The sequence below is a fragment of the Diadema antillarum genome, unplaced genomic scaffold (assembly GCF_040938485.1).
Source record: "Diadema antillarum isolate AM-2024a unplaced genomic scaffold, OU_Dant_1.0 seq00000934_RagTag, whole genome shotgun sequence".
NCBI classification, from domain to species: Eukaryota; Metazoa; Echinodermata; class Echinoidea; order Diadematoida; family Diadematidae; genus Diadema; species Diadema antillarum.
The window spans coordinates 12466-270251 of NW_027271785.1; the positions used below are offsets into that span (position 1 = coordinate 12466).

At 37.5% G+C, this 257786-nt stretch overlaps 3 protein-coding genes and 1 long non-coding RNA gene across 10 annotated transcripts; 1 reads left to right on the forward strand and 3 right to left on the reverse strand.

Moving 5' to 3' along the window:
- Positions 1–14837: 14837 nt before the first annotated feature.
- Positions 14838–19330, reverse strand: LOC139741565 (uncharacterized). Its single transcript, XM_071652150.1, has 4 exons — positions 19071–19330; positions 16800–17029; positions 15470–15589; positions 14838–14980 (listed from the first exon to the last, which is right to left on the reverse strand). The coding sequence occupies exons 1-4, from the start codon at positions 19239–19241 to the stop codon at positions 14848–14850; spliced, it is 654 nt and encodes a 217-aa protein (XP_071508251.1). The 5' UTR covers positions 19242–19330; the 3' UTR covers positions 14838–14847.
- A 1749-nt stretch (positions 19331–21079) lies between these two features.
- On the reverse strand, positions 21080–57692 carry LOC139741563 (uncharacterized). Its single transcript, XM_071652147.1, has 7 exons — positions 57208–57692; positions 36448–36635; positions 29685–29819; positions 25464–25675; positions 24012–24177; positions 21283–22243; positions 21080–21142 (listed from the first exon to the last, which is right to left on the reverse strand). The coding sequence occupies exons 2-7, from the start codon at positions 36588–36590 to the stop codon at positions 21080–21082; spliced, it is 1680 nt and encodes a 559-aa protein (XP_071508248.1). The 5' UTR covers positions 36591–36635; positions 57208–57692.
- Positions 57693–75585: 17893 nt separating this feature from the next.
- On the reverse strand, positions 75586–234086 carry LOC139741558 (SRC kinase signaling inhibitor 1-like). 7 transcript variants are annotated; one of them, XM_071652139.1, is made up of 19 exons: positions 233927–234086; positions 138650–138837; positions 135400–135501; positions 125684–125843; positions 124808–125006; positions 123759–124050; positions 122170–122533; positions 121692–121953; positions 116250–116355; positions 115383–115434; positions 113515–113777; positions 112734–112900; positions 111886–112016; positions 110997–111072; positions 109632–109715; positions 108525–108681; positions 102750–104405; positions 80972–81174; positions 75586–76521 (listed from the first exon to the last, which is right to left on the reverse strand). In XM_071652139.1, exons 3-19 carry the CDS (start codon positions 135460–135462, stop codon positions 75627–75629), a joined length of 5130 nt encoding a protein of 1709 aa, XP_071508240.1. In that variant the 5' UTR covers positions 135463–135501; positions 138650–138837; positions 233927–234086; the 3' UTR covers positions 75586–75626. The 7 variants fall into 7 exon arrangements, with proteins under 7 accessions (XP_071508240.1, XP_071508241.1, XP_071508235.1 ...); XM_071652140.1 differs by lacking the exon at positions 233927–234086 and adding an exon at positions 228766–228897 and having other exon boundaries at positions 104025–104405; XM_071652134.1 differs by lacking the exon at positions 233927–234086 and adding an exon at positions 228766–228897 and having other exon boundaries at positions 75586–76479.
- Positions 234087–239136: 5050 nt separating this feature from the next.
- Positions 239137–242517, forward strand: LOC139741566 (uncharacterized). Its single transcript, XR_011711630.1, has 3 exons — positions 239137–241043; positions 241499–241643; positions 242425–242517. It is a non-coding gene; the product is annotated as an uncharacterized lncRNA (long non-coding RNA).
- The last annotated feature ends 15269 nt before the right edge of the window (positions 242518–257786 follow it).

Genomic DNA, 257786 nt, shown 5'->3' on the forward strand with positions numbered 1-257786 from the left:
TTATTCCGAAGGTTCGTTAATCCGAAAATGAACAGAACCTTATAATCTGCCAAACACAAGTCCTCCTCAGATGTCCCTGTTATATACCATTGTGTCTATTCTCTCCTTCTTTTATGTCCGCTCTTCTGCATTCTTATGTGTACACAATATGTACACAATTCTTTGCAGTATATATTCAATCCAGGTTGCATCTTATCATTTAATTTTTACTCTTATATTCTGGAATCCGATTTGCTTGTGTTCGTGATGGCACGTGTTGTCGCTTCATTATTTTCTCTCTCTTTTTTCTTGTTTTTCCTCCTTTTTTCCTTCCTAATTTTATCCCGTGTCAGTTGACATTGGTTCCTTAATTTGTTTTTATATCTGTGTGTCTGCTTGTTGTTCCATTAATTCATTATTCGTTCTCTTGTGTATTTTCTGAGGATCCCATTCCATTCCTATCCTTATTTTATTCATTATGCATATATGAATACATGAAAAAATGCAATTGCGTTTTCTTCATTTTGTTACTCATTGTCACGTGTATTTTGTTTATTTACGTTTTTTGCAATTATTACAAATATGTTTTGCTTATACATTGTATATAATTTTTTCTATTTATTTGATGGAAATGAAAATAAATCTAAACTTTGAACTTCGAACCTTCGGAATTACGAACCCCCTTTTTTCATTTTCGGATTAAAGAACCTTGGAATAACCAACTGTAATCACTTCATTATGGCACACTCCCCCCCCCCCCCCCCCCGCATACATCGTCAGTCCATGTAATTTGGCAATACACAATGTATGCGTGTGTGCATATGTGTGTGTGTGTGTGTGTGTGTGTGTGTTTTACCTTTTCCTTCAAACCATATGGAAATGTGATCGATATATATTGCGTGACGTACTGACGGCACACAAGGCCAGCTGGATTCATATTGTTAATACCTGAAACCAGAGGTGATGTTTGTTATTTTCAAAGTTCGTCAATCCGAAAATGTAATCAAGGTTCCTTATTCCGAAGGTTCGTTAATATGTAGATGAAAAAAAAGTGTTTAACTATTGAACTCTAGGAATTGTAAACCTTACTTTGCATGTTACACAGCTACTCCTCAAAATTGTCTCTTCAAGCACTGGCTGATTATGATAAATCTTTAATTGTGGCGTGCTTTACGTTTTTATGTCAATTTCAGGTGCAAGGATTGTTTTGTTGTTTTTGTTTTCACGCGTACAGTGACAGATAATGAGAGTTTGCTTCCGCAGTTATAAAAATGACCACTGATTGTTGATCGTTTCCTGACATATTCCAATTTGTCTGTGTCATATATGTTCATGATGGAAGAAAAGAGAGCAGTTAGAAAGGAAGCGCGCAACTTGTAAGGTTTGATTGATAAGTATCTTGTATATGAGAGGCTATAATCACAAGCCCTCGGGTGATTAGTTAGTATGATTGAAGTATAGCGTCATTTGCCAACAATCATCAATTTAACGTGTCTAATAACCTACCAACACAAAGTACACACGACCTTTAATTTCAGCTGAAATACCATAAAAACTTTAACGATGTTAATGACTTTAAACCTTGGAAAGGTAACTTCCTATCATTTTGTCGGGGGATTTTAAGTGTCTTTGCTAACATCAAAACAAAACTTTTTTTTTTTTACTTTAATCGTTATGGACTTTCATCGTTATAGGTCAAGGTGAACGTTTATTGAAAACATACAAACGTTGAAAACCTAGATCGAAGACAGGGTCCTTATGTATATTCTGAAGTTTTGTCCTTGATGATGCATTAATTTTCATCGTTGACCTTTTTAGGTATACACCAACTGTATGCAAAATAGATAAACTGGAAACTGGCTTATATCTTTTGAGCAAAATAAAAGTTTCCTTTTTTAAGCAAAAACAAACACCAACAAGCAGCAAGCATCAGAAAAAAAGTAACGTACAAGCATATTGGTAACCGGTAAAGAGTCAAACGAAATATTGAGTATTTGATATTTCGTGTGCTTGTATAAATTTGACGCTACGTGCCACTTTGAGATGTCAGAAATATCGAGTTATTATAGAATTTCGTTTTCTCAGACATGATTGGCGTTTTGTGCGCAACTTAGTACATGTATTTCAAAATAAACATTTGATTTACAATATATACCACATTGTCTTGTAGACGTCCGTGTCTATTCGATGATAACCAAGGTGACTCGAAATTTGATAATAGAAAATGTTTGGAACTAAAGGCGGCACGAAGGACATTTTCTTAATTGCTAGGTAAAACTGAAATCGGAATGCATATTGTGCCGTTTTAATTCAAGCAGAATTAAGAAACCAAAATTTAGAGCTATTTTGTGAATACACTGAGTTCGTCGAATTTTCCACTGCTGTCAGTGGCTGTAACAGGTGCAATGGTGTTCCACTCCAAGCACTAGATATCACAGTTTGTTTCTTTGTCAGCTCTTACAACGTGAAGTGAAGGTAATAATAATGTGATGCAGGAAAAAGATAGAGTGAGAGAGAGAGAGATGGAGAGAGAGAAGGGAAGCCGTATGGAGGAGAAAGCATTTCCTGTCAGAGAAAGGTCCTTTGGCTGCCATCTTTTTCCTGCTCGCCTGTTAATTGGCGCGCTGGGCAGGTGATCCGGAAACTCGCGCTCGAGCTCTCGTACACGTACGGCATTGTGCGCCGAGGAATGCAGCCTCGCTTATTGCTCCGTCCTTCCCTTTGTGGTGGTATAAAGCTGTTTGATGACTCGGCCCATGATTAATCAGAAAGACCTGTTTGAATCGCGTGTGTAAATATATTTATCTGTGCTCATTATAGGTTTGATCTTCAATTTTAAATGCGCATGAGTATATATTTATATGTATGTGTGTGTGTGTGTGTGTGTGTGTGTGTGTGTTCGTTTGTGTGTGCGCGCGCACGTTTATCTGTGCAATTACGTGAGATTTCTCTGCTCTTTCAATGCACATTAAATGTCGTATTCTAATTTACAATCTTAATGTACGGGAAGAATTTGATTACCAGGTTCTAACCCGACCTTGAAACACGGCAAACCTTCACCAAACAGCTGAAGATATTATGGAGGTCCAATAGATTTAACGTCTGTATTCCATTTACACTGGACATGCAGAGTGTGAACTTCGTTTCATGAATTATTCATATGTCGGGTGACCAATCAGATTTAGCTTTGAACAATAGTATCGCGACCAAACGCATTCATTCCGCCAATGAGAATGAAAGGGGGAAACTTGTCTCCGAGCAACCGGTTGTATGAAAATGAGATTGACAAAAGGGTGTGACATTAAAAAAGCTGGGGTAATCACAGGAATTAACGCACATCATCGTGAAGGAACGGAGGTTATATAATGAGAAGACTATTCAAGTCCGCTTAGTATTAGTTGCCTCGGGGCCGACTGAGCCCATGGCAGTATCGTCTTGCATCGAAAGAAAGTCGTCTAAGTTTCTTTCTGACAAATCTGACGTCATTTTCAAGTTCGAAAATGGACTACCGCGGGCATTAAACACATTGGACAGAGAATAAGACCCGGGCGACATAGAGTGAAGACGTTCAGCATCGGAGAGGTCACCGAATCATGTGATTGCAAATGAGAGTAAGTAGGCTTACATGCCGAAAAACTTTTAGAACTAAACAACGGTTTGAATCCTTTTTTTTTTCTGTACTATGGTTTGTGTTATCTAAACATTATGTTTGAATATGACTATGAAATAGGACTAGAAAAAAACACATTTCAGATATTGCATTCACTGCTTATAATGTTGATATCATTCAGTGTATATTATGATGAAATACGGTTTCGATGATATATCTTCTTTTTTTTTTGGTATTATCACGATTGTTTTATGTGTACACAATAATTGTTTATAATTTTTTTTTTTGAATATGGGCAATCCACCCGGGGTTTTTTTTATTATTTTTATACGGAAATAAATACCATACCATACCATAAATACTTGTGATAGTCTTGCATTCATTTAAAAAATAGAGCTGTGTCTCAAAGCAATCCAACTAGAAATAAGACAAAGATAAGACACCATCTATGTAGAGAATATAGCAAGCAAGACCGTCATTTTTAGCTTTGTGATGTCATCATTGCGGGAAATGAAGACAGATGCCAACTGACTTAAATGACAAGCACAACATAAAATTTCCCTAATCGCGTCATTTTCCAAAAGGAGAAGCTATGAAGACGTAGTGAGCTAAATCCTTTTACAGAGCAGACAAAAATGGCGCAAGAGTTATAGAAGTTCATTGCACAGTATCAAATGTTTAAGGAAACATAATTATGGCATAATCAATTTCATGGTGATTTTAAATCATCTTTGCTGGAAATAAGGTATCGACCTCTCATGTCGGCATTTTTTATTTGTCTTGCTGTCTTGTGATATTATGGTTGTGAATCTTATGTTTGTGTGCGTAAAATTATGTATATACACATATATAGGCCTATATTATATATGTTATATATATATATATATATGTATATATATATATATATATGAGTGTGTCTTTCTTTGTGTGTATGCTGTTCACATAATACTTTTTCTGTTTCCTACTTTGTTTTTATATCAAATATTAAAGTTGCTTCATAATTCCTCTAGGCATTATACAATACCATATAATCATACATAAATGTATGTAGGTATATCAGCCTGGAGATAGGTCTAGTCTAATTGTTTTTAGAGGTTCGTACATTCACGCAAGTGCAGCAAAGTGACCTTAAAAAGAATATTTGGCTCAGTATTTTTTTACTCCATTTAGGTGTTATTCAGTAAATACAATGGGTGTCATTAACTTGACGAGTGGAAATTACAACGGTTTTCCTACTATATATATATATATATATATATATATATATATATATATATGATCGGGGTTTTTTTTTCAAAAAGTAAGCCTCCACTGCCGCACCAAGAAGTTCAGGTGTCATGTTCTGTACCTCAGGATACTGTGGCTAAAATCCTAGAAATAACATCTCAGACGACATGCCATGTACAACACGGATGATTGTCTTTACATCCCCTCCCCCCGCAAAAAAAAAAAAAAAAAAAAAGAACTCTCCTGGTTGGTTATGCGAATCAAACTGAAGATGATTAGGTACCGCCTCCGATATATTTATTGCCGAATTCACATTAATATAGACTTGAAGGGAAAAATCGAGCTTGTCCCTTTAAGCAGGTTAATCAAATCACAAAAAGATAGACTTTATATTATGTATATTGCGAAATGGAATAATAGTTTATTGTGTTCGATTCATCTGTTTATTTTGATTCATGATGAAAAATTTGATTGGCTTCACTTTTTTGCAAAAAGAAAAGAAAAAGAAAAGAATTGATAGGATATCTAAGGTTTCTAAAGCTTTTACAATGGGGAGAGTTGCCCTGCTTTTCATTTTGGTTACGAAGGAGATTGTTTGTTTGTTTGTTGTTTGTTGCATTTTCTTCTGTGTATCATTTACTCTTTGTTCTCTTCTGTTTTATTCGTTTCTCTTTTATCTTTACCTTAGGTTGCTTTACACTTTATATTGCTATTGCTTTCTGAAACGTCTGCATTTTGTTAATATATTTTCACGTGGGAATTCTTGCTGTTTACTGAAGATAATAGATGATTACACAATAGTTATTACCAATAATTTAATGTAACCTCGCATGGAAAAGAACGGTGTAAGAAGTACATAGACATCATATTCAGATCCAGCCATATTTCAAAGCGCCCATTCACGTTCATGATTTGGCAGGTGCGTGCATTCAGACAACGTATTGCCATGGTCGCAAACTAACAGGGCGTGCTTCATTTCACCGTCCACGTCCGATGTCTCGCGCCGGTGCAGGCCCCTGGCAAATCTCTCTGAGAACCTGGTGCGCGATCTCACTTACTTCAAGCATGCCTCGGGCTGAACCTTAGGGTGTCGTAGCGTACATGCAAAGACAAAAATAGTCATTATTATCAATGCTCATTTGACAAGCGTTCATCACAGAAACAGTCTTCGTTACTGTTGATTGAATGTATAGGAGTAAGCATCCAGCATAGTGAAGGGACTTCCAACTAAGAGTTCATGCGAAAGGCGTTGCAGTGACGGGATTTAGAATGTACGTCAAAGAACCGCGAAGTTCAAGAAGATAGAAAGGTTTCCTGTAAAATAAAACAATATGAGACATATTGATATTAAAAATAATCTAACTTTTCCTAGTTCTATCAAAATAACATGAATCATACCATTCCCAATTAGATATAACAGTGGCAGTGTTATTTGCAACTAAAATTGTTTCTGTCATTGGTGTTGTCCATATGTCATTGACATTATTTTCACCGTCAATTTCATCATCATCGTCAGCTAAATGCAGTAGATCTCGACTTGTACACTGAAAATTATCGATACGTACCTGTACATGTATTTTTGTTTTACCCAAAAGCTGTTGTTTGGGCATTTGATTCGAAAGAAATTGAGCCTAAGAAAGACCATGAGCTTTGGAGAATATATAAAAGTGCATCACCATTGTGAAAGTGCATCTTTTAAATCTTTGATGTGCATCCTTAATAAAAAGCTGTCAAACTCTTTCCCTCGGCAGGTGGATTGGCTGACGGATCCTTTATTACCGCTGAAAAGACGCAGAGACCAGACGATAAATGGTGCCAATGAATCGAGCGCCAGCATTCTCTCTACATCGCCATCGAATTAGCTGAAGAAGACACTAACCTCGGAGTCCCAGTCTACGGGGTAAGGCGGGGATATCTCTCTATGGCTCTACGTACGTCGAACCTCTGACGATGCATAGAGCAAAGGCACGAAGGTGGATTGATAAAATTATAGATAAACTGGCTGCACTCAAGAGGCATCGACTAAATTCTAGGTCTCAATACTCTTCAAACTTTGACTTTGGTCATATTGACAGGAAGTGATGGCTTTTCATATACCAGGAAGAATACCAGTGTCTAGACATAGTTTAGTGACCTCCAGGTTTCCGTTAACGACCGCCTTCAAGTCGCTTGGTCAGCCAGTCACGTGGCGTCGTGTGGCACGAGCTCAACGTGCAAAACTTGATAATGATCGCCCTCTCGCGGGCATGTCATCCAAAGTCGTTTTGTTCGTTCGGCTCGCGTCACATTGCGCTCACATTCCATCGATCTACCGCGTCGTAGACCGCTGCCAACTTGGACGCGTCGCGTCGTGACGTCCACAGCACTGTAATCTGCGAATGTGCGTGTGTTCACGTCCTACTGCGGTAGGCCCTTATTGTAACCTGCACCAGCGGTCCTGCCATGACGTAAAGATTTGTGGGGTGTCGTGGATAGGTGCTCGCCGGACTGAAATGTAGGATGTAGGGGTGTGTATAGTAATTATGTAGGGCCTATGTTTACTTCATATTTTGTGTATTTCAGAGGAGGAAATGGTACCCCCCCCCCAAAAAAAAAAGAGACACATAGAGGCTACATATAATATGGTATACAGCTGTGTTGAGTCATGCTGGGCTCTCAAGGTTGCTGTATTAGGTATTAATGAATAGAGGCTGTTTATATTGTTTATAAAATCACGTTTGATGAATGTTCGCTTCTATGCAAGCAGAGATCGATTAACACATTGTTCAGTATCTCAGTTGCGTATTGTCTTCAATTCAGTGCAATGCAAATTTTAAAAGAGAACTTTAATCACGTAGTTTGAATGATAGACTTTTAGAAACTAATTTGCGACTCATCAATATCTGTTTTCTCCTCTGGGAAAACTATTCCTGCTAGTTCAGGAAAGAACAAAGTGTGCATTTGGGTGTGACCGTTGATTACCCACGCGACGGAAAAATACATCAAACTTGCATTCATTGCTATCAACCGGGTGATGCTCGTTATTCCGAAGGTTCGTTATTCCGAAACACACAAATTCCGTACAGACGATCGTTAATCCCAAACATTGCCAAGGTGAAAAGGGGTTTATTCACATCCGAACATTTGTGGCGTCATTCTTACAGTTCGTCAGTCCGAAATAAAAGGAGTTTCGTTATTCCAAAGATTCGTTAATCCCAATAAGAAACAAGGTTAGTTATTCCGAACGTTCGTTATTCCCATGGTTCGTTATTCCGAAAGTGAAAAACAAAACGAAAACAAAACGGTGCGTACAAACGAACCATTGGAATAACGAACCTTTCTTTCGTTTTCGATTAACGAACCTTTTCTTCATTTCGGACTTACGAACATTCGAATAACGAACTGCAACCAATATATTAGTCTCTTGATGTCAGAATAATACCTGTAAAATCCGTTCAATAAAACTTACGACCGACTTGACAATGATGATTCAGAAATGAATTTCAACAGAATCACTACAGGACCAAATAGAGTTCGTTGAACTCGTAGGGAAGATATCAAATAGTCTAAGAAGTGTAGTTTTTATATTAGTATACGCGTTTTCAGCATGCTATATTTTTGTCATACCAGTCCTCCTATAAACTTCACAAACCTACGAGAATAAAAGTTATTTTTTGTCATGGGTTCACTGAAAACGAAGCTTCTCTTGAACAAATCATAGCGGTGATGGCCAAAGAAAGAAAGCTACAATTACTACGTTCCGACTGGTTTTACCGCGTGACAAGGCTATGGAAGAAAATCTGAAGAAAGTACAGAGAAGGTGGTGGCTTATCACCTTGCCAAGCTAACCATGCTTAACGTTAACCTTGCATATAGTTTACCCCAAATATTAAAGTCTAGTCTTTTCAGACATGTCAGAGTTGAGAAAATGATTTGATACAACTCCCTGACATTTGTTTCTTACAAATGTCAAGGTACAGTTTCCGTTTAGAATATCTTGGCGTTTAGAAGACCCCCTTTTAAGTCATGTAACTTCGTTTGTAGGTGACATGAGATGGGCTTGACGTGAAATTAGTGGTTTGAAGCGATCAGTAGACTGGGTTTGTTTGTTTTGTTTTCTCTTTGCTATCTTTATTCGCTTGTTTGTTTCATCTCGTTTGTTTCAATTGCGCTAAGACGGAGTCTGTTTCTTGACATCCGAAGATATTTTCTCAAACCATTATTCTACTGTTACCATATCAGGACAAATTTTGCCCTTAATCAAGGAATACTGTCCGAACTTAAGTCACTCTGACAAACAAGACCCTCAGGCGTTATCTCTTCAATTTTATTTTGTCTCCTTTATTTATTCATATATTACTTTGTTCATTTTCGCAGACAGTTTGACCGTTTGGTGGTGATGTATCTGTAATTATTACATACAATTGTACATGCAAATGTGTTATCATGTTAATGTACATCAACATGACAATCTTGTAATATCTTTTAACGGTACTGTGGCACGATTCTGTCATACATTTTGTCTATGTCATGTGTCTCCTGCTTACTCCAGGTGACAGCCGTCATGTGCTACATTGCTACTGACATATTAAAGAATGTTGAACATAAACATAATTATATACGTCAGATATTAAGATATGAAATGTGAACAAAGTACATTTAAAACATAAAACCTTACGGCAGAAGTGGTGAATCTAATATCATTTCCTCGATACGTGTACATGCAAAACAAAGCTTTTTATCTCCACTGAGCCGCCACTACACTTGTTTACACCATTCATACTGACAACCTCAGAAGTATAATAGTGAATATCATACGATGTTTTCAAAAGATCTCTAGTATACAAATAATGCACATTACGCTACAGAGGGCGTTAGTTAGAATTGTCCATCCCGATAGAAGCGTTGGAACAGTCGGAAACACACAAAGCTATAAGCCAAGTGTGTTTTAGACTGTTCGAAAGTTACACTTAAACCAAGACACTTGTACATAAATGTAAGAGGAAAACAGAAAAACATACAAACACACAAAATACCAGCGTAACGTACGTTCTAGTCGCAAGAAAAGACGACAATTTCCTGCTGCGAAAGAGCTTCTGTGTAAAATGTTTCTTACTGATTACCATTCATCTGTTTTCCCTATCTTTTTGTCCAAACAAGGTAGACAACAAGAAAAGTTGGTCTTTATTCATCAATAACTCTATTTATGAGCAAATGCGTTCATCATATACATAGATAAATCTCCACAGAATAGCAATCTATTATTCAAAGTAGGTTATTTATATGGAATTCCTTTTCATGCTAACATTCAATTAAATACAGTAACTGAACGTCTCATGAATTAACTTTTTACCTAGCTGCATATGAAACCTTATGCTAAAGCGCACCAAATCAAAGTTATTCTTCAGTTTCTTTTTTATCTTTAGTGAACAAAATCAAATAATTCGCTAACCAGCTGATGATAAGATGTACGAGTCAATTCATTTGACTATTGGGATGGACATCTACTACGCTAGATAATGTCCACAGAAAATCTTTGCATTTCCAATTCTTCAACTTCCACATCGCTTAGAATGCAGCCCTTCAACCTTATGACAGTAAATATTAATTGGAATGTTGGAAAAAAATGACACATTGTAGATCATATCTTTCAGATTTTATTCCTGACAAATAATGAAAAAACAACAACAACACATTATATATGACTTATGAGGTTACAATTAATAATCTCCATTCCATGCATAGTAACAAAATGCATCTTACAAATCAGGGAAGTACATGTATGTACGGATATACGATGCTACGGGAGAACTAATCGGCTTTCCAATAAAATGGAGTCTGAAACGAATAACAGTTGAAAGGAACTGAAGCAGCAGACCTCTTAATGAATTATCTGGCACTTAAACAAGAAGCGTTTGTCAAAGTTTAATTGAGATCAATTATTGCCTACAACAGTAACTAATCAAAACATATCTGTGAATTCTCTTCCACTTCCTTGATCGCAATTGGATTTTCCAACAGGGTTTTGAAATATTGATAAATATTGATAATATTTGATAAATCATTGTAGCAGTATGACATATTAGTGTGACTATACAGTTATCACTAAAAGTTGCCTGCTTTAAACCTTGCTGCATACCTGGGGAAACGACCACAGAGTTTACCAAACTAGTGTCTTCTTAACTATCATTGGAAAGAGGACATTACATAAAAATAAACGCATTAAAGGTATATACAGGGAATACTTCAGTGAGAATTCAAGCAACCAGATTGCTGACACACTATGTTTAGAAAATAAATGTTAATTATTTTAATTGTATTTTCCAATATTATTCACAACTTTCTAAATGAAAAGGATGGTTTGAGAAAGTTTTATCATTTTGCTGTAATTTTTTTTATTCCTCTAAACAATGAATATGATGATACATTTGACAAATTATGACATAAACACACAAAAAATAGAATAAAATTTGTTTCAGATCCATTAGTTTTTTCATTGATTGGTAGGCAAACTCTATAGTTATCATGGGTAACATATTCTAGAATTTGAATACATTATTACACGATATGCTGGCATGTGGGTATGCCATGTGCAAATCATACTGATATGACATTAGAATCAATAATAAGATATGACAGCAAGTAATAGTCTCTGGATTCAAAGAAATTATTTCTGCCATGCATGATTAGGACCTACTTGTACACATATAGAAGCAAAATTCAATGTATTTAAATCTGAAACAAAGGACATATGTTGGAAGTATGCTTCCCCACTGCACTTTCCATTCATGCAATACAGACAATAAAGTTGTAGCCAATTTGAAACAATAGATCTTGACATCACATGTACTATCATTTTTTTGCTTAATAATTACAAGCTTTTCTCATGCCATCAGGTCTGAAATGACATTATTCCTGTGCAAATGTTAATGTCTGAGTACTTGAATAGTTTCCACATACAATCTTCTAAATCATAATGTTGTCCTTTACAAACAAATATACATAATAGCAATTCCATGATGCATAATGGCTGAAGATACCCATGATGCCTCACGTATCTTGCCTTTAACCCACTGAAGGCTAGTCCTGATTACACTCGGGCAGATGGGAAACATGTGTCATAGTGAAATCAGCTCACCCTCAACGAGTTAACTTCTTTGTTTGCCAAAGAGAATACTTGATAGATTTTCCTCTATTTACAAGAGTTCACATACATTAAGATAGGACACTATGGTACAGCATACAGCTTCTTACATTCAAGAGTCACCAACATGCACTGCCCATTGGTCATTCTTTTTAACTGCACTGGACATAGTAAAGAAATACTGATCACTTTTGTGAAACATCTTTTTGAATATGTGTTTGTCACCTCTTGAAAAGAAAGCTTCTGTTGTTCCACAGCATCTCTAAAACGAGATTAGCATTCATCTTGTGTTAAGTTTTTAGCAGGTGTTATCAAACCTTGTCCTGCTATGCATTGGACAAGTTGATGAGTTTGAGGTACAGATCTGAGTAATATCAAGGCAAAACTATGATACCAATAACTATATAAATAATAATGATAACAACAATTTATAGACATATCCACATGAATTAACTATACATTGATATCAAGATTAAGGGAAGAGCATCAGGTACAATGCAATGATCAGAGTAATTCAAACGTTTATTAATTGAATGCAATTAGAATATTTGTTGCACAGTATCAATCAAATGATTATGATTGGTAAAAATGGTCTGTACTTTGATTCACCACATCAAGTCATAGTTTGAAGAATTGTGGGTGTGATCATCAAACTATCTGATCATTTTCATGATACATTTATTTGAATATGCATTTACACCACTGTATCTCTTTCAATTTTGGAAGAGAAAGCTTCTGTTGTTCCAGAGTATCTCCAAAATGAGACCAGCATTCATCACTGATCAGTTCAATAGTTTGATTCATTGCATCAAGATATAAATTTTTAAGGATGGTGGGTGTGTGAGGTATGGCCAACTCCAGTGAAGCAGTAGAGTTTCACTCAGCAAAGACAAAGACTCAATAAAACTACAAAATTAAATCAGACAGCTGTGTGGCTCTCTCATGTGTTATCTATCAAAGTTCCAATGTCTAGTAAAAATTATGGCTATGATGTACAGTATGGATGGACGAAAAACACTCAAAAGTGGAGTGTGACGAAAGTGTGTATTTACTGACCCTGTGTTGGCGTATGTGACATTTATAACTCACTGCCAAGCAGAATCAAATAGCGTGATATCCAATTCTGCATGTCTATTTAACTGCTGCCACAAATGGTTGAAAGAATACAAACTTCAAGGTGCACACAATAAATGCATGAAACAAAAAGCTCTTCAAAAATATTATTTGAGGTATACTTTGTCTAAACTACAGGTGCAAATCTCTTTGTGGATGTGTGTATGAAGGAGTTAGTGATTAAAAGACAAGATATTAGACATCTAAATGTACATACACACAGACTACACACTCTGGAGGCAATCACAGATTTAGCCTTTCATCACAGAATGCATGCATACATGACCATCTTCTTAACTCCTAACAAAAAGTTCAAACTTTTTTTTTAAACCGCTAATCAGCATCTGCTTCCTGAATTCTTGCTAGATGGAGTGTTGCCCTTTAAATTCTCACAGTTGTTGTTGTTTTTATTAATTTGATAAGCTCTTCAAAGAGCATACACTGCTAACAACATAATGTCTGACTTGCATAAAGAACAACAAAAAGTCAACAGAAAAGATTTGCATATGTGTGTGTGTGTGTGTGTGTGTGTATGTGTGCGTGTGTGTGTGCTTGGGTTATGTTTGGAAAGAAGGGATTCAAAACATTGAAATTATGAACAACTTGTAATCAACATAATTCTATGTATTACAAGCCAACTGTCACAAATGATAGCATATCCAAAACATTGGATATTGCATTTCAGAAAAGGGTTTCATGTGTACCATCTGACTTTTTGATGAGTGCTGTTCACATGATATAATGATTCCAAACCAATATGACGGGACATCCAATTATCCTGGAATTTAGCATACACATCAAGTACATTCTATTCATTATCATATTGAAGTATTAATGGCATCCCTTGCTGTTTTGATAAAGCCTTGAACAGATTTCATGTACACTTACATTGTCCATGTGTCTCGCGAGTGGAAAATAGGGAAAACGGCAAATGGAAGAATCATAGGTCCATATGACTCATCAAAGTTTTTCACTTAATTTCATGCCTTAAAACTGCACATGTAGGAGTACTCTTTCAGGAAATATCAATAAACTGGAAATAAAAAATGTTGACACAAAATACAAATTGGCCCAGAAGAAATACTTGTCTATACTGAACACAGACGTCCAGGAGGAGGATAGAAAAATTGTGTGCTATCAACTTCAGCAACGTTTATAATTGCACTATCCAAATATCAAACAGCATAATGATCAAATAAAGACAAGAAAGAAAAAAGGAATACTACTAAACTTGTGTGAAATCATTGAGGATTTTGGGAACCTAATGGAAGATGACTCATGAAACGACTCATGAAGAGTGTTTCACTTTAATACACTTCTAAGAGGTATACTAGGCAGAGAAGGAGAGGAACAGAGAGAGAAACTTGGGTGTGAAAAACTCTTGAGCCTACCTTAACCTACAAACCTCTGCTTTATTGGCTCACATATCATGGTAACATCTAATGCTACACACCAAGCAACTAACAAAAAGCTCACATCTAAATGGTCATTGCCAAGTTGTTGCCACAATGACTAAATTAACATATTAGTTGCAAGAAACGTTTCTGAAAACATGTCCTCTGTTACATTTGCAATATTTGGGGACACTTAAAGTTCAGAGCATTGTCCTGGCTTAATCCAATAAACAAATGACCATGCCCTCTAGCCCTCCCTAGACCACGCCCTCTGGTCTTCTCTTGACCACACCCTCTGGTCCTCCCTGGACCACACCCTCTGGCCTTCCCTGGACCACACCCTCTGGTCCTCCCTGGACCACGCCCTCTGGTCTTCTCTTGACCACACCCTCTGGTCTTCCCTAAGTCATCTGATACTTCTGGTAGAGCTGCCATAACTGAAGGGGAGTAATATTCAGAATGTAATCTCTGCATAGAACCCAGTCCAGTCTGTCCTGTGCTTCACGGCATCCATGCATTCCAGGCATCGGCTTTCTGAAGATTGAAAAAGATGGGAACCACAAAATCAAACTTTATGTCTTTGATGGTATATCTTCATACTTAATGGATAAGCTCAATAGTCTACTTGTTATGTGTGTTTACATGGAGCACACACATTACATTGACCTCTACCATGACAAGGGTCACCTGGTGGGAGAGCTAGTGGTATAGTTATTCACATGTTTTCTTTGGAATCTCATTCAAATCCTCACATAATTTGACAATTTCATCTCTACAAAGGTAACCCTTAGCCTTAAACAACAAGCTGGGAAAAAGCAACATATAAAACATTCTATTAGTGTATTATGCAAATTGTTCAAGACAACATAAATACAAACACTCCATCATTATTGATTTCTGTAAAATGAGATGATCCTTCCATTTCTCCTATGAGGCAACCCATTTCTCTCTTTCATAAATCCTAACACCTACACTCTCTCTTCCTCCCTCTGGTAACCAAGGCAACAGGATGACAAAACTTACTCATGCTGGTCTGTTGGAGTAGATAGCAAGAGTCTCATTGCCTGTGAAGTTAGCCACATCTCACAGTCCAGCTGGCTTTTCATCTCATCCGGATGCGGGCCAAAGAGTAACATAGCAACCCTGGAGGCAGGATGCAAGTGAGAGATTAAATGTGATAATGAGCCCATGAAACAAAGCTCAAATACAGAAATACTTTTTCTCTGGACTTTAAGGATTCTGATGATTACTCTTACACTAGTTCTTATCTAAAAACATATTTTTGCAGCAATACAATTATCTTATAAAAAGAAATTACATTGAATTGGTAACAATGAAAGTCACAGATGATAAAGCAGTAGCATGTACATGTAAGTGAAACTTCACAGTATGAACAGAATTCAAAATGTCAACATTCTAATAAATGAATCGATATTGTTTATTATCAGTTATATCCTTTAGCAAATAAATTTGTCAGAACCACCAGGTACATATCATCTCAAAGGGGAAGATGTAAGTAAAGCATATCACGTCAGATTTTTTGGATGGATGTGGTGTTTAATAATTGGTAGTCTGTGTGAAGTTGATGACAAAGGGTCTTCACTCCACATCTCTCCTTCGTTTCCGTTCCCATGACTACAAGTATCTTTTATGTCTTCCACCTACAATACTGCTGATAGTATTGAATGTCAGCATGACACATTAGTAGACATGAATGTATTATCATGTCTCCTTCATCCCTATTTCCTCTGTCTCTTGTTTACTTCATATTCTGTCACTTGCTTTCATTTTCATGCAACACTGAAATATTCAGCTTCCTTCTCTTAAATCTTCTCTTTCCTGTTTTATAATCTCACACTTCTTCTTGTTTTTTTCTCTTTGTTTCTTTTACAAACTCCACAGTTTCTTCCACCTGCCGCCCACCACACCAAAATACACAGTGTCTTTGTGTGACACAAGATTTCAATAAAATCAGAGAAACACTCACACAATAAAGTGGTAAAGTGAACTTCAGTGGCTGTGTTTTTCTTGTCATTTGGCCACTAAATTTCCCCTTTTTCCTCCCAATCCCAAAAGACGATATGATGTCATCTGTATTAACATCATCAGATGCAGTACTAATTATTTTTGTTTGTAGTTATTGTGAAGGGACTTGCTGTGACCCAGTTAATTGCAGTTTCATTTCGTTCATTTATTTAAGCATGGCAACAAGATTCAGCCAATGCCTGTAGAAAGTAGTGTGCATTATAAGGTTTTTCTGGCGATCAAATTCTTGTTTGGGTGGAGAAGAAGTGACAGCCAGAAAGAAGAGCATTTGTCATCTTGTGTGCTGAGATTATTAAACAGTGTCTACCTGAGCAAGGCAGCACGGATTGGTGGTCTTTTCTCCGGGCTAGGATTCAGCATCTCTTTTAGGAGGGCAGAGAGAGCAGGAGATAGCCAGTCTGGTAGGCGGGACAGAAGCTCACTCGGGTCATCACCAATGGCCTGCTCTGATTGGCTGCTGGGTGTGACAAGGAGACTGCAGATCGTTGCTGCCACAGCGTACAGATCGGAGCTGGCGTAAACAGCTGACAAAGGAATCTATAAATGGGGAGATTTTTTAAAGGAAGTGATCATTGCATGTAAGAGCTACATGCACCTGTCCTGGGTGCTAGCTCACATCAACAGGGGGAAACCACAAGAGGACTGGCATCCTTTAATGAGGTGTTTTGACAAAACAGAAAGGCCAATCAGAATTCTTTGCACACATGAAATAATACGTAGCTGTATCTCTGGCTGACTACTGCAGAATGCAATTTGGGTGTAGATATCACTGGTATGATTGCACTTTTTATTTGAGTTGATGCATGGATAAGGAAGTATAGGCACCTAATCATATTACCAGTCATTATTTATTGATGATGACCTTGTTCATCCTGCAGCTGGACTTACACCTAGTTATTGACCACACATCATACTAAGTTTGCCCACATCTAGATATTGCCTAAATCTCAATATTGCCCAGATCTCAATATTGCCTAGATGCCAATATTGCATGCCCACATCTCAAAACTACTTGTCTCAATGTTTCTCAGCTAAATGTACACTATCAAATTTCTATTTATTTTCCATTCTCTCTTTTTCTCAACCTTTCTTTCATCCTCACTTTCTCTCAAAGGTACAATGTACATGTAGTGCTCCTCAATAAAAAGTAATCCTCGAACCCTGACAAATAATTACCAAAGCAGCTCTCACCAAGCTAAGAATGTACTGTGACAGTAGGTGACAATGCAGTTAACAATTTAGACTTTCTAAACTGTGCTGGGCCCTCCATATCAACTAACCCTGTTGCTTTTTCAAACCTTGTGGGAAATTAAAGTATCTTGGAGGCAACTGATTAAGAGAGAATGATACCCAAATATATAATCTATAAATATATGTATTTATGTACATGGTAATAGTGGAACAGATTAGTGAATTTGAGGAAAATTGACAATCTGTTCAAAAGTTATGAATTTTTAAAGACCTCAACAGTTGGTGACACCACTGCAGGACAACATACACAAAATTTAAAGAAAATTTAACATATTTCTATATTTCTAGTGTGTTGAAAGAGCATTTGACTTACCCTTTCAGCAAATAAAGAAAAAAAATAATGTTATCCTTGACACATATTGTACATGGGTATATCAGTAACAGTAACAAAATGTGTCCTTTTCATTTAAACATTAAATCTTGTTGAATGCTCTTTAATACACTTGTATTTTCTTTCAAAACATTGGCCTGCAGTAATGTCACAACAGTTTTAGTTTTCTCAACTGGCGTTGGTGGGGCTGAACTTTAAAAAATTCATAACTTTCCAATTGATCGTTCAATCTTACTTGAACTTCACTGATGTGTTCTACTAATATTGCTACAGTTATTCAATTCAAATACATATTTGGGTTTCATTAACCTTTAATTCTCTTTCCTTTTCCCTATACATAGTTTTCCCTGTATTCCCCACAACCATGCGGTCTGTCTCAAGTTTCATTAGATGTAATATAAGGAAATATTTGTCTAACATTTCACGCCGGGTTTTTCCCTTCTGGTAGAAGGACCTATCTTTTCTGTCCATTCTGTCAGTTTCCATTTTTATTGCATTCATACATGTATGTACATATATTATTCACAAGGTGCACAAACTTAGAGTTGATTGATGAGGATTGAATGTTAGAGGTGCAGTACTGATTGATTTTTCCATCTCATACATTAGGTTCTAACTCACTGGGATTGCATCAAGTTTAATACATCATGAAAGAATTTCATCCCACCACTCTTTTCCCATGGTTACATTAATTGTCTCTAAAGCTACATTTAACTTGGTGTCTGTATAGGCTTGTCTTTTGCTGTAAATATCATATAGAGCGGACTTCAACAGAAGAACAAATAGTAAATATGTGCCAATGTGACTCAGGAAAATGGTTTCATACAGGCATCATGTCAAAAAAAATATAATAAATAAAGGATGGCCAATATTACTGCATGTCATTCATTATGGCAGCTGAATTGAAAACTGATAGCACTTAAAAAATTCTAATGGATATTGAGTTGTCATACTGGCAACATTTGAATGACGTGTCTTAATGAGTATCAGACTCACCCTATGTTCCCAAATCTGGGGTGGTCCATGTATGGTGTGCTTGATTAGCTCAGGGGCCCTTGCTAAAGGGTTCCCTGCTCCAATTTGGGTGACATCATCAAATGGGCGAGGAGCCCCACCCTGGTCCAACATCAGAGCTGCATGTTCAAATCCACCGAGGGTGACACGCATGTCTGCTCCTACGTGAACATGTCGGGGTTGGATGTCACGATGCGCCACGCCCTGGGCTTGCAGGTGCTGCACCCCTAGGAGCAACTGAAGGAGAATGCGCAGGAGGCAAGGTTCCCTCAACAAATCCTGTCCACCCTCCCCCACGACCGAATCAAACAGTTTCCTTATACTGATCTGAAAATCTGGGTACACACTGAACACTAGTCTGCAGTCACTGTTCTGCTCTACGTTGATGCGGGCCAGTGTGGCCCTCGTGAGGTGATCATCTGACATTGCACATGTTTCCCATCTGGCAAGGGGCGGAGTCACATTGCGGTGGGGTGGTAGAGAGCGGAGTACATGAAGACATCTCTCATCACTCCAGACTGATGTATCTCCTTCACCTTGACAAGCACTCACTTGGGATACCTAGGAACATATGAAATAAGTCAAAACATTTTTCTATATATTCTGACTGACTAATATTCCCTGTTTCACAATGTAAATGCCATGTTACAGTCACACTCATGTGTGCATGAATGTATGGGTGTCACAAAACCAGGCTGAAAAAAAAAAAAAAAAAAAAACTTTCGCTTGTTCATCTTCTGTTGTATCATACTGGTGTACCAGAAGCGAAATGAATTAACTCCACTCCATTAATAAGTTCTTTAATAGTTTAGCAAAGAAACAGATTTATTCTTTTTTATGACTGGCTGAATAAGCCATTTTCAAAATGTTCTTGATTGTGTGGAATGAAGAGATCAACACTCACAGAGGCTTGAGAATTTCACTTTGGAGCAATGATGAAGACAATGACATGATTCATTTATACTTTGAATTTTTTACTCATTCCAACTAACTGACGAATTGCCCTACATCGACTTAAATAGACACTGAATTGATCAGTGTTTTAGTAGTAGCCATGACAAAAGAAGTTGTGGCCATATGTACTCCAGTAGGATTCAAAGCTACAACCTCCTGATTGCCAAACAGGCGTCTTTTCCACTAGACCACCGAGCTTCCGCCCGACAGCCTGTGCAGGTTCTTGCAGTGAGTACTGCATGCTTACCTCGACATCAGGCAATTTGTCTATCAGTTGCAATAAAATAGAATGGGAAAATTCACATTTTTGGACATTCAAAGCAAATTTTTCAAGTGGTGTTAAACCCCACTACCACTCTTTCCTTTTGCTAAAATTACCTAATTTTTTGTCACCTGAGCAACATCACTCTCCACACTCCCCCCCCCCCCCCATTTTGGAACCCAAAGTTTCAGCTACTGCAAAACGAGGAATGTTCATGTGAATTTTAATTTTGCAAATTTCGCAAGAGCCAAGATTCACGAAATTAAAATTAAAATTTTTGTCTACACTATATGCATTGAATGTTAGAGGCAACTTGCGAAAATTTCCTGCTACGAAAGAGGCCGTCGGTTCCAATTCGCGAAAATTTCATGCCGCGAAAATATCGTGTTTTACAGTAACATTTGCCAAATCATTCTGTCCTTGTCTGATCAATATGTACCAGCACAATATTCAAGTCGAAGGGAATTGTGCATAGCATGGATTTCTTACCTCCAGGATGCGTCGTCTGCCAGACAGCGTACATCTAAATGTAGCAAACAGCTCATCATCTCTTCCCTCACACCGATGGATCCTCTCCTTTAGACAAATGTTGTCCTTTGCATCAGAAATGCTAACATCCAACGGGTACCACTCGCTTGTGTCCATATCACGCAAAGACTCCATGGCAACACTATGCATGTTCATCACTGAATCCTTTGATCCGGGAGAAGATACATTGCCCACAGTGGCCTGCATAAATTGTAAGACTTGTGAGGGCGTCCTACTTGTATTGCATCTACTCAAGGAGTGCCAGCACTCCGAAGCGAAGCTTGATACTTTGGAACTTGGAGAAAGTTTGCTGTTAGAAGAAGAATTGGTCAGGAAGTGACTGTCTCTTCCCAGCGATGATTGTAAAGGGGAATGTCTGTCATTAGCCGATACGTGATCGGAAGGTGATGATTTTGACTCGTGCATACTGCCAGTAGAGGGAGCTCTCACTGAAACTTCTGAAGTGGTTGTCTCCAACCCTTGAATGTCACCGTTCACCTTTTGAACCACAGCTGTCTCATCCTCTTCCACAATGGTTTGACCTTGAGAGAGAGAAATGACCTGGGACTGTAGTTTGTGGTTGTCAGCCGCAAGGTCTCGGCAGGTTGCTTCCAGGAGCAGAATTCTCTGGTTGGCTTTTACGTCCAGCACAGTCGAGCCTCGCATCGTTCTATCTCCACATGACGTACAGCTTTGTTCTTGACACGAGCTGTTGCTGCTGCTACTCCCCTCGGTGGTCATGGACAAATCCACGAGAGACTCGAGTGACTGAATTGTTTCCCGTAGATTTTGGTTTTCATTCAGGAGGGAAATCTTGTCCTTTTCAAGGTCTTCGATGATATTCAGCAACCTGTCGATTTCTGGAAAGGAGTCTGATTTGACACCGGGTCCATCGCATAGTTTCAAACACACATCACCATTGGTATTAGAGATCGTCGAACTTGATGCACAGGTCTGCCGTCCGTCTTTCGGTGACTGGAAAGAGCTGAATGACTGAGGCTTTGTTTCTCGGTCAAGTCTTTTACACTGATGATGACCACTGTGTCCATCAGCCTTACCAGAGGTCTCCTTTGGTCTGTTTTGAGTCTCTCCCTCCCTGTTGACCGGTGGCTGCCGTAGGATGACGTGTGCAGGAGCTATTGGTGCCGTCTGAGCAACCAAATTTCTAGAAATAGCTGGAGGACTGTTCCGCCTCTTGGTCAAATTGCCTGGATAATGATAATTAAAATTCTGGGAGATCCCCTGCAAGATTGGTGGTGATACCCTACCAAGGGTGGGGTATTGAACGAGTGGGCTGCTTGGGGACCTCCTGCCCTTGAAGTTAGCATCCCCAGCCTGGTTGGGGGGTGATAATCTCCCAACAGTCTGGAGTAGATTCGTTGAGTGACTTTTCACCAGCTCACTATCATGCCTGTAAGATCATGAAATAAGTGGTGAAAATGATTCTTTGTTATGCTCTTAATACCGAAAACAATCATTTTACCATAAAATGTTTTAGGCTCTTCCTAAGCTTACATTTCACAAGCACCTGTAAATTATGAGTATGCATGTATGCACAATAATAATAATAATAATAATAATAATAATAATAATAATAATAATAATAATAATTATAATAATAATAATAATAATAATTATAATAATAATAATAATAATAATAATAATAATAATAATAATAATAATAACAATAATAATAATAATAATAATAATAATAATAATAATGATAATAATAATGATAATAATGATAATAATAATAATAATAATAATAATAATAATGATGATGATAATAATAATAGTAATAATAATAATAATAATAATAATGATGATAATAATAATAATAATAATAATAGTGATAATAAAAATAATGCGCGTGTCTGGGTGCATGTGTGAGTGTGTAAGGGGAAGGGTCCTACTTTTATGGTGTCGGCTTGCAATAATCCCTCAGTAAAACAAGAGACATAATTTTATGCTCACAGTACGTCTGAAAACTGTAGAACTACCGTAAAACCAGGAACATGTGTGACATGAAACTTTCACAAATGGCAGCCGATGATCTTTTTGAAACTTTAATGAAACATGAAACGATTGGTCACTGGCATTCAATACCTCACGTAGACAAAATCTTTTGTGTGCATGCTACTTTTGCAAATGTTTCATGCACGCAAAAATTTCCCATTTTACACTAAAGAATGTGAACAAATTGTCATACTGGGCCCTCCATATGCAAAGTCAGTAGTCCTGGACTGACTTCTTTTGGCTGACTGTGAATGTATTAAAGATGAAGCCCTGATCAGCAATACAATAATAATGGCATTTGAGAGTGGACTCAATGTAACAGAAAAGTGAGAATAGCTATACAGAATTACTAATTCACTTTGAATAATCAAAATGAATGTACAAGAACATACTAATTTTTACAAAAGTTTTAATCTTCTGATAATTTGCGCACTACATACTCTAAAACTGAAAATGCATGGTCACGTAATAGTAAGTTGTCTTAACAAGATGATTAAAAAGGTGGGGGGGGGGAATAGTTAAGGGATTGTTGGCGATATTGCATTATATGAGTGGCTCCTACAGAAAATTTAAGTTAATGGTATGAGTTACTCATTTCAAAGTGCTTCAACTGTTCTAAAGTTCTACATTGAGTGACAGATGAGGACTTAAGTCAAACCCAAAGAGATTTTTCTCCTCATCACCACTAGAGGGCAAACTATACAATTGTGTCTGAGATTTCATGGAGGCTGCCATTACTGAATTAGAAATGGCAGACTTTGCGTGCTAAAGTAACATTTTTACAGTGCATATTTGAACTTTTATGCGAGTATGCACTTCTTGATTTGGCTGATCTTCAGTTGCTCACATGCTAGCCCGTTAGCATGAGGGGTGAGCCTACAGCCGCACATCTCTCAGCGCTCCCTGTGTGCTCACAAAGCAATTGTACAGGGTGTATGCATACTTTGCACTCTAGTACCTACTCGTTATAAGCTCTTTGGTCAAACCTCAGTGTTTGAAATGCAAAATCAGGGACTTAACATCCTTCTTCATTACCAAATCAAGCCCATCGCATGACTCATTTTGTATCATTCACTCCTATGCCAGTCATGATCTACTAGTACCAGGTATAATTATATCCAGTCATCTATCTCGTCACCTACTCTCAGAGGAACGAACCTAACCTGTGGACGGGAGAGGAGCAGTCATTGTTCATGATCTGGCTCTGGCGCAGGAGTTGTCGTCGTAGACTGCCTCGCGGGCGGTTGCCTGATAACAGTGACTCATCACTCTCACTTGGTATCCTAGCAACGTTCTGGTAGGACAAGGGCAGGGAGGAGCTTCGGTATACTGCTGAGAAGAGAAACACCCAGGATGAGGTCAAGAATACAAATTTGGATGCTGCACTTCAAAATGACAAACTGAAAAACCAGACACATTCAAAATTTTCTCGAATCGAAGCCGATGGCCTTTATCTCACATGAAAATTTTGCACATTGCCGAACAAGAATGTGTTACTTTACATTGTCATGGATGGATGTTGTAAACACAACACTGTATGATTTGTGTGGAAACTTCATAAATGAAATGAAATGAAAATGAAAAATGACAAATTTACAACTACACTGTATACGACATGCACATGTACTAGTAATACAGGGACGTGTTGAACACACACTGCTTGCTGGTTGATATAAAACACATAACAATCTAAATGCACACTACTTAAACATACATAGTTTAAAAAAAACAACAACAAATGTGCACAACCAGGATGTGTACAAGTAGTTGACTTTGGAAGCACTCAGCATGACCTGAACTGTAATGTGCCCATGTGCATGCATACTAGATTAATTTGATCAATTACTTGGGAGGGGTAAAGTGTTCATTCCTCCTGAGCTTATATTAATATCTAACACAAACTTCTGCATGCATTTTACTTTTTCTGAATCTTGGGTCCAAGCAAATTCGCAAGTGCATCCTAAAATTTCCGGTTTTACAGTATGCAAGTGAACTGTTCAGTACTTCTTAAGCTGCCATGTTAGACAAAAAATAGAGTTAAGATATTGTTATTATCATTTTATTATTTGCACTTTTATTAATGCCACTCTCCAACCTCACTTTACATTAAAATCCAAGAGAAACATGGATGAGAATCACCTCTTTTTCAAGCTGAAAGTAAAACAGAAATCATAAAGACAGCTTATTGAAATAGAACTAGTGGGAGAAGTGTTACTGATGAGAATGAGTAGAACTACAGATGATATCATTTCTACAGGATTTCACTACTATGATGTCTAAAAAAATCATTAAATATAGTTTCCTGTGGACTATCAAAATGAATATGTATGCTTACAATGTCAAATTTCGTGTCATCACTCACAAAGATGAGAAATTCTGGAGACTAAAGATTTAATGAAAGTATTGACATCGGCCATGTATGTATGACAAGTAAGAGCTGTACATTCTTGATTTTTAATGATTATTTCTTAATTTTATTTCTAACATCTGTGAGAAAAGCAGAATCTACAAATCCAACCACAACCACAAATGTCAGATGCTATACATAGACTAAAGGCCATGTGGGTATTTGCACAGTAGAGGGGTTGCTATGGTAACAAGATGAGGACAAACACCTCTCTGATTGGTCTCTGGAGCCAGAAGCTTGGTGATGGCGGTGTGTCCCTCTCCCTCAGCCTCCTGCTGGGGTGTCTTGCCATTGTTGTTGAGGATGCCTGTCTGGGCGTGGTAGGAGAGGAGAAGCTGGCACAGGTGGATGGAACCCCGGAAGGCTGCCAGATGGAGGGGTGTGTCCCCCTTCTCACTCTGAACATTAACATTGGCCCCCCTGAAGGTGGAGAAAATTATAAATACATCATTTTATTCCTGTGGCACCATCTGGTATCACATGCTTTGTTCAGAACATTTTCCAGATATCATGAGTGACTCTTTCAACATGTTGAAAAGTACGAAAATTGAATGCAAGTTAATGCTTCTTCATGTATCTCTACTATTGTCTATCAGTAGCAAGATTACAAGGAAACCAAAGCCCAAATACAAATGTGGATTGACTGAAAGCAGCACTGTTAGTAAAACAAGTCAGTGAAAGTTTGAGGAAAATCAGACAAACAATTCAAAAGTTATAGGTTTTGGTGCCAATATCGTTGGATCAGGAGACTACTTCACTTCATAATATGAAGATAAACAACAATATGAAGTAAATACAAGGGGAATTCCACAAAATTTCATTTTTCATGAAAAATATACATTCCATTGACTCGTTATTGACATATAGTAAGGTAATATTATTTTCCCTGCTTTTTGAAAGAGGTAAGTCAAGTGCTCTTCCATTGTGCTACAGAACTGAAAACATGTTGACTTTTTTAAAAAATCAGCTAGGTTGACATATACTGTAAAAGTTGTTATTTTCGCAACGGTTTAATTTTTTACTAATTTCATGAATCACTGTTGGGCTGCAGATTTAACAACATGCAAAATATCACAAATGGACAGGCACTTACGATAGCCTTGTTGTCAAATCGTGAAAAACAACATCACACAAAAACATATCTGTGACCTCCTATATCAAGAAAAAATCTGAATGCGCAAATAACATCTTTTACAATACTGCATGCTTAGGCATGATGGACTATCAGCCCCTGTGCCAAAACAATGAGCCCTAACATGAAGAAAGAAGCAATTTAACTGCCAGTAAGTCAACTAAAATGACATTCATTGGAATACCACAATAAAAAACTCATGACCACATGACAGTCATGTCATAAACAACATCCTCCTTAGTTGTTACAAAATGACAATACTCCTGATATTATCTTACGAGATCTGTACGAGGTATATCAAGGACATTTATATATGTGACCCTGCACCTCAAAACAAACAAAAAGTCGCCAGACATGAATTTTCAATTAAGACCATATTCTGAAAGAGCAGACTTTAAGCTTTAAAATGATGCATAACTCAAATCAAATGGACTCTCCTAACCTATCTAAATATTGGAAAGAAAGCCCAAACTCAGGAAAAGTGTGAACTGAGAAAAGAGGCTCTGAAGTACAGAGACTATTCAAGCGCTTAATCTTTACCGAACCGTGCTGCCTGTGCGATGAATGGGACAAAAAACAGGAAGTAAACCACCAGAGTAACGACAATGAAGGGATTATCAAATTAAATTGATATTAAGCATGCCTCATTAACACATTCTGTCCATAATTAATGCCAACTTTCAAAGCAGTAGCACTATCCTTTCAAAAGTTATTAGAGTTGAAAGTGAAGAGTGTGGACAAGGTTTTTCAGAAATGAAAAAGGGATTCTAAAGACACACCTAATCACACTATTCTACCAAAAATGTTCGAGATAAACTGCTAAAAAACACACTTTCCTGCCCGTTTTGTGATACCAAATTTTAGGATAATGTAAACGAAGACCCACTCTTTCAGAAAATATGAAAAAGTCAAGTTCAACTAGGTTGACCAATTTCACTTATTTTCAGTCCTCGCGCAAAATCAGTGTGTGCGACTTTATGTTCGTTTTGAGGTGCACGGTCACATATATCATTTTAATACCAGTTTTCAGCATTCTCAATCACATAATAGAAAATATTTTTCTGACATTTTCTGACCCCCCCCCCCCCCGAAAAAAAAATACAAATAATCTTAATACAAAATATGCATCATCTGTTTGGGTAGATCATGATATTGTTCCTTACCATTATAATCTTCTTCAATTCTGATATGAACTTCTCTTTCAAATAAATATTGCAATTTAAATTCACAACAGTATTTTCCTGTTTTAATTCATAAAAGTATACTTGTGACTGCACCAAAATGCAATTTTCGAAAGCAAATCTAATTCAATTTAGGGGGGGGGGGGGGCCTATAAGCTTTCAGCAAATGCATTCCTGTTATTTGAAAATCAACATTATACAAGTTTGATTATTGTTGTCAAATAAAAGAACAAAATGTTTAAATCACACTCACTCTTATAAAGGCAAGTAAATCTTCATCTACACTGCAATGTAAACACCTTCCATCTGCTTCGACATGCCATCAACACATTTTTTTTTTCCCCTGGTGATAAATCTTAAATCATCTTTTAAAAGATTATGATTGGTTGAATTTGTTTTCTTTGCAATAACATAAGTTTTGTTGAATCATGTACACCCAATCAAATGGTGAGTAAATTAATTCTACCCAACATCTATAAATGTATATGGTCCATATAAACATAAAAGTCATTAAAAAAACTACTACATATCAAGACTGTAACTGTTAAGGACATGATGTTCATAAATGTCATCCAAAAATGCCAATCTTTCATGAGCAAAGTAAAAAACTGTACATCATCTGTTACAGGTATCAATGTGCTTATCAAATTTACATGCATTTGTTTGCTAGATACCCATGTAAATGACATCTATACAAGTAATGAACAGCATACAGTGATGGAGGATTATCTAATGACATGGGCCCTACCTGTTGTATAAGAGATAAACATATCAGAAAAGACATTTCTATGAAAAGGAATTACATATAGCATCCAACATACAGACAGTTAAAGGGAGTGTACAGTACTGGTTGAAGTAGGGATTCATGTTTTGAACATTCCTAAGTGAGATAATGAAAAGCCTCTTATGAAATATGAAAGAGCATGTAATTTTAAGAAGGATTCAACGTTTATTTGATGAAAATTGGTTTTCAAATGGCTGAGATATCCCAAAAAGTGCTAATAATAAAAGGCGACATGCCCCAACTTTATTAGTATCTCTTTGTTTCTCCTTGTTTTTGGATATCTCAGCCATTTCAAAACCGATTTTCATCTAATAAACTTTTAATACCCCTTAGAACTGCATGCTCTTTGACATCTCATAGAGTGGTTTCTGAATATCTCACAAAACGTTAAAAGCTAAATCTTCACCTCGACCAGAACTGTACACACCCTTTAACCTTTAAATGTCACTTTGCTGCATAATCAGTAAATATACAGGAAATTCTCACAGTAGAGAAAACATATCCCTGTTGTGGGAGAAGCTTCATGAGTTAGGGAAAATCCCACGTTTATTTATTTATTAGGAGCGTGCGAGGTCCCGCAATTACAGTTTAACTATCAGTCTACTGGGAAGCTACAAATTTGGCCAAACACTACAGCTGAGATGTCCATGGGTAAGCAAAATCCACATCACACAGTTTTGAAATAACATGCCCTGGAGGTAACGAAGTCTAAATATATTAGCCTCATGACTTCACCAGCAATTAGACAGATCCCACTTTGGTTTCATATTCTAGAAAACATGCACATTATAGAGATGTGAGGACCATACTCTCTTTCTATGCAGGGTATATATCACACATGGAAAATTCCAATATTTCAAATGACCTTGCTCTATATAAAAATCTACTTTTCCAACAACAACAAAATTGTATGACAAAACAGAATTGCTTCTTTTTTTTAAACATCTGAAAATAAAACTGGTTTTCAAAGCCTTAACATCTACTCCCCCCCCCTAAAAAAAAAAAAAAAAATGAATGTCACAGTAGAATTGCGTATTATTTGAAAATATCTGAAAATAAAACTGGTTTTCAAAGCCTTAAAATCTCCTTTTCCAACAACAACAACAAAAATGAATATTAAAATTGAATTGCTTCTTATTTGAAAATATCTGAAAATAAAACTGGTTTTAACACCTTAAATCTACTTTGTGCATGAATTCTTTATCCCAGAGACAAATATTCTTTTGATTGGATGAATGTTCTACTGACATAGCTCCTCTTCATCATCTATGCTCTAATAAGGTGAAGGATAGAGAAAGTCAAATACACAGAAATAATTAGAAATATCCATACCCAGTGAGCAGTGTCTTAGCGGTGTGATAATGCTTGCGGTCAACAGCGGCCAGGAGTGGGGTGAACTGCCACTTGACCGGTATCTCCACATCAGCACCATAATGTAGCAGGAGCTCAACTATTTCTTTATGACCACTGGAGGAATCAGAAGGAAAAAGGGAAACAAACAAAGAAAGAAAATTAATGACCACTATGAAGAGAAAATAAACTCAGGGTTTATAGTCAAAGACGGGAGAAATGGAAAGCCCTCCTTGATTCTAATATAATTTATGCATGCATGTGTACATGTATATATTTACGTATGTATAGGCCTATGTACCTGTGTGAGTATATATACATCTATATATATATATGTGTGTGTGTGTGTGTGTGTGTGTGTGTGTGTGTGTGTGCCCTTGTGTGTGTGTGTGTTTGTGTGTACATATGTGACTGTGCACACAAAGCCAAAAACAAGTCGAATGCCTAGATTTTACACGAGGACTCAAAATGGGTGAAATGGGTGAACCTACTCAATTTTAAGTTTTGGGTATTTTCTGAAAGAGCAATCCTTGTCTGATAGAAATTCTAAGTTTGAAATCATAAAACAAATCAGAAGCTGGGGTTTTTTTTCAGTTTTTCTGGTACAACTTTTTCTTTAGAAGTGTAATAGGTATGTCTTGAGACTCCATATCAGTTCTTAGAAGCCCTTTACACTCTCTTCACTTTCAACTCCAATGACTTTTGAAAAGATAATGCTACTGCTTTGAAAGTTACTATTGGTCATGAGTAGAATATATCTAAATAAGGTGAGCAAAATTTCAGCTCAAATCTGATTATCCCTTCATTGCCGTTGCCCTGGAATTTTACATCCTGTTTTCTGTTCCATTGATTGCACAGAGAACAGCCTGGTGAGATTAAGCCCTTGAATAGACTCCACAGCATCTTTTCTCAGTGAACACTTTTCTAAAGTGCGTACTCTCTTTGCATTATTTAGATGAGTTTTAAAAAAATCCATTTCTAAAGAATTATACAACATATTGAAACTTAGAGTGTGCTTTTTCATAATCTACTGATAACTACAAATCAATCTGGCAACTTTTTGGTAGCTTTGTGATGAATTGTCATATATCGAAGCTTTTCAGGGAGGAGTTAAGTAGTTAAGATGGTTTTCACATAGGAAAGAAATATACTCAAAAAGTGTATACATCAAGGACAGGGGAAACATTAAGACATTTAGGAAACTAGAAAAAACAATGAAAACTCAAAATGAAACATTACATACATTTCAAAAAGTATGTAAATGGCAGTTAATGAACATTGTAGCTGTATTATGCATTATTTTTCTGAGTTGGGCTTTACTAGACCCTTCAGACTCAGCTTTCAAAAGATATGCAGCCTGTCCAACTTCATTAAAAAAAAATCCTGCCACAGAAGGGGAAAGAAAGACTACCAACATCAAAAACACAGTTAGAAGAAAATTTACCTTGATGTTTAGATGCAATCAGGTATGGAGGGGATAAGACATTGAGACATCAAAGTTCAATGTAAAATGTCATGACAACATGATTCATATACAGTACAACCTTTTTCATTCCTTTCTTTTTTTTTCCACCCGATGTACTTTAATCCTGGCAAACATTTAAGTTAAAAACAATATGAAATATGATAAAAATCAACCAAATCAGGTACTAAGCTTTTTTTTTTAATTGGCTTTATGCATCTGAAAAATTGTGGCGATAGGTCACACGTGATCTTATGGAGCAAGATTATGATTCACGGAGAGGAGAGAGAGGGGGGGGGATTTGAATTCAAGTTTTTGAATAATGATTCATTTGGTTTTTGTGTTTGCATGTGTTTGTATGCTCTTGTTTTGTTTTTGTTTGCTTTTCTTTTTGGGACGACTGGCATGTACATATGTCTCTCTATGATTCTGGCCCTTACATGTGAAGTGTGTGTGTGTGTGTGTGTATGTGTGTGTGGGTGGGTGTGTGTGTGTAAGTGTTTGCATAATACAGATAATAATACAAATAATAATAATAATAATAATAATAATAATAATAATAATAATAATAATAATAATAATAATAATAATAATAATAATGATAATAATAATAATAATAATAACAATATGAAGGTGATCCCTGTTGTCGTCGGAGCACTCGGAACAACGCCAAAGCAGCTGCGATGGCACTTGGACGATGTGGGTGTGCCCGATCGAGTGCAAATGCTCCAAAAAGCAGCATTGCTGGGGACGGCGCGAATCCTGAGAAAAGTACCAGAAGTCTAAGGTTCCAGGATGGAACTTGATGTGATATTGGTCTCCAAGAGATATCTTGTGAAGATAGAGATGATAATGATAATGATAATAATAATACAAATAATAATGATAATAGTAGTGTATACTTCTATAGCCCAACAATCCATCAAAAAGATGCTCGTGGCACTTTTAGTCTTTAAGGTTAGGAAAAGAAAGAAAGAAGAAGAAGAAGAAAAGGAAATGTATGGCATCTTCACTTTTTTTTCCTACAGCATATTAAACAGATTTTTTAGAGATGTTTTAAGTAATTCCACTGAGGATGACTGGTGTAGGTGGTTTCTGCAACTTTAGCATCATATTAGATTAACTGACTTCAATAGATGGTAGGCCCCTTCTGGGCTTTGTTGTTGTTATTGTAATTGTAAATGTCAGCCATAAAAAAGGTGGCATGTTGACAACCGCTATATGCAGATTGCTGTGTGAGCTTCTGAGTATAAATGTGATTATTGTCATGCAAATAACAAGCGTCCCCATTGGGAAAGGAGGACATTGTATGTGTGTTGCTGTTTTTTCTCTTCTTTTTGGCCTTCTTTAAGTAGTTTGGTTTTTGTTTTTTTTCACAGAGATTTGATAAGCATCTTGAAGCCTAGGATACAATCAAAACAAATCTGTAGGGGGAGGGGTAGAATTGGGAGAAACGCCAATGGCAGACAGTTAATTCAGCAGCAAAAGGGTGGTTAAGTCTCAAACAGTGACTATAAATGGGCAAAAAACTAGCTTTCTGCATAATTCATGGACATTTACTTCCTTATTTGAGGCGCTTTCATGGCTGACAACACATATACATGCCTGAAGTCACATAATGTTAGCTTTGACAATGATTATTAAGAACACATCCAGGGTATGTACGGGGTTCATAAAATCAAGGAGGATAAGAGCTTTTCTGGGTTACCAAATAAGGAAAGGTAGTTACAAAATTATACAGATTTTTTTTTCTCTCTCTGCAGTAGAGCAAATAACTGCAGGGATAATGCACTTCTTTTTTTCCCCTGTAACTTCCTGATACGAAGAGCTTGAGCCAATGACTGAATTCAAAGCTGTCATATGCCCTGGGAATTTATCAATGAGATACTCTAGAAGAGGGTTACATTGTTAATATGCTGTCATAATCTTTTGGTGGTTGTATAAATGGACCTGTTGGGTTAGGGTGCTGCTTTTTTTTTCTGCCAGAAGTTGAGGGCTTCAATATGCCCAAACAATAGTTGATTTTATATGCATCAACATAATAGCAATGCACCCAACTCATTGCATAACCTACTGAATCATCTTTTTGTCCTCATTTTGGAACCCCCATAGTTATGGCCAAAATAAGTACAGTGTTTCAAAAACAAATAGGTCTACATTGGAGTACTTCCTGCATGAATAAATGTGGATCCATGCAAACCAGATCAATTTCAAATTTATTCAATAGAAGTATTGTTTGTCAAGATCAGAAGAGATATTAGACTTGGTTTTTAGCAGTTCCAATAATATAATTTACATTCTGAAATTATAATCACAGCTTTTGTGTTCTGAAATCTCCAAGAACATTTTATTTTTTTATTTAAAGCAATATAAACATATGCTTTATATATATATATATATATATATATATATCCATCAAAAACATAATATTGCAATCTTAAACATCATCTGCTAATAACATAATAATGATATATTCATTTTACTTTTAGTCTTTAATGGAGACTATCAAAAACAAAATCTGTAAGCTATTATTTCATCACACTTGGCATAAATACATATCAATGATAAATTATCATGTTTTGATAATGTCTAAACATGATAAATTTCACATCAAAGTATCCAGAGGTATAAAGTTGAACACTGACATCTTGTTACTAAATGTTTAAAAATAAAGAAAAAACAAATGTATTTATGTGTGGATACTGTATCCAGTCATGACTTTTTCAGCACTCATTTGTATGCTAAAAATGACAAGTTTCCAATAATTACAGTGCAGTAGAGGCCAATGTCATACAAGACTTCTTACATATTAGTCACTATCTATATGACAAAAAAAAAAGATGTTTCATGCAGTATTCCATCTATAATTTTAATGCAATGAATTATGCCAATTTTGACTACATTCTTTAAATCGAAACTCATCAATATTGGCTTTTGCACACCATGTTCAAATTTTCAACAGTACACATGGTACTGACATTAGCATTAACAGACAGCCAGAAACAATAATAATAATGAACCAGAATACTGCCATATCTGAGGCAATCAGGCAACCTGGCAACGTTAGGGTAATAATAATAGCAGGGCCCTCTGGTAGAGCAGTGGTAACACTGAAGAGGCTACCCTGGGTAAATAAGACCTTATTATTATTATTATTATTATTATTATTATTATTATTATTATTATTATTATTATTATCATTATCATTATTATTATTATTATTATTATTATTATTATCATTATCATTATTATTATTATTATTATCATCATCATATCTCTGAGATGAATGTGAGATTGACTCCTATGGCAGATCATGAACCATGAGTTCATTACAGGGAGAACAATCATCGACCAAAATCTAGGATTTTTTCTTTCTCTTAAATTAGCTAATATGATTTGCTGTCAAAATCTGTAAGCATAATGATGAATGCCACTGAACAGGAACTGAGCAGCATTTCTGGTTACCTGGATTAGCTCATATCCTGTAGTTAAACTCTTTGAAATGTCTTGAGGTGAGCCATACTATGCATCTCTGAATATCATCTTCAATTCAAGAATATTCCTGGTCATCCAGAAGCATGTGTCACATGGTCATAATTGTTGAGTAGTAGTCTTTTAAAGCTTTCATTCAGTGAGTTATATTGCGCTCAGCACGTCAACAGCAGCAGACCCGACGCATCTGCTCATCAAGATTCCCACTTTATCATTTTTTTTTCCTGTGCATTGTTTGATGAAGGCATGTATGTTAATCTGGAAGTATCACACCTGGTAATGGGACACAAAGACTTTATAAGGCTATCTACACAGGCCTTTCCGGAAGTCCATGATTATATATATAAATATTTTTTTTTTCTACATGTGGTAGCATTTATAGTTCATCATAATGGCATCTTTACACTGGCTCTCAGCTCTATAAGATGAATACAAGTGCACAGACATAAAGCAGCCCAGTCCAAAAATGGCAAAAAGTTAACCTCTCTTTTGAATGAAACCGTGCATGTGCACAAAGAGTTGTACATCAATGGCACTCTGCTAGAAGCTGGAAAAACCAAAGAATTTATTCACAGTATCACTGGTGATATACCACCCAGCCTTCTTTCATAACAGCAATTTTAGAGCTCTACAATACATGCAGGTATTAAGTAATAGTTCATTGGGAAATGCTTCCTTGATTGTGATGGCTATCAAGACAGATTACCTTGATGACTCATATACAGAACACACACCAGTTAACAGCAATTAGGGAATTTCCCTTTTTGCCCCTTTTAACTCTAAAGCAGAAATTAATACCTTATTATAAGCACAAATTTATTCATACATCATTGTAGTTACTGCAAACAGGTCCAGATGTTAAGAATGATTTGTAAGATGAGCATGACGAAAATGGAGATTTTCAACAAACAGCAATCTGATTAATATTGACCACATGACATCATACCATATTTCTTGTCCTCCCACGGGCAGAATATTCTGTCATATTTCCCATGGACAGGTATTTTTGTAATGTTTCCCACAGGAGAACATTACCGCGCAAACAACTGGCCACTGATACAAAATAATGGAACAATATCATTAGTACAAGTGATAGAATAGATTTTTGTATTACAAACAATGCTAAACACTGAGCAACCAACAGTTTGACACACACACAGAGAAATGTGACTCACAAAAGCACCACAAAAGAATTGGGTACTATATTCATGAGGCAATGAAAAGCAGCATTTTACTGCTTGTGATGCTGTGAAATAGTTATACTAAAACTGAAAGTGGAGGTATTTGTAAGGTTCCCAAAGTACATTGACTAACCCCTTTAATATGATATAACAAATGATGAGTCTTGATGTTTGAAACATAATAGACTATTCTTTGCTCAGAATTTAGGATGCTATTTCAGGGAAGTTTGAGTCTCTCATCTTTATATCTAAACTTACAATAAATTAAGAAATTGTTAAATCAGTTATCTTTTGCACTCGGGCAGGTATAGATGAATTTGGCTTGTTTTTAATTCCTTGAAATAAAAACAAACATTATGACGTAGAATTAGCCAAAAAAAAATAAATGTGTGTCTTCATTTTCAATATAGTTCATGTTGCACAAAAATGTCCACACTGCTAAACTGTTCTCTCTTCAAAAAGTCATTAAAAGCATTCAAACCCCTTCTGCTGGACATTCCGTATCTTCCCTCCCATGTCTGCTACTGTCTATTGTCCCAAGGTAACTGTAAATGCAACATCTGTTGATGCTTGAAATATCAAGGAATAGTGAAAGGGACTACCAGCTCACCAGTTAGCAGCCCAAAAGAGGGCCGTACCCCCAGACTCCCTCTCTCGACAGTTGATGTCGGTACGACCCGTACGCAGCACCTGCTCCACTGTATCGTAGTGCCCATTCTTGGCTGCCTCTATCAGGGTTGCCATGGTAACCATCTGGACTGGCTCCCTCCGTCATTGGTCAGAGAAGGTCCATATTAGCTGTATGGGGGGTAAAAACAAACTTTATATTGTGAGCATGCGCGTTGCTTCTTGCTCCCACATACAATTTTACTTTGAAATGCAATACAAATACATATACAAACTATTGTCTATTTTATAAACCTTATTACCATCACTCATTGATTTTTTTTAATGGTTTGCTTTCCATTGTAATGCATGCCTAACATGACCAGCAACAATTGATATACTTCTAACAAATGGCAGAACTGTATAGGCCTATATATATATATATATATATATATATATATACACAAAGATATCTATACTCACAAGCACAAACTAGGTCTGTGAATGATAGAAATAATAATTTTTTATTATATGAAAGTTACATGGTTAGAAAATATTTTCAGTGTAAATGTATATTATCATAATTTATGTACATGAAGATAGATATGAAGATGAAATGGAGGAATATTTTGCGCAAGTTCATGCACAATTATGCACAGTATATTCATGTACGTATATATACTATCTACTTGCACTCTTGAAAATATGTCAAATTACTGCAGCAGTGAACCTACCTGATAAGGCCACCTGTCTATAAACACATTTGATGTTTTCCTTTAGCCTTCTTTGTTAAGAAATTGAACAGTATAAGCATGTGAGTGTGTAAATATACAATACACACACATTAATATGCTTTCATGGTAAGAAAAATAGTATACATTTCATGACATTTGTGATGACTGTTATCACCATAGAGATGAAATAGGTATCTTATTTCAATTCTGGCAAACAAATGACAAAACACACAAGGTTATAAATAAATAATACTATATCAACTTAGTGGTACATGCTGGCAAAAAAAAAAGTTTAGTGGGCACTCATTCAAAATATTCATGTGTCCTTTGTGAATATCTTATTAGAATCTGCTACAGCAATAGAGAGAAAGAACAATATATTTATATACTCAGCAAGAAAAAGAAAAATAAAGGGAAAGAGAGGGAGAGAAAAAGAAAGAGAGAGAAAGAGAGAGAAAGAGAGACGAAGAGAGAAGAGTGGTCCCAGGGTAGCTTGTTGCCAGGGTCTCATTTCAGCAAGGATCCTGGGGACAGACAGGGTGGACGATGGGGGAATTCCCTACCAAACTAGCAGCTGGCACTCCTGGCCAAAGCTGGTGAATAACAAGCAGCTCAAATAGCAGCACCATAGCTAGGCAACCAACCTTCCTCACCATATCCCCCCCCCCAACACACACACACACACACACACACACACACACACACACACACACACACACACACATGCACACACACAATAGGTGGACCTGGAAGACTGAATAGGGTCAGTCAAAAGAATAATAAAGCTTGGTCAACTTTAATAGACAAAGTATCAGGCAAACAGGCCCCTAGGAGAAAAGTGTGTGCATTTTATGGACTATTACAGTAACAGTTACACTCATATATTGTATTCTAGACAGACAGACAGATAGACAGATACACACACACACACACACACAGACACACATATACACACACTTGTAACAACATGCTTTCATTGATCTCCGTGCAAAGATACACAAGCCCAAACAGCTATCTTAATAATGTGGGGGGGGGGGGGGGAGGGAACTGATGCATCCTGCATACACAGTGTGCGCATGTCTGCGTGCAGACATACGGTGAGGTGATTATTAATCTGCAGTAGATATTACATTGCATGCTCGGGGCTGGTCTGGACGCTCGCCTCTAAACGTCTGCCAAGATCTATGTCAAGATGGAATACAGGCTTTGATGATTGGATGCCACTGGAGGTGGGAAATATTGTAGGCTAGGACCTGATGTAGACCTGGCATATTGTAGGCTAGGACCTGATATAGACCTGGTATTTCCTGTCTGTTTTCAAAGAGGGAACACCCAAGAATACACTGACTGCCTGGGTAATGGGATCTCACATAAAAGAGTGGGCTGGGGGGAGGGAAGTCAATCCCATAGGGCAGGCAAAGTGAAGAGGAAAGAAAGGGAGAAAAGAGACACAGGGGACAAGGCAGAATGGTTTCCATGGAGACTGAAGTAGTAATGGCCAATGAGGGAGAAGTAAACTGACTCTGTTTACAGTGTTTGGGTGGAGACAGCAAACAGAAGACTTGTAGCTGTATAGAAGTGGTGTATTCTTTTAAACACACTGACCCAGTGCCCATGGGGGTGAGATTAAGCCCTGAATAAATCAATGGCACTTCCCACATCTCAGACACAAATGAGTGAAGCTGCTTCTTACAAATTGTAGATCCCACGGATGTGACAGAAAAGTATTAGAGGGTGTTTGTAAAACCTTGGAGAAATTATTTTTACAGAATGATAAAAGCAAGAAAAAAAAAACAGAAAAGAAGAAGAAGAAGATGAAGAAGAAGAAGAAGAAGAAAAAATAAGAAAGAAGTGGTTTAAAAAGGCATGGATTACAGAGACTGAGTTGTATGGATAAGGTGATGGCTGATAAGAATGGCTGGAAAAGAAGAAGGAGCAGGAAGTAAAATTGTAGGATAATTAATGACCCTAGTTTAAAGAGATAATTAATGACCCTAGTTTAAAGAGAAGTTATCCATGATATGATAACACTATATATACAGTATATACACATGCACATGTAATATAAACAGTATTACACATTCAATTTCATAACAAATATTCCAAATTCCTCAATCAATAAATGCTCTTCCCATTTAGATACCCACCACCTATCAACAATACCTGAAGTACTGTAAAACCGACATTTTTTGCGTGCATTTTAATTTTGCAAGAGCTGAGATTCACAAAATCATAATGCATGTGGAAGTTCATGTCTACACTACATGTATTGAATGCCAGTGACAATTTGTGAAATTTCCTGCCGCGAAAGAGGCCATTGGCTCAAATTCAACAAAAATTTAATGCCACAAATATATCTGGTTTTCGTCATTCAACACATTAAACCCAATTTTCTACCCTTTTACCATTTACTTCCGTTGCTTCCCCTTTCCTGTATTCTTTTTGCTTCCCAATATTCTGGTAGCCATTTTAATTTATATTTTTATCTCTATTCTTTACACCTCTCCCTTCGCCATTATATACCAGGTGATGAAGAGCATCACTTTTTACCATGACAACTTACATTTCTCCTCTCTGGGTAGAAGGCAAATTTATTTTAATGGTTATTTAAATTAATTGGTTTATCTAAATGGTTGTTGTTGATTTTTTAATAAAGAAGATAACTTTATGTGTTACTTGAAGGTTTAATATAGCTTTAAGTGTTACTTGAAAGTTTAATATAACTTTACATCAAGTCCACAGTTCCACTGCCTGGTGGCTCTTCTGCTGTTTCATTTTATTTTATTTTTGTTTTTGTTTGTGTGTTGGCTTGCTTAGTTGTTTGTTTGTTTGTTTGTTGGTTTGTTTGTTTGTTTTCTGGGGGGGGGGGATATGACCTAGAATTGTACTCTCTCATATGGGAGAATTAGAACCAAGGCTCTGTAATCGAAACCTCTCAGAACTGGATGGAATTCAGCTCTCACTTGTGTTTACTTTTAATAGCTGTCTTAAGAATGTATGAATGCTTTTTTGGTTTTACTTTCTAACAGCAATGCAGAAGTGACAGAAAAATAATAACAGTGACAGATTTGGTTTCAACCATTGACACAACTTGTCCTCATAAATCAACACACCTATTTCAAACCTTGTTGACCTTTCCATACTTTGAACTTTATATCCATGTGCACATTGTATGCCTATCTAAGCATATAATTATCACCATATCAACTTTACATATTTTTTCTTAGTTGGCAATGAATTAAACAGTTTACATTGATGTCATATGGACTTTACAAGATGCCCACTTTACTTAAGAAGGATTTTTACTAATTCAGCAAACAATAAAGAAGACTAATGAATTTTTGTATTTCACTTAAATCAAAACAAAGATCTACATTTGGTCAAATGTCAATTAGTTTAGCATTAGAAAAGAAGCAGCAGAACTCATAGGTAGAACATGGATCTGAAAGTCTACAACACATGGTAAGTTCCATCAGATATTTTACACATGCTGTAAAAAAAAACAATAAGTAAGCCAAGATACCATTATCTCAGTCAAAGGATATAATTGCAAACATTACAAAAATCATTGTAGCAACATAACCATAAAAATGAAAGACAGTCAGTGAAGTTTGCAGTGATGATTTGCCAGGACAATGCTGACTGATTTAAACAAAAATAATGATTTTTGACATGTGACCATAATTTCTAATGTTGACATAATCATATATATGTGAAATATGAAATATTAGCTTTATAAAGCATGTTCAACTGTTCTTCCAAACCAAATGGATGTGATATCTGTGCTAGTGCTCTTACAAATAATTTTGCTAGCTATACAGTTGTAGGGCTCTTAGTTTGAAAGCACTGCACAGGTGATGCATATATACACTTGGACGATGTACTGCACCAAATGATGTCTATATCATCATCCTGCAAAAAATAAGAGGTTCCTCCTTGACATTATCCCCCTCCCCCCCACCCCCCCCCCCCCCCACTTCCCCCTTTAATACATTCTCTTCAGATGTAGTTACCTTGCCTACTGGTTACCCAGGGATCCTTCATAGAGCCAGAACAAACAATGGAGGGATTTTCCCTACCACAACCCTAACAGTGTTCGGAGCAGAATCCATTCACTGTCAGTTCTGGTAATTGCATGTGAATCAGCCCTGTATGAACGTTGACCAATGGAAGATGGATGTTTGCTATAGCCTTTCAGCCAGGTTAAACTGCTTTGTGGCTGTTTGTTCATGAAAAGCATTAGGAATGGTGATGAATTGGATGTGTCATGCTCAGTGATCTTTGTTTGCTAATTGATTAATTGATTTGATTGGAAAGTAATTGTCACTAAATAGAGATTACCTAATCCCCTAATCAATATTATGCTATTATGCCCTTCTTGCCGGACTGATGTACATTACACCCATTCAAACAGTCACCAGAAGTCACAATTACTGGGGTCACGATTTGAACAGTGATGCAAAAAACCTTTTTTTATGTCTATGGATATGATAATTGCAACTATCGGCAAGATTCAAATTGTGATATATACACCAACAAATTCCTATGTTTCTGAAATAGTCATGCTTTCAACTAAAATAGTCATAATTATTTGCGGTGTGAAGCATGTACAAGCACTGTGCAAAATTGCATTTTTTTTACATCCCATAATGCAAGGTGCGCTATGAATTTAGAAGCAAATTTGTTTGCTATGGTTCACTCACAGCAAAACTAAAATCTCCAGACTATTGCATTGCTGCATTATTGGATTGGAAAAAATCTCTTCATTTCCTCCATTGCACAAGTTCAAAGAAAAGAAAAAATCAAGCTGCACTGAATTTTGCATCGACATGCATATCGCCAAAGTGAAATTACTTCTCAGTAACTGTTAATTTTGGACGTGTGTGAGTGAATGTGGCTTATTATTGATATGTTACACTGCCCTTACCCACAGAAGCCTGACTCTACGGCCCATATGGGAGCCACATGAATCATTTACAATAACTTAGCATGCCCTTTACCTAAGGATGATTTCTGCCAAACTTGTTAAGAATGCATTTTGGTGAAAGTAATAAACATATTTTTTTCTACACCAGACCCATCCTGCAGCTGCACTGAAATCCAGTCTTTCTCTTTTAAGTATCTACACACCTTTACTCAATTGTCCCAACATACTTGCTTTAGATAAAATGTTTTACCATCAGTAGCATCAGTGCCATCAGTAATTTGAATCTGTTTGGGGCATTGCTTTGGGACTCTGTCTGTAGGCCAAGATATGAGACACATTTAAATAAGTTTGTATATCCTGATAATCAAAGGTGATTCCTTGCATGCAAGTTTCTTTCCTGAAGATGAAACTGTCACTTTAAAAAAAAAAAGCCCTTTTCAAACCAAGCTGACCCCCCTTCAGGGGCCCAATTAGGCCATGACCATCATGTTAGTTCCACTTGCATTTTAAATTTCTAGCAAAAGAAAACTTCTTTCCTTTAAATTTCCATGAAACAGTACTTTCAATATAGAATACTAACACTCATTTGAACCATAAAACTCTCTACCAACAATACACACCCCGGAAAGTTTGTTTGTTTGTTTGTTTGTTTATTTGTTTGTTTTTTTAAATGATATGATTATCACATACTTGAAGTCTATCTGAATACTTGAATACTATAGACTCCCCACATTACTTGTTTCTTCACAACGAGTGTGCTTACACATCTTGTTTCTTGTCTATGTGCTGATATTTTTACTTTTCCACTCCAAAACTTACCATGCTTTGTGGCACATATATTGTGCACAGATGTGAAGAGAAGGACTTTGAAAGGAAAATGAAGATGGTTATAGATAGGGGATATCCCCCTCAGCAGGCCATCAACCAATTCTTTGAGATTGATACTGTGTACCCACTGCACACAATAGGTTCATTCACACCCCACTTCAATAATCTTTATTAAAGTAAATAACAGTGGATATTTATAACACAAAATGTTCTTACCACAGTAAGATGCACCTGCTCTCATCATTTAACTCTTATTAACTCTTATCACTGGACCAAGAACCCTATAAGACATCATCGTCTTTTCTAGTATGTGGTATACTCATGATCAATATCAATCTTCCATCAAAACAAACAAGATTTTAAAATCATGTCATTTTCTTATTTCATAACTAAAGAAATCTGTACTCATCCTTTTGTTTAATTTTAGTCTACAAGTCAATTAAAATGAGGAATAGGATTACACTTTAAAGTGAAAGATAGTGACTTTCCATCTTCTGATTCTGATTCTATTATTACTTGTACTTTGTGGGGGGGGGGGGGGGTGGGGGGGTGGGGGGTGGAGGGGGTTGCATAATGGGGGCCTACACCAGGGGGTCTATCTCCCTGCAAGCACATTATGACATGTATGAAGAGTGACTGCTTGTTTCATTTCAGACATAAACCAGTGTCATACCTCATGACCTAAATATTATCATATCTTGGTGACAAGTTCCTGTAGTGACATCTTGTATTTGTTTACCAGAAGGGAGGTGGGATAAATGGAGGTTTTTCAGTCTATTTGAGTGATCACTCTGTCATGATATCACTAAACATTATTTGATATCTTTCAAATGAAAAGCTTTGAATGGTTGCATTACCTGTAGGTTGACATAGCACCTGTCATTGGTTGATAGAACATGTTGCCACAACAAATAAACCCCACCACCTTTGAGGCCTCTAAGTGCCTGTGGCATAGACAGATTTGAGCATTGTTACGCTCAGTGTGTCTCCACAGCTAATTTGCACTTGAACTGGAACATGTTATTTTTTTTTATTCTGTGTCCCTGCAGAGGAAATCTCCTTACAGAATTCAAGAGTTCATTTCTCACAGTGATATGATACAGAGGTTAAAAATGGTGTGTAATCATTGCGCTCTTTTACATATATCCATGTTTACGATAAAATATGTTCATTGACTGGGTGTCATATCTCATACCTTATTCAGTATCTGATGCTTTAAAACACACATGATATCATATCAAAGCTCAAAGTCTATGTAACTAACTGATTCATATGCCATGTACCTGCTACTCACAGGAGAATGAAACCCAAACATATGTTAATTGAGGGAAAGCAGCAATATCAGTTTACAGTAATATGAAGAAAATACAATAATTCAACATATTTTACTTTCCTACAGTATAATGAAAGAGCACTTGACTTGTACCACTTCTGGAAAGTAGGGGGAAATTACAACCTTTGTGTTAGTAACACCTTGAGGGAATGTGCATTTTTCATTGATGATAAACATTTTGAAGAATTCTTTTTATATTTTCATGATATTGTTTTCCTAACATGGCATCACAGACTGTTACAATCTTTTCATCCAGTGGTGGATGCATCAAAACTTTACAAATTCACAACTTTCAAACCAATGGTCCTATTTTCCTCATGAGCTTCTCTGGGTTTGCCAATAATTAAACATGTGGTAGTATGACTACAGCATTAAACTGTTGAATACCTACACACATATTTACAGTCATTGTCAAAATCTGTCAAAATTAAGCGCCATTTTGAACATTTTAAAATAAGTCCACCATCAGACATAGCAAAACAGAACCTTCCCAATGACACCTCATTTTATATTCATGGAACATTCTGGAAGTCATGCTTAAAAGTATCCCATATTTTCTTATTATTTTCTATCTTTTTTCAGCAGGTTTAATCATAAATATCTCAAATTGACAAGAACGGAGTTTGCTTGTTTTGCAATGAAACTCTTCATTTGTTTTCTCTCTGTTTGTCGCCAAGCAATCATTGAATAATTGTTGACAGTTATTTCTGGCTCCCCTTCTTTCATCTACAAAGTGCACAAAAATGTGCATACATGCACCTTTTCAGAAAAGCACTTTTGTGACATAAGGACATAAAAATGACTTCATGTTTCCATAAATGTCAAAGAAATGGCAAATATACATCCTTCATATCTCCAACCTTTTACCTGCATATGAAATTTTTCACAAATTTCACAAAGAGCCAAGAGTCAAGCAAAAGTGTTTGTCTACACATGCATTGAATGCCATTTTCAATTTGTGAAAGTTTCATGCCGCGAAAAAGATCGTCGGCTCCAGTTTGTGAAATTTTCGTACCACCAATGTTTGTGGTTTTACAGTGGGATTTGAGAATGAGATGAGATTATTCACCCATTCCTTATGGGAACCTGGTGACCTGTGTATTATGTCTATAGGGATTTAAGAATTCAGGAGGGAACATGTTAACTGCTTGTTTTTGTGTTGTTTTTTTTTTTTTCTTTCCATGACTTGGAGACCTCTCCCTGGCTTGGCTTGGATTTCACTTTATGTGGTAAATACACTCCTACTGGAAACCAGATTTTAGTTTGAAGTGCTCATCTTCTTTCCCCCATCTCATTGGCAGATTTAGTATTGGTGTGTTACAATTGAAGAGTTTGTTCGCAAAAACCGATAAGTCCATTTTTGAAGATTTTGAAGTATGGTCTCTGTCATAAAGTACAAAATAATAACTTTTAAATGATATATTGGTCACTACATATAAAGGTACATTTTTGAAGTTATGGTCAAAAGAAGCAAAAATTTTCTTATTATTCTCTTTATTTTTCTTAACCTTTAATTGCAAATATCTCTATTTGGCAAATATGGACTTATCGGTTTTTGCGAACAAACTCTTCAATTATTTTTAAACTCTATGAGTTATTGATAAGTCAAGAAAGCTCAGGGAAATATAGAGATAGCTTTGTCCTATTTATTAAAGTTGCATGACAGAGAGACATAAAAGGATATCTGAAAAAACTCTGTAAAAAAAGAAAGATCAGAAAACAAGTCTGTTGATAAATTTGAGCATTTTGGTATGTGTAAATGTTTATACACAGTAGGGGAAGTTTGAACAACTATTTGTAAAACCTAAAAAACTTTGATCGTATTAAGAAAATAGACACGACACCACAGGAAATTCATATTGTTTGCAATATTTGTATTGGCAAGATATTGGCATCTTGACCTCGGTCCACATTGTGTATTTGCATCTGAACTTTGGATCTCAAGCCCACATGAAGGATAAATTCTTGGCAGGTGGAACCATGAGGAACCAGTAAATGAGGATCTTTCTAGGTTTCCACACTCTTTATCAAAGCTTTTACATACACCCAGAACTAAGATGTGAACGTGTCCTCAATTACATTTCATACTATATAACGGGTGCATCTATGCCTAATTCACAATGTTAGGTAGAATCACTGTTTTGAAACCTTCATCCAAAATGTTCATCCTAATTGCTCACCTTAAACGGCATTCAAGGGTAATGTTTATCCTCCTTTTTTTTTTCATTTAATTTTGTCCCTACACCCTTGCCCACTCCTCGAGTAACCAGCAAATTACATGCTGCTCTGTGAACCATTTGAATATGAGTTTATTTCTTGCCATATTTTTTAGCTCTTCATATACATGTAACTTCTGGCTCAGCTGCCTATAGCTATAGAATCCAGAAGATGTATGAATTGAACATTGTGCATTGGCCAGGCGTGAATTGTCAGGTGAACCAGAAAGATATTTAGACGATATCAGTATAACCTTCTTTATACATGATTTTGCCTTTATGCTTTCCTCGCAAATGTTTTGGGAGAATCACAATATGATTGTAAATGCACCTTCTTGTGTGGTTAAAATCAGCATTTTAAACTGGTAATTTTATAAAAATGAGTTGGGAGTTGGATCACAACCATGTTTTGAACTAAACATGTTTCAAAAGCCTGATCATGCCCCCCCTCCCTTCAAAAAAACAAAACGAAACAAAACAAAACAAAAAACAGAAATGCATCCAAATGGACTATACTGTAATTTCCGGTATGTCTACATACAATCTTGAATAACATTTCTATCAAACATGTTTCTCAAATCATAATGGAAAAGGGGTTCTAGTCCTGATTTGACTGAATCTGCAGGAATATTTCTAATCTATACATAATTTGACCTCTCAAACACAATGAGGTGGTAGAACCTAGCTTTACCTCAAAGCCAGACCTCAGAGCCAGATCAGTGAGGAAACTCACTTCAGTGACCCAACACTTTGATAGCAACTGAAGTGGAATTACAAACAAGTTCTTTCAAAGGTGTGAAAACTCTGCAAAGGGATGTGCAAATGGGTCATCACAGCAAGGCTATCTGCTATTTGAGCAATGGACGTCTTGGGGGATTTTTCCTAAACCACACTTTAGTTTCTATGATGCTGAAAATGTCTGCCATGCAGCTTCCTGATCTCGAAAGTAGGAATGATTGAGCATGGGGAGATGGTTCATAACTGTTAGATGACGAAACTTCTCAGTCTATCATGACTACCAAAATAAATAAGCAAAACTTCCTTCACTTACCACAATGCAACAAATTACCTTTGGCTGCTAAGGGAAGCCTATAAGGCAAAACTGTCCATTAGCATTAGATGAAACCAAAGCCCAAAGAACAATGTGGATTGAGTGAAAGCAGCAACATTAGTAGAACACATCAGTGAAAGTTTGAGGAAAATCGCAAAAGTTATGAATTTTTAAAGTTTTGGTGTTGGAACTGCTGGATCAGGAGACTACTAGAGTTTATGACATCATGTGTGGAAAACAATAAAAGAAAACATAAAGGGAATTCCGCAAAAAAATCATTTTTCATGCAAATTACCCATTCCATCAACTTGATACTGACATATATGTTAAGGGTAGTAATAATTCCCCATGCTTTCTGAGTGCGGTTAGTCAAGTGCTCTTTCATTAAAGGGACTGTACAGTATTGGTTGAGGTAGGGATTCATGTTTTGAACATTCCTAAGTGAGATAATGAAAAGCCTCTTATGAAATATGAAAGAGCATGTAATTTCAAGAAGGACTCAACGTTTATTTGATGAAGATTGGTTTTCAAATGGCTGAGAAGTATCCAAAAAAGTGCTAATAATAAAAGGCGACATGCCACAACTTTATTAGGATCTCTTTGTTTCACCTTGTTTTTGGATATCTCAGCCATTTCAAAACCGATTTTCATCGAATAAACTTTTGATACCCCTTAGAACTGCATGTTCTTTGACATGTCAGAGTGGTTTCTGAATATCTCGCAAAACGTTGAAAGATAAATCCTCACCTCGACCAGAACTGTACACACCCTTTAAAGGACAAGTACACCTTCATAAACATTAGGATTGAGAGAATGCAACAATATTAGTAGAACACATCCGTGAAAGTTTGAGGAAAATTGGACAATCAATGCAAAATTATGAATTTTTAAAATTTTTGTGTCGGAACCGCTGGATGAGGAGACTACTACAGCTTGTGAGTCATATGCGTACAACAGTATAAAGAAAATATAAAGAAAATTCAACATATTTTCACTTTTTTCGCATAATAAAAGAGCACTTGACTTGCCTCTTTCTAAAGGCAGGGGGAATAATATTACCCATAACATTTGTCGGTAACGAGTCGGGGGAATGTGTACTTTTTTCATAAGATGAAATTTTGTGAAATTCTCTTTATATTTTCCTTATATTGTTGTGCGCATGTGACATCTAAGTTTTTCACACACTGCAGTAGTCTTCTCATCCAGCGGTTACTGCACAAAAACTTCAAAAATTCATAACTTTTGAACGGATTGTCCGATTTTCCTCAAACTTTCAATGATGTGTTCTACTAAAATTGCTACATTCTCTCAATCCTTATGTTTATGAAGGTGAACTTGTCCTTTAAGCTAGAAAAGTGAAAGCATGCTGAATTTTCTTTATATTTTCTTTATTTTGTTGACCACACATGACATCATGAACTCTAGTAGTCTCCTGATCCAGTGGTTCCAACACCAAAAGTTTAAAAATTCATAACTTTTGCATCGATTGTCTGATTTTCCTCAAATTCTACATGTACTAATGTTACTGCTTTCACTCAATCCACATTGCTCTTTGGGTTTTGGTTTCCTTTAAACAGATAGTGTTGTGTTAGAAAAAAAGAAGAAGAAAGAAATCGGACCCTAATAAAAAACCTAATTTGTCCCAACAGAGAATGCAAAGCACCCCACCAACTCCGCCTCAAAAAAAAAAAAATGATACTGGACTCTTTGTTCGTCTATTCAAGCCCCTGTGTGCCACACTACTCTTAGAGCACAGCTCATGAGTGCTTTTGGAAAACATTCTATTTTTCAAAGCCATTTCACTTTTTACTGAAACATATATTCTATAAATGCAGAACAGCAAAGTTGAGGAGATAATTGCAAGTTTTGTGGAGATGTCAATTTGCTATAATACTTTCAATGTACTGTTGTACACTGTGATTCATTTATAAGCTTATTGTAATAATATTATGATATATTGTGATTTGTATGCAAAATACTGTACAAAGCTGTTATTTTGTGAATTTCACAAATCACTGTTGGACCGCAAATTGAACAACACGTGAAAATGTCGCCCACGCGCTGGTGTAATAGTGCCTTTACGACAGCTTTGTGTCATTTCGCGAGAACAACATCTCGCAAAAATGTCTAAATGATCTCCTCATTCGTGAAAATATCTGTACGAGGAAATAACAGCTTATAGAGTATGTGAAGTTGGTGAGCCTTTGATTGAGTCAGGTGTGAACGTTGCACACAAAGAATCTAAAAACAGAGTCATTTTTCCACAGCTAAAAACAAGGACAATTTGATATTGGCTCTGACAAAACAGGTTGTTTTTAGAGGCTTATTCATGAGTTTGCTGAGAGTGTGAATGAGAATTCTGGCTTCAGCCTAATCTAGAAAAAGCAGCTTTAATCATTTGTCATTCCTGTTGCAGGCAGGGGAAGGAAGAGATAATAGAATGACAGCACTAAGCTGTCACTACCATGACATCTCTATTCCATCCAGGGTAATGGGACTTTAATCTGAGCTTGTTTTCACACGGCACACATTCTAGTGATTCATCACTAGAATCATCATTCAAGTGACTCATTTTGGCCGTGTGAATGCAAACTAGAATCATGGAGGGTAATTCAGATGATGGTCCAAAGGTGTCAAACCTTCTCTCCTTGCTCTGATACACAAAACCACAGAATTTGTACAGCCTTCCTCAGCCATGTGTACAGAGTACAATTGTATTTAAATCCTAACTGTAATTCAGCAATTAATACAATTATGTTTCCCTGCACATTTGAAAGCAGCCAATGTAGAACAACTTATTGAGAGATTACAGAGAGAGAGAAAGAGAGAGAGAGAGAGAGAGAGAGGGAGAGGAAGAGATATGCAGAGGGACCAAGACAATGAGAGAAAGATACCCTAAAACCAGACATTTTCCTGATTTTTGTGGGGAAATATGATTCACAAAATTAAAATGCACGCAAAAGTTCTTGTCTACACTTTATATGCATTGAATGCTATTGGTAATTTGTAAAAATTTACAGTAACTGAAATGTAAAGTGAAACCATTTTATGGAACAATGCACTTTTGCAATGAAAAAGGATAGAAATTCAATGAAAATTTGAACTAAATAGAAAAAATATGTGTGTCTAAATATCACTGAGCCCATCAGAATGGTCTTCAAGAAAATGTCAGGTGATCACATGACCAACAACATTAAAATTTTTCTGCAGTTAGCATTCTCATGACAAACTGTCACAGCAAATATTGTCTATTGCACTCTGGTATGCAATTTCCTGGTGATGTTTAGAGGGCATTTACAACAATTGTCGAGCAACTTTCACTCTTATGCCACAAACTTTGGTAATTTTTTTTTCCTTCTTTTTTTTTTTGTCACAGGCAATGTGAGTAGCCCAACCACAATTTGGGGGGGAAAATTGGGTTTAAAGTCTAGTTTTCGTCAGGCACACAGGCACAATGGGTCCATTCATAACACCAAATTGATGCCTTGAATCAAAACCACAAAGTTTCATTTCAAGACACTAGAGTTCTCACAGGAGCTTGTTTACATGTCAAACACAAAACTTTCTTATAATATCGTTGTTTATTGAGACAAATCACTTATTTTGCAGTTTTTTCTATTTCATTGTCTGCAACATCATTCGGGCAAAATGGTGACAGATGACATAAAATGTTGAGATCAGTGATCAAGTCGGGACACTTCACGAACCTGTCCACCGGCAGGATTTCAACATAAGGACCATTTACACTCTACTTACAGTGAAACAGTGTGGTATTTAGGGTGGGAACTCCAACTTCCTGCGAATTACACATGCGACATTTGAGTGTAAATCCTGTCACAAAGTATCACGCAATACTCTGTACTCTCTCTCTCATCTGACCTGTCACACTTCCTGTCTTGCCCCTGTAGGAGATACGCATGATGCGCAGCACTTACATACTGTACTGTAAAAGTGGAAATTTTCGCAGTGTGGAAATTTTCGCGCATTTTGCACAACCAGAAACTAGCGCGAAAATAAAAGCATGTGAATATTTTTACTTGCCATATGTTCCAGCAGTTGATGTCTTGATTCCACGGAATTAAAAACATGCGACACTCTTCGTACCCAGCCGAGCGCGAAAAAATTAGTCGCACGAAAATATCGTTCCACTTTTATAGTAACTCGAAGAGGTGTACTTTCAGGCCGGAAATATCACGGTATTTTATGAATAAAAAAGGGTACCAGCTGAAATACCATGGTATCTATTACCATAGTATCTTGTCAATGAGAACGGTGACAACGAATCACCATGGTATTTAAATCATTGTAATTCTAATATGGATGTATGTATACAAGGTTTTCCTAATACCCTTTGGGCAGTTCTTTGCTATTCCCAGCGTATTATGCTGCTACAGAAGAACACATTTATAAATTCAATTATTTTACTGGAAAGTTAAGATAAGATTTGTTGCACCAGGTCTGCAATCTAAAAGGAGGTTACATCTTTGTAGACTTTGTTGAAACGTGCAACATTTTTATGAAATGAATGAAAAATACCATCAAGTGACATTCCTGCATCTATTCCTCATATTCCTCTGTTCTGAAACTCAACTTTAGGCAAAGAAAAGGACATTTGATATCTAAGTTATCTGAGAAGGGATCTTTCTTTATTATAACTTTGAACATATAAAAGTGTTAATGCAGCTATGGTGTACCATGCTCATTTTCCAAACTCTTACAACAACATCAATCCTTCAGGCTCACCTACACGCAAAGTTTGTTTTGCATACCATTTGTGAAGAACATCTCGTACATTCGTGTTACTTTGGAGGATACTGCATTTGAGTAATTCACCTGTACTAGAAACACACTACCTGTATAAAATTCACCTGTACTAGAAACACATTACCTGTAAATTCACCAGCCACTTGACATTCAGCAGTCTGCTTTTCAAAGTTACTACCTATTTCAGGAATGGAAAAAACATACTGCCTAACAATTCCGCAACATCTGTGACATGTGGTCATCATCTTTCGCTTTCATATGGTCAAGTCATGTTCTCGACCTCAGTTACTCACCTATCAGCTTTTCTTGGACAACCATCATGTGGTCACTCCCTCAATGCCATCACCTCCACCCACTCACACAGGTGGGTTGTGCTATTATGTAATCACTCAATGTACAGCGCATACCATTTGCCTCTATAGCTGCATTCCCACACAGGAGTTATCGTTATTTTGTATCGCAATTATTACAATAATTGATTTTATTTGCTCCTATTCACACACACTGCACATGACAATTAATCAGGAGAGTTTGAAAAAGTATTAACAACAGTGGTGGGAACATAACCTAATGAGCATCCAGTGTGAGGACCCACAAAATATTGGTGGCACTGTTCATGATACTTCCAGATTGCATTTTTAAGCGATTCCAGTCCATGAAAACTACTAATCTCATCATGTATGACTTGACCAGCACTACGAGAATGAACTTATATTCAAGGGCGCCACTTCCCCTAGGACGGTAGCAATCACAATTATAAGAACACTGTGTACGCACAGATATTGTCTCTTGAATATTAATGTTGATTGCTTAAGTTGCAGTGAAATATTGATAAAATAAATTTTCAATGAAACGCCTTCAGTTTAATTCCTATTTACATGTAACTACACTGGATTGCAGACCCATAGCCCTCTTTACAGGCTTTAAAGTATACTGGTATCTCTGTCTGACTACTAGTACTAGACGTACCGTACAAAATGTAATGTTTGGACATTCCGAGTACGGGGGATACTGAAAACTGCAAGATCAACAACATCAAACATAGACCAAACATGAACTATCACACACTGCTCAAAGTATCACATGAGCCCCTATCATCATGACTTGGCTTGCTCTGTAAATTCTGCTAACAGATGTTTGCATTTTGATTGTGGTCTGGGGGTTTCCCCACACCGTCCTCCCGCATTGTTAACACCGCTCATCTCGCATCACGTTGCTGGCAGTGACATTTGGTTGATTCCCATGAAAGGGAATATTTAGAAAATTACAAAATTGCCCTATATTGTTTTTACTTTGATCATTTAAAGCTTTAAATAACAAAACAAAATGCAAAAATTTTTGAAACACCATGCAATGATTGATATTTCTTTTGTGTGGATATCAGTCTATTACAAATTGAAATGTCTAACATGATGCATCAAGATTTTTTCTCCTATACAATGTATTTGGTTGGAAATGCTGGCAATTGATAAAAATTATTTTCCTCGAGCAGTGTGCATCAATGGCATGCAAATAACTCAACCCCACAACTCCAGGTAACCTCCAGAGGACAGCCAGAGAACATTGTTACCTTGTGTCTGTTCAAGACACAATGCAGTATAGACAGTCTTCGCGTAGCCCCTAGAGAACGTTGATACAATATCTTACCCCAGAAATCTTGTTGCCACCATGGCGTGCATTCATGGTAAACATATTTTGAAAAAGAAAACAGTAATTCAAACATCTTCGTAGATAATAGGCCTAAATGTGTGTATTAGTACACATGTACGTGCACAGTATGCAACATATCGGCAATGTCAATGATGTGATATGCACCAATCACATTTCCTGCATATGTACACTTTGAATTGGCCAGGAACCCTATCAGGATGGCTAAATCTATATAACATACCAAGAGAAGGTCTTCAAGCAATGCCTCTTAACCTGTTGAAGACGGACTGATTTTGCTACAACACATATCTCCCATAGATGCCTGCCCGAGTATACTCGGGACTTGTCCTCAACAGGTTAAAAAGACGATGCAATTGTTGTTCACCGCATGCTTTGATAGTAGAAAGATACCCTGTTTCATCTCCAGAGAACACCTGGAAAACATCTGAGTAAAGTCTGCTTTGAAGATGGGGCATAAGTGTGAACTATTGTAGATCTTTTTTTTTATTATTCCAGTGATTTAACATTGCTGTATGAAGCCTGCCATGAGGGTGCATGATCCTCAAACTGATAATAATATGTGAATGGGTCTGCAGATCCACACATCTCTCCGCCTCTTTTCCTCCAATCATTGAATAAAATCTGTCCCAGCAGCACAAACCATGCAGCAACATCCTTGCCTTCAGGGGTAGCTAACACTGATAAAAAGACAACCTTGATCTATTTTCAAACCCTCATTATATCCTCAATCAAATATCAGGATATCCCACCGGGTATGTTTCTTACGGATAAGGAAGCAGGGGCTTGCCAGTAAACGACAGATAGACTAGCATGCATAATGAAAGCACTAATTAGTCCTAGTTACATACCTGAATAGTTTTTTGGAAATCTATTTTTGCAGCCCAATGGGAAAAACATTAATTCTAGTGTGTGGATATACAAACACACACACACACACACACACACACTAACACACACCAAAAAAAAAAAAAAACCTGACTATGCATGAATTTGCTCATCTTGATTTTTTTTTTTTTTTTGGGGGGGGACACAAGTTTACAATAATTTGCTGCACTCAGTGTGTGTGAAGACATGCAAACAAAACTCAAGTTTCAAGTTTCATACTTCAACTGGACACACTAGGGGTGCGTTCGAGCGCTCTCCTAAAGCGAACTGTACCGTACCGTACCCGCGCCAGAGGAGCGTTCGAACGCTCCTAAAGTGTACCGTACCGTACAGTACCGAGCCAAAAGTGGACCACTTCCCGATGTGCTCCGAAAGCGTACCAAAGCGTACCAAAAGTTCGTTGTAAAGCATGCGCGTATCAAGCGCATACGTCACAATGCAAAAACATCATTCTCTTTGTTCGGGACAGCTGTAAGTAGGTCAAGAGCAAGGTGAATGACCTTCTTGCTACAAACAAGCGTGAACTTTTCTAAAAATAACTCGAGAGGTACGCTTTCTCAACAGAGCATTCGAACGCTCCCAAACTGACACAGTACGGTACGGTACGCTTTAGTTCAGTTCGCTTTGGTTCGCTTTAGAGCGCTCGAACGCACCCTAGGTCCACACATTATAGGGTGCCCAGGCAGGGTCACCTCCCTGGTACTGTAAAAGTGGACATTTTCGCAGTGTGGAAATTATTGCACTGCATTTCGTGCAACCAGAAGCTAGTGGAAAAAAAAAAAAAAAAGAAAACATGAATTTTTTTTGCATGCTGTATCTTTCAGTAATTAATGTCTTGATTCCACTGAATTGAAAACATGCAAAATTAATCTCACCTAGTCAAACAGGAAAAATCACTCATGCAAAAATATCCACTTTTACAGTTTAATTCAAGCATGTGCAGTTTTTGTTTTTGTTTTTGTTTTTGTTTTTTGACATGCTTCTCTTCTAATCTAATGATATGGGTTGGGCATGTGTGAACAGTAGCAAATAAAATCACATTTTGCTTAATGCTGTAAAAATATTAACTTCTGTGTTTGAATGTGGTGTTGGGAATAGCTTCCTTCCATTAAACTTTTGGTTACGAGCACCTCATTCTCACTCGCATAATGCCTAACATGTCACTGATAACTAAAAATATGTACTAGTCCTGAAGTGGGGTAGCTTTCTCTGAGCAGTATTCAATATTTGCATTTATACTGATAAAAAATATGTCTTTGCAAACACAACTTACTAGTCCTTTTTGTTTGCAAACCATCAAATTTTTATTAGTCGATAAAGTCACAAATCATCTGTCCTTCAGTGTACTACATGTCAGATGTCACTCTTTCAAGGTACACAACTGCAATTCATCAAAATTTCTCATAACTTGCTTAAATTGGCTTTGCTCTTAATTTTGGCTAAGCATTTCCAGCAATTAATCAACAAAAGAAAACCAAAATAAGACAATTTGTTTTTTTATGTTCACCACTACGAGTTACTGTTAAAGTCTTACTGATTTTTAGCTTTTTTTAAAGCTTTTTTTTTTAAGGATCTAAACCAAAGATATTCATGAGATCCCGTCTCTGACAAAGCATTAAAAGACAACAAGAGGAATTTCCATTGCCGGTCCTCTTTTAGTTGCTTATTAAGTCGATATCACTTGTACCTATCAAATTTTCAAGCACAATGAAGGCTATTTCAGAGCAGGCCAGTACTTCCTTTATTCTTATGCTGCAGTGAGGCTTGAAACCTTTATAACTGAAAAAGCTTTCCACTGCCATGTCCAAACACATTGTGATTAAATTGTATCCCTAAGAGAGAGAGAAAAAAAATAGGCAAACACCACAGAGAAAGGGGAAGGGATGAATAAATTGAGACTAGTTTCCTTTTTAACTTCATGCCTTAAAGAAAAGAGATTTGATACAAAATCGAAAGAGGGAAATCCACATGGCAGGTCTAGACCTATTGTGACATCTGACTGACAGATTGATTAATAGCTCAAAAAAAAAAAATAGAGGGGAAAGCAAGCCCACGTATCCAAATGGACACGGTGGAATCTACAAATAAGGGGATCCGCAAAGACACATGTAAGATCTACAAAACTGTCCATCTCAACACGGGCACTACTGCTTCTCAAGGGTACGGAAGCAGTGAATGGTGGATGGGATGACAAAAACCTCTTGCTTCAATATTGTGTAAAATTTATGTGGATCGAGCTATAGAAGAGTCTCGGGTGAGTAAAACACTGAGGATGAATAGACCTACAGACACAGTACCTTTAACAAAGACAATTGGGGCACAAAACTAGAACAAAGAGGACATAGATTAACTTACCCACAAACCCACCAGTAGATGATCAGTCCGGTAAAATGGTGAGATGTAGAGTCAAATATGAAGTGATATGAAAAGAATCGCTGACTTTCCTTCTGCTTGGCTCGGAGTCCTCATTGATATGATTTAGGCTACTTCAGCATTTGATTTTGGCTGTGGTAGATTGCGACCGCGACCGAAATTAGAAGGAAAACTTTCAATTTTGTCACATTGGTCGCATACCTTCAGCCGGCAGTCACTGAACGTGATTATAAGAACAGACAAAATGAAGAGAGCCATTAATACCAGCACCGTATTAGCATAGAAACATCGACTTTTTTTTTCTGTGAGGCTTTCAGCGGGTGCAGAGCAACCTGTAATCGGCTTGGTTCGGGCAGAATCACAAGGCACTCTCCGTATGCTCGCGATCAGGTAAGGCAGGCCGATACCCACTGCTGTGTTCGTAACGAAAGAGCCGCTGTAGCATTTTGCACCGTAACTAGCTTCATGCCGGTGGGGCGTACTGACCGTACCCATCAACACCGCACCACAACGTATGCATTGCAGACAGGCTCCGTGCGCACGCTGCATTACTAGAGCACGATTCTATTACGTCATCGCTGCATGCTTACGAGGGATTTCCCCTTCTTTTACCATCCGTTTCCATAAAGTGCAGTAGGACATGTATTACGAGAACCAAAACCGGTGTTGCAGGCATTATTCACGCGCACATGTGAATACACGATGTATGTTTTTTGAGGGGCACACGCCCCCTCGGTGTTAACATACATTAATGAAACGAATGTTACGGTATTTGTATTATCAACAACACATGTTACAGGGTGGTTCTTTAAACGCGTACATGCGCATGCGAAAAAAAAGTAATATTATTATAGCACACGTGCTTTTGCATAATGGAAGGCCTACGTCAGTAAACTGCCACATAAACAGTACGTTCGATCTGGGATTGTGCGTTTTCAACCCTGAAATCTCTTCAATGTAATTAAAAAAATGAAATAAAAAAAATAGTGAAGCAATTGAAGCAATTGAGATTGCTACGTCCTGCTTTGTCCAATTACAATTAACAAAACTAACCAATCATAGGCTAGGGGCCATAAGGACAGAACTGGGAGTGTATAGATTGCATGTACATAAAACAAGATATTCTATGACTGGGTTTTAGTAATTCATCGAGACATAATGCAAAGTACTCCGATATCAATCACGTGACACTACTTTATTTAAGATGACTTTGATGTTCATCATTCAAAACAAGTGAGTAAAAGTTTAACTTTCTGTAATCTTCCTGAATTAAGTTAGACAGGCATTAAGTAGGGGCCGCGGAACCGGTGGGCTGGAGGCCTGCAACCCACCTCCCCCCCCCCCCCCCCCCCCCACCTGAAAAATGTTTCGCGGCTCCTGTTCCCGCTGACAGTTTTAAGATATGATCTGTGTTTGATCAAAAACTTCCTGTTATTTTTTTTTTAAATAACGAGTTAATAACCTTGGAACGCTATGTCGTTGGAACATGTGAGATTGTTTCGACTTGAATGGGACCAAAATCCTCTTTGTTGAACTCAGCCACAATTTCCCTTCAATTTTGCATTTGGTATAATTATATGGAACGTAACTGAGTCAAATCTTATCCCTCTAATCGCGCTTGTGTAACGGTGACAGAAAGTTTGTTTTCCTGAGAACGTTTTGTGAGATTGCACATGATTATTTCGGACACCCTGGTGCCTTCATTAGCACTTTGCACCTTTCTTCACAGTTTCACTCGGAATTTATGCAGCTGATAATAGGAAGAAAATTATAAAGCGTTAACTGAGAATCGCCTTTTTAAGATATTGTATCTCCTATACCTCGTTCGTGGGAATTTTTCCATTTAATTCAAATACTGTCACTCATAGGAACAATTAAGTGTAAGTAGGGCCTACTAAAAATATATATATCAAAATGTTTCTTGTCTTACATTTCTCTGGGTTTGAAAGTGCGAAGTGGGCCATCCACATTGTACCTAGGTTTGCCTGTTTGTTTTAATTGATTTGGTTTGCGCGCGGTTTGGTTTGTTTAAAGTACCTGGACACGCCATCCACCTGCACTTAGCAGACGACGTTACCATGTGAATCATTACGTGATCTCTAATGCTCACCAATTGATATCTTGCTGTGTGTTGTCATGGCTTGACTGCCGGTCGACCAAACGGAGCATTCTCTCATTAAGACATTTCTGACAAAGTATTCCATCACCCTACAGTGAGACAAACACAACCACAAATGCTTCTTTATGGCTGTCTTACAAGTCATGATGACGCATTCCAAGCCAATCGATGCTTGACCAGTACGTACTTTTGAGTAGCAACCACATGTTTCTGATGACCTGAGTGTCGTTTCTGACTCACTGTAATTAGACATAGACATGTTTCGTTGGATTCGGGAATCCGCCATCAAAACATAAACACTCAGTGAACATTGTGGAGCGGAAGTCAATGCATCTGCATAATGATGCCTTGCGACTTGAACGCATCACACATCAAGCGTATCAAAACTACGGCAGATCATCTTTGTATGACACAATGTACACCATATCTATAGAGCGTGTCGTTTGTCACCCTTATAATACTGAAAAATGCAAGACACGCCCGGTTTGGTAAGAAACACTTCTTATGGACTGTATATCAAAATGAGTCATTTTACATTATTAGTAAGTCATCATGCATGAGTATGCGCGATTTGTATCTTTATTACCATGGTACAACAAGCTGTCTCCTGCCTTGCCCTTCATGCAGTGCATTGCACTTCTTCCTACAGTAAGCGTACTTAGGAAGCCTACTTTGAGCCATATAATAATACGGACTCTTATAAACAAAGTAAAATAACAAATAATAGGCCCTGTACTGTGGCAGATGTTATGTCGGTCTGAAGATTTTTTTCTTCTTCTTCTTCTCCTTCTCCTTTTCAGATTGCTGTTCGGGAAAACCCCGCGACATCTATTGTAACTGACCTTTCTGTGTGTTCAGTCAAAGTATTCAACAAGTTTTCAAAGCAGGCTATCGAATTCAACGCATATATTATATGGGTAGAGTCCTATGCGGAGAAATCAAGGAGTATTACACAATTACCGCTTGGGGCAAATACACTGTTATTTCCATAGAAATACAGGTACATGGAGAGTAACATAATGTAAAGGTAGTCAAGTGGTAGTTAAAGTTAATGGGTCACGAACTACTCAGCGCGTCTAAAGTTAGGCCTATCATATTTGGCTTGACAGATGGGTCAAGGCCCTGTTTTCCATGAAGAGTTATGACTTCTATATGTAAGTCTGTGGTGGCCTGTGTGGTAAGGAAATTTATAATCGATTATATTTTTTGATAAAACGGGGCCCAGTACATGTATAGGCAGAAATCAACAACAATCATAAAGTTCAACCGTAGCAACCTTCTTTGTGCCATGCATCATTAAAAAAAAAAAAAAAACTGTTTCCAGTATATAGTTGTAGTTACTATAGTAAGTATATAGAGACTGTCTGATCATGATGATACATTGGGTACTTCCTGTCATTTTATATGGTACTAGTAATCGACAGGGATTAAGAAAAGCAGTAAGCGAGTTTTATTCTTGTTACTCTACCCACACACGGCGTTAAAGGGATCGTAGCATGATTGCAGCCACTGGACTTTTTTTTCTGTCTCCCTTTATTGGGGGGGGGGGGGGGGGGTAAACGTATTTGCGTCCGGTCGTGAGACTTGAACGTAAACCCTCCTAGGTGATATTCCTCATTCCGAAGGTTCGTTGATCTTAAACAAAAGAAGATGCGTATGTAGGCCTAGGTCTACTTACGAACGTTCGGAATTACGAACCCTATAGCTTTCGGATTTACGAACCTTCGGAATAACGAACCCCTATCCATTTTCGGATTAATAAACCCTGGGAATAACGGACATTCGGAATAACGAACTATAACCGAATTTTGCCACGGGGATGAGTGGATATGTTTAATTTAAGTGTAATCTTGATCAAGACAAGAATGTTAAAATGAAGGAAATTGGTATTGAGAGTGTAGTAAAAGGGATGATGTAGTTTTGGTTGAGATGGGGCTTCAGGTTTCCGACCCTTTTTATGTGAGATGAGAAACCGTTTATGAAATATGGAAGAGCATCCGATTCTTTGAGGAATTCAAAGTTTATTGATGAAAACTGGTTTTGAAATGGCTGAGATATTCAAAACAAAACGTATAAAATATCAGTATTGTGTTCTTGTTTTTAAAATACAAAATAGTATTATACCGACACATTTAAAACCACTGATATGTTAACGAACTGTGGTATAAATTATAGGACACGTTATTCTGTGAAATGCCCCTTCAACTTCCCCGCCCATAAGGGCAGAATATAACAGACACTCTTTTTCGTATCTAGCGCACTCCCTGTGTATGTTCAAACATATGCACCCTTTATGGATAAAAAAAAGGTGCAAAATTTTATATAACGATAATATAATCAATCGACTCTCGATGTTTATACTGTACAAAATTACCTATAATCATGCATGATAAATGTATTTTGTATCTTTATGTAGAATGATGTTTGTTTTTACCGCAGGGCGCCTTTGGAAAGCAGTTTTACAAAACTGACCAGGTCTTCTTAGGCCTGCAGTATAACAAGACAAAATGAATAACTGAATTTGATAAATTATAATAAATCGGTGTTATATTGTGCTTTTGGATATCTCAGCCATTTCAAAACTGATCTTCGTCAAATAAACTTTGAATTCCTAATTTGGTTTCTGATTATATCGTAACAAAGTTAAAAGCTGAATCCCCATCTCATCCAGAACTTTATGCCTTCCTTTTTGTTTGTTTGTTTGTTTTTTGCTGTTCTACTGAAGAATGCTCAATCTGTTGAAGAGATCAGTACAGATCAAACGTTTAATGTTATTCACGGATAGTAACAGCAGAAAAGAAAACCTCTTTGACTCTTTGTTTTACGCAGGTGCGTGCTTTAACAGCCATTTTGACGATACCCTTTCAAATGATGAGATAATGTCCGGTCAAACTTCTCGTTTATAAAGCTTATAAACAACTGTATCGTAATGTCCAGTCCCACACACTCAAAAGTATGTAGGACCTATTCAGGGGCGGATCCAGGAATTCTGTAAAGGGGGGGGGGGGCAACTAATATTTCTGGTGCCACATCCGGGTTTCATTTCATTTTTTTTCTATTCATTTCTGTTTCTGAGCGTGCGCCAGTTGCGCCCCCACCCCCCACCCCGATCCTCCACTGCTATTCATGTGAAGAGACAAGAGATCGATGCTTTGATTATTCAATCAAACTTTGATTTAACATCTCCCCTGAATGATAAGAAATCAGCGCGGAAATCGCCATCACTAATCTGGTAACACATAAAACTGCATTGTATACATGAAGGAGTTTCTCTCCTAAAGAGACAGTATACTGGTTGAGGTGAGGATTCAGCTTGTAACGTTTTGCGAGATAATTAAGAAACCACTCTATACATAGAATTCTAAGGGAAATTAAAAGTTTGATGAAAATCGGTTTTGAAATAACTGAGATATCTAAAAACAAGGTAAAACAAAGAGATCCTAATAAAAATCTTGGCCTGTCAATTTTATTAGGATCGCTTTTTTGGATATCTCGGCCATTTCAAGACCAATTTTCATCAAATAAACATTGAATCCTTCTTGAAATCACATGCTATTTCATATTTCATAAGAGGTTTCTCATTATCTTACCAAAAAAATGTCAATAGCCTGATATTAGGTCTCGACCAAAACTATACGATCCCGATAATGTCTTATACGAGAGAATAAGTCTTGAGCTACAACTACAGCAAGAATCCACCATCAAACATAGTAAGAAAATGGTATTGATTATCGATCTCTATCTGATCCTCCTCTCTACGCTTCTCTTTCTTCTTCTAGTTCTTCCTCCCAATCACCATCTTCCTGTTCTATCGCGTTTTCCTCCTCCTCCTCCTCCTCCTCCTCCTCCTCCTTCCTCCAATTATTATCATTACTGTTACATCTAAAAATAAATTACAGCTCACTGAAATAAAAACAAGTGGGACTATGATATTATCATTCAAAGTTTCTTCGGCGAAGAGTATTATTTTGAGAAAGATATGGAGAGGGTGAAGTTACACACCTGTTCCACAGTCCATCACAGTAGAGGCTCTGAAACGTTGTTACAAAGATTACAGAAGCGAGCGCTCGTTCAAATTTTGTTTTTGTTTTTGTTTTTGTTTTTCTTCCTTTTTTTTTGGTTGTTGTTTTTATGAAGGAGCTAGTCAGAAGTGCCAGAATAAATCTGCAAGTTTTAATGTATTTCTTTATTCGAGCAATGTGAAAAAAAGATCAGCCTTGCTTCGATGATTATGAACCCATACGACACTCGTTGCTTTGACCTTGGAATGAAACCACGCATAGTATAAAGGGCCAAAGACATTAATTTCACTTCAGCGGTTTCGTGTTACAAAGAATTATCGTATCTTGAACATGATACTTAATTTTGAACGATAAAATCCCTCGACTGATTTATGGTCGACAGTTGGCATCACATATGTCACAGTATGTTATTTTCGTGAGAAATGAGCCAGCTGTGCGTTGACAATTGTAAATACAATATCAAGGTATATTGTCGTTCACACTTTTTGATCGGTTCAGTTCCATCATGTTCATGGATGGAAAACGTTTTACGGACACCGCAACTATAATTTCAGTCTCCTGTGACACTCGCTCCGGTCGTATTTCCTTCAAGGACTCATGTATAGTTTATAGGGTTGTGATAGGGTTTAGGTTTAGTTTGATGTGAGAAGTAGGATTAGGATTAGTTTGAGGGTATAGAATTAAAATATGTTTGGCTTCGGCGTGCAAATATTTCATGGGAGCTATTGTCGCAGGAAAAAATGTCACGGAACCATAAATTTCTGCTATCTCGCTCATCGTTAAAAAGAAAAAGAAGCAATGGGATTGCCTTGAACCTTGAACCTTGAAGTAGTAATCCCTTTCAGCAGTTCCTTGAAACTATCCCGGGATGGTAGAAGTGTCGTGCGTCAGTGAGAGGTGACATGGTGAACAGGATGATTTTAAATGTCACTAATGTACAATAAAAGTGACGGTGCGTAGTGCTAGTAAAAAAAAACATGCATCTTTTCTTAGAGCATGTGTGACCCAACAGGAGGCTGTATCACTCGGATGACTGGAAGAGCAGCCTCTCTGAATGTTAATGGGTTGGTAATTGTGACCACAGGTCCTGGCAGGTGGTTCCAGGTTCTAACAGCTCGGGGAAAAAAGGAAAATTTAAACACATCTATGGTCGCGATTGGGATTATGTACTTGAGCTTATGATCATGCCTTCCTATGTAGGTAGCTGGGAAAATCACATGTGGTAAACGTAGAAGTTGACAGTAGTGTATCTTATGAAAGAGGGTGCACTGTGCAAGGAGGCGTCGTGTGTGGAGACTATCCCAACCAAGAGCCGAGACCAGCGTTGAGGAAGATGTTGAATACCTGTAGTCTCCATGTACAAACCGAGCAGCAGTTTTCTGCACCTGCTCAAGAGAGTTTACCATTGTAGCTGTGTGTGGGTTCCAGGCCTCTGATGCATATTCTAGTTGGGGCCGAACAAGTGCGGTATAGGCTCTGGCCTTTACTTCCTTCGTGCATGGGGATAATGTTCTGCGGAGAAGCCCTAATGTCTTGCTTGCTCTGTGTCTGATGTTCTGGCAATGTTTGTTCCAGCTCAAGTCATGAGTGATTGTCACTCCCAGGTACTTGTATTCCTGTGCCTTAGGTATATGGACATTGTGGAGATGATACTGGAAAACGGAGGGATTACGTTTCCGGGTGATAGATAGGACGGCACATTTCTTCACATTGAAGCTCATAAGCCAAGTTGAAGACCACGTGGATAATTGCAGGAGGTCTTGTTGTAGTATGTGATGGTCTGAGATTGCATTTATTTCTCTGTAAATGACACAGTCATCAGCAAAGAGGCGGATATTAGACTGGATATTATCTTGTATGTCATTTATGAAGAGGAGAAAAAGAGTTGGTCCTAGTACTGAGCCTTGGGGCACTCCAGACGTGACATTCTTCCATGTGGACTTGGAACCATCAACAACCACAGCTTGCTGTCTGTTGGTGAGAAATGACATAATCCAGTTTAGTGTGTCCCCCGTTATGCCATAATAGCGAAGCTTGGTACACAGACGTTGATGGGGCACCCGATCGAAGGCCTTCTGGAAATCCAAGAAAACAGCATCAACCTGGCTACGCTTCTGGATGGTGGAGGACCAGTCATGTAGTGTAGATGTGAGCTGAGTGGTGGTGGAGAGTCCTCGGCGGAAGCCATGCTGTGCATCTGAGAGGATGTTACAGGATGCAAGATGCTTTGAAACTTGGCTAAGGACAATATGTTCCATTACCTTGCAACAAATGCAGGTTAGTGAAATAGGCCGGTAGTTTGAGGTCTCGCTCTTGTCACCAGACTTGTGTACAGGAGCTACGAGGGCCTGTCTCCATTGTGATGGAACTGTACCATCATTGTAGCTCTGTTGGTATAGGAATGACAGAGCTGGGGCTATCTCATGTGCAATAAGCTGCAGGAGTCTGGGTTGGTTATAACGTCAAGCAATTGAAGCACAATTTTGTTCCCTGTTTCAGTTAACTATATAGACGGAATGGTGTCAGCCGAGCAGAATGGTCGATGTTCCATTGAAATCCGATCGAAATGCTCCCCATCTTAATCTTTAACTCGATTTTAACTGGGACCTACGCTCAACAAGCTCGCTTTTAAGTAGGTTCCTTCATATTTCTTTAGCATCCATTCACAGATTCAAAACGTCATAGATCGACCACTATATGTTTTATATATTTGCAATATTTTATGTATGTCTCCAGCTTGATATCATGTATTTCATTTGATTTTGTTATATTTGATGTATTTTTTCATCGAGAAATATGAAAATAAATCGAAATCGAATCGAAATCGAATCGAATCGAAATAGGAAATTTGTCGATATTGAAGTTTCATAATACTTCTGATCAGATATCAGATATAATTATCCGCATAGACAGCGTTCTGTTGCCGGAATGACGTCATCAGCTTACAAGACAGTCTTCTTTTGAACTGAACACAATTCTGAACCAAATTTCCATTATGACATGAAATCGAAAAGATTGCAATGTTTCCTTCATACTTAATCATTTCTGTCTGGGAATATGAATCTTTAGTAATGAATGAATTTCAGGGGAAAGAAACACCGTTGCTAAATCATCGGCAGAAAACATGATATCATCTGATGTCAGTCTATTAATTTTTGACAAAACAAAACGATGTGAGATAATGATATCACCACCTTCTCCGATTTGCATCTGTGGTTGATACCAAAAGTACTATTTCTGTGAAAATATATGAAACTATGTGGTGATGATGTGTAACTCCCTTCTTCATGCCTGACGCAAGTCTGTTCGTCTAGTTTCATTCTATTGTTCACAACTGTCAACTCGTACATGCTGATGACGTCATCGCTAAGCAACTCTCCCTTGTCTCGTCCAAAAAAGTACACAATTAATATTTCATTACTAATTCAGCATCTGGTGACACGACATTTGCTCCTGCGACAATTGCTCCGGTCTTATTTTCTCTAAGGACTTAGGGTTAGGGTTAGGGTTGTGATAGGGTTTTAGGTTTAGTTTGATGTGAGAATTAGGATTAGGGTTAGGGTTATATTTATGGGTTGAATTTACGTTTGGCTTAGCATGCAGATATATCATGGGAGTAATTGTCGCAGGAGCAAATGTCATGGAACCCAGCATCTATAACTTGTCCCTAAGTGGTCTTCCTGACTAAGTAACTGGGGACACTGACAATACAATGCGCTGATGCAAAAGACACGTTCTATTTTGTCTCATTTGACTTCGATAGAAAATGAATCTTATAAATCTTATAACATCCTGTGTGCAGGTAAGTGGTACTGGTATTAGAATTGTCGGGAGTACAATCAAGTATTTTCTTTAAACCTGTTTCATTTGTTGAATTAAGCGTGACATTAATACTGAAGTGAAATACTTTCTGTTTTTGCATAACGTGAAATTTAATCATTTCTGTGAATTTGATTTTGTGAATTATAGAAGTTTTACTGGCGGCGTTTCAACAAAATTTAAGTAAATGTCATTGGCATTATGTGTGGATAGGATATATACACTGTGTGCATTAGAGGGGGGATAGGAAGGGAATTGAGTGTGTGTGTGTGTGTGTGTGTGTGTGTGTGTGTGGTTTGTTTGTTTGTTTGTTTTTAATCTGTGCATGATCTTTTTTTTTCTTTTTTCTTTTTTTTTTTGGTGGTCTTGTGTATTATGGATATTTAGATTTGTCTGACAGGGAACAACTGAAAAACAGCCCGAGACTGAAACATGTGCCGTTGCTAAAACAGCTGATATTCGTTAATCCGAACATGTTTTTGTTTGTTTGTTTGTGTGTGTGTGTGTGTGTGTGTGTGTGTGTTAGTGTGTCGTTATTCCGAAGGCTTCTTAATCCGAAAATGAAATAAGATTCGTTATTCCGAGAGTTAGTTAATCGGAAAATGAAAAGCAGACTAGTAGGCCCTTCTAAACGAACCTTCAGATTAAAGAATCATATTCAGTCATTTTATAATGAACCTCGGGAGTAACGAATTCTCGGGTTGACGAACCTTAGGAATAACAAACTTATTCATTTCCTGATTAACGAACCTTATTTCATTTTCTGATTAACAAATATTATCTTATTTTCGGATCAACGAATCTTCAGAATAACGGCGAACCTGGGGAATAGCGAACTGTGACTGCTATAACAAAATGGCCTGAAACAGTGAAGTTGAGGGTGTGATTCAGTGAGCACGTCGGTCCTGTCTCCTTGGCCTGGTGACCGAGACATAGCTTACGCTATTCCTCTCTCCTCAGTTGCGCCATTTCACTGTAAGCCTCGAAAGGTATTTTCTATGACTGTGCTGAAGAGATACATGTAAAGGGTGATTATATTCCATGCTAATACACACCCATGGAGACGGAAAAGATGGACTGCGTTATACTGAATGTGATAAATAAAAATCATGTCTTAGTGTTATATACATAAATGTGTGTGTTTGTGTGTGTACTGGTATATAAATCAAATGAGGATTTATGTGACGTCACATCATATGACAGACTATGCATATAATTATACATACTATGTACATAGTTTAAAGACTCTATTTGCACAACGAAGTGAGACGATAATGAATTTATTTAATGGTACATTGTAATATAATACTGTCCAATTTAAGTCGAACTTCCTGCTCTCTGTAATGTTCGTATGTGTATATAATGTGAACATTTCCCAATACAGATCCTATAGTAGATGGGACCCACGAAAATGAATAATTGAATAAATAAAGTAAACTCAGTCCTTCCGGAGAAGATTTTTGCTACTCTCTGTTCATGATTTCTTGTGGTAGTGAATATAAAAGGAAGGATAAAAGGAGAGCATTTTCTTTTACGCTTAAAACAGCAAATAAAACTCTGTAACGCCAATTATTTTTCGAGGTCACCTCCCCAGATTACTAACCCCTTGTGTTTGTGTGTCTGTATGTCTGTACACGTGTGTGTGCATGTTGGGGGTGGGGGAAATAGTGACCCCTAATAGCACTAGGAGCACACAGAGAAACAGAGTTCATTAACTTCAACTTTAGTATTGTATTAACATTAATTGCATGTACATTGTATATTTAAAATGGGGATTTCGTCGCAGATAATACGGCGATCTATAATTCTGTGTTAAAGAACACAAACATTTTCTAGTGTAGACAAATTGCTAGTCCAGGAAATAATTTCTGTCTTTAGATGTATGCTACGACAGCCACGAAATTGAAAATGAACCATGTCAATAAAGATCTGTCTCTTTACTTTCTGTTTTAGTCACGTGAGTTGAAAGGGGTCAAAGCCACTTGTAAAGTTTAATGATTAATCAATCAAATGGTCACTATAAAGTCGTATCTGCCCATCAGACGTTCTATGCAAGCTCACTTTCTTTTGCCCCTCGTTACAAAGTGTCTGGATTCCATTTTATGCCCAAACTCCTTCCTGTACTGTCTTTTTTTTTTGTCTGAAATTCAGAATTTAAGAAAGCTTTGCAATTCAAAACTTCTCTTTGCGAAATAAGTTATTATGGTGGCTTTGTATTGACGTATTGTGTTGAACTGCCTACATACTGACATGAGCTTCATGTCAACCAACCTATTTTGTAAATCTGTATGACTATTTGCTGGTATTAGGCTGTTGGATAAAGGGAGAGCCAAAATTTAATGTGTCAAAACTAAGACCTTGTCACACTGTATTTGGTGATTTTCATCAACCTTTTCTGGCAATAATTCACTTTGTTTATAAAGTTTTATTCTTCTCTCATGGAGAGAATTACATCCAAAGACTCTTCCTCCTTGACCTATTTCACACATTAAACTTAAATTGAATTTATAGTGGATGGCGTCACCACCTCACAAATTTCCATACTTATCAAAAACTGAAAAAAAAAAACTGTTACAAAAGTGTAAAACATGTTAGTTATAGCTGAATCTCTTCAAATAATGATCAGTCAAATAGATTAGGATTTCAGACTGGGGTATTATTGCGTTTGAACACACACAAGAAAATAATCCTTTAAAATTTCATGATTTTGTGTATAGACTACAACAGGAAAGTTGTGAGGTGATGACATCATCAACTCACCCATTTGCATGTGATATGACTGTTCAAGAACTGTTTTGTAAAAATAACCAAAAATTCATGATTTCATAAGTTCCTCAGTTTCTATCCAATATCTATCAAATTTTCACTATTGTGCTTTTTAACATTTTACATTTTCTAATCAGGCAAACTTTTAACTGGTCTTGAATTTTCCTGTAATCAATAAGTAAAAAGTGAACAACTTGCACAGCTACGTGGTCGCTGTGAATGGGGAGGTGAGATAAACACTCCCTGCTGTGACTATACAGCAGACCTTTTTGGTAGAACCTCTTGTTCCACCCCAACAGAAAAGAAACAACCCTACTAATTGTACATCCCTTTGTCTAGAGGAGATTGTATGAGGAAGAAGGTGCTTTGTCACAAAGATTGAATAGTGACCATGCATGGCTGGTTTGGTTCTAAACCTGTACGCCAAAATCTCCAAAATCTGCATAATCGCCCAGTTTACAGGTCACGAGGACTCAGGAAGTTCATTCAACTTCGTCCCACCTACTATTGTACCATCAAAAGCTGCTGTTTGTGTGTAAGCAAAATAAACTGTACGATGAACAGCACCATGTAAAGCTGGGGTTATTTTTGTGCTAAAAGTTGGATGTAACAAGCAGCCCGTTTAAGATTTTTTTTCTTTTTTTTTAAATCAGAACATATGAGACCATCCAACTAAAAACTAACAAAAACTAGGCCAAAATGAATTTCAACTTTTCTACAAATTTCAAAAGGAAGCTCAGAGCTTTAAAATGATATATATAACTTGTCAAAATTGGGCTATCCTAACCCATTCAAAAAGTGACTGAAATAAGAGAGCATTGAGGTGCAGTTTTATAGAAAAGTAAGAAAAGAGGATTTAAAGATTAGGGTCACTTGGTCGTGCTGTGCAGGAGTACCTATCTATGAAAACATGTTCAATTTTATAGTGAAAGGAGCATGGCTGCACCTGTCAAAAAAAAATAAATATATATACATATATATATATATATATATATATATATATATATATATATATATACATATATATACATATATATACATATATATATATATATATATATATATATATATATATATATATATATATTTATATATATGTACACACACATGTACAATTGTATATAATTATCTTCCAGAAAAACTGCTAATATCTCTATTTTGATTGTGTTATAAGGTGCTAAATTTTCACATTACGGAGAAAAGATCACTCTCCTAGGTAAGGCTAACTTTTAGAATTGGAGTCTGTGAACCCAGATGACATGTTTCGGTCCATTCAAGAGAATTCTAATCTGCAACTTCATGGGTTTATCTTGGAGCTGGGTGGTAACATATGTGACACATTTGTTTGAGTGCATTTTGATCAGTTGTTGTTTTTTTTTTCTTTCTCTCTTTTCTTTTTGAAAATACTATGTACATACACACAAACATACGAGCAATGCGAGATGATTAGTAGAATTTGCTGTAAACTTAAGTCTAATCTAAAGCATTTAGATACACAGCCAACCTCGTTTAAGTCAAATTCAAAGGAACTGGATCAAATCCTTTGACTTATGTAAATTTCAAATTACACAAATAGAATTAAAAAGTTTACAGCCATTCAGGTCAGAATTATTCTTTGATTAGCCAATATTTCAATTGTGCCAGGGGGATGTAGGCGAGGTTGCCTGTATGTAGCCTAACAAATTCTGACCTGGACAGACACAGACCGGCAGACATCACAGACATCACACACACACAAACACACACACACACACACACACACACACACACACAAACACACACCCACACACACACACATGGCCTATATTTTCTCCAGTCAATGTTTCCACAAAGTCAACCTTTCCATTGGACAGTACACACAGAACATAACTTGACACTGGGAATATAACTGAAGAGAGAAAACACGTTTTGTTTGTTTTAATGCTTCTTCATTCTTTGTGTGACTCTACAGCAGGAAAGATAGACATCCAAAATCTTCCTAGAATTATATGCCTTGGTTACACCTACATGGAAACATCAGTTAATCTGTGTCTGAGCAAAGGCTAAATTTAATTGTTATCCTGGGGTATGCTAAACAATATCTACTCAAGCACCAAGCAACACACTCTGATTGCAAAACTGTAACAGACAACAGAAACATAAGAAGGAAAAACAATAACATCCCATTTAACCCACCAAGCCTCACCAGCTAACATGCTATGGACATTGTGCACATACAGATTGCTGGTAGTAATGACAAGGTTAAGTTAGTACCTCAAAGCACTTGCAATTTACATGATATAAAAGGAGCAAACATATAAACAATGAAACCAGTGCAATACCCACAGAATGCAGATAACTGATGTGTTTCACAATAAATAGCTATGACAGAACACATCTCTCTATTTACATATTTAAAGACATGTACAGGTATAGTTTCCTTTAACGACTGTAAATGCATTTTTTCCCTTCTCTTTCTTTTTCTTCATTTCAAATAGTTAATGCATGTGAAGTACCATTATATCCATGTTTGGTAGAAGCCCAATGGAACAGATGCACACTGACATTAGTGTTATGATCAAGTAAGTCTGCAATGATTCAGAGTAAATATTGGACTCCATCTTTGAAGGACTTTACATGACAATGGTACAGACCCCTCAGTCAGTGTGTGGCTAAGAGATACAAGCTTACTGTTGTGCATGTGACAATACATACTGTATCTACAAGCATTGCAAATTAACTTGTCTCATCAATAATTTGAGTTATTTTTTTTTCTTCTAGATTTCAAGGGTGCAATACTGTCTCTATATGAATAGACAGTTGACTTATCAATAAGGACCAGTTCATGCATTAAATTCATAAATATGATGAATACAGTTAGAAATAATTTTATATCATTATCTTTCACTGCTTCCTGTTCATTTACTAAAAAAATATAAAGGGCAGAATAAACAGAATGAGATGCAACTTTAATATCATTTTACACTTTAAAGACATTACTCCTCCATAAATATCCTAAAATGAATTCACACTATCTGTACAACAAACACTGGAGTGAAGAAAATGCTGGGAGTGACTTCACATCAACAAAACTGCAATTGAAGAAATATCACCCAAAAAAATTATTCACACTTTGATGAGTCAGTTATTGCTTATTTTTAAGATAAAAAACACGAACTAAGAGGTTTTCTATACATTTTAGTATAATACACATGTGAATTTCTTTGCCTGAATACAGCCTCTCACTGTAATCATCCTACATAAGTGCATGTAAATCAAACAGGAGTAGAATGTAGTTACATACACTTTCACAGTGCATCAGAGGCAGCTTGCAATCAAAAATGAAAAGAACAAAACATAACATCAAAACAAGAGTGGAGACTTACACTCTCAAATGCATACCAACAGGTATTTCATATGTGATGCCTCTGAGTTAACAATCTTGCAAGAAAAGGCAATTCAGTGCTGTATGTATGCATTCTTTTCTTCTTCTTTTTTCTTCATTAAGTAGATATAAAACTTCAACTGAATGACAATCAATAGCAACTTTTAAAGCACACATCCAGAAAGTTGGACAGGTCCAGAAAATTTGTTTTCCACTTGAGAGGTATCTACCCAGCCTCAAACATTGGTTTGTGTTACACAAGAGATATTTGTGTAGCACAGGGAAGACAGACACATTGCCTCAAGACATGAAAGATAATCTCAAGGATAACACTCTTTAGAATTCAAAACACACCTCTGATGAAGAAAGGGAACTAGTTCATATACAAGGACAGCATTTTACATGACAGTTCAGAACAAATCACTACACTTCTCCTCCCAGTCTTTGCATATCTGCAAATACAGAGAGATTTCTCTGCAATAAATGAATATTTCTTCAAATGGACAACACATGTCTTCCTTAACCTTATCATGGATTGACTAATTTTGTTACAAACTTGAGCTCTACACATGAAAATTCATGTAAACATCAAGAAAGAAAAGATTGCCCACTCCCATCAACAGCAAACAAAGTTATTCAAACCATTTTTTTAAACTCAAATTTCAGGTGAACCATGAGAAAAAAGAAAATTGTATGAGATAAAGGGATATTGTCTATTAAAAATAATGACAAAATTTGCATTGACAAATATAAAGAGAGTGTAACAAAGTAAAGGAAGCTATAAAACCAAATGCCTTTAAAAAACATGTATTATCAGGTCTTGGGAAGTCTATTAAAGCTGTTTTACACTTCTGACTTCTATTGGAATATACAAATGAAATTGACATTGAAACTCGGGGGTTGTTTACTTGTGCTCTTTCTTTTATTTTGTGGGGCTCATTTGAAGTGGAATCAAAATTTGGACTTGGCATAATCTAATATATCTGTACTCTGTAGGCCTTATTAGGAAATTATTAACATTATCAAATGAATTTCAGACTGTCTATTCATACTGCATACATATGCACACATTTTGCACCTCACCAGTCAGTATAGCGTGCCTGAGGCCTCCGAGTATCATGAATATGCCTCATAATAAAAAAAAAATTATAATTTTCCTTGGATGATGATGAAATGAACAGTGACTGCCAACATGAGGGATGTCTTGCAAAGCAGACTATTAAAGGAAGTTACTTTTTCCTTGAAAAGACTGTTTTTATCACTTTACGGCATGACAACACACATCAAGCTAGTAAACATCATTATAAAACTGTTTTTGGGTGACCGCACTGGTCTTTTGTTTACTAAAGAGCTAAAAAGATTCAGATGATTACAAAGAATTAAACAAGACTCTTAAGCCACCTCATACAATCAACATTTGTTTCCTGAATTTCATGCAATTTACACTCAAAATATCATTTTTAAAATTCTTTTTCTTCTTTTTGTTTTCACATCTGGGACATACAGGCAATGTTACTCATGATGCATGCTGAAAATATCCCCAAACACACACTCATGTACAACTTGCATAATTCTTTGAACTAAACTGTAATATATTCACATATTTGAAAACAAACATTATAGCACCACAAAATTATCATCCTTTTTTTTCTTGCAGTCAAAATAACTTTTTTTTCTTTCTTTTGCTGTGCAGTCAAGAGCATGTTCATTTTCTTTTTAGCCATTTGTTCTTAGGTCCTACCACTCATCATTGCTTTTTCTTCTTTTTTTTAATTCATAACCGAAGGTAACTTTATAAAATAGTCCCTGCTCACTGTGTGAAAATTTCAGTGTTACATAATCTAAGGCACTACAAACATTGTACAGTTTAATTCCACATTGAATTTATGTGCAAACTGTACACAAGACTTTCATATAAGGCAGTCTTTGATAGCATTTTTTTTTTTGTATATTGAACAGGTACAATGACTTTCTATTCTTTTCCTTATTAGAACAATCATCTAACCTATTTCAACTGTTCTTTTCCTTATTAGAACAATCATCTAATCTTTTTGCAATTCTTTTACAGACACTTATTTACATCAGAATTATTTTCCACACATCTCTGCCATTTTGTTCACACAAAATTTGCTACTATTTAACAACTAAGCTTTTTCCTACCTCAATGTGTACCTCAACCACCACACTACACGAACACTCTATGCTGAAATTTCATGAAATATCAATCCAAGTTGACACATGATTGCAGGGGGGGGGGGGGGGGGGGGGGTGAGACAAGGACATCTAAGCGGACACACAACCTGTGGTGTGATTAGTCGAAGGAAGTCTCCTCAATGATGCCATTTACAATGATAGTCTTAATTTCTGTGGTGTGAGGTACAGTCTTCTCCACATGATTCCCATTAGTCAACTTGGTCGGAACCTCAGCTTTCATTTTATCTCTGTCACCAATGTGTACTGACTGACTGACTTTAGGGACCTCCTCATTAGACACACCCTGGTTGACAGTATCTCGACTGGTTTTATCCGACTTGCTACCATTCTCATCATTCTTGCTCTGGGATTCGGGTTTAGCTACAACATTTTTGCCTTCCTCCCTATTGCTATTGCAAAAGTCGTCTAAATCTGTGCTGGCAAATGGTGACAGGGAAGAGGATGTCGTCATCTCCTTGACAACCACTGTTCCTTTCTGATCCTGGGAGGAACGGCTGGTCACCTGTTTACTGCAAAGTGTAATGGACACTGTACTCGGCTCAACTGGCTTCATCTCAGTACTGACATTGACCGGCTTCGCCTCCTCAACTTTCGCTGTGGGAGACGACACTGAAGGATGAACTGGGGTGGATGATGTCTTCCCTGCTGGTGTTGATGTTGCTAATGGTTGCTGTGGTGATGGGGAGGATGTTGCAGCTGATGATGAAGATGATGATGCTGGAGGTGTTTGCTGAGATGGTTTGATTTCCTTCTTTTTTGGTGATGGTCCAGTGGCTTTGATGGGCACAAAGGCAGACGTCTTTCCACCCACCTTGCTAGGAGTGGTGGACTTGTCCCCTCTAGGAGAGAGTGGTTTAGGCTTGGTGGCAAAGCTTCGTGATGGGGACTGTGGCAACCTGATATGGGCATGCACAGGTTTCTGGATGGTTCCATTTGGTGAGGAGGGGGAACTGTGATGCAAAAATTGAGGGGATGACTTGGGGTGAGTTCTTCTACAGACAAACCATGCAGTGCATGATGGTGTTAGGGAATGGGATAACATGAAATAGGTTAACAGCATAAGGAACATGCGAGACAGGAGGAAAAGACAAAAAAGAAACATAAAAACAGACCATTCAGTGTCACATTCTATTCACCATCAAAAATGATAATCACTAGTGTTTGTCTGCACAATTGCCCTTCAAATAAAAGATAAGCTTCATAAACTTTCAGATACTGATTTGCAATTGGTATGATAGACTTTATGAGCTTTTGAAGGAATTACTCATCCATGACTTTGAACACAGAAAGGAATCAAACTTGAATTGCAATAAATTATTTCTGCATTATTAGGTATGAAAAATTTTTTTTTTTCAATAAAGTCAGTTTGCCAACCATGCTTTTTGTTTTTTGTGTTGTTTTTTTTTCAAATAGCAAAACAGAAAGATGATCACACTAATTTATAATTCAAGATTAGGATTTGCCTAGAAAAGTACAAATTGTCAGACAATAATGTATCCAATTTGTCATCTGAATTATGTATTCAGTTCTCTTGGTTTGCAAGAAATCAACATTCTATTCCTTTAATATTAGAATTGTTCAAATCATTACAGACTTTAGACCCATGTAAACAAAATCCATTCCATAACACACAAAATAAATAATCATTCGTGCAGGAGAAAGATTCTGAGCTTGCACAAACAGAAAAGAAACAAAAACTTACAAAATTGGCAACTATGCAAATAAAATGAAAAAGTCACAAATCAATACTGGAAGAATAACAAAATGATAAACGAACAAAAGACCACAACAAATCAAAGGATAGGGTAAGGTAGGTTTGGTATTAAGCTAGACTGTATGGACTAAAAGTCATTTACTTGTGTATGTGATGCAGTGAACACATTATGCCCTGTGTGGGAATAGAGATTGAAAAAAAGAGAAGAGAATAGCAGATCACATGACAATCTAAAAAACACAAATGAAAACAGCAAATCCACAGAGAGTGAAAGACAAGATAGAACGTAGCAGTCAAAAACAGTGTGGTAACTACAGCATCACTTCTCATCACTTTATACCAGTTTCTTTTTCAATGTAATCTTTCACAGTGGTAATACACTAAGTTACGACAGCCTTGGAATAGAATACTTAAGAATAGAATAACACTGTCTTAACACATTCCACATTCCAACACGGCAATATGATCCTTACATATTTTTCATAAAATGAATGTATGTTAGCACCATAGGGTTGTCCTCTCTCCAAAGTGTTGAAATGAAATATGTGATTTTCATATAATTTGGTTAGATTTGAAATTTTTGATGTGGTTGCACTAGATCTCATGAAGATATGATTTAAATTTAAACCTGAAAATGAGTTCCCTCTTGTGTATGAGGGCAGAATCAGAGACTATGCATGGCTACTACTATTACTTGCAATGCTGATGATATGATCATGATATTATGATCATCATTGCTAATGCTATTGTCATATTTATCACTAGTATTCCCAACTGGTGATAGTGTAATGGCACTGAATGTTTTCTTCTACATTTTATTTTATTTATCATCTATTTTCTAAATCCATGATGGTTTGAGCTTTATTCCTTATGCAGGGGCAGATCCAGGAATTCTACAAAGAGGAGGTGCCTTTACAAAATTAAAGGGGGGGGGGGCATGCACCCCTCCCCCCATTTTTTCTTTTTATTTCTTTTGTTTTAACAAAAAATAAAGAGGGCACGCGCCTGGTGCGCTCCCCCCCCCCCCCCCCCCGATCCGCCACTGTTATGTAGGATAGTTCCTATCTTCGCATTTATTTTATTTATTCAAATCCCAGTAAATAAAGCACTACAGTTGCAGCCAAGTTTGACTGATTCATAGTTTCTAGAGATCATGTCCCATTTGCCGCTTCCTGAACATGACAATGTTTTAAGGCATATTTCCTAAATAATAAATACCAGCAGTGGGTTCTTCTGATTAATGTCTTAGAAGATTTGAAATTAAGATAAGGCCATTTCCTTTGACACCACAATATTAGTAACCATAAATTGTTTGTCATCTTAAGGATCTATGCTCCCAGTTTCTTTATGTTTTCATTTTTCTCTTTATACCCTTTTCTTTCTGCGAAGGTAAACACATAAATCCTGCCATTATGGCTTAAGCTGTCATATTTACATGACCTCAGAAAGTTTTATTCATACAGAGGAGACTTAAAGGGGAAATCCAGTCCAAATATAAGTTAGTCTGATAAAAAAGGAGTAAAATCTTATGAGTTCAACAGTAAAAATTTGACTTAAATTAGATGAAAAGCAAGGAAGTTATGAAATTTTGAAGTTTTGCTCATTTCTGCAAATCAATATGCAAATGAGTAAGCTAACATGTCATAACCTCACAATTTTCCATTGATCGTGTACACAAAAATGACGAAAATTCAATGTTTCTGTAACTGAAGTCTGAAACATATTCTTGGTTGAATAACTTCAGAATAGTGATCAGTTAGATATAATACCAAGATTTAAGCCTCGGGCATAATTGTGTTTTAATGAAAAACTGGAAATTTCAAAATTTTATGTACAAACTATCTGGCAAGTTGTGAGGGTATGACATTCTCACTTTGCCATTTGAATATTCACATGGACCGTTCAAGAACTGTTTCCTGAAAAATTAGCAAAACTTTAAAATGTCATAACTTCCTTATTTTTCACCCGATTTTAATCAATATTTTACTGTTGAACTCGTAATATTTTACTCTTTCTATTCAGACGAACTTACATTTGGACTGGATTTCCCCTTTAAAGACAGGTGTAGTGCTAACTATTTTTTTGTTGTTTTTATTGAACAATAGATAACACATGTACAAAAATGGGTATCTTTTATTACTTTCTTATGTCTTATTTTTCAGTGCTTTGTTAGTGCTAACTAATGGAGGCTACTGTCACAGTCATATGACTGAAAGCAAGAATCTGGCAATACAGCTACTAATCAGGAGAACACAGAAAAAGGTGTTGGCAAAGTGTATTTTCCTTCAAACTTTATTACTGGATTCTCGTACAAAAATTTGTCACTGTATCCATATCAGGTTGCTTTCTACAGGACAGGATTGTTCACTTGATATCCAACCCCCAACCTGAGGAAACAGGGATCAGAGTATGTCAGACCTCTACCATTCACTACAGGCCTACCGGCATAATGGGCAGTAATCAATCTCCTATATGATAATGTTTTGTGGCCCATTCAAACACACCCAAAATAATGGTTTTAAAAACAGATCTTTTTTTTTTCAATGTGATGCAAAAACTGATAATTCTTGTGTACACACACACACAAAAGCACACAAATAAATGTAATAAATCTAGCAATCTGTGTTGTGATACAAAAATCGTTCCATCTTGATTTCATTTCAAGCCCTTGAAAAACCCTTGTGTGTGAATAGCACTTGAAGAAACAATTAAATCATTATTCTGAAGAAGAAAAAAAATCCACAATTGAAGCTTACTACACTCAGGTCAAGGAGAGATTGGGATTAGAAATGGAGAGGTCAGAGACTCAAATTTCTCTGTTTGAAAGAGTCAGTTTTTGATGACCCTATGTGAACCAGTCAAATAAAACTGATGGTTCTGATATCACACTCTAAAGACCAATAACTCTTGTGTGTGAATAGGCCTTTGGTCTTCTGGTCAGTTTGCAATGCAAAATCAGTTTTATTTGTCACCATTAACACATGCTGTGCAGGAAAAAATATCGTGCTGTTTTTGAAAAAAAAAAAAAAAAAGTGACCGAAAACATAACCCCTGGTATTCCAAAAGTGTGGATCTACTGAAGTGGGTTGCATTGTGAGAATAAAAAAAGAAAGAAAAAGAAAAGAAGTTTCTCTTTGTGTGCTGTTCTAACACACCGGCCAGGGCAAATTATGGTAATGTTTCAAAAAAGAAAAATCAAGCAGGATTGGTTTTTGGATCTCAATGCAAACAGCGATAATAAACAATTTCTTTTTGTGTTCATCAACATAAAATAACAGTGTTTGTGTCGTGTTGCAAAACTAAAGTTTCAAAAGCATTAATTTGGGTGTGTGTGAACAGTATTGAAGGCATAATTTACCATTTGCAGATGAAATGAAAACCCAGCGTTAGTGCTTCAACATAGTTCTAAAATGTGAGTTAGGGATAGAAACAAGCAATGTAAAAATTTGAATCAGTAAAACTGATGTTAAGTTTTGTTTAATATACAAAATGTGAACAACACTTATAATAAGAATGTTTCCAGACTAAACCGTCTACAGTCATGGTTTATTGAGAAATATAGTGATATCTCATATTTTAGGCTTCATTGCGAAAATTTCATATGGTAGGATGTTTCGTAATACAATTGACCTACACAGAAATTATGCATCAAATGTGATATCTTCAACACTTTTAAAATCACTGCTCCCAAAGGTAAACAGGACCTTTAAAACCTTGTTGAATCTTACCTGTCCTTGATAGCCTGAGAATCCATGGAGTCTTCAGTATCAGTAGCTTTGAAGGCAAGGCTCTCCAACTCATCCAGGGCTTGGTTCACATCCTCAACCTGGTAGGCTGACCTCGTAGTCGTGGTGGTCGTCGTCGTCCTTGTCGTGGTTTTCATCGACTGCGGCTTGGCAGCAACTGGTGGAGGTGATTTCAGTTTTGTTTTCTACGAGGGGAGAGTTAGAAAGCATCAAAGTTGGAGTCTCTTGTCAGAATTGAGTGTAATGGAAATATAGTGGCAAGCACACATTTCTATCATGCATGCGTGAAAACAGACCCACAAAAACCATGCATGCACATGAACACACACACTTCTTTTGTTTTTCCTTGATATCTATTGATTTAATTCACACACACACACACACACATGTAAGCACACGCAAACACATGCATCCACACACACACACACACACATTGACAGTTATGATGATATGGATTTATCTACCTGTTGGCATTACAGCTGCACAAACCTACTACATCATAAGGAGAAATGTCTCTAGTCTGCTATCAAATGCCTGCGATCACGGACACCTTTGCAATCTAAACAAAACAGTCATTCTGCATTTTCGTTTTAATTAATTTACATATATCAAGAGTTCTCTTCACTTGAATTGAAAAGAAAAGAAAAGGAGAAAGCAGTCAACATCTGGTAGGCAGAGCAATTATTAGTCTGATCTACAGAGGAGTGATTCTACATGGAGTTAAGAATTACACTGACTCAACTCTTCCTGTCTTTGGGTGTAAGGGGCCTACAGCTGCCATGTGTCCTGATGCAAACACAAATATTTTAGGGTGGACCCCCCTCCCTCCCCCCCCCCCAAAAAAAAAAGAAAAAAAATTTACACTTTCTAATCATACAAAGTCTTTGTGTATGGTCCGTCATCTTCAAGCTATTTTTCCAAATCAGCATTGTCATTGTTTTTGCAAAGACACATGTTTCTGATGGCAGACCTTTTCTGTTCACATTTCATTAATAATAATAATAATAATGATAATAATGTTGAGTGCTGGTAAAAATGACCCTATTCTGTAGAATTAAATGGCATGTGAAGGTGCATCATAACACTGGAATTCACCCCATCTTGGACTTGCAAAATGCTAACAAGAAGGGACAGAGACTTTTCTATAACAATCTCTGTAAAAACAATATCACCATGATATCAACTCATTGCCCTGCATTGAAAGATAAAAGGAATCAAAGCAGCTAAAAACTTCATGGGTCAGAAATCAACTAAAATAGCTCTGTGCTCTTAAGTTGCCCTAAAGAATACACCTTAGTGCTTTTTTTTTTTAAGGTGGATTAATTTGGGGACACTGTTTGATTTTCCTATTTCTATCACTTCACAGGTATACAAAGGGAGAATGTTTGCACAGAAAGAAATAGATATAGAAAGAGAATACAGACCTTTGAACACCTTGAGCAAATATATGCACTAGAGGTATTTTGCTAGGAAGTGGGGGAATCCCAACGATGATAACGCTTGGGATTCTAATTCTAACTTTAAAGTTTGTTGTACAAAGACCTTATTCCCACACCAAAGTATTAATTTCTTGGTCGGTTTTATGAATTGTTTGCTGTTTTTGCTCGCTGTTTTTGTTTGCAGCTTGTATTTTTTATGGAGTTGGGGGATGTAATGAGGTATGATTCATTTAGATGGTGGAGTAGTTCCAATTTGCAAATAAACTCAAATAATTTAGTAGGAAAGTCTTGAGCAAAGGCAAAAAGCTGTGAGAACAGAGACACTTAGCTTTCATGGTCTACTCATCAAACTTTGTTTCACAGCAACAAAGCAAACTGGTTGTATTTATGGGCACCATTATCAGAGGGCAGCAAGGAATTGATTGAAGAGCTGTTAGTGGGCCAACATAGATTATCGATAACTTGGAATTTAAACAGTACTGATTCTACTGACAAAATTTTTGCTTAACCCTGGCAATTGGTGTGTATAGGTGCCCCCTCCCCATCCTTAGCCCCACCAACTTCCTAGGATTAAGCCTGAGCACTTCATCTGTTCTCACTGGTTTATTGGAAAGTGGGTTAGCCACACTGATAGTATGGGACAAACTGCTTGAATTAGCACCGTGATTAAAAAGCCAGTGAAAACAGAAAAAGAAATAGTGCAGGGCTAAGGAAGTCAATGAAAAGAGGTTGTGCTGGATGCCAGATGAATCCCAAGACAAAAAAAAAGGCTTTGATGCTCTTTGATCCTAAGTAAGTGGTTGAGAGCAAGGCTGGCAATGCATAGGGCTGGCAATGCATAGGGCTCACAGAATGTTGAACTCGTACAGAACAAAAATAAAGATCTTCATCACACGTTTTCTCAAAAAACTCCTACTTTTACAGATAGAAGATTTTTCATGAACATGGCTATAGCGAGAATATGCTTAATCCCTATCAAGCTAAATGATTCCGTTCTAATGGCCTGTTGAGACCATTTAAGCCACATACACACACAGGAGTTAACAGCTTTTGCATAGGGATGCAAAAATCAATCTTATTTGCCACTGTTCACATACACTGAACATAGGGCAAATTACTGCAAGTTAACCCCCCCCCCCAAAAAAAAAAAAAAATAGTAATAATAATAATAATAAATAAAAAAATAAAAAAATAAATAGAAATAAAAATAAATAAATAAAAATAAACAAATAATGAAAAAAAAATGCCAGTGAGCAGAATGTGACCCCAAGCATCGGATTGTGGGGACAACTAAGAAGAATTGCATTATGGGACAAAAAAAACCAAACAAAACCAAACAAAACAATAATGTCTCTGCTTGCCCTTCAGACACACAGCCCAGGGCAAATCATAATAATTATGAGAAAAAAAAATCAATAGAAATAATAATAATAAAGGTAGCAACGATAATGATAATACTAATACCATCAATAATAACAATAATATGAATATCACATTTTGTAAGCATCATTGCTGCTTCTAGTACCATGTGAGCTCCACCTCTTTCACATCATGATAAACTGTACTCTAGCTAGAAGCTTATGAAACTGCTCAATCTTACTACCTGGTTACAACATTGATAGAAATACAATCGGTACCGGTAAATTTTGTAATATATCATACAAGATAAACTAAAATGATTACGCAGTCCAACCTGACAGCAAAGGTTTCTACCGATTCCTCATTTCTGTCTTTTGTAAGAATTTCTTGATGATGTATGAGTTCTCTTGAGAGCAGAGAACATGGGTAATTTGTCTGTCAAAGTCAGCATGTCTTTATGGCTTGCTGCTGTTGTGACATTCTTGCATTATTCCCCTCCCTTTCCTCCCCCCACCCACATCAATATAGGTAAAGTGACTATTGAGATATTCCAATCATCTTCCCCATGAATCAAATTGATCTCAATGAACATAAATATTGGGGAATTCCCCGTCTCCATGCATCACATTGACCTTCACACTGTGCATGCTGCCTTAATTTACAGAAAGATAAGCGTGAGTGCACAGTTTTCAATGGGGAGATCAGTTCAATTTGTTGCTTAGCACTGCCTCACACAACAAAACAACATTCAGACATATTCTTTTATTTCATCTAGTAGACACGTGTCTCATCTCTTCAATTCAAATGGAAAAAGATATCCTGAAAGCTGCAATAGCTCTAGCACATGCCAACTGAATAGTGAAGATATTAAAAAGCAGCTTTGTGATGCTTCTCTGATTAATTCCCATTATACTCCCACGCATTATAACTGCATGAAACCATGCTCTGTTGAGGACTAGAAATCAACATTTGAGGTAGGCCATCTGAAACGATGCAATACAAATAAATAAAACAAACAATAAAACACAAAGCTTGCATACCACGGCACTAATACCGTGTACACAGTGGCCACATGTGGCGCACACTGAAGCAGCTGATGATTGACTTGTCCACAACTTGTGCGGCGCGGATGTCAATGCGAACACTCACATCCCATATAGATTTTAGGCGGTGTGGTCAGGTCCCGCATAAACACCATCTAAAACTAATCCTCCTGCTGAGGAAACTTTATTGTGGAACTGATATCAGATCACTGCCACTGTGAGCCCAGCTCAAGAAGAGCCCAGACCTAGACAGAGGACACTTAGAACTCCATCTGAATTTCTCAACGTACGCCTTTGAATGCCAAATATCACTATCTGTGCTTGGTCACAAAAATCAAATCCAATCAGCATAGCAAATCAGCAAAATTTGTGCTTACACATTTTCCACGGACAGCGGATGGCAAAATTAAGCGATTCATTGGTCAAAGTGACCAGCTAACATACAATTTGTAGTTAATGACTGAATTATTCAATAGGAGTGATGCCTTGGTTAGGCTTTCTCCCAGTCACTGATAATAGGAAGCTTTAGATTTTCGCAACGGAGACGTTCAGAGGGAAAAAAAAAACTCTGATCTGAGCATGCGCATGCAAAATCATTTTATATCAAAAGCGATGTATTTATAGCTGACATCATCCAAGATTTTACTATGTGCTCTGGGCTATTTTTACGTCTGCTCAAATCACAACGTAGAGAGTGTACTTGATGCACTGATCTTATGGGGGTGCCATTTTATTTTTCATAGTGTGCGTCCTCGCGTAATCTAAAGGTACTTTGCAACACGATGCAGGGAGAGAGAAGAACGCCCAACGCAATTGTTGTCTCAGCTAGACGTCTGCGTCGCAAATCTAAAGCTCCCTATTAATCACAACATCATGCTGACGTGCTCCTCGTTGGATCTGTACATCTTTGCTCAAAACTGTTCACACCAACAACAATGTGGGGTCTTTGAAAAGAGGCTTGGGGCTGTCCCACTGGTGGAGAAGACCAGCTCCTGGAACAGACATAGCTGATTGTCTTCACACGCATACCTTGAGACACTAAAGCCATCACATACCACAGAACAGTGCTCTGTTCAATGTGAATATTTCACATGCTTTGTGCTGGCAGCTATAATAACCTCCCTACGTCCTCAACAAAGTCTCACTTTAAACCTGGTGCAATAGTTGTAAACTTTTTCTCAGTCTATCAATGTAATGCTCCATATCACCAAATGGATGAAGTGTGATCATGTAACTGCCTGTAGTTCTAACTTAACTTAGGTCTACACAGACATACATAATACATAAAATCATGGGATAATGCAAAAATACAAAAGTTGAATAAATGCTTCAGAAGTCTGCTCAGGCCCTACACTAGCTGTTCAGAATACCATGGTACAGACTAAATTACAGAGTCTGCCCCAGTGGGCAGAGAGAACGAGTACAAAAGGTGTGCTCCTGCGAGGTGATGGACCAGCATAGTAGGCCTACTAGTCACAAAGTCATAACACTAAAAAACAACGGGACAACCCCTGCTATGAGGATATTAAATGCAGAATACTGTGTAAATATGATGTCTGCTTCCAAAACGATTTGACCTTGATGTAACCTTCCCACAGTGCCCTGGTGCTTTATCAACTACATCACAATTGCCTCTTACCAATAAATATATACACGTACCATACTTTCACTCCTATTGGTATCTACTTTAAAAAAAAAAGAAATAAATGATAAAAAATACATGTGCTATCTATAGAGAGATAATTAATGATAGCTGAAAAGTTGCAAATAAATGTTCAAATGAAAAAATCTGCAATATAGAAAGAGTAGCAAGAAAAAAAAAATCAGGGCTTGACAGAAAGGCTCTAATTACAAGTTTGAAATCTGAAATATTAGGAATTAATTAATAACGCAATCATTTACAGACCAGTTCACCCTGTGAAGACACCTACAGAAGAAAGCAACAACAACAACAAAGTGTGTATTTGTACAGTCAAACCGGTCTATAGTGGCCATATAAGGGAGACAAAATAGTAGCTGCTATAGACAGGTGGCCATTATAGAAAGGTTCTATAACATGGCTTTTGTTGGGTGTTTTTTTTTTTTTTTTCAGAGGGAATTGTTTTTAGTGGTTGTGGCAGTGGTAGTGGCAGGTGGCCATGATAGACAGGTGGTCACTAAGACAGGTCTGACTGTATCTGGGTGGTGCTCAGTCCTATGAATGCCAGTGACTCAGCACTCTAGGTTTCCTCTTACGATAGATAGTGAGTTACCTTACACACAATAGAGATAGCTTGTGGCTAGTACCTTTTATTTGCTGAGTACACATATGTGTATACACATATACCAAAAGAAAAAAAAAAGAAGAAAAAATGTAGACCACAGAAGAAAAACACAAAGACACCTGGACTTCCATGGAACTTTTTGAAAATGTTGGGCTTCCTGCATCTCTGAAAGAACATATAAAAGTTTGAATGCAGTGACCAATATATATCCATTTGTATAAATTTGAGATATTCGATATTCGTAGATCTGTTTAAAAAAACAACTGAGAACAGAATTGAAATTTGTGATAATTCTAATATTTTCAAGAATATTTCTTCTCATTTAACAAACACAATATCACTGAAAATACTTTCATTTTTATACATTTGATGATGACCTTCCTTTTTAAAAATGTGAAAATTGCTACATTGCTTTTTGCATTCAAACTTGTAATAATAAGATCCTTGATGTTCCAGGACCAAAATCACGAGAACATGGAGTTATAAAAAGTGAAATGAGTGACTATTCAAAGCAAAATATGGGGATGTTATACAACACAGCTATTACAAAGTGTGTATCATTCAAACCATTTCATTCTGAGACCTCCCAACTTTTCTAACTGAAAAGGAGTGATGATTTGGCTCAAAAGTTGGAAAGAAAAAACAGCTCCACAGAAGTGCGTAGTAAAATTATCTTGAAAAATAAGACATTTTTATTGAAACAAAGGTTGGGAATGGTCAAAATTCAGATTCTTTCCTCCAAATTCAGAATGGTTGAGAGGTCTGCATTCATTACATCCATTTATATTTCTCTCTTAATTTATCACATCAAATAAAAAACAAAGTTCTGTTAAAACACATTTGCCCTTTATAACCATTGTTAGTCACAAAGCCTCTCAAATGGTATCCTACAGAAATTTACAGTCACATGACTCCTATCACATGACTACTATCACATGACTGCTGTCACATGACTCTGCTACTGAGATCTGTCACTTATTCCTTCTGTGAAAAAACAAAACAAAAACTAGTTCTTGATGCAACGAGTTTCCTAGAATATACACAGGACTTGTTACATATCCATTTTCATACTTGTCTCTCTCTTTTTTTTTATAGCAATAATCCATAAAAATAAAGTTGATCTATTCCATGTAAAGAAATTTCACGGATGTGATTTGTTCCCCTGTGTTTTCAAGGTACAGCTGTAAGATGTATGGGTGAGGGAATGGGTAGAGTTACTAAACAGGATGTTCCATCAGTGATCCATGACTAATTAATAATGCCATACCTCTCTTGTCATTTTAGCTGATATTGCTCCCACTTCACTGGTGATTTGCTTATGTTTCATGTGCATTGATCTAGATTTTTTTTTTTCAGGCTGCTCCCCTATGAGCAAGTGATGGGACTAGACTTCAGAGCCAACCCCCAATGCTTCTAGATCAAATGAGACATAACCCCCCTCCCCCCATGATCAGATGCTTAGCTATAGCTCTCAACAAGGACAATCATTTGGAGCAGGGAGGTGTTACAGAGATGGGGTGGCAACTCTTCGTAATTCATGCAAACACATGTTTGGGTTCAAGGCGTTACAATTGGATGTCTAGCATTCCACTACGCTTTGAAGTCATGCTCGCCACCGCTCTAGTTGCAAGATGAAGTTCGGAGACGAAGAACGCATTTCACCTTTCGTTGAATTACAAGCTTTATTTCATCGTAAAATTTTAAATGAAATACTCGAATTGATTTAGAATAGTTTAGGAAAGAATTCAATATCATAAACACGTGTTTCTAGTTTCTTCGTAATGCGCAAATCGAAATGAAATGAAACTTAGGCCCTCTTAATAACCTAATATTTTTCTATAATGCGCACATTTCTGCATATTTGTTTTTCTATCTTTTAATCTAGGATATTTTGATCTTTCAACTAAAGTACTCCGCTGAAGCGTGTTCCAGTGTGCTTTTGAACTATTTGCTGTTAAAATTGTCAGTTTTACACTGCATTTTGATTCGCTGCTCCAATTCAAGGTACACAAATCCATTGTTGCCATCACATTAAAAGAGAGAGCGAATTGCAGTAGGAGCAGGTATTTCTAGATGATAGAGCGCTAGTCCTGATTATTGATACTCTCTTTTGTCAAAGCACCTGGTTTTCACCTGTAGTTAAGCGCATAACTTCTCGGCGGTGCCGCGCATGACTTCAAAGGAGAGCAGGAGTTGCATCTCCTTCTCAAGCACCTCCCTGTTTGGAGGATCTGTCAAGTTAATCTATTCATGCAACATATGAGATTCATTCATTTTGGGGTGAAGTTTAATACAAGCTATGAATGAAAGCAACATTTGGTGTAAATTTGAATAGAATCAGAACAGCACTAGGAACATTCAGGTCATTTCAATGTGAGGAATCATTTACATGGCAAGCACAGAAATATTTTTAAAGAGTTGCTGCTGCATTGTCACAAGAATCAACAAAGCGCAAGCATGACACCAATAATGTCTTCTTTTCTTCTGTGATGTGTAAATAATTTCATATTATACAAGAAGGCATACATGAATGTCACTGTCATTTCAGACATCCTAAAGGCCAACCAGTTCTTAAAACAACACACAAAATAAAGTGATGGAATATGATGTTTTGGTCACTGTGTACAACTGTCAGACATGTTAGGCACAAATTACAAAAATTACAAATCCTGCAGTCTTCCTCAAGTACACTATGAAATTATCGCAACAGCGAGAGAGAGAGAAAAAGAAAATACTACGTAAACATGTAGCCTATGTTGAAAGTCATAACAACGTGAAATTCATAAGTTCCTAAAACCTCTCTTGGTTGACCATACATCTTCTTTTATTTATTTATTTTTTGTTGTTGTTGTTGCAAGAAATAGTATTTTTCTATCTAGATGTAGGACATAACACCTGAGAAGAATGTTGGCTGTGAATATTTGGGTTATAAATAACTCAGGGTCTATTTCCTTCCTACCCTTTGACACATCCAACATAATGTTCTGAACTTGTTGATGAATTTGAATAAGAGTTTCTCCATATATTTTTGGAAAGCTGCCATGAGAACAATCTGTGACCTGCTCAAACTCCTAGATCTATGTGATGTCATAGTATCAATTCAAAGAGAAGACATGTGGTTTCCATGCCTACCATGCTATTTTTAGACTGTTCACTTCACAGGATTATCTCTGCAGTCAATTCTCTAGGAATCCAGTACATAAATACAGCAATATTGTAGTATAGCTATATTATTGTATAGTGTTTTCTTTTAATTTTCTACAAAAGAACTGTTGACCTTTTTGTTCATAACTCATTCCCGCAAATATGTATCTATGTACATTAAACAATCATAATGAATGGAATGTTATATGAAAGGATGTGGCAGATGGCCAGGACAGGAAATTAAAAAGAAATAGAGTAAAATCTGAGTGTCGTTTTGTTTTTGCTGTGGTCTGATACACAACTATTTCTGTATTCAGACAATACTGATGATTGTAGCCTTTTTTTTTTTCTTTTTTTTTTTTGCAATAAGCTTTTGCACAGATCTTTGGTTTCATACAATAACAGAGAATAGTTCTCTCTACATATGTCAACATGTCCGTTACATTTCTGGTTTCCCTTTCATTCAGGATATAAACAATACAGTCCTTCTAAAATGTAGTTACTTTACAGTATATCTGCACAAGCTTTCAAAACTTTGTCTTCCATAGCAGCTTTTGCACATTATGTGGGCCAGCCAGATAAACTTTGAAGAAATAAACAAGAAATCTGCCAAGGTAAATCCCCTTTCTAGAAGCTAGGTCCTGGCCTTCTTTTGTCTACCAAACAACATGACCTTCCTTATAGAGTGCAAATAAGTTCAGAGGTCAGGTGAGACAATTGGCATTGTAATGTTACTACAAAGTAAAACAAACAAACAAGCAAATGAACAAACAAACAAACTAAAGCAGAGAGATTCAATATCATCAAGTTCTGTAGATGACTCTATCATTTGGTATGGTCCAGTAGGTGTTATGGTCAATGACACAATCACTGATAAGAGAAACAATTATTGCTGCCCACTTTCCTCCAATGCCAATAAAGGAAAACCAAGTTAATGCCCTACTGACTGTTTTACGTTTTATTGGAAAGCTAGTCATGAGTGCGATCAAACAAATTCCTTTCTACAAGATTGCCAGTTTAGAAAAACAAAGCAGAAATAACCAAAACGGGGTTTCCTACCTATATGGTATTCAACATTCACTTTAAAACTCTGCAAATACTGGTTTTTGTTTTTGTTTTTGTTTTTTCTAATGTATCTTTTTAAACATTCCTTGAAGTCCATGTACTATTGATAAACAAACTGAAACAATATCCTGAATGTTCTCAGTCTTTCTTGTTCATAACATACTCTATCGTACAGGTGTATCTTTATGTTATACTGGATATATGCCATTATTAGACGATACAATTTTGGTGATTATAAAGGCTTAAAGATTAGTGAAGGGAGACATGAAGTCATGTCAAATACAGAGATGTAAATGGAGCTTTTTATGGATTCTGTCCCTTTGACATCATTACGCACAAATAATAATGTATCAAAAAATACTTTTTCTGCAAGATAAATAAAAGATGTGGTGTATTCTTCAATTTTCTTTTAAATTCACAAATGTGACTTTGGAACACAGGACAAAGGGGATTTGGGTGTGTCTATTTGGGTATGCACTGTATACATGAAGGCACAACACTGTGCATGCTGTGGCCTTATTGGCACTGCAGTGAATATCTCCATAGGTACCTTGTTCAACCCATATGATATCAAGGATGATGACAGTTAGCTTGCTGTGGGGAACAGACTACCCGTGGTTTTTGATATGCTATTTCAGTGAGTTTAAAAGACTTAAAATTAAAATGAGGAGGTAATAGTCTCCCTCAAAACTACTGTATATCAAGCTCTTTAGATGGACTGTACTGTATGCTGCCTCCTACACCAGTCATGTTATTTACTTGTATAATAATAGTCCAGTCAAAATACGACAAAAAGTGGGTTAACCCACAACTAATTGCAACAGAAACGATTCCACTTGCATTTGACCCGGAAGAGCTATTAAGATAACATTTTAAAAGTTCCCTAAAATTTGAGTGGTGGATCAGTGTCTAATTTGCATAAATTCAAAATGGCCGCCATACAACCTATTTATGCCTATATCTCGGGATATATAACCCACAGAAAGTAAATTCCGGTGTCTAAACCTATGTTTTTTAGGTCAAGGAATACAATTATGTTATCTGTAGCAACTTTCAAGCATCCCTTTATATAGTTTTTGCATATATTTGCATATAATTACATGCAAAATGGCCGCCATATTGCCTGTGCAAGCCCGTATCTTCGTATATCATTGATGTAGTATACTCAGGAATAAGTCGCTATATATCTGGACATAAAACCCGCAGAAAATAGATTCTGGTGTCGAAACCTTTGTTTTTTAGGTCAGGGAATACAATTATGATATAAGCAGTAACTTTCAAGCTTCCCTTTATACATTTTCTGCATATATTTGCATTTAATTAAATGCAAAATGGCTGTCATAATGCCTCTACAGGCTTATATCTCTATCTGTAAAAGGTACCCAGTGATGGTGTCTGTGGTCTTAATTTTACTGCTGAGAATCACTGATGTAGAATACGTTCCACTCAGGAATGATTACCTACATTTCACTAAAAATGTGCATATATTTATACATAAATCTATTCAAATTAAGAGTAGGTTATATCCATAAGCTACTCTACAAAAGTTTCATGAGTTTGGACATTTTGTTTAGAGGATGTTCTTGTCATATCAGGCTACCATGTCACTCACTCACTTTCTGAATAAAAGACCCAGGGGTCCAGCCCTCATCTGAGTATCTCAAGTTCACCTTCCATGCATTCTTACAGACTATTACTTGGGATAAAGGAAACTTGGGAACCTCTAGGGCCATATCTGGAAGCCTTCAGGGACCTCCAGGGCCCAGGGAGGCATGATGTTCATATATGCAAATATATGGCTAAAATGGGTTTAAAATCTAATGAATCAAAATCACTTGATTTCAAGAAAATTTTCTTCCATTTCCAGTACATCATTTTCATTTTCTGGCTTGCGATAATACAGATACTTAAGGTATGTAATGTGATCTCTGAAAATATAGATCAATGAAAAAAAAAATGAAAAAAAAAACAAGTAAACTCGCTGACACTCAAAGTGTTCTATATGCGTTATCCACAAATTCTGGACTAGGATAGTGGGAAATTGCAGTTGATCAATTTAAAGCAAACAGGATCTCGGCTTCATTTCATATTGACGAAAAGAAGCGTGGTAAGTCTCACATTTTGTTGTAATAGTGTCGATGTCTTTCAAGAATGCCCCTTATTCCTAGTCACCAATTAGAACAGCATCATCTGACTCCTCACATATTTTAGACATACAACATTACAAGTGCCTTATCGATAATGACCCGCATTTGTCACTAGTATGTGTGCAGTCAAGTATGTTTGCCCTGCAACTATACACTACCAGTTGCTAACAGCCTGTCTTGCAGTTGCATCAGACTTCCTTCAGGAGTTCCTTAATAGCTGCAGCTTTGTCTGTAGTGATCACAACATATTTTTGATTAAACACCTTCCTCAAATCATCCCAATTCCAATGATTGTATGTCATTTCTCTTCCACTGTTTAACTTGAAGAAAAGCTGCTGCTGAAGTGGAGGGAAGGGACCTTTTGGAAGTGTTAGGAACAGAAAATGATGTTATGTATTTTGTTTTTTATCTGACTTAAGACAGTTTTTTCGTCAGCAAAATTGAATTAAGCTTTCATGCTGCTCGCATTTCCAAAAACAAAATTGTGTGTTGATGAAAATGTTATAGTGCGAAGCCTCAATGCAATAGGAAACATTTCTTTTAATGAAGATGCAGATACGACACAAAAAATGGTAAAAGTAAGACTTATCACAATTTATACGTGTTGTATGAGCTTGAAGCCGATGAGAAGGATGCTGTTTGTATTGATCAACTGATGAATCCAGAGTACTAGTAATAGAAATGTGAAGGCATTTCATTTTTCTTTTCTTTTTTTTTGTATCTGGCTGTGAATCACAATGTTTTACATTTTCAGTAAGTCACTGGGTGAAACCGCGCAAAAATATGACAAAATCCACCTGCATACAAATTATCACGGTCATATGTTGCTCATTGATAAACATGCCTTTACCAAAAGTTTTGCAACAAAAGACACAAAACATCGACTAAACATGGATGCAAGTCATCGCAGGTAAGAAAAAAGATGTTTGAAAAAATCTGCTGAATGATTTAAGACCATTTTTTGTGTACCGTAAGCACACTCTGAAAGCTATATGAGATATGACAAGAACATCCTCTAAACATATGTCCAAACTCATGAAACTTTTGTAGAGTAGCATTGGTTAATCATGATCTTGATGACATGCCCCCCCCCCCCTTTGGCCAAAAAAAAAAGAAAGAAAGAAAGAAATAAAAGTATTGCAACATAGACATGAGTATAAGCAGTAAACATGAGGGCAAATTACAAAATATAATACATTAAATATCCTGCAATCATGAAATCTTTTTAACGATTCCTACCACATAATTTGAGACTTTAATATTTGTGTACCTATTGAGCACACTTTGGAAGCTAAGTTGAGATTACAGTTAGATAAAGATAAGTTCTATTCGATGTTACTTACAGTTGTTTTCTGTTCTGATGCTTTGTCTCAAGAAAATGTAAGTACAATGTAATACAATACTTTTAATCAATGCAAGAATATAAAACTAGGTGTAAGGATAATCATTAAGGTTGTTAAAGGTATTATACAATTTTGCCCTCGAAATCTTGGATGTAGACATTACAGTACAATTAATGTTCTGCATGCAGCTCGTATTCGTATATCTGAAATTATATTCACAATAGTCATTTGAATAGATATGTATAAATGTATGCAAATTTTCAATGAAATATATGTAACTATTCCTGAGTAGAACTTTTTCTACATCAGTGATTCTCAGCAGTAAAATTAAGACCACAGACACCATCACTGGGTTCCTTTTGCAGATAGAGATGTAAGCCTGTAGAGGCATTATGGCGGCCATCATGCATTTAATTAATTGCAAATATATGCAGAAAATGTATAAAGGGAAGCTTGAAAATTACTGCTTATATCATAATTGTATTCCCTGACCTAAAAAACAAAGCTGTTTAGACACCAGAATCTATTTTCTGCGGGTTTTATGTCCAGATATATAGCGACTTATTCCTGAGTGTAGTACATTAATGATATACGAAGATACGGGCTTGCACAGGCAATATGGCGGCCATTTTGCATGTAATTATATGCAAATATATGCAAAAACTATATAAAGGGATGCTTGAAAGTTGCTACAGATAACCTAATTGTATTCCATGACCTAAAAAACATAGGTTTAGACACCGGAATTTACTTTCTGTGGGTTATATATCCCAAGATATAGGCATAAATGGGTTGTATGGCGGCCATTTTGAATTTATGCAAATTAGACACTGATCCACCACTCGAATTTTAGGGAACTTTTAATATGTTATTTTAGTTGCTCTTCCAGGTCAAATGCAAGTGGAATCGTTTCTGTTGCAATTAGTTGGGGGTCATTTCATATTTTGACTGGACTATAACATGAAATTCAAAAAGGAAAAAAAAAAATCAAAAACACAAAGTTGCATATAATCTGATCCAGTTCACATGCACAGAACTACTTTGAATATTGTTTGTAAAATTCTTCACTGTCTTTTGATTGGAGTCAAGTCTGAGGTGAACTAGAGCGTATTATCTGACAGACAACTTGTAAACAGGATGTGAAGTGCCCTTTATATGCACAGTCTCCATACAACTTGTAATTACCAGGCAGCACATCTGTCCTTGCATTTTTCCTGGATTCATAAATACTTTAAAAAGCCTGTCATATATAAAGATAAATATATACAGAAATGCATGTACATAATTACATACTCCCACATGAGCATAAAGGGCAGAATTATGTTTTGCATAAATGAAAAAGTCAGCCTTTCAGAGCACATGTATAGAAGTCATCTCATAGAGCAAGTATTCCCACGCGGTAGGACCGGGTCTTTGTCTACTTTCATTAACACCCACAAAATCATTTCAGTGTTCCTGGAAATAGGATGATAGCAAATTTCTTACGTCATTACGACAGACTGTTACAAGCTCAGAGTTGTGGGTGGTGCGTGGGACAAGGATAACGAGTCTGGTACCAACACACATACTGAATTTATGTGAAGAGAAGAATACAGACATTGCTACATAGCTGAAAATAAACCATCCATCTGTCTCTTTATCTTCATATTTCTGGCTATCTTTCTATCCATGCATAATGTATGAGGTACGTGTATCTACACAACTTGTAAATTTCCTAGGATTGAATATCAGTGACTGTAATAACAACATCATAGAGATCGATTTCTGCATTGTTACACATCTGTATATCAGACATGTGGTGATGCATAGTTTACAAAAAAAGAAAAAAAAGTGGGCATAAAACAATATTTTGTTTCTGGTAAAAAGATTGTAATATTGCATGTATCAAGCATGCAAAGTCAAATTTTATTAAAAACACTCCAAAACAAACAAATAAAATACACAAACATTTTGTTGTTTTTCCTCTCCATCAAAAAAAACCCATGTTTTTCTTACTTTTGACCAATAGCAAACAAATGTTACAAAAATACATGTTTGCACCATTTATAGAATAACATTTGTCCGATTCATCTCAAAGGTATTGATTAACGTTTCCCATCTGAACAAGAACTATTCAACTGTTGTGCATGGCTGGACTGGGATGTCTCAACATCTCACGCATTCACAATTGATAGTAACCATAACAACATGCCCCTTTATTATATCTTAATGATGCTCATTGGTCTTGAGCTGCTGGCTGCTGAAAACGACTGCCAAAAGTTTCAAAAACTGACAAATCTGAGACACTCGATTTGCCAAACAAGATATATTCAAAGACGGTAGCGTGAGAATTTGGGGAAGATACTTTCATGGTGATATTTCTGAAGTCATTACCAACACTGGATCACTTCAAACAAAATTTGAAGACCTACTTATTTTGATGACCCTATATATGTACTGGACTGGTACTGTCACTGCCTGGTAATTTGTATATATTTATCTCCTATGGCGACCAGGGATGACATCTCATAGCGCTTTGTATCCAGTGGAAAAGGCGCTCTAAAAAATATCAACTATTATTATTATTATTATTATTATTATTATTATTATTATTATTGTTATTATTATTTCAATAATTATTATTATTATTATTATTATTATCATCATTATCATCATCATCATCATCATTATTATCATTATTTGTTTATACAGTCAAACCTGCCTTAGCGGCCACCTCTCTATAGCGGCCACCTGTCTATAGCGGCCACTGAAAAATCCCCCCGAGAGAAAAGCAATGTTAAAGACCCTGTGTATAGCGGCCACCTGTCTAACGCGGCCAGCGGCCACAAATTTTGTTTCCCGCGGTAGATTTTAACCTGTCTATAGCGGCCAAAAACCCGATGGGGCCGTAGCCGAGCCGATAATTCAGCGTGTTTTTCTGCTTGTTAGCCGTGCCAGTCATTCCTCCGCCACCGTTGCATTCATCACTTATTCAGTCACAATAATGCACTAGTGTTAAGCTTTCTAAGCACATGCTACATGTACTGTGCAACAATTTCATAAACACCGGCATTGTTCTATGCATAATACACACATGTGCATACGTACACACATACATGTACATGTACATGTAAGTATATATAGATGTATACAACGATGATACATGTTACCTGTCTATAGCGGCCACCTGTCTATAACGGCCACTTTTCCCGTATCCCTTGGGTGGCCGCTATAGACAGGTTTGACTGTATATAGATAAAATAGTGACAGTGTAATATCTAAAAATTTTGTATGCTCAAGTTTTTTTTCAATTCACATGAACAACTATGTCAGCCGAGTTCCAAAAATGTGTGAAATTGAACTGTCACAATTCTAAACTGTGTCTTTAACCATCAGCAAATGGTTGAGTGGAGCATCAAGTTGAAATTCTATCACACCTCAGGCCAAGAGAGAAAATAAATCAGCAAGCAGTGCGTCATAACTACACTTCCTCTTTCATGACGTCATGTTCAGCCCCACAGAAGGGGAAAGCTGGCTGTGGAGTAGAGACCAAACTGACCAGTCTTGAAGCTTGATCACATGAAAGAGAAGAAGCACCCACCATGTGAAAGTGTTTTGTTTCTGGTGTCGAGTTACTGATTTCCCCTTTTGTTGAGTCATATGTCTGGTATGTCAGATTTCCATCAAAACCAAGACATCCAAATTCAAAGTTTGTTCATTCATATCCTGGTCCTTCAGCTATCACTGAGTGCACACTAATTCATTGACTCGTGTAAAACTGAGTGACACAGTCACTCTTACAGGAATATTCAAATTAAAGAAAGTACAATTTACCTAGGAATATTCAAATCAAAGAAAGTAAAATTTACCTATCTTCAGCAACAAACAAAGAGAATGATAAATGCACTGATATGCTGAACATTCATGAATGCCCCAAGGAATAGATTTTACATTCAGCAATTGAGTGTCTGACATTGCTTTCAATGTTCTGGTGGCTACATGCACAAAGAACATCTAGAAATCGGTTTTACTTTCTGTCCCCTATTAAACTGTGCATGACATTTGTGTGAGTTAAAGAAAACATACCAGTTCAGTGCCCTGTCAAACTTCCTATAGGAAGAAAATTGGAAACTTAACAGAACAGTGAGACAGACAAATTGACAGACATGCAGACAGACAGACAGTCAAACGAGCCATCAGTTAAAGGGATGGTATAGTATTGGTGGAGATGAGGATTGGGCTTTCAACTTTTTGCGAGATACTAAGAAACCACATACGAAATAGCACAGAGCATACCACTCTAAGAGGAATTCAAAATTTATTTGATGAATAATGAAAATAGGTTTTGGAATGGCTGAGACATTCACAAACAAAGTAAAACAAAGTGATTGTAATAAAAGGTTGCTCCCACTTCTTATTAGGATCGCTCTGTTGTGGATATCTCAGCCATTTCAAAACCAATTTTCATCAAATCATTTTTGAATTCCTGTTGGAATTACATGCTCTTTCACATTTCATATGAGGTTTCTCATTATCTCACCAAAAAAAATATTAGAAACTATACTATCCCTTTAAAAGAATGAAAACAGGAGAGATACAATACATATAATAACAAAATAGGGACCTACCTACTTGGTTTTGTGACACATCAACATCATAACCATAGTGGAGACTGTTACATTAGCCACAAGGTGTCATGAAGTACAGATCTCCCAAAAGCTACTCATTGCCTAGTTATTATTCACATGTAGTCATTCACTCATCCTATCTCCATCAGTGGAAAGTAATTATCTCTTCCTACATTGAATAAAATTTACTATTGTGTAACTAGTAGAAGCCAGCCATCTCACCAGCACACTGCCAAGAATGGCAGGACATCATGAGGTGGGTGCCACCACTCAACTCTTTGTTGGAGTGACAGGTATAGGTCAGGTCAATGAAACATGTTTGAATCAATTTCTTCATTCATCCAGACATTCACCAAGCCTGGCAGCCATCAGATCATAAGTCTATCAAGCAGTTCATCCATCCATCCATCCATCCATCCATCCATCCATCCATCCATCCATCAATCAATCCAATAAACAATCTATCTATCTAACCAATCATATAGAATGTGAAAGTCCCATAATATCTCAATGTATCAGCTCCAGACTGTCAAGCATGTCTGGACATGTCTGAAACTCAAAACTCATCTCGAAACCATCTCGAAACCAACTCAAAACCATATCTCAAAATAGAGAACATTATAAGATTTTGTAACTGGCCTCCAGTTTTGGGCTGCAAAAAACCAAACAACAATTTTTCCAGAATAGACGGAAACACATTGTTGTGTTAACCATTTTCATAGTAATCAGAGCAAAGAGAGATTTTTTTTTTTTTTAAATGCAATTTAAGATATTATAGGGATGTGAAGTATCCATTGATAAGTCTTCACTATATCACTTCAACAGTGTAACTTCCATAGAGGGATAGGCTTTAGAGCTGACAGCACTGTTCTATCACAGGACCAACACATTGTACATTAACAACAAATCATTAGAACTTTACAGTACAAATATAAATATTCAACCAACTTAGCCTCCCCACACCAGCAAAGAAAAGGGATGAAATGGCTTGTTAGTTAACAGGTGGAAAAATACAAATAAAAGGTTATTTATATTGATGGTATTTTTACATACATATATATGGCTTCTGCCAAAAGGGCTATAAAGAAACTCCACTTCAAGTCAACATTAAACATGAAATAGAGTAAAATCAAAGGAAACTAACAATTCAAGTTCTATTCAAATTTGGAAAACAAGTATGAGATTTTAAAATTTCATGTTCAATGAAATCACTCACAAAAATTATGCAAATTGGATAAGGTGATGACAATTTTTTATTCATCCAAAGTGATTTGAAAAGGATAACATCTTTTGCAAGAAATCATTCTGGAATTGCTCTAATTAAGTGATATGAGAGTTGAGGGGCAAGTATAGTTGCAAAAGCGGTATTGACCAAGAATTGTGTACTCTTGGTGTATCATTTGTATGTATTCATCACTGAAAAAACTGTGAAATGATGACATCACCTCATGAAATTTGGCAACATGGCTCTGACCAATATACCACTGTGGTGTGAAAATATGTCAAATGTTGCAGAAAAAAAGCCCATCATTTTCTTGTTACTTGTCGAATACAAACAAAAAACTGACAGCTTTGTAACTCTTTGAATAACCTCTTTTTATCACAGTTAGCTTGAACATGAAGTGGAGTATACCTTTAAGCCTAGTGAGAATGTCGCTTTGCAAATTATTGGCAGCAAAGTGTATACTGCAGTGTATATGTGTGCAGCTTAAGTTGGTTTTTAGGTTTTGGTTTGATGTAAGCATACAGATGATTACCCTGTGATAATATGATTACATGCATTTGAAATCTACCAACTGTCATGACTGAGATGCAAGCAAGCAAATAAATGGCTTGGTGGACAAGTTGTTGGCAAGCAGTGCATTTCTAGAAGAAGTCATTTCGCTCCTACTCAGAATCACAATGTGGGCGAATAACATCAAGTTTTCGTGGAACACACTACATTGTATTTCCTGCAGAATCCTGGCTACATCCGCAAGTCTACTCCGCTTTTTCTCGTAAACTATATGTGTGTTGCTATACAGCTGTTACAGCTTTTTCATTCTTTTCTTTGGGCATTTTGGGCATTCTTTGAACAAGAAAATTTCTGTTTTTTAAGGATTTCTCATTCTTTATAAAAATATTTCTCAAAATAATTCGTAAATAATTTTATTATGTAATGCTGGGCAATACACTCCAATAGATTATGATCAAACTGAATCGAATAGAATTAAAGAGAAAAAGAAAAAAATGAAAGAGGGAAACATCATTCCTTCAAATCTGCAATCGTGCTAATATAAAATAGGACCTTCTTTTTTTTTTTTTTTCAAATCTCTCTACCATAACATATACAATATCTGTGTTGTCAAATGTTCTCATTGTAATGAAAAAAAAAATGCTTAGTTCAGCTTTTTTCTTTAATGACTTTACTTGCTTAAAATGCAGAAAATGTCCATCCACATATTGAATAATAATAACTTAACTAAATTGACTACAGTATTTGACTGTGTCTAACATTCTTCATCTTCTTGTTTGTTTGTTTCGTGCAGTACTGGATGAAAACAGATACACAGTGGTGCGTTGTTTGCAGTATAGTCTCCAACAGCTTCTTGTGAAGTTTGTGAAACTTGTGATGTTTAAACTACACAGCTGCCTTTAGCATACGACACAGGTAGAGTTTTTACACTGTGGAATAGAAGACTGAAAGCTGCTAGACTTGTCTGGATGTGTTCTGACAGGAGAATGAGGTTTCAGATCAAGGAAACAACTGACAAGAAATACACTGCTCACTGAATGCTAATGTTGTTAAACGTTATTGATACATAAAGAGCGGCTGAAAGAATTAATATGTGGTAGTTTTGTATGGTGGAACTGATACAGCCTGTGATGCGGTGTACACATGTATGTGTCAGTGATGGAGCAAAGTTGGATATCTATGATGTGCATGTTAAGGTGTCTTTAATTGGCAAAAAACAAAAGAAAAAAGCTTATTATAAAAAGAAATAGGGGGAAAAAGAGACAGCAGAGTAGAGCCCAGTTACCACAACAAAAAATAATTGAAATGAAAAACAAACTAAGCGAGAGCTGTGACAGGAGGGGGGCGAGAAAAGAGAAAGTGTTGCTGGCTAATTTCAGTTTGCTTCACTTGATAAGGAGCATATTTCTGCAGAACGATGCGGTGGAAGCAGTGGTTGCAGGAAGTCTTGCCTCGGGAGAAGGGGTAGGGCACCTGGGGTAGGGCACCTGGGAAAATGCACTAAAGATAACATTTTCTGGAAAATGAAAGCAAATTTGAGCAAGGAAGGGTGGGGCCTTGATGCTTTTCTTTCATTCTTTGAAAGTGGAATTTTTGCTACTAAAATGAAATCACCTCATTTTGTGGTGCACTGGGTGCAGTCTGGTTACACTCTGCTGCTGAGCGATCTGCCTCTGGGTTGGGATGTGTTACCATGGCTACGGCAGGTTGAGAGGCCACTTTCTTCTCCGCATCCGTGTTGTCACGACATTGGGCAGATGATGCTTTTTCCTTGGCATTATTTTCTATCTGCATCTGGCGAAGTTTGGCATACTGGGCCTTGAGTTGTAACGTCCTGGAGTCCTCCAGCCCAGCCGACATTGACTTTGCTTTGGGACGAACAGAGGGCTCAGTGTCCCGTCTCTTGGTTTCCACACTGGAAGGCACTGATTTGGGCGACTCACCAGTCGATGACTCCGACAGGGTCCTTTCAGGAGAAGAAGGTGCCACCGTCATGGCCGTATTGCGCAGGGCTGAGGTACTAAGGGAGCGCGAGTCCTGGATGATCTGTTGCTGCTGCACATTGTAGATGCCTTCCGGAGGGTGGAGGTCGTGATCCTCCGGGGAACTTGACAGATTGAGATTCTCTGCAGACTTTGCCATCCTGCCCTGGTTGGCCACACTGCCAGAGCGCTGAGGGATGGTTACCTGCTTAGCATTGTTGTTGACATTACCATCATTGCGGATAAACAGCTTCTTGGTCTGCTGTGTGGGTGAGTCCATGCAGCCCCGAGGGGGTTTGGGAGGGGGATCTGATTTGGAATTGGGACTGTTTGCCTTCTGTGCACTATCTCCCTTCTCATGGTCCCTCCTAAGAAGCCTGGCCAGGGCTCCACCCATTTTCTTTGACTTTGACTTTGAATTGCTACTACCCTGCTGTCCACTTTTGGAAGGACTTCTACTCAGAAAGGACTTTTTGCTTTGTGATTTGGTCACTGTGGGCTCAGGTTCTTTTGCTACCTTATCACTGGAATGTGAAACACCCCCATTGCCTAATGATGCCAAGTTCTGTGAATGGAAGGATCCATTGACTTCTTGAGGGGTGTCTTTGACACCAAGGGATGGAGTGGATTTAGATGTCTCTTGTGATTTGATTGTATTTGTGATTGGAGGGGGATCAACAGACACGGCATGAATCAGGCAATCAGCAGAGGTACTTGGGACGGCACACAACACTTTAGAGCCGGCAGCAGCGCCCCCACACCCACCCACCTCACCCATCTCTCTCCTTCCCACAGTCCTCTCAGACTCCGCCACTCTCTCAACCACATCAGGCTCAGACTCGGTCACAGATTCAGTCCTGGACTCAAGGGGGGCTGTGGCCACTGGCTCCACCCTATCACTAGGCACCTTGTTGGTGGGTGTGGTCTGTGTGCTGGACCATGTGATCTTCTTGTTGCTCTGCTCCGGCACGGGTGATGCCGGGAAGTGTTTCCTCGGTGGAGGAGGAGGTGGTGGACCTTTCTTCTGACTGCTGGGTCCCGTAGCGGCAGCTTCCTTCTGCGCCTCTCGTTTGGCCGCCTTCTCGGGCGTGATGATTGGAGTCATGGTGTCATGATTCTCCTGGTCAAACAGCTCTCGCAGGGTACGCCTGTGGCGCACGGTGTTGGCGTCAACGTTGTGCGTCTGGCGCAGGGCTCCCTTTGTCTCAGACAATGTCTGCTCAAAGAGGTCCCGTTCCAGAGGGGACTTGAATCGGTGCGGTAAGTCATGCCGGACCACGGGCTCAGCCTGCAATGTTGGGATGAAAATGTTAGTTGAAAGAGTGCAGTTAGAGGATAAAAGAGAGAGAGAGCAGCTAATCACCAAGCAGTGTATCAGAGAGTCTGATAAGTGGCAATATATAACATATGCCTCAATGTACAATGTGCTATAGTATACTGACATGTACATGTATGGCATATATATGAAGGTGATGATCTATTGCAATGTGAAAATGCTTCTACAATGAAAAGCATAATGGTGCAAAAGTGATGATGGATTTTAAAAACACACAGACAGGAAAACTCTTCATTATATACATGTATTCATCTAGCTGCACATGTACAAGGATTGTATTACATGATTACTGAGAAATCATATTAATATTACAGAGTATAATACATATGTACAGGTATGAATCAGACGGATATTGCAGAGGTACAGTATATAATATGATATCTGCTTGATAACATCCATCACATTTCATACATGCCTGCATGATGGACAAGTTGCATGCATTAAGTGACAAATGTAAGTAACATGTTCAACTTGGTGTGTGTCATACACTCCATAGACTTTCAACGCAAAGTCCTGACAACGCAATACATAAAAAGCAGTGAATATTAAATTCTAAATTGGATATTCCATTCATTCATCATGACCAGTCATTCAAATAACATGAATCTATGGGTCATGACGTCATAATAATACCCATCAAATGATACAATACAATGCAAGCTTTCCTACATTTCATATTTGTGTACCTTCAAACTTGTCCTATTTTGGATGAGTAGACTCAATGGTGCCATAGGACAAGGCAAATATTGACTTTTATTATCCACCTGAAGAGCCTACAATGGGATACACTTTGAATTTACCCTAAAGTCTTATCTACTGACATTGCTGAACATGAGAATATGCCATGTTCAAAATTGACTTGATCTCCTCATCATGTTAGCTGAGACAAATGGAAATAACCTTTCTTTGTTTTTACTATCCCCTTCACTTTCTTTATCTCTCTCATATTTTTAGTAGGCCATACAGAATCTTTCAAGGGCTGAATAGGAAATAAGTAAATCAGTGATGAGCACACATCACACATTGCATTGCAATGTGAACAGTGACATGTGTAAATACATGATGAAACATTAATTCAAAGGATTCTACCTTTTAATACTTGACATGAATCATATGTGTATGTGTGTATGTGTGTATGTGTGCGTGTGGGGGGGGGGGGGGATCCAAAGGTAATGAAGTTTTGTAAATTATACTTCAAGTGTTGGTACCAGCTGTAAATCTCTGTTCATAACTTCCTTCTATGTTTTCAAATGTAGGCATCTATGTTCCTTTAACCCTTTAACCCATTGAGGATGAGCTGATTTCACTCTAACACACATTTCCCATAGACACCTGCTCAAGTATACTTGGGACAAGTCTTCAATGGGTTAAGCAAAATCACAAAACACAGCCATATTTACATATGTATTCTGATTTTATCCTTGGCAAAGTCCTATCTTCAAAAATCAGCCCACACTATGACAATACTAACGTTATCCAAACATACTTCAGACTTGTGAGAAGAGGGTGGTGGAGCTGGAAGTTCATACCAGTTTCATAAATTATCCTTTGGCTTGGACAACATGTTATATCATTGCACTTGTTTCTTCATAGGGCCTTAATGTGATCGTGTCATAAATATAGTCTGCTCTGTTGTAGAGGAAACACCTAAAGCTAACTTGGCAAGCACTGGTGTGGATGAATCTTATTTCATCTTCCTGCAAAGGTTAGAGTCAAGCTATGCTGCACTGGCTCTCATTCAACTTTAACTAGAACAGAGTTAGAGGGACAGGGAAATGGGGAGGGGGGGGGGGCAAAATCTAGAGGTGAGGCTGATTTAGGCTGACTGTCATGGTTCAAGTTTCAGTGAAGATGGGTGAATCAAACAAGAATCAGGAGAGGGGTAGACAGAACTTTCAATGCCTAGGATCATTTTGGGATCTTACACTACGACACTACATACCATTGGAACAAACCCTTCCATTATAGCTGGCCCACACATCTGTCAATTTGCCAAAATTGTGATGACAGATAATAAATTGAGAGTTGGGTAAATGAAGAATTATGTTTCTATAGAAATTCAAATGTATCAGGAATGCTGTTACTGTACTAATATGCATTTAACTCTAAGCTATCATGCAGTGCAGCCTGAGCTGTAAAGTGAATTTATACACTGGACTGAAATTAATTGAATCAAACTTTGTGTTAGTTCAGAATCTCATACTCTAAATATTTTGCATGCCATTTCATTTGTATACCAGGAACTTGGAGTATAGTCCCCCCCCCCCCCCCCCATTTTCCTGGTATCCCTAAAATCTCCCTACCCCTAATCCAATCCCTCAATGTTAATGATGTCTACGTGCCAGTGAGTGTGACACCTCACATCCCTATTGGCTCCTGGCCAACCATGACCTTTGACCCTATCGTTTTCTGGCATGACAGGTGAAAAGTTGTGGTGAAGATTCCAGACTGAGCAGAAAGTTTAGTTTGGAACAGATACTGGGTCATGGTGACTCAAACGGATGTCTCATCATGTAAATAAATAACACTACATCATATGGTTTGAACTTTTACCCTAACAAAACAACTCATCATGGTCATAAGACGACATTGAGGTGATAAACTCACTCAAATTCATCCAAAGGAAACAGAATGTTGCCAAATCAGAAAACGATTTTCATATTTGTACTTCATTGTACTAAATCTGCATACAGTGAGAGTATGATTGAATACAGACATACATGTTCAATGTATTTCAATAAATTTAGTGAATAGAGGTCATCTAGTAGTATTTCTGGTTTATTTCTGCTTTATGCTGATCATATTATTACTGATCAAGCCAATCATACCTGAATGATATTGATGGGGGGGGGGGGGGGGATTGTGGGGTAAATACTCTCAAAGAACCCTGCAAGATTTACAATGTCAAACATATAACAGCTCCTAGAATAGATGTATTAAAACATTCTTGATGCAGTTTAAGTATCCATCATCAATGCATTCTTGGATGTTACACAGTGATCTGTTAGTTCTGGATTTTCAGAAATATGTGATATTGAAGTACAGGTTGTTTAGAGCAGAACAGACAATTTTGATGGGTTATGTCATTATATTGTTTACTTATGCATAGATAATAAGTATGGTGCAGCATATGTGTTCGTGTTTGATATATACTATTGAAATAGCATTGCAGAATATATTATCTATTGCACAATATATCTAAGTGCATGAAGGTATACATTATATAGTATAAATGATCCCCTATGAAAACATGTAAATATTTACATATAACAATTCTTCTGTGAATATTGTAAATACGTTATATTATAATCTATATCACTGAAAGGACTAGCCTCGGCTAGCCTGCACGCTATTGCCAGTTCTTTTTCGCCAAACTATAATTCAACTATTCATTGGTGTGACTTTGTTGACCATGTTTGTTTGTTTGGTAAATAAATTTCATTTCATTTCATTTCATTACTTTTAAGTTACAATTGCATTACATCTTTGTAAGATGGATATGAGTTATCCTCCTTGGAAAATAACCAATTAGTACTTAGTGGTTAATTATTTGAATACTGATGTTGATTAATCATTGCATGGTGCATTTTCATTGTAAATGGTCTGATGATATGATTTAGTAATTCAAAATAAAAACTTTGTAGCTTCAACCAGAGAGGTGGGACCCATCTCCCCGCTCAAACACACTTTTATTAATTATCTATAAACCTCTACTGCCCTCCAGCATTCACTCAAATACACTTGCCAAGACAACACGACAAGGCTGCATCAAAGTCTGGAGCAGAGCATAATGACATTAAGAATAATACTTGCACGAATATGATCATGATATGGACAGCATAGTAAAAATAAAGCAAGCGTTATGATTAAAACAAAAAAATAATCTTACCACTGAATATATGAAACAAGACAATGAAATGAAACGTGGTAAACTTTATCTTTGATTTGGCTAGCAAACATAAGTTATGACTGCATATGCAAAATGGATTACAAAATGCAGAATGGAAACGATGAAAAGTCAATCTGAAACATCTGAAATGATGTAAATATGAGACTTTCTAGGATTTTTACCTCATCAGCAAGGATGGTCTGGCGCTGAATTACAGCAGACTGTGGGTAGGGTGCTGTGTCCACTCTAACCACATGCTTACTGGTCAATGTGGTGGATGGTGAGACAGAGGCTGATGTCGGTGAGATGACGTACGGCTCATCGTGTGTAGCGGCCATCCTGCAGCATGTAACAATCATGGCTCACTATTACAAGGTATGTACGTCGCAGCACAGCATGAAGTTATTCTCTCTCTTTTTTTTTTTTGTGGACATTTTAACAGCCATTTAAAGGTCCTGTTTACCTTTGGGAGCAGTGATTTAAAAAACGTTCAAGATATCACATTTGAGGCATATGTGTAGGTCAGTAGTATCACAAAACATCCTACCCTATCAAATTTTTGCAATAAAGCCTAAAATTTAAGGAGATATCACTATTTTTCTTAATAAACCATAACTGTAAACGGTTTAGTCTTGAAACATTTTCATTATAACTATTGTTAACATTTTGTTTATTTAACAATACTTAACATCGATCATACAGGTTTAAATGTTTACATTGGTTGTTCCTATCTCTAACTCACATTTTAGAACTATTTTGAAGCAATAATGCTGGGTTTTTGTTTCATCTACAAATGGTAAATTATGCCTTTTATGTCATGAATAATCAAGACTATTCACTGATACATTCTAACTTAAATCTTTTCAAAGTCAATAATCATATTTTAGCACTGGATAACTGAGTCAACCTGTACAAAATAAAAACACACTGTCTAGCCTCACATATGTTCTTCACAGGACCAAATGCCACATGTACAACTTGTTTCCAGGAAAAGGGGGGGGGGGGGGGCAATGAATTCTGCATATGCATAACAAAGATGGCAACTTACTGGTAGTTACGGTGTACTGTCATTGTAATGAACACAGCTCTGACAAAATTTTCTTACAGTAAAGTAAAAGGTCAGGTTCAAAACTGATCATCTACAATTTGGACATATCATTAATACTGTTCAGCTACAACAAAATTTCAAAATAACAAAAGAAAACTGTCAGTGCCCTGGACTTTTGAACAACAGGAGTCCCCTGAATACTGGCTTGAGCTCGCAACATGAGAGCTGTGAGAAAACTGACCTCTTGAGTGTGTAGAGAGTGCTGGTGACTTTCTTGCATCTCTTGAAATGGTCGTCTAGTCGCTGCGGCTCGTGCTTCATCCAGCTTCATGTAAAAATCACGACCATGGAGAAAGATCAAACAAAGAAGAAAATATATTACAGCAGAAATAAAAGAATTATCAACATCTTCCGCAATCTATTCACATGAAAGCAGTCTGTAAAAGGCTGACCTATAAAGGTAGACCTGTAACGGCTGATCTACAAACATCACGTTAAATAATTCCAAGTCTCCATCCTCCTCTTCCTCTCCTTAGTGTGTGCCCACAAATTAATAGAGAAAAATGATAAATCACTGAGTAAGGATGCTCGATCCATACAAAGGTATTATTAACCTGTTCCGTACAGGAACCTGGTATATCAGGTTCCTGTGGCATCAACTGATATACGGGAACCTGGTATACCAGGTTCCCAAAATATAGACAGGAGTGCCTGCATCGTGGCCATTCAGATTAATTTGTGTTGTGTTGCCTACAAAAGTGGCTGTAACAGAAACATTTAAGTTTTTTTATATCAATATCCGTTTTCTTTCTGTATGAAAATGGCCTACCTCCAGTTTAATTATCCTGTTAAGGCCGGTATGATTTTGCTACAACACGCATTTCCCATAGAAGCTTGCCCGAGTATACTCGGGACTCGTCCTCAAAGGGTCAATGAATCTTGGCATATCATCACCACGCTTCTCATAAGTTGTCTGTCTCATTTCTCTTCTTCCAGATTGTGATGTTCAAAACACCATTAATGGCATTTGTGATCTATTTGTCTGGAGGGAGATGCATGTACAAACCTCTTATGGGAATGTACACTGTAGCATGCATATATGATCACATACTATTGTCATTATTTCAAATACAACTTATGAAATGATTTAATGTACTTTCTTGTACAGCAACACATCAAAATGCTAGATACACAAACTTTAATATGTCTATGATATATCACATGGACTGTATAAAAACAAAACAAAACAAAAAAGCGCCTGGAAATAACAGATTCCTTTGAGAGGCAAACCAGAGCTAAATTCCCCACTAGGCCATCAGCCAAGTCAAGCCATTCTTATACTGGTCTCCTGCTTCCTTGTTGAGTCAAATGCACTGCCTTTCAAGACTTATACAACCACAAACTTTTATAATAATAATGCTGCAGCATTTCATGAAATTGTACTTTTCTGCAGTTACACTTTACTTAATTCTTTGCAACAATATGATTCTATTTTGTTTTGATTTGAGAAGCAGAATCAATACAAATAAACAAACAGATGTGTCAAAGATTCTGGGTTTCTACAGTAGCTGTATTTCGATGACAGTGATTTATAACACCAGCTTACTTTTCTTCTCTCACGACGATCTCCATCTCTCCCTCTTGCACTGTTTTCAGCTTCTCGGCCAACACTGGGAAGTTTACTGCAAGGTAGACAGAGGTCAAGAGGTCATGATTATTAAAATCAATGATTAATCATTCATAGAGTGTTAGAGTCTCAGCTTAAGACAGTGTAAGAGCTTAAATAGCACATGAGCTTTATGCATACCACTCCAAGAATAAATTCTTGACAGATATGATTAAATTCTTCAGATGTACATGTATTTGTTGTTAGCTTTCTTTTCACGTGTTGATAGACACGTCAAGTTGTGAGACTTGACAATCCCATGCAAGATGTGGCTCAATGTAAAAGAATAATGCAATAATTCTTTAATGCAGAAACAATGCCCAATGAATGTCGACAATGAATATCTTCTGACTGCACTATTGTCATTTCTTCATTTTCTCCCTGTCATTATGACTGGCAGTCATGCTTTTGTGGAAGGCTACTCAAGATAGGCCATATCACAAAGGCAAGCATTCAGGGATGTCAACCTTGTAATGGCATTGCAGTATTCTGAGGGCTGAAAAAATAGTATTTGTACTTTTCCTGCAATAGACATGTGTAGTAAAAACATTTGAAAAGATAGATTTTCTATTAAACCTGGGCACTGTTTTATGAAGAGTTAAAATTGATTGTAAAGTTAATTTCTATGGTATGTTTATGACAGCCTGTGTGGTAAGGAAATTTAAAATTGATTATATCTTTTAATAAAATGGGCCCTGCAGTATTTTGGGCAAAAAACAGTACTTGATATATAAAAAAGTAAAAATTCTGAGCATTCATTTATTTCAACTAAACAGGATGACTACTTGACTTGAGAAATTAGGATTTTGAGACCACAAGGCACCCATACCTTTCTGTTCAGCAATTCTTCTGCTGCTGTTGCCTAGCAACTGTGCTAACTGGTCAATCTCTTCAAGGTTCACATTGCCACGCTTGTTGATTGTGTGGTCTCTCAGCTTGTCCACATTCTCATCTAGCTCCCTGCATTTAGCGGTATGACAGATGGGTTAAGTGAAAGATGATTAATTTCATGGTAATTATAGATATAATGTAAACGCAACTAGATGGTTATGATCAGAGAAGTCATAATGATCATCACCTGATACATGACACAACCAATATAAACCACAGTTATTGTATGCTGCACAGAGAGACAAATATTCACTTATTATGTACTTTCATAGAAGTAAACATATGATCACATCAGTTTGAGTTTCAAATATGATAAAAACATGGATGTCTGCATCACAAAGGAAAGAATTTCAATGCAAAAAATGCTGAGAAACATATCATATTTCACATTATGCAGAGCGTGTTAAAGATCATTTCCAAACATGTCCTTTGATCATTGCAAAAATTTGCGAAAGCAAGAAAACTTCAGAAACCAAATGTACAATTTGTATGGGTGGAAGAAGCAATTAGAAGTCAGCAAGTACATGTAAATGAATACATTAGTTTCATATCTCAGACAGTAGATTGAGTAAGGAGTCCAAGACTTACTTTCCTCTTAATATCTGGGGTCATTTGAGAAATATGACCTATCTGATCATTTGCTAATTACAGCAAATATTGCTATTTCATGTATTTTCCCTTTCTTTTCATCTTTCCTGGTTCAGCACATCTTTCTTATATCACTGGGTATAAGCCTGTAGACACCATGGAGACTATCTGGAACATTGGCTCATTTTGTGAGTTTACCTGAGCTCTCGTTCAATGGTCTCTTGAGTCTGAAGATATCGTAGGTACTCCTGGTGCACCTTGGCACGCTCGTTCCTGATTGGATGGATATCTGAACCTGGGGCGCCCTCTAGGGCCATACGGATCTTGTGCGATGTTGACTTGAAGTTGTTGTTCATCTGCTGAACCTAATGAATCCAAGGAATATGAAACATATTCATCAAAAATCACATCACAGTCACGGCGTCCAGAAAGCAATTGCTGTGTAACAGCATCTGTATATTTTGATGTACATGTATACTCCCAAAATACAAATATGCAAAAATATAAATATCAACTCTTCCCCTCCTTGAAAAAACAAAACAAAACAAAAACAAAAAACAAAACATCCCAACTTCTACTTGATAGCTGCTACAGTAAAGTATCACTTAAAGGGATCACGAGTTTAGTCTCCCATTCATACTTACTTATCTATGCTACAAAGTGAAACACAGCAAGTTGCCACATGATGTTGTAGCTTTACCTCTACCTTTAAATCTGGTAGTTTAGAGCAAAGACTATCCTCACGTGAACATACAGTCAAGGAAGCTTTACATTCAATATAAAGTTAACACTCACCCACTTAACCCGTTGAGGATGAGCCCTGAGTATACTTGGGCAGGGGTCTATGAGAAATGTGTGTTGTAGCAAAATTAGCCCGTCCTCAACGGGCTAAAAGCCAAAATGGTGAGGAAAATATCCTGGAGCATGGAAGCTAGACTATCAAAGAACAGAAATAATTTCATTGACAGTTGCTTCTCACCATATTAAGGTGCATCTTGCGGACTTGTTTGAGCTGCATGCGGAGGTCAGTGACCCGATGCTTCATCACCATGGCGCTACGTTGGAGGTTGACCCCTGGTCCTCTGGGGCTTGTTGGAGCTCCAGGGTGGGATGATGGTCTCAAGTGACCATCAGGGGTGCGGGAGTGGCCGTCAGGGGTGCGGGAGTGGAGAGGTGGCTGGTGGGTGGGGGTCCTTGGCTGCTGTGTGATGGGCATAGCCTGCTGTGTGATGGGCATAGCATCTAAGAGACAGAGTCAATAAATAATGTCTTAAAGGTGAAAAGAACCATTTAGAGTTTCAGCATTGGTTATGATTAACTGAAAATAAAAATGCAACATTTCTACTAATAAAGTTCAGGAGACAATAGAGCCGGTAGAAGATATATCTCTTGGAATACAAAATTCTCACCACCTTGAGATGTAACCCTCACGATATTAACAAATATTTCACAAGAGAAGGGCTCATGGTTGTGAGTCAGCAGATATCAACTATGACATCATATTTTATCCCCATTTGATAGTGTGAACTTAATAATAATGTGAAATGTGAAGTTTTCTGTACTATGTGACCGTGCATCATCACAAAACGAACAAAAAGTCGCACACACTGATTTTGTGTGAGGACTGAAAATAGGTGAAATGAGTCAACCTAGCCCATCTTGACTTTTTAATATTTTCTGAAAGAGCAAGTCTTCTCCTACATTATGCTAAAATTTGGGATCATGAAACGGGCAGGAAAGTGTGTTTTTTAGCAGTTTATCTCGAACAGATTTTTTTTGGGTAGAATAGTGTGATTAGGTGTGTCTTCAGAGTCCCCTTTCCATTTCTTAAAAACCTTGAACACACTCTTCACTTTCAACTCTAATAACTTTTTGAAAGCATGATGCTACTGCTTTGAAAGTTAGCATTGATTATGGACAGAATGGGTTTATAAGGCATACTCAATTTCAGTTTAATCTGATAATCCCTTCAGTGTTGTTACTCTGGTGGTTTACATCCTGTTTTTTGTCCCATTCATTGCACAGCCAGCACGGCTTGGTAAAAATTTAGCGCTCGAATGGACACTGTACTTCAGAGCCTCTTTTCTCAGTTTACACTTTTTCCCGAGTGTGTGCTTTCTTTCCAATATTTAGATAGGTTAGGAGAGTCCACTTGATTTGAGTTATACATCATTTTGAAGCTTAAAGTCTGCTCTTTCAGAATATGCTCTTAACTAAAATTTCATGTTTGGCGACTTTGTGTTCGTTTTGTGATGCAAGGGTCACATATTATACATTTTAGAGTGTGCTGGGACTCCAGGCAAGATGCTCTGTATCTTGTGACTAATTGTCTTCATTATACATTATATGACATAACATTCTCATCCAAATAATTTTTTTCAAAGATCACAAACCTACACTATGTTGCAATCAAGAAGTGTTGCTTAGAAAACACATTTTTTTAGGTGCCTCCCACGAGATGGAGTAGGAAAAGAAATCTCTGCTTGATTGAAGAGTTATTGAGAATATTATCCGCCTCCCACGAGATTGAGTAGGAAAAGAAATCTCTGTTTGATTGAGGAACTATTGAGAACATTATCCGCCTCCCACGAGATGGAGTAGGAAAAGAAATCTCTGCATGATTGAGAAGCTATTGAGAATGTTACCAGCTTCCCACGAGATATGGAGTAGGAAACAAAATTTCTACTTGATTGAGGAACTATTGAGAATATTATCCGCCTCCCACGAGATGGAGTAGGAAAAGAAATCTCTGCATGATTGAGAAGCTATTGAGAATGTTACCTGCTTCCCACGAGATGGAGTAGGAAAAGAAATTTCTGCTTGATTGAGGAGCTATGAGAATGTTACCTGCTCGTACAGGAGGTACTGGTCTGTGGTCTCCAGCAGGTCTCTGGCCATCCTGCCATGTAGAATACAGGAAAACAAAATTAGAATCATGACCTGATTGAATTTGACACAACTCTTACCAAACTACGCATAACTTACACAATTTTTTTTAAGGGATTGTATAGTTTTGGTTGAGACCTAACCTCAGGTTTCTAACATTTTTTTTTTTTTGTGAGATAATGAGAAACCTCTTTAGGTAATATGAAAGAGCATGAATTCCAAGAGGGATTCAACATCTATTTGATGAAAATTGGTTTTGAAATGGCCGAGATATCCAAAACAGAGCAATCTTAATTAAAGGTGGATACCACCTTTTATTAGGATCACTTTGTTTTACCTTGTTTTTGGATGTCTCAGCCATTCCAAAACTGATTTTCATCTGATAAACTTTGAATTCCTCTTAGAATGGTATGCTCTGTATTATTTCTTAAGTGGTTTCTTGGTATCACACAAAAAGTCCAAAGCCAAATCTTCATCTCCACCAATACTATACCATCCCTTTAACATAACAAGGTGTCATACATGTTAAACATCATCATGTGATGTTTAGATATTGTATCCCTATTTGTTTCATTCAGTACAAAGATAAATACTAAGCTCAGATGTCTCACCATTAACTGTGATATTTATACAAGTGCTGGTAATTTCCACCCACTCATATATTTTGAGTAAGGCATGTATATCAAAACACCTAATCAAATAACATTATTTGCAAAAAAAACAAAACAAAACAAAACAACACATGTCAGTACTACTACAAACAGAAACATGAGCCAGTGGAATTCAATGTGATAAGATTACATAGTTATCTCTGATGTTGTGTCTCACCTGTGGGAGCGGTCCCTTCCTGGGGGAGCCATTACGGGTACCAATAACAGAGCGAACCATGCCTGCAAGATTGGCAATCTGCTGCTCCATGGCTGAGATTCGTTCACTGTACAGTTGGTGAAGCAGCAAAAGCAAAATGTGACAGTGTGCTATTTCAATATTTGCCAAAGCATTTAATCAAGTTCCACTTCATGCCATGATTGGTTTGGTAGCTTGTAGAGTCAATCAGTTTAGCCAAACCAGTGGTCTATGGCCCTTTTGGGCAACTCTTCTCACATTGATGTGTCTGAGCAATCTCATTTGTCTTCTTCCTGAAGGAAGACAAACATGTCAATCATCATAGAATTCATTTCATTTCTTTCTTACATGTTTCATAAGGACCATCACTCAAAAACAGTGAACATTGTCCTGAGAGGTCTTCTTGAACCATTATAATGATTTAAAGAAACTTTGCCTTTAATAAAGAACTCTACACTAAAAACACAGCATATATGAGTATATGGAGTATTTCAACAGGCTGAATACATTTGCTACCTCCTAATTTGAAATTATGTGGGGAAAACCATTACATTTTCTTTGCCTACTAAAGCACAAGATACGTCCTAAAACTGTTCAAATTTTGTGTCAAAAGTTAAGGGTGCAGTAAGCGACTGTCATGCAGCTGCATTGTTAGTTACATTACATGCTCCGAAGTTGGTAAGAATGTCTGGATATATATGGCAGGGTGTTAAGCCTCTCCTATCCGGTGCTACAAAGAGGAAGCTAGCCGTACCATTGCAGTGATACAGTATGCTTGGGAATAAAACAATACACGTATAGTCTGTATAGTGTTTGGGACGATAAAATCTGCATTCATAAGTGGCTCCATCATGCACTATTGACCATGCCTACCCGATACAATCCAAGCAGCTCCTGAGTATACCTGATTTGAGCCATTTTATGTTTTTGCTTTAAAACTAATTATCCTTTGTAATCATGCACATAGTGTACTACGATCCACATCAAGGGATTTTCCCTCAAGTTTTGTCAAAGAATAGAAGTGTGGAATCTACAGTGTACCTCTTCACAGACATCATTCAAATGTAAACAGATGCGCTATTGAGCCTGTTGGTTTTGATTGTATGATTTCATCTGAAAGCAGAGTCATAGCAAATGGTATTTCCTTCACTGAACCAGTCCAGATTCCAAAAGGAAATGACAACTCACTTTTACTTTAAGATGATTTGTTGTGTTTAAAAAAAAAAAGAAGTAGCTGAACTGAACATGCTTTTGAATCCAACATGGCCAAATTTAGTAACAAGCTTTGGTTGTCAAGATAGTTCCAACAGCTAGTGTAATGAGGCTGACAGCAAATTTGAAAGTGGAGGGGGAGGAAACAAAAAAAAATGAAACAAAAATCCACTTTATATGTGAGTTCATATGATATGTGCATACATTCAAAGCATGCAAGATGGGTGGGTGGATTGGGGGATGGGTTGGATATATGATTCAGCAACCCCCTAGCTACACACATACTTTGTGTTTTCTTCCATAGAGTGCGACCTCATTGGTGGGAGTGGTGCAGGCTGAGAGTAGGGCCGCTGGGGCCCCGCCTGATGGCCACCAGCCCGCATACCCAAGACCTCATCGACTGAGGGAGCGCTGTGAGGCCTATACATGTAAGTACAGCAATTAGTGGAGTGATGGCAGCACAAAGCACAAAACAGGTGAAAAACTTAACCCTCTTAACCCCACAGTATCATTTTGACACTACATGGAGGTACACATAGTGTACAACCAGATATTTGTTAATGGACGAAACTTTTGCAAATTTCACAAGGAGCCAAGATTCGTGGAAGTAAAATGCACACAAAAGTTTTTGTCTACACATGGCATTTAATGCCACTGGCAATTTGCGAAAGTTTCATGTCACAGAAAATGTCATCAGCTCCAATCTGCAAAAGTTTCAGTGTTTTTGTTTTTTTTACAGCTACATCTCTGGCTGAAGTACATATAGGCCTTTATGTAATATGGCCAAAAGGTGCTGTTTAATCTATAACAGGCCAAATAGCAGGTATAGCTGGTGACTGTCTGTTTGAGTCAGTCATTATCCAAACACATGGTAAAAAGAGGGTTAAGTTAAAGAGCAACAGCTTGACAATGGCTCCCATTCTCACTCTCTGAATGCACTTTTCTCTCTACCAACCCTGTGCTTTTTGGTTAATTTTCTGTTCATTGGATGAGGGTATTAGAGATTTCTACACTCATGAAGCAGTAGCCACTCTGGACTTAATCTACACAGCGTCATCACTTCATCTCACGTACATAATATCTGAAATAGTGCACACTGCTTCCAACCATGTCATGCATCGTGGAGACTGAATGCCTTTCTAGTTTTTGACTACAGAGGGCACTATTCAAGTTCTTGCAAACTCCATCTAGACCTAGACACTGACAAGCCCTTGTTTTAGAGACCATTGAATCTCAGTCTCAGTCAAATTTCAATGCAACAAAATCGATGATTTAATGTCAGTTTTTTGTTAATAATGTTGTTATCTGAATGTGAAGTTTGCAGTGCTGCCATGAAGTTAAGATATATATCTCGGCATTGTTAGATGACTATGCAGTTAAGCATAATAGCTTTCAATGGCTATATAAGTGCTTTCATATAGCGAGACTGGCAGAGCATAACATCACCAGCAAGCACTACTGACACAACTCTGAGGGTGCCCCTCACCAGCTCCACAAATGGTACAGTTTTGTGAGAAGGAAAGAATGACACTCTTGCAGAAATAAAGAGATAAGTCAATGAATTATTCTGAAATAGCGTCTTTCATGGCTCTTAAAACCATTGCCACATCACTTATACTGATCATCATTATCACATAAAATTGGCTTGCACTCAAAAACTTACACTGGCATCAATAAAATTATATTATGCAATTGTAAACATTTCAAGGTTTGGGTAAGGCACTGTTCATGGGGATGTGCCATTAAGTTCTGGACTTGCTGAGCTCTTTTCTCTGGCAAAAAATATAACCAGCAGGATTTTTCATTTGTCAAATCATAAATGACTAGAACTTTGATTGACTACTGGTACTGGTTCCTGAAGTCACATCACGGATGTTTTGTAACAAAAAAAAAAAGTCAATTGTTTTCAGAAACCATCAAATGGCAAGGTGTCAGTAGACAAAATCAAAGTAAAACATTTATACTGGCCTAAAAAATTCTCAAATGAGATTCATCTCAGCTATTTTTGCTATTCTGATCGTATAAATTTGTATCAGATACAAAACATTTCCATGATATGACAAAACCAGAGATATCTTCTTTTGGTGATGTCTGCAGTAAATATGTCCATTCAATATTGGCTTCTTTACTTTAATACTCCAGTCTGGCAGAGTAAGCAAGGAGTTCCAAAATAATCGTTAAGATTTTGGAAGAATCTCTTAAAGATAATAAAAAGTTTTGGTACCTCAAAAGTTTCCTTGAATTTCCTTGTCTTAGTTTGTGTTTCAGGTTAAAGTACCTTTCATATACCTAACATTGTGAGACTTACTCGCCCCAAAGTGCTCTCATGTCTTAGTAATCATGCAATTAACTGCGACCAGCAGCCCCATACGCATAGCGACCAGCAGTCCCATACGCATAGCATAATCGGGCTTCGCATTGTAGCATTCAGGATAATGACAGATTTAGTATCGCAGGATAAATGTCAACTTAAAGTCCCCAAAATTCTTCAATTTGAAGACTTACCAATTAAGGTGAAGTACTGAAAACAGGCTTCGGGCAACGTTTGGTTCTGCCTATAGTCCCTTTCTGTTCGAATTGATGACTGAATGTGACTCGGCCGAGAGGACCTTGGGAGAGCTACATACACTGAATACTACAGCCAGTGCATGCGAACACATCACATGCGCACAAATTTCAAATCCATCAACGGATAAGATGTTTGTGTGCGCATGCGCTGGCCGTAGTAGTCAGTGTATGTAGCTCTCCCAAGGTCCTCTCGACCGAGTCACATTCAGTCATCAATTCGAAAAGAAAGGGACTATTGGCAGAACCAAACGTTGTTTGAAGCCTGTTTTCAATACTTCAACTTAATTGGTAAGTCTTCAAATCGAAGAAATTTTTGGATTTTAAGTTGACATTTACCCGCGATACTAATTCTGTTATGATCCTGAATGCTACAATGCGAAGCCCCATTACGCTATGCGTATGGGGCTGCTGGTCGCAGTTAGCTATGCGTACAATGGGCTGCACGCTGCTGGTCGCAGTCAGTGGTTTCGTACAATATTTATCGACGCTGTACGGCGACGGCTCTGGTACAAAACCATTATTGCATGATTACTAAGACATGAGAGCACTTTGGGGCGAGTAATTCTCACAGACAACGTACTTTAACGTGAAACACAAACCAAGACAAGGAAATTCAGGGAAACTTTTGAGGTACCAAAACTTTTTATTATCTTTAAGGAAATTTGGCAATGAACATCAAACAAACCAAACAGGCACTAGTTCACCACAATACAGCCAGACAAACTACAGACAAACAGACTAAAGACAAATTTGATGGAAGAAGAGCATGTAAAATCAATGTAACAAATTAAGCCGATCCTGGTTTGATTACCATTTTCCCTTCTTGTTTTGATATTGAATCGATACATGCTCTTCTTTCAACAAACTTGAGCTTAAATCATATACATCCAGAGTATTAACAAACAGTACCAATGGCACAGCAAGACTCTGACTGAAAATGTCTGCTTTTCCCATCAAATTTGAGACCTCATTTACAACAAATACCCTGAAATATGGAGCTTACAACTTTCATTTGGAATGTAGACTTTGGAAATAAACAACCACACTGTTGATACTTCTCTGATACCCAAAAGTCAATAATGCTACATGTATGCTCTCTTGTCAGATATGCTCATGAGAATGATGGTTGGGAGCAGACTGTTTTCAATTCAGATAGCAAAGTTGAGAGTCAGAAGGAGTTAAGTGTGCATGAAGCCTGTGGATTTAATGACCTTCTGGTCTAAACTTCTATAAGAAGAGATTGAGCCAGCTGCACACATATAAATATTCAAAATAGTTAATCAAACTATCCATTCAAGCAATGATTAGTGGTATAATATTTTAATTAATAATGACGAGTTTTCTCTGGACATAACTTTACGATTATGGAATGCTATACGTTTCCAAGAAAGCATGCGTGAGAAGTTATCTCTTTGATGTTCAGTTTGCGAAACATTTAGTAACAATATTTTGGAAGATATTGTAGCACTGACCTTTAAGCCTGTATACACTAAGAGCCTGAGAAATGCCCATCTTTGACTAAAGCATAATTACAGCTTTACAAATGTTACGCACATGCATTACTAGGGAACAAATTAACAATGTCAGCATGATGAGAAATTAAAGGAAGGATTAAAAGGAGAGAAACAAGATGGCTGTCTTTACCTGTCCTGGAAGGTTCCATCATGGCTACCATGGCGACGGAGCGGGGCCTGACCCCGAGGATGCCCAGGACCTGGTCCTGTGCCGTTGGGCATGGGATGCCTCATTCCAGGAGCACCATTCCTAGGCAAGGTGCCGTGGGGACCCATCGGGCGGCCAGGTGGTGTTTGCTGGTGAGGGTGCTGCTGGGGAGGGGGGCCACGCTGGCGGGGATGGCCATTGGGCATGGGGGCTGACATGACCTGGGGCTGGGGCCGTTTGGACACTACGCAGAGGGAGGGGAAACAAAGAACACTTGAGAATGCCATGTTCACAAAGACTTAAGATATCTTCCAAGACACAAACTGTATTTTAAATGTTAACAAATAAGAAATGCAAAACTGAGATACAAACCATGACAAGTTAATGTCACAAATAAGACATAAAAGTGGATTACTCCTCCCTCAGAAAACAGACAAAAAAAAAACCCGACCAGACTTACCTGGAGTGACATCCATGCGTCTCATGTCACCACCAGAGGGCCTCCCGTCCACCATGGTGGGCCCTCCCCCTTTCTGTGATCGGGGGATGGTGGCACTCCCCTGGGGCCTGGGGCCCAGTCCATGGTGTGGGTCATGCTGGGGCATTCTCCTTGGCATTGTGGCACTGCCCTGCTGATTTGGTGGGGGGCCCCTTCGTCCATATGGGCCCTGGGGTCCTGGGCCATGACCAGGACCAGGACCCCTCTGGACAGGCCCACTGAGGGTGGCCCTCTCAGGGGCCAGACGCTGAAAGGCCTGGTTTTGTGCCACTGGACGCTGTAGTGTGGCACTTGCTCGTTCGGGAGTTCCACGTCTGAAGTTTTCCTGCAAGAAAATATCTTTGATTATAAGTACTCACAGGTTACATTGATTTCCTAATTCATTACTCATACAATGTCCAGTGTGCATAATGAATCCTTTACATTAAACTTTTTTGTGATTTGAATCATTGAGATGAAATTCATATGATTTTATGCTATTATCTCCTAAAAAATTGGCATTTTATAAATGCTTCTAATATCATATGAAGATGTACGTCACATTGTTACATTGCAACAATTCATCCACTGTGTGTCCGTTGTGTCATTCCAACTTAACAACATTTAAGTTTCCAACTCTCAGAGAGGAATCCAATTAAGCGTGATGTGACTTACATGACACAGTCATACCTGCCCAATGATCAGTCACTCATTGGAAACAAGAAGTTGGCCTTTATAAACAGGTTGGCAGCAATGTTCTATCACATCTCAATCAATATTCATGACTTACATACCTCATGTCATTCACATGTTCAATTAGAAAAACACTCTGAGAGCACAGACCTCCGCCAAGCAGCTAATTTCCACCAATGATCTTGTACTTCCATAGAGATCAGTGATTTCCACCCATATGTATGTATGCTAAAAATCGCCCGAATTCCCAATATAGGAGTCTTTGCAGCCCGCCTTGCAGTAGAGCACGCACATTAGTGCACATAATTATGATAACCTAAAAAATGGGCAGCTTGAACTCCCAAGTTCATTGACCCTGCCCGCCAAAATATCGAAAATCCTTCATGAAATCCATAAAAATTTCTGGATCACTACCAAAATTTAATCATCTGTTCCTTGTGTCATTCCCGACCTTTCCTGCAAGTTTCATCTAAATCCACCCACAACCTTTTGAGTTATTATGCACACAGACAAACAAACAAATGGTAACAAAAACATAACCTCCTCCCTTGGCGGAGATACTTATCAAGTCACTAGTTTTGTCATATCTACAATAAATGAGTTTGCAAGTCAGCAAGAAACGAAGCAAAAAACCCTAATGATGTGCTGGGTGTCTCTGTTAGTAGTCACTATACTCAGTGGAATATTGACTTCAAGAAACAAATGGAGGGTCATCAGCCACACTAGACAGGTGGCCTTTGTACAAAGGAATCTTCACCCAGCTTTTCTCAATGGGGGAATATCTTGATGTTACATACAGCAGGTGACCACTATAGAGAGGTGGCCACGAACACAGGTTTGATGTTTTCATGACAGGTGTCTTGTCTCCTCCATCTTACCAAAGAACCAGTGTGTTTCCGATCCTGTGAAGGGTTAAGGTTCCCCATAGCTGCCTGCTGTCTGGCGCCCCCATCAGGCTGCATGTTGCTAGCTCCAGTGCGGGGCAGTGTCATGGTGTTGTAACGATTCTTACGTACGTCCCTCTTCTGGTGATCAACCTCTGGTTCGGAGTAGTAGTCCAGCTCCACAGGGGTGGAAGTCGTGCTCCTGGGCGACGAGGGACCTGGTGCATTGGGGTCCTCTACAAACCCTGGCTCATAGATCTTTAGCACTGTTCTGTCAATGATTTCACTACAGGACACATCGGGAGGAAGAGGCAGGAGTAAAGAAATGAGAGAGATCACTTTTCATTATCATGTACGACTGCTTCTCTGCTATTTTCATAACCCAATATTTTTGCACGATTAATTTTCCACGCTGAGCTGCTCAAACACATACCTGTATTCGAGGGTTCTTGAATTCACACTGTGCTATTGTCAACCCACTCAAAATGTGCAGAAAAACATCTGAAGATATTCTCTCTGTTTTAGAATTCACACTAGCTAAATGTAGTACAAACTGTGCTGAAATTACTGTCCCACAAAAAAGTCTCTGTGTTTACAGTATCAAATAAAAGCACTGATTTCTGCCGAGAACTTCTGACTGATAGGAAAAATAATGTGTATGAGGTCTTGTGAATGAAAGCTTCTAATGTCAAACTTTTAAAACTCAAAGAGCTATTCAATGTCAGTGAAACTTCATTATTTCTTTGAAGCTGAAGTTGCCCTAAGCAATGCATAAGATTCCTAGTCTTATATTATCTTTTATTAGATATCTCTGCTGCTTGTAGCCATGCACTGTGCTAATGCCCATAAGTATAAAAAATGCTAATATGAAACACTAATCTTCTTTGCCTCCAACATGAGGTCCTCTCAATATAAGTTTTATTCCCTAAATTTATGCCTTAATGTAAAGAAAGAGTCGTACAAATAGGCAATGCCAACATATCTTCTTAGTTGTTTAAACTGGGGTGCATATGAACACATTTCGAAAGACTTGATTCACTAACTCTGTGTTTTCAAGCTCATAGAATATGTCCGTGGAGGGGTCCATGATGTAGATTTTCCTGGCAGGTTGCTCAAGCATGGCCATGGTGAGTTGTTTTGGGAAGGCTCGGACATAGAGTGCCCTCACGGTGTCAATTCCTGTCACCTCATTGGGCATCAAAGCACGTTTAGTTTCATTCTTGTACTGAAGGAAAATGAGACCTGCAGAAGTCAGGAAAGAGAATGCACCCGTATCAGACTAAAAGAAAACCAACAACAAAAAACAAACAAAAACCCCATGAAACACACACCTTCCTTTCTTTGTATGGGGAAAGAATGCCCACTCATAAACTTCATGGTGTGGTCACATTTCGTAGCTGACTTTTGTGGGACTTTGTGGGGGGGGGGGGGAACCTTTTTCATAACTGCAAGTTTTAAATGGATTTGAATGGCAAGGTTTTGATTGTAAGATGGCATGAACACAAATGAAAGAGGAAATACAGTAAGATAATTGTGCCATGTGTATAATATTTCTAATCCTGATACACAAAGTCAAACTCAACAATATGAATGGGATATGTTGACTATATTTTACAATTCTACATACTTGTTTCTCAGATGGAGATATAGTTAACTTTCAAAAGGAAATTACATACATGTAGATGACAATTTCTGAGATACTCTTGTTTCTCATACACAAATCTCATACAAAATTGGACAAACACATTTCCTGTGCTGAATGCTCTCTACTGATGACATTTACTGAATTCAGAGTCTCTAGAAAACACACCAAAACTCCATAAAGATAGCATCTGAGAGGTCCGACCCCCCCCCCCCCCCCCAAAAAAAAAAGAAGAAGAAGAAGAAGAAAGGAAATAAGGTTTATGTCCTGGTCTTACCTAATGGCTTCTCCTTCGTCTTGTTGACAACAGATCTCACGACCGGCATGCTGGACCTCAGTCGGCCCCCTCGCGAGAATCCCGTTGCCTCTGTGTTGATTTCTGACATCGTGTCCGTGTTATCCAGATCCGTCTCATAGAAGCCGTTGCTCATCACTGACTACAGGGGAGAGTCAAATCGCAAACGAGATCCCAGGAAACATTAACACCATGCGAAGACCGTCTCCCAATCTAAGACACAATGAATCCTGACATCCAAGTCTTCTTTTCAACTCTTTGTCATAGGTTTCAAAATAAGATGAGATGACAATGCTTTCCCTCCTCTCAAAGTTTAACAATCTCCCTCACTACAAACATCATCATAAAAGATTAAATCAGTTATCTCAGGCAACTGACTTTCGACGGAAGTATAACAGCTGCATTTATTGGGGGAGAATTTTTTACCAGTGTCAAATGAGACAAGACTGTGCACAACTAAGAGCATGAATGATAGAGCGCACTTCTTGTAAGTGTTAGGTGTGATGGGAAAGTCCATAAAAAGGGGCTCAAGCTGCAATAAATTTGTTCCTCAGGACCGAGGCAGAAGCACCATTATGTGGAGAAGCTTTGCAAACATCTTTCCTCTCCTCAAATTGATAGCAGCTGATTTATTGGGCATCAGTGAGATGTAGAAGACACAAAGATTTCTTTCTCTCTTTTCCCTTTTTACACAAAGAGTATGTTAAGTGATAAGACACTCAACATTACGTGCAATCATCTTAAATCCTCAGAGTCGTCATCAATGTTTATTTAAAGCTGCACAATCATTTTGCATCACACATTTTAAGAAGAGTACTGGTGAGTGGTTTTACATCTTCTTCATATCCAACTCAGTCTTCATATTGATTGATCCATCAAAATGAGTCTTTCATACATCAATGAAATATAAATTTCATTTAATTTTTGTCTTTCAATCCCAATATTATGAAACAAAATTATTTTACATGTATCTGAAGTTGCCGAGCAGAACAAGCTCTGAACAATAGATACATTGTATAATCTTTCAGCTGTGAGGTTGCCCATGGAATGAAACACATTTACTGACACGAAACTTGTGGAGGATATTTCTCAAAATAATGCAAGTCATACTGTCTTCATACTGCCACTGATGTGGTTACCTTGGCAACCTCATAACTGGTCTACAAATTTTGAGTCATGAGTCCAACTGATATTCCCAGAATGTGTATTATACTACAAAGAGAACAGTGATTCTTGGCACAGAGTTCAATGGACTATTTGTAAGGATCACACCAGGGAATGAGTATCTAAAACCCATTTGAATACATGGTGGACATGACTTATAAGTCATCAGAGCATCTATTGATACAGCTGTATAAAAATTACCAGTTATAACAGTATGAAATGTTTGATATGGGAGATGAAAGTGGGAAGGAAAAAATAGCAGAGGGACAAGCATTACTGGATACTACTTCAGTGTATTAGAAATGAAAAAAAAAGAGTTCATATATAACCCTTTTTATCAATGAACTACTCTGTAGTCTTCAATTCTTTTTTTTTTTCAATTTCAAATACATTTGTAAGGCTAAAAGGGCATTAAACAAGCATTTAGAGAGGCCTAGCAAGAAACTCCATAACAGGAAAAGAAAAAAAAACAACAACTAACACATTGCAAACCCATTTACTTTATATAAATAGCCATCTTAATTATATGAAAATAAACAATTTTCCATCTTTTCTAGGTCTTTTAGCATCTGTCTCTGGGTTAAAAAGTGCACGCAAGCCCTGAGGTCATGTCAGCCAGTTCAAGAACACTTTAGTATGCAGACAAATGCCTTTCCACCCACAGTCTAAATGGAGTAGGCTAGGCCTTCTTCAATACAAGAATTTATTTTGTCTTTCTCTCCTCTCCCAAGTTAGCGCCATTGATATTTGTTCTAAAAACATCGCAGTTGCATTGAATGAGGAGAAAACTGTTTACACTTAATTGAGTCAGAAGGCCCAATTTAGAGGCTCTGGGAGTAACTGAGTGTAGGAAAGAAAAATATCATCCACAAAGTAAATGTGCCATAGCAAAATATTTGCAAACTTTTCCCTTTGCTAAACCTCAAAATTAAGTACTACAAGGCATTTCCTATTTGTGATATTAAAGCAATATGTTTGCCTCTGTGGTGACTATGCCAGGAAGATTGTTGCACAGGAATGTCTCATGACTTTTAAAATGCACACATTATGTTCCATAACACCAGTGAAGTATTGTGAACCTTACATTTAGAATACAGAGTAATAATTATGCTATGCCTCCTTTTATAGATATTGCATTTCCTCAGTAGTGACTTATGTAGATGTACCTTTTGGCCTTCCTGATTCAACATCCTTCAATCTCAAAAATTGCACTACCAAAAAAACAAAAAACAAACAACAAAAACCAAACAAACAAACAAAACAAGGCTTCAAATCTGCTCATATCTTAATGCTGAGGTAAATTACAGTCACATTTTTAAAATGTTTCCCACTGTAGAGACTGGAGATCATACAGTCATTCTTCACTGTAACAAAAATTCCTTTCAGCTCTGACAGTTCAAATATAGGCCTACATGTACTTATTGTTCAGCAAGTATTGATAACATGTTTCTAGAAACATTAGCTCTGTATTCCATTCCCACCAGTAGACGACATCATTTCATTTTTCGATCCTTCTGTCCTACACCATCTCCTCACCCACTTACAGGTGCAAGCTTCTGCCTCCTACCTTTCCTTTCCCTTTGGTGAGCCGAGCCAGCTCTCTCCTTCCCCTCCCAAATGAACCAGATTAGTGACTTGAATTTCTACAGTGACATTCAGGATGACCAGCTGCTCGTGAGATGCCTAGCTTGCTAGATGCCACGGCTGCTGGCCTGCTATAAATACTCATGAATTCTTATTTGGACTTGTCAAGTACCGCACAAGCCTTTCGAATAAGGCTTTTGCCTACTGCACAATCCTTCCATAAGAGACAACTAATTTAATTCTTCTCTCAGGAGTTTTACCCCCTCCTGTAAACAAAACTAAAATTCACTCTTGCTTTTTAAGAAAGAAGGAAATATTTCTCAGTATCAGTCACTAACCACTGAATGTGTCATAGTATCACCACAAGTTGGACTATCTGACAGTAAACAATGGCCCTGCCTGTTATCAATCCATGCTCTATTTTTTTCAAATGAATAGAAAACAAACAAATAAACAAACAAAACTCAGTTTGGGAGAGGCCTGTGGTTTCTTTGGCAGTCTTCAAAATAAATGTCAACATGCAGTCTTTGTAGCTGTGGTATCTGTTAATACTGTAAAAGTTGTTGCCAGAATTATATCAGATTTAATGTCCATATTTAAACATGATATACATGATTAATGCCATTGAATAAACAATGTTCTCCCTTCTTTCTTCCTAGAGTAATTCCTTGTATGCTCACCTGCACTATGAAAATTGTATCATATCACATAAACATAAAAAGTAGGCCCTATATTTTCATTCTTTTATTGACACAAAAATAAACATTTGACTACCATTCCTCGCCAACACACACACACATACATGTACACTAAAAATATGAAAAGAGCACCAAAGTTCTTCTCAGAATAATGATTTCTTGATTCTGCCAGCATAAGACTATTTTCATAGCAATTATACACTGTATAGAATCCTGAAGGACACTTAATGAATCCTAATTCAACAGGCAAGGATGCCAGATAATACCTCCAAGCATATTGTCAACAGACTGAACAGTCTCACCTGTAAAAGAGGACTGAACACAGTGCAACTAGAAGTTTAAAGGGACTGTACAGTACTGGTTGAGGTAGGGATTCATGTTTTGAACATTCCTACATAACAATTTGTAAGTGAGATAATGAAAAGTCTCTTATGAAATATGAAAGAGCATGTAATTTTAAAAAGGATTCAACGTTTATTTGGTGAAAATTGGTTTTCAAATGGCTGAGATATCCAAAAAAGTGCTAATAATAAAAGGCGACATGCCCCAACTTTATTAGTATCTCTTTGTTTCACCTTGTTTTTGGATATCTCAGCCATTTCAAAACCGATTTTCATCGAATAAATTTTTGATACCCCTTAGAACTGCATGCTCTTTGACATCTCATAGAGTGGTTTCTGAATATCTCACAAAACGTTAAAAGCTAAATCTTCACCTCGACCAGAACTGTACACACCCTTTAAGCACATGATATATTTGTAGAGTATCATAAAAATTAGAATCATGAGGAGAATTCCAAAGAACCCAGGCTTATTCCCTGCTCAAGTTTTCATGTATTTTGACTTGTTTCTAGATTTGGTTCAAGCCTCTGGATAACTTTCCTTCTCATTCTGCTGTGGAGTAGTCACATTTAATAATTTAGAGTTGTTTTACAACCTTATTAGCATGAAACAGAGCATGTTTCAGGGCCACTTCCTTGTATGGGCATATGAGAGTTTGTAAAACACATGACAAAGAGTGCAATACCATTTAAAACAACAGTTAACAGTATGCTTCCTATAAGGCATCAAAATACTTTATATCCCCATATGACCCATTTCAAGAAAATGTATATTTTATTAAACTATTATGTGTGAGATTTAAAAAAAGACAGCAAATACTGACATAAGATCTTAATATTTGACTTGCCAGTTTTAAAGATATTTCATTGGATAGAAAAAAAAAGACAGTCATGACTATCAGGAAAAATCATAATCTGAACATTTATTTGGAGAAGAGACACAGGAAGTTTCATTATCAAGGTTAAATTCTATTGAGAAAAATCCACTGAATTGCAGGTGCACGTGGGGGTCTAGTCACAGATACGCTTTGTGAATCTCAACAACACATTTTAAGCAAAGCAATTTAAAATAATGTAGGCTACATCATGCCAAATTGAATACGACTATTCATAAACCACGTGTGCACACAAAAAAAAGTGAGGTTTTTTTTTTTCTGCAGAGAGATAAAGATGGCTGTTTTCATACCCTCTGTAGTTTTTTTTTTTTCCTTTTCCAACAATGAAAGAAATATTCACAGAAACTCAGCCACTGGCAAATGCAAACAAACTGGTGTGGTATGAATGGCTGATCTTCCCATGAAATATCTCAAATCCTGTTTGTGCTAGGAGAAGGAAGATGGCAGGAAGATGGCATATCTTTCTCCAAACAATGCTCACAGACATATCAGCAAGGGTCACAATCGTCAACCCTGAATCCTGGCTGACTTGAGAATGGAGATAAATGGCACAAATTTATGGGGCATATACGTGAGACCTGGTGTAGCTGAAAGCATACTAATGCAAGCACAGTTACAGCATGCCATGCACTACATTAGGAAGATGTAAAAGTTGTATGCCTAAGTTGTATCTATACTGTACAATGTAGCTGCCAACAACTATTACTTTGTTGTCTTTATTCATTTTCGTGAGCTTTCAATAAAAAAAATACAAGCATGTGTCATTTTTGGTAAAATTAAAAAAGAAACACAACCACACACACAAAAGGCAATAGATTGATGAAAATGCAAACTAATTAGACAAATGCTATTTAAAGGAAGGTACCACTGGGTGATTGACTAGCTGTGACCCTGTCAATCTTTGTAAAATCCAAACATTATAAACAATTGTCAATTGATAGTTTCCAAAAACATTTTCAAGTGAAACATATGAAAATGCAAATCATCTACAATTTTTACTGAAGTTATTGACTATACAAGACTTCATGAGGTGATAGTAAAATGGTGAAGCGAAAGCTCGAAGCAGAACGCCGTATGTGAATTGAACACGGCCTTTGAGGCACTGTGAGCAGGAGCAGGCACAGAATTGAGGTAATTCTACTGGTCACTCTGTGATGTACAGCAATGCCGTCAAATCTCTCTTATCTCTCTTATTCATTATGCATGCGTCTCTGGAGTCCCCTAATGAAAGGAATTAATGGAACCACTAAACGACAGCAAATTTAGTTCTACTCTGCAGGGAATTCAAAGCAGTTTCCTCAAACATATTAAATCAGAATAAAAACAAAGACAGTAGTGCACATACACTACACTCAACAATTCGTTATTTTGTGTCTTGGTGATTTATTATCCAGTGGTCTTGTACAAGTCACAATACAAAAAATAAAGTCTTTACGGTATCACAGAAGTAGGTCCTATATATTTGGGTTCATTCCTAAGTCATTGTAAATGAATTTCTACACTTTCTCCATCATGGTGTAAAACTCAGTGAGAATATACATAAAAGAATTTATATTTCAACCATTTTTAAACAACTTTTCAACTATTTCACTTTGAACTTCAGGTTGAGAACAGGCATTTAGGCTGATAAAAAATGGCACAGCAACTAAAGACAAGAGACCCGGGGGTCACGCGCTCACCTGAGTATCACAATTTTACCTTCCATGCATTCTTGCACATTCTTACCTGAGAACATTGCAAACTTAGGTCTGCATATGGATCCCCCCCCCCTCAACTCCAGGGGGGGGGGGCAGGTAGCCCTTGATCTGCAATGAACAATCTTAGAACTAAAGTCATCAATGTACAAACTCATGGTATTAACTTTGCTTTATCATTTCTGGTTCTCCAGTAGAAGATTTTAAATATAATGTGGGGGGGGGGGGGCCTAGGGGCCCCCAAGAGGGACATGGTGCCCATTTGAAGGAATTGAGATTCTATCCCCCTAGGGATGCTACCTGCTAAGTTTGGTCAAAATTTATCATGAGATTTTCAAGAAGAAGATGAACATGTACAATTCAGGCCCCATTAGGACCCATCCCCATCCCCTCTCCTGGGTCCGGGGGGGGGGGGGGGGGGGGGGGGGGGGGCACCCCTGATTCCGCCAATCCCATGAACAAACTTGAAACTACAGTCATCAGTGTACTAACTCATAGTATTATCTAAGCCCTATCACTTCTGGTTCTAGAGAAGATTTTTAAAGATTCCTTGATTTTAGGGGGCTTGGGCCCCCCTGGGGGCCCCCAGGTGGGCCATGGTGCCCATTTGAACAAATTGAGATCCTATCCCCCTAGGGATGCTACCTACCAAGTTTGGTGAAAATCAGACATGGGGATCTCAAAGTGAAGATGAAAATGTACAATTTAGACCCCATTAGGACCCCTCCCCACTCCCCTCCCCTGGGTCCCAAGTTGTGCACCTGTGATTCCCCCATGAACAAACTTGAAACTACAGTCATCAATGTACTAACTCATAGTATTAACTAAGCCCCATTAATTCTGGTTCTAGAGAAGAAGATTCTTAAAGATTCCTTAATTTTAGGGGGTTTGGGCCCCCCTGGGCCCCCCCCCCCCCAGATGGGCCAAGGTGCCCATTTGAACAAATTGAGATCCTATCCCCCTAGGGATGCTACCTGCCAAGTTTGGTGAAAATCAGTGATGGGGTTCTCAAGAAGAAGATGAAAAAGTAAAAAGTTTACGGACGACGGACGACGGACGCCGGACGAAGAGCGATCGCAATAGCTCACTTGAGCCTTTGGCTCAGGTGAGCTAAAAAACAAGTACTACACTTGTATGTGTATGTGTGTGGGGGGGGGGGGAGCATTAGAGTTTAAATGCGACCTACAGTAACATACACAAAATCATGTTGTGATGATTTGACAAGTAGGCCTATATTCATGACAAATCCAGGCATGTCCCCATATCTATGACCTACAGATGAAATATTTAGATTGTGATGAATGTTGATGGATAGCATGAAGTCACAAACTCTGTTACTCCGTAAAATGCACTGCTATTCTATAACATAAAGATGTTTTCTACAGCCTCTCTGGTGTCAATTTCAATTGTTCATCATGTATGACCTTTGCCACTCCTACTCACAGCTACATGTAGATAGTTGATGTCAATACAGGTGAATAGGATGGTTCATTATTCCTCCCCAAAAACATTCGGTAGAATGTGTACATTTCACTTGAGCTTGACTTCCCATGATGAAGAGAACAAAAATCTTCGGTCAAGTGTCGGAGCCACTGTTTGTATTTCCCGAGCACTTCTACAATAGCACCATTCTACTGAGATATCTTTGTGTACAAATGCATGCACGCTCCATGTGCAGAAAATTCTCCAGGAGCACACACACACCACACACACACACACACACACACACACACACACACACACACACACACACACACACACACACACACACCACACACAAACACACACACACACACACACCACACACAAACACACACACACACACACACACACACACACACACACCACACACAAACACACACACACACACACACACACACCACACACAAACACATACACACACCACACACAAACACACACACACACACACACACACACACACACACACACACACACACACACACACACACACATTCAAGACATAGAATATTGATGATTCATGATCTCATCCCTGACATAAAACAATCCCACAAAGGACAAAAGCCTGGGAAAAAAGTATTTCCCATTCCCAGGATGAAAAACCTCCAAAATTTTGCCTTCAAAACTCTATTGGAATATTTCTGTGATGATAAAACATCCATCAAACCAAAACATATCGCGGAACCAAGACCTGATCTACTAGGAGTACGGTAATAATGTACTGCAAAACGAGGAATTTTCGCATGCATTTTAATTTCGCGAATTTCGTGAGCGCCAAGATTCGCGAAATTAAAATGCATGCGAAAGTTCTTGTCTACACTATATGCATTGAATGCCAGTTGCAGTTAGCGAAAATTTCATGCCATCGGCTCCAATTCGCGAAAAATTCATGCCGCGAATATATCATGTTTTACAGTATTATATGAGACTGTCTGCATCAAATAGTTAAGACTGCACAGCAGATAATTCCTTGTTTGTCCAATGGCAAGATCAAGGGTCGGACAAACCTGGAACTGACTGAGAATGCTCACACATGTTTAAATTAAAAGTATTGATAATACCTGATAAGCACCCATGGATATTACTACATGAGGCTTAAAAAAAAGTAATGCTTTGACCTATAACGCCACAGACTCCTTGCTCAGTTTGCATGCAGTAACAGAAGGTCATTACACAAGATATTCCTCCCACTTGCCACAATCAGCATTTGGGCAATTGCCCAGTTACATTAATTTAATTCATTTAAGTACCTATTAGACATTTGTGAAATACATTTTGTCAACCTGGGCAAGCAGGCAAACAGGTTTGTATCATCCTGATCACAGGAATACACTGCTTAGTCCTGATAACAATCCTGATGAATACACTGCTTAGTCCTGATAACAATCCTGATGAATACACTGGTTAGTCTGGTAAATATTTCCAGTGTGAAGGGAGTCAATGATTTGGACAACTCATTGGCAATATTTTTAAAGGAAAGTAGATTTGAGATGGATGAAACAAGGGGTTTACTTTTAATGAGAGACAAACAGACAAACAGACTAATAAACATACAAATGAAAAATAAAGGATGGACAGATAGAAAGATAGAAAGATAGGTAGATAGACAGATAAACAGATGAATACAAAAATGGTAAACGATCAGATAGATAAGTAGATTCAACCTGTTCAATACATTGATAAACTAGTGAGAGGATGGCAAATTGATATATTAGGAATAGTTGACAGACGAGATAGATATCGGCTTAAATTACTTTTTATGTGTAAATCTATACCTGGATGGATAGAAGAATAAAATCAGATAGATTGCTTGATGGATGGAGAGGATGAAAAGAAAACTTACCCCTGAGGTCCTTCCATCAATCCTTTCAGCATGTTCAGGGTATTTCTTCTTCAGGTAGTCCATTATGACTGGACTTTCTTTTACTTTCCCTGATGAGGTAGTCTGAGATCAGACAGGAGAGATGAAAGAGAAGTGATGTGGAACCCTGATTTCACATAAAAAAAACCCACCAACTTGGGATGAGGGATTATAAAAGTATGACATTTGACACCGAATGTCAAAACTTTTACTGCTGAACGAAGAAAAACAAGGAGAGGAGAGTCACCAACATCAACAAACAGGGGAGCTCTACAATTGACAGGCCTTCCCCATCCCATGAACTTTGGAGCATAAAAAGTTTTCACAAGGAGCACCTTACAAACATATCGCAAGGTTTCACTTTTTATTTTGACGGCTTATATAAAAGAATGCATTGTGAGTGCAAGTATTGACTTTGGACTTTAAAATTGCTTTGTTCAGAATTGCATTAAGTCACGTAACTGATGTGAATGCACATAAAACCTAGAAAAAAATATATAGTTGAATTATACCTCAGCCAACCTACACAGTTATTCTCTATTATGGTGGGATTTCTTCATTCTATTTCTTTTATTTGAAAATAAGTCTTTTGAAATGTGTGCTTTTATTCTTCTTCTTTTTTAATTTGTGTATGGCTAGTCTTCATGATGTCTTCTTGTCTATGATACAAACAAAAGCAAAGTCATTACTGTTTTGTGAATACATATTTGCTGCTAAACACTACCTGGGTTTGGCCCTTCGTAGACATGATGATCAGACTGGCACTATGCCTCAGATGGGCCTAGGGTAATTACCTCAGACCCTTCCCCTGACCCTAATCCTAATCCTAATCCTAAATCCTGAACCTTAATCTAAACCTACAATGTAACTCTAACCCAAACTCTAATCCCAAACCTAATCTTTAACCAGTATTTGGGGGGGGGGGGGTGTAAAACTGCTCCCTGGTTTTCAGAAATATTGCAATGTTGTTAAATTACTTTCATTTTCTCTGCCTGATCTTCAAGTCAACCATGTGATAAATCACTGGAGTTCCTCAAACAGAATGTTACACAAATAATGTGAATGGAATGTAACGCCAGGTCATCAACCTACGTATGCACATTCCCTGCTGTGACTTATGCACTTCTTTTTATACATATGCAATAAAATCCAACCTTGGTTGATATTTCTGAGAATTGTAATATATCCCCTAGCAGCTAACTGGGAATCAGTCTGGTAGTGACCACAAAAGAAAACAAAAATGACATTGAAGTTTGCTCTTGTATCAAAAGACAGAGGGCATTTACAATGGTGTGCTGGAGAAGTTCATGCCAGTAAAATGCCAGTAACATGTGTTCAAATTATTACCAGTTATTTGCCACTCACAAATCACATTTTTTTTTGTCACACCAAACCAGTTTCCATCATCACTGCATGTCCAACATCCCTATTTCAAGTTGGTAGCTTTTGAAAACAAAAAATAATCACATGTTTTTATTACTCTCTTTTAACATTTTTCTTGGGTCACATGACCAAAATTGTGGGCATTATACACATAATCACCGTACTAACAAAATATCAGACTGCCTTCAGGTGGCCTTGTACTATTCTATCCCTAGTAAATTAACCTGTATAAAAAGGTCATCATTCATATAGCCAAACAAAATACTCTTATACTGTATGTAACAACAAAAATACCCCTATCACTCTAGAAATGTTTGTACATGTAGGTGTCATGTCTCAGTTGTTTTAGGCCGACTCAGTGTAGTGATACCACATGATGCAAACGTAACAACATTGGAACATATGCAGCACACTTTGTGAGCTCTAAGAATCAAAACTCAAGGATTGTGCAAATACTGACAAGTTTTCAAACATGTACTCAAGTAGTCATCTTTTCAACTACAGTAAATATTGCATTTATGATCTTCAAATACTTGTATGTATTAGAAAATTAAAAAGACACTACAAGTATAAACACACATGATATTGTCGTACAATAACTATGTATTATCACTTTGAAGTGTCTCTGAGAAACAATGCTTGAAGAAAACAAATGTAATATGTGAATATAGGCCTACTCTAATACATGTAAGTCCCATTCAAATTATCACTAAATGCTCCACTAAAAATATGTCTTGATTTACATGAAATCTCACATTTATAAGGGGTGGAATAAACAATGATGGATACTACCAAAATCTCTTTATATTCCACATTCTTCTTTGCACCTTGATTATCAACATAGGTTTGCACTGTGTATTTCAGCCCTGTTAGATTCCTACATAGAAAACCACCAAACGTTCTCTTCATTTACCATTGTTTACGAACAATTCAGGGGATTATGTTTGAGCAGATCCAACGTAGCTTGACGCAAGTCATTGGAGCGTAGTACAGTGAATAATGCACCATGTCTTCATGTGCATTGACAGTGTTCTGCCCTGCTGGGTTTACTGGTACCATAGACTTATTGAGTAGTAATGCACAGACGCACTAATTATTTGACTGCAAGACCCAGAAATGTTACCGAGTGTAGAATGTGCAATATCACCGCATGATAATGTCAAACACAATAGCTGCAATTTACCATAAAACAGAACTGTGATCATATCAGCTAGTAGTGGAAGAGAAGTTAAATCTCTCATCAGTAATACAAGCCAGTATTAAGACATTAAACTTAATTTAAAATTTACAGGGATCTGAGATATCTACAGGTTGTACCCTTGTTTCCTCCTTTTATACTGTATGCATGCATATTATTCATGTGTGCAATTTCATCTTTATAAAGAGTTTAAAACTTAAAGGAGGTTTCATTCAACATATCACTACATAAAAGGGGGGGGGAGGGGGGCAAGCAGACACATAAAGGCACTGCACAGGTTTTCACCGTATAGTATCAAATCTACTGAGAATTAGTGGGCTAATTCATCTTGAATCACTGAAGCAAGTCATACATTGGTACATGTATGTGTACATGGTTGTGAGGTGATATAGGCCTACATGTGTATCTAACATAAACAGACTATCAAACATGGAAATGTATGTGAAGTTTATCTCTATGTTAAGATGATATACAGCCTGTATAGACCTGCTTCAACTCTCAGCAATATACACTGCCGGAGACTGCCTACTCTATGTTATCATTTAATGAGATTTCTAATTAAGTCCATGCTGTATGGTATGTGACAGTACATTATAAGGATGAATAGCTTTTAGATATCCACTTTACTTCATAAATCTTGCATAGACCCACCTGTGGTGAAAATTGTAAGTTCTCTAGGTCCTCTGCATTCTCAATGCCAACCAGCGTGTGTCGCTTGTTGAAGTCCTTGCGTTGCTGTCTCCTTCGCAGTACCTCACTGGCAGTGATGCTCTCACAGTCAGCTGACAGTGAAGACTGGCTGTTATAGCCCTGGCTCGCCCTCAGTCCTCCCTTTTTTCCTGCAAATTGGCATGAAATATTTAAACTCAATTATAGCTTTACAACAAATTAAACTCAGCCATAATTTAATATGAACTCTAAAAGCCATCAGGACATCTTTGGAGTGTTGACTCAACCACAAGACGTTGACTTTAGATTTTCTCTTGTTTACATTCATACTGATATGCTTGTTCTATCATCCCTGTATCTCTACACGGCCAGAAGGTGATAATGCTGAAATGTAAAAGAGGGTGAATTCCTTCTGCATCTTTAGTGGCAATGGGATATCCATGCACCAGCAATTCAACCCAAGACAGATATCTATCGAGAGGCTGTATATAATCACTGTCTAAGATCATCTTATATGTATGTGCGCATCATGGCACATCCACCAGTGTGGCCCTGCAAACCTCAAGGAAACCTCACGAAAACCTCACGAAAACCTCATTCATGATGACTCCAAAATCTCATCCATGGATTTGCCTCATACTCTCAGGCATAATGTAAATCAGTGTATGCCACAAACCCTGTGCGAAATGGGTTCAATAGACGTGGGAGCATGAATAGAGGATGAACAAAAACAGAAAAGATGGTCGAAATCTTATGGCTTGTAAATATCTCAATATGCTTGCGGGAGAAACCTACTGTAGCTAACAGAAAAAGTGCTTTAGAATGAGAATTGTCACATCAAATCAGGTATAAAAGTGAACAATTAAAAAGAAAAGAAAAAATGGTGGAAAAAAGGGAATTATTAAATTATAGATTTCCATGAATTGAGTTCTGGAGGTTTGGGTGAGTGAGATCCTTCTACAACTGGAATAAAATGATTCAAATTTCGAGAAGTGAAGATGGTGTCCATGGGGGGTGAGGCCCTCCATTAGATGATGTACAATGTAGTCAAAAGATGGGGCTATATCAGATAAAAACTGAAGCCTCCAACACTCTGAGGTAACATTTTGAAATTCATAAACTCCTCGCAATATACAAGCACAAAACTGAGGTGTAGTTGATGTACATGTCAGAGTAAATTGCAAAATGCAAAATGACAGAAATATACTTGAAGAGGTTGATATAATACAGGGTACAGTTACTAAAATCAAAAATTTGTAAAATGGGAAGTAAATGTGAAGTCTTCAGCAAATGTAAACAAATCAAATCCTGGATACAAACAAACCATCAAACAAATCCTGTGACATGTCCAAAAGACATTCAGGGTAATAACGTATGCAAAAACAAACAAATATCCTACTAATACATGTAGACAGCATCAATGCAACCAGTCCATCACAACAGTCCATCACATTGTTCTAGCACTAGCAAATATCCGTCAAAGGCCGTCAGAGTCAAGAGTCAGTCATTCAGAACCAAGCAGCACTGAAGGACCTACAACAAACACCAGTCACTTCCCACCAGAGGAGAACAATAACAAACATGCCTGTACTACAACGTGGATTCCCTACTCATCATACTGGAGACCACAGCACTCTTGATTTATTGAAGGACATTACCATGACAACAGTTACTATGCAACAGAGGGACGGGAGGGGATATCTCATTCATAAGGTAATGAAACAAATTGGAGGAAAAGAGAAAATAGACTATAATTCAACAATCATTCAGTTCAATGCAACTGTTGGTATACATGTAGGGGAAAGGAAAGGTAAACATACAATATGAGTATGAAGAGGAATTTCAGAAACATCTTTAGATCAAATGCAAAAAAAAAAAAAAAATATTCAAAAGACACCCCATTAATTCTGTAGGAATTACATTGAAAAAGGAAAAGGAATTCAATGTAATATCAAAAGTCATGACTGCGATGTGTACCAATGAGGAAAGTGGTGAAAATATTATCAATAACAATGACAGAAATAATAGCAAAATGATAACAACATGTTAGAAAACAAGTAGTGATATACAATTCATCTCATTCAATTCTACTTATTAGAGTACTGAAGGAACCAAAATAAAATCTACTGCTCCCAAACTCATCAAGCAATGAGCAAAAGGGTCAAAACATTGCAATTTTCTGTGCAATTAAGGGTGATATTCACAATTGCAAGTGACCTGTAATGGAATTTCCCATTCAGTCAATATCAAAAACACAAGGTGGATTCTTGCTGATCAACAACCCAGTTCAGAAACAATAAAACCTGATGCAAGTCATGTCACAGACAAAGCAGCATATTCTCATGGGAAAACACAATATGTGGACATACAAGTAAAAGTATTTTGCAGAATTTTTAATATATACCATATATCGTACCATAAAGTCAGAGATTTGTTCTGTTCTCCCCCTCCTTTGAAACAAGGGGAGCCATTCTAATGGGTACTCCAATAATGAGTGAGGGTAAAGTCATCTTTAACAATATTTACTCAAGGGGTGGTATAAATCTCGTTGATACATTTTAGAATCCCCTAGGAATACCACAGAAGTACAGACTAGACCTGCACTGAAGTCCTGGTTAGCCCTTAAAGCCTCTAACTTTGGTATGGGTTTGATGTGTTTTGATTCAAGTTCACCCAGTGACTTTATAAGGTTAAAAAAAAAAATTGCTTACAGATATTGGTAGCAGATATAATGAAATAAGTAATGTAGAAACTGATTGAGTATAAGTAAGCATCATACTGCATAGTCACTCTCACTTTACTTTCACTTTACTTTACTTTATGGTCACTCTCACTGAATAATTTTGGGCATGGAATTGAATTATTCATCTCATTTCCTCCAACATTAGGAAATTTTATCCTTATTTCCCATCAAATGTTCATTAGTTTCTTTGCCTCTTTGCTGATAGCACAGTAACATATTTACAAAGAGCTCCTCACTGTATTTACCTGCCTGGTAAACCTTTCAATGCAATACATTTTCTTTGCAAGTTTAATTTTATACTCGCTGCCAAAAATATGGCCCTTGCTTAAAACATATCCACACGTGCAGTCATATTGCCATGCAATGAGTTTAAGGATTTGGCGCAAAATATTGTCCTTCCGATAAGAATATTTGATAGGGGAGGAATGAAAACTAGTTTGTTTAATTTTTTTTTCATCCTTTCATGGATGCATTCCACCTTTAAGGATCATCTCTGATTTCAAGGTTGATGGCCAGCACTCAGAGCTCCCAGCTAATGGTGGGAAACTCTCAAGAGTCGCTGAGGACAAGTTTTACCCAATCCCTGGACCTGGGTGGGTTCCCAAGAAAGCTGATACTTCCACAACAATATCATCTCCTGCTCAAAGTGTGTTTCCAATGGAGAATGGGGGAAAAATCACTTCGCCAAGGGAGAGAGAAAAGAGAAAGAGAATAAAGAGAGAGAGAAAGTAGAGATGGGCTCCTTTCAAGGAGCTTTACTTTCTATGTATGACTGATGACACTTAATCCACTATTTTATCCACTTTCCAGGAATAGACATAAAACATATCTCATGAAAGCACCATATGTCATGGCCTACATGTAGTCTGACTTCAATAAACACACAGTGATTGTATGACCAGCACACCACAACACATGATGAAGACTGAAGTTTAAGAAAATAATGGTAATCTTTTTAGTGAGTACTTCCCTATGTAGGCCTACATCAGTTGTGGGGAACTTTCTGGATTCAGGATACAATTTCATGTTTGGCTCATGAGACCTTTGTGCATGGCATGAATACATCCTCAGAAGGCATTCATTTACTGTTAGCCTAGATGAGGAAGGAACCCCATCGTTGGCTGCAAGGCAAAAAATTCCTGCAGTGTATTTAGCACAATACAGCATTGTACATCAGACATGCTGCTTCATGTAGGTACTCCACAAACACCACTGTGAACTTTATAACCCTACCAGAAAGCGACATATCCTGCTGTTCAACACCAACACTGTTTCAAACACTTACAGTGTACATGTACGGCATGTATTTTCACACAGTCAGACCTGCACATACATGTATGGTGAATACTATTGTACACTAATCATCCTTGAATCACACTCCATGACCTTCCAAATCAATTATGTAAATTAGATACCGGTAATATCCATTGGAAAAAAAATGCATAAAATGTGAGAAAGTACTATGAAACAGTGGGCCTACACAAATTCCATTCCTCCTAATGGAAGGTACCACTTCATACAAAAATATGATTCAATCATAATTTTACACTGTAAATGCTTGTAAATACACTTCTGATTGTACATTTTAGTTGGCATTCTCACCTTAAATGCATATTGCATGTATCTGTTTGCAGGCCAAACATATGGAATCATACTTGTACTACATCTGTACAGAGTATCTTTTCAACCTGGGAGAATAAAATATGGGTCAGTTTCTCTCCAGACGATTTTGTTATCCACATTGTACTGTAGCTTTAAGAAGAAAAAAAAAGAAAGAAAAACAATGTGGAAGGCATCAGAGGTTATCTCTACAGTACATGATGGAGTGAAACATGGAGCTGTCTTGGTCTGGTATTACATTCGACTCGGCAGCTGAGAAGTGATACTGTAAGTGGATATTTTCGCGCTTGGCCGGGTAAGAAGAGTTTCGCTTTTTTTTAATTCCGCGGAATCAAGACAACACACACAGGAACATATGGCAAGCAAAAATATTCACGTACTGTTATTTTTGCACTAGTTTCTGATTGCGCGAAATGCGCGAAAATATAAACACCGCGAAAATTTCCACGTTTACAGCATACACTATGTGTGCATGAAGCTGGTCAGGGGAAAATGACACGTTTGACATCAATCAAACTGGCCTAGGCTTTCTGTGTATCAGTCCTGGAAGACAAAGTCTACCTTATAATAGATCACACCACAGGCCTCTCCTTCACATCGACAAGTCTCAGATCTTACCAAGTATTGTATTCTCATTCTAATGCTAAACACTTACTTTAGATGTATAAAGAATCCTAAGTACCTTGGCATTAGATTGATAGCATTTGATATCCATGATATTTAGATGAACTCAGTATATGGACTAGATCTTACACGTACATCAGTGACAACTTAATACACACAGTATTGGATCAACAACTGTACCATTACTTGATTACTAGTGGGAATAATGATGATTGGATCCACTGTATAGCAAAGTTTTATGTTATATGTGACCCGCTACAACAAAAGGGAAAGTCGCTGACAGGTGAGCCGAGAAAATCGAGTTTGAAGTCAGGTCATCAAAATCAGTCAAAACGTTCGCATTTCTGTTTTTGAGATAATTTTGTGGTCTAATGTATCTTCTATCATCTGCCGAAATCTCGAAGCTAAATGATCAAAGGAAAGGCAAGAAAATAGCATTTTTCTGAGCCATGATTTTCCGACTTTCAACGACAGAAACGTGTCCAAGATTTGGATTTAGCGGCGCAGCAAGACTCCGCCCCTAGCAACGAGGGAGTGATCTCATTGGTCAGTGCGTGGCATCCTTGTTACTGATTGGCCGTGCGCAGACCACTGGCACTAAGCTTGAATGAACATCCCGGAGGTTGCTAGGAGCGTACCTTCTACTGTCAAACAGTGTTAACTGTCTTGCTTCCCCTTGATCATGATAGCATCGGAAGGAAAACTTTGAAGGTGGTTTTCTCGAAACGCTGATTTCCTAAACCACTCGACATGCGCTAATAAAATCATCGACATCTCCGGAACCGAGTACTTTATGAGTCATGTTATATATGACATTAAAGTGGAAGAGTAAGGCGCACCTGGTAAAGTAGGGACTGCGAGCGACGGAGAGCGACACTCAGCGACGGGGACATATTGCGAGAACAATGAAGTGCGTCGCAGTATGTTTTCACTCCGTCGCTAAGCGTCGGTCAAAGCAGTACGCGCCATCATTTTGATGATACCGCGACGCTTGCCGACGCTTGCTGACACTTGCCGACACCCTCGAAAGAAGCTGTTGATTTTTTCTATGTTGCGTGACCTCCGCTCACGCAAGTGTTCGTTTTAATAGCGCCGACGTTTCGGGACATGGCGCTTGAGATGTAGCGAGATTTCTGAATGGTCACGGCCAGTGCTCAAATTGAATAGCGAGCGACGTGTCCAGACGCGCCTCTCCAGATTACAAATGATGTTCGTGATAGCCCGACGATGAGCGACGTGTCCCGACGCTTTCCTTTGTCTCAACATTGGTTATGAGTTGATTTGCGTTTCGTTTGGCTACTGTAAAAGTGGTTTCTTTCGCGTACAGAAACTTTCGCGGTTTCCATCGGTGCCGACTTTTTCGCGTGTGTTTAAATTCGCGGTCGGTAATGACGGCGTTGTAACAACCCACGAGTTCAAAACGTAATTATGGGGTGTGATCTCACTGAACGGGGAACACTTTGAAAGTAGCGATCGAAGAGGGTTTATGAAAACACATGTAGGTCTACACTTAAACGCGAATGTATGCCTTAATTAGGCAGCTCCATACATGTAAAATTTTGCATGCATGAGGTGAGATCTTTTTTTATCTGTCAAGTGACTCAAGAACTAAATACAGTGTATTACGAAGTCGTCCTATTTCTCCCGTAGGAAAAAGTCAGAATGTTTGCCTTTACTTTTGGAAATGAACAGCGGCAACAATCGGCTCCGCAAGATGCTAAAATTAATGTCAGGTGTTTCATTTTAATTTTGGAAATGAATAATGGTAATTTCGTATGATACTAAAATAAATGTCGGATGTTTGTTTATACTTTTGGAAATGAATAACGGTAAGATTCAGCTCCATACGGTGCTAAAATTGATGTCAGATATTTGATTTTGCGATCGGAAATGCATAAGGATAACATTTTGCTCCGGAAGATGCTGAAATAAATGTCGAATGTTTGCTTTGACTTTCGGAAATGATTAGCAATAATGTTCAACTCCGTACGATGATAATAAATAAACGCCGCATGTTTGCTTTTACTTTCGAAAGTAAATAGCAACATTTGGCTCCAGAAGATGCTAAAATGACTATCAAATGATTGCTTTTACGTTCGGAAGCGAATAGCAGTAATATTCTGCTCCATACGATGCTAAAATAATTGTCGGATGTCTGCTTTTTAAATTTCGAAATGAATAACAGTAACATTGATTCATTAAAATTGATGTTTGATGTTTGCTTTGACGTTCGGAAATGAATAACAATTATATTCAACTCCGTATACGATGATAAAATAACTGTCTGATGTTTACTTTTATGTTTGAAAGTAAATAGCAATAACATTCAGCTCCGGAAGATGCTATAAATGCTGGATGTTTAATTTAACGTTCGAAAGTAAATTAGCGATAACATTCAGCTCTGGAAGATGCTAAAGTAAATGTTGAATGATCCCTTTGACGTTTGGAAATGAATACCAATAATATTCAACGCCGTGTGATGGTGAAATAAATGCCGGATGTTTGCTTTAATGTTCGAAAACAAATATCAATAACATTCAGCTCCGGAAGATGCTAAAATAAATGTCGAATGATCCCTTTGACGTTCGGAAATGAATAACAATAATATTCAATTCCGTACTATGATCAAATGAATGTCGGATGTTTGCTTATACTTTCGAAAGTAAATAGCAATGACATTCGGCTCCGGAAGATGCTGAAATAAATGTCAGATGATTGCTTTTACGTTCGGAAGTGAATAGAAGTAACATTCTGCTCCATACGATGCTAAAATAAATGTTGGATATTTGCTTTTACATCTCGAAATGAATAACAGTAACATTCAGCTGCGTTTGATGGGAAAGTAAATGTCTGATATCTGCCTTGACGTTAAAAATGAACAACAGTAGGCCCTACTTTTCGGCTCCGTACGATGCTAAAATAATATTGTCAGATGATTCATTTCACTTTCGGAAGTGGACAGCAGCATATAACATTCGGCTCCGTATGATAAATAAATGTCGGATGTTTGCTTTTAAATTTGGAAATGAATATCAGTAATATTCTGCTCCGTACGATGCTAAAACAGTAAGAGATTGTTGCTTTTACATTAATTTTGGAAATGACTAACTGTATCAATCGGCTCAGTTAGATGCTGAAATAGATAGCGGATGTTTGCTTTCACGTTCGGAAATGAATAAGGATAACATTCAGCTCCCTAAGATGCTAAAATGAATGTCGGTAGTTTGCTTTTACATTTGAAAATGATTAACGGTAACATTCGGCTCCGTAAGGTGCTAAAATACTAGTAAATGTTGCATGATTGCTCTTACAATCGGAAATGAATAACGATAACTTTCGGCTCTTTATTGTGCTAAAACGTTAATGTCGGATGTTTTTAAAATGTCTGCAAATGCTCCCACTTTCTCATTTCAAACGTAAGATTTGACCACCTAAATAGGCATCAACTTTTAAGTAACTAACAGTGTGTGGGATTATTCCGAAGGTGCCTTAGTCTGAACACTCTTAATCCGGCACGAAATTTTATTTATTTATTTATTATGTATTTATTTATTTATCTATCTATTTGTTTATTTACTCATTTATCTTTTGAGTTTAACAACGATTTAATATCGACCCCCGTTTCGTTTTCGAGTCGACGATTCTTCAAAAAACGATTTCCCCCCCCCCCCCTTGTTCGTCAATTTGGGATTTACGAGCCTTCGGAATGACTGTAACTACGTTTATTTTTTTTTTTTCAGTCGATTAGGGGATGGGGGGGGGTGATTCAGAAAATAAATATAGAAGGGAGTGAAAATCTTGAGGCAAGAAATACAAGTAAGTGAAATTCTCAGTTTGATATCGTTCATTTTTTTTTGCGTGATGTGTGTATTCTGGAAAGGGGGAAGGGTAATTCAGAAAAGAAATATATAGACGGCATCAGGGAAAATTTTGAGGCAAGAAATCAGTTTCTCAGTTTGACATTGTTAATTTCTTTGCGTGGTGGTTATTATTCCAAAAAGAGTCAGGTATGATGATACCGGATAGGTGTATATACTTATATTCCGATGGTTCGTTCTTCCGTATCCGAAAAACGCAAATTCCATGTTTGTTACTATAGTAATCTGAAAGTGTAGTAGGGTTTGTTAATCCGAACATTTTGTGACATTCCGAAGGTTCGTTAATCTGAAAATGGGAAATACGGTTCGTTAATCTGAAAACGAATAATGTGGTCAAAAATTTGTTTTGTTTTCGGATTAACAGCATTTAGAAAACCAAACCTTCCTTCGTTTTTGAATTGACGAATCTTCAAAACAGCAACACAGTTTTGTTGTTGCTTTTATTTTTTTTTCGAATAACGAGACTTCGGAAATTGCAAACTTTCAAAGTAACGAACAGTTACGATTTTTTGTTAATCATTAAAGCGAGTAGTGGAGGATAATTCAGAAAAGAAATATAGACGGGAGGAATAATCTTTGATTGATGATGATGTTGGTCATGTTTCTGAATGTTTATAGAAAAAGGCTGAGTGATCTGAGTGATGGTGATGATAAGTTATACTAATGCGAGTGTAAGACAGCTTGCAGAACATACTTCTTTCCCTTCCGGCCCATGAATGGTGCAAAAAAAAAAAAAAAAAAAAATACATACACCTCACAACAAAAAGAACCACGTGCTAGCAACCTTCGTAAAGTTAAATCTAGAAGTTCATTACCAGCAAAGGGGAAAAACACAACAGTAACTGAAGCAAAGAGATTGTGTAGGCACTCTCTGGCATTTACGAGAAACTTGACACCCCACCCTTCTCCCCTCCTTGTGGAAAATTTCCACAAAACCAGGTGCCAGACCCAAGGTGCCAGACGAAAGAATGCGCGCACTGGAATAAACCGCGTGTAAATAGCCTGGAAATATCGATCGAAGAACTAGCTCATGAGTTGTCATCGCAAAGATCATGATTCTAATTATAGCCTTTCTTTTGACCGTTAGTAGAAATATCGAACAGTTTATTATTGTGTACTTAATTGAGTATTTTAAATGTTTACTGAACTACAAATTGTACAGGAAGGGATTGGTTACTCACAGAAATATACGAAAGGCCTCGTATGCCCACACAAATTCACTACGAGTATATGTGATGCAGCCACTACCGGGTTAGACAGCAAAATCCTGACAATTTCACGCTCAAAACTACGTATTACTTTGGAAAATTTGAAGGACCTTCACCTACGAACTGTGAAGTTATTTGGCTATCAACATTCGTTCGTTTTTGTTTTTTGTTTTGTTTTTGTTTTTTCCTCGTTTAAAAGACATAATTTCTTCGTATGGAACGTAAACTATTAAGCGAACATCGTTATGGCAGACTTTGTGATATCAGTCAGGGGGAAAGAAACTGGAATAGTTAAGATGTATAGAATCCAATAAATAACATGAAAAAGCCTGTAAATAACACATGACTATGTTTTATAGTAAACAATAACTGGATATACCCAAAACATTTTGCATTGAAAGAAAGATATTATTCAGAGGGGTGAAGGTTCAGATGCGAGTTTCTTCACTTTGCCTCCCTCTACAAATTAAATTTGTTAAGATCGCAACTGCTGATCTGTAAATCAACAAACATGTACATCTGAACTTACTCGTTGCCCTATTGTGATGTGGAGCGAGTTTTACCTTGCATTTTAAAAGGCGAGTTTTCTTTCTGTTAAATCATCCTCAGTAACTGATCTCTGCAATATTAATGTACGAGTAGGCCCTTTAGCTTCTTACTTAGTCTAAACACGATTTCAGTCGATTTTGCTATTAACAGTTCAAGTTTTTGCGTTTGTAAACGGCATTCACTGGTGCTTGCTTGTTTGCTTGCTTGGTACATTTCTGTCATGCGGCTGGCAGTTCGTGACTTTATTTTCCACCTCTCTTTTACGGTCAGCAACGATTTGATAAACAAATTCATAGGGTTCATCAACAAGATGGTGCACATAACGTGATACAATGCGTATTCAGCACATTGGCGTGGTGGCGTAGAAAATTAATGAACAAGCACTAATCTGTCTTTTTTTTACGCATCGCACTGTGTCTTGCAAGGAAGGTGTCTCAGTCACCCCCTACACCACAGACTTTCAAGTACAGTGTACAGAGTAACTTTGATCAGAGACAATTACGGCTTGCCGATTTCAAAACAGAATGTCCACGCCACGCCTCGTGCGAACAAAAGACGGATTAGGAGGCAACTCATTCACTAACTACCCAGCCCTTGTCGCTGCATAGAATTGCACTGCGTCTGGTCAATTCCCTCAGAAGAAGGTGACGGGCACTCTCCGCAGAACTCTAAAGAAGTTCTGTGGCACTCTCTCGTTTCGGGACAATTATTTTGTGATTGAAAAAAAAGAAGATTTTTGGGAATGAACTGGATGATAACACATTTGCTCCTGCGATAATTGTTCTTGCATGTATTTTGTGCATGTGAAAAAGCGTTCGAACTTTGTTTCCAGTGTCCCGTGGAAACTCGATTAGGCATAGGAGATCCTGATGTAACAAAATAATACCCGATATAACAAACTAATTTCTCCGGTCCCAACGAATTCATTTTCTGTTTTGTATTGTTTATTGTGTACTGATAAAGATTACAAAGAACAAAATATGTCTGTCTCAAGATCTCGTCATAGCGAGTTGCCACGTGTTGACTTTGTATAATTTTCGCGTGGTGTTCGCTGCTGCAAACTTCGGCGAGGGCCTTTACTCATTGTTTTATTTCCTCTGTTTCTCATACCTCGTTTGGTACGATTTCTTTTGTTTAATGTCACTTTATTCGTTCCCTTTGTTTCGAAGTACCGGTATGTAAAAATTCTTTCAGGTGTCTCTCTGGTTACAGCTCGTTATTCCGAAGGTTCGTTATTCCGAAGGCTCTTTATTCCTAAGATTTGTTATTCCGAAGGTTCATTGTTCCGAATTTCAGATTCGGATTAACCAATCTTCGGAGTAACGAACCTTCGGAATAACGCCACAAACTTTCGGATTAACGAACCTTTTTCATTTTCGGATTAACGAACCTCTAGGTATAGGGAATTTGTGTGTCTGCGTCTGATTAACGACCCTTCGGAATAACGAACAGCACCCGTCTCGGTTACTGCACATGTATTTTCGTAACGGCGATTTCTCCAATTTGCTGTAGTACTGCATATTTCGAAGGAAGTTCGATCCCAGCCTCTTCGGTGTGCTGTGTGATATTTTGTACTGTTTGTGTTGTTGTCTGAGAGGTTGTTGGTACTTTGTGATTAGTTTGCTTAAGTGTTATCTCGAGTGATGATGGTGGTCGTGTTCCTAATTTTGATACGAAAAGGGCCAAGCGATGGTAATGATATTACTGATGCTGGTGTAAAAGACAGCTTGTTGAGCTACGTGTCCTCCGTCTGATTTCATTTCTCCCTCTTTCACTCTTCTTCTCTTCCCATGAATGATGGGAAAAATACATACACCTCACCTTCGTTAAGTTAAAACTAAATGTTCATTACCAGCAAAGGAAAAAAAAAATAAGGGGAAAAACACGAACGGATTGTATGCGGTCGAACCTTATTTAATTTTCGAATGAACGAACCTTCGAAATAACGAAACTTCGAAATAACGCCACAAAATGTTCCGATTAACAGACCCTTTTTCATTTTCGGATTAACGAACCTCTAGGCATAGGGAATTTGTGTTTCGGCATGTTACGACACCGAGATAACAGTCCATGTGAGCACCTCTCCAAGTTTACAGCCAAGGGACTTTGAAAGCTGTCGTGCGTGTCTGTGGGTGTTAAGGTAAGTTAGTAATCGACGCTGAAAATTATCGAAGAGTCCGTCGACGTTCAATCGACGAGGGAATTGCAAACCCAACGGCTGCTTATAAGGTACCACCAAGATAGGAAAGAATGAATTTTATGAAAACCAAAACAAACGAATGAACACGAGTGTGAGCGCTGGTACCAAGGTATGTTGTGATACACATCGATAATAACATTTTATTGGTGATGCAGTTATGTTCCCTATCTATATACATTACTTTTTTTGTCTTAATACTAGATGAAATGATGATACTGTTGATTCGTGAATGGACAGAGAAAAATAAATCGTGATGAATGAACAGTCACTGATGCCAACATGTGAATGTCCAGACCCCCTTCTTTGATGAACATTTTAAAACCTTTTCGTATTTAATCAGTGTGTATATAAAGACGAAATTTAGACGAAAAGTTTAATGACATAGGTTTAATACAGAATTTAAAACTGCTGTCATGAATGTGACAGCTTTGTAGAGCAGATCTATATCAGCAAGATGATGTTCTCTCTTTGAAAACAATGGTTTTACCAAGAATTACAAAACAACGCACCAACGCGCGCTGGAAGATTAAATACTACGTTAGTATGCTTCATGATGATGACTACAATCGGCCTCGTATCTATACTTGCCACTAAATACAACTGTACTTAGTGGGTGCTGTTCGTTATTCATTATAAAGTAAAGAATGGCATTATAAAGTACAAGTGTATAAAGAAATTCGGCATTTTATATCCTTAACTTTTCCACAGCTGCGTGCAGTCACCAGCTGTCCGAAATACTTCCACAATCCCCTTTTCCGTTTCTCTGTCCAGCGTGCAGGCACTCTCTTTATTTCTTTCTTTCCCTTCTTCCCTTAAATGTGTGTGTGTGTGTGTGTGTTTTTTTTTTTTTTTGCTAAGGGTATTCCTTTCAATCGTATCCCCCTCAGTTTAGTCATGCCATGTTGTTGTGTCTCTGTTCTTTGTTTCATTTTGTCTTATTTCTGTATTATGTACATGTACTTGTACTTACAACAAGTATTTTTGAAGATATTTTAGAGTGGTCCACAATCTACAAGCAATGCTTTTTAGTGGACCCCTCAGTTCTCATTTTTTTATCCTTCAAACATAACTTTGTAATTCCAGTATGTGTGCATATCTTTGCAAGTTTGTTGATTACCATTGATTGTTATACTTTGTAATGTATATAATTATGCTTATGATTGAATTTGAGATTTACTTTGTGTTATGTTTTGTGGAATGAAAGAAAAAAATGAAAATGAGAATGAAATGAATCAAATCAAATCAATTCAAAATTCAGAAGGTTCGCTATTCTGAAGGTTCGTTATTCCGAAGGTTCGTTGATCCGAAATACGCAAATTCCCTATATCTAGACGTTCGTTAATCCGAACATTTGTGGCGTTATTCCGGAGATTCGTTAATCCGAAAATGAAATTCGGGAATAACGAACCTTCGGAATAACGAGCTATAACCTACTTAGTAGCACGTAAGGGACTATCACAATTTGCTGAAGGTCTCAAAGAACGCATTTAAGAGAAGAAAACGAATCACGTTTTACTTCCAAATCCGTAGTATTTAGAGTAACTTTACGCTTCATTAAGACATTGTAAGATAATGATTAATCTTCTCTTCTTTGTTTGCCAGTACAGTTTAGCGCTTTCTATTCATTAAAAAACAGCAGTCGCCATATCAGAGAGGGACTTCTCGGGACGCATGATGACGCAGTTAAGCAGAAAGCAAAATAAAATGTGATGTGTGTATGCTGTGGCGACGGACATCCAGTCGCTGGTAATCCAGAATGCGTCCGGCATGCAGGCATTCTCTACTTCATTCCCGGTCCACGCATTCTGCCTGCACTGAGAATGCCCTATTGTTACTCCCCTCAGCCTTGTGAATAGAGGCATTCCGTCGTATTCCGAGAATGGGGATTATAAAATCCTCTATTCAAGGCGTCCGGAATGCGTCCGAGAATGCAGACGCGTTATACTGAAACCATTCATTCACGAAGAATGATAGCGGCCTCGTGCACCTCTACTATTGTCTTTGACCTTCAAAAGAACTACACGCCGCCCTGTTGCGTTGTGAGAAAGAAAAGTCGCGCCATTATACACGTTGTGTTTCAGTGTGAAAAAAAAAATGAGTGAAAGTGTCTCTGGAAACTGATTTCTAACACAGAGATTTTGTTTTTATTCGATTTTCTGTATTGGTATGTTGGTTAATTTGTTTTTTTACGATATAATACTCGTCGCCTAAAATTGCGTTTCGTACCGCAGTTCGATACATTCGTATTTTTTCTTGCCAGATTGAGACGCCAACCCTGTTGCTAGGAGGTACCTACCAGGTATACCGTCAGGTCTCGATACTAGCGGTGGCCCGGGGCCATCAAAAAACGCACGTCGGGCACCAGAATTTCATATACAAACTGTATGAAGATTTTGGTGGACCGATCGGGCCACCAAGAAAAGTCGGATGTTTGCCTTTATACTTTTGGAAATGAACAGCGCTAACAATCGACTCCATAAGATGCTAAAATAAATGTCGGATATTTTGTTTTTATTTTCGAGAAATGAATAACGGTAATATTCGACTTTATGATACTAAAATTAATATCGGGTGTTTGCTTATACTTCTGGAAATGACTACAGTAAGATTTAGCTTCCTAAGGTGCTAAAATTTATGTCAGATATCTGATTTTGCGTTCGGAAATGAATAAAGATAACATTCGGCTCTGGTAGATGCTGAAATAAATGTCGCATGTTTGCTTTTACGTTCGAAAGTAAATAGCAATAACAGTCAGCTCCGGAAGATGCTAAAATAAATGTCGAATGATCCCTTTGACGTTCGGAAATGAATAACAATAAAATTCAACTCCGTACGACGATGAAATAAATGTCTGATGTTTGCTTTTATGTTCGAATCTGTAGCAATAACATTTACCGCCGAAAGATGCTAAAATAGATGTCGGATATTTGTTTTTAATTTTGGGATATAAATAACGGTAATATTTGACTTTGTATGATACTAAAATAAATGTCGGATGTTTTCTTATACTTTTTGGAAATGAATCACAGTAAGATTCAGCTCCGTACGGTGCTAAAATTAATGTCGAGTATTTGGTTTTGCGTTGGGAAATGAATAAGGGTATCATTCGGCTGTGGAAGATGCTGAAATAAATATCGCACGTTTGCTTTGACGTTGGGAAATGAATAATAATGATATTCCACTCCGGACGATGGTAAAATAAATGCCGGATGTTTGCTTTTATGTTCGAAAGTAAATAGCAATAACATTCGGCCCCGGAAGATGCTAAAATAAATGTGGAATATTTCCTTTAACTTTCGGAAATTAATAACGATAATATTCAACTCCGTACGACGATAAAATAAATGTCACATGTTTGCTTTTACGTTCGAAAGTAAATAGCAATAACATGCAGCTCCGGAACATGCTAGAATACATGTCGAATAATTTTCCTATCTGTAATTTACCCGTTTGCTTCATGGTTGTGAGGGTAGCTCGTTAGCCACGCTGGTCTGTAATTTCATAACAGCCCTGTCGCTTTAAAAACGCTTTGTAATACATTATAGGTCCTGCAGTATAAGATCAGTAACTTGTAATCATTCGTAGTGACGTAGAATGCGTTTGTATTGTAGCATCAGCACTGATTTTCATATTATTATTCATATCAGTTCAATTCTGTTTGATCCAAATCCGGTTAATTTCACATGATCGGCATTTGAGGACAATTTATGGAACTGTGCAAAAGTATAGGAGACAACATGCTCAGCAGACGATTCCTCCTTTTGATTCCCCTCTCCCTGTCTCATTCCCTCTCAGCTCACTTTGATCTTTCCTCTCCCCAGCCCACCTGACAAAGAAGAAGTTCGGTACAATACAAAAACAAAAACTAAACTAAACTAAAACTAAAACAAACAAACAAAGGAACATGTGCTAGCTGAATAAATGGGAATGATACCTATGCCCCAGCCAGGCAAAGCTTGTGGAAATTTCCATGAAAGCAGAGTGGATCAATCAATAAGTTAGTGTTGCCTGCCAGCAAAGGAATGCGCGTATGCATTCCTTCACACCCCACCCTTGTTGTAAACCACGTGTAGATATCAATTAGACAGTCTGGCCTGGGAGTGGGAGTGAGCCAGGGACATGTCTCTAGCACTAGTCTTGAGTAAAAGCCCCTTTTGAGTTCCTGTAAACGTCATATGATACTGTTTTGTCTTTCTTTTCGCCTAAAAAAAAGCATATAGCGAACAGACCTCACCTCCCTGATATCATAAATGTTCACGTAGCCATGCAAAAGGATTGATTTATTCCTTCTCGGCGAAAACTGAATTAAATGTCCTTTGATAGAAAATTCGAAATCTAGCATGCCTGTATAAAGACTACCTTGGTACCTTCGCAATACCAGGCCAGCTAGAGATCCAGCCACATGTTCGATCGTTGAGAGCTAGCGAAGGAAGCAAAACGGTGAGCTAGTAGCGTCATGTACGTATACAAAATGCACCTCATTGGTGAAAGCGTGGGGCTGATGGAATGCATGCTAGAAGACAAAGGTTGTGAACCCTGGTAAATTAATCCTGTTGGTAGTGTTACCGTTAGGTTTTAACAGACAATAGAGAGATTAGACATAGTCACCCTTATTGTTGATGCATTCTCAGTTTCATTCCGGAATGCCCGGCTTATTTCTAGGCCCTGTTAAGCTGAGCATTCCCAGGCGACGGCCGGAATGGGTATAGAATGGGCGCATTCTCGAGTGCATGCCACTGAGATAAAAGGTACAAAGTGTATTCCGAACGCATTCTGGAATACCAACGAGTGGATGTCCGTCGTGCCTTAAAATGACAGTAACAAAAGTTGTTGGGACCAGGGCTCGCTGGCCCTGTGAGAGATTTGACTTGCAACTGCAAATAAGTAATACAGTTTTGCCTGAAACTGTGCGTTGAATTAGAAACAAACGCAAATTGGCATTGGATTCGTCAAGGTTGCGTTCGATATTTTCCCTACGAAATCGAGCGTCCGCTTAGCAATGAACTTGCTTGTCGCTCTCGGGCGGGAACTTGCATGTGTTGATGCTTTACCTCTCACAACTACTGAAATTTCCCAAGCTCAGTGCTTAGATTATGTGCACTATACCACACGCTATATTATAACACAATACTTAATGCGTATCGGGGATTTTCGGAACGATATCGGGAGTTGTAGCGAACGAGTAGCGCGAAACAGTAAATTCGCGATTTTTGTAAGCATCGGGCAGCAATTCTACCTTCATACTTAATGCCGAATTTGGTTCGAAACTGCACTGCTGAGGAGCTGAATCATGTCAGACTTCATTTCTGTAACCTAGAAAATCAGTAAGTGTAATTTTCAGGTCAAAACAGTGCGTAGCCCCAAACCCTGTTCTATTGCTGATGGCTTCTCCGCTTCGTCTGCTAGTAATATGTAGCACTTTCTATTCCATTTGATTAGCGAAGGTTGCGTTCGATATTTGCCTATACGGAATCACGCTTCCTTTTAGCAATGAACTTCCTTGCGTTTAAATGAAAATTTACGTACGGTGCGGGGACTTGCATTTGATGTTTTAGCTCTCACAAGTCACAGCTGTGCTTCATAAAATTTTATCTCAAGCCCAGGGCGCAGATTGTGTGCCCAAGTATACTCGGACGCTGCACTACGTACACGCACGCGTATCGGAGATTCGTACGAGTAGCGAGCGAGTAGCGCGAATTAAACGGTAAACTCGCGATTTTTTAAAGCATCAAGCAATAGTATATTTATGGCATTTCCTCCTTAATACTAATTGCCGAATTTGGTTCGCAGTTGCATTGCTGAGGAGTTGAATCATGTCACAATTCATTTCTGTAACCTAAAATACATTAATTATTTTGCACATGTATCAGTAAGTGTAATTTTCATGTCAAAACAGTGCGTGGCCCCAAATCCTGGATTGCCGATGGCTTCTCCGCTTAGCACTAGTAGTAGCACTTTAGTTTTCTATTCATTACGAAACAATAGTCGCCATTCAACGAGGGACGCCTCGAGACGCATCGGGACGCATCGGTAGGGTAGAGGGAAGGAGCTTATTTCGCGGACGCAGCGAGACGGCCACCAGGTAAGCTCCTTTTCGTACATGCAACGGTCCACTTGTGAGGGCTCGTCTTTTACAAGTATACTTGGGAGTTAGCCGACGCTTTGCGACGCTCGGCGGCGCCCGCCGACACGCAGTCTAAACTAGTGACTGTACGCCGTCGCTAACCGTCGCTGGGTGTCCTTTGACGTCGGAAATTGAAAGAAATTTGCAGAAGCGTCGCACCGCGTCGCTCGCCGTCCCTAGTTTACCAGGTGCGCCTAAGGGAATAATGTCATGTGATTTTCAGAAAATTGTCCTCCCCCGACTTTCGGATCCTTTTGTTGCAGCGGGTCACATATGTCCTGATCTGTTTTTATTAAAACATGTAAAAAAAGCACAGGTAAAAGACTTTTGATTGTCGTCTTAATAACATTTGTATGCTACATGACTTCTAACGTTAGACTACAAAGTGTTGCCTACATTTGCATAAAACATTAACATATTGTATGAGTGTACATGTGTACACCTGCTCATTCTAGCCAGAATGCATAGCGGATCAGTGTGATAAAGCTGCATCAACACTAATGATATTTGCACAGCTTACAGTTGCCTGGCAGCAGGTGAATACACCTACAATATGTAGACATATGGTGGTAATGCTTAGTACTGTTATAAATGTGATATGAACCTGCCGTACAAAAAGCATAATAAACAGTAAGTCTGTGGCCACAGCAGTGAACACACACACACACGCACACACAAATGATCATATTCTGTGTATTTTTTGCACACCTCTGTCACAAGGACATTAATCAACTTCCAATCATTACTGGCTTCTGTTTGACACATCAGATGAAGCATAAATCACTTGATCAATTTCTCACCATTCTATCCCACACAAATGACCTTGCCCCATAGCGTCGTTACTCATATTATATGCACTAATAAACTTGTTTACTACCATATATGCGCAATAAGGCTTTGACTTCCCAATAAAACTATACAGTACATGCTTTCCAACTCTACACATATGGTACAAAGACAGAGAGAGAGAGAGAGAGAAGGGGGATAAAATTTTGTATCTTGGCTTTTAAAAACTTACATAGTATATAATACAAATGTATTCACACTAGTACTGGTAAAGCAGAATTTGAATACATCTTTCTGCATTTGTCACTTTCATAGTTTCATGGTATAAAATGGAAGAAGTTATAATTTGCAACACCCAACAAAGTTTTATAGAGAACGAGAGCAAACTGGAGACTAAAGAGTGAAGGGAATATTTTAAGAGCAGCTGGCCAGATTTTCTTTACATTTTACTTAAAAATGAGTGTTTAGGTATATCTGCCAGTTATCACTGGGACTGTAATCAAATAGAAAAAAAAATGCCTAAAATAAATTCATGAAAACTTGTTGACAACTCAGGAAACAAAACTGTGTCAAAAGATATTTTGTTGTGATGGTCCAGTGCTCTACTTTCTTTTATTGTCGATTATTTTACCATAAGTCATAATTGATGGTAGAAATGGTACTTTTTGTCCCTGTCCAGTCTGCTGGACATGCTGCACAAAGTTCTTTTTACATAGAATTATGAATGTTTTGGCAGGAAAAACAGTTTGCAATTGTGCATCTCATAGACTTCAAAACGTACTCCAGGTGCCTCAAACTTTGAATACAATGTGTGCTTTGGGTAAATTGCTGCTTACAGAGCAGTGTGGAAGGATTTCAGATTCTGTCTTTAACAATCACAGTTTGCTCACATCAGAGGGAAAAGTACTCACACATTGTTCCAACTTATTGGCCCTGTGTGCCAAGTCAGTTTTGTTCAGAAGCGAGTCGCACTTAGAAGGTAAGTGTGACCTTTGTGAGACTGATTTCTCTAGAGAACTGGGCATAATTCAGAATGCCCTTTGGTGGGAATTGATGAAGGAAGAGGAACCAGAGGGGAAATGGCTCCTTTTCCAGCAGGACGGTGGCAGCAAACAATGTCCACATCTCATATTCAGTATACGGCATTCATTCCTCTTTACTCTACTCCACTCCACAAAGATCCACAGAGATCCACAGAGACTGTAAAAGGACCTACTGTAAAACAAGATCTTCTCCTGGCATGAAATTTTTGCAAATTGGAGCCGACGACCTTTTTCATTGCATGAAATTTTTGCAAGTTGCCTCTAACATTCAATGCATATAGTGTCGACAAGAACTTTCATATGCATTTTAATTTTACGAATCTTAGCTCTCGCAAAATTCAAGAAATTAAAATGCACACGGACATTCCTCACTTTACAATAATACATTAGGCCTATATCTACAGAAAAAGGGAGAGTGCCATGTACACTAGGGATGTATAAATCCCCCCCCCCCCCCCCCCCCACTATCATCACTTGTTGAAGATGAAATTGTAGCATCTGGGCTGTATGTTTAAATACCAAAGATTTTGGGCTTCATTGTGGAATAAACAACATCATTCATAAACCTTGGGTTTTTTTTTAATATGCTGACAAGAAGAGTGTACAGATTGAGTGAAGAACAGAACAGGACTACATTATGGAAAACGTAGCTTACATGGATGGCATTACGACATGTTTTGGGGTACTTTTCTCTCTGATACCCTAAACAATACCTTATGGCTATCAGAAAATATGCACGTCTTTGTCCCAAAGGTTGAAAATATGCATCAAACAGCAGTGATTTTGATAGCATCATCTATTAGGCCTACATTCCCAAAGTGGCTCTACACTGAAAAAAAAAAATAAATAAATATCCTACAATAAGAGAGTAACAACATAATCAAAACCCCCAAAATATCAGGAGAGAGCTACAGATGTACAAATTATTGACCTAACTGTTTTTGTGTTAGCTAATAGAATAAAAAGCATACAAGCATGCAAATCCTACATTTTGAGCTCTGGGTGCTGCATAGAATTTTCACACGAGCTGGATTCTCTAAATACCACGTGAGTGTATGATGGATGCAGTTCTTCTACATTTAGAGCAGTATCACAAAACATGATGAATAGTTTCAGATTTGAAAGTCATTGTGCCTATTTGTGGTGGTGTGGGGGTGGAAGTACAACTTAGAGGAAGGGGAAGGGACACAGTTTGATGATAAATAGTGAAGCTGTGGGAATGACATTAAAAATGAATGCTGAGAATAGAGATATTTGAACACGTAAACATGACTTAGGAGGATATTTAACTGAAATATTCAGAGGATAAATATAGCATCACGTGAGAGAAATAAAACAATGGCAGCAGATAAATGAAATTGGACCAAAATCAGGTAAAGTCCACTGAATTTACAGCCACATTAAAACAAAACAAGAAATGATTCTGTTCTGGGTTCTAGTGACATTTCAAGAAAAATGTTTTGTCCATCTGCCAGGCCAGAGAGAAAATAGGCACTACCATAAAGATTCTAAAAACAATAAATTTTGGGTCCTGAAACTTCATTTCAATCAAGTGAAGTATCCTGAAATTGCAGTTGTATGTGCAAAAAAATTGAGGACACTTTGAGAGGAATTTTGTTTGAAGACATACAGATTCATGTGTGGCTGATGCAGGACTACTTGCAACTAGACACACTGAGAAATACAAGGGGGGGGGGGGGGAAGGAAACAAACAGGTTAATTGCTGTTCAACTTCAACTATTGTAAAACACAATATTTTCGCGGCATAAAATTTTTGCGAATTGGAGCTGACGTCCTGTTTCGCAGCATGAAATTTTTCGCAAGTTGCCTCTAACATTTAATGCGTATAGGTGTAGTGTAGACAAGAACTTCCATGTGCATTTTAATTTTGCGAATCTTGGCCCTTGAAAAATTTGCACAATTAAAATGCATGCAAACATTCCCCTTTTATAGTATGCAAATTCACATTCAAGGCATACATTTTGTAAGTATATCAAACCATTAATTTGTTTTGCTTCGACATTCTATTTGGTTTTGGGAGAGACTTCTGATTTACAAGTTTATTTGGACAATAATGTTTACATTAATTCATGATTCTTAAACAAAAAATTTGAAAATTAGGAAAGGTTAGCAAACATCAGTGGCACATGTACTGAGGAAGGAAGAGACCAAAGAAATATGAAATATAAATGTGATTTGCAACACATTATCAGCACACAATGTATACACTGTATAATTCTGTAGGTCCTCCTGTATGATGTATGAGTAGCATGTAGCCTTTAATAAACACACAAGTGTTCACCCTAGGGAGATTTAACTTCAGGTCAGGCATTCATGGGGTGTCCCAAAGAATGTGCTCCATGTATTGGGGTACTTACTTTCATTTAGCTCTCTAGGGATCAAATATCCTACCATCTCAAGGTGGTCACAGTCCTCAGTTTGAGTCCTGTGTTCAATGAAAACATCAGCTGCAGGTTATGCAGTAACACACAAAAGGGCTTTTTACACTTGTGTTTCTTAACCCCGGACTTTCTCTGACCCAGGACTATCGTTAGTCCCGTACCAATTTTTTCAGCTTTTTACACTCGCCAATTAGTCCCGTACTATCTCTTGTCCGGGGCTAAGGAGAAAACTGACCTTTTTACACTCGTATTTCTTAGCCCCGGACTTTCCAAACCACATGAATATTCATAATCACGCTGTGTACTGTACACGTACACGCACGCACCGGCAGCACTTGATTACCTCGTTTCTGATTGGTCCCCCCTTAGCCCCACCGTTGGTCCGGGGCTAAGCAAAAATTTACAAGTGTAAAAAGCCCTAAAGACTTCTATTTATTAACTCCTGAAATCTTGAAGGCATACATTGTACAATGTGCACAGCTGTTAGGATTTTATCTCTTGTATATAAAGCACCACTTTGAACTGTTTGAAACACCATCAGGGCAACTAAATAATAGATCTTATGAGATGTGAATTGAATTACATCATATTATACTGTAAAACGAGGAATGTTCACTTGCATTTCAATTTCGTGAATTTCGCGAGAGCCGAGTTTCATGAAATTAAAATGCACGCTAAAGATCTTGTCTACACAGTATGCATTGAGTGTAAGAGGCAACTAGCGAAAATTTCATGCTGCGAATAAGGCCATCGGTTCCTATTCGCAAAAATTTCATGCCATGAAAATAATATGTTTTACAAGACTTAGTATGAGGATATTCAGTTGAAGCTGCCTTTAATAAACTTTGCCCCTTAGAAGCAAACCTTGCACTGTAAAGTTTGTCTGCTTTCTCTTTGTATTTTTTGTCCAATAACATAAAGTAAAAAGAGGAAGAAGAGGATTTAATGTTGACATGTCACACTGCATGAGAAAACTCTACAACCAAATTATTTACTTACACTGATAAGAGACAAAACAATCCATTCATCTATAAAGTGTTTGTCATTGCTACAGTTTACTCTTTCATGAGTCATCAGCCACTTCACATGCCAGTAAACCACATCTTACCATGGACCACAGTAGGTAGGTCCATGGTCTAACCCACAAACACATAGCTGGGAGTGATGGCTACACATACCACAAGACACTGTGGAATCCAAACTCTGCACAACAAAGAACCAAAACTTGAATACCACAACAGATACCTGCATTGTTCCGAAATACATAAAACCATCCACAAATGACATCTCCAAAGGGCAGACAGGAAAAAAAAAACACACTCCTCAAGATCTGAGCAGGAAGTTCACTGACCCTGTGCACACTTGTTGACCTCTCCGTGTGGCACTGTTCAGCAAGAGAGTGATCACACTGTGATGTTGATATGCTTGAAGAGTTTTTGAAGATATCTGGTAATTGCAAATTATTTAAGACTGATCACATGAAGCGGTCTGATTGTGAACATTTATATAACTATTGAATGAGGAAAAAAATAAAAGGACAGAAGGTTCATCAAGAACAAAAGGATCATCTTTACAATAGCACCCACCAACCTTCAACCTCCAGATTCCTTTTGCAGCAAACACACCGACATTGTACACAAAACAAACAAGGAAATGAAGACAAGATCGTTCTGTAGAACATATGCCTACAAATAACCCTCTCTGTGTTTATGACACTGTAAAATAGCTTACCTCTCCTCTTTCGCCACGGTACAAAAACCCTCCAGAACCAAGATTTGTCCCTACGCTCCATATTCCATGTAAATACAATGTAGACGACTTCAACAAAAAGAGTTGGCCCAAAACGGGGTAATAAATCACGGCTGAAATGGTTAAGTGGGGAAGAAATCCACAGAAATCAGCATACACTGATCCAAGCAGGCCAGCTGGAGCTAAAATCCTGTCAATTTCAACAATCAACTTGACAGTAATTCTGCATCCACCTGCAAGGAGCAGCTTGGTTCATCGTTATGACGACTAAGGCATCCCAACAGAGGCACTCCCATCACAGCAAACTAGATATTCCTCAATATTCTCATTATTTTCTTCTTGCATTTCGTGACAGCTTTACCCTTCTCCCAGGGCACGATGTGAGCTCAGCTATTCAGCAACCAGGCAAAGTACAAGCATGCCTGAAGAGATATTGGCTGCATGTAAAATGGATGTTCTCCTCACAAGGGAAGGGCGAAGAAAACAGGGTCACCTCACACAAAAAGTCATAAAACCATGATGAAAACCACCTCCAATCACCACCTACAATTTCAAATGACTGTACAGATGAAGACAAGGCACTAGAATGAGTAGAGAGGAAAGAGAAATGCCAGGCCCTGTGTTCTGAGTGGAATTCCAGTCAGCTAACCAGATAATGAGCACACTGGTTGTACATAGTGGAGAATGCTGCCGTTAAATCCATCTAAGGGGTGCGTTTAGCCTCCTTAAAGCTCCTCACCATGATCTTTGCTCACACTCTATTCACTTCTTCTCATCTCAAAACCCCTCATCACTTTTCACAGTTCTAGCCATGCAACTAGTCTAATTCTTTAGCTCCTGTATAACGCAAGACTTATTTTCTTCTCAAGATTACCATTTCTCTCTTCTTTCCATTTCACTTTCTCTTGTTCTCCCACTATCGTTCCCGTACAGGTCCGTCTTTCTTATTGCCTGTCGCTAACAAAGACCTGGAATTAAAGAGTCTTTGACGCATTGCTAGTCAGAATTTCTGCTAGTTTTTAAATACATGTTGTAGTTCCACCTGCAAAGATTCACAGTCATAGAATGATGTCATCCATAGGTTTGTACTATGTACAATTTATGGGATTGCACAAAATGTGGACATCAACCGAGTATAGCATGCACAAAAACAATGCACTGTCAGTGTTGTCTCTAGAATGGGCAGATGAATCACATTAATCTGAACGATCAACTTACAATTGCATATCATGATGCTATGCCTGGTTACTTTTTGCTTGAAATCCCAACTATGCAAAGCAAAGGCAACATCTGCACATTTTTATTTATTTTCTTTTGTTCAAAGAGAGGCAGTTGTATCTTCAAATGAATATTGCTACATTACAATAATAATAATAAAAAGATTTCTATAAAGTGATGTTTAAGTTGATAAGATTTTTGTTAGGTTTATACTGAACTGGTAACGGTAACTAATGCATGATTATTATGTGACCCCCACAGAGTTTAACTTACATTATGTAGGTTTGCTAAGGACAACATAACACTTGTGTAGTTGGCTAATTTCAATTAATCATTAATGCTCCTACACTAACCACATATTTTTTTTTTTAATGGTTATTAAAGTCTGTCCTTAGCTTGAAGTGACATGAAGCATTTTTTTTTGTCCCCCTACACTATTTCATCATCAAGACAGTCATAGGTGTCTGCTTGGATGAATTTGATGGGTACGCAATGAGTGAGTCAGGCCATGTAGTTTGTACAGCATTTAATTAAAATTGGCTCATGGAGCAGATATGCTACATGCATCATTAGTTATAGTGAGCTTAAACCTAACACCCCATGACATGGAAATTAACAGCACCATATCAATACAGACATGGCTCTTCTCTATGTCCATGTATCCCAAAGTCAGTACGTCTTAATGACAAAAGAAACAAACTGTCTAACAAAACTACAAGTATAAAACCTCTGGGTGGAATTGACCACATATGACCATTTTGGCCAGTCTTGGTCCAATGACAATCACATGACCATAGTGTTTAAGACAAAGACAGCTGAATCTTTAGGATTTACAAACATTACTATGGGCTAAACCTACTCATTAATTTTCCCATGTTAGTTAAACAGTCACTGACCTGATGCGTCTGTGTCAATATTTCCTCACATCAACTTATCCAGTGACCTCTAAACAGTTAAAGGACAAGTCCACCTTCATACATAAGTGGATTGAGTGAAGGCAACAATATTAGTAAAACACATCAGTGAAAATTTGGGGAAAATTGGACAATCCGTTCAAAAGTTATGAATTGTTAAAGTAACTGCGCAGTCACTGCTGGATGAGAAGACTACCACAGTGTATGATGTCACATGCGTACAACGATATAAGGAAAATAAAAGAGAATTTCACAAAACTTTACTTTTTGAATAAAGTGCATTTTTCTTTGACTTGTTACTGACGTATGTTAAGGGTAATATTATTCCCCCTGCTTTCTGAAAGAGAGAAGTCAAGTGTTTATGCGAGAAAAGTGAAAATGTGTTGAATTTTCTTTATTCTTTCTTTATATCATTGTACACATGTGACATCACAAGCTATAGTAGTCTTCTCATCCAGCCGTGACTGAGCAGAAACTTCAAAAATTCATAAATTTTGAACGGATTGTCTGATTTTCCTCAAACTTTCACTGATGTGTTTTACTAATAATGCTGCATTCACAAAACCCACATGTCTATGAAGGTGAACTTGTCCTTTAAAGATAAGACATACTAAGATTTCTGCATCAGCCAAGAAACATTTTGGAATGTTACTGTTGACGTCATAAAGATTCAGCAAATCAATATCTTCTAGAAATATCAGAATTTCAATGATCTTTATCAACTCTAATCCACGTAGAAATAGATGAAGTTCCATACTCTCCATAGACGACAAATATAAAATGGTTAAAGTGGATACTATGTATTTTTGCATGAGTAATTTTTTGTGCTCGGCCAGGTAAAATGAAATTTGCTTGTTTTTAATTCCACAAAATCAAAACATTTAATAGTGGTACAGGCTGTCATAAGTAAAAATATTGTGTGCTTTCACACTGGTTTCTGGTTGTATGACATGCCTGCAAATTTTCACACCACAAAAATTGTCACTTTTAAAAGGTCACAATAGGATAATCATGGAGACTGCCCATGGTATCATATTGGATAGGAGTATCAATTCCATTCATTTCCAGTCTCTCTTGTAGCATTCAACCATGTATAGTTTGTTTTTCTGTGTTGTTATTCTTCCATCACATTCCTAATACTAGTAGTCAGTGCAAGGAGACAAAGTCATTATTATGACATCAGAGGTCTCTCCTCTAACATGAACACAGCACATAACAGCAACTAGTCTGATAGTACTGTATTCTAGACCCAACAGTGCCCAGGCGTGATATGGGCAATGACCAACTTATTTTAGCATCACAAAGCAGCTTTGGTATAAACTAATGAATTGAATACAACCTTACTCTGTAACCTTTAAAATGCTGGCAACCACTGTCAGACATTTTTTTTTCCTCTTGCAAATCCTATCATTAACACCACAATCTACTTCTCTGAAATGTTCCATCTAAACAATTCTGCAAGATTTCCTTTGTAATCTCTTCCAGACAGTCAACAATAATCCTTGCATGGAGACTAGCCGTAATCCATCTTAGGATCAAAAGACCATTTTTCCCTTGAAAGAAGATTAGTGGACCTCAAGAAGGGGACTCTTAAAACTCAATGGCACTGGACTTATTCAACAAGGAAAAACAACAAATAGGGCCTACAGACCCTGAATGAGAATAATATGCTACATACAGGAACTACTGTACAGTGTAAAACGAGGAATGTTCGCGTGCATTTTAATTTCGCAAATTTCGCGAGCGCCAAGATTCACAAAATTAAAATGCATGCAAAATTTCTTGTCTACACTATATGCATTGAACGCCAGTGGCAATTCGCGAAAATTTCATGCCACGAAAAAGGCCATCGGCTCCAATTCGCGAAAACTTAGTGCCGCGAATATATCATGCTTTACAGTATGTCACAGCAAAAATATTTATTAGCAATGCCTTCTAATTAATACTAACACATCAAACACTTGTTTGTTTAAATGTCATAAGACAACATTTAAAATTCATGCAGGAATGAGACGGAAGTATTTGAAACCAGATGTCGGCTTGTTCTCAGATCATTTTGACCTTAAAGGAAACCCAAACCTAGTAAGTGAAAGCGGCAACATTAGTAAAACACAGCAGTGAAAGTTTGAGGAAAATCAGACAATTGATGCAAATGTTATGAATAAACATTTTGGTGTTGGAACCGCTGGATGAGGACACTACTAGAGATTATGACATATATGTGTAGACAACAATATAAAGAAAATATAAAGGGAATTCCACAAAAATTGATTTTTCATGAAAATTACACATTCCATCAACTTGATACTGACATATATTCATATTGTATGTTAAGGGTAGCAATTATTCCCCTGCTTTCTGAAAGCAGTTAGTCAAGTGCTCTTTCATTATGCTAGAAAAGTGAATTTTTGTGGAATTTTCTTTAAATTTTCTTCATATTGTTGTCCACATAATTTGTACATCATAACCTCTAGTAGTCTCCTCATCCCACAGTTCCAACACCAAACCTTAAAAATTCATAAAAAATTCAAAATTAATACCTTTTGAATCGATTGTCCAATTTTCCTCAAACTTTCACTGATGTGTTCACTAATGTTGCTGCTTTCACTCAATCCACATTGCTCTTTGGGTTTGGGTTCCCTTTAATTCTTCCTGCTTTTGATGGGGTCAAGGAGCTATATGATGTACTTTATATGTTGGCCAATTAAAGTAAATAAGAGTAAATTTGTTTTGAACTCTGAGTAACATAATTCCAAACTAGAGATTGTAATTTGTCATCACTGACAAATTAAGGTGATCCGATTTTTTTTATCAATGATTCGAGTCCTGATACTGCAAAGTCTCAGCTACAACATATCAAAATCTGAGAGAAATTCACCGAAGCATAAGTAAGATAGTGCTCGATAAAGAGAGTCATGTCAATTTTCACATCTAAAAAATTCCCTCCCATAGAGATAACACGTCATAGCGAACATAGAAAAAGAAGTACATATGACCTTTGACCCCACTTTGCACAGACAAGATGGCATCTGAGCAAAAAGTGGTTATTTTATAAAATGATCCCTGTAACATGGATTTTACGTGTGCAAAATATGGGAAAGATAGGTCATGTATTCACCAAGATACAGGATGAAACATTTATGACCTTTGACCCTAATTTACATACCCAAGATGGCGTCTGATCAAGTAGTTGTTATTTTATGAAATAATGTTCGTGACATGAACTAAACATGTGCAAAATATGGTGGTGATAGGGTATGTTTTTCTTGAGTTATTGCACATAAAGTTGCAAAAAGAAAGGAATATCTCAATACATCGAAGATAAACTTTAATTTCAACCAAGTTTTTTCACGTGATCCCGACAACGTATGAAAAAACAAAGGGCACACTTACGATAGCCCTACATCTCAGCTACAACATATTAAAACCTTAGAGAAATTCACTAAAGCATAAGTGAGCTAGTGCTCGATAAAGATAGTCATGTCAATTTTCATTTCCATAAAAATTGCACTCCCATAGAGATTACACGTAAACTGGTCAAATTTGACAAGGTTACCTTCAATCCATTTTTTCGAGGTGATGTCGTCATCTAATGAAAATTGTGTATTTAATTTATGAAAGAGCATTTCATAAGCTACAACATATTGAAATTTGGGTGAAAATTGGCAAAGGATAAGTGAGATACGCTCGAGTAAACTTGAAATTTGATGACGTCATTTTGAAAATTTACTTTTTTTACTTTATTAAGAAATTTGATATCTTTTAATCATTTTTTCAGCATCGCCAACCCATGAAATGACATATACAACTCATCAGCTTTCAGAATATGTAAAGGAAATGGGGGGTCACCGTCCATCCTGACGAGTAAAATCGGATTTAAGATTTGCGGTTTTTTGGCATAGTTGCACTGTCTATCGCCATTGACGCGCGCGCGGAATTTCAACTTTGACGGGCCCGTATGACGTCATATTGAGTCGGATTGACTTGAAACTTGGTAGAAATATTCCTTCACATTTCAGACATCTGATCACAGTGAAAAAAATGGGAAATTTCGATTGCATATGAGCTGTGCGTGCGTATATGCGCGCGCGCGTACGCGTCCGTCCGATTTTTTCATTTTTTCAAAAAATGCTCTAAATGGTCTGAAACGTGTGCAAAAAAATTTTGGGCTTGATTGGAGCATACAAATATTTCAACGCGCGCGTTCGCGCACGTTTTAAGAGAAAATATAAATTTTGACAATATGAATAGAATTCGCTTGACTTGAAATATATGTGACGTAAATTTCATTTAAAAATTCCATCCCATTAATGAGATATGATTGAGAATGTGTTTTCATATAATGACGTCATAGTGACGTCACGGTCAACTGATCACAATGATTTTACTTGATCTGTCGTCTTTGGGACACGATACATACATGGTATAAGTTTGAACTTGATAGGCATAGCACTTTCTGAGCTAACCTCTGCACAACTTTTGAGGAGAAATAAAGAAAGAAACAAAGAAAGAAGAATAAAGAATCAGTACAGATACAGAAGGTGATCCGAGAGGATACTCGGATCACCTAAAAATACAGATAAACAGACACATACACTTAATGCAGCCTGAGAATGAACACTCTTTAAAGAGAAACATTTCACACACATTGCTATAGTCAATTTAAATTTGAATGAGAAATGACCTCTTTGAAATTTAGATTGCACCATTTTCCATGAGGAAGGCAACAGTAGATCAAGCATGCGGACTCTCCTATTATTGCTCATTATATAGTATTCATTGAAGTCTCTTTCAAGACTTCCACAGTAAAATGTCCCTAACTTCTGATAAAAAGGTTTCCCTACAGCCTGTTAATATTCACATATAATGTATATTGTTCAGTAAAGCTGTCTCTTGTACTTGAATATGATTAAGAAATTATCATAGATTTTTGTCATTTATATTTCTTGCACTGGCTTCAGTGAGTCATACTGGAATAAAATTGAATAATTATTTTGCTACTTTAATAGTGAAACATTAATTTGTATCTCATAATGCAGACGCGTACAGTACAGGATGGCTGAACAGATTTTTTTACCTCACAAGGAAGTACACTGTAATATCAATAAAATAAAAATGGCATGAGTTTCTCTGGCACATTGCATGCATCTTGCTTGGATCTGCTCGTCTCTGGGCTCTCGTTACATCTGACTCACCCTTATAGGCATCCCTGGGCAGATCGTCAAATCTCTGATTCAATTTAAGCAAGCTATTGCGACACGTGTACATCTCAGAAAAAATTTCATCTTATTCTACATCCGTCAGGAGTCATGCCTGATAAAATCATCACCCACAACCATAGCGATGCTGCCAAGTAAAACTTTTGGAGACGGACAGACGACAGCACAAGTTGCAATTTTCCTGTCGCTCTGACTTTAACAATGTACTAGTACTTAAAATCAGGAAATTACCCACTGAGAGCTTTCAGGACTCACTTTCCTGCATTTTTCCACTTTTCTCTGCTCTTCAATAAAATACATTATGAACCTTAAATGAATGAGTAGACAGAATCTTTTTAATCCTGTATACAACATGTAATTCTATTCAAATTCATGTATCTAAATTAAATTTATTCTATAAAGCTGCCATATAAAAAGGTTTGCTGACTTAAATCATTTGAGTGTACAGTACACAGATGGATAAAGATGTCTCTCTCTAGTTTGCCAGTGCAGTCAAACCTGTCTATAGCGGCCACCCAAGGGAGGCGAAAAGATTGGCCATTATAGACAGATGGCCGCTATAGACAGGTTATCCGACTTTTGTCTACATGTACATGTATAATCATTGTATTCATCTATAAGTACTTACTTACATGTGTATACAGCTGTACGTACATGTATGCACACATGGTACTTCATGCATTGGACAATACTGCTGGTGTTGATCAAGTTGTTGCACAGTAGCATGTGTACAGTCATAAAGAAAGCTTTTATACACTATTAAGTGCATTATTATGACTGAATGAGTGATGAATGCAGCGGTGGGATCACCGAATGTTACCCATGAATGACTGGCACGGCTACAAAGCAGAAACACACACTGAATTATCAGCTCGGCTGCGGCTCCATGTGGGTCTGTGGCCGCTACAGACAGGTTAAAATCTACTGCGGGAAACAAAATTTGTGGCCGCTGGCTGCGTTAGACAGGTGGCTGCTATACACAGGGAGATCAACAGGGCTTTTCTCTCAGGGGGATTTTTCAGTGGCTGCATACGGCAGGTGCCCGCTATAGACAGGTGCCCGCTAAAGGCAGGTTTGACTGTATTTGCTAAGAATGAATAGAAATAAGATTTTGACACCTACATTATACTACATAGTGTACAACATCACCGTGTAATAAAGTGTTCAATGTTCCCACCATCCTGATAAACACACAGACTTCATCTGATCCACACTGCATCAAGTTTTGATCACTGGTAACCCTTAAATAAGCTGCGAATTACTGTAAAAATGGGACAAAGTATTGATAAACTGAACGATTTGCACAAGCTTCATAGTGAATGAGAAAAACCTGTTAAACTGGATGATTTTTCAAACATACACAGAAGGGACAGGAAGAAGAAAGAAAGAGAGAGAGAGAGAGGAAAGGAGATGGTGTGAGAGAGAGATGGTAGGAAGACAAAGCTGGAGGTTGTAATGGAGGAAGGTAGAGAGAGAGGGATCTGACCCACACAGATCCAATTTCTGCATGCAGTTAATCAGAGTGTTCTACTGGACAGAGAGGGCTTTCACATTTACTGACAACTTGCTGGATTAAAATTGTATCTTTATTATTAAAACCCAATAGCTCTTTTGTGAGAACTAAATCATACTTCAGAATGTGTTTCTCAAGTCATAGCCAGCCACAGTTCTGTGTTTTTGACCTGTTGAGGACGAGTCCCGAGTATACTCGGGCAAGCGTCTATGGGAAATGTGTGCTGCAGCAAAATCAAACCGTCCTCAACGGTTAAAGGTGCATGGTCCCGGTGTTTTAGTCAAATGCGTACGCGGGCGCATGGTGCAAGTTTCCTATAGAGACCTACGCTATCAACTCCTCTTTGGCGCTTACGCTGTGGCCCACTTTCCCGAGTCCGAAGAAGTCCGATCCACTGTAGTCAGTGGTCCGATCGGCTCATGATTCGGCTGAGAGGAATGACAGCTTTAGCAAACTTCTTTTGTGAAGTCATAATAAGAAGCACATCAGTATGCACGCACCCTGGCATTACTACAGACTACGCGATGCGCAGAGAAGACAACGAAGGCAACGTTACTTAGCAACACCTACGCACTTTACTCTTGATGACAGCTCAACTTCGGTAATCCTCGTAGCAATGCTAACGGTGATCCGCAGTATCATCAACAGCGCCCTCTACACTACCGGAACTATGCACCTTTAAATCAACTTTGCTCAAATATGAACCAGTGCATACAACTGTACAAGTATTTCTGATATGAACGCTTAACCCTCTAGAATAGAATTGAGGAGTTGGAGCTGAGCAAGATCTTGTACTTGATGCAATGATGGAGCCATGCATGGTGCCTACATAATGTACATCTATGTACAGTAAATACGTACCACTACTGCTCTCATGTACACATACATCAAGAGATACGCTGCATACTCAAATGGTTGCAGTTTAGAAACATCATTCCAAACGAGTTTAGTTTCAGTATGAAAGCACTCCCTGTACACAAATCATGGAGTGAGTCAGGGCAGGTGTTCAGGGGGAGCGCCCTGTATTCCTACACCCTTTGGGATCCCCCTATCGCCTCCTCACTCAACTCATCCTTTGTCTGATACACATTGCATTGGCTCCATTTACACTACACCACTGATGAAAGCTAGCCTCGTTCAGAGAGCCTCAAGTGTGTGGGCTTTACCTTTCTCCATAAATGACCTCCCCACAATTCTAAGGGCTTGTTTCATGAACAAAGACAAGAAATGTGGATGAAAAGGGTGAGGGGAAGGAGGTACAATGTAGTAGATGAGTCTGTAAGCTGCACAGGTGCCAACAGATATTGTCAGTGCAGCTAATAAGGCTTCCCTCAATGTTGAAGTCAAGTGCAAAGACTTGATGAAATGTAATCAATGCATCACATAGATGTCAAATGAATACCTCAAACTTGGTGACTCTCATTCTAAATTCTAGTTACAAATCAACAACAAATTTATAATGCTTAAATTCTATTTCAATTGTTTGAAATTCATATTATAACACAGAAAGAAAAAGAAAGAATTGGTTCATTTCAACTGGCTGAGTACTAGGGCACATTTGTCACTTTGGATTCAATACATTCACATAAGATTTTCAATGCACAAACCAAATAAACAAGTTTTGTTTGAAGTCTAAAATGGCCCAGAATGTCAACTTCTGTGGTCACATCAAACAAATTACTCAGGATTTATTCAGGATCTCATCCAGATATCTCTGTACAGCGTCATCGTCCAGAGATGAATTACTGACCAGGTGTACTGCAATTACTGAAACAGTGGAAATTTTCACCGTGCGGAATTTCTGCGCATTTCGCGCAACCAAAAGCTAGCGCAAAAATAAAAGCATGCGAATATTATTGCATGCTATGCATAGAATGTTCCAGTAGGCATAATCAATGTCCTGATTCTACAGAATTAATAACACTAGAAATTAATGTTACCCGGAAATTACTCACACGAATATTATCCACTTTTACAGTACCTGACATTACTCGCAATCTTCCCACATTCTGATTAATTAAAGGAGTGTGCTTTGACACAAATTTTCAAACAAACAAACAAAAATATGATATGGTAAACATCCTCCCCAACAATATAATTTGTGAAACATGAGTTATTTGGACTAGGGTTCTATATGTACCAAAAAAAAAAAAAAAAAACACTACGCACATACAGGCAGATAGGGCCTATACAAACAGACAGACCTAAAGACAACTACCAAACTACTGGCCTACCGTAAAAGGCGCCTAATGGCCATAAAAAAAAAGAAGATCAAATTTGTAATTGACAACATAATGTTATCATCAAGCTAGAACTCTTCTGGATCATTCTCAAAGTTTAAGATTAATTTCTTCAGATTACTGTTTAAAAGTGGAAATTTTCACGGCGTTGAAATTTTCGCACATTTCGTGCAACCAGAAACTAGCGCGAAAATAAAAGCATGCAAATATTTTTGCATGTCATATATTCCAGTACTTACTGTCTTGATTCCACGGAATTAAAAACTCACGAAACTCTTCTTACCGGGCCGAGCACGAAAAATTAGTCGCGCGAAAATATCCACTTTTACAGTATAAAGAGAGCTCCAATACAATGATAAAAAGTATTTGAACTTAAATGCACATGACTGAAAAGAGCATCCTTTAACACATAACTGGCAGTGGAGAAGAAACCAGTGAAAAGGGGATTGATTAATTATATGCCAATGATTAAACACATACCTGAGAGCCAGCCAACAAACAGCGTATTGTACATCAACCTACTACCGTGGCCCGTGGGTAAATAATCTCAATCAAAGATGCAACATTCAACATCACAACGCTCATTTACAATTGTATGCAATACATTCCATTCTTGCATTTATATATTCCAACCCATGCACTAAAATACACAGATAAGGTTTACGCAAAACTACAATTTGCATGTGGCCCTGGCTACCACTCTACGGTTGTTTTCTAGGAATGACAGTATTTTCGACATTTGTGCACGGATCCAGTGCAGTCAACCCACAAACTAATCCACTTACACACAAGCTGATGTCGATCACAACGAAGGACGTAATCCATGTCTGAAATCCAACAAGCACACTTGTGTTCCTCTTGATCCGATATTTTCACTTTTGTATAACACGTTTAAGGAATTTGCTGCACTAAAGGGGGAAAACCGTTTGCTTCCAATATAAATTCAACCTGAGAATTTTATCCATCCCTTGTGTACCAGTAGTACGATGACAACGAAGCAGAAACTGTACACAGACCACACAGTCATCAATCATAAAGTTATTGTGTACTTCCCAGCACCAACTGTAATCAAACTGTTGATGTTGTTACACCGAGAGAAGCCATGTAATTTGCCACCAACAATGCAGTTTTTGTCTAGTATGTAATGATTCCAAGCATGCAGCCAAGGTTCTTCGGGCTCACCAAACCGTGAATGAAACAGAGCTCAAGGGGAATGCAGCAGAGCATTCATACAACTCAAATCAACAAATGAGAGAACCTGAGGCAGAGTAAAATTCAGACTCCACACCTCCTACTCCAGCTCTTGTCCTAAAAATGCTGCCCGCAAATTTGAAGTACATGAACAATGAGGTCATTCCAAACAGCTCACCTTTTTTTTCTGCCGTCCACCATTCATCAGAAGTAAATCCCTTGACCGAAGCAATGAAAGAAGCACTTGTTTAGTTGTGTACTGACACCACACATCACAAATTTTCTGTGTGTGGGCTGTGTGTATCTGACATGTGTGTATCCCCCTATGATGTCATCCCTAATGTGCAAAGATAGATTTTTTTCCCCTGCCTGCTGTCTTGCTGAAATGTGTGTATGTGTTCTGTTGCATGATATGTGCACACACTACAAGTGTGTGTGATGCAACTCTCATCCAATCTACACCACAACCAGCATCCACTCTGGGAGGAGATTGGGCTACTGTTATTACCTTGTGAACTGAAATGGCTGAATGCATCTGAAAGAAAGAAAGGACAATGGCCAGTCTGGAGGTAAACCCAAGCAAGCTGGCTGGCTCCTATTGTGTGCCTATGGTCTATTGGCTTTACAAGGACAAGCTGATGGTCTATGACTAATAGCTCTTCCCACTCTAGATTGAAATGCAGTGAAGACAAACTTGAACCTGATATAAACAATGGGGAGCTTTGTCCTGTTCATGCAAGATTAGAGTGACTTAAAGCTAGAAGGAAACAACAATTCTACAGTAATCTAGCACTCAAAAACATCATACAACCTGCCATTATTCTGAAAATAAAAAAATGATAATTTTATCTTTATCTCAGAAATATTTGGTTATATCTATTCAGTGATCTGATGAGGATACACAAGCATGAATGAACATGTATCATAACATATTCAAGCTTTTCTTGCTCTCTTTTTTTTAAAGAAATAAATCTCTTTGACCTCTTTAAGGCTTAATAAACGTGAAATATATGCAGAAAAATGAATGAACTTGTATCATAATATATTCAAGCTTTTCTTGCCTTTTTTTAAAGAAATAAATCTCTTTAATCTCTTTAAGGCTTAATAAACATGAAATATATGCAGAAATGTTTGCACAATCTTCAAGTCACATACTGCACCCATGATATATATGCCTCACTTAGTCTGTGTCTATTTGTTTAAAAAAATCAAGACTACATAAGGCTCCTAGGTTGGATTTTTTTCTGACTATTTCCAGAATTTCTGGTTCTTGTTTGTTTGTGTATTTTTTTGCATCTACCCCCCCCCCCCCCCCCCCCCCCCCCCCCCCCGCTCATTCAGTCTGCATGGATGTGAGCATGGACCCGTAGGTCCATGATGTGAGCAAGATGTAATTCCTGTTAAATGGCAGTTAATGCATTTTCAAGAATACTCGGTGATCTCTTGCCATTGTGTTTGTCTCTCAGACAGAATACAAGAATCACGAGATCGATCAAAATTCAATTTGTGGGTAATAACCATCATCTTGACAATGTAGACTAATGCAGTAGCCAGATGTGTCCAAGATTTCTCTACCAGATTGGCCAGAAAGCATCAGCATTTTGTGCATGTGTCAAAAGTGTGGATCTCAGCCAAGTTTGGCAGATTTCTAAACCATCTGCCTCAACCATCCTCCCTCACCTGTCAGTAAAGTTGTGCAGTAACTTATTATGTATTGTGGTATAGTTTGGCCAAACTGGCAAATGATCTGCCCTGATTGAATTCTATCTATATGAAAAAAACGAAGCCACAAATCAGACAATTGATGCACAGAATATGGAACAAAGTCAGCTCTGCATTCATTTTCCTAAAGACTATGATGCTTACAAGAAATATTATGGTATCTGAATGAAAACTATACGAAGTGAATAACTTGGTATATTAGTTACCTACCGTGGTATTTTAATGAGAATAGTGCTAACAAACTACCATACTGTGGTATTTTAAACAAGGCTTGACATTGCAGTGGCCCAGTTGCCTGGGGCCAACAGAAGTTGATTTCAGGCCACCAAATTTGTCTTTCAGTGGCCAGATCTGGCACATAGTATCCAAAATGAATTTTTATATTTCCTATTATTTCGAGCCACCAAAATTTCCAAATCAAAGATTTTAGTGGCCCAAACAGGCCACATGAAAAAAAAGTTAGTGTCCAACCCTGTAATACCATGTTAATATTAACAATTATGAATACTACCTTAAGTGCGCAGAACTCATTCTATTGAGGAGTATATCACTAAGAAAGAAAGAAAGAAAAAGATTGTTTTTTTCTCTACCTCCAGAGGTTGAAATCAATGCGATACCTGATAGAGCAATGACCCACAAACTGAATACTTTAGTTCTCCATGCTACCAGTCATGGACAGAATGCATCTAACAAGATTAACATTCCAAAAGTCACTTCTTTACACCAGGCTATGTGTCTTTATCCTCTCTAGTATTTCTTACTGTGGTATCCATTTCTGCTGAGAGATTCTTAGTATTTTAACTTAATATCCAGGGTTCATGACCAAAGTTCTCCTCTTGCAGACAAAAATGATAGAGTTGTGAGTATCATATCTCCTCCTGTTTTGCCTAGGACTTGGTTGGGAGCTATGATAATACACAACCATCTGTCATCTTGGTGTTTCACAACTGAAATGAACCAACTGACAACACAGATTACCACGCTTCTGATTTAGGACAATAAATGACACATTCACTGCCTCACCTATTTCTCTATGTGCTCTTTTTTTAAGTTTTCTTTTTATCATTTTTTTAGAGCTAGCCATACAATATACTTATTAGTCTACTTCTTTTGGACTTTTCCCCCCACAAATTTGAAGGGGAGCTTTACTTGATTGGAATGATTTTTTCTTTAGAATGAAGACTCTTAATGGCAAATGCTTCACAGTATGCAGTCGTTGTAAATAGCTTCTTGGTTTGTGCACACATTTTGACTAGACTAAACTTTAACCCATTGCGGACAGACTGATTTTGCTACAACACACATTTCCCACAGACACCTGCCCGAGTACTGTAAAAGTGGTTTCTTTCGCGGTGGTTTTATTTTCGCGCTTTTCGCGCTTTGAGGTTGAACCTCGAATTTAACATCACGCGAAAATGTTTTGAACTCGTCGCTTGTTACAACGCTATCATTACCGACCGCAAATTTAAACACACGCGAAAAAGTCGGCACCGATGGAAACCGCGAAAGTTTCTGTACGCGAAAGAAACCACTTTTACAGTATACTCAGAAGTCATTCTCAACTGGTAATATGAGAGTACATTCTACAGTATTTCACTTACGTGTGGTCATGCCCGCACTGATTCTGAGGGGAGATCCTTACGAATCATGGAGTAGGATGTCGTTATTGGGAAAAGCTGCTTTAATCCGTGCAGGTTATTGAGCAAGTAAAAACAATGACGTCCAGGCGTACAAATCAGGATTTGAATGATAGCATAGAGGACATAGATCAGGCTGGCATAAAGCATGCTGAGTGGTGTGTTTGCGCTTCACAAACACAGACTTTGCCCTCTTACCTCCAGATGACCACTGACTCAATCTAATGAATCACTCATTAAACCATGAACCCTTATCACACCTGAACCTTGTTTTTTTCAATTTATATCATTAGAGAAGGTGTTGATGGGGCAGTTTAACCTCACACTGAGGCATAACCTCCTGCAAAGTCACAGCGTCAATACATTTTGTGAGAACAAAGTTGATAGACTTGTCTATTTGAATAATGGTTGTTGCTACGTCAGGGACATGAACTGTTGTGTTATGAATAAAAAGCTGTGTGTGTCATTTAATCTGCTGAAGCTTACAATCAAGTAATACTGGTATATTAGAGAACTGTACTTTGCAACTGATTATAGAAATAACCCATTACTACAATCAGACAAAACAAGGAAATAGATAAATGTACAGAAACACAAAGGCTAATAATGGTAGAAATGCTATGTCTCATCTTGACGAAGTCTCCCATTTTTAATCTCTCCTATCAAATATCACAAGGGGATGTCAATTGTTTCAAAATGTAAGAAACAATGTTCAATATTCTTTGAATTGTGTGGAGGCTCTGTAAATCAAGCAACCACAAACTTTTATTTAACCTACCCCATATGTAAACTTGTCCATGCTGAAAAATACTACAATGATGAGAACAAGTCAATCTGCCATTGATATATAGGCCTACTACACAGCTGGTCATCTTATTTCCTTATTTTGTTCAAGAAAGAAAAAAGAGAGGAGAATACAAACCCATTGGTGAAAACATTTCGAATACTGAGAGTCGTGCTCCTGGCTCATCTGTAAGTTCTGCAAGTTGTGTCTTTTTGATGAGAATTGACAGAAATTAAACAGGCTTGTGGAGAAAGGGCCTGCTTTTGACATTGTAGCAGCTTTCAGAGTACCCATGGTCCAATGCTTAAGCCTACAAGCCCCCCAGTGATTTTCTTTGTAAATGTCTTCCACTGAGTGAAAGCGATGGCCCAAGACCATTTTTTGTTTCCTTCTTCAATCAAAACCACAAAGCTGCACTCTCCTTCATATGGGGGGGGGGGGGGGGGGGGGGTCTACCATGGTCCTTCCTTTTTTCTTTACGGCTGCCTGAGTTCATTGACCTCTGAGTGAGAAAGGACACAATGGTCTAGCTGTCCCTAACATCATCCCTTTTCTGTTAGCTCCTTTGTGACCCATCACCTGGCAGCTCCACAGGATACCTCTTGATTATTACCCTAAATCCTTAATCCCCTAATCCAAGGGATTAAATCTCTCAATATCCACAGTCTCTAAGATGGACACAAAGTATACATGGTATGAGGATGTTTGGCCCTACAGCTTGCATTAATCCTTAAAGCATGATAAGAATGGCAAAGTGTGTGTACTGAGGCAAAGACTTTGAAGCACTTCAAAGAGTTGTCTCATTGAAGATGACAGGAAAATCTTAAATTGACATTTATTTCTGGATGGCAACATCACTGAGATTCTTCATGCTTGGTATTTAATACAGTACATAAATTATGTTAACCATATTGAAAAACAGGCTACTCCAGGGACTTCTTTTTTCCATATACGCAGTCAGATGATACTGAGTTTATGTCTGTCTTTTTTTTAATGAAAATCAGCTATTTGCATCATTGATATTCAAGGATGTCAATTAATTCCAGCTCCAGATAGTAAACCCAGGTCCAGTCATAAAAGGTATTTTTCTTTTGACATAGGGCTTATATTGTTCTTCTAATCATACCAGACCAAGCTGCACACACAAAAAGCAGAAGTAAAAAACAAATCTAAAAATCTGACATAGAAAGCAAGTACACACACACACACACACACACACACACACACACAAATCCTTTTCTGGTGCAATTCATGCTAATGAGCTGACAAGCACAAATGGTGCATCATTAAGGCTGAAGAACTGAAGATAATTTATGCTGCCATTGTATGTGTGTGTTCATCTATCATACAAGTATAGCAGATGACAGGCATGTACAACACGTCTATTATGTATAGATAATTCACTATGAATGTTCAACGCAGTATTCTGTCATAGCAATCATTGCAAAAACTGTCCACAGATTTTTTTTTCCTTTTTTTTTATTATTCCCAATCAAAGAACAAGAAAGGAAAGAAGTGCAATTTGGCTTCTAAACGTCGGTACGACCAAACTGAACACTATAACATTCCAATAATAGAGTTACTGTAGTTTGTGAGAACCACTTTGAGCAAAATGTTATACATAGAACTGCCATGAAAAGTGTGAGAGATGCTGTGACATTGTTCAAACAGTAGATGACCCTGAATAAATCTTTAATAAGACAAGGATCAAAAAGCATATCATTATCATGTCTGAAATCAATCTCCTTCTACTCATTCAGTCCTACGCTGGGTTTCTTTCATTGAAAAGCACAAAAATCACTTCTCAAGGCAGCCTAAAGCATGTATTTGTCTGATCTAGCTTAAAGGGATCATACAGTTTTGGTTGAGACCTAATTTGGGGTTTCTAACATTTTTTGGTGAAATAATGAGAAACCTCTTATGAAATATGGGAGAGAATGTAATTCTGTGAGGAATTCAACGTTTATTTGATGAAAATTGGTTTCGAAATGGCTGAGATATCAAAAAAAAACCAATTCTAATAAAGTGTGGGACCCACACTTTATTACGAATGCTTTGTTTTACTTTGTTTTTGGATGTTTCAGTCATTCCAAACCCGATTTTCATCAAATAAACTTTGAATTCCTCTTAAAATGGTATGCTCTGTACTATATCATAAGTATTTTCTTGTTATCTCACAAAAAGTTAAAAGCCCAATTCTCATCTCCACTAATACTATACTATCCCTTTAAAGGAGAGAGAGAGAAAAAAAAAATCATGTCTCTTCTAATTCTGTCCTACTACTGTATACATTACACTCGTCAGGGCCTTGTACATTATCACCAGGAATATATTCCAAGAACGTCTGGAGAGTCAGCTATTGAGTCTACTATTTAAGTCCCTACCAAGGATGACATCCCAAGGAAGATTAGCTAAAGACCATTAAGAGACACTAGGGGCTGATCAAAACAATTTGTCCCTGTTCCTAGGCCACAAATACAACCAAAACAACTGACTCATGTTTGACCATCTGATACAAGACATTCCTCCATTTAAAGGAAGTCTTGCAATATCACTGGCCTTCTACAGTTAATCATACTTGGAAAATCAAATAAAAAGTAGCATCAAAGACTCAAAGCATTACACTTCAAATTACACCGTTACGAAACCAGAAATATTCGTGGCATGAAATTTTTGCGACTTGGAGCAGACACGGCCTTTTTAACAAAATTAAATTTTTGTGAATTGCCACTGGTATTCAGTGCATAGTGTAGACATGAACTTTTGCAGGCATTTTAACTTACTTGGCTCCTCATGAAATTTGCAAAAATTTCATGCACATGAAAATTCCCGGTGTTACAGTAACCCAGCCCGTGATTTGGAGATAGCAGTCCTAAGTATCCATGTCCATATAATCTCATCTAAATCCCTGAGGCTGACATACGGTATACAACGTGTATGTGCCATTTCTAATTGTGAGTATTTAATATTTTGCAAATTGTCATGACACGATTTCACAGGTGATTGATTTATAGTGATTTTCCAGCTTAGATTATGTTATCATAGGTCCTATTCAGTGTATTTCTGTTATGGGAAGCAATATTTTCTTTAGTTGTTGATTTTAATCCCATGCATTACACTCCTTTAAATATGGACACTAAATGAAGGACAATATGTCATTAAGTTGTAGTGAAAACCCAACTTGATGCAAGAATTCAGCACTTTGAAAAATTACACTTCTTCGCGATAAATCTTACTTCTGTATCTGGAGGCTTCGATAACTGAAAGGAACAATTCTTCTTTTTCTGTTGATGACTGCCAAAGTCCTACATAATTACAAAGAATAGAATAGACACTGACTCCTGTATACGGCATATATTTAGCGAGTCGAAATTTTCGCGAATCGGGACTTCTCGATGATTTCGCGAGTGGTTAAATTCGCAATTGTGGAGTACTGCACTGAACGAAGAAAATTATATACCCGTGTGCATCACATTCATATTGGGATCAGTGTCATTATTTTTGCGTGTCTTTTATTTCTCGAATAGCACCTGACTTGCGAAATTCACAAAAATAAAAACCTTGTGAAATATTCTGCATATACAGTATATTGCTGGGAAATGTTCTGTTCTCCTTGAAGTTGATGTATAAAAAAAAGAAAAGAAAAAGAACATAGCTTTAAGAAAGAAGATGATGGGGGGGGGGTAAGTGTATCTGCGAAGAAAACAAGACTGTCAAGGACAAAATAAGAACTGTTTGACACAGTGATAAGGGCAGCTCACTGTAGTAAACAGTGTCATCTTATTTACAATCTTCTCTTCACAAATACTTACTAATGTTTATACACTAGTATAACATATGATGGATAAATACCTATGTCTCTGCACAGAATGGCAACCACTGCACTCAAGACAGCTATATCACAAAAGTCACAAGAAGTACTTCAAAACAATCATTGCGGCATAAAATTTTTGCAAATGGGAGCCAGCGGCCTTATTCGCAGCATGAAATTTTTGCGAGTTGCCTCTAACATTCAATGCATATAGTGCAGACAAGGTCTTTAGCAAGCATTTTAATTTCATGAAACTCAGCTCTCGCAAAATTTGTGAAATTGAAATGCATGAGAATATCCCTCATTTTGCAGTATAAACTATGTCAAACATGACTGCCATCTTTTTCAGTGAAACATATCAAGGCTCAAAATGAGTTTTCATCTTCAAATCATTCATTTGGAGAGAAAGTGGCTAAACTGGTCTGCATGATAGTATAGTGCAAATTGATTACTTTGTTATTTCAGCAAGAACACTTATCAAAGTATTCTGAAAACTCATGAGATGGGCACTAATTAGATTAAAGGATCTTACTGTGACAAGAACCTAGGCTGTATGGCATCTAATACTCCTTTCAGGTTATCGCGGTTCAATTATTCGCATCCAAATAATGCGGATGAAGAAATCAAAATCGCGTTCATATATCCCATGAAGTCCGCACTACTTTTACGAGCGCCCGTTCATATAACGGTGCGTGTACAAACTGCAAAACTGCTTATAACGCAGTCGCGATCAGGACGGGACTCACGTGTATGCACAGCTCTCGCTCAAGCTCAGCAATCAGCTGTTGTGCGGGAAATCGAGTGACCTTTGACCGAACTGTGGAATGTTAGTCCGCATAAGTTGTAAAACGCGTTCATGTATTCTTGATCAACTCCTCATGCTGCAATAATGCGGATAATAGCAGCATCAAAATAATGCGGACTTTTTTACTCCTCTCCCGTTCATGTAATCAAAATTTTACGACTTAGTGCTCCTATTATCCGCATCCACGATTACCTGAAAGGGGTATTACTTATCTGACATTCTTTTGCAAATGGATGTTTGTTTGTCTGTTTGTTTGATAAAGGGAAAGGAATGGATCTGGCAGAAAATAACAACAGGTACCTAAAGCTTACTAACATCACAAGCTGAGTCACCATACTACATGCCCCTACAGTACCAGTCTCCCCATCTTCACTAAACATGAGTAGATTTCTTGGAATGTAAGCTGTATTATGATTTGACACATGGGATATGCCTTGGGGTCAGACATAGAGTCATGTGACAGGCTGTATCAACAGCACCAGTCAGCCATTGTTTGGCTGCTGAAAGCTGAACATTGAAAGCTGAACATTTTCAGCACACAAGACTCCAGCTATTTCACATTCCATCGTCAGATGCAGGATCAGTGGAGAAAGTTTCAAATAGAGTGAATTATAATGAACTTTCCTCTTTTTAAGCAAGCTTTGGTGCTACAAACAGTAAAACAAGGAATGTTCGCGTTCATTTTAATTTTAAAATTAAAATGCACGCGAAAGTTCTTGTCTACACTACATGCATTGAATGCTGGTGGCAGTTCGCAAAAATGTCATGCCGCAAAAAAAGGCCATCGGCACCAATTCGCGAAAAATTCATGCCGCGAATATATCATGTTTTACAGTAGCACATAAGAAACAAGTGTTTGACAGATGCAAAGATAATGGAAGAAGCACATTCAAGTCTGATGGCATAAGAAGCAAATCCAAGAATGTAATCCAACCAAAAGAATGTGAATTTCTCAGATTCACACAGGTGAGACAGGTGAGACAGGTGAGACAGGTGACAGCAGTAAAATTAATGATTTATGAGCACATACTTGATGGTAAAGTGCAGGTTGCCATGACAACCTCTTACACAAGACTTGTTGTCATGGAGATCCTCTGTGATAAATGTATGCATAGTAACATGGCATTTATAAAAGAAAAGACCAGAGTGCTGCATTCAGATTACAGAAAAAAAGTAATAGAGAAAGAATATCCCATTGACTCAGTGGAATTGAATGAAATGAATAATATGTCTTTAATATGGCTTTTTTCTTAGTGGAATTCTTTTAAGTGGTCATATACAGCAGGTGGCCATTATACACAGGTGGCCACTAAGGCAGGTTTTACTGTTATCATTAAATCAGATCAAAGAAGAGTTGAAAGTATACCAACAGAGAGACAGTTATAGGCCTATACATTGAAATATGCACAGCAAAGTCAAGCAAACATATTATGTGACATCAATATACCAACACCTAGACATGAGATAGTGAGCACTGAGTGACAGAGAGGTCTCTAATCATGAAATCTTGACACCTTGGCTGCTTTTGGAGTGGAAGAGAGAGAGTCATGAATAATTCATGATGCTGAGGGATATTGATTGGTGAATGCCTCTACCACTGTGATACATCCTTGATGTAAGAAAGTTCACACCTCTCAATGAAATGAACTTTCTGTATGCTGCTGTGCAATCAAGCTGATTTCCCCCCTAAGTGAATTAGGAAGAAACTTTGATTTCATTGAATCCTCATTTAGTATCTTAATTAGTGAAGTTCTAAATTCCATTAAAAAAAAATGAATATATACATCAATGTGTCCCAAACTATTTTGTCGAAGGATTATACACACATGGGCCATAATTGATGTTTGACTGCTTGGATGTATTACAAACACAATGATTTTAATACTAGCACTTAGATAAGTAAAAATGAACTACCTTTACAATATCATGTAGGCCTATACACCAACTGTATTTTACCAGCATTTTGTCTTGAGCACTCAATGTTACTAGTAATTTGCCTGTCATCACATGAATAGCTATCTACTGGTGAGAAACCAATTTTTATGGTCATTTCTGATTTGACATAAACAGATTGATATGGTAGATTCCGCATTTCATAGATTTTCAAAATTATTGAATATATAGACTGTATTTTCACAAATTGCTGTAAATCTGCTCACACAGTTCCTCTTTTTTTCTTTTGAGGGAAATATCTAAAATGATGCCAGTCATTACCTAGATTTATCCTTATATCTTAAGGAGAAATGAGACAAGTATACACTAAGTTTTGAATTTCACAGAAGAGGGGATAAAATAACACTCATACCTGCCACTTCATCCCTTCCTGGTTTTCTCATTTCTTCTTCCGCACAAAACTCAAGACAAACAGAGGCTATACCACCATGAGAATGAATATCACTAAACCATGACCACATTTCCTGTGTAAACATTTGTCAGCCAGCCAAATTCCACATTTTTGACAAACATGATCTCATGCTCCAGGCCAAGAGGTACAGACTTCATGGCAATGCGCTGTGGTGTGTCAAATTAAACATACAGACATTAATTCATGGAAATGAAACAACGTATTCCATTGATATGTCATTCTTAAAACAAACAGGACTTGTCTGTTAGTCATATTTCTTTGGAGAGTAAACAATATGCGAGCGATCACATTCATGGATGAACCCCAAATCAAATGCCCTTCAAGTTTTGATGGTAAACTTTAATTACCTAAAGTGACATAATGCTAGTGAAACTACTTCAGCAGTGAAACTTGACTGCAGATTGTTTTAAAAATTGGATATGATAATAATGACCTCCCTATTCCTTTAAGGTATCCAAGTAATGCTTAAAATGTTGGAAAGGAAACAACAGCATAATAAGATATCTAAACTAGAAATCATTCCTACTTTCCTTGGGTAATTTGCACCTTTTTATCTTTCTTTTCCTTCCTTTCCTTTTTTTTTAACAGAACAAATGAAAACATTGTTGTTAGTGGAGAGCAAGGGGTTGAAGATTCATGGGAGTTCAACTTGCAGTCTTTAAATTCAATCCTTCCGCTTTTGTCACTGCTATTTGCATAAATAGAGTTACCCTTTAAATGCAGCCAGACACTATTGAATTGGGAACAATAAAGACCAGTTACGAGAGGAAGGGAAGAAAAGAAGGAGAAAACGATGCGATCAAATAGTGGGGAGAAAATAATCAATACTATTCACAGTGGAATGGTTTCACAAAATGCCCAGTGGGAATAAAAAATGGCGTCCCAGGTCACACGGCATTGATGTGTACAATATACGTCACTGCTGCATGGAAGAAGAAGATACTGGATATTACATCTGAGTTTCACTGTCTCTTTTTACACCTCAATTTCAGCTTTGAAGGACTTCAGTTTCCTGCTGTAAACACAAAGTACACATTTGTGAATGCAGAATGGGTGAATAACTTCAGAAACTATACACTTATGATGGTATCATCCACTGTCATCTTCATTCAACTGTCTTTTCTTTCTCCAAGGGGTAAAAAATAGTAGACTGAGAAGTTCAGGCACTGTCAAACTCATAAACACGTCCCAACTGTAAATGCCATAGAGCAGGCATAAAGCTGGGATTTTACAAGTACAGCCACCAGGGATGTTGACTACACAGGTCGAAACCTTGGCCACCTCCATGGAGTCACAACAAAAATCACAAATTCTACAGCAAGTGTTAAACTAGATTCAGAGTCCACAGAGAAGCCCAGTCACTGACGAGCAAACCTGCTAAGAATATCAATAATCTGACGTGACATATTTAGAGCTAATCTCCTTCTCTCTATCTCCTTACTAGCAATTCCTCCTTTCTTTACCTCATCTTCATCCTGGTATTAGGAAGAACTCAATGTAGCAAAGGCTCAGAAAGATCACAAATAATTATTGGTAACATATGAAAGCAAACAGTTTCATAATGATATTCATTACCTTTCTGGAATCATCATATCAAATATATCAACAAATCCACTAGATTCACAAAAATCAAAGCAAACAGCAAAGTTCACTTTCATCATATTCTGTGAAAAAAAAAAAAAAAATCTGATGTTGCACGAAAAATCTGAAGATGCATTTTTCTCATCTTCTCAGTTGGTATTGCTGAATTTTACAAGCAAGTAAATTCATGACAAACCAAAGGAAAGATGTCCTTCAGATAGTGACAAACATGTAGTCTAAAACCCTGTGATTCATACTGTTTGAATAAGCAGCCATCTGTATCAATGTCTGTCGTAAGAAATCCTTGCCATATATACATTGTATATCATGCTGTGAAGCAGTGCAAGTGGACCTATTATTCTCACACTGGAAAACAAAACTCTGCATTCAGTCATACCTCATGGACAGCAAACCAATCATGGGATCTTTTCACTGCTGCGTGAAATGCACAGTTCCATTACAATCCACTTGAGAATGATCTCTCCAGGCTTCCACGACTTTGCTTCACCAAAATTTGATTTCAGTCATTTGAACTCTCGCAATGACGCATGTAAGGGGTGAAATCTCCCACACATTGAACACAAATTCTAATAACAACAAAGATCTACTAGGAAGGGTGCGTACAGAAGAAAAAAATCAATGATTGATCTTATTATCCCATTGAATGAGTTCATTGTGTTCGATTTCTTTTTTTACCTGGAAGCAAAGTGCATCATGCCTGAGGAATGTGCCCCAGGCGAAGCAACCTCAAAGGAACTTCAGATCCTGCTGCCACTGACCTTTGACCTTGGCTTCCAAATTTGCCAGTAAATATTTACCCTTGACAACAGTCTGCCACACAAATGACACCAGAATAGGGCATAAAAAATGTCTTCTCTTTTCTTTTATACACACCTCTTGACCTCTCTATTTATCCCAATGTAAATATCTACACAGCCAATTTGTGTCTGTATAGTGTACATTGGTGCGCACAACACATTGTCAGTGTGCAACCATGGTAAACTAGAAGAGCCTGAGTCGGGGTATATCACATTTATGAGCTGTGAATCATAATTAATTTAACTGAGATATCAAATGTGTCTACATACATTGATGGTTTATGCTGGTATATCTTGGAATGCAGGTTTTCTTGGATTCATGCCAGTATATTTTGCTCAGACGTTTGATGTTATTTTGTAGACAGTCATGAAATATATGTGAAGATAGAATGTCATTTACACAACATAGTGCTTTCAAACACATCAAAATGATGGTTAATAGGATATACAAAGCTGGAAGCTTTTTTATTCTTATAACCATCACACAATACTTTGCTGGTCATTAAGCCATACAACATAGGTAAGAATCACACACAAAAAGTTTTCATTCCCTCTGATTTTCAATAAACATGATATTGTTTCAAAGTATAACTATTTGCATTCAGAATAGGCCTGACAATATGACACTTTCTATATACAAAGAATAATTGGATTGTCAATGAATGCACTGGTGTAGGATGTCTAGATTCACCTTCAACATAGGGCCTCATTAAAGTATGCTTGCTGTCCCTAACTTTAGGTAATTGATACTATTTCCTTACAATATGGATTCAAAATGAGAGAACATGTTCAGAAACATTTAAGTGAACACTCTAATAAAGTGTTTTATAAGGTCTCCATGATGGTCCTGGTTGCTCTCATATTATTGTGCGTCCATTAAAATATGTTTACCTTTTTCTTCCACTGCAATGAAGTGTGTCAAGGGTAGCTATCGGCCTACATGTTACATGCTATGTTCCTTTTTTTGGTGTAAAGTTGTTGTTGTTTTTTTTCTAGACATGTCAAGAGAAAGACAGCAATATTGGATGACTTTGTAGCAGCTTTGCAGCGGGCAGTCTAAGAATGATCTCAAACACTTATCTCCTTTTCAAGAGATGTGTCTTCATCTGATGTCACAAAAGGCAAGTCTTCTTAAACTTAAAGGCTTTCATCAGACACTGGGCAGCCACTAATACCAGAGGGGGGTGGTGAGTCATCCTGGATTTGTTCCGGGCAGTTCTTGCGTCTCAGGAGATGTTTGCATGCTAAGAGAACTTTTGTCTGCAGTTTGTTGATTTTGTTGTGGTTATTTTTTGTTCTTTTGAGACACTAGCACTCCACTACCTTCTCAGGGTTTTTTTTTTCTTTCTTTCTCTCCCTCTGTGCCTGCATCCGGTTCATTGCGAGGTGCAGACACCACCAAGACTCCCACCAAAGAGAGAACATCTTCTCAGACGAAATGGTCCAGTTACATAGAACAATAACATTCACCCAGTCATCTTGTAAAGGCATGTTCCTTGGTGGGGCACCTGTTACTGGTACATGACCCATTTAATATGGGTGGATGACAGGATGAGTGGAAGGGAATTGGGATCCCTCTGTCCCAGATTCAACATCTCACAAATTTTACATCATGACATATGTTTAACAATAGACCTCAGTGCATCAATGTGTTTGAAAGGAAGCATTCCTTATTCAAAAGGGTAATTCAATTTTATCTTGAAGTATTTTGTTCAAATTTTGTTTTCTTTCAATAAATCAAAATACAAAATGTACAGTGTAAGCCTTGACCTTGAATAATAATAATACAATAGCATAAAATTGACAAATATCTCTAACAGTCACATGCAACTCAAACCTAAAAACTGTACTTAGCACTGTTCATTTCAAGTTAGTGATAGTTTCTTTGCTACATATTCTGTCATATACACAAAGAATATTTGCTGCTAAGCAGTGATCCCATCCACTTTATTAAAGGAGAGTTGGGTAGTTGGTATATGCATTAGTTTGAAATATGAAAAGCACATTAAACACACATAATTACAAATATGGCCACTATCCACCAAGTTCAGTTACAAGATTATTTATAGTAATACTTCGGGAATGGAAAAGAGTTGAATCTAAATACAATATCATTACATGATGAACTTTCTGCCTTTCATTTTCACTTCTAAGTGAAAGTTTCCACACAGTCCCTGAATGGATGTTTTATAGAAATGCACAGCAAGAAATGATCCATGGAGAGTCAAATCTGTCAAAAACAGCCAAGAGACAGAAAGAAACAGATGTGACAAATGCACAGCCAAATGGCCTTTATAGACAGGTTGCTGTCAGTGGTGCCTATTCTCTGTTTGAGATATTTGTATTGGTCACTCTGAGCAGGTAGCCACTACAGCTACTATGACACATTTGACCACACTGATAAGTACTCCAGATTTGCACAATGAATGAAATGGCACTGAAATTGATTATCAAATATCCTCAAATCGTACAGCTACTGTTATCATTCATAATGCGTCAAAATTTGCACATCATCCCTTGCATAGCGTGACGTGACCGAGATGACTGTGGTAGATTTCCATTGAAATCAACACAATTTCCTTCGTAATTCATCAAATTCTACCCAGTACCAGGTGACCTGGTGAATGGGAGGTCCCACTGAGCATCACAGGGGATCAATTTAATGAGCAGGAAATGAGGACCAGGTACCTAATGGGGGTGAGGGAGTGTAAATTGAGTTTCTGAACTTGGCTGATGATTGCAGTGCCAGGTGTCATGAAGTACATGCAGTCCAACCTGAGATGGGGGCAACTTGTGTACAAGGACCATCTGTTCAAAGACAGATTTGATTTTCTATAGTTATAAGTGTTTGTGTGCAATTAGACCTGTGTATAAAGGCCATCTGTTCTCCACGGCATACTGACTACTCTCTGCAAACTCTGAAGATTTCTCCTACCTCTAGTCAATATCAATATTTCATTGTATTTGCTGGTATTTATCTCATTGAAAGAAAATCAATTACAAACATGTAATAGAAAAGTTGGCTATCACATTCCAATTCTACAATAAGACTTTTGCTGACATCTACAAAGCATGTCTGAAGCTTCATGACATAGCTGTAACTTATGCATGCAAACTGGATCCAAGACATTGAAATGCAATAAAAATACAGGTGGAGGGTATCAACTATTACTAACCTCTCATACAAGGAAAATGTCTCCAGTTTTCTGACTTGAAATTTGACTACATTAGTAAACTGGCCAACTTAAGACACTACGGAGATATATATACCATAAAAATCAAAAGGCATGATCAAAGAGACCATATGCAGCACTGTTAATTTTCATGAATCCTGTAAATATCAACCCTTGTGAAGTATATATCTAAAGACTTCTCCACAAGAGAATTCTCACGCAAGAAATGACATTATTGACTGATGAGTGACATGACAGAGATAAATTTAGACAGGATATAAAACATCCTTCCACGACAAGCTGGTCTATTCATTCAATTTTCTTCAAATATTGTGACTTGATGAGATGACATGATCGACGGCTAAATGTATCTCTCAGATATGCCATTCCAGGTTGTTGGGGTTTTTTTTTAATGGTCACTGAAGCCTCTTTTATTCTCCAGGAAACTCTGGAGATATTTGAACGCAAGATACCACAGATGGTCAAATGGTCAAATTTTAGCATTCAATCAACTCAATTCACACTTTGGCTACACAATAAAACACATGTACCATGATATTTTACCAATGTAAGGCTTTTAGTGGGACTTCACAGTTATCAGATTTTTATATTCTTCTTTTTATTTTTTGGTAAACAGGCTTCAAAACACATTTCATGCTGATCAAGTTATTTCGAGAGTCGAAGCAAACTTCTATCTAATTTCCCTTGGCAATTGTGCTAGTTCTTCCCATCAAGTTTTGCTCAGTTCTGGGTGCTTATATGTAACCTGAATGGTTTGACTTACTGCACACGATTGGAGAGATGGAACTCAGCTTGACTTTATATTCACCATCACCACGATGCCTAGATATATGACGTACTCTTGTATGTAAGTGCATTGAGAGTTGAGTGTCTGATTGAAAAGACAGAGAGTTGGTGACAGCCGTTATATAGAATGTTATTTGCAGTTTGTGGTTGGTAAAGGAACTCGTTTCACAGCTTGTCAGAGCACTCCATAACTCTTAAAACATTTGGAAATGTGTTTCGACACATGATAAGAGATAAATTCTTCTCTGAATCTGAATGAAGCTTCTCTCTGTTTGCCACTGGAAATTTTCTGTTAGTGTTGGAATCACCATGGAGACAGATCTATTTGGTGGGAAATATTAGACTGGTTTGTCCATCTGTGTACAAATAGAAGCTTTCCCTTGAAGAGCACTTTAAGAGTTTCTTATAGACATCAACTACTAACAACCTGTAATGCTGACTTGTGCTGTGAGGTATTCATGTTTCAGATGACATGACCATGCTGATATATTGATACCAACTATAACAATAAGTATCACAATTTATTTTTCTTTCCCTTTAGCAGCAATAAGATTGATCATGCAGAACATGAAATACTGAAATAATTTGTAGAATTCTGAAGGAAGGATATTTGTACGAGAGCATCACTTTGATATGCACATTATGAAAGAATGTTACTGCCACTTGAAAAATAATCACAGCTTTTTTTTTCCTCATCCACTGTTTTCATGTTCTTTTTTATTTTTCTTCTTCTCTTTTGGAGCATATCCTAATTCTGTGGGATAAAGAACTGGCAAAAAATGAGGTTCAATATCAGAAAAAACCCTGTCGTCTGGCTTGGAACGTATCTCCTCCATCAAAAGGAGTCTATTGAGTTGACACTACAACAATACATAAGTAAAGAGTAGTGGTTCTTTTAGCTGGTACACCATGGCAGTCTTTCAGCAAGATTTGGGATGGTGATATACCATGCACTTACACCCCCTAGCTCAAGGCACGGCAGTAGAGAAAGACGGGAGTGTACGATTACAAGGAACACTTTTTGGCAATAGGTTCCTCAACAGTACACACAGAATCCTGACATCTCAACACTTGCATTCAATGATTGATGCAGGGTATCCGGTAGAGTCGTCATAGCAACAAACACCTAACAATAAACTCCTGCGTGGCTTGTCAAGGTACAGAGACAGTGAAGCAAACAGCATGCTCCTACACAATTTTTGGGGTTGGAACTATGGGAATCTATTCAAATAGTTATTTATAGTCTTCAAATGTTCACCACAGATCATTGAGATTGTGAAAAAGAAAACAAACCCTCAAGCACAAAGTTACTTACGAATACAATCAGTAAAATCACAGGAACACAGAGCATTTTTGTTTGTAAAATCAAACGAGTTGTCTTGGGTGATGTCCTGCATGATAAGATCCCATTCAACAACCTGCTTGGTTCTGGGAACATATGGATCAGAAGGGTAAAAGAAATATTTATATTTCTATAAAGTATTATTTTTACTATAAGTTATTTCATTCCACAGAAATGAACATGATAACCAAAGTGATATAGAAGTGGCAGATATATTGAAGTTTAAATGGAACCAGGCAAATGCTATGAAGTACAGATCATCTGAGCACACTTGCAACATCTTACGACATCCAATGTGTGTTCTGAATAATCTATTCCAGTCATGTGACCCTATCACACCACAAGTATCTCAAATATTCTTTTTGACAGCTTTCTAAAGACGGTTTCCTCATACCTTTTCTCACAGAAGAAGAAAGCAGAATCAATCCAAAGACATCATGAATTTTATCAAATTCTTTGTATTAAACAGGAGTATTAAAATCACCAGCATTGCTCACTCAGGAACATAAAGATTATTGCTGTGTATTTTTGGTGTTGCTGATTTGACCTTACATGAACTTTCTGCAGACAAGCTTCTATTGTTAGCTGAAAGCAAGCATCATGCACACATGAATAAATGTTTTTGAGTTGTTTGTGTATTCATAAGCATCATCATGGTCAAAGTGCTCTGACAAGAGTACCAAACTTGGATTTAGTACTAGATTACCACTTCTATCTGCCTCCTGTCACCTGTATAGAGCGACCATCTTTACACAAGGGGTGTGTGTTCTGTTCCCTTTTGGAAGTTTCCTATCAAACTAGCAGGTTTCACATTTTTCCTTCATCTTATCTTGAGTGGTGTGTTCCTAGCAATTGAAAAAAATATAACCTTTGACAGGTTCACCACTATTAGCATCAGACATGTGGACACAAAGTTTAGAATGACTCTCTACCTCTTCATTTTTTTTCTCTTAAAATAAAAGCTGTTTACTATTAAATCACTCTGAAAATATTGCAGCAACAAAATATATGTTTATCCATCAAAATGCTGTAAAGTTGAAACACACATTATGAATGATGAACAAGACATATAAAATCATAGTAAGCAGATCTCACTCACTCACCTTCCATACTTCGGTTTGTAGTGTTACCATTAATCACAGGTGAAAGAGGAGGAAACGATGAATCCAGAGTACCACCTCAACGGTAAACAAAATTGGCTCCACATTCAAGTGGCTCACTCTTCACTGGGGATACTCCTCTTCAGTCACACAGCGAAGTGCAGAAAATCAGGCCAAGCAAGTTTGTGGTAAGAATTCTCTAAATTACTGACAAGCAGGCACAGCAGGGGTGTAGAAACACTTTCAGGCAAACATATGCAGAAGAAGTTTGCATACGATGTCTTGCTTTCCTCTACAAACTGGCAGTCTTCAAGGAAAGAAATGGTGGTTAGGTGGCTGATCGTATGATGAGCGTTCCTCCAGTTCAATGTTTCTTTGCCTATTGTAGTCTAGTCTGGTCTCCCTCCCTGTAGCTCGTCACAGTCAGAGTTTGTTGTCAGGCAGGAGCTGACTACACACAGGGAAGCATTTGTCACCAATACTTTGAACATGCCAAAAGACGAGCAGGGTCGTCCCGAGGAAAGAGGGAGAGAAAGAGACGGAGGGGGGGGGGGGAAAGTGGCTTCTACCGTTGTCAAGTGCAAACTGCAGGTGCAATCTCACCAGCTCTGCTCATGCAGAAATACAAGTTCAGAGAGCGCAAGAGAACAGAAGTTTGTCAAGGCCAAAGTGTCTCTACGCTCGTTTGGAGTTTTGGGGTAGGGGTGGGGGAGCTCCGCAGAACAACTCCACTCTGATCAGAGGTGACAAATGGACTGGCAGGCTACTGTATGCTTCTCTTCAAAGCTTGGTCCTAGCATAGCGTGAATAAGTATTTTTCCCCTTGGCTTCTATGATCCCAGGCCAATGTGCCTGCAGAAAGCAATACATCAAACTCAACGAGGATCAGGCCAGGTAATGTCATCCAATCGACAAAATGAGAAGGTGGCTTTTCTGTGCCAATAAAAAAGAAACCAAAAACCAAAAACTAGGTCTGGACAGGGAAGCACAACGAAGGAAAAATGTAATATCCACTGACTCGAGCTGGGATTGTCGTGGGTTGAGACAACAAAATCTCAAATATGAAATAGTTTTGTGTCATCACATTTTCATCAATTTTTCACTCCTGGCCATTCATCCATGCATCCATTGTGAAGCGTCGACAAATTTTCTCAGGCGATTGTGATAGCTGCAATAATATTTGATAAAAAATGCATATATATTCTGCTGCAGATGCTAAAAAAAACAACAACTGATGAACAAAGGTCACAGTAGTCACAATATGTCATCAAATGGATTATATTTAGCGTTATGAGCAAATTTCTGACAAAAATTTGACAGATATCACTTTGGGATCTGACATAATCCAGTGATTCCCATGTTAAGAAGCTCCAAACACTGAATTATCAGCTAACAAATCCAATCATTTCTGACGAATGTAGGCAGGAAGTCTCAAATAGTTGCATTACTCTCCGGCCGACAGAGACTCCACGGCAACCACGGTCATAAGTATGAATCCAAAATCAATGTGGGAGTGCTTGTGAGCTAGATATCACATTCTGTTTTGATGACCAGGAAGGCTTAACAGGTAGCATCCTCCCACGCTGACTAGGAGGTCATTGTACAAATCGTCTACAGATGGACAGCCAATCAGAGATCGTGTGACATAGAAGTTCCCTGACCCTGTCACTGATTGGACAAGACAGGAAACAAGTTCATAAAGCTGGAAGTCCAATCCTTAGCATGTGTCAAGATAAGGATACCACTGTTTTCTATCTGACATAAAGTTGACACTTGTGCCCCATCTTACAGACACCATAGAATGCCCTCCTCACCTAATGTTAATCTGTTTGTCAGTCATATCATTTGCTGCAGACATACTGTATGTACTATCCCAGGTACCAAGTATGTCATCAGAGTGTTTGCTGTCAGTCTGGAATTTGACAATGGAAGCATAAACATTACCATCATCTGGAAGCAAAATGACAGAAAAGATTCAATTCTCACAAGCTAAATGAAATCAGATTTAGAGAATCTGTGATGAATACCGGTATTCCATGGCAATAATTACGAGCATCATAAACAATCTGTTTCCCCGGAGTAACTCCAATTTCCCTCTCATGGATACTTTCTACATTCTCCAATATACAGCCTGTATGAACTCTTCATACATATTCATGAGATGTCTTGAAGAGGAAAACCACTTCTTTCAGGAACTGCTGAGACAAGATGCACATTGAATGTCCACTCCTGATTATTGATGGGTCAATCTGGTCAGTGGGATTAATGTCAATCCTCTCCTGGATGTCACTCTCCACAGCACACCTTGGAAGATGACTGGAGGTCAGTTTCCAAGCTAAGTTCTGTCCAACTGGAGTTCAGGCATACTAGAGTGGTAGTCAATCTTTTTGGAACATATGCACAGATGCAGGCAATCCTGAGTAGAATGGAGAGCAGCTAAACTTGAGAATGAACTCAACACCAGAGCCCATGTGGTAGGCTAAACAATTCCTCCTCTTTTATACTACCCTCACATTTCCTCTCTAGCCAAGCAAACGCTAGTCAAAGTCCGTCATGGGAAGGGAAACAACGACAACACAAAAAGAAGGCGAGCTCAAACACTCCTTTTCTTCGATTTGTACGTTCCTTCACGGTGGTTTGCCCAATACACACTCACTCACACCCAGGCCAGACAAGCGTATTTGCAAGGAACAAAGCAGGTGTAATTGTAAAGGTTTTTAGAGCTTGTAAAATGGGGGGGGGGGGGGGGGGCTTTTGTCACCCCCTTTTTCCACACCCCTAGTGATGACAATAGGGGCAGGGCCACGAACATGCCCTCTTTTTGTTAAATGATCGCTGATCATTAAGTAAACAGAGTATTAGCCTCACTCTAGCGATGAACCGTACAACGTACTTGGAAGACGTTCCAGTGCTAAATACAGACAGGATTTGGATTATTCACATTAAGTTCATTACTGATTCTAAATCCCACACTTTCTAATGGAGACTGACTAGCATTCACTGTCATGATAATGTGGGAAGAAAAGTGTTGCTATCTCCTAAGATATTTCAAGATATAAAGACCAGCACAGACACTCATCCTGGCTTCACACTTTGGTATCATTACGACATGATCACCTCTCAATCAACTATCTTTCACAATCACAAAATAAAAGTGCATGTGGCTGTAAAGAGTACATATAGAAAATGAATAGAAGGGAACAAAGGTCAGATTATCATCGATGAAGAGTACAAGTACATGACATCTTGTACAGATCTGATCAGTGGTCTAGAAAAGGAATGAAGAACTAATATCTATGGTAGAATCTAACTATTTCTATTTCAGTGCATGCATTTTCAGAGAATCTATGCAAGCTTGAATTAGGCAATGGCAGATTTAGTTTATTGTGACAAAGGTTATTTCTAGACAGTTAGGCAAGAACATCCCTACGGGCTCCTATCCTCCCCTTCATAACAACGTGATCAAGGGGCTTTGAGGCAGTTTATGAGCTGTAGACTTGCCATCTTGCATTACACAATATATCTTACCAAAGCCTGTAGCATGGCTCGATATCAAACCCCCTCCACCTCAATGATCTGTACGTTCTCATTCTGAACTCATTTTCTTGTTATTCTGTTTTCAAGCTGCCATCCCATTCTGAGGAACAAAACAAAGCAGACATATTGCACAGAAATGAAAACAGCTTATTGAAGAAGTAAAAAATATGTTGGGTTACAGCTGCCTTTGTCCTTAGTTCAAAACATCTCCCAAAATTCATCTTTACTCACAATAGGGGGAAAACTCTTGCACACAATAGGACAAGGACATGCAGTTTTATTGTTATTCAGAGCAGCATTGAAATGCTCATCCCCACTCTCTTTACCCCTTACCCCAAAGAGGAGCTAGTCTGCAAACATCACTCCAGCTCCGTCTCATGTCTGAGAAGTGATTACTTTGTGCGTGAGTTCACCCTGCCCCAATCCACTTACCCCAATAACCACCATTATTACAGGGAGCATCAACAAAAGCCATACAAAATCTGGAGGACAGTAATTGCCTTGGCAATTTTCGTACCCCTAAGGGTCCGTCGTTGTTGGGCCTGGATGGTTCTCAGCTTTGTCCCCATTCCCAGGCATCATGACCAACGTGATGCATCGTTATCAGCCACGTGCTCCTGATGACGAGTTTTTTGTTGGTAACTAGCCCAGGAATGTTAGCTATGATTTAAGATCTTAATATGTGTGAATAACTGGTTGGCTTAGTAAAGCACTGATTACAAAAACCCAAAATGGGTGAAAGAAAGCGTACATTAAGTCAATTTACAAAATTTATGGCTGACAGAATATAGCAGTCTATTGAAGGCCTTTGGTGCCATAAAAAAGGCTATTTCATCACCAAAAATAATTACTCTTACAGTCGTGATTCCAGCACATGTTCACCAAATCTAGGAGATAATTACAACAAGTCATAGGTGTTAAAAGGTCAGGATTCTGGATAAAATCTTGTACTACTAGTGTACTCAATCGGCCAAAATTATGCCAAAAAGTAAAGAGCTTTTGATTAAATTTTAAAATCAGATTGCACATACAATATAACTCCTCATAAAAAATGGATTTCATTTACACTTTAAAGACTATAACTCACTCTTGATAATTATTGCTTCGTCATTACAGTCTAAAATAAAGTGATATAAGGAATAAACTCCAAAAAAGTTTATTTACTATTAATGTGTTTGGCTCTATAAAGTTGAATTCAATGAGGACCAAAAGAAATAGAAAATGCCTTGATACACAAACCTTGTAAGAGAAGAAAGTCAGGGATAGGGATAAAAGAGTGTTGTTTGTTCCTTCTTCCTTTATCTCAGTCCTAAAAAATTATGTTTGATTTTGATTTCAGACTAGGACACTTCCTGCCTCAACCACAAAATAATTCACAAGTCTAGTCTCCACATCAGACTTTTAATGCATTCCTTTTAACAGTTTGAAGTTTGTCATAGGAATATATCTGTTCTTACAAATTGATTTGGCAAACATGTTAACTTCAGAACAAAGAGATGCTGCACAAATATTGATTAGAAAGCAGAACGACCACATCAATTCAGTGAATTCTGTCTGTATCTGAGGTGAGGATAAGGGGGGGGGGGGGGGGTTGGTGGGACATTCAGCTACTATCCCACACATGTGATCAGTATCTCTCATTGTCATGAAATATGGCAAAATAGAAAATACTCTCTCCCATACCAGACGTTCACATGAAACAGACATTCTTCTCCAGCTAGCTTCATAGGAATTTTGATTTGATAAGGGAAAATCTTGACACCGACCTACATCAGCTTTGACTTATGATGATAAAGTAGAACTTCTGGGAGACAAGATTTCTAGTCTTGATCATTATCTTCTTGTTATTCTAGAATGAAAAGTATGAATGCTACCAAAAAAAAAAAATGAATTTGACAAACTTTGGAACCCTTAGTTGTACATGATCTATAATCATCAAGTACATGTACATTTTTAAGAAATGAAGAGTTTGTTCGCAAAAACCGATAAATCCATTTTTGACGATTTTGAAGTACAGTCTCTGTCATAAAGTACAAAATAATACCTTTTCAATGATATATTGGTCACCACATATAAAGGTACATTTTTAAAGTTATGGTCAAAAGAAGCAAACATTTTCTTATTAATATTATTCTCTTTATTTTTCTTGACATGTAATCGCAAATATCTCCATTTGGCTAATATGGACTTATCAGTTTTTTGCAAACAAACTCTTCAAATAATCATCACTGCCACTATCAATTTCTTAGACTTTATTTGTGGTACATTCAGATCTGCAAACAACTCACTACAAAAAAAAAACCAACAAACTTGGTTTTGATATTATGCCATGTATATTTGCAGAAAAAAAAAATATCTATATTATTTCACTTGGCAGAAAACATTTTTGTTTTCCTGACCATACCATATGCCCCCCTTGGTGGTGAGTATATAACAGGGATAGGATATAAATCTACAGAACTAGATTGCCTCATGTTGGGAGATTCATGGGAAAAAAATCCTAGGTGGATCCTTTATTACAGGCTTTCATGCAGCTAACTACACTGAAAGCTAAAATGTCAGAAAAAGCTGATTTTTGTTTCTGCCTGTATACATTTCCTTTTCATATGTAATTCAATAAAGTAAATATGATTCTAATAACATCAACTTTTGCCAGTTGCAAAATAATTGAGCGGTGCACCCATGAAATTTAAGTTGAATTATGTATTCATTTTGGAGCAAGCGCCATGAGCGCCTGACTTGGCGGATACCGGCGCTATACAAGACTTCATCATTATTATTATTATTTGATAGTAGTCAATCATTATTCACGTAATATTCATGTTGAAATCGGAAATAAGAGATGATCAGCTGGAACAGCTTGATCATTGCCCTTAAAAGACTGTAAACATGTTAGATTCAACATGAAGTGCCCTTATTTGTCTTTCTCAGTGCAGTAAGGTATCAAGTCACGCTGTGAGAGTCATGTTGACATAAAGACTCATGTGGTTGAGAATGCTAACTCTTTGTCAATGATTGCCCCCATTCCACAAACAGTCCATCTCTTTCTCTCTCTCTCTCTCTCTCTCTCTCTCTCTCTCTCTTTCTCTATCTTTTTAAGTCTGTCTTTGCTGCCAAAGCATTCTCCAATAACTTCAAAGGGATGGTATATAGCATTGATTGAGGTGAGAATTTAGCATTTAACTTTTCGTGAGATATTTAGAAACCATTTTGTCAAATGTTTGCTTGATTCCACATCTACTTGAAAAATTAATACCCACACACAAAAGGCTTTGACAAGAAAGATCTGATATATTTAAACTTGAATTGTAATGCTCTTTCACATTGCATTTAATGTGACAAGTGTTCTATACAAGTTACAATTCTTTATTGTTAAGTAAAGAATTGGTGACCTTTTGACCCCAGCAGTTTTAATTTTCCAACTATAAGACAAGTTGAAATAGAGAGAGAGATAAAAAAGATAATGTGCTTGAAACAATAGTTCTCACTCTTGCATGGAGATGCATAATGTTATTCAGACATTACAAAAGGTTTGCATACCAACCTGATGAGGCTTCATGACTGTATAGCACTCTGCGGTACACATTGAAAATCTACCACCATAAAATGTAATATGGAACATAGCAAGTATATCACCAGACAAAAAAGGGTACATAGACATATAAAGTTTGAAGGAAAAAAAAATCATAAGCTTGAGGGCATAGAGGATCAAAGAAATGTTTTTACATTACAATGATTTGCTGTTTTCTATCTTATCTCTGTTCTTCTCTTCAATGAAATTCTGCCATGTTAAAAAACTGTGCTATTTCACCAGATGGCAAGGAGGGCATGGCATTTGCTAGATTCACCTGACTCTTGTATTTGTTTGGCTAACCATATCCTGCCTGTAGACAAAAATCCTGAGGCTGATTTTTCGTGACAAGAGACAGGTATGGTTACTAATTCAGGATAATGAGACCATTCTTCTGGTCCATGGTTCTCTTTATGGTGTTGACCTGATTAAGGTCAGCCATTGTTTATCAGGAGCCACTCAGAGAAGTCTAGACTTTCCAGCTTGCTTCCAATGATCAAATTAGGGCAATATGTCAGTTAAATTGGTGTGTGTTACCCTTTTAGGCAGCTTGATTGATGGCACTCCAGAATTCTAGTTGTTCTAAAGTTCTTACACTCTATGTTTCAGTTGGCCATATTGCAACATGGGTGAGTGCTGCAATGGAATAGAGCAAATTAAAGGACAAGTTCACCTTCATAAACATAAGGATTGAGAGAATGTAGCAATATTAGCAGAACACATCATTGCAAGTTTGAGGAAAATCGGACAATCCGTTCAAAAGTTATGAATTTTTGAAGTTTTTGTGCAGTAACCGCTGGATGAGAAGACTACTGCAGTGTGTGAATAACTTAGATGTCACATGCGTACAACAATATAAAGAAAATATAAAGAGAATTTCACAAAATTTCATCTTATGAAAAAAGTTCACATTCCCCCGACTCGTTACCGACAAATGTTATGGGTAATATTATTCCCCCTGCCTTTAGAAAGAGCAAAGTCAAGTGCTCTTTTGTTATGTGAAAAAAGTGAAAATATGTTGAATTTTCTTTATATTTTCTTTATACTGTTGTACGCATATGACTCACAAGCTGTAGTAGTCTCCTCATCCAGCGGTTCCAACACAAAAATTTTTAAAAATTCATAACTTTTGCATCGATTGTCCAATTTTCCTCAAACTTTCACTGATGTGTTCTACTAACATTGTTGCATTCTCTCAATCCTTATGTGTATGAAGGTGAACTTGTCCTTTAAGGAGTGGGTTGGCACTGTATGTGCCCTCTGCTTCATGGGTATATGTGACCGTGCACCTCAAAACGAACATAAAGTCGCACACACTGATTTTGCGTGATGACTGAAAATTAGTGAAATGGGTCAACCTAGCCGAACTTGACTTTTTCATATTTTCTGAAAGAGCGGGTCTTCTGTTACATTATGCTAAAATTGGGTAACATAAAACGGGCAGGAAAGTGTGTTTTTTTAGCAGTTTATCTCGAACATTTTTGGTAGAATAGTGTGATTAGGTGTGTCTTTAGAATCCCTTTTTCATTTCTGAAAAATCTTGTCCACACTCTTCACTTTCAACTCTAATCACTCTTCACTTTCAACTCTAATAACTCTTGAAAGGATAGGGCTACTGCTTTGAAAGTTGGCATTAATTATGGACAGAATGTGTTAATGAGGCACGCTTAATTTCAGTTCAATCTGATAATCCCTTTATTGTTGTTACTCTGGTGGTTTACTTCCTGTTTTTTGTCCCATTCATCGCACAGCCAGCACGGTTTGGTAAAGATTAAGCGCTTGAATAGACACTGTACTTCAGAGCGTCTTTTCTCAGTTCACACTTCTCCTGCGTTTGTGCTTTCTTTCCAATATTTAGACCGGTTAGGAGAGTTCATTTGATTTGAGTTATACATCATTTTAAAGCTTAAAGTCTGCTCTTTCAGAATATGGTCTTAACTAAAAATTCATGTCTGGCGATTTTTTGTTTGTTTTGAGGTGCAGGGTCACATATATCCTATGCTTCATGGGTACATATATGATATTTCCTAAAGTGGAACCTGCAAGACAGTTTTATGAGTAATAAAACTTACAAGGGAGAACCACACTGCTAGAATGGAAATAAGTATTATCCTTTTATTGAGTATAAGGAAAGGAGGCATTTAGATGAGTTCTGAGTATTAGCTCCATCTCTGTACTGACTTCAGTAAGATATGAATCCTTCAACTTTTGACCACAATTCAGAAAAGGGCTTTTTTTAGACAACCCATGTTATTTTGCAGTTTCATGGAATTTTATTAGAGTAATGCAATGACAGCTTAGTCAAAAACTGGTGTAATATGACAGTATCCATAGTGGGTTAACATTGAGGTTTATACTGCATCATGTGAATTAGAATAAACCACCAAGAACTTGGTTTGGTGGGGATCAAATAAAGCATTAAGCTTGTCTCAATTACCTGTTATCTATATGTAACATTAAGATACAATATGGCTTACCACAAGTTGGAATATTTTGTTGATCAAGCGAGTATACACTGATGAGAAATCTGTCGGATCAACATAATTATAGTAATGTATTGACGACATGAAATTTGCTACAGTTTTTACAAGTCAGAAATTTGGCTCTCATTTCATAGAGCAGTTTTCAACCATTGCAACACACAATACATGCTGTGTCCATGTTGGCAAAGAGGCATCAACCAATTAGCTACGATTACTTCATTTGTCACCATGGTAACCACAATCATCATAACCAACCGGAATGTCCACACTCTAAATGAACTGGGGCCCCAGACATGCAGCCTCTAGTAAAGCATATATCAAATGAAATGAATCCATCTGTATTTAATGAAACTAATCGTCTGCATAAACTGTGGCAAGACGGTGTTGAGTAGGACACAGCATACTTCTAGGATGAGATCACATCTCACTGATCTCCATCACGACAGCAGGAGGAATAGATCTTACCACAGACTATCCCCGTCATGCTCATCTTACCCATCCTACATCTCCTCTCACTGACACTACAGTCTGTTATCTGATGACAAAGATACTGAGATTCATTCTTTGATTACATATTCACTTTGTGTTATTGTTTTCATACATTGTTTTGTTTTACTGCTTTATTGACTTGTTGATATGTTCTTGTTCTGTTTTATAGTTTGTGACCGACTCGGTTAATATAAGAAGTCAGCATAGGAAAATAGATTTTAAAGGAGGGTTTGGTCAAATAACGATGAAAGACATATAAAACAAAAATATAAAGATGGGTTACAGTGCAGTTTCATCCACTTTTTATGTTGACATTAATACAAGTATTAAAAAAAGATGACAGAATGGTACAGGTTTCATCAAATTTCAAACCGAAATAAGTTAAGATATAAAAATATAAAAATATTATCTTGTATTAAAAAAAAAAAAGTAGGGCCTCCAACAGAAATGTATAAAAGTTTGCATGAAGGGCACATAAATCTTTATGAAGATCAACAGACTAGCAGGGTGTTCACATGCAAGAAATTTATACTAGAATGGTATAGCTATAAAATGAATTTACACGTCTGAACACTGACTAACAGAACGACGTATAACGAAACAAGGTATAGCGAAACGACGGTCAGAGCATCGTTTCAAAATAGAACTCGACAACGAATCAGCATTCCATCATTTCCATAGTGCTTCTGAACGTATGGCAGCCATAAAAAGGTATAACTGGGTGGGGCTTAACGGGAGCATGCATGAAAGGTGACCCTATACCTATTACTCAAAACCATAACAGCATGCACAGTGAGAAGCTGCACATCTCTACAACATTTTCCAGAATGGTTGAAATTAGCATCTGAACGGTCTGTCAGCTATACGATGATTCTCTATACGTCGTTTCTTTATCAAGTTTTGGCATAAACTGGCTTGTGTCTGAACTGGGGGTAGATGTCCCCCTTCAGAGGCCTAATGAATGTAAGTATTGAGGGAATTCTAGGTCAACTATAACTCAATCAGTTGTCATAATTCCAGGAGGTCAGCTGGCTTCAAGCAGTCACCTAGTCTTGCTTCAATACTACCACAACAGCTAATTCTACCTGTATGTCTGCTAAGTCTTCTGTCCAATTAACCTGGCATCTACTCAAAGTTTAGTTTACTTTATCAAATCAAAGTTACTCAAACAAACATGTGCAGGTTTCATTGAGAAAAGAAAACAAAAAGACGGAATGTTCAAAAGTTTTAACATTTCTACAAACCCAGATGGATCAAAGGGATAGATCAGATATGATGACATCATATATAGGGCATAACCTCCTAGAAGTCATGAAACCTACTTTGTAACTAACAAAAAATTGTGTGATTTCTATATATAATAATTTCAAAACCCAATTATGTTCTTATTCTGTGCTCAATTAAGTGGAACTAAAGCTTTTCAAGACTAAAACCTGTAAAGGTTTCTCACTCAGGCTATTGTTTGTTTGAATTCAATATTAACCCGTTGAAGACGAGTCCTGAGAATATTCAGGCAGATGTCTCTGGGAAATGTGTGTTGTAGCAAAATCAGTCCATCCTCAACGGGTTAAAAAGATCCTTAGAAAAGATCACAAAAGTGGTGTCCCTGAACACTAGTCCAATTCAATTTATCTCATAAGTATCTCACATATCAATGCCATCATATTCCATCATATCGAAATGAAGGAAATACATTAGGTATAATTGGTATATAAATGCATTCATCATGTTTTAATGACAGAATCATTACAATAGCCTTGGATTTTAGTTGGTTTGGTAATTGTGTGCTGGGGTACGAGTGTGTGTGTGTGTGTGTGTGTGTGTCTGGTGATATCCAAACCACCCAGAACTTACCAAGTTCACCCAATATGGAGTTGGTAGGGGGACAGGCCAGGGAAAATAAACCCATATGCTTGTTGTAGTAGCAACTTGGAGTCACCTCATCAATCGTCCCCGGTCTATGATTAATGTCCTCTGCCCTACTACATTCAGCTAGGCATAGCTCTCCACAGGGTGTTGAGAGAGATGGAGGGAGGGAAGGGGAAGGGGAAAGAACAGAAGTGAGAAAGATGAAGCTAGAGAGGAGATAGAACCAACAGAGATAGTGAGATGGAGCAGAAGAGAACCAGGACAAAAGATGACAAGCCTGTTCACATTGCTTAAGATGTAACTCTTCATCTTTCATATGGCTCAGTGTAGTAGCAACCTGTAGGACAAAAGGACACTGAATCAAGTGTTTCCACAGTAATGGTACACCAAACTAATTCTACTTGATATATTTACACACTCTATAGGCATATCAGTTCTCATTGTGTGTCTTTTTCTGCACTTTCTTTTCCCCATTTCAAGGGGCCACATTTAACCTGCCAAGTAATGCTAACCTCACACCCATTCATGTATTGGTCTGTCAACTGTGATTCTCTGTAACCTATAATGTACAAAATGATGCCAAGCAAAAACTGAATGAGTCACTGTTTTTGACCTTGACTAAAACAAGGTATGCAATGTTGAACAAAGCATTGTGAGTTTTCACAATCTATTCCTCAAACAGACAGACAGGCAGGAGACTCAATCTACCAAGGGACCATGGAATACTGACAAATCTTTGAAAGACTTGGATATTTTGCCAAAGCTTCATATCTCCCTGTTTGTCTTGAGAGGCCAGTCAGAGAGTCATATGGGGACAGAAGATGAGATTGCTGGCATACCCTCAGTCCCATGTGTTGTGAATTGTGTGAGTTCATGACCTGCATTACTCACAGCCTAGCACACTTCCCTTCATGCACCAAACAGTTAAATCATGGTTTTTGGAGGGGTGGGGGTGGGTAGGTTTGTGGGGAACTATGTGCCACATAAATGCTTTCCTTAAACCTGTTCAGAAGGGAACAAATACAGTCCAAATATTATGTTGAATGATAAACAGCATTTTAATAGGCCCTATGTGATGGTAGTGTGTTAATGAAAACATCTGACACTTATGCTGTTTATATCCGTCTACCTACATTCCACAAACTCAAAGCATGGCACTACAACCTTGATATCAATAAACTTTAACATTGTAGTTTGGTCTTTGATACATCAACAATATCTACTTGCCAAGTGACCATGATAGCATAATGAAATGATAAAAGTATACCACCTTCCCGTTCTGTATGTTCAATTATAATGTCACTAGCACTGTACTTTTTACGGTCAAAACCTAGCATAAGATCAAAAGATATTTAAAGTAACAGAGAACAAATGGAAAAAGAAAATCTCCACATCCATAATATTCAACAAAGGTCTAGATATCCAACATTTGCTAATGCTCAAAAGTGTTCAATGATACAAGAGTGTCCTCAACTTCAAATCTGATCATACATCTTTGTGTGTGTGTGTGTGTGTGTGTGTGGTTGTTGTTGTTGTTTTCTGAAAGTGGAAAGTAGAATTACAAAAGAAAGAAAGAAAAAGTTTAAAGTGCACCAAGGTTAATGGTTAGGGGTAGAACTTTGATACAGCACCTCTCTATCTTCATGCCCAACCCTGGTTACTGGGTGTATGACACACCTTCAACAATCATGTTTCCTAATGCCACTCTCCACACAGCTTCTGATATCCAGAGCAGTAAGTCAAGCTCTCTAACACCTCTCTTGCCTTCTGTCTTGGAAGATGAGGAGAAATTAACCTGCTGGAGACCGACACAGAAATATTCCAGAATGAAATCTACACGGAGAATACATTACACGTGAATACCATGTCACATCTAGAGTACATTCCAATCTCATGCTGATAGCAGAATGCACTCATGGCCTTCTCTGCTACTCACACTGACTGGTCTTAGCAGGTGGAAAGAATGAATTCAGAATTTAGAATACAGGACAATAATGAGCTTGTACATACAAGGTTCCTTCCCCTGTACTGGCATAAGGCCTGGCATAAGGCAAGAAACAGACTCCACTTCCATGATGGCTGTCAAAATTCAAATCTTACAAAATTGTATTCCTTGCAATCCTCTTTCAAAATACTGTGTCACAAATAATGGACACTATGATGAACTTCATACATTTGAAGCAAGATAAAACAAAATAATGGGAAGTTACTTTTCAATGATTTTTTTTCGTGTGTGTGTGTGTGTGTGATGAAATTGCTTCTGACAAGACCAAATCAAGCAAAGATCCATATTTGATGGGATAAACATAGAACTAAGTGCATAATTTGCATAGATACTGGAGCTTGCTATTTGCATGTCTACAAATCATTATCCCCTCTTCCTACTTCCATATAAAATGAAGAGTTCCATATGGACATGCAAACAAAAGGCACAGCATACACAATCATGTCAGTAGGCTACAAGGCAAAATCATCTGGCTCTTTTATATTCATCATAGAGCAAGCATACTTGGATCACCATGGAGCAAGGGCAACGTCACTTGCAGCGCTCCTTCCAGGTATATTTATAGACAATTGTGAGGAGCATCCAATAAGTGTGCAAATGGATGTATGCTCATTCCTTGACAGCAATGATGGAAGGACATATAAATCTTGCCAAATATCTGGGGGGGGGGGGGGGGGACCTTTGCTACTTTGGGTATATGAACTCATTTCTCAGCATGGAATCAATTTGAACAGGAAAGGGAGGCATTTCATTTGGAGCCGAGAATGGCTGATGTCCATTGGTCCGATGGACTGAGGATATCTGGTGGAAATCGGGGTGGCGCCATTTTTCATGTGAGTGGCTGCTTTTGAAGTCCGCATGCATTTAACGAAGCTTCTTCCTTTTTTCCTTTAGAGATACAAAAATATATATCACAGATAGTTGGTCTTTGCATCAAGCAGGCCTAGTTTCAAATACCGCACCTTGTATCATGAGAGAAGCAAAGCCATTCAGGATCAAGTTTCATAGCACATATATACCACACACAAATTTAATGAGTTGGAAAAAAATACTTATGCATTAGCCAACAAACCTGTTGGCGATTATTTTTGCATCTTGTGAGTTTAATCTATAAAAAAATCCAAATAATTTGCTAAATAAATTGATAAAGCATTCAGAATTAACACTGATGTAATTACCAAACAATTTGTGTGATTACTCAATTAGAATAAATGATTATCTTTTATACTATATTCTTTATTATCCATGTTTTACAGGAGCAAATACGATGGAATAAGACACATGGTCACAGTTTCATTCTTGTTGAAGCAGGAAGATAATTATGATGGTGTTTGATGCCAGGAGAATAGAAGGTTGATGTAAACCAGCAGAAGAATAAACCTGCGACAAGTGATGGTCAAAGAAAGGACCACTAGATGCTGACCAGCTGGGGGATTCCACAGCTCATCAGGATGGCATCAGACAAGAGTCACAACAGTCATATCACCACCACAGGATGTGTGCCTGATCCCACTTTACCTCAATCAGTCTAAAGCCATGGCACCCCATCAGGCAAACACACCATGTGCCCCCTTCATCTGTCACAACTTTTAGCCCACTTCACACTTACCAAATAGGAGTGGCTTTCACAGGATTAACCTTGATTGAATACAATGATGTGAACAGCGTAAAAGACATTTGACATATGTAGCATCAGACCCTTTCTCACAGCATGATATATTCGTTACCACCAAGGGAAGATAAAAGCTTGGTGACATAGAATGCTTTCATAATCACATCATTATTTCTTGCTAGAGGAGGACATGAGACTCAAAGAGCTGGTCCTTGAGACTCAGAACAGTTGCACTCATAAGTACTCAGTTTATGGGATACAGTTTAAACTTCAAACTAAGTTTTGACAAAGAGAGATAAGATATGCTATATCTAATTCAATTCCCACAGTATATGTGATTTAATTATGAAGGATATCATCAAAGCTCTTATAGATCATTGCTTTCCATTACATTCCTGTCTGGAGTATGTATAGTCCAACCATTAGTTGAGCATCTCCTATATTTTAATTCTTGCTAAGGAGTGTTATTCAGATTCAGATTCAGATTTATACAAAGCAATAGCCAAAAAAGAAAAATGATAATAATGAACAATATACAAATGCTCAAGAGCATGAAAGTACTACACAATAATACTCAATATTAACCTTTTATGGTTAAAAAAGAAAGAAGTTCACATGTAACTTGCACAATACACAGAGCATAGCAGTGTCACTGTTACATAATTTAGTATGTTTCATAGAGGAAAAAATACTGGGCTACTTGTGATTATTTTGTGGGCAACAGAAACAAAATGCATGCTCAATGTCTACTACCAAAGAGAGACTGAAAGTAAAATGAAGATTAATTTGGATTTTAATTCTAAGAATGATATCATTCTACAGCCTCAAGGCAAAGGCTTGATCTTCACTTCCAAAACTTATTTATTGGTAGCATCTGACATTGAAAACAGTGATTTCCAAACTATGTCAGATCTAATATTGATGTGGTGCAAGTAGATTTTTAAATGATAGAAACATCTGTCAAAAAAAGACCAGATGTCTGTGGAATGTTACCAATGATCAAACATCAAATAATTTAATGGTCATATCTATCATGGCTGTACTGTATCAGTCAACAGACGATGCTAATAAATCATTCGTCTTAATTGTCACAAGCAAGCTAGTGGTAGAGATGATATTAGGCCATCATACACGGCGTGGTTTCATCGGATCTATTCCTGCTCCTCAAACTCTGAGAGTCTCATCATCATTTCTCCCCTTGATGTATTTACCATAGATGTCGTCTGGACGGTATCCATGTCAGAGAGATTGGCCTATGTTTACACTGTATCATCACTGATATAAAATATGTTGGGTGGTCTCTAACATTTACCTGACACTGTAGCTCTTACTGGATGCTGAAAGAGTGAACACATATCGTAGCATGCTGTACATATTCATCATGTATATGTGACATGAGGCATTAAATATGCTCTCCAAAGTCAAATGGTGGATATCCTAAGCAGTATTATGAAATTAGAGGAAAGTCAAGAAATTATTTGGCTCATCATTACGACAACGGACAATGATAAAACTCCACTCTTGTAAAAAGCTTTGCTGTTAAAGAAACATTGTCTTCCGATTATGTGCATGCATCTGTTTTGTTCCTCATCATAACAAATAAACTTATTTTGTGTGAAAGGTTGATTCATTGGGTAACACATAAATGAAAGCAGAATAAAGTGCAACCTGTGTCCTCGTCTACCATATATCTCTATCAAATTTTATTCTCAATACCTGTTGACTTACATGGCAATACCCCTCTGTCACAGCTTATTGGGAGATGTCGAAACTGTGGGAAAGGTATTTGAATAGCCCACAGTAACTCGAATAATCCTTGCTCCTTCCACATCACCAAGTAGTGCATAATCACATCCTGGGGCATCACTTGTGAAGATGTGTGTAAATGCAAAGAGGTCATGTTTAGTGAGGCTGAAACTTCTTGGTGACAACCAAGAGCGCTGGCTATCATCTATCTGACTTGACATTAATCATTTTGTTCATGTGATTAGAGAAGGCACCTCTTATTTCAGAATCTTATTTGTGTTTCCCCATGATGACATACCAGTATGCACAACTTCTGTATTCCAATATTTGTAACCTATACACAAGACACATGACATTCACCTGTTTTCTTTGTTGAACACTCTCAACAAGTCTTACTGCTCGTATGCAAACACAGGGGTCCTTAAGAAGGCACATAAAGACTCACATGCATGAATACATGGCAAACTTATCCTTTAGCTCTCAAGGAAAATGTTTCTTCTGGTAAATACCATTTGATGGCTGAATGCTCCCCCCCCCCAATAAAAAAGAAAAATGATAAAACAAAAACATCAATGATTGATGATTCCCCCCCCCCCCCCCCCCCCCCGAGGTCTAGTTTGTCTTCATGAGAGTTCTTCTATGGCATTTGTTTGAATATTGGTTCATAATTTTGTGTTACATCAGAATAAGCTGTTTCCATGGTGATATGAATACCTTCCATTGAAGAGGATTTGTAGTACTATAGCGCATACGATGAATAATGCCTGTGGGCTGCATGGGAAAACTATAGTCACGATGGGAAGTTTTGACTGTCAGCTAATCAGCCCAAGCAGCACACTGTGGAGTCAGCAGATGGGACAGTTTACATTCAAACGTAAATGTGTCATATCAAAATATACACTAGGATGATTGATGGTTCTAGATATTTCTCAGATGATAATCGTCTGTAGTGACAAACATGGGAAAATATCTCCTCTCTGGGGTTCCTGCCAAGACCTTGTCATCTTGACATTGAACACGCAGTCATACTGTAAGACCAAAAGCTATTTCATGAATCCCTGAAAAATGCAACATTCATGTATACTGATGAGGCTGATCATGAAATACATCATGGAAACAGGAGAGTAAGCAGGTTATGAAATTTGCTACGAACATATTTAGAGTATCGATGTGATAAACACTTGGCACAAATCAAGAACACACACAAAAAAAAGGTCAGGATGACATGGACAACTAAGAGAAGACAAAGGAAAAAGGAAGATGAAGAATAAGAAGAGAATATGAGAGAGATGATGGTAAATGTAAGAATACAGTGGAGAAGGAATGAAGAAAATTAGGGTGTGTTTATGCTCAATTTGCAAAGGCAGAATCAGCGTTTTGAAACGCTGATTCAAAACGCTGATTCAAAACGCCATTCACGGGAGCACTGTTTATGCTCACTTTCTTTGAGTCTTGGAAAGAGCGTTTGCGATTGCTTTGCTGACCTCAGCAGAGGCAGGTCAAATTGGGGCGCGCTTTTTTTTGGAAGTTCTGGCCTGTGTGTGTGTATTGTTCATGCATGTCTAATAAAATCTCGATTGCTTTACTAATACACACGTACATGAACTGTAGACAATGATAGGAAATACGAGTATTTATTTCATCTACAAATTGTGGACAAAATCGGAATGTAATATGATATAATAGTGAGCTCTTCATGCATTAACTCTGTCACCATGTACAGTAATGTACCAACAGGGAGCTTGAGGGATCAGCACTTCCAGCACAGTACAAGGTCGAGAGGCCTGGCGCGCGAATTTCAAGTGAACTGGAAAGGCGATGGAGATGACGTAATTTAAACACGTTTGTGATGTGAGTTGCGTTTATGCTTCCCCTCGAACAGCGTTTCTGTACAAACGCCGATCGTAAACGCACTATTTTGTGCATTTTGAAACGACGTTTTGAAACGACATTTACATCAAAATGAGCAAGGATGCAACCGCATTTTGAACTAAACGCATATCAAAACGCTGATTCTGGCCCAAAAAGGGAAGCATAAACACGGCCTTAGATGATCGAGAAGACTCTGATAGAAAAAGAAAACTTGATAAAAAATCACAAATGAAAGGCAGGATGTCTTGTCATGCAACTAACCCACATAAAATAAATCTGGTAAAGTATTGCCTTGAACTCACAGCCCCTGGAGTTCAGACTCTTCTGATGTTTTTACTATAACTGGTCTGACCATTGACAGTCTAATGTCTTATCAGGCTGTTATATGAAGAGAAGACTTGAGGGTCAGGGACAGAGAAAGTGAATTTCTTCCTTTTTTTTTCCTGAGTGTAGGTTTGTCATCCACACCCTTGTTATCCACACCTCTTCCTTCTTCCGAAAGTCCAGCGGAGGTCAAGTGCTGTGGCTTAACATCCACTCTTTCAAACTCGTTAGCCAAGCTCCTTGCTGAAAGACAGGGACAACTCGATAGGTATCCACAAATGAAAGATACTTTCTATCCCTTTTTCTATTCCTTTCTTTTCCTCGCATCTGTGCAGGGCTTTCTCTATCATCAGTAAAAGTCACTTAAGTCTGTATCAACTTATTTCATGAAGTTCACTTCTTTTGAAATCTGTAAAGAATAAGGACAGTGTCCGGTATGCTTTCCAGATATGAATTTTGCGCATTTCTAAATTCAAAATGATTTTTATTTCTAATCATTTACAATACATGACTGAGGACATGATGTAGCTATGGATACCACTCAATAAATAATTATGCATGTGAACTGTTTTTCAAAGTCTGCCTTTCAATCATTGAGCTCTGTCCTATACTGCTTATGATAACGAGTGAATATTTCCGTGGAGTTTGTTTTTGTTTTGTTTTGGGTTTTGTTGTTGTTGTTGTTGTTGTTGTTGTTGTTGTTGTTGTTGTTGTTGTTGTTGTTGTTGTTGTTGTTGTTGTTGTTGTTTCTTGCACTGGGCCAGGTAAGATCAACATTATGTGAACACTAAATCATATTTTCACAGGTATGATATGTGCTTTGTTTCATGGCAAATGTTAGTTTTCAATAAAAATAGAAATACAAAAAAAAAACACAAGGACAAAATGCAGTTACCTGTTTCTATACAGCAAGATGAAATGTATCTCAGCAGTGGAGAGAAAGCCACTCAGCTGTGCTATGTAATAATCCACAGGAATAAGGTGTAGTTAGATTGTCCTCAAGAAATGGAGGTAGATATTCTCCCAGCTGTATATTCAGTATAGCAACTTGTAGTGCTTCAAGAGTCACTTATCCATTTCCTTGAGTAGTCCAATATTGGGTTCTTCTAAGGGTAAAATCAGTCTAGAAGTGGTCCTCATTCTCCTCTACCAGATGAGGTGAACTTCTCCACCTTCTTCTTGAAAACTCTGAGCAGACTTGTGTTAGCACACTCCTCCTCTACCAGATGAGGTGAACTTCTCCACCTTCTTCTTGAAAACTCTGAGCAAACTTGTGTTAAATGAAACAGCTCTAATACGACGACTGCTGGATACAGACGTTCACTCGGTAAAACTGTGTGGACTGACGCCTCGTTTGCTATAGCTCTGTTTGTTGCCAAATGCCTACTGACGAAGCTCATATGTTGATGCCAATTACCACAAAAAGGGTAGAATTAATGAGCTGTCACTACACTGTAGAGGAAAGTTGGAAGTGGGAGGAGGAGAAATAGAAGAAAAAACAGTTCGTAGGATTCGGGTGATGAAAGTACGCATTATTACTCAAGCAGCTGGAGATTTTTTTCCCATTTTCTCACAGCGTGGGGGATATAAATATGGAATAAACACAGCTGTTTATGTCTGGGAGGAGAGTGTAGGAGTTTTACATATGGCAGCCACACTGCCGCTTACACGCATTTTCAATGAATGGTATTGCGGTAGGGGGAAATAGTAATTTGTATCTTTCACGTCAGAAACCAATCATTTGTGCATTATTTGGCATATTTGAATGCTACTTCCTAACCAGATGTGAAATAATGGCGTGTAGTTATAGGTCTGTTGACTAATTGATGCCTGTGTAAATTGAGGAATGGCATGAGGAAAGAGGGGATGAATGATATGGTGGTAAGTTGAAATATCCTGTGAGTACAAAATACTGGTTGTTAATTTCCACACTACTACTCAAAGTAAAACCAGTGTACATTCACTTCTGAATTTGGACAGGTGAACAGGTAATTGGTTTGTGGAATATGAAATGCCAACCCATGTATAAGGTGGCTTTTGGTAAACTGAGAAAATCCAACAAACAGAAAGGCAGAGATGTTTCATAAAAATCAGATTTAAAGTAAGAAAATTACATGAATGAAAGATTTCTATGGTTCTATAAATTAGTTAACTGTGTGCAGGTTAATATACGAATTGTGGGCATTGACACCATTGTCTCATGTAATTTGAATATTGGTATATGGTTAAAACTAAATATCACTGAACCATGAAAACTTGTGACTCTCTGATGTTCAACATCTTCACCAGTAATGTTCCATATTTCATGAAGTGTCTACCAATCTGTGTTTGATTTTACTTCATTTCATAAAGTCTTTAACTGGAACAAAGAATGGAATTTTCACTTCAAAGGAGAATTTTCATCTAATGCCAACTAGAATTAATTGACTTGACATCTTATGAACTTTGAAAGACTTTACATGATTACTAGTCTTTGCACTTCTTGACACCTCTTTGAACTTTAAACAACTGAGATAAGGAGGGCATTCCATCATCAACTCACTTGATTTGAGATGTACATGCAATAGCAACACAGGCCCTTTATCATACTTACACTTGTGTTGGCATATCAGTTGTTATCTGAACTAAGAGCTAATAAAATATACAGCTAGATTTGAGTTATGAGAGCTGGACAGCAGAGAAAAGTACATAATCAATAATGGAATTGAATAAGTTATCTCTCTACTCGCAGCATTCTAGTTTCATATCTGGTGCCTTGACAGTGTCAACACCAGTGACCTTTGAGTAAGTATGTGACCTATATTAAAAGATGGAAAGCTGATATAGTCTACAAATATCACTATCGGAATTTTAAAATCAATAATCTTCTTTTTAAGGTTACAATATCTAGGCTTTATACAACTTATCTCTAAATAGTCCCACTCTGTTTACATAACTTACCATAAAGTAGTATGAGAGGCACATCAGCTACATCATACAGTTTGGGCAAAAATCCGTTGAGATGTAGCCAACAGGCTGTCCGGGCAAGAAAGGAAGTACTGACAAAGACAGAACAGTTGAACAATGTGCACACATAGTGTGCTCTCACTTTGTTTGAGAGGTATTGGTGATTAATTCTAATGAGTTTAAAGTTTCAAAGCGAATGTGTGTCCAAGCTAAAGACAATTGGTTTGAGATGACCATCAAGTCTATTACTTGACTGAAAAATGAATGCTTTATCAATGATAGCTGTTTTCAAGGATGAACAAAGCTTAAGGCTGAAATGAAACAAGTAATAAATAGTATACATCTGGTACAGATTTACTGTAATTGCAGACTATATGACTGGTTCTCCTTTTGAAAGTACTGCTCCACTAACATTAGTGGTTCCAGGACAAGGAAAATGGTAGGAGGTGTCATCCAAGGACCGCTGTTGCCATGGGACTATCAGGCTGTGTGCCTCCTTCACATTGATTCATATTTGGTGAGAATCCTAGTTGTTCCACAGTCATGTGGAAAACAGGTTTTGCTCGTACTTTTTTATATGTCCAGTAAAATATATTTACCTGAGTAGCATTATGAACTTATAATATAAGTACAATAACTTTTTAAAGTATATCATCGATTTATCATTCACATGGGTACATATTTTTGACAATTAACATATCAATCTGCAAATGACTTACATTAGGAATTTCAACCTCTTCTTAAAAGATAGAAAGAAAAACAGATTTATTATGATATTAGTTTCAACTGGATATCAGTGAGGAACTACTCTTAAACGTATCTAATACAGTAAATTGACAGCTCACAAAAATTACAGAAACAAGAGTCCCTACAAATTGATGTCTGCATCAGAGGTTCAGATATATTATAATTATTGGATCTTGGTATCCGATTTGATCTTGATTTGATTTGTGTGTAATAGTGCTCAGAATTTCACATATTTCACATTTCTTATCACAACAGACACACCAGTGTCAACAGAATGCAGCAACAATGGGGTAGTATGTAAACTGATCCCAGAAATGTTACACTTATTCCCAACAAGGGTGGTAGCTATCAGTGACATTAGAAACATAATTCGATACCAAGGATTGTGTGTGTGTTGGGGGGGGGGGGGGGGGATGGTGGAAGTGATGAAATTCCCCCTTTTAGTTTATAACAGAAAAGGGGACAATTACATTAACCTCTGAAATGAAATAGGATGAATGAAAAGAGCTGCCGGCATTGAAGGAGGAAAAGAGCTAAAATTCCTGCATGGATGTTTAGATTGCACCTAAGGAGAGTCAGAACTGAGATGTATGAACATTGTTGGCTGGTCAATAGCCCCAGGCCATGCATGGTGTGCAGTGAGGGCTTCTATGGATGAATGTCACACATGACGGAAGGCGTGAGATTTCATAGACAACCAGGACGAAGGGAATCGGCCACTTGATGTCAAAATAGCTCCACACTCTGCACAAGCTTACAATGTGGAATCTTTTCATTCAAGCTATAGACCATTAGTCCAGAAATAAATCTGGAGGTGATATATATATCTATATATATACATGTATTTCATAATTCTCTAAAATATAACTCTTCCTTTAAATGTTACAGAAAAATTTCAAAGCACCTTTTTGAACCAGAAGGCCTTGTCATTAAAGGACAAGTCCATCTTCATATACATAAGGATTGAGAGAATGCAGCAATATTAGTAGAACACATCAGTGAAAGTTTGAGGAAAATTGGACAAGCCGTTCAAAAGTTATGAATATTTTAAGTATCTGCGCAGTCACTGCTGGAAGAAAAGACTACTACAGTGTATGATGTCACATGCGTACAACTATATAAGGAAAATAAAAAGAGAATTTCACAAAACTTTACTTTTTGAATAAAGTGCACATTTCTTCGACTTGCACTGACGTATGTTAAGGGTAATATTATTCCCCTTGCCTTCTGAAAGAGAGAAGTCAAGTGTTCTTTTGTTATGTGAGAAAAATGGAAATATGTTGAATTTTCTTTATTCTTTCTTTATATCGTTGTACTCATGTGACATCACAAGCTATAGTAGTCTTTTCATCCAGCCGTGACTGAGCAGAAACTTCAAAAATTCATAACTTTTTAACGGATTGTCCGATTTTGCTCAAACTCTCACTGATGTGTTCTACTAATATTGCTGCATTCACTCAACCCACATGTCTATGTGAACTTGTCCTTTAAGCAAAGTTACATTCCAATAAATAAATTTAGCACATAACAGCATGTTTGACATGACATCAATAAACGCTATCATGAATAGAAGTTTGTACATGTAAGTATTGTAAGCCTCCCTCTTACACCATTCACTATGAGCATATTGTGGCTTTTGTGTATTTAACTACATTGAAACTAACCTCTGCAGGGATGAAAAAAAAAACAAAACCAGTATCATCACAGGTCAAACCTGAGTTACCAGTTTGTTTTAAGACAACCTGATTCAAAACATCCCACCTGCCACCCTCTTATGCACTGAATTTTTCAACATCTTCATAAGTTATCTCAATTAAATCTACTATCTATTACCTGCATTCATCACCAAAACAATTATACAGGAATAGATGGACACTTTCCTTCCTTTTTCTTGCATGTTATAGTTTGCTGAAGATAGAAAAGGGCAACAAAAAAAAAAAATCATGCATAAATGTTGAAACATACTCGATTCAGTTTGACAAGTCATGAAACTTGGAATTGGTATGGCACTGAACAGGTCTTCTAGCAATAGAATATTGGACACAGGAACTAAACACCAAAGCAGGAAGAGGAAAGAGGTTGTATTAATTGATATTTCATGTGTTGAAATGCCTCTTAAAGAGTGAATGACAAAGTTGAAACTGAGTGAGAAGAGAGACAGAAGGGGGGGGGGGGTGTTACCATATAATGCGTGGAAATGATTAATCCTATCACTACTAAGGCAAGACTATAATGTGCGATAGCAATGGGCATTTAGGGCAGTGGGATTTAGAGAGTTAAGATGCAATATAGATGAGAGCAGGGGGAAGGGAGATAGAAAGGGGTGGGGCTGTGAGTAGGAGTCCCTTGTAAGTACACATCGAGGGAGCTGGGGAGGGGCCCTGTGCCATGAACCCTGTATACATGCCCATAGGGGCTTGAAACTTTATATCGGTCTAAGGAAATGTCTGCATCTTATCTTACGCACGCCATGATGGCAAAGTCTCTCACCCAGCGTTTATATTATCCTCACTGCATTCCACTTTCTATAGAGTGATGAGAAATGTTGGAAGGAGCTAGTAAGACCATCTCAAGAAGTAGTAGCTTGCCTCCAAGTGGGTCAGAATGAATTTGATCGCTGATCTTGGCAAATACAAAGAAAACAGCTTGCAGCAGTGACCTGTAAAACCATTCCTCTGCCTTCTGTGTGCTGTTGAGTGTGAAACTTGGGTCTGACTTCCACATTCACCCTTTAAAGTAGCACACTTTTTACACTCTAAAAGCAAGTTAAAATGTTGGCATACGTTAATCAGGGCACAATGTCATATTCCTAAAGGAACTTTCTGAGGGGATTTTCACATTTTAGTAACTAAGGAAAAGCCCATCAATTTTTTTGCACCTTTTTCAATGGATATACAAACATATTTTGTGAGTTAACTCATCTCATGGATTAATTTAATTATACCCACAGAGGAATGATCAAATAATAATAAATTGCATTCCTACAGTAAGTACCTCACATATTCAACAAACTCTACTTCACAGAAATCATTGCTCTTGACGAGCGTCTATAAATGAATGTTTCAAATCAAGTGCAGATAAAACCTGAATAATATAAGCTTTAGAATTATCTCCTTGAAACTAATTCTGTATCTAACAACTTCATGAGTTTGGCACAAATTTCCTTTCATTTTTTTCCCTCCAAATTGTACGATGGAAACTCACTCCACCAAAGAAAGGGGGTGTGGGGGAAAAAAATCTTAAAAAGGTGTCATCCAGAACACACGCATAGAACGTGGGGATTCAGAACTGGAAATGTCACCTACAAATGGCATTCAGCACTATGTTCATTTCATATGGAAATGAGATCATGAGAAAGGTGATACAGGCACAGGTGGGGAGAAAGTCTGGAGTATGTTTACTAGAGAAAAAGGCAAGAGCTCATAGGGAATGCATTGGCCTGACAAGGCTTCACTTACCAAGTGAATGCAGTCACACAAGATTCCTTACATCAAATTTGACTCTACCTCCGCTGGGCAGAAGAAATCATCACATAAGCATCCAGGCTCTCATTGCATGAGTACGATCTTCATGGCACGCACATTGGCAGACATAACACAACAACACATGATCTTTCCACTCTTCATTCAGTATACAATCAGGGGAGACATTACTAAGATGCACCAATATAGCAACATAGCCTCACTTCCAAGACAAGATGTGATTTATCTCCCATCACAAACATTACATATACACAGTCAAAACACTGGTTGTAAGACACAGCTCACACATTCTGTTACTCCTTCATCCACGAAAATATCAAGATATGATCAAGTACTGAAAATTGATAATATTTGTTCCTTAATTACATGTATCTAGCAGTAGGCAGGAATAAATACTGTCCTGTTCTGGACGAATTTCCTATCCACAGTCTGTATGTCATGCACTCTTAATGCGACTGCTTGGTTTCCTTTTCACTTTCATCCAACTCACAATGTGGTAAGTTTGGTATTTTAAACCTTATAAGGAGTCAAATGGGATAATACAGTTTTACTGTAAAGCAATATGAAATGGATCAATGAACTGCATTGTAATATTCTTTGTATGGCATTAGCCAGGCCTGCATTAGCTCGCTGCAGCAAATTCAAGGAGAAAACACAGAGTAGACTGGAACATAGGCTAAAAAATGAGAAGGACGTGAGATGGGTAGGACTAGTGCTTGGGGACTGTCTGAAACTTGATGTGAATGATGAATGGGAGGAGGATGGGCATTCCTCCAGGAACCTGAAGAATTTACCAAATCTGCTGCGCAATTCTGCCCCTTCTTCTCTTTACCAACGACTGCCGCCTCTCAATCCATGTGGAATCCTGGTAATGTTAAAGTATGTGATATCAAATTGTGCACATATTTCCTCAATCAGTCAAAGTATTGAATGTTTGAATTGATAAAGGCAAGCTATCAGTCATTGGTATGGTGCCTGTATGCTTGCATTCAAGCATGAATATATCATCATGGCAAACAGTTTTACTGAGGAAGTTATAAGCACGATTGTTGAAATGCTATAAAGTCAAATTTTCAATATGAATGCTACAGGAAAGGATCATAAAAATGTAAATTGAATCTAAATCTTGCAGAAAATTAAAATGATGCAGGCTTACTTTGTATTTGTTCATTTTTTAAAAACTTGGTAGTTTCCAATATCACCACATTTTCCTCAAAAAAATGGAAATGTGTGGAAACAATGCCATTTATTGGGCAGATTATCATGCCACATCTATGTAATTCCTATGTGCTGGTTTATAACAGAATTCAGATAATTCAGCTAATATGTACCTATAAGTGTTGCTTCATACTGAGAATAATTTGGTCAATCTTTACTTTACATATACCATGAAAGATGAAACAAAGGTTCAAGTGACCTGTTCAAGAATATGTAAGACTGCTGTTTTACTCTCATCCCACTACAAAAAAAAAATACTCTCTGAAATACAGATGTAGTATTTTCATCCTAAAACAAAATACTCTTATCCAATATACCTCCATTCAGGAATTTTATGGTTGTAGAAAATATTTCCAAACAATAAAGGAAAGGAGTCGTACAATGACTGATTATAGCTTTCCTCACCAGAAGAAATCACACAATAAAAATGTCACAACAGTTCATTCACAGTCATGTAAGTTTGGTGGTCAGACTTTAATGATTGTGTCAAGGGAATGTCTAGAGAGAATAGAATGGGGTTTAGATGCTCTCATGTTTCACTGCCAAAAACATAAGATGTTTGCGCTCACACTTGACACTCCCTCTACAGATACTACATGACAGGTTGAGACAAAATAGAGAGAAAATCCAGGGAAGTTTGGAAAGAGAGTTGAAGGGAGGTCAACTGGTGTAGGCTTTCTTAATCACTCCCAGAGGTGTTCCTTGGAGGTACCAACCTGCTTCTACCTTGATGTAGCTTCTTTCACCTTTGTTTTGTCTCCAAGCCATAGGCAGCTAAATCATTCATTGTTAGGAGATTGCTATGTTATGGGTTTAATAAGTGTCAACAAAACAATTCACAATACCTAATGAGAGTGTTTTCATAACATTCTGGCATCATTGGTCGTGAATCTCATCTTTATTGCTTCATTCAAGTTTACAATACAAAATGGATACTTGATACAAGCATACTTTTTGAAATATAACAGGAAGAAGAAAATGATAAGAGATAGAGGTTCAGGTTTCAATGAGAAGTTGTTGCCCTATGACATTACAATGAAATCTAAAATCAGTGCATTCTCATATTATGTCTTAAGTCCATACAAGGTGAGAACGAATGCAGAGAAGTTCAAAATTGAGGAGAAAACCAAACAAAGAGAGACAAGATGTCAGAACATATACTGTAACATGATATATTTGCGGCACAAAATTTTCGCGAATTGGAGCTGACGGCCTTTTCGTGGCAAGAAATTTTCCAAATTGCCTTTTGCGTTCAATGCATATAGTGTAGATAAGAAACTTCGTGTGCATTTTAATTTCGCGAATCTTGGCACTCACGAAATTCGCGAAATTAAAATGCACGCGAATATTTTTCGTTTTACAGTATCTTTTACCCTTAAACCAACATATTCTACTGAATATTGAAGGCAAGGAGATCATCAATTTGTATTCATCAAATTCCCCTTCCAAATCTCTTAGAAATGTATTTAAAAAAAGAGCAACAAAGGAGGCCAGTTGTGGAAATCCAGAAGATTTAATGATACATACTCATAAAGATAAGTAAATGACAGCAACTTGTGTGGAACTTGCCCAAAAAGTTCACTGCTGATGTGGCAAGGTAAGCGTCATGATTGATTCCTGTTTATGGATTAAGACACAGTCTGAATAATTCTTTTTGAGAAGATGTACACATCTATGGGGATGTGTGAAGAGGTCTGGCTGCTACGGGGTTAACAAGTAGGCTACCCTCAATCACCGCTATGGAGAATGAAAGTGTAAATAATGAAAGGTTTGTATCATTGTTGAGCAACTTTACATATTTTTAAGTTACCCTATGCGAAAACTGTATACAGACACAAAACACATCTGGTATTTGACAGTGATGTGTTTTGGTATTTGTTCACTTCACAAATCAAACCTGTTAATTATCTCTCTCAAAATCTTTCTCTGGTTGAACTGTATAAACAATGTTTTTGAAACTTGTAATATGTTATGTGAACCAAAAGATTCTTGGTGTCCGAAGCATTAAAATGGTAAAATGACGTGACAAGCACCTTTGCTTTTTTCATATCACATTGTGAGCTTATTTTCAATTGGTTCTGGTATCCACAACAAATGTCATTTGTAGGAGAAATCAACATGAATTAATTTTGACATAACCTGGGTCCAAAAACAAAAGTTGGCATCTTATACAAGCTGACTGACCAATGAGATTAAAGGAAGGCAAGCAAGATGATCAAAGTAAACACAGAAAATGGAGAAAGTAATTAACCTGCTCTGGAGGTTGTCCTTAAAGCTCCTAAATATGGACACCCGTGGCAATCATCTCCTATATATTCTTTAGGAATCCTACTGATGCAGAAAGGCTGTGAATGTACCCAGCTATGAAATTAACTCAGCATGTGAAATGCCAGCTATCTGAGTAAGTGATGTGCTATCATCTTCAGGAGGCAGACATGGTTAAGAATCAGAGAGAATATGAGGAAGGAAGGAAGGGGGGTTGGTCAGGAGCCTATATTTTGAAACCGGCCACAGCCATTTCCCCAGTAGGGGGTGCCATGTCCCAGAGGTTGACATCCCTGTGTGAGCCTGTGATGAGGATCACATAAAAGAATTCTCAGTCATGACAGCATTACCCCTCCCCCCTAAAAAAAAAAAAAAAAAATAATAATAATAATAATAATAATAAATAAATAAATAAAGATGTTCTGATTTTTTTTTTTTAAATCTTCATTTTTCAGTGAAGGGAACATTTTTCTTTTTTTTATGTATACTTTCACATTTGTAATGCGCCATGAAATATTGTTTGTTATTAAGAAGAGTAGCACATGACTTTCATCTGGCCTACAACATAGTCCAGTAAAGTTAACTGACCACTGACCCTGCAGTTGACCCTAAGCAAGTGGACCTATAGATTACAGCAAAATATTACAAGCTCCCCATCCCTGTTTTTCAAACTTCTCCTAATACTTTGTAGATCTGCCCTTTACCTTCTACCTCTGTCCAATCTTGATGACAGTATGCACCAACCATCAGCTGTCAAAACCACTTAACTCTCAGACCTTCACTCCACATTGTTGACATTTCAAAAGGAATCAGACAGGGTTTGATAACCTTGTGGACAAATTATGACTCATGAGTTATGCACACTGATGGCAGAAATGAGATCATCTTTTTTTCTCTCACTCTCACTGTATATAGGATAACAGTTAAATGTGATCTTGACAGTGCATGTAAAAGGTATTCCACTAAGAAATATAACCCTGCACTGGAATCGAACATCTTTTAATGCTACTGGTTGGACAACATTTTTCCACTTTATTCAAGCTATGATATGAAAGAAATGATTGTAAAATATCAAAATTAGTTTCATCACATCAAATAAAAACTCCAGTCCAGTTTGGAGACATTATTATCTAAGGTTTGTTCTAAATTGCAGAATAAAGATAACAAATCCTTAGGTTTTATGAGAATAAGTTGAGACAAAATCATTTCAGATGCTGAAGATAAGGTACAAAAAAGACTACTATGATGGACCGATTGATTATGTTTGAATTACAAAAAGTATAAGGGTATTATAATGGACATATTGATTATGTTTGAATTGTAAAAAAGTATTATGTCAATCATTCACCTGCTGGTTGTTTGCTGTTTGCTTCAGTTGGTTTTCTATACATAAAACAAGTTTTTGATACAGACACAATATAATATTTCCATTCAAATCAGTATGAAAGAGAATAATAGCACAGTTTAGTGATTTTTCTTCCATCACAAAAGGTTCAAGTTTTTCATTTAGATTAGTTCACTTGTATTTGCTCCTAACAAGCTCTTGAGAATATGGAAAAATCTGCTCTTATTTTGTTTCCCTGAGAGAACAAGAAAATATTCAAACAGTCAGAGGTCTCACAGGTGATGCTAATGATGAGTTAAGCACAACAAACTTTATAGTAACTACAAAGACTCCCAAAAGTTTTACATTTGTGATTATGAAACTGAACCCATGTCTATTCAATAGCACTATTCATTTAATTCAGGCAAAATATATATCACAAAGCTCCATTACAAGGGACTAGGCATCAAAACTTATTCAAAATTATTATGAAGGACCATACTAATACACTGCAATGGATAGTTCAAACAGCCAGCTTTACTGCTTTGATGATCAAGAGAAACTGTTTGACTTTCTAAATAACTTCCCAGCATGTATACAAGAAGACTACATAAGGACTGTAATTCCCCCACAGGGGACAGAGATTGGGGCAAGCCTTTTCCCTTCATCCCTAATGGTTTGATTGCAGGCATGCAGATTTCTCACTGGGTTCCAATAATACACAACATTCTTGGAAGAAGAAAAATATGTCGGGTATGTGGCTGAAAGTCGCTGTCAAGGGACACAGGAAGTAAATATCTTATATGAATCATTGGTAGAAGAAAATGGACACGTCTATGAATATGGCACTAAACACCATCAGAACATATGGACAAACAGACTCTTGAAATGAATAGAGTCAGAGACAGGCATATCCTTCTATTTCTTACCAAATCAAACAAATAGGGAAGTTGACCACAAATATAATGTGAATGAAAATAAGATTCTTTGGTATTTTCACTCAAAAAACAAAGAAAGAAGAAGAATGGTACAATCAGTGACGGATTATTATCAAACCAGGGGTACAGATCCCATACAGTCCTCTACATACTAAGACTATAATAGTGGGACTGGAGGGCGCTATGGTATAGGCATGCAAGCTCAAATAGTTTTTTTTTTTTCATATTTCAAGACCTGTCCACACATGGATTGACAAAGGAGTAATTTTGAAGTCTACTTTGATTGATGGTGCTCATAAATAAAAAATGGGTAATTATAGAGCGCAGTTAAAAGTTGAATGGGCACTAAATCTCTCATGTAAGTTCTGCTGCCGTTATAGACTGCACTAGGAATATGCCGCAAGGAATGATTAAATGGCAAAGACTCTTTGAGTAAATTTCCTCACCAAACAAAAAATCGACAAATACCAGCACAGGTGCACAAGCCATAGTACATATACATACCTTTTTTCCTGGTTATTTTCACCCGAAACTTTTTCATTCCTTCATTTTGTTGCGTTAGATACTCGCCCTAGATCCCCTGAGCATCACATTTGAATACTAACAGACCGTGGATTGGTGGCCGAATTTCATCGCGTAGTGTTGCCCCCTTCTTTACAGGGCTTAGCGCATTCCAACATGTGCCCTATGACATTTTGCCCCTTCCAACCCCCTCCCTCCCTCCAAGACAAGGAGAAGTAGGAGGAGAAGGCAGACTGGTAATGTATGAGGCCATTTCACCCTCCTATGTTCCTCCCATGCACGTATCCATTCACGCACGTTTCCTGAACAGAATTTACACCTGGGGTGAATTGTGACAGTGAGGCACTCCTTTCATGCTGTTGATGGAAACAATATCGAACTTCTTTGCCACATTGTTGTTTGCTCCATTATGCTTGAATCCATTGGAAGATGGCAGAAGTGAGTAGGGTTACACTTAAAGGGATGAAACATTTAAAACAGAGAATTATGATGCACAAAGAACCGAGGTATGAAATTCCAGTGAAATTGTAAGACACATTTTTAGAATGCTGATTTTCATGTCAAAATCCTTATTGACTATCTTTTATTACATGACTCTGAAGTCAGTGGTAAGGTACTAGTAACTATCATCTACTTTGCATTCAAAGAGATCAAAACAGTGCATTTCATGAATCTTTGTAATAGGCAAACTTTTTGTGACTTCCATGTTTTCCATTAACACAATTTCCTTGACTTTGTGCAGAAGCTTAGAGAGGCTGTATCATTGATGAATGATCCAAACATATGAGATACCAGAGGACATTGATTACTCTTATACAGTCACCATGGGTTACAATGTTCCACGGCTCACTGGCATCAACAGATGTATCTAGGGTTTTTGAGATAGATTTTCTGCGCTTGAATTTGTATGATGGTACCAACATCTTTGTCTTTAACCTGTTGAGGACGAGTCGCACATACTCGCACAGGTGTCTATGAGAAATGCGTGTTTTAGCAAAATCAGTCCGTTCTCAACAGGTTAAAACATATAGCAATATCTCATCCTGACTACACCATGAGTGAAGTTATTAAGACTTTATTAACAGGCAAAATGTAAAGTCTGTGTTGTTTTGTGCACACAGCAAAAGAAAGAGATATGAGATGCTGACATCACAACTCAAAGGACCAAAACTGCTCTTTTAGGGTTTTCACTGAACACCATAAAGTATGAATTGATGGCATTAAAATGGGCTTATCACTGAAGAGACTGTTCCAATTTTGAATTTCCAGAGGGAATATTCCTCTCTTAGACTTCTGCTTTGAGTGAAAACACGTATTAATACAATTTGTGCTGGACAAAAAATATGAGAAAGTATCTCCAAGACACTACCTACAGCAGAATAACATGGATTTACATCCTGACTCTTTGTGACAAACTGAAAATTGACAGAGACAGGAGGAAGAAGAGAGTTCAAGCATAACAGAGCAAGAATTAGGTCTAGAGTTTGCAAGGGAAGAGTTGAGGTCATGTGATCTGGTTCAAGGTACTTAGGTTGAGTCATGTCACAGCCTACAGCAAATAATCCTGTCTCCCGGGACACCGGGACTTGTGTTTGTAATGAGTGCTAGTCTCAGAAGTTTACAACAAAAAGAGGGCTGGGAAAACCCTGCATTTCAAACAATAATGCATATCAGAGAGCAGTAGAATGAGAACACATGTAGCATGTCAAGTGCCACTGAGTTCTAATGTCTCTGTGAAAATGCTTTCAAGAAATATCAAAGAATACGTCAAAGACCGTTTTGACATTTTATCATCTAATTTATCAATGGTAGGTCTATGCTACAAATAATCTTCTAAATTATACTATTTTTGGCTCTTAAATATCATAGATGTATTTTTTTTAGATACAAACTGAAGCCTATTTTCTTTCTTCACATCAAATAGGTACACTGACAGAAGACAACTTTGCTTATGAACCAGTAGGGGACCTATCTCACATTCTTAAGATTGTCATGGTAAGTAAATTACAGCTTTTTGAAAATTCTAGGTAAATTGCTTTCTGATTCTTTATTCTGGAATACTGTATCTGATGTAGAATCTAAATAACACAGAGCAGGAAGGCAGTGTCTGCATCATACATGGGTATAGGCATACATTTTCTTAGCATACTGTAAAACATGATATATTCGCTGCACGAAATTTTCGCGAATTGGAGCCGACGGCCTTTTTTGTGGCATGAAATTTTCGCGAATTGCCACTGGCGTTCAATGCATATAGTGTAGACAAGAAATTTCGCGTGCATTTTAATTTCGCGAATCTTGGCGCTCGTGAAATTCGCGAAATCAAAATGCACGCGAACATTCCTCGTTTTACAGTATCAGGTCTTGTCATATTTCTCTTTGCATAACAAATCAAGTTCCTGTTTTTAAATTAATTTTACAGTGCAACTGTAGGCCTATAATACTCACAAAGGGTCTGCTACGAGTGCATGTGTAACAAAAGAACATTTTTCTCAAAATGCACAGCGGCGAAATTTACCATAGTAGTACATCTACATTGCACCTTAGATGTATATGGAACAAGGTTCTTGTCACTGAGCTGCTTCTTGTTTTATTCTTCACTAGGCAACAAACGCTGGCATGCAAGAAAAGAGAACTTCCTGAAACCAATGAGGTATGCTTACCTGGTACCTCCTTGCTGTAATAAAGAGAATGTGTACCTTCAGGTGCTTAGCTCAGAAAATTCATTGATAGTCAATGTGATCTAGAACACCTCCAGACTTGAGTTTGAATGTTGAGAAGGGGAGATGTTTCTTCAATTGTATGCAACAAAATATAATATCCTTATAAAGCAAAGAGGACTTTCTCTTGTGGCATCCCACACAGAATCTCGGAGTACTGTCTCTCTCTTTATGACCTACTTTACAGCGCATGAAAGATGCAGAGGTCAGTGAAATTTATGACCTCCTTTCATAACTCCATCACAGCGATAATTTCAGCCCACAAAGCCTCGCCTTGTGCTCTGAAAACCACATATGATCTGTTCAGTCTACCTGACTCTCACGACTTAAAACACAAATTATCTTCAACTCAGCAAGGGAAAAATAAAAATATGGAATCTGGGCTGTAAACAAAGTATGAAGTATTTCTCATCCAAATGACCTCTTTCTTCAAAGTTAAAGTTTGAAAGCAACTGATTTATTTGCTTATAAAGATGGAATGTTACTATATCAATTATCAGAAAAAATACCTACCTGAAGTTTTTGAGCAAAGATTAGAAAAAGAGCATTTAATCACTCTCATCCTCCCAGGCTGAGTAAGCTTATTACCTCCAATTTGCTCAAACTGTTTTTGCGAATAAGCCTATAAGGTATATAGGACCTGAGTGTTGTAACAATCATGCCCCTAAAATAATTCAGAATGCATGTATACTGTAGTTTCTAACATGTAAGATGTAGGCCTATATGCTTCTATGAGCATGCAGCAGAACACAAGTATTGAAACCAATATGGCTCAAAGTGTTTTGAAAAGATAATTCTGCATAATCTCAGTTTGCAAAGCTGCTGAGCTCTTGGAAACTAGAACACATTTTGCATTTTAACTGAGGGATGTAGTTCTGATACTCCCCGAACAAAATGGATGGCTGGAGTATTCTTTTGTCGCACATCACCATTCTGGAGATCGTTCTCTAGGCGCTACCCATCCATTCTTTACATTGTCACTTTTGCAAACTGTAACTAATAAAACTCTAGATCAATGGGATTATGATAGTGTTACTGTCTTCCTCTGAATCCTTCTTTCTGTCATTTATCAGTATTACGTTCATTTTGAACAATATGTCTATTCTCCATACATGGAGACTGTTTTTGTTCATTGTTTGATCCTACAGATCTTCAAGTCCAATTTCAATCAGGTTCCATCATTTTGTTCTTCCTTTCACTTGCTTTGAGATCACATCTGCATATTTCACATTTGAATGGCTATGGTGTTACATACCCGTATATCTGCTTTTTCTGATGGGATGTCAATTCATATAGGCCTATTTATCATGCTGTTTTAATGTTTGTTTGTTTTTTTAATTTTCAGAATTATGAGAACAGCTACATTGAATTACAATTCAAATACATCAGTCATCCAGTGTTATAGATGGTGATCCAAATGTGTCACAATGCTCACAATATACAATGGCGATGCATTCTCTCATAGGTGGAATAATATACAATTCCTTTGAAAATTAAAGGCATAATTAACCATTTGCAGATAAAACAAAAACCCAGCATTAGTGCTTCAAAACAGTTCTAAAATGCGAGTTAGGGATAGAAACAACCACTGTAAAAAAACTGAATCCATGTAATCGATGTTAAGTATTGTTAAATACACAAAATGTGAACAATAGTTATAATAAGAATGCTTCGAAATTAAACCATCTACAGTTACGGTCTATTGAGAAAAACACTGATATCTCCTTATATTTTAGGCTTTATTGCAAAAATTTTATATGGTAGGATGTTTTGTGATACAACAGACTTACACATATGCATCAAATATGATATCTTGAACAGTTTTAAAATCACTGCTCCCAAAGGTAAACTGGACCTTTAATAAATCAGAACAGTTGATATCAACTTTCATTCAAGACTTTGTTAAAGGTAAATATTTGCTTTAAAATTTTTCTACATCTCAGAATATGAAGTGAATTAGATCAGACGCTAAATCAGACCAGATTAGTTTCCAAAGATCAAATTTCTTAGATATCAATGCAATTTCAATGACCATTGCCATTTATTATTTTATCTGAAGTCTAAATTATCTAAACCTACCAATAAATGTAAATTATGTCTCAATCTTCTACAGCATGTGTCAAATTCAGCCATTATTGTTTTACCAATGAACTTGTGATAAGAGTGGCTATAAAAAAATGTAGTGAGTGCCAATAGATGAAAGTTCAGATTGTATGATTTGCTCAAAATTAGATTTCTTTGCAAGCACCCCAGGCAAATTTCAATGCTAGGAAGTTATGACTATCAGAAGGGAGAAAATATACACACAGTCATAATGGGCACGTTGCTAACATCTCTCTCCATACTGCAGCACAAGTTTGTCATACTGCCAGAAGAAGCCTGGTTCTTGTCATCAAACCCTGGAATGGACACATGGAACTGACCTTTGAACCTTGGAAGCTTTTCAAAAGCCCCTCCCAAGTGGGTAGCCCAGAGATCCCCACGGAGTATGATCACTGGCAGGCAGCAACGAGAGACTGGAGGAGAGGCCCCGGCTCTATCACTTCCTCTGACATCCAGGAGAAAGAAAGATGCGGTGCAGAGCAAACAACATCAAGGGTTGTCTGCCAACTTCAATGAGCTTCTCCTATTTCCTTCTCAGATGTGTTTAAAGCTCTCTGGCTCCTACACGTACTTTCTCTCTAGCTTCTGGAAATGACATAGAATCAGGGCCCCCTACTCCTTGGATCGCCTCTTGTGGTAGCAGAGGATGGATGCTGCTTTAGTAGATATGGGTCAGGAAAGGATGATGATGATGATGCTCCTGAAGGGGTTATAAAAAGATATGATGCACAGAAGAAGAAAGGACGGGAGCTGGTCGCTACGCCAACCTGGGTGATGCCTATCTTCATCTCCCAGCTGAACGCCAACATCACCCTGTGTGTCATCTAAATTGGAGCCTCATACTTCAACAGCTGTGTTTTCTGATCAGGCAAACACACAGTCACACACACACACATTATAAGAATGCATGAAGGTCTGTGTGTCTACCCATTGGGCCCCTTGGTCACAAATCTAGTTGTGCAGGACAAGAGGGTTGACTTGTTATGAAATGAATTCCTTGATTGAAATGTTTGGGAAAGCATACCAGCATCTGCAATCACACGCAGGGTTTAGGAGAGACAGAAAAGAGAGAGAGAGATGGAGAGAGAGAGAGGAGGAGAAGAGAGTGAAAGAAAGGCAAATAGACAGGAGAGGGGGAAACAGAGGTCAAATGAAACAGCTTTAGTCTAGAAAGAGAATAGACAAAGAGATATGAGAGAAGGAGAAAGATAGAGGAAAAGAAGAGAATAATAACATAGCTTGCTTTTTAGAACTCAAGCAAAGTTGTATGTTTGCTGTGTAGGCCTACACAGTATTTTGCTTTTTGGTAAGGGGAAGTTTCCCTTAATGCACATCACCTATATCAAGATGAGATATTTGGAAAATATAGGCAGGGAAATATATGGCAGGAAATATATGGCAGGGAAATATACAGCAGGAATCTAACTTACAAAGTAAAATCAGACAATCTACAAGCAAGTTATGCTTTATTAATGGTATGGTGGATTCCAGCAGCCATCCTCTTCAGACTGGAACTAACGATTGGTGATGTCACAATGGTAGAACAATATAGAGAAAAATAAAGATACCCCCCCAAAAAACAAAATAAAAACAAAAACAAAAACAAAAACAAAAACCCAAAACATCTTTGATATTAAAAGAGCCCTTGACCTAACTCATCTAAAAGACATGGTCAATATTTACCTCAATATATCTCACTAACAGGTCAAGGTAATGATTCAGTTTGAGTTTTAGCTTGCTTTATTCTGTAACTTGTACAAATCAAAATAAATGCAATTGATCAACAACAACTATGATAATTGAAAAATTCCCATTTTACAACTTTGAAGCAGATTATCTGATTTTCGACAAATTTTCACTCAGTGTTACAGTGATTACTTAATGAATCCACAAAACTCTGACAAAACTAAAAAGAAATTCTGGTTTAATGGCCTTCATAGTAAAGAAAAGGAGGTTAGAGTCAGAATTAACCACTGACAACAGGCAGACCCATTCAGCAAGCATGCTGATTATTTCTGTTGTTTCCTGATTACTTCATGTGACCCCATGATACAATCTGTGAGCAAAGCATGAGAAACATGCTAGGAATCTAGTTCTCCATTCATCACTTCAATCTGGCCCTGAAATCCATCGCATCTTGTCTCCCCTTCATCTTTGTCCCCCAGTGAAAAGTACGAAGCACAGAATGAAGCAGCTCTACTGCTACAGTGCACTCCAGTGGTAATGAACAGGGTGATAATGAAATTTCCTTTTTTTTCAATGAAGTGAAAACTCAGGTCCAAAATTTATTGTCTACATACCTTTATAATACTTCATTTACAAATGTATTTGACTATAACAAAATCTCAATATAATGAAAGAAAATTGCCAGTTCTGAAGATTGTGTGGAAACTGGATTCGCCTGTAGTGGATTAGGCTATGGGAGTCTTTGGCTTTCCCTGAGTTTCATGGGCTGATGAAAGAATAAAGGGCTACATTTTACCTAAAGATGAGACAAGGAAATACAATTATTAACAATGAGGATTGTATCATTACTTTCAACTCTTGATGAAAGCCTTGGCATGAATTTGGATAAATGTGAGAACTTATATCACATAGCTTGCCTTTATTTTATAACAAAATCAGTAAAAACAATCTCTACTACAATCCTCCACCTCTTCTCACTCTAAATTTCTGATTCATCTTGATAAATATTTATTCAACCTACCCCACTTTGCTTCCAGCATATTTCCTTCAAGCTATTTATCATCCCCTACCCCCCCCCCCTTTTTCTCACACACACACTCTCACCCATCCTAACCTCCTTCTACCCATCTCCCTATCTGTCTGGACCTAACGATGCATGGCATATCAATTACTAAAAGGCAGGTTAATCTCTAGAGGGGGAGATAGGAGCAGATAGCCATAGCATGAGACTCTCATTACAGCCACCAATCTGTGATTACCAGACTGGTGTACGAGCAAGATGAATACACACCTCACAGAGATAATGTGTCTATATGATACTCTACCACTCTCTGCATTACTCGCTTTCAGAAAAAAAAAAAAAACTAAACAAATTCAACAAGAATTTTTGCCATGAAAGAAAGAGTGTGTGTATGTGTGTGGTGGAGCTTTGTGAAAGTAAGATAAGTATATATTTTACTTGCAAAGTCTGAACAATCAAAATATGTCAAACTAGCTCACAAGAGACAGCCAGAAGAGCAAGATGGCTCCTTGGGTGTACTCCATGTTTAGTTAATCACTGCTGTTCATTCCATAGGTCATTATTCTTCTCATGGTATCACAGTTTGAAGCGGAATAAACTCACTTTATCTGAGTACTATCCTCCTTTGGAATAATTTTGAATTTCACTTGGGCTTTGTCTTGTTACAGAGGAAATTCCTTAATGTCTTAGTCATTGCTGTAATAACTTACTGCAATATAGCAACACAATGCATTAATTTATCTGATACATAATATCAAATCCTGATTTTTGTGCATGAATATCACCCTAAACAACAGGAATGATGGTGGTCTTTACAACTTTTATACAGGGGCGGCGCAGCCGTGGGGGCCGTGGGGGCTCGGGCCCCCACACTTTTTGTGTACCATACAAAGGAATACATAAGGTGTCATCACTTTGGGCCCCCACACTTTTTTCAACGCGGAAGTACGCAAGTGGCACTAAAATAGAAATAGATAGAGATCTTGAAGTATGGCGGCAGTAAGATTAAGTGTTTTCTCTGAAGATCTTTTTTTTTGTTATAACACCCGGAAATGTGATGGGAGAGAATGAGCTGAGGACCATTTTTTTTTTTTTTTTTGCTTGTCAGCTGAAGAAACCGGAAGTGGACGGGGAGAGATGAGCTGAGGACCTTTTTTTTTTTTTTTTTTTTTTTTTTGCTTGTTAGCTCATGAAACCTGGAAGTGGGTCCCCACACTTTTGAAAACGCTGCGCCGGCCCTGTTATAAAATCCACGATGTAGAAATAATGCCTCAACACATATTGGGAAATCAGTGTGTACACGTCTGCCCTACAAACCTTCTCTTTGCACCCCCCCCCCCCAAAAAAAACAACAACAACAACAACGCTCCATTCTAGCAATGAGTACAAAAAGATTCATCTGGGTTACCTGCCTCAAAAAAGTTTCTTCAATACATGGTGCTCGACCTAAAATGACTAAACAAAGTGTGATTGCCTGGGAATGATTGAATACTGTCGATAGAGGGAGCTGTACATATTCCATCAGGCCTAGGCTCAGAGTTCAGCTTTCATGCCAGTTAGTAGAAAAGGCAACCCCAAAACGCTCACTTTATCTTGCCAGAGAGACTGCAGAATATTACGAGACATTCACAAAAATTATGCACTGGCAGCTCAACAAAAACTCAGAGGATATGTTTGATGAGGGTATGTTGTATCAATTTAATGCTCTCAATTTTGAGACTGGACCTTTTAATTCAGACAGACTATTTTCATTTCAGCATTATTTTAGTCACAAAACACATGCAAGTTGTGAATGTTAAAAACTGCATTCGTCTTTTAGCAACCTCTGAGCTGAGTTTGAATGGAAAAATACCCTAGCTAAAATGAAACAGAAGAGAAATATCAAATATGAACCAAGAGACAGAGTATGGATGGGAGGGGGGGGGAATATAAAAACTATTTTATGTTCTACCCGCAAACCATACTCAAAACTTTGAGACAAGCTTGTCAATCCTTTCCAACCCTCACACAAATGTCAGGAATTCTCAAGGTAGTAGATTTATGAAAGTCTTTTCATATCCTGGAAATACCACCACATGAAATATGGTTTGAATAGATAAGATCTTATAACCACCGCATGAAATGTGGTTTGAATAGATAAGATCTTCTGATACTCAGCTAAGGAATGGAGATCTAGAACCAATTCAGACTGGCAAGAAAAAAACAACTGTTGTCGAATGTGTTTAGAAATGCACTGCATGTTGATTTAGGCAAATTTCTGTTCATTTAATGGTCAACTAGAATAACATTTAATGATGAATTTTTGCACTTGTGCAGATTATTCTAAACCAAATGTTAATTTTCAAGCTAATTTTTAAAGTTCTGTCATCATACATGTAGGTCACAAGCTTGAACTCACTCATCAATTCTAATTATTTCTGTGTGAGTCATCATTTTCTAACAGCATGTCTTTACTTTACTCTTCTTGCCTTTTCCTTTTCGATCTTGGGTTACTACAAAAACAACATGGCAATACCTTTAATATATATTAATAAAATCAATTTATTTCTTTGTATTTGTTAACCCATTTTCATGTCTTGAAAGTGCACTAAAATTCTTCTGGTCTCTCCATTTCTGGCTTAGAATATCGTACACTCCTATAAAAATCATTGATTTCTCTGTAAACTTGTCCACTTTCATTGAGTCTAGCACATCTGGGCTAGAATCTAGTGACACCGCAAACTGCCCATAGGATATCTGTACCGCCAGTGTGTATACTGTACGTGTATCATGTGCACAAAAAGCCCCTTTAAAGGGGAAGGATACTCTCTAAAAAATTTCGAGTGAATAATTCACTCCTCGGAAGGAGTGAATAAAATTTCACTCAATTAAGAGTGACTTTCACTCGTTGTCGAGTGAATTTCACTCTTGTAACGAGTGAAATTTGTGTGAAACCCATTCGCCGAGTGAATTCCGAGTGAAAATTAAGCCGAGTGAATTCCGAGTGAATACATAATTAAACGCATTTGGCTAGGCCAATAGAAATCGAGAATTCCCCTGTCATGTGTTTACTCTAAGCCAATCACCAGCCGCAATTTCCCCTGGCTTGGGCGCGGGCAGGTTTACCTGAAGAGCGACGCGTCGCCTGTGCGTGGACTGTGACACTGTGTGCAATTGCGTGCTGTGTGCTAGCTGTGCGTGTATTATGCATAGGATCACAGATTTACGTGCGTGTAAGTGCAATCGTGAGAATCTGAGCCTGGATGTCGTGATGGACGGGAGAAAATGTCTGTCTTCAAATTGAGTGGGGCGGAGATATTATTCACATTTTTGAAGGTAAGCAAACCATAGATCGATCTAATTATACCTCTCCGTAAACGACCATTTATTATGTAAGTTACCTTTAGGGTTCTATACGAATGACCCCGGGCCCGTACTGGCGCTCCTTCGAACAATTGATGTACGATGGTTTGTACACAGTTAGCTATATGGGGCTGGTCATACCATAGAACACCTTACGAACAGCTAGAATCCGAGGCCGAAACTCAGCTGATGGTACACGCTAGGTGTTGGGATCTAATACAGTAATACGTTGAGTCTTTAGACAACACTTTAATTGTACACGTTGGGATCTAGGGCTTGAACTATTCAAAAAAAAAATGAGTGATGAATGAAACGTTGGTCGTTAGTCATTGAATTGACATTCGTAAGCATATCATCACACAGAGATTACTGTGGTCGAGTGTAGAGATCGAACTTATACTATAGGGTCCTAACTGTTACTAAGCTGTGCTAATTAAAGCAATACGTACATTACGGTCATTAGAAGCGCCTAGCGCCAGACACGTACTCTACATTGTAATGCTATTGTTGAGTTGACAGCCGAATCACTGACACTGGTCTGTGTTGCCAGATGAGCTAGATGGTGATCTCGATCAGTACGGTAATAAAGAATGGTGAAATTTGGTGATTTATGATTATTGTTCATTATATACACTGTATGTAGTAAAAAAGGACTTTTATTTGCCACTACATTTGAGCATCCAAACAGCTGGGAGAATACCACGTACACTAGCTCCCACGTCATGTGTCGTGATCATCTACTACTGTACTAGGTAAGAAGTATGATGCGTGTACTGTTCGTGTTAAGTGTTGGTCCACTGTGACATCACACTTCTAGCTGAAGATCAGCGTGCTCACACATCATGGAGATCGATCCCCCTCGTAGCAGACGATGACTGGTACTATTTTCAACACTGTTTTTTATGAAAGTTACAGGTGACCTTAGGTATTGAAATTTGGCAGAGATCATCTTTGGGTCTTTAATTCTAACATTAAATATGCTGATGTAGCTAAAAAAGTAATTAGGCCTACTAGCTTTTGTATTGGTGCTCACTTAGTATTTGTGTGGACAAAACAACTGCATATTGTCTTGTGGAAATGAGTTCTAAATCCATTTCTGAACCTTGTGTTTTCATACTTTCCTCCAGATAAGGACGTAGACATGACAGCTCTTCGGGAGTGATGGTGATTTAAAGGAACTCGGTGTAGGGGTCATCATTTGGAGAACAAAGACAGATATTGATAGCTGTACAGTCTCTGTCACACGAAGAGGGTGCAGATTGCAAAGTACCAGATGTGGTCATACAACGACTAGCCATTGAATTCAGGGTTGACGAATGCTGGAAACACCGGGCCAACATCAGCGAAGGAGCCTCTGAGATATGGACTTCCATTGCATTAACCCTGCTGTAAGCTATTCTGTTGTTTTCCACAATGATTAATGAAGGGAGACTAGTTTGAAATTGATTTATATATTCATTTTACATTCTAGAGTCTTAGTAATTACATAAGAGGCTACATTAAGAGACTGAATGCTTGGTTGGTTTTATTTTGTTTGAAGAAATGATTTTCAAGATACTTCATGGAGCAGTTTTGGAGCTGTCCTTCCCTCTGACAATGAATGTCTTGACAGGTTAGTACTTGTATTTAAGAAAAATGTGTACTGTGTACTTGCCATATCGACGGAAGTGAAAACCTTGTTATGGTCAGTCTTGAGTTGTGTAAGTAGAGCTGTTGCTTATGTCAAAAATATGTATGTTAAATGATTTAGCTCTTCAAGTTTATAATGTAAACTGGAGGAACCTACTATCCTCATGCCATTTGTATTATTCATAAAACCATTAAATTTTACTTATTTGCCCAGGAATTCAACACACACATCACTTCAAGGGGGAAGAGATACTTCAAAAGCTGAGGGAAGGAGTTCTGACTGTTCCGAGGAGACTTCTGCACATCAAGATCATTGCAGCATATTTGTTGTTGAAAATGGAAGCAGAAAACTGTACAGCGTAAGTTCAATTATTTAAAATATTATTATTATTCATATATTATTATTATAATTTGAAAATTGGTCTGGAATACCAGTTTCCCATTGTCGTGTCTTGTACTACAATGTACATTTCCATCCAATATATAACCATGTAATTTGCCTGTTCATTTGTTTGTTTGTTTTTTTGGTCTTCTCAAGTATAGAGAAAAGCAGACTAAAATTTGCCCCCCCCCCCAAAAAAAAAAAAATAAATAAATAAAATAAAAAAAATAGGAAAGAAAGTAGAAGGGACCGGTAAGTGTAACATTGTTAATGAAGTGATGGTTATAGATTTAAAAATAAAGACTGGTATACTTGTATGAAACACGTAAACAGAGTGTACGTACAAGACTCCACGCTGACTTATTTTCGTGGTAGCCCCATTGGGCCACATGTATATTGATTTGATAATAGTCCTAATACTTATGATTTAATCATCACAATGATTGATAAAAAAGTGGGAGTTGATGTGCCATGAAGTTCAATGGATAATCACATCTTGTATAAATTTTTCTACTAACTGTGCACATTCATACTTAACCTATCTGCATGAAATTTTCATATGTATTAACTGATATCTGGCTCAAGTAGCAATAAATGTACTTGAAACAGTGGTACTGAATAGCAATAGAAATTAATGCCAAGAAAAAAAAAACATAAAAATAGTTCAGCCCCTTAAAAGATTAAAATGAGGGCCAAATTTTTTATGTTTGCGTCGTAGAATATGATTAACATTTTTCTTGCTTTCTTTTTAAATTCAGATACCAAGTAGTGAGCAAAGGATGTTGTAGCCAAGGCAGTTGCGATGCAGTACCCCACTTTGTGAGACACCACACAAGGTGCAAAAGGACATGTAAGTGTATACTCGTAAGTTTATGTGATCTACAACTTTTTTTAGCCCTCTTTAGCAGAAAGATTAAGTGACATACATGGTATCGCATTCATCTAGCTTGCAAAAACTTCAACATTTTCAACTTTTCTCAAGAGCTAGTGGACAGAATTAAGCAAACAAACGAGGAGTTGATCATCCTTGTTTAGTTAGGGGGCAAGGACCCAAAGTTTTTCAGATTATGGGCATGACCCCCCCCCCCCCCCCCCAAAAAAAAAAAAAAAAAAAAAAAATGGCCTTTACAGGGAAATTGCATCTATTTCTTAATTAACTCATTGTGCAAATATACAGGCAATGTGGGGATTGTGATGTACCTTCTGATAGATGTCTAATAAAGTTGTGTGCAGATTGTCCTGATTCCATGACTTAGGTTCGATGAACGTTAACTTCAATGTAACGTAATGTAACTTTAAGTTCCAACATGCCAGTTGCGCCGTTCATTTATAATAAACCTATTCTCGTTTTCTTCCATAAGAATGCCACTACATGTATTTCTACTGCTATCAGATCTTCATCAGTTATAGTCAACTCTGTGCCAAAGTCAAATTTGTTGAGACTCAAGAAAAAGCTTTGACTTACAATGCATTTTTATATTTCAGGAGTATACCTGTATGGCAAGGATCATGGATTTATTGAGTATCGTTTGAAGACCTTGAGGAGCTATGACACCACACATCACCTCAGGCAGAGAGAGAGAGAGTAGTTGCAGCTCCCAACAAGCCCCTGAACGAGCACCATTCCAACGTTAGATTAGAAGCCCAATGAGAAGAGACAGCTACCATCGGTGTATAGGTCTAAATACCCTTGCTTTTTCCTCTTTTGAGATACAGCATATGCTCCTCCGACGTTGGAACTTACATTCTTGTTGAAGAGTCAGCCTCATCAGGCTCAGCGGTAGTTTAGCATGAAGCTGTTACCAGGATGTACTGCAGCACTTCAACATTAAAAGTAGAACAGGGCTCGCCGATGAAAAGAGTTTGTTGCATAGAATGTGTGATTGTTAATGTTTTAAATTGTTGATTGTTGTATATACTAGTAACTGAAAATAGTTTTGACTTATATAGTCAAAAAAATCTCCTCTTCATGGCCAAATGTTAATCAATACATTCATCTGTGAGGTGTTCCAAGCATATCAAAGAATGTTTGGCCACACACAACTTGGCATTCCGCATGATACGAATCTGGCTGCACTCATGATTAAGCACCCCCTTCTCTCCAGGCAATTCTGCCTTGCTTTAATAAAACCTTTTTATGGTCTAATATTCAAGAGAGAAAACTGTTGACAGACACTCGTATGTAATTTTTTTTCGTTCCCTCATTTTTATTTTTATTTTTTATTTTTTTTTGGGGGGGGGAATGCTACAAATAGCAGCTAAATAGTAGAATCTTCCAATGGTCATCCATGCTCTTGGGATGAAGATCATGTCTCCATGTTGTGATTAAGTTACCACATACCTTTGTCACCCCTTTGATTAGCATTGATGCAGTACAATATGCATGTGCTCAAATTTATTGCATCCATCTTCTTTGGAGTAGGGGGAAAAATCTTTAAAAAAAATAAAACAAAATTGATGGGAATCATTGATCCCTAGGGTTACGGGACCCAGAGTTATTTTGTACATTTTCACCTTAATGTAATTGATGTACTGTACTTTGAAAAACTTGTGGGTAGAAGCTCAATTGGTTCAACTTCTTTTTCCACGAAACATCTGCAGCCCATCATTGATAAATCCACGGCATTAGAGTAGATGGAGTTAAATAGATTAGTTCACTAATGTGCCAAGTCAAACTTATGGATAATTCTTCCCTTGATCTCGTAACAAATTATTAAGATAACCTGCAACTGACAATCATATTTTGATATAGAGTGTTAGCAGTGATGTCACAATTGCCCACCATAAGGCTGCGTTCACATAGAAGTATACTATTGGGTATTTGGGGCTCGTTTTCGAGGGCACGCGAATAGCTTGAATCGAACGATAGGATTTCCTAACACCGGTTCACATAAGAGGGCACTATTTGAATGTACCGAATAGCATAGAATAGTATAGCAAAGTGGGAAAATAAATGAGCTTGTTCGATTTTCTTGCAGCGTATACTGTCTCTCGTTTATGAAATAATGACAATTTTGGTCTGGATTTGCCCTTCAGCAAAAATAAGCATGTAGACTGACATTCTGATGCAGTTTAGAAATTGTTAATAAGATTTGCTGGGATGTAGGAGGAAGAAATCCTCACTGCATGGGATGGCGAGTTGACGGTGCGGGTGATGGTGTACTGGGTGCCCGAATAGCGAATACCGTATACTCCTATGTGAACGCAGCCTAATGAAGTCAATTGTCTAAACCGACTAGAAATCAAGACTGCATACAAAAGCTGCAGCAATGTTTACTTCAGGGAAACCTAAGGCAAAAGAACACCTTTGTTAGAGAGGCATGCATGAATGAATATTGATCGCCTTTGCTATGGAAGCCACCATTATGGTGGCCAACATGACGTCACATGAAATCACTCTGTAAGAAATTCAGTTTGCATGCATTAGTTGTTGCTACATCTGGCAAAACTCGGAAGGATTACAAGTGTTCAATATTGTGCAATGATATGCCTTATTTAGGTGAAGAAGATCAATGATATGATACATGTTGTGTCAACTGTATTGATTGCAATTCTCTTTCCATAAATAGTAGGCCCGGTTGAGGGGGGGGGGGGGGGGCTACGAGCCCTCCTTCCCTTTGACATTCCATGCCAAATTTCATGAAGGCATGATTACTTTGGGGGGGTTATCGATTGTAATCAATAACATAAATATTTTCATGCTGGACGTGTTGCTGACAAATTTCATGGAAAAGGCAATGAAAAACAAAAAGTAAGAAACAAAGAAATACATGAGTAAATAGAAAAAAATAGATACTTCAGAATTTTTTGATGGCACAGTTTTTTCTCTTTCATTTGCTATGGACACTAGAAAGAATATTTACACAAAAAACAAAAAATGTGCCTTTTTGGAACTTTATTTATGGCAAAGGGTCTGATTTCATGCTCAAATTAGCATAATTTAGCCAAGTGACTTTTTCTGTTGTTGAAAATCGACATTACCGTTTTATAGATTATGTCACAGGCAATTTGTGTGTGGATTTTGTAATGATCGCACGGTTGATGGCCGAGGTCTGGGGGGTTCCAGGGAGGCCCCCCTCTGGCTCTATCATCTACGTAAATACCCCACCTAAAGCCTACTTAAAGTCAAGACCATGCTTCTCTTATCGAGTATGTTTAGGTATTTGTACAATGTACGTGTAGAGCATCACTGTGTTACCTGACAGAGGATCCAAACTTGATTAACCATGCAGTATTGAAAATTTCTGTATTTTTGTCAATTTTTCGAAGCAATCACAATTCCTACTACATGTGTAATTGTTTTTGTATTATAATATAGATAATGGTGACTATACTTTGCAAGTCTTTTGTAGCTTATCATTGAACATGCAATAATTATATTCACTTGTAGTCGAAAATTAAACATGTTCAAGAAGGGTACTTGTAACATTTTTCACTTTTGCACAAACTTTATGAATTTGGCATATTTTCGGGGAAATGTGTGATGTTAATATTTGAAGAGTTTGTTCGCAAAAACCGATATGTCCATTTTTGAAGATTTTGAAGTAAGGTCTCTGTCATAAAGTACAAAATAATACCTTTTAAATTATATATTGGTCACTACATATAAAGGTACATTTTTGAAGTTATGATCAAAAGAAGCAAACATTTTCTTATTATTCTCTTTATTTTTCTTGACCTTTAATCGCAAATATCTCCATTTGGCACATATGGACTTAGCAGTTTTTGCAAACAAAGTCTCCATTTGTAGAGCTTTGGGAATGACAGCTAGAATAGCATATTTACAGGGACCTTGTGATGATTATGGTGACAGTTCTTAAATGATAAAAATATGTATAATTATTATTGGCCACATAATTCATGGAAGACCAGATACTCAGCACATGAAGACTGTTTGTAATGGTGTACTGCTCTGCAGTTGAAGTTTAGATAATTCAAGAGGTATATTCTTTTTTTTTAAATTTCAGGTGATCCAGTGGACATTACACATTTATTCAATATAGAGAATCAGCTCATAAAAAAAAACATAACATGCGTAGCATTTAGTACATTATCTTCTTATATCCCCCTCAATGCTACTTAAAGAAAGAATAAATTAATAAGAAAGAATGAAACAACAGCCATTTGGATTACTAGCTTATATTTATTCAGTTTCATGTATTGATCCAGCTCGGGTAGGAATTACTTTCAAAACTGGAACACAAAGTTGGCAATGCACTGGGCTACCAGTGGTGGATCGTTGGCTTCTAAATACATGCATTAATATTAATAAATATCTATATTATGAACGTTGCTTGCTGTTTTTGCTTGTATTGGTTTGATTGGTATTCATTATTCCAAAAATGACTCCAGACCACCTAGATTATTCCCAAATTCATCACCATATTGTCACTTTTTCTTCCAGGGTTGAATAACTAGTGCACTGAGTGCTGTGATCAATGTTGATAGAGATGTGTGCTCATGTAGAGTGTAATTCCGTTTGGGATTGAAAAAAGATTAAAAAAGGATTGAAAAAAGAGTGAAAAAGGAGTGAAAAACCTCCGGAGTTAAAGAAGAGTGAATACAATAGGATTGAATTGAGAGTGAGAAAGGAGTGAAAAATGACTGACAAAAGAGTGAAATACGTCAGGAGTGAATTTAGAGTGAGAAAGGAGTGAACATCCCACCAAAAACATTTCCGTCTTTTTTCACTCTCTTTTGGAGTGAAACTTCTGTTCACTCGAAATTCACTCCACTTCTAGTGATCCTTGACGTCACTACCAAGGGGAGTGAAAATCGAGTGAAAATTCACTCTTTCTTTTTTAGAGAGTAGTAACTGATCAGTGGGAATCAGTGCAAATGCTTGGGGATGATTGTTCCAATTCTTGTGGGATCCATTTAAGAGTACATTATATATCTATTGTTGTGTGAAAATTATTTGCTTCAGAACGGTCTCATATTCAAGTAATGTGCAGCTTAATGCCCCGTCACTGACCAGGCATGCTAACCTGGGAACATTAAACTGCACATTACTTGAATATGAGACCATTCTGAAGCAAGTAATTTTCACACAACAACAGATATATAATGTACTCTTGAATGAATCCCATAAGGATTGGAACAATCATCTCCCAGCATTTCCACTGATTCCCACTGATCAGTTAATAGCCTTCCCCTTTAAAGGTAATGCACCTCTTCAAGAATGATGATTCAGAACCATGTTTACACACAATGTATGTTTTTCAGTGTGAAACCCATACAGGTGACTTCAAGCACATGTTAATCTCCTGTCATTCATTATTGGATGTGACAGCTATTATAAACAACAACGATACCAAGAAAAAAAATTCCAGGGACCTCACAGATCCGATTTGAGGGTCCAAGTAAAGGGTAACTGAAATTGTTTGCATAAACAAGAGAATTAAGTACTGTATAAGCTATATATTTCGCGGTGGTTTTATTTTCGCGAATTTCGCGAGTCGGGAGCTATTCGCAAAATTAACAACACGCGAAAATATTACCTTCCAAAATGAATCCCTTGCCTTGATGATACGAACATTTCAGTACTAGTATACCATGTCACGGCTTACCGAACAGACCATAGGTACTGGCTAAGCTTGTTTACGCACGTCCACGTCTACTTACGAATACTGTAGAGAGCCAATCCGTTATCGCAAGGGGACCACTCGTCAGAAATCTAGTGCGATGGACTTAACCACTTCAAAAATGTTGAATTCTAACTTACTAGTTCGCAGAGTTTGGTAAGTTTTTTTCATGCAGTGTATAACTAGTATCATTCTTATTTGCTAGTAAGTTGAAAATTCACACTTTCTTTGCCATTTCATGTTTTCTCTGGTCCCCCAATCGCGAATTTAATCACTCACGAAAACGTGTGACAGCGGCAATTCGCGAAAATTTATGTACCAGGTACGCGAAAATTATAGCGTATACAGTATCACCATGATTAAATTACTTTAATGGATTAATTGACTTCCTGCATGAGAACAGTGTGTATGATATGGTGGCTTAGATGTATACACAGCAAAAGCAAGAACAGACATGGTTCTTGCAGGGAACATGAATTAATTTAATACAAGGGTACTGCACATAATGAGTGAGTTCTGATTAAAATTAATCATTGCAACAGCATTCAATTTGTAATGCTGAGAGGATATCATCTGATATCTAAGGACTTGCTGATATTCAAACAGTTCTTGTATTTGTCTTTCACACCTGACTGCATCCCACAGACATTTTTCTCGTGATAGTTTCCGACTTTTCTCTATACACATGGTACCTTGATTTCTTGCTGTTTGAAAGCACTAGTTGGCTGAATATGTTTCTGAAGATTTGTTATGACACAAACATGCAATGTTTGATTAAATCAATTGTGCTTATTTTCCATTTTTCACCAATTAAAAAAGAAAGAAAAGAAAGCAACAATTGTACAGTCACTGTGTTGGCAAATCATCCACATTGGCAAATTCCTAAAGAGGTCATCCCTTGAACAGTGTTTGGCCTTGTGTATGACTTGACACTTTACCCATAGCTTACAGGACCTGTTGGAGCCTGTACAATGTTTATGGGCCTTGAATTGTCTCAAAGGGAATGGCTTATGTCATAGAACACATGAAGACCTATCTCATTAACTCACTTTTGTCTTGGTAGCGTGCAAAGAAACACATGGTGTGTCTCGTACTGGGTAGATGCCAAAAGCCATCAATAGAGGGCGACAGAGTGGTGCCACGCTTTCAGATTTTTCTTACTGTGATACCTCTTCCATGAAAACATTACCAATTCTCTCTTTCAGATCTCTACAAGTTGTCAATTTTTTTGATACTTACTAGATAAATTTTACCTTCCTTCTTTTATCGATATGGGCAAGAATCTCTGCTGTCATTACACTTATACTACAAGTTATCTGCTAGCCATATAAGTAATTGACTCATCTTTAAAGTCAGCAGTGCTGAGTTATTGCAAGTCTACTATAACTTGATATTGGAGAAATAATCTGTTGTTTTTAGTTATTTCAAAAGTGGGAACTTTAGTGGAGATAAGTGAGCATGCCAACAGCAACCTTGTAATGTAATCTTATAATCAACTCATCTAATTTACCCATGCTGATACCATCTAGAATCTTTATGATACCACAAAAATTGTGGAAGGGTTTCAAACTGCAGCTGCTATCTGTAACCCTCCATTAAAGGAGATAATTTCTCATGAAAACACTTGTCATGCTTTCTTTATCTCTTCATGATTTCATCAAGGAGGGTCTGCTTGCATGCAAAGGATAACAAGTGGTGCAGGGTCTCAGTCTGGGTGACTGTCAAAAAAAAAATGTCAATCCAGGAACTCAAAACCACAGAGAAAAGATAGAGAAAAGAACCATTAATCTCACAAAGTAACTTTCCGCTATCTCAAGGAAACTGAAAAAAGGCAAAAAAATATGATGTTTACATAAATGAGGAAACTGTCAGATGTTCTCAAATTAACCCAACATGGCATTGATACTTTAAAGGCAAGTTTTACCAGCCATTATATGGTGTTTGAATATATGGGCATTACCAATGCTCAGTGAATTTACTTTCAAGTCAGTACTGAAAAAGTAAATCTACACAGAATTATATTAAAAGCACTGCCATGTAATTTCATGCCTGAGGTACAGAAGAATGCAAATCAGATATGCATACTGTCCTACTATCCATAATAGTAATGCGTCACACGGCAGACCATCAAAGCCTACGACAAATTTGGGAATCCCATGAACAGTGATGCTGCTAATTTTGTAACCAAGTGATATCTTTGATATTATCATTACTGTCTGGTGGGAGACATAATAAACTATCTGTGCTGTGTGGATTAGAGAAAACTTGCCTACAAACCACATCAATAAATACATGGGCACCAAAACGAGAAAAATACAATACATTATAGATATTCCCTAATTGTCATAACAGTGACTTCGGCATACAGTGAGTTCGATATTCTCACATGTGTTTGTTTCAAGTTTGCATATTATATCCTGTTGATCCAGTTGATGAGAATACTTTCATGAGTGAGAAGGTTATAAAGTGCAGCAAGTTTTTCTCAGAACAGGTTTTTCATGGGCTAAACTACATGTAATAAGGGCTTTATACCACCTAACACAATCCAGAAAGTTTTAGACAAATAGCATCACAGTACATTATCAATTAAAGCTAGATGCCTTCCAACAATTGTATACAGGCCTCCCATTTTCCCACAGATGCACAAACAAAATGGTTTGCCTGTATAAATCAGCACCAGGGTTTGATATCTATGTTCATTAAAGTACAATGATTTGTTTTACCATGATGTCAGCAATGTTTTCATTTGACATTGATGATGACATCAAATGCAGCAGGGTTGCTATCTGTTATGAACAAAGTATAAAATCATTTTGCATACATGAAATCCTTATTCTTTATGATATGAATGATACACTGGTTAAACCAAATGTCATTTTTTTTCTTTGGCAAGCTTTGAACTACATCATGCTGGTCAGTGGTATCCCATTAACAAAATGCAATTAACCTTTCAATCCTTCAAAATCATAAGGATAAAAACTATCCAATCTCAATGTACATTTCCAACACTTCATAATGGACCTGAAAACACAACATGTTTTGGAATAACATGCTCTTGAATTCAAGTGATTTTTATTTTCTGTACAAAGTAAACTTTGCTTCATTTGGCAATACCACACTCTAAAACAATAACTGCTGACATAATATGCAAACCTGTCTGAGAGTGTCAAAATCCCATACAATAGTAAAGCCCAATGCCCAATCCTAACCAGAAGTGATCTGCCGCCCTCTGTAGTTCAGGCACTGCCAATTGCATGGTTGACTGCCTGATGAAACTTTGGACCAATAGCACGCAAGCACTGTCACCTTCTGGCTATACTCATGATGTACAGAAATCTTAGCATTTTAAAATTATATGCCTAAAGAACTGAGACAAAACACATGATAAGCTATACTCACTATAACATCCTCTTATCCTACTTTGTATTTACATTAACCCGTTGAGGATGAGTTCCGAGTATACTCGGGCAAGCGTCTATGGGAAATGCGTGTTGTAGCAAAATCAAACCGTCCCCAACGGGTTAAGTCACTCTTGCCATTAATACGTGGAGATAGAAAAGTAAGACTGGAAGACTAATCTAAAGGAGCAGAGAAGAGAAGGTGTACTTCAATTTATTTTTCATTAATCATGTAGATTGTCTAAAAATTCATCTAATTTGAAAAAGAGTAAAGTTTAACCCTTGACAATGTCATTGGAAGGGGTATGAATACTACATTGCCATCAACATGGTCTTTCCATGGTTTTGCTTTCTTTGATTTTTTTTTTTCACACAATTATTTGATCTTTTTACATTGCCTTCCTTGTCCTACTCTAGCAGTGTCATGAGGGATGTCATTATCTCCTGTTGTGGGAATAAACGGAGATTGATGAGCCACCGAATAAGGAAGATGAGTTGCAACTACTTGCATATATTTTTGCTATGGATTGCCCATTATTGAAGTATAAAAGACAAATAAATGTTGGAAAGGGATATAATTATTGCAGTTTCATGGCTCTTGCTTTCCCCTGGTTAACATCAATGCATCTGGGCTACTGATCCATCATGAAGTCAGGGAGATTTATTGGCCGTAAAGGTAGCCAGGGTAAACTTGTGAGGAAAAGGGGGACTTTAGGCAGGAAGCCATGTCTGCCTACCTGTTCCTTGCCACTAACAGGCTACACATGTTCCTCCAGGCAAGCTTGAAGCACCCATTTTGTCTGTTGTAAAGATGACCCATGAAATGCCAAGCGACCAATGTACCTGTTGCTTACCAGTGAACCTACATGAACCCATTCCATACTAAATTTTGAAATGCCCATAGACTTAATACACAGGTCACCGGGTTCCCGTATGGAACGGATTAAGATAGCTAAACTTGCTATGATACCATAGCCGTATATCTTACAGGTTTGTATTTCTGCAAATTTCATGAGTCGGGTGCTATTCACAAATTCAACGAAATACAAAGATACCAACTCTGATCCTAAGATATTAAATGCGACATGCACTTGTACATTTCTCTGTTTATTACTGTACTCCATGACTGTGTATTTGACCACTTGCGAATGGTCAGGAATTCCCCTTTAGCGAAAAATTAGCGAAATATATGTGACCCGCTACAATAAAAGGATCCAAAAGTCAAGGTCGATTTACTGAAAATGACGTGACATTATTCCCTTACTCTTCCACTTTCACTTCATGTATAACATGGCTCTTAGAAGTACTCAGTTGTGGAGATAGTGATGATTTTATGAGACCATGTTGAGTGGTCTAGGAAATCAGCGTTTTGAGAAAACCACCTTCAAAGTTTCTTTCCGACACAATCATGATCAAAGGGAAATGTAAGACGATTTCACTTTTCGACAATAGAAGGTCCGCTTAAAGCAACCTGCGCAATGTTCATTCAAGCTTAGCGCCAGCAGTCTACGCACAACCAATCAGTAACCAGGATGCCTCACATTGACTGATAAGATCACTCCCTCATTGCTAGGGGCAGAGTCCATCTGCGGTGCTAAATCCAAATCTTCGGACACATTTCTGTTCCATTGAAAGTCAGAAAATCATGGCCCAGAAAACACTAATTTTTTGCCTTTCCTTTGATCATCTATATAACTTCCAAATTTCGGCAGATGACAGACCAAACATTAGGCTACAGCATTATGCCAACATCAGAAATTTGATGGTTTTGATCGATTTTGTTGATCTGACTTCAAACTTGATTTTCTCGGCTCAGCCGTTAGCGACTTTCGGATCCTTTTGTTGTGGCAGGTCATGTACTTAATGGCGTAACATACAGTAGGCCTATATTAGACCCACTTGCTCAAAGTTTTACAACCAAAGATGCAATGACACTTCCATGTGAATAGAACCTCTTTATTGGAGTAATACTACCATTTTTCTTATTTTGTGAGTGTGAATGGGCCAAATTCCTTTCTTCTAGCGGAACGGGGACCATGTCTTATATAATCATCTGATGAAGTAAGTTTATACTTAAAGTCAAATGATTTTACATAGATTGTCTCAAGTAAACTCTTTTTTTTTTCACACGGTTAACATAACAAGAAGCACTGCCAGTTGGCTAAATTCCTTACATATGAAGTATGACGCACAGGTCTGCATATAATCCCTGAAAGATAACTGCTCTTATTTACACTTTCCTTTCTGAAATGACAACACAGATGACTTCCAACACATTGGCCTACATTTGAATGATTAATCAAAAGTCTCTAAAAAAAGCAAACAGTACATTTCAAAAAAAAAATTCTATGATGCACAAGGATTAATGTGGCATAGCATCTCTCTCTTTCTCTCTTTCACACACATACAAATGTCCTTCACCAAAATATGTAGTAAAAGAATTTTGCTGCATCTTTTGTCTTGATATTCAAGCAACTGCATCCTGCAGAAACATTCTTCCTACATAACTATCAAATCACTCTCATAATAAACTATTAATTTCCAGCTGGATCATGGAAAAGACTCATAATTGAAGTAAATAAAAAAAAATATATTGTTGGATCTGTCATCACTGCCTCCAAAAAAGAGCCAGAGTGCAGGAGAGAAAGAAGTCAGAGTAAAGATCAAGGTCAAATGCATCTGCATGAGAAGAGAGAATATTAGAGGTGGGACTATGGAAAGAGAATGAAGGAGAGGAGTCTATTTTAGGAGCTTTGGGGAAGCCTCCGGCCATCGCAAGCATTTTTTCCTCTGATCCTTTCCTCTCTCCCTTCCTAGGACAGAGACAAGTTTGTGCAGTGTGGAGAGATAAGGTTATTCCCCTGCCTGCACTGATAGAATATTAGCTAACTAACTCTGAGTGCAATCTTAACTTCAAGTTGACTTGAAGAAAACAGAGCAAAATGAAACAAACTGAAAGGTACAAGTCACAACAAGACTGGACATATTACAAGAACATTTTCAAGATAATTATGTCAGAACTACATGTGCTGGGAATTGAAAAAAAAACAATCATCTGACAAAAATGTGGACATTTGGACATGAAGCCTTGGTTGATTTTAATAGCCAGCAGTGAATAAATCAACATCAAAGACTTTGAAATGCATAATTTAGGAAGCAAGGAAATTTCTTTGGCACACAACAGGACAAAACAAAAGGGTTCATTCACTCTTCAGGTGTGACATTTGCAGAAATAATTATACATATTTCAGATAGATTCATACTGATATCTCATCATACTCACATTTCTCATCAATTCTGAGAATCTATGAAAGAAGACTACATGAAATTGATATCGACTAAAACAATGTGTCTCTTTTAATAGTAAAATCTATCATTAACAAAATTGTGAAATATTTCATTTCTCATCTTGAGACCACAAGTACTGGAAGCTGAATATGACACATAAAACTGTCTTCCGAAGAAATCTACATGTAATGATAATTACAAAAATGTATGGATGAGGCATAACAACCTGAGGCATGCAGGGGGAAATTACTCAGTTGTCATAAACATATGATACTCACATATATGGGCCATTCTCAGATTAAGTGTTCAATTCCCCGTGAGTAAAACCGAAAAATCAACCACAAAGTAATACATTCAAAGATGTGTTTTCGGTAACTTCAAAACCGGTCAAATACGAAACAAAAAGTGGAACATTCTAAATGATGGCCATTCATTGAGTAAAAATGAATTGAAATAGAGCATCATATATGATTTTTGATCACTAATCAGATACGTTACCACAAATTTACATGTTGCAATGGACTCCTAACTTTAAATTAAATTTATTGTTTTGATCCAATTTCTTTTCAGGAAAAGACATCTGTCCCCCTAAAGATATTGGGGTTTTTCAAGAGGTAAAGATGTTGTCATCCCTCGCTAATTGGTAGAAATTATTTCTGTGTGGTAGGTTAAAATATGTTTTTTGCTGAAAAGAAATATAACCTTAAGATTCACTTTGTGTTTTTAGCAAATTTCGCTTACAAATAAAGTTTCGAATCCCACAAATCATGCAAAGTGAACGATCCGATCTGGAATTTCCACAGGAAACAAATATGAATTGCTTTCCTGGGGAAATAACTATTGAAAAACATCGAATCACCTTTGGTAACGTATCTGGTAAAATATAAGTAATAAATTTAGCTGTGTGTGAATTAATAAATATCACCTGTTTAATTATTTACCTCATGAATTGATGTAAAAATGAATGATGTAAGCCCAAATTAACCATTTTAAACATTGTACGTAATATTTAAACGATGAAATGTAGTGGAAAAGAGCCCTAAATGTGAAAGCTGAGTTCTTCATTCACAGAATATTCTCATCTTACGTCTGATTGTATTTATCCATCTGACTATAAATATTCATTAAGTTTTGATGGATAACGCAAACAAGGTTTTAAAAATATATTTTTGCAGGCACTTAGAAGGAAGTAGGTACAGTTTTTATGAACTCGATATGCTAAACAGTTGTTTGACCTATGGTAACGTATTTGGCTCATCCCTTTTAATGAAAATGAATAAATAATTGTTCAACTTATTAATGAATTTTGAGTAGTTCTTCATATGTTGAAAAACACTAGAATAAATATGCAACAGAACACTGAAACTTTTCTCGGAAGCGTTTCATAAACTACTTTTTACTCTTTCAAAGTTTGGTAACGTATCTGGCGTACCGTAAATGAATCTGTCGGTGAAGTTACAGAGCAATTTCTACGGAATATTCTTCATTTGAACATAACTTTAATTTTTTATGGAAGCGTCATTCTATGCAGAATTGTTTTATGAACACTTTGTTTTACATAACATTATTTGTCACCGTGGGTGCCCTAAATTATACGTAACGTATCTGCTAAATCTGAAAAGCAAAAAACTGATATGCTGAATCTCAGCTTCGTCTTGTAAAATAAACGTTCAAAGTTGTTGCATAGAATATGAAAGTGGCTGGGTTTTATAGAATAGAACTTTGGAGTTTATGAGCACACAACGATTTGTTTGTAAAAACATTTACAATTTCTTTTCAGCATTTTGATTATGTGGTAACGTATCTGTCGGAAAACTTGGCATTAAGTTGTGAGACACTGACGCAGAAAGAAAAATCATGTGGAAGTGTTGCTCTTTTTCACCTCTCTGTCCTTTTGGTGTTTAGAATACAATCCTGAAGTCCAACAAAATGAAGCATGTAATGTGTAGGGATGAATTTTGACCAGATTTGATCCCCAGAAAGCACAAGACCAATGAGCAAAATTCGGTCACGTATCTGGGGTAACGTATCTGTGGTAACGTATATGGTCGATCATATTATTGTGAGAGCGATATCTACCAAATATTTCTCACTTGTACTAAACTTTACTGTTGAATCGATGCGTCACTCCGAGGAGTAATGTATAATATACAATTTGTCTGACATTGCAATGTCTGTCGCAGTGGGTGGCGTGAAAAGTATGTAACGTATCTGTCCAAATAAAAGTGTAGAAAACCGATATTTCAAACATTGTACCGTATTCTTAATAAAGAGCTGTTGCACAAAAAATCTAAGTACTTGCAATGTATGAAGTATATCCTCAGGGTTTCATATACACAAGGTCATTGCATAGTCTTGTTATTTTCGCAATGCTGTAACTCTAAAGAAACTGGTAACGTATCTGGCGGTGAACTTGGCGACAGGTTTCAAAAGGCTATAAAAAAGGAGTCAATAAAAATTTTTGAACTTTTTGAGTATTGTGATTAGCACATATGATATGCTCATCGTCCATGAAAAGTATATTTGGAAAGTGTGTTTGTGGACGGAGAGGAGCAAAAAAACATAATTCTGAAATAGCCGGCGACACTGCGTTTTGGGGGTCTTAACGAAGTTTAACAGCAAAATTTTATACAAAAAGGCAGACAACCGCATTTGATCGTGTTTATTTTTAACAAATAAAGTCCTCGTGATATATTATAAACATTTAAATAGTATCTAATAGGTTTCAGGGAACCGCAAACTGTCATGGAATGTCGGCGACACCAAAATTCCGTATTTGAACGCTTTTACTGAGAATGGGCCATATGTCACATGATACTAACATTAAACACATGATGCAATCATTGATTA

Coding starts and splice junctions, on each gene's coding strand:
- LOC139741563 (XM_071652147.1), bottom strand. CDS start 36,590: ATGGTTACCATGGCAACCCTGATAGAGGCAGCCAAGAATGGGCACTAC. Junction 29,820..36,447: donor CTCTTTTGGGCTGCTAACTG/GTGAGCTGGTAG, acceptor TGATTCCTCCAG/TGGTCATAAAGAAATAGTTG. Junction 22,244..24,011: donor TGCTCCTCTCCCGTCCACAG/GTTAGGTTCGTT, acceptor ATGATCTTACAG/GCATGATAGTGAGCTGGTGA.
- LOC139741565 (XM_071652150.1), bottom strand. CDS start 19,241: ATGCGTGTCACCCTCGGTGGATTTGAACATGCAGCTCTGATGTTGGAC. Junction 17,030..19,070: donor CCCAGATTTGGGAACATAGG/GTGAGTCTGATA, acceptor CCCCATTTATAG/ATTCCTTTGTCAGCTGTTTA. Junction 14,981..15,469: donor ACTCCAACAGACCAGCATGA/GTAAGTTTTGTC, acceptor TTCAATCTTCAG/AAAGCCGATGCCTGGAATGC.
- LOC139741558 (XM_071652133.1), bottom strand. CDS start 228,802: ATGAAAAAGTTTCGGGTGAAAATAACCAGGAAAAAAG. Junction 122,534..123,758: donor GGAAACACACTGGTTCTTTG/GTAAGATGGAGG, acceptor ATTTTCTTGCAG/GAAAACTTCAGACGTGGAAC. Junction 108,682..109,631: donor ACTCTCTACACACTCAAGAG/GTCAGTTTTCTC, acceptor TACATGCTGCAG/GATGGCCGCTACACACGATG.